At 37.5% G+C, this 273,410-nt stretch overlaps 1 protein-coding gene, 1 long non-coding RNA gene and 1 pseudogene across 3 annotated transcripts; 1 reads left to right on the top strand and 2 right to left on the bottom strand.

Moving 5' to 3' along the window:
* Nucleotides 1-44,411: 44,411 nt before the first annotated feature.
* Nucleotides 44,412-206,484, bottom strand: LOC149162876 (cell number regulator 13 pseudogene; annotated as a pseudogene). Its single transcript, XR_016261463.1, has 3 exons — nucleotides 206,321-206,484; nucleotides 167,815-168,316; nucleotides 44,412-44,834 (listed from the first exon to the last, which is right to left on the bottom strand). The product of XR_016261463.1 is annotated as a cell number regulator 13 pseudogene (transcript).
* LOC149162878 (putative ubiquitin-conjugating enzyme E2 23) lies at nucleotides 88,420-89,877 on the top strand. Its single transcript, XM_089435826.1, has 5 exons — nucleotides 88,420-88,537; nucleotides 88,657-88,726; nucleotides 88,866-89,005; nucleotides 89,118-89,429; nucleotides 89,523-89,877. The coding sequence occupies exons 1-5, from the start codon at nucleotides 88,505-88,507 to the stop codon at nucleotides 89,811-89,813; spliced, it is 846 nt and encodes a 281-aa protein (XP_089291952.1). The 5' UTR covers nucleotides 88,420-88,504; the 3' UTR covers nucleotides 89,814-89,877.
* Nucleotides 90,310-91,009, bottom strand: LOC149162877 (uncharacterized). The gene is made up of 2 exons (XR_016261611.1): nucleotides 90,747-91,009; nucleotides 90,310-90,580 (listed from the first exon to the last, which is right to left on the bottom strand). It is a non-coding gene; the product is annotated as an uncharacterized LOC149162877 (long non-coding RNA).
* Nucleotides 206,485-273,410: the final 66,926 nt, after the last annotated feature.

Genomic DNA, 273,410 nt, shown 5'->3' with positions numbered 1-273,410 from the left:
TTTTTTTTGGTTTCCGGAAAATCTAGAAACCTATTCTAAAGTTATAAAAAAGCAGTTTGTCTCATTCTCTCCATCACACTATTTAGCAAGTCGTTTCTCTGGAGACTGGCAGTTGTTTCAGCTAGGGTGTTTTGAGCAGTGAGCAAAGTAATTTCAGCAGCAGGAGAAAGAGATTTCAGCAGCAAGAGAAAGAGATTTCAGCAGGAGATGTCAGTAGCAGCAGATTTGGCTCAGCTACAGCGATATTTCTCTTCTCTATTCTGGCATTTCGGGTAGTCTCCGCCACAGAAAATTAATTTGGGTAAGCCACATTCATTTTTTTAGTTTTTTCTTACTATTTCTTCAATTTTTCTAGGGTTTAGGCAGCCAAAAATATGAAAAACGTTTTTTATTTATAGATTTGTTTTTTAAATTTATTTTGCAGCGGATTTGGCTCAGCTACAGCCATATTTCTCCTCTTTTCTGGCATTTTAGGGTAGTTTCAGCACAGCCAGAAAATTAATTTGGGTAAGCCACATTCATTTCTTAGTTTTTTCTTACTATTTCTTCAATTTTTCTAGGGTTTATACAGCCAAAAATATGAAAAACGTTTTTAAATTTTATTATTTACAGATTTGTTTTTTTTAATTTATTTTTGCAGCAATGGCTTCCAGCCAAAGTGCAAGCTGCAAGTTCAAGCCCTAGGGCCAACCCAAGGGCTGAATATTATCCTCTTTGGAAGCATGTGACGAAGCTTCAAAGATGTGGAGGTGGTGGCTCATGGGAATGGCGATGCAATCTTTGCAATAATACGTACAAGGGCTCCTACCCAAGAGTGAAGGCGCATCTATTGCATGGAGGAGGACAGGGGATTTCAGTTGCACAAAAACACATCAGATCCTTGGCAAGGAGGGCATATCAAAGAGAGCAAGATGAGGCGATGGTACTAAGAGAAGGCATGATGAGCTTACTCAAGCTCCATCTAACATTGAGCCAAGGATTGTAGCTGAAGCAAGAAAGAGGAGAGCTAGTCACACTCAACAACATGAACAACCAGCACCCAAAAATACCAGAGGCCCAGGGGCATCCCCTTCAGTTCAGGATAGCAGAATTGCTAGATTGCTGAATGTGCAAGCAAGAGAAGAAACTGATTCCAGAGTGGCTAGGTGCATTTATGCATGTGGTATCCCATTCAATGTTGTTCGCTCTCCTTACTGGCAAGATATGATAAGGGCAGTTAACAAAGCTCCTCAAGGGTACAAGGGGTCCAACTATGAGAATGTCAGAACCCAGCATCTCAAAAATGAGAAGGACCTTGTGGAGGACATTTTAGCTCCAATTCGTTCTTCCTGGAGTAGCTCTGGGGTTACCATAGTCTCAGATGGTTGGACAGACATGAGGCGCAGACCATTGATAAATATCATTGCCACTTCCCCCAAAGGAGCAATGTTTATCAAGGCAGAAGACTACTCAGGAGAGGTGAAAGATGCACAATACATTGTTGATGTTATTATAAAAGCTATTGAACAAATAGGACCTAACAAGGTGGTGCAAGTTATCACGGATAATGCACCAGTTTGCAAAGCTGCAGGTTTAATTATTGAGGGGAGGTATGACCACATCTTTTGGACACCATGCATTGTCCATAATCTGAATCTGATCTTAGAGGAGATCGACAACAAAGTTTCCTGGATAAAGGAACTCACAGGGGAAGCAAGGGAGATTATCAAATTCATCACCAACCACCACCAGTCTCAGGCCATATTTCGAGAGTACTCAAATTGGAGTTGTTAAAAGTTGCTGAGACAAGATATGCCTCAAACTTCGTGATGTTGCGCCGCCTTGTTGAGGTTAAGCATGCATTAGTTTCTATGGTGGTGAGTCAACTTTGGATTGAGTGGAGACAAGCAGATTCAGACCGGGATCTATGGTGCGTAGATTGTGCCTTGATGAGGATTGGTGGAGCAAGGTAGATTCTTGCTAAAGTTCACAACCCCTGCATTTGAGCTTCTCCGAGTGCTAACACTGACCAACCTTTCTTGGGAGAGGTATATGATGGCATGGATTTCATGGTTGAGAAAACTATGGAAATCATTTCGCAGGAGTCTCCACAACTTTTGTTTGTTGATGATCATTTTGCTGGTTTGATCAAGAAAATCATTGTTGACAGGTGGAACAATTTCAATACATCATTGCACACTTTAGCACATGCTTTGAACCCCAAATTTTATGATGAGGAGCTTATTGCTAAAAGCAATGGGAAGAGGAAGGCACCCCATAAGAATAGAGAGGTGGCTATTGGGGTGAAAAAAGCACTTATGAGAATGTTTCCTTCTCATCTACATAGGGAGGTAAAGAAGGAATTTGCTAGTTTTGCTGCAGGAATAGATGATTATGCAGATATATCAGCTTTGGAGGAGAGAAGCACCATGAATCCAGTTAGGTGGTGGATTTGTCATGGAGCAAATGGTGTACATTTGCAAAACCTTGCCATTCGTATTCTTTCACAAGTGGCAAGCCTCTTCATCAGCAGAAAGGAATTGGAGCACTTATGGTTTTTATTCATTCTATGAAGCGCAATAGGTTGGGCTCACAGAAAGCAGAGGATCTTGTTTATGTGCACTCCAACCTTCGCCTTGCATCTCGTAGGGGTCCAGAATACAACAGTGGTCCTTCTAAAGAATGGGATGTGGATGCAGAAAATCCTGATTTGGATCTCTCTCTTGCTGCCCTGAATATTGAGGCCGAATCTGGAAGTGGAATTGGTGCATCATCTTCTTCAGCGCCACCATCCACTGTTGGCATTGTGCTGCTTCTATTTTTGATGAGGATTGTTATGATGAGGATTAGTCTTTTGTGACTTGTCTCTATAGTTCTTGCAGCCTTATAGTCTTTATTGTACTCGCAGCCTCATATACTAATATAAATAAAGGCTGATTTTGGATTTTCCTATATTTTTATTTTCATTATGTGATCATTCATGACTCATGAGTAAATGTGATGTAAATTTAATCTTAATGTTTAAATGTAATAAATTATAATCATATAATGTAAATGTATCATTAATGCTTTATGATTGCACATATATAATATATATATATATATTAATAATTTTTAAATATTTTTAATATATATATATATATGCATATTCGCGTTTCCCCGTTTCCAAAATTTGGGGAGGTCGCGTTTCATATCGCTTCTGTTTCGGAAACTCGTTTCCGTTTCCCCGTTTCGTGCAACTTAGCTACGATCTAAACTGCATCTACAAGATAACCGCACGAGAGCAAGAATGGGTAAATCCAACCACTATTTTCAAAATCGGCTGGGTCGAAACTGACCTAGCGGAGTTGGTCCCAGCCAGGCCAAAAAAATTGACTTGGCCTTGGATTCAGTTTGGTCGGCCGGCTCGGCCGAGCCAGCAACTTGGCCGGGTTAGAAAAAGAGGCCCAGGCTATGAATGAATTGCCTAGAATAACTTGAGTATCATCAATCAAAAGATTCAATGTTCTTCCAAAAACTGAATTCACTATGACCTTTTAACATGCAAACGAACTTTCTGATTATTGGCTATTTGAATCACAAATGATAGACTAGGAGCCTACAGAATCGGAAATTGAATCCCATAGAAAACCGAGTTTCACCTTGCAAAATGTATAGTTTCTAAAACACAACTCGAACATCAATACTTGCTGCAGAAGTGTTAGTTGCAATATTTGCTGCAGAAGTGTCAGTTGATTAGCTGCATATAGGATATCACCAAATCCCACTGACCTCACAAAGACCACAACCTTTCACATCTCCTCTTTTGAAAAGTATTGACACAAAGGTGTCAATTTTAAGCCTAAAGGAAATTTAGAGACAAACATAAATACAGTAATAGAAGAATCTCTCCGTTCGATGAAGTACAAATTAATATGATTATAAATCCAATAATTTGTTCATTTTCTCCTTGTCACCACACCTTCTACAATAGTTGTTTTGATCCATGAAATATCATCAGCAATGCCTAAGTTTTATAGAATAATATGGCATCCACTACTTTGATGCATCATGCAATAGGCATAGTTTATGTCCCATGCACATAAATGTTTTTCTCTATGCATCCTCCTTTTCCTCCAAAACAAAATTCAAGGATTAACCGGATATCCAAAATAGAACATGGAGATTAAGGGTAAGTTAACAAAGCCACTTGAAGTGGATCAACAAACTGACACTGCTTAATAATAATAAAAAAGCAATTTCATCCTTACTATGCAAATTTTTGGACTGAATTTTCCATGTTCTAATAATCAAAATATCTTGCATTATTTGTTATGTGTTTTTGTTTTGATCTCGATTCTCTATATCATCATCATGTATGTATTGGACAATGCACTGGCTGTCATTTTGATATAATGGATATATACATGAGCCTGCTTTGATCATATGTTGTCTTCTATCTATATTCTAATGTTGTGTGTTTGGAAACATGAATGAAAATCTTTAAAATTATGATTTTTTATAAAAAAATTAAATATTTAATGTATTTTTTCAACGACCAAGTCATTGAAATCGAGCCAGTCGAGTTGATACCGAGTCGGAGTCGGAGTTGGAGTCGACCCTCGGACTAGTCGGTGTCGGAGTTGGAGTCGACCCTCAGACTAGTCGGTGTCGGAGTCGGAGTTTTAAAACATTGAATCCAACTACAGATAGCCAAATCTCTTGGGAGCGCGAAAGCTCCTACACATCAGATTCTGATGAGGAGATAGAACGATGGCAGAACCGGTTACACGAGGTAACCACGCTCAACTGTAACATAATGACAAGGTCGCTGCGCTACGTAGCAAAAGAGGTAATAGATCTGCTTAAGTATGACGGGTTGGGCGAGGTGGATGATTTCCTGAACACATTTGAATAAGTGCCAGAACAACAACATTTAGGCGCTCTGAAATGGGCATTGTGCACTACGCCCACAAGGTGGTGGGGTACACACCAGGAGAGTTTTGGAGGACTGGCACAACTGTCGAAGGATGATGCGCCTATGATTTGGGAAGCCTCAAAGATGGTTAAAAGACAAGTATGATGGATGAAACGGCCCGCGCGCCCACCTTTCCAGGTGGGTACAAGCGTATGGTACGAAACTTGCAAGAATACACACAATATTCACAGTAGGAGACACGGGCGGTAAGCAGATGCTGGCAAGACAATGGAGTGAACGACCCCTCCGTTTGGGACCATGAAGTATGGTAAGACCAAGTGCGCAGAAACCTATTCAGGTAGAAGCTTTTGACAAAGTACGCGAAGCACTGAACACAGTCCACCATGTGAAGTGGGCTCACTGGGACCTGCGCGTACCTGCAGTGCTATGGGCTTATAGGACAACATGCAAGAAACTGACGAGACAGACACCTTTCCGGTTAGTTTATGGTGTGGAAGCTGTCATGCCAATGGAGTATATTATCCCTAGTCTGCGCATAGCAGAGCTCACAGGTATGACAGACCGCGAAGCCCTGGAAGAAAGACTTGCGCAGCTAGAAGAACTCGAGGAGGAACGGTTCCTGTCTGGCTTTCATCAACAGGTGCAAATGCAGTGTGAGAAGCCCTGGCACGACCGCCATATTAGGTTGCGCACCTTTAAGGTAAATGATTTAGTGCTGCTATATGACAGTAAGTTTGATAAATTCCCAAGAAAGTTCAGAATGCATTGGCTGGGATCATACGTTGTTAAGGAGACAGATGGAGGCGCGGTACAGCGAGTCAAACTAAATGGAGAGCCTTTCCCAGGCAAAGTGAATGGCAGTCGTTTAAAGCCCTACACTATCTGACTAGCCAGCAGAAGCATAGTCTTCGCGCTCCAAAGATCCGAACAAAGGCACGAGACTATAAACAAATGCAGGGGATATCGGCACAGATGCAGAGAAGCAGTTCTGACACAGAGGTCTCAGAACAGCGCATGCAGCAAATCCAGCAAGCAGCAGCTGCGTTGCTGACCTCTGTGCAATTCAAGAACAATTGGAGGGACTCCGCGAAAAGATAGTCGCACCGACAGAGTGACTCGAGGGCAAGTCATGATGTTGTGTTGGGGGCCTATTGGGCATGGAATCCCCCCAAGGCATGTTTTGGGGCTTAAAGCCCAAGTTTTGACCGAATCTAGTTGTAAAGCTCCGCGAATTGCGAGCGCGGGGTGCGAAAGTATGTTAGAGTCACAAGGCTGTCCGCCCTAGTTTTGTAATATAATGTCGGCTAGATAGACCTACCCATGGTCCACAGACCATAGGATTGTATAAATAAAGCAAAGCTCTAAGTGTAAAAGAGGAAGTAGCTAATAATGAAGGAATAGAGGAGCATAAGAAGTCTAAGTGGTGGAGTCAAAGTGTAGAGTGTGTCTATGGGTTGTAGAGTAGGAGAAGGCTCTGCAACTGTGTGCGTAGAGGCCTAGTAGACCGCAGTTGAGTGTGCGGGCCCCTGCAGCTAAGTAAATAGAGCAGGTCGAGTCTGTAACCGTGGAAAGAATCAATAAAGAGAAGTTTTGTTATAATTTGTGTATCTGTTCTTGGGTTAATGCATGATTGATATAATTTGCAAATATAATGTTTATTTACTGCGCGCAACACTGTATGAAGGTTCTATGTTGTTAAGTATAACTTAAAGCACTCAAGTAGGCAAAGATAATTAACTAATATTAGAATATAAGCAAGATCTTGGGTAATAACGCAGAGCGTGGCGCATAGCCCTTGGGTAGGGTTGCGCGGAGGCCGTAAGGAACGAGAAAGTGCGTGAAGCAACCTGCGCACAAGGACAAACCGCAGACCAGGCGAACTCATCAGACATCTCCAGGGTGCGGAAACCTGATTCTAGCACCCTCCCATACTATTTAGGGTGAGACCTCAGTCCGCGCTCCGCAAACTGTTGCCGAAAGAGCTAGTAGTACCGGGATTTGTTTGGCTAATTAACTTCGAACCTGGGTCAGGCCCCGACAAACCAACACCAATATTTTATGAAGAATTTGGATAAGAAGTTCAATGAAGTTGCAAGCAAGACCATCATCAGTTAATAGTGCTCATCATGTCGATTCCAACAGTAGGTGGCATGCCTCATAGCTCCTCACAGTTTATGAGGTATGCCTTATCAAAGGTGGTGCTCCTATGGTGTGGTCAAGGAGCCCAAATTGAATGGTAAAAGGAAGCTTGTTGATTAGTTAAATATTAGCTTTTCATTGAAGACAATTTAATTAAATTATGTGGGTCTTATCATCCCTCCAGTTGAGGAATTACCTTGCGCAAATTGGCTGGCTAAGGAGGATTTTTTAATGAGGAAACATTTTAGTTCAAGTTGGCTCCACAATCTATGCATTTAAAACTTCAAATTTAACTTTTCTATAAGGTCGACTCATGCTTTTAATGGGCTAGTCAACCATCCCCTTGACCCTGTTTTTCATCTAATTGGAGCTCGGTTTCCTCCATTTGGATCATTCTTTCACGCCTATCATTAGCACACCTTCTTTGAAATTCAGAGGCCTGTGTAGTCATGAATATCTGAGGTTGTAGGCCAAGTCTTTTGAGTATCTTTGGGTTAAAATGATCATCTTTTAGACTAGTTTTGCGCTTGTTTTCAAGGTTGATCTTGAACTAATCTAAATCTTATTCGGATTGTTTCTGAGGTTGATCTTGCACTAATCTAAAGCTTATTCGGACTATTTTTTAGGCGGATTTAAAAGGGAAATTTCAGATCTATTAAGAGTATATCCTAAGGTAGGATATAGGCCCTTTCGACCTTCTTGAGGCCTTATTTAGGCCCTAAGGCAATAGTTCATTTGCACTTGCAAAGGTCATATTTTTCAGTGGTCTGTCTCTTACTTTCTAAATTCTAAGCATCTTTCTGTGGAGGACATTTATTGGATCAGAGATCGTTTTAAGGCTGATTTTGAAGTTGATCTAAGACTAATTAAAGACATTGATCCAGGGTACTTCAGGATCAACCCAGCGTAGATTCTGAGGCCCATCTGTGACACTGTCAAGGGATCGGTTTGATGTTTAATCTCGACCTTCCTCAAGCCTTGTCCAAGGTGACTATCATACTAATTCGAAGCATTCTGTGGATCCATTTCCCAACCATTTAAGCTCACTTTGTGACAAACTTGGCATCCAATTCTATGGCATTTCAACAATTATTTTGAAGCATTCTAAAGGCCCTCTTAGAGCTTGCATTGAGACCCACTTGTGGCAGGGCTATTTTTGGATTGTTGGTCTTGTGTGGACAAACCTTGAGTTGTTGTAGGATTGTTGGAAGGCATAAAATATGTGATGAGAATGATTTTAGGACCGATCCAAGCTAGACTTGAGATCAAGGAACCGTGACAGCAAAAGGGTTTATAAGGGGCATCTCCAAGGGAAAGAAACTTGACAAAAGTCTTCAACAATCAATGGCAGAAATGACACACTTTATTGAGGTATGAGACAAATTGTTCAATTTTGTGTTGAGTTGAATGTTTAGGCGAGATATTCACTATTTGCAAAGCCTAATCAAAGGTTCCATAAGGGATACATTGACATTGTCTTCCTAAAACCATCCAAGTTGTTTGAGGTTGTTTTTGAAGTCTTTTCATGAGCATACATGTGGCACATCTTTGGTTATGTGGGAAGTTGTTAACGGTCATTTTTAGGGCTAAAGTTTGAAGTGGTTTTAAGCAATGTTGCACGACTCGTACTTGTATAAGACTCGTCGCGACATTGACTAGTCGACTACTATAAGACTCGGGAATGACCCTTATAAGACTCGTCAAAATACAAAAAAACTTAAAATATGGTAAATTTTAAGCACAAAGAAAAAACTAATGACAATTCCAATCCATACAAGTTATAAAAACCATAATATATTCAATAATTCATAACATCATCTCATATCTATAAAAGTACAACATAACATATTCGATTTTTGTAAGCAAAACATTTAGATACTGAATAAGAAAAGGACTCATGATTCCATAATTAAAATAAAAAAAATGTCAGCAAGTTCAAAATTCAAATACATGTCATAAATGATAAATGATTGTCTCGTAACAATCTTGAGTCTCATCATTCATGGACAACCATGCCTAAAATAAGCCCCCGTGGAGCTAGTGGTAACATCGGAAGGCTGAAGCAACTATGAGGCAAGTGTATTTGGAGTCTCCATTTGAGATGGCAAACTAGAGAGATCCTCGGTCTCTTCATCAAGCCAACTCAAATCAGGGGCCTCCTCCTCCACAACCCAATCAGACTCTAAATCAATAGTATCCAATAAAATTGGATCTGTATCCTTTGGTTGCATTTGTTATGTGAGTATTCAAAGGTTGTAGTAGATGAAGACCAACTTCTCCAACCTCTCATGCTCCAACTTGTTTCACTTTTTGTTGTGGATGTGCTCAAACACTGACTAATTGCGCTTACAAGAAGAAGCACAGCAGAGTTGACTCAGAACTCTGATAGCGAATTCTTGTAATTATGGTGCCTCAGTGCCACAATCTATCCACCAATGAGCTGTAAAAAATAACAACAAAGGTTATCAGTTTGCAATGCCAAACATATAAAAGAGAACTAGAAAAATTACAATCTAAGTTCTAACAATTTTCACTTACAAGGCATTTTCTTGTCCTTGAGACGTTGGCTTGCGCTGAATCCAAACATGTCAGATCTTCCTTGTACATACCTCGTTGTATGTTGATTTTGTCCTGAATATCTTGATTCGGGAACATCTTCTCAATGCATATCATGACACCTTTAATCACCTCAAGATCTCTTTGAATATGTTAGACCCCTCATTATAGAATAAGCTCGGACTGAGATATGCTCCTGCTGCATGCAATGGTGAATGTAGTTGCATGTCCCACTTGGAAAGAATAATTTGCCATATAGGGAGATATTTAGATTCATTTCCCTTATAGAAAGTCTTGATGGCCTCTTTGGCCCTGTTCATGCCCTCATAAATATATCCCATTGCAGGTTTCTCTCCATCCATCAATCTCAAGACTTTCATAAGGGGCTTAGTGAAGCTGACAATCTTAGTGACTTTGTCCCAAAACTATCAGCAAAGACAGATGTTTTCACAGACAGTGCTTCTGGTTTTGTGCTATCTTTCCAAAATACCCATTGCTGGCTACAAAACATTCTTCTCAAAGCTTGGTACTCATACAAAATCTTTGGAGGGAAAGAAAGTTTGTAGCAAACCGTGTGACAGTTGGGCGACTAAGCTCAACCTTTGTGAATTCCCTCATAAGGTTCAAACCCAAGCATGATTATAAATATACTTGGTAATATGCTTTCATTCGTGCACAACATCGTGCACCCACTCCAACTTCCCAATGTCCTCTAGCATCAAGTCTATGCGATGGGCAGCGCATGGAGTCCAAAAAATGGTGGGACATTTGGCACAAAGCAACCTTCCAGCTGCCACATAATTTGTTGCACTGTCTGTGATTACTTGGACAACATTTGCAACCCCAACTTCATCCACCACATCAGCCAACAATGAAAAAATCAAACGTGCATCTTTTACATTTGCAGATGCATCAATGGATTTAAGGAACACAGTTCCTTTAGGCCAAGCTACAACAAAATTTATTATTGTTCTACCCCTATGATCTGTCCACCCATCGGACATAATTGTACAACTTGTAAACTTCCATGAGCTTTTAATGCTCTCTAATTGTTCCTTGACACACTCAAGCTCCTCATCTAGCTCTTTGCCCCTAAGTGCATTATAAGATGGGGCTCTGTATCCAGGGCCAACACATGCAATGGCATCCACCATGGGCTGAAAAAAATAAGACTTTGCATAGTTGAATGAAAGATTGTTATGGTACCAAAGCCTCCTCACTGCCATATCTGCCTCCTTCCTCTTCTTTTCATTGAAACTGTCCAAGGTTGGTTGAGATCTTGGAGTTGTACAAGGACTGAAGAAAGAAGATGTTATACTCTTGTTTGCCATAGCACTTGAAGAGGGATTACTAATACGTGGACTTTGAAACTGTGTTTCACCCCGAGATGAAGATCTACCTATCCCAACAATCTCATCCTTCCTTCTTGCCCTCTTAGAACTTGCTTCTTTAAGGGATTCCAAAGCAGCTAACATTTAAGTAGTGACTTCATCAGGGCAACTTGGACAATATCCCACACCATTCCCAAGAATTCTGGCTAGGTGGTATTTCAGCCTGTTTATCCATGCATGCATTGTGGCATTGTAATAATTGCATTTGATATTGTGGTCATTACCGACAATGATTCGTTGACCATGTGCCCATGCCGGATCACGATACTATCTGAAACCCTTTGGTGGCATGGTGACAAAATCTGGAAGAAAAATAAATAAATTTACAGAAAAAAATGGTCTTTAATCTTTTTTTTTAATTTGCAATTTATTTTGGCTGTAGCTAAGAAACTCAGCCACACAGCGGCCCTATGTGGCTGAGTTTCTTAACCACACATCGGCCCTGTGTGGCTGAGTTTCTTAGCCACACAATGGCCCGTGTGGCTGAGAAACTCAGCCACAGGCAGCCCCAAACATAATAAAAAGAAAATTGCAAGCATGTAAAAAATTAAAAACAAAAATGAACACATGGAAAATATTCTAACTAGGTTCATGAAGCCTACCTGAAGCTTAGTCTAATCAGATGAAGCCTCCTTTAGCCTCCTCCTACAGCTCCTTCAAGCTCCTTTAGCTTCACTCTCAACACACACAAATTAGCCAAACACTCAAACGACAAGTGAATGAGAAATGGAAGGGAGAGAGGTGCTTATAAAGCATTTTTTCCCTCCAATTTCCCTTTTCCTCCACCTCATTTCCAAAAAAGAAAAAAATAAATAAAATAAAAAATCGAAAATTTGGACAGTTTGTGGGTTTTCATGCCCGACTGGTCCTATACGGGTCCAATAGGGGTCTAATGGGCTACCCGCGGGTTTGATGCGAGTAGTCGAGTCTTATGGAAAACCCGTCGGGTCCAAGTCTAGACCGCGGGTTCTATGCGGGTGACCTGGCCCAGCCATAGACCTACCCTTACCCGCAGGTTTAAAACGGGTGGTGCTTCACTGGTTTTAAGGCCTTTTTCCAACCCTACCTGAGGTTGAACCCTAATTCATGATATTGGACTCTTTCTTGTGGACTAAATCAAGATTTGTTCATGGTTTGAGACATATTCCTCTGCAATTTAAGGGCAACACAATAAGTCTGATCTTCACAATATATTAAATTGAGTTGTTTGGTTGAGCATGGCATGCAATGACCATCAAGTGCTAAAATAATATATCTAAATTTGATGATCTAATTGTTGGTCATAACTAATAGGTACTTAATATCTATAGATGTTGGTGATTGCTAGTAGTTTTGTTATTAAGGAAGTGAAGTTGGTCCTTTGACCTAGTTTTATGATCTTCAGATTGTTGTCATTAAAGATTGATAAACAGATTTGTTAGGGTTTGGACAAAGGTTGTTCTATAGGTGGAATTCAAGGTTGAAGCTACTAAGTTTGTTTTGGCAGCCAAATTATCATCCTTAGAAGATGTTATCTCGAAAACTTGTTGAGTGGAGCAACAAATCTATATCAAATTAGTCATTGATCATTGACCTATGCTAATAGGGTTTACACATTGAGCAAAAGTGGAACAGAGTTGCTAGAGTTTTATACCTTGAGCATGAACTGTTGAAGTTGGGAATTGCATTGCAAAAAGTTATTTGGCTTGGTGTCTATGATTGTGTGTCTCCTAACACAAAAGTCGAAACAACTTAAGGCTAGGCACAGGACAGATTTGTGGCACATCGGATAGTGCATGTGGACAAGACCAATAATGACCTGATTTCATGGTATTGACAGCAGAGACAGTAGTGGCATGGCCAACAGTATTATAACGATGTTATGACAATATAGTTATCAAACAAACGTAATGATAGCAGTAGTAATTATAGCAGTATTCTGTAAATAATATGAGAAGAGCAAAGGCAGTACAACAGTGGTATTGATAGCAGTGGTTGAGCAACGTATTCAGAGTAATCTATCTTATTCTTTTATCTTCTATCTTAAGGGTGGCAGAGGGGTGCAAGGTGGAAATTAAAGTCTCCTTAAAGTTGGAGCCTAAGAACACTTCAAGTTGGTAGGGTGGTGTTGGGGCAAGTTGGATCTTGTAGGGTGTCAGAGCATCCTTTCAATGGGAGCTAATAAAACCAAGGGGTTGGAGCCTTCTTCTAGTCGGACGTGGTAAACCAAGGTGTTGGCGCATCCTTTCAGTTGGAGCTGATAAAACCAGGGTGTTGGAGCATCCTTAGGTTTGGGCCTCAATCTAGTTGTTGTTAAAGAATTTCGGAAGCCGAAGCTTCCTGTTGATGTAATCTTTAAAAGCCTATATTAAAAGTGTTCAGTGGTTTTTCTCTCAGAAGGGTTCCCACCTAAAAAATCTCGTGTATTGTCTTTGATGTTGTGCATTGTTGAATGGTGTTGTGGATTTATGTTTCGAATTGACACTAATGTTATTTAATGCACTGAAGATTAAAAAACTAACTAATTGAAGTGAAATAAATACTAATTCACCCCCCTTCTTAGTATTTCCAACAAAAGGCACTTGATCGATTTGGTGGGAAATTGCTAGGCCGAAATTCTCAAAGCCAATTTCCTTCATAAGTTCATAGGTCAATTTCTAGGAGGCCAAATTCATCTAGTGGAGGCGACGAGTTACAAGTTCCAGTAAATCTATTTTTCCTTATAATTCTTTGAGGGTCGAAAACCCAGATTTTTCGGATTAAAGAATACAAAGAATTGTTGTGGGTATTTATATGTTGCAATGTGCGATAAATCTCTCCTAACTTTTATTTTCTGTTGCATGTAGTTCTAGGGGTTAAAATACTAGTGGTTCTATTTTTCGATAATTCAAAATTCATTTGGTTAATTAAATAAATTGTTGGGAATAATTGATTTCTGTGAGAATATAAATCTGGGCTAGTATTAGGAGATTTAACATGGCACACACCAAAGTTGAGATCTGTTGTAGAAGATTTCCTTGATGACAAGGACTAAGCATCTCTAGTCTTAATAACAAAAGAAAGTAGAGAGGAATCCCCCTGAGTATCTATAAAAGCAATGATAGCATCTTCTTATCTCATAACACAGACGGCACCAAAAAATAAGGTGTGTTTATGTCTCCAGCTCCTAAAGATGGCACACTTGGCACCTCTTATCAAATCAATGTATATGCTAATTTGTCTTTATCTAAAGTCAATAAGAGTCGACGCAAAGTTGTCCCAAAGGGACCCTGAGCAAGTGCATACAATGTTTGTGCATATAATGGGGGCAAACGATGGTGCCATCCTGTAGCTCCAAAAATTGCTCTAGGTTGAAGGACATCTTTGAGCCAAGCTTCTCAAAGGCGAGATTCAAGTGACCCAAGTGTACAATTTGTAGATGTCCTCTCTAATGGCCTAGTTAAGTATTTGTCTATTTGACAAGATATGGCTAGGCACATCAAGGGAGAATTTGAGAATTTGAACAAGGCTAAGCACTTTGGGGAGAGAGTAAATGAATAAAGAAGCTCTAAGGAGAGTAATTGATTGGAGAAGCTTTGGGGAGAGAGTAATTAACTAGAGAAACTCTAGGGAGAGAGTAATCAACTGGAGAAGATTTGAGAAGAGAGTAACCGACTAGAGATAGATTTCTTACTCCATTGATAGGTGCTTTCTAATTCAAGGTATGAGGGAGATTTGTAATTCCTTCAATGCTTAATATGAGGGGAATGTGCATTTAAAAATATACTAATACCCAAAAAAACATTTTAAAGTGAACAATGTGGATCATAAATAAAATCTTTCAATGGTCATGTTGAGTAAAATATTTTAATGTCATGAGCTTAATGGTTTTGGTTGAGTGCACTAGGTCATACCAACATTCTTGGAATGAAGATGGTATATTCAGTGTATTTTCACTTCATTTGGATAGAGTGCTCCACCTTTGCATCATTTTCTATGATGATTCGGCCCTCTTACTGTTTATACCAAAGCAACATATGATGAGATGTGGCTCTTGTGGAGGACTAACCTAACATTTGTGGGCTTGGTTTGCATTGGTACAACATGGCATCATTGAAATGTGATTCTAGGAGAGCATTGCTCCTTTGCACTCTTTTCTAGGTTGATTTAGGGCTCTCAAAAAATGTTTTAAACTCCGACTCCAACACCGACTCGGCCGAGGGTCGACTCCGACTCCGGCTCGGTATCAACTCAACCGGCTCGATTTCAATGACTCAGTGATTGTAAAAAATACATTAAATATTTAATTTTTTATAAAAAAACATAATTTTAAAGATTTTCATTCATGTTTCCAAACACACAGCATTAGAATATAGATAGAAGCCAACATATGATGAACGCAGGCTCATGTATATATCCATTATATCAAAATGGCACCTAGTGCACTGTCCAATAGAGAATCGAGATCAAAACAAAAACACATAATAAATGACGCAAGATATTCTGATTATTAGAACATGGAAAATTCAATCCAAAAATTTGCATAGTAAGGATGAAATTGCTTTTTTTATTAAGCAGTGTCAGTCTATTCATCCACTTCAAGTGGCTTTATTAACTTACCCTTAATCTCCATGTTCTATTTTGGATGTCCGGTTAATCCTTGAATTCTGTTTTGGAGGAAAAGGAGGATGCATAGAGAAAAACATTTATGTGCATGGGACATAAACTATGCCTATTGCATGATGCATCAAAGGAGTGGATACCACATTATTCTATAAAACTTAGGCATTGGTGATGATATTTCATGGATCAGAACAACTATTGTAGAAGGTGTGGTGACAAGAAGGAGAAAATGAACAAATTATTGGATTTATAATTATATTAATTTGTACTTCATCGAACGGAGAGATTCTTTTATTACTATAATTATGTTTGTCTCTAAATTTCCTTTAGGCTTAAAATTGACACCTTTGTGTCAATACTTTTCAAAAGAGGAGATGTGAAAGGTCGTGGTCTTTGTGAGGTCAATGGGATTTGGTGATGTGCTATATGCAGCTAGTCAACTGACACTTCTGCAGCAAATATTGCAACTAACACTTCTGCAGCAAATATTGCAACTAACACTTCTGCAGCAAATATTGATGTCCGAGTTGTGTTTTAGAAACTATACATTTTGCAAGGTGAAACTCAGTTTTCTATGGGATTCAATTTCCGATTCTGTAGGCTCCTAGTCTATCATTTGTGATTCAAATAGCCAATAATCAGAAAGTTCTTTTGCATGTTAAAATGTCACAATGAATTCAGTTTTTGAAAGAAAATATTTTGATTGATTATACTTAAGTTATTCCAGGCAATTCACCCGTAGCTTGGGCCTCTTTTTCTAACCTGACCGGGTTAATGCTGGCTCGGCCGAGTCGGTTCCGAGCCGGCCGGTTTTGAAAACAGTGCTCTCAACAGCTAATGTGGACGATTTAACTTGATTAGAGCCTTGTCACTAGGACGTTCTTGTTTATTTGGATGTTTATGGCACATGGATCAAGTTGTGATGAGTTGGACTACGTTTTCTAGTGGAACACTCCATTGATTCTCCCTTATTGGACATATGTTGAGGTATGATCACATGCTATTACTTATTTGGTGGGGCAATCCACTTACTTCATGATTCTAGTGGACTATATCAATGACTTTGCGCATGGATTGATGCTAGCACATAATGGATTGACTCCTTATTTCATGGGTCTAGTCATTGGTATTTGATAGGGCATCTTTAGTATCTTGGAGACTATTGCCGCAAAATCTAGCAGAACAAGTGCAAAGCCTCACTAAAGGGATTTAGAGCTTAGGGCAACAAGAGATCAGCTGCCATTGTCACCTCAGCACCCTTTCTCCAACTATTTAGTGATGACTGCACCACAAGGAATGTTGGAAATACTACAAAATCTAGCAGAACAAGTGCAAAGCCTCACTAAACGGATTTAGAGCTTAGGGCAACAAAAGATCAGCTACCACTGTCACCTCAGCACCCTTTCTCCAACTATTTAGTGATGATTGCACCACAAGGAATGTTGGAAATACTGAGAGGGGGGTGAATAAGTATTTCTTACTTCAATTACTATTTTTAACGTTTCATAGCATTAAACATTATTAGCGTTAGTTAAACATAAATAATCATTAATGCCATTCAATAATGCATAGAATCAAGACAATAGGCACTAGAGATTTTTTAGGTGGCAACCTAAAAGGGGAAAAGCCACTTAACACTTCTTAATATTTGCCTTCAATAAGTACATCAATAGGAGGATCCAACTTCCAACATTTTCAACTACAAGGGGAGCCTCTAACCATATGGTTTATAGGCTACAACCTGACGGATACTCCAACACCCTATTTACTAGCTGCTACTAGAAAGATGCTCCAATGCTCAGGTTTACAGGCTCCACCCTGAAGGATGCTCCAACACCGTGTTTACCAGTTGCTCTTGGATGGACACTTCAACGCCCTACACAGGCCCCAACCTAACCTAACACCAACCTACCACCCTGAACTGTTCTCAAGCTTCGACTTGAAGGAGACTCCACTCTCCTGCCTCGCACCACCATGCAACCCTGAAGTGTTCTTAGGCTTCGACCTGAAGGAGGCTCCACTCTCCTGCCTCGCACCACCCTGCCACCCTGAAGTGTTCTTAGGCTTCGACCTGAAGGAGGCTCCCTTCTCCTACCTCGCACCACCCTACCACTTGCCTTGAAGGCTCTAACCTTCATCTCACCACAACGAACCATGTTTCATATATTTTCAAACTAAATCTTCCTACACTCAATATAACCAGCCTAGATCCATCTTAACTCTGGATCTACCAAGTGCCGAGAGGGATCAAATCTCATTTCACTCTAAAAGATATTCGCATCTCAAGAGATTTGATTCCTCTCGACCCTTGGTAGATCCAGAGTTAAGATGGATCTAGGCTAGTTTTATTATTAATTATAATTATTTATTTTGTTTTAGTTTTAGTTTTAGTTTTACGTAATTTGAACAAGTCAAAATGTTTTATTGATAATTATCATTATGAATTTATTTTATTTTAGTTTGACCTAGTCAAAATGTTCACATGACATTACAACATCTCTACATACTGGGTTGGAGAGCGCATCTCTGGGCAATTACTTTTAACCTTTTATTATTTTTTAATTGAGCCTACATGTACAAGTTTACAAACATTTACACCACTACAACATCTTCCCCATAGTTTTTTGCATTTAGATTTAATTTTAAAAATGTTATAAAATAAAATAAAAATAAAATATTTTGATTTTGAAATGAGTTATGGTTTTTGGGAAAGCGATATTGATAAGCAATGGTATTGGCCCATAGTATTGTAACAAAGACTATTTACAAGTTAATAATACCCTTGGTAAAATGGGGGTGAAACTATTTAGAAGTTAATAATATCTATAGTAAAATGGGGTGAATACTCATGGTTAAGAATTTGTTATATTGTGAATATTATTTTTTATGTGCTTATTAATTAACTTTAAATGTGGTTAAGGAATCATTATTTAACTTTATATGTTAAAATGGATGTTAATTTATAACTACTATTTATATGTTATACATTTTAATATGATTTTTTTTATTTAAAAAATTGTTTGTAATTTTATTAATAAAAAAATTACAATATAAAAAAATTGAATTTATTTTTTTTTACATCCAACATCTAACAACTACACATCTACCCTATATTGGGTCGTAGAGCACCTCTCGGCATAAGCATAGGAATAACAATTTTCTAATTCTATCAATTTTCCCTGCATGAATAATTTTGCGAAAAGCCATGTCTCAATAGCTTTGCACAAGATGTATGTACCTTTCTACTCACAATCCTTTGTTGACTCAATATACTCAGTTGTACATCAAACCACTCCAACATCAAACTATCAGCCATATGACCTTCTACCAAACCCTAGCATCAAACTAACAACTTTAGTAGTGTAGAAAATCCACGAAATTTTGCAACTGCTAATATGAACAATCTAAAACTAATTTCCTTTCATATAGACACAAAATTTCTCTACTTATTTTGCAGCGGAATAGGAACAGAAATAAATACACAATCACATAATTCAACAACACCATTTTTCTAGGGAACCCAACTAGGAAAACCCTCTACTTACTTGAGAATCTTATTGAAGAAGAATGAGAAATAGATCTCTTACAATACGATATAGGTTCAATAGAAATCAACCTAGATTCCTTCTCTTGTACTAAGTTGAAACACCTGCAAGACCTTGATCTCCTTTGCCTTCTTGCCTTGCCTTGATGGGCTCATCAATCATTGCGCAAATCCTAGGAGATAAGACCCTATTTCCTAGAGCATTCCTAAGGAAACTCTTTCTACTTCAAAATCTCGCACAGAACCTCCTTCTTGTTCTTGTCATTCTTACAAGCTCAAACACAATACTTGTGCTCAAGAAGGATACAATTCTGCCTTTTGTTCCTCCTTATAAGCAATTTGAATGGCTAAATCTGGAAAATTATATTTTAGGAATTGGATTGTGATTGATGAGTTCACTAAGTTGAACTAACTCATGCAACTCGTCATCTCAATTCTAGAACTTTAGATTCAGTCACTTGCCCTTTTCCCAAATTAACTCACACTAGATGACAACAAACTCGGCCTTCCACTTTGCACATGAGTTAATTGCTTCATATCTCGTCCTAACTTTTAGGAACAAATCCTAAATTTTAGGAATTCATCCTAACTTATAGGGAACTCGAGAAAACTAAGGAGAAATTCGTTGTGGTTCATTTGATTAAGGCACAAATCAAGGAACCTTTCTTGCTACTATTTTCAACACTCCCTCTTAGCCAGGAAGGTGTTTCTGGAAGAACCAAGTCCACTTGGATCTATCTCTGACACTACCACATTCTCCATTGTTGCAACTACTCCCTCTGAACTAGAAGACTTCCCTGCTTTCTTCTGTGGAACCTGACCTAAAGACATGTTCTTTCCCACCATGTTCTGCGAGTCCATCACAGGTGTCATGTACCTTGTGTACCTTTGTGGCTACTTCCTCTTGCTAAAGGTGATACTGGAAGATCCAACTCTCTCCCAATCTCCCTTAAACAAATCCTCTGCCCACTTGGCTCAAACTCTCCCTATACCGAGAGTCACTAACTAAGTGGTAGCCTTTTACCCCCCCTAGGCTATGCTCCTCATCATCCTGCTAGTTAGCCCAACTACCAACTATCTTAGACTCAAACTGAGTTACTAGCCGAGGCTCTATCCTGCTCTTGCTCAACCACCACTTCTCTACACTAAGCTCTTCGTGCCTTGTTGCTCAAGGCTTCACCTACGTCTACTTGCAACTTGTAGAGATTCTTCACTGTCACACCTATCTGCTTCTTATATCCAGAAACTAAGTGTTGGAAGTACGCCTTACCTATGTGAAAGATGATATCATATCTCCCAATCTCCCTTAAACAAATCCTCTGCCCACTTGGCTCAAACTCTCCCTATAGCAAGAGTCACTAACTAAGTGGTAGCCTTTTACCCCCCCTAGGCTATGCTCCTCATCATCCTGCTAGTTAGCCCAACTACCAACTATCTTAGACTCAAACTGAGTTACTAGCCGAGGCTCTATCTTGCTCTTGCTCAACCACCACTTCTCTACACTAAGCTCTTTGTGCCTTGTTGCTCAAGGCTTCACCTACGTCTACTTGCAACTTGTAGAGATTCTTCACTGTCACACCTATTTGCTTCTTATATCCAGAAACTAAGTGTTGGAGGTACGCCTTACCTATGTGAAAGATGATATCATATCATATCCCTTGTCCTCAAGGATAGCTATCGAAACAAGATTCTGCCTCAATCCTGAAACATAGAGAACATCTCTAAGAAGAAGAAGATTACCTAACTCCCTCTGAAAACTGACAGTACCAACTCCTCTAAATGCATATTGACCATCATCTCCTAGCTCAATTTAAAATTGCATGCCATTCTCCTTCAAGTGGTTGAAACTCTTCTTGTTCCCAGTCATGTGCAAGGATGCTCCTTGAACACAACTAGCAGGTCCTTTGCCTCCTCTTCTACTGATCACTACAACTTCTGCTACTTTAGAATGCTTGCATCTCCAACCGTCGAATTTGCCACTATCAATCTCTCTTGGCTGCTCCAAGAACACTGAATATAGACTACTCAAACTACCCACTAGCTACTCTCTTGCTCCTTCAAAATCATTGACTCTTAGGGACTTCCAAGTTGCCCACTAACAATGTCCAATGTTGCTCCAAAGGATCACATTCTTAGGTTTTTTTTGTCAAAATACCCTCTTATTAGTGAGATGCCTCCCTACATTCACTGAACTAGGGCTTCATAAAATTGCCTCCTAACAGCCCATTAGCTTCTCAATGAATGTTGTACATAAGGTCTTCTTTTACTGCCCACTTACAACCACTTTGTTGCCTTAAAGATGACTTCCATAGAGCTCCATAGTCAACCCTCTTAACTGTCACAAATCTGCTCTTTGTTGACAATACTTAGGGCATCCACCCAACCCTCTCTCAGTCTCCAATTCTAACTGATCTAGGACTTTCTAGGCAACCCACTTGACTTTGATTTGTCACGTCAAGTATTGTACTCAAGGCACACATAAGACAACCTAATCAACAATACTTTAACACATCAAATCACAATCATTAGGGTTTATATCAACAACCCACTGACTGTCCTTTTGCCACTTCAAATTGACAGTCCTTAGGGCACATTTACATGTTGTCCACAACCCTATTGGACAGACTTCACACTTCATTAACTTCCAACGCTCTCTTCCACGTGGCAACCCTCCACTTGTCCTCTTGTTCTAACGTTCCTCTGCCCTGTTGACCACTGGAGTGGCACCTAATGATTATATGAAGACTCCATGCCCAAGGATGATCCAGAAGACACTTGTACCATCGGATATCATCAATCAACAGAGTTTTTTAACTCTACTTCTATCTTCTCATCATCTTTCTTGTACCCAGATTCCACACCCTGCGAGGAATTGTAATAAGTGATACTTGTAATGATGAGTTTTTGAGTCTATAACAGGCCTAGGATGTTGGGACTTGATCAACGAACGAGTACACATTGGAGTGTTTTTTATTCGAATAATTATCTATTCTTTATCAGTGGCGGACAATTTTCTGGGTTTTTTCACTCATTTTTTACTGCAAAGCCGAGGTGACGATTTGAAGGTTGAGCCCCTAACACATCTTAGTGTCTAGAGTCGATGTATATTACCATACTAGATCACACAAAAAAATCATGGAATTTAGCTAGGTCTAAGTAGGATTTTTTAATAATTAAAAATTTCCCGCAAAATGGGTTTTTTTAATTATTTTCTATGTAATTATGTAAATAAGTGGCCTTAGGAAATGTCTGGGGCATGTGACTACTTGAAATTCATCCTTAGAGACCCAGCATTATCCTATGACCCATTTTGAGGGTCAAAAAATTACTTATAGTCCCTCAAAAGCTGATTTTCCTAGTGACAGTGGCCAAAAATGAGAAAATATACAAAAAAAAAATCAATAATTGGAAAAAATTCTAGATTTTTCCAAAGTCAAAGAAAGTCAACCAAGTGATATGGCAATTCCAAATGAAATTCAAAGATGATGTGGCAATTATGTGGGGCCCACCACATGAAACCCAACTCAAGTCAAAGTTCCAAGTGGCAAGTCAAAAGGTTCCACTTTGAGTTAAAAAGGTAAAGTTGAAGTGTTACGTATGGCCAAAATTCAAGTTAGAATTAATTCAAATGTGAATAGAATAATTATATAAGGTTGAATAAAGTGGGTTGGGAGTAGACCCCACCTCACTCCCATGGTCTACGTATATCCAAGTCTGAGGAATTATGCACATGTTAAATTAAAGACCATGCATCACCTACAGCTCCACGCACATACTAGATTGGAATATCCACGCAGATTTGTGAAGCAGATTGGAAGGTTTAGTGAACGCATAAGTTAAGGAGTGTGTCTCCACTATTCTACACCCATCCATCCACGTGTATAAAGCTAGCTACTTCAGCCCCTACGCAGATTAGACTTGGTAGCCACATGTAGTTTACACAGTAGTCTACGAACAACAGTTTAGAGGCAGCCAAACGCACAACACCTACAACAAGTACACAGAGCTAGTTTGATTAGATTTGAGGTGGCAGATTAGATGGGATTGCACAGCAGATTTAGTGGAGCTTTGCCTCCTCACCTTTCCACTCTAATTACATGTGGCAGCAGTGAGACACACACACAGGTTACCAATGGATGAATGTTGATTCTCAAGGGAGATATACACAACCAGTTAGGGAGCAGTTTACAACAGTGATCTCCAGCACTTGGACAGTTCTTGCAACCACTTGCAAATTCGTTTTTGCTTTGGGATCTTCACCCTTCCACTTGTCACTTGCACTCACATTGGGATTGGCTCCCATTTGCCTATTTAAATGAGCTTTGGCTCTCATCTTTGTATCTTTAGAACGAGTTGTTGGGCTTGCGGAGACTCTATTGGATTTTGTATTCATCTTTCATATAATAAAAGAGACTTTGGGGTACTATTGTGTTGGTGTTCTCTTTCCATTTCTTGAGGTGATGTTATTTCAATTTTTGTGCTTTACATTCTACATGTATGTTGGATTATGCTAGTTATCATTTTGCCACTTGTTTGGATTAACATATGCAAGCTATCTTGTATGGTTTTTGGGTTAGAGAAATACTCTAGGAAGAGGAGCACTAGAAGATTTTTGGTGAAATATCTAGCCTTATCCTCCATTGTATAATCTAAATCCCTTGTGATTGCTGACATCTTTTTCCAAGTGTGTAGAGATCTTTAGATTTGGTTGAAGGATTTACTGGGGCGTGGTGTAGCTCTTCAATAGACAAACTAACTCCCAAGATCATGAATAGAAGGACCCAATCGGTTTTCCTCAAGGATCTCATCAAACAATTTTGAAAGAGGGAGTTTCTTTTCCTCTAGCTTATTAAGATCACATAAATTTAAATTAATATTTTTCTTGATCAATATCTTGTGCTTTCAAGGATTTTATTTGGTACCTAGAGCATTGTTTTAACTAGACAAGTATGGAGTTCTACTTGCATGCCTTGATCTAGTTCTTGTACACTAATTGTAGATTATCATTTTGACTATTTCATGTCATCTTTGTCTCCATTTCAAGATTGCTTTGCTTTCAATTTTTGAAGCATTCTACTTTTGTTTTAAGCAAAATACAATTTCATTTCTTAAAGAGCAAATACTTGGAAGATACTAGTTGTTTATGTATTTCATGCTTATCTTATGATGGTTATTGCTCATATTAGTTTTTTCTTATAAATATTAAAGAAATAATCTATTTAACTCTAACAATTCTCCTAGAAACTCATATCTCTTTTTAACTTAACTTTTCATTAGGGACCACCCCCCTTAGGTAACCTATGAGATAGCTTACACGGAGAGAGAAGGGATTCAATGTGACAACCTCTTCTCTGAGTTACCTGCCATCAACCACACCTTGTGGGGTTGAAGCCTTTTCTCACTGACTTGTAGGTAGGTGTAGGCGGCAAGGTCAACATGCCCAATCACTTCACTCTTCTAGTCAACTTCCCAAGGCTAGATCTATTGTCATAATTAAGTCTACATATTCCAAAATTCGATCTAAAGGTCTACTCCTTGACTACGCTGCAACTTGAGGTAACTCTAGCCTCTAATCAGCAATCACGGAGACTTCTTATCAACATAAAAGAGCCACAGTCTTCCCCCCACAACAACAGAATCTTTGCCCTTTAGATAGGCAACATACCAAGGTCGCTATCCTTTCCTCAACACACAAGAACCCTAGCGAATTTATTACAGACTTTGGGACAAAACACTGGGGCTACGCATAACTAAACAAGGCCCTAACTAGGGCATGTAAGATCATTATCCATGAGCTCCTTGACCTATTTCAGTGTTCCTTCAAGGATGAAACCAGCAAAGATATTTGCACCTTCGACCTGACTAAACTCGGCCTTCTCACAGACTTGAGAAGGCCCCCAAATGCTCCACAATTTTCCTTCTCGATGATTGTGGTTGCCTAAGATATCACACTCTTAAGAGAGAAGCTTCTGTTGGAAATACTAAGAGGGGAGTGAATCAATATTTCTTAGCAATTAGCACTTTATTAATATTTTCAGAGCATTAATTAATCTTCAATGATTATTATTATTGTTCAGTAAGAGCAGTAAACAACAATGCAAAAATAGAGACAGTATGCACAAGATTTTTAGGTGGAAAACCCCGGTGAGTCAAAAACCACCGAACGCTTTTCTAATAAGTTCTTTAATCTTCAACCCCAACTGAAAAGAAAGCTACGACTTCCTAGAACTCTAGAAAAGCATTCTTCTCTAGCTCCCACTGGGAGGATGCTCCAACGCCCTGGTTTTATCAGCAGTCACTTGAAATGATGCCCCAACACCAAAGTGAGCCACAACTCACCCTAGCACCACCCTACCACCCTAAAGTGTCTACAAGCCCCAACCTGAAGGTGACTTCATTCACCAACCTAGCACCACCCTACCACCCTATAAAGAAAAAAATAGAATAAAAGATGTGGACTCCCGTACCAGGGACAATGATCCACGTTACAATGATTTACAATAAATGATAGACAATACTAGGACCTACCCTTATCCTGACAAACTTGACAATACAATAGACTCTCCCCAATAATGCCTTTACAACTCTAGGCAATTTGACTCTTTTACAATTCTAGACAATTTTGACTCTTTTACAAGATGGGCTCTCGTACTTAGTTACAATGATTTGACTTTTAACATTGACAATGCTTCACAATATATGGACAGCAGTTGATGATGGTTGTTATGTCTTCAAAGGATGTCCCATTGCAATGCTTCCTTTAAGAGATATTGATTTGACACTTCAGACTCTTGAATGCTTGCTTGGTGTTGTCCTTGAATCTTCTTCTACCTGCATGCAAATTGCCCAAACGAAACCCAATCCCAAAGCAAAACAAAGTACCCTTCACTTACCTTTTGCCTACAAAACAAGTGTGATTATAAAATAATGAATGTACAAATTGAATGATTCAAAACGTACCTAAATTGTGCTTAAGTTTGAGTTGATTAGTTTGGTGATTTGTAGCAGTTGTCACAATTAAATAAAACAACCTAGACCTAGACCCTAACTAGATATAGACAAGTTCAATGCTATACCAACAAAACTATACATTGTTACACACAATTATACAAGTTTAACTATACACTAGACTAATATACTGTTATAACAAACCTAGAATGGTATTCAATCGTTGTGCTTGATTAGGCCTTGAGCCGAACCTCCATCCAGAACTAGTCTCAACGCTTGACAGAAACTTAGACTCAACGTTGGCCCTAACTAGACACAAAACTACGTAGAGCTAGACTTAACTAGACAATGCTTGACACAAACATAGACAAACTTAGACAGTTCAAGCTCTAAACAGACTTAAGTAGACTAAACACTAGACTTGACGTAGGCTCTAATACAGTCCTAACTAGACACTGTTCTCGACCCAAGGACAACCACAAAGGACTTAGATGTATAGCCCTGAATGAAACAGATCTCAAGACAAATGTAACTACAACATTACCTAGATTTTTAATGTCATTGTTGTAGGTTAAAACTTGTAAATGTTGTCAAGGTGAAGTTGCATAAAAGACTGTAATAGATGTCAAATTCTTCTGTTGCTTGAATTTCCTTCATTAGCTGGGGTATCTTGCTCAAATTATAGTCCTGTATTGACCAACGAATCACCCAAGGCAGACCACAACCTTCACAAATTCTGCGTTGACTTGGCTGGAGTAATTTCGCTCAAATTACAGACCTGCATATTAAAAGACCGAACCCTAACCACTAGAATCCTGTGTTAACAAATCATAAGGGTGGCCGAAAAAAAAATTAGAGCAATTTCCTAATAATCTTTCATTAGGAGCACACACATTGAGGGGATAATGGGTCTCCTTTTATAGAGCGAGGAGGGGCTTCATAGTATGAACGTTAGAGAACTTTATGAGGTAGACATTAGGGAGGCATGTTAGGAATTTAAAAAATAAAAAATAAAATAAAATATTTTAAATGTGCCATGCAATCCAAAGGTCTCATACTTTAATAACTTAGTGATTATTAATAAATACTAAGTACGTTAATAATAATAATAATAAAATGATTAGTACTTAGTACTTTAATAATAATATATCCCTAATTTCATTAATTACTACCTCTTATTAATATTTTTCTAGAAAAAATTTTGATTCCACTAAAATTTTGAAATCAATGATTGGCTTATTAGTGCATATGGTCCCACCTAGATTGTGAAGTCAATGATTGATTTACTACCTTTGGATCTTGAATTTATTCAACTTATACATGGTGAGATTATGGTGAGAATCCCTGTCATATATTGACAACCATTGGCGAATAAGGTGTCATGTCTCTACCCCCTGGGGTTTTAGCCCACAAAATTGGGTCTTCAACTTCAACCTCAATTTTCTCTCAAACCAAGAGGAACCACGAGGCATACCATATATCAACAAAAATATGTCGTCGAGGACAATCTATCTAAAAGGATCTTTACACAAGATTCCATGAATTGCCATGTCGAATTTTCCATGGAAGATCGGGGTAGCTCCTGGTGCTGCTTGAGTTGACATCAATGACAACCACCTATCAACAACTTCTTTATTAGCTGGTCAATTTGGTGCTGGTCTTTCCTCTATTCACAACTCTGATACCGTGTAGAAAATCCACAAAATTTGTAACTACTAATATGAACAATCTGAAACTAATTTCCTTTCATATAGACACAGAATTTCTCTACTTATTTTGCAGCAAAATAGGAACAGAAATGAATACACAATCACATAATTCAACAACACTTTTTCTAGGGAACCCAACAAGGAAAACCCTCTACTTGCTTGAGAATCTTAATGAAGAAGAATGAGCAATAGATCTCTTACAATACAATATAGTTTCAGTAGAAATCGATCTGATTTCCTCTGTTTGAACCAAGTTGAAACCCCTACAAAGACCCTAATCTCCTTTGCCTTCTTGCCTTGTTTGGATGAGCTCCTCAATCCTTGCGCAAATCCTAGGAAATAAGCCCCTATTTCCTAGCACATTCCCAAGGCAATTCTTTCTTCTTCAAAATCTTGCACACAAGCACCTTCTTGTTCTTGCCACTCTTACAAGCTCACGCACAATACTTCTGCTCAAGAAGAATACAATTGTGCCTTCGTTCCTCCTTATAAGCAATTTGAATGGCTAAACCTAACAAATTATATTTTAGGAATTGATTTTGTGTATGATGAGTTAATTGAGTTGAACTAACTCATGCAACTCATCTCATCTCAATTCTAGAACTTGAGATTCAATCAGTTGTCCTTTTTCCAAATTAACTCGCACTAGAAGACAATAAACTCGGCCTTCCACTTTTGTACATTAGTTAACTGTTTCATAACTCATCCTAACTTTTAGGAATGAAACCTAAATTTTAGGAATTCGTCCCAACTTATGGAGAACTCGAGCATGATAAGGAGAAACTTCTTGTTATCCCTTTGATTAAGGCACAAATCAAGGAACCTTTCTCACTACTATTTTCAACAACTAGCACATTAAACACTGGTACTCAGCATACAACTTCCACTGTCACAATACTGCCCCAAGCCAAACCCTACTTCTGCCCTATTTCAATAGCTTTGCTTCAAGTTGCAAGTTCCTATCATCAAATATTTTGCCATGTAACCAGTTTTCACATCTTCTGCATTAACGAGTACATACATCATTTTTGTCCATAACATAAATACTGCCAAACCTTAGCAGTGAACCTTACTTTGACCAGTAGCACTCACGTCAACATTGTCAAACTTTCAAGTTGACCCTGGCAGCAAATCTCAGTGTCACTCTTGATCGGAAACACATCAAGATTTTTAATATTATGACCTTTGTTCCATATTTTGCCCATACCTTGTTGGCATGACTTCTTAACACTGCCTCTGAAGCAATATCGCATCACTGCGAGCAATACTTTATGTTATGTGTTGTCCCATCAATATTAAACCCTCAAGAAATTAGGTTTCATGCATAACTAGTTGGTGAAAGTGCTCAACAAGTGATCATTAGCTGGTGGATATTCAATGTTGTTACACCTCAAACAGAAAACTCGATCATGTTCTTTAATAAGGTTGTGCATCGAATAATACAAGCAGAGATATTCTTAACACTACTCTCAAAACTTCAAAAGTTTTCTTGACTTTCTATGGAACAGAAGAACCTTGAATTTCCTTGGCATTATATAGAACATGAGGAGCAAGAAATTTTTCAAAATTGTTTTACTGATATACAACAGGTTGTCGGTCAATGTACCTTCAGAACTACCAGAGCCAACTTGTACTCATTTCTTTTTACACAAAAAATTCAAGTTTGCTATCAGTAAGGCACCCAAGTTCCAATTTCTTGTATTCATCAATTCCATGCAAGACTCAATGATTTATTCCCTCCTGAATGATCAGATATGTCATCCAAAGAGCTCGTATGATAGAGTTTGCAGAGCTCGATAAATTGAAAAGCTTATATATATATATATATATTCAAGGAGTCTAATACTCAAGCCACGGAGATTGTTTGAGGTCTCTTAGAATCACCCCACACCAGGTTTAATAAAAGGTTACCACAGGTTCAAAGAAAAGTCACGCACCGCAGGGACCAATGAACAAATTACCCGCAAAAAAAAACGTCAGAAATATGATGAGATATCACTCCAATCTAGCGATCAAACCGAAATGATGTGCTTCATCCAAAATGATCACAACAGAAAAATGACGTTGCGCATCAACCAAACTCAACATCATATATAATCATATCCAGTGTGCACGTGATTGTATATATTTTTGTTGCTAGCCTTACAATGTCGTATAAGGATTCTTGTTAAACTTAGATTTCAACCTAGACACACCTTTGTAAAAATGTCGGACATCACCAGATTAGCCTTACCTCCACCATTGCTACTATGACCGGTATAATACCCAAAGCAATGAAACCATGAAGAGATTAGTTGACTTTTGCCCTAATTGATTCACCAGATCACCGAATCTATGCCCAATGGATCATAGAATCGCCATATGCACTTGCTTCACATATGCGCTGGACCAGAACAAGGGAAAGACTTTGACCTTGCGCACCACCACTCGTGTGATCATATCTTTGTGAACAGTCAAACCAAATCAAAATGTCTGTCAATCTAAACATGTTGAGGCTGAATCTAAGCAAATCATGGATCCGTTCACATCAATGTGTAAGTACACGCAAACTCTAGAACATATTGATCAGAGCATCACATCAAAATTATGTACGTCAAGGAAGTGGTGCAAAACTACGAATTGCAAAAACACCATATTATGTGCATTGAGTCGCGATGCTTGCAATTGGCTCCACAACATACATATGCAATAACAAAAGAGACTCGAACCAGATCATCGACCAAAGTACAAATCATCGCAAATTAACATCAAGAACACACTGATATGCCACAAAAAAAACCTTTTGTTGCCTCACGCATCCTTCATACGTACATAGAAACTAGTATCTTGAGTAGAGACAAGCTCCTATACTTGTATCATTCAAGCGGTCCATAATACGTCCTTGTAAGCCTAGTGTGCTGCACATTATGACCGACATGGATCGCGCCCTTTAAAAGAGTTTTATTATTAATTTTTGGTTTTTTCAATACAGCTAACCCAGCCTGTATTGAAATTAGAACCACCATTTCCATATTTAAAATTCATATATGAATCCATGTGATGGTGCTTTAGGGCCCAACAACCATGCACAACCTTTAATAGGATTATGGCTCATAATCTAATGATAAATATTGACCTTGTGTTGAAATTTGGTACCGGAGAACAGGTGGTTCCCTAAGGCTTTGAACTTTGGCCTAGGGAAAAGTGTCCAAAAAAATTTAATTTTTCTCCTAAAGTGACTTTATAATTTTTATAAAGTCAAATCTAATTTAAAAGTGACTTTAAGTGATAAAGTTACTGAAGTCTAATTTTAAAGTGACTTTTATAAAGTCAATGAAAAATTAGAAAGGAAAAGTGACTTTGGAAATAAATGACTAAGTGGGTCTTTATTAAAGTGGGGTGAATTAAAAAAATAGAAAGTGAAATTTAAATGAGCATTTAATCTCAGCCCTAGATCTCAATCTATTTCAACCATTGGATTTAGGGATCACCCAAAAGTCACTTAAGGTTGGATTAAGGGAGGAAAAGGAGAAAAAGATCATTCATTCTTTCATGAGCAGATTGAGAGAGAGAGAGCAAGAGAGCAAAGGAGATTTCTGGACAAGGAGGAGAAAGAGGCAGCAGCTTGGCACACATACCAAAGCAGCATGTAAGCAAATCCTTACAGCGGAATGAGCAAGCAGTTAAAGGCAGATTTTTGCTGAGCAAACAGTAAAAGGCAGATTTGTTTTTGCATAGAAATCGAGGCAGTTGATTTTCTGCACAAAAATTGAGGTCCGTACAATCTGTTCGTACCGTCCGTACAGCCTCTCTGTACAGTCCGTACCATCCATACAGTAGCCATACAGCATTGTGTTGCTGTTTGGAAATTTCCAGTGTGCTGTGAGGCTCAGAAATCGAGATAAGTTGTAAATTTGCTTGCTGATTTTTGCTGAAAATTTCTCACTGTAAAAAAGGCATTTTCAGAAATAAAGAAGAGCTCTCGAACTAGTTTTCCCCAAGAGTTGTAAGGGATTTTTCCAGGGTCACATTGACCAAAAATCACTGTGTCTAAATGTTTTAAATGGTTGTTTGTACCTGCTGATTTTTATTTCTGCATTTTCCAGCATTCTGTAAAATTTCCAGAACTTGTGTTTTCAGCAAAAAAAAATTAATTTTTCAGTTGTTGAATGTATGGTTATGGGAAAGGGCATTTAACTACATAGGAGAAATAAAGTGAAACTGAAAACCGAGGTGGGAAAACAGAAATTTTTACAGCTTGTTGAAACCATGTGACCCGGCAATTAATAATTGAGCCAAGGTCCATATAAGCGCCCTTAGGGCTAACCTTATATATCTCAACACACCAATTTCATAAAGAGGAAAATCCTGTTTTGAAGGATGACTAGGTCAAATACTTATTGCCCATATTATTACCAACAACATGAATTTTTCATGCCAAACTTGAACCCATCAGAGAGCTTCCTTTTGGGGTTCCTGGACCAACAAATGGGGGTTTTGACCTTCCAAAAGACATATCTTGCAAACCGTGAGGAGCCACGAGGCTTACCATATATTGTTGGAATCGGCATGACAAGGAGCACCCAAATGGTGATCTTAGAAGCAAACCCACTGATCTTCAACTTCAAAGTCATCAACAAGTGCGAGGCTTCTAGGGATTTTCAGGGCTTCTTGACCATTGGAGCTTCAATTAATGCAAACTAGACAAATATTAAGAGCATTCAAGAACTGACGTTAGCATCAATATCAACACCATTCAACAAAGAAGGCTTCCCTAAAAGGCTCACCTAAAGGATAAATAATAAGAATGGCTCAAGGTGACGAATGAAATATAATGATGGGATAAGGGTACCAATAAAACTTTGATGTGGCTAGGATAATCTTTACCAAACCACAAACACTTTGTCTTGAGACCACTAGAGTGAATTACAGGGTTGTTATAAGTTGAGGTTTTGCAGATTTTGAATGATAGGGCATGTGATGTCATATAACAGCCAAAGGAAAAAGTTAAATGATGACGTTAGTCCTAGAAATAGGGTTTAACATGCAATAAATGCTAGATTTTACTTTTGGATAATTATTTAATGCAATTCCTATTTAAAGAGTCATAGCACATCAAAGAAGATCATTTTTTCCGATGTTTCATATAAACCCTGACTCTAAATATCTAGGATTAAAAAGAGAAAAGGGAAACTTTATTAGACAATAGTTTGATCAACACCACCTAGACTAGTGCCTTGTTCCAAATGAGGTAAATGGAGTCTTCTAGGGAAAATGCAATCAAAATGGCTTTGTTGAAGTGGGTGGGATCACTAGGGCATCCACTTATAAACCTTGGCTGCTTCCCTGTGAGGGGAGATTTTAAATTTAAGAGATACACAGTCGTAGTTCTCTTAAAGGTCTCAAGGAAATCAACTTTAAATATCATAAAAGAGCAATATTTCTAGATAAATTTAGCAGTTTCAACCATGACGCATGTAGAAACCATACATGACAAATATAACATGTAAAATATAACAAATATGCAATAAACTTGCAAAATTCTCACAAGAACCACTCCAATCAATCCTAGGAAACCATCTTCAAGCAAAATTCCATCTCTAAGAGCAACTCGCACCACAAAGGTCACATTTTGGCTAAGTAGAATAGACAAGAACTAATGTGCACGCCCAAAGAGAGACGCGTGTGATGAGTGAATAATGATGATAAAATGAAATAAGGCCTTCTGTAATATATGAGGTCTAACATTCCTTATTTCCATAATTTTAAAAGCAAAGCCCTAAAACAAGTTTGCTTACGTATTCAACAAGTCTAATGTCACAAGCCAGCCTTGGGATAACTCAAAAACATAACATACATGCCAAAAAAATATGTGGGAAATAAGGATCTCCGCCATGACATCATCCTCCATAAATGCTCAAGGTGCATCAACCAAGTGACAAAATGGATCACGAGTGCTCCTCACTCCAATAAATGCTCAAAGTGCATGGGTAAATCCCCATCTAGTGCCTCCTCAACCATGACATCATCCAAAATGTGCCTTACGTCACCTTTCTAGGTTTATAAGGAGTGATGAGGCATCATAATAAGCACTCGGGTCTAAGGGTGATATGCAAGCCCTCCCAGTCATCTTAATGATAACTAACGATTATCTGGGTTTTGAAAAAAGCAACATCCATTAAACAATGTCAAGGCTCGCCTAGGGGCATCCTAGGTCCATCTGGGCACATCATCGAGTAATCAAACACCCAAGATCATTGGCTCACTGTTTCGACATCTGAAGGTACATATGTGGGTCAAGTATCATGTGGAATTAATGCTTGTCTCTAGAGGGGTTACATTGCATCATGAAGGTCAAAACAACGTTCAAAATGGGGTACAATGAACTTTTACGTGGTGTTGAAGAGGGTTTAGCCCATCCCTAAAAGAATCTCAGTTGTTGTAACTTGTAACAATACCACGTGACATAAAACTCTTAAGATCAAGTGAGATCAACAATCATTAGGGGAAAAAATCATTGAAGCATCATATTGGGCCATATTTATTGCTAAGGGTATGACAATACCTCACACAAAACTCACCTTCAAATGTCTAACTAAATGATGACCTATAAACAAGCTACCTCACTTATGTTAAGGATGATTAGATCAACAATCCTATTAGGTGTTTCTAAGCCACAAGGGGAGTGACATGTCCCAGGTCAACCCATGAATCGATAGGGATGTGTGTGTGATAATGGTGATAACGGAGTGTGAAAGACTTCAAGGCAGGAGCCATAACCACAAGACGAAATAATGGGGATCCAACATCCTGAGTGTATAGATTGAAAGAGGGAGAAATCGTGGAGGCATGAGTTACCCCTTTCCTTAGCCTGATTTTTCCACCCCTCTGGTGGGCCTTTTACTTAAAGATTTATCTTTATTTGGGTGCATAACTAAGGAGCCCAAGCTTGCTTTTATATCTTTCCAATAAGCCCTTAAGATGATGCAGTTTCTAACTCATGGGGGTAGGGATTTTCAATAGTTCATTTCTTTAGGTGAAGCATTAAATGTTTGATGAACTGGGCGATGGCTAATGTGGGGGGTAGAGCTCATGTTAAGCTTTTTCCCACACGCTAAATATAGTCCCAGGCATATGTTGCATTTTTCATTTTCTTTCATTGTGGCCTTGTATGCTTTTCTCTTTCTTTTAGTTACATCAACCTCTAGAAACAAGTTTTTGAGCCCTAACTCAAAGATGTGGACAAAGGGTGTCAATCACAATTACCCATGACTACCAACCGGGCGATGGATAACAAGAAGAGATGGAAAGATGTATGGATTACCTTGAACATACTATATCAATTAATGCTTCCCCAATAGTGCCCTTCCTAGAACCTAAGGCCTCATAGGAAGTCCCACTAGACTACGGTCAAAGACTAACCTCCCAAGTGAAATGTGGAGAAAAAGAACACAATCAAGATCAGTCAATCATCTAGTTTGCCTCGTGATCCATATCAATTTGCCCATAATATTAAATGAAAGCACATGATTACAAGAATGGTTGAAGTACATGTCGATAGATGGCCCACCTTCCTTCAAGAAGAAATGTCGAATGGGAGCAAGATCTAACCAAAGCAATAGGCAAAGGACTTTGACCTAGTGTTATGTGCTAATCATCATAAGGCTACTATCTGTTTGGTTGTCCAAAGAAGCGAAAAAAATTACCCATTTTTTGGTGGGTAACAAAGGTCAAATTGAAGAGTTGTTTGAGGAGACCCCTTCACTAGAAATACTATTTATGAAATCTGAGCACCATTTATGAGGATCCATTTCACATTCTAGGGGGTTGATCCATGGATTGAGGTCTTGTTGTACACCTTTTGCAAGCTCTCTAGCGGATCAATCTTCTTGAAGAGACCACATATGCCAATTGGGTTTGACTCAATCCATACCCTAGTTGATGGAGACATCTGCCTTTGAGGATGATGACATGTCATATAGCCACCACCTATTGCATGTTATTTTATGCACTATTTGACTTGTTGTTTGAGTTAGCTAGGGCGCATTAAGTTTTCATGATATCCTAGGAGAGATTTTGGATCTACAATTGGGATTTTATTATTTTATGTTGGAAGATTTTGAGCCTCATCTCTATATAAGAGAGTCTCCCTCCCATTTTTTTGGTTGTTAAAGTGAGGTAAACTTTGAGAGCTATTTGTTGAAACTTTGTTGAAGGCTATTGGAAAGTTTAAGAATTCATTATTGTTGATATAAGGGATATCCTTTGGAATTTTTCCTGGCTGGATATTGATGATGAAATCTACTTGCAAATAAATTGTTTCAAGGGCCATTTATGAAGGGTTACTCTACTCCAATGTTGCACAAAGTGGGGATGTTTTTTGGAAGCGAATACGTGTAAGCATCATTTCCCAAAAATGTAGGAAGCAAAGCATCTCGGAAGCGTCTACTATATATATATATATATATTTGCATTTATATTAAAAAAAATCCAAAATACCAAATTAGTTGTAAAAGATATGAAAACATGCATATTTGTACATAAATCAAGATAGATATGGCATCCATTATACATCAATGATTAATTATTCAAGCATCAACCATGTAGAATCTAGATTCTTATCCTCTTGTCTCGCCTTTGCCTCTACCTCGATTGTCTAGGAATATTAGTCAACATTCCCAATTTTGATGAAACTACCTAATCGAAGCCTTAAAATATGGCGAAAAAATCTTAACATGCTTATTAATGATTTTGACTTGATTGAAAGGTAATTTTTTGCTAAGGCCATGACAAAGGAGTTCCACAATTAACACCACCAACACTAGCATACATGAGCACATATAGGGCTTGGTGCTCTTGATTAAATGCCAATCACATGTTGAGAAATCTAGGGCAGCTAGATTAGGGTGATTTCCCTTGTCTTTGATAATTGCTAGTGATGTTCTTTTACTTAACTTAATGTACTTGTTATTAGCTTCTTCTTCACTTGATTATTATGTTTTTATCATCAAACAACTACCAAACTATGAAGATTAATGAGACAAGAGGACACAAAATATAGGCTACTACCCAGGGCCAAAACCTCTCATTTGAGAGGAAAACCCACAAGAACCCTTATCTTCTTATAGAATCTTAAAATGACGAATTCCAAGACCTAAGACCCAAGACAAAGACCCCTCCAAGACCAAGTCAACTTCTTCTTTAGATGCACTTCTTCACAAAGTCAACCCAAGTCAAACTACTCCAATTCTTCATATTTCGGCCTCTTACTTCATATTTTTGCTCATTGCTTCCGGTCTATAATTTTCAGCTTCTACTGCAAAAACCCCAACTCACACGTGTGGGAAAAGATGGTGAAATTTTTCTTCTCTCCTTCACTAGGATTTCTTCTTCCTTCTTGTTAATTCACACATTTGATCTTTATGACACCAAAATTCGACTTCTTTAGAGGTCTAAAATTCCGGATTTGTGGCTGCAATATATGCCCTAAGATCTTTGCAAGTGTGGAATTATGTAACCCAAAACAAGCTTCAAAAGCTTCGACTTTTCTCTTCCTTGTATTCTCTTCTTCTTCGCTCCTTCTAGGTCTCCCTTTTGTCCTTGATTGAACTTCTTGATGATCTCTTCAAATGAGGCCGAACTCCTATATATATAGGCTTCTTGTGAGGTCAAGTTGCCCTTCATGAGGTCGACTTGTCTCCTGTAGGTCGACTTGGTCTTGGAGGGAGACTTTTGACTCTTTGACTTACGATAAATTCTTTTTACATGATACAAAACTCCCAATAGGGTCTTTTACATATGACAATGACTCTTTGACTTCATGAAAAAGCCCTGAGAGCACACAATGGGTGCTTGACCTATAAATAAAATGACCTTGAGCATGGAACCCATACTAAAAATAATAATAATAATTTTCCTTTTTCTCTTTACATCAAATACATAAAATCATGATTACATAAGACATTATGAAGACCAAACCTAGTTACATTTTCCAACACTCCCTCTTAACTAAGGAGGTATTCATAATACATATGAGGTACATGGACATTCTCATAAGATGAGTTGGATTGGTAAACCATCTCCTAAGCTATCTTCTCAGCTTATATCAGTGCATCTCATCATATCAACTAGCATTGTCATATAGCAAGGCCTTGACTAACAACTCTATCTATCCACTAGATTAGAGCACAATATTGGGGAGACAATGATTTATAGACACCCTTGTTATTGTCTATCAAGGCACATACCCCATCTGGATGTTCAAGGTATATCTTTTTAGGACCATTCCCATCTTGGATTTATACATCCTCGTGTAATCTCCTCTTCGACTACTCTTGCCTATTAGATGCCCTACCTCATCCTCAAAGAGTATCAGTATCAATCTCAGATGCTTACCCAATCCTCCATTCTTTCTTCATAATGTGAAGACAAGAATGATGTGTCTATCTCCCCCTCTTACGTAGGGAGGATCTATTCATTCCTATAACAGAATATACCCAAGCTCCCTCTTAACTAGAGACTTGTTTCCCAATAGCAGGCTATCTACTCTTCGATGGAGATCATGGTAAAATCCGTTGCTTGTAGGGCTCCTCCTTTCTGCATCATCATGTCATGGATGAACTTCAACTTCTTCATCATGAAGCCATCTTCTTTATAACTTTTTCGTAGGGCTTCAACCATCTTCCACATCAGTTCCTTTCAACAAAACATAGTGTTGAACCAATAGTCATGTCATCATTCTCTTCATCGAGAAGTGACATTCTTCGTCATCATCTGGCTATCCTTCATACTGCTACCTCTTCCAAGTCATGTTCCTTTCAGAATAATCCATCCAATCTTATGTGTACAAGTTGTAGGTGAATTTCTACAACCTTCTGGTGGTAGCCTTGTTTCAATTCAACCAGATGTTTGCTTTCAAAAATCAAAAAATGAACATCAAATCGAAGTTACCTCTTTATGATGGATTTTCCTTATAATATCATCTTTTGTAGCATCAACATACTTCATACTATTCAAACACATCTCCAAGACATTTACTATCAAGGTTCTCCTTCTTTATCATACTTATCAAGCTCTTCATACCTTCTCCATGGAGATGTCATAGCTAAGCCTTCTTAATTGTCATCAGATGTTGATTACTCATCTCAAGTGGCTACATCTTTACGAACTCTTCTTCCAGCTTCTTCATATTTTGCTTCCTTGGGATCTCAATACATCATTCCTTCATCATAGGGACAATGGTTTCCAACCACCTCATATTCTCCATGAGGTCATGTAATGTTGATTTGATCTTGTCATCATGTAGGAGAGTTCAAGGCATATTGTGTTTATGCCTTTATGTATCACTCATAAGGAAGAGTCCCTTCTTCTTCAATAATGGTCATGAGATAGAGCATTCTAATCATTATATCTGCAACCAAGTGATGACATTTTATCCAACTATCAAAGTTAACAAATATTTACATACCTCTTCCTTTAGGTGGTCATCAAGGCTTTCTTCGGCACCTACCCTTCCTTTCTTGAATATGAAAAATGCTTCAACTATCTTGTCATGCTGCACTTCTCAGTCACCATATCTTCATCCTTCTAAACTGTGGATTCCACACTAGGTGGAATGTAGACTATCTGTGTGACACTTGCTTCTTCTAAGTAGAGGTGAATCTTCTAACAAAGATTCCAATGGAGGATCTTGATGATCCTTACTGTGCAAATGCTTCTTCCTAGTGATGATGAAGTAGGATGATCTACCTTGATAAATGACTTGCTTCATACAAATTGCTACTTCAGCTATCCTTTCATGATGTCATTTCAATATTGCTATAATGCATCTTATCATGACTGTAATGCATCCTACCATGACATGCTAACTTCTATGAATTGAAAAATAAACTAAATGTGTGAGAGACGCTTAATAATAGAGGTCTTTTACTTCTTCCTTCTTTGATTTCTTCTCTTTTGGTTCTTCTACTTCATCGGTCACACGGGCTTCATTTCTTTCCTTTCTTTTCTTGTTGCCCCTTTTGAGTTTAGGATAATTCGAAGTGCCCATATTCATTACATTCATAGCACTAAATTTTAGACATGTCAATTTTCTTTTGAAATTTCTTTCAAGGCTCAAACTTTCCAAACTTCCCTTTCCTCGTTGTCATAGCTGCATATGCTTGTGTTTGTTCATTTGATCCAACATCACTCTTTGCCATCAATCTGGTCTCTTCAGTCTTACATAATAACCACAGATCACTGAATGGAGTTGTTTCCTTCTTTCCATAGATGCTTGATACAAAGTTGCTCCATTCATCTAGTAATGCATTGAATACAAGAGTGGTCATTTTTGGATCTAACATTGTTTCTCCAAGTTCTTGAGTTGATCTCTTATTTGAGATACCTTCATGAGATATGAAGCTACCCCTTCTTCCCCTAATACCTTCATCTTGTATAGTTCGGTTCTTAATGATATGATTTCTCCTGCAATACTTATAGAAAACAACTCCACCAACTTGTCATAGATTTCTTTCGATGTCTTTAACTTTGCTACACAAGGGATGAGAGTATCCTTGATCAATTCAATGAGGATTCTTTGAGCCCTCATTTCTCCTTTCATATACTTTGATAGAGCTTCAAATTGTTCTTGTGGTGGTTTGGTGATTGAGCCCTTGAAATATTCGATAACTTCATTTTCCATGAGAATTAAATCTATTCTCTTGTTCCATGCAAGGTAGTTCAATGTTCCAACAAGTTTATTATTGTTCTTGCAGAAAGAAGTCAATTGGTTTGTAGATTGAGACATAAAATAAAGTACTTACTTGTCAAATGAAGATACCTCCTTGATGGTGTCTTCCATTAGATGCTTCAAGTCTTCCTCCTTTAAGAATGAAGATGCTTCTTCTTCAATATAAGGAGAGATGATCCTCTTCCTTCAAAGATGTTTGAGATGTGATCATTTCTTCAATGAGAGGGAGATCACTTGTTTTTTGATGATGAAGTGCTCGTCTTGCTTCCTTTGGTTGATGATTGTAAAACGTTGAGGCTTCCAAGAGTTCTTCAAGTGTGTAGGGTCCTCCTTTCATTGAGTGGAGATAGGATCTTTGAGGTCTTCTTCTTTTCCCAAGAGTTGTGATGATATAATCCTTGTGATGTGATGAATAGTCCTCCTTGATGCTCTTTGTTTTCCTTAAGGATTTGATTTCCTTGATGTTCTTCTTATGCTCAACCATTATGTATCCTTCTTCAATTGGATGATCTTCAAGCAACCTCTTCTTGTTGCCACCTTAGTTAAGATACCATGTTGAGAAATCTAGGGCAGGTAGATTAGGGTGCTTTTTCTCATCTTTGATAACTTCTTGTGATGTTCTTTTACTTAAGTTGATGTACTTGTTATTAGCTTCTTCTTCACTTGATTATTATTGTGTTTTTATCGTCAAACAACTACCAAACTATGAAGATCAATGAGACAAGAGGACATAAAATATAGGTTGCTAGCCAGGGCCAAAACCTCTCCTTTGAGAGGAAAACCCACAAGAGTTCTTCTCTTCTTATAGAATCTTCAAATGACGAATTCCAATACCTAAGAGCCAAGACAAAGACCCCTCCAAGACTCTACTTCTTTAGATGAACTTCTTCTTCACAAAGTCAACCCAAGTCAGACTGCTCCAATTCTTCATATTTTGGGCTCTTACTTCAGATTTTCACTCAATGCTTCAAGTCTGTAATTTTCAGCTTCTGCTGCAGAAACCCTAACTTGCACATGTGGGAAAAGATGGTGAAATTTTTCTTCCCTCTCCTTCGCTAGGATTGCTTCTTCCTTCTTGGCAATTCGACTTGCACATTTGATCTTTATGACATCAAAATTCAGCTTCTTTAGAGGTCTGAAATTTCAGATTTGTGGCTACAATATGTGCCCTAAGATATTCACACGTGTGGAATTATGTAACCCAAAACAAGCTTCAAAAACTTTGACTTTTCTCTTCCTTGTATTCTCTTCTTCTTCACTCCTTCTAGGTCTCCCTTTTGTCCTTGATTGAACTTCTTGATGATCTCTTCAAATGAGGTAGAGCTCCTATATATATAGGCTTCTTGTGAGGTCGAGTTTCCCTTTATGAGGCCAACTTGTCTTTTGTAGGCCCACTTCTCTTCTTGTTGGCCAACTAGGCCTTGGAGGGAAATTTTTGACTCAAACTTCAATAAATTCTTTTTACATGATACAAAATGCCCAATAGGGTCTTTTACATATAGCAATGACTCTTTGATTTTATGACAAAGCCCTAGGAACACACAATGGGTGCTTGAACTATAAATAAAATGACCTTGAGCATGAAACCCATGCTAAAAATAATAATAATAATTTTCCTTTTTCTCTTTACATCAAATACATAAAATCATGATTACATAAGACATTATGAAGACCAAACCTAGTTACATTTTCCAACATCACGTACCCTCATACATGATATAATCTAATGAAATGCCATAATCTCATTGATCCTGAATTCTTGAAAACTGTTAAGCTTGCTGAATTTTGAATAGGATATGAAATTCTATTTTCTCCATATGAAGTCTAATGAGGCTAGACCCACTCTCAAACATCCTGAGTCATTTCATAGTACTATTAAAAATTTAAGTAAAAGGAAAAATGTCACTTTTAAGAATTTAACATTACCATGAGGGAGCATCTAGGGAGCAACTTGGGAGTGTCCAGGAAGCCCCAACCCAACTTAAGTCAAAGAAAAAAAAAAAAAAAAAAAAAAATTAGAACCCCGCGGAACCACCCATCTCCCTGTGGATCTGCTAACGATCTGCGCGGAATTGTACCCGAACCTCCACAGATACGCGACAGATCCTTTTCTAGATCGGTGGATTTGGAATCCAAAACCGTGGATCAAGCTCACGCAGTTCCAGATTTCCAGGAATTGCCTCAAAATGGCAGAACCGCAGATCTGATTTTCAGATCCGTGGTTCCACGAGAGGATCGCCCAAGGATCCGTACGGGACGTAGTTCTAGCCTTGGATCCTTGGGGGTGGGGGAGGATCGTGCAACATTGCTCTACTCCAATAGAAGAACTTAGGTGTGATCATTCCTCTCCACTTCCTTTGATGTTTTAAATGTGGATGCGTCTTAACTTTTCTTGCATCTAGAGTTGTTACTGAATTATACTTCATAGTGGAACACACCCTAATAAACAAGCCTAAAGGCACATCTTTCAGAGGGCTCTCTCTAGGAAATTTATGCAATTATTAACAGCAATATTAGGCTGACTGTAGTTTTGCAGCTCTGTTTGCCCTAATCACATAATAAAAACAGCCCTCTATTTTTGTCCTCTTACCAACTATACCCAATTTGGATATCAGCACTTGTCTTCACTTTCAACTACCCTTTAAAAATACAAAATCATCATTTATTGAAATCTGAAATTTACTGCTGAAAATCTCATAAACCAGATTGCCCAAGTCTACTAACCCTTTCCAAGTCATTATCATATTCTAGACTTAGTTGCCTTTAGGGATTCCCCCCTTGTGCTGGAGGAGCGACAGCCTAAAGAGAATAAAAGAGCTGCTGAGGTGACAGTGAGTATCATTTCTATTATTAACCGAGGGTCTCACCTGTGGCTAGGGCTTTGCCACCTATGGTGAGGATTTGGGAGGTAACAGCTCCCACAGGAATCAGGAGATTTTACAAGGAAATTACTTTCTAGTATTTTCCAGCTCTAGTGCCCACTGTTTCTGATATAGCACATGTACAGGGATAATATTATTTGGTGTGGCGAGAAGGACTGTTTTGTATCTTAAAATAAAAGACAAACAGTGTTTTTGTAACAGGAAAGCTGTCATTGCAAACAACTAACTTGTCAGTATGTTTATATGGTCTCTCAGTCCAGCAATTTCTCAGGTTTTTCTCTTAATATTTATTACTCATAAATGATTAGAAGATATAATGTACATTGTATATAGTATATACCTTTCTGTTTTTTCCATTTGCTTCTAGCTGCTGCTGCAAATATTTTTCTGTATATATAAGAAGTATCTTTTGCAAACAAAAAAAATTGCAGAAACTTGTTAATTGAACTTGTGAACAGCCGTTGGAGACCTGAAAAATCTCTAGAAATAATGCAGACTTCCATTGGGAGCAAATCACTTCAATTAGGTCTATCTACTTGCCATACTGGACAGTTGTCAGTCAATTATTTAATTCTTAATAATCATATGGCATCAAATAATTCCTTGTGTTTTCCCAACACATATAGCTTACAAATGGGAATATGTATGTCTCACAAGCAGCACCAGGAACATGAATCCTATGGACTACAATGGGGCAACAAATCAGAACTTAGAAATTGGTTTCATAAGCATTCTCCTTTTTCAGCCTAATTAATTTAACCTGTTAGAATCCTTTTACTCAAATCTTACAGAATACAGAAGCTGAAGCTTGGCTTCCAAGATGCAATTATGACTAAACATTTTAAGGGTTATATATGTGCAACAATAAGGTTGTGGCTAGCATAAAGCATATAGTGGCAATCAACACCAAAATAGACTACAGTGAAATCTAATATGATCTCTAACAGTATTCTTTAAGTACCTCACAGGTAGCTCCTTTAATCATCAATACTTATATTACACCTTATCAACAAAAATCCAAACTAGATAGGCACAAATTATAGACCTCTCGAGGACTATTGACAGGAAGCATACCTTCCATCTTGGTGCCGAAGATAACTCCCATCCATTGGAGATGGCTGTTCTTCACAACAGTCCGCACATGGGTGATTTTCTTCACAATTTGAATGTTGGAAATGCTTCCTTTCTGGAGGAACACTTGCAACATTTTCTGTAACCTCAATAAGATGTTGAATCACATCACACTGATCAACATCCATATTAGCTCGCGACCTATGCAATTCAACCTGCAGTTTCTCATTCTCTTTTTGAAGAGCCTCCTCAAATCCCAAGTATGGATACCTACGGGAAAGGGACTTCCGCAACATTGAAGAGTTCAATACTGAAGATTCTGGATGTAAGATTGCATCATGAACTTTCTCCTCTTCTTCATCAAGAGTGTATTCTCGCTGATCCCTCTCAATGGCCTGGAGTCGGTCCTGCTGACACACAATTTCATGGACAACACAAAAATACTTCAATAATACTCTGTAGAACACAGGTTCAATTTGTCACCTTTTCAAGGACGTTGCAAGTACATTGTAAACGGTATGTTTATTTTACTTATTTTGATATGTCCATTTTTGAAAGAAAAATAATGCAATGTAATGAGATCAAACTAAAATTCACACATGTTTAGCTGTATGGATCTAAAAATGAAAATAAATCAGAAAGAAGAATCCAAAACAGATAAAATATTGGAATGTTTCAAATTGAAATTGTCATCAATTACAAGCCCAAGTAACAGGATATATCCCTGAGGGGTCTTCCGTCCATAACTCCATATCCTGCCGTTGACCATGTCATATGCTAGGACACGTGTCCAGCTTGTGTTTGGCATGTAACCTAAAATAGGACACATGCCAAACAGATCATGAACACATGCCCTAGACATGTCACTATTTAACTTATGTTTCTTGTATAACAGGGTCAACTACAGAAAAAGTTTGCTCTCGAATATAAAGGTAAACAAACCATTGAAATAACAGCTGTGAATGAGTTGAAATTCTTGTATGCATGTGCTTAGACACAACGTAACCATCCACATGCTTGATTGATTGCAAAAACTGCATCTCCCCACTAACATGGCAGCTGAAACTGTCCTAATTCAAGTGGATATGGGTTACTGATATCCTATTAGAAATACTCATGTCATAACGTATCATATGAGACCTCGGGTTGAGAATACAATTTCCAAACACATTACCTGGTGCTCATATATTCATCAGTTCACTCTTGGTTGCAGTGTATGTGAAATCATGAGCAATAAGTTAGGAAAGGTCTAGTTTTTCAAATTTATAGTGATAAGTTCAGGTTTCTAAAGAATCACACATTCTCCACAAACTGCAGGCTGGAGCTGCTTTGTTAAATTTCTTCTTTTTTTGTAAACATATGACTGATAGTTCTAAATATAGTATTTTCAGTATTCACACATTAGTTATTGCTCTCTCTTCGTTTTTCTGCATCAAACCAAGGAAGTGATATTACTCCCCCTCTGGTGCACTCCTCCCCTCAATTATTTATCCCCCGCAATTGATTTCACACTACTTCCTTTAGAGGTTTATTGAACCCTTTTTTACTTCATGATCACTGATGGGCCATTATTTACTGTTCTGTTCACTTTTATTCATCTAGTTCTTTTATGTTCTGTTCCCACTGGCATTCCCACCTATAGCACCAGCAACTCGGTATTTATGGAATACAGTTTGATTTTGATGACATCAAATGACATAATGAGAAAACTGCATTTTACAGTTCTAACATTTAAACTTCTATTCTATGACATGTAATGAATATTCTAATTTCTTGCATATTTGATCATCATTGATGTAGTAGCTAGTTTCTAATTTCTAAAAAAGTTGTAATATATATATATATATAGAGAGAGAGAGGATGTGTCCCATGTATCCTGTTTTTGTGGCTGATATGTCCTGTGTCAAATACTCATATCCACATGTCCTCCATGTCCCATGTCCCCGTGTTATGTGACTTGGTTACAAACTTTTTTTTATAATATTGCTTTGTCAAACATCAAATCTTTGCAACCAGAAGGGAAAACACATTGACTGTCCACTTATTGATTCTCATACGACATTAGAATATCTATTTAATTTTATTACAAGATAACTTGCATAGGAATCATAAACGATTCCATGTCAACAAAAATAAGTTCCAAAAAAAGTGTTGATGATTATCTTTTAATAAAACAGAAGGAAGGGGTGAATACCTTGCGATAGCAATAGTGTATTAAAACAATAAAAGTAGAGATATCTCAGAAGGGACAGCAGCATAAAAGGAAGTATTGCTATCACCAATGTTGCGAAAATCGCAATTGGGATAAAATCGGCAAGGTTCCAAAAAAGAAAAAAATCGTAAAAAACGGTAAAACATTGGTAAAAATCGGCAAAACATCGGCAACATTAAAAAATACAGAAAATTCGTTTTTTTTCAATTTCTTTTAATACCTAAAGCATCCATGATTTTTTGGCGATTTTTACGATTTAATCGCAATTTTCGCAATACTGGCTATCACTATGATGTCTATCTCTTTATAAAGTTGACCTTGTTTTACGACTGCTACTACATGTGCCAATACGAGCATGGTCAAGACTTGGGAGCATTCCAAACAATATTGGACAAGTTACTTGAGAAATATAAGCTTCAGTGTTGAGGACTTATTTATCTCGAGCAAAAACACTACATTTTAAATTGGTCAAAGCTTCAGTTTACAATTCCTATAGAATAAACCAATATAAACTAGTAAGGAATGGGTACCTTGGAAAAACAATAGTGTGTTAAAACAATAATACTAGGGTGTAACAAACTTTTAGCTAATATTTAGAGAATTGAATTTCTCAATCATTAAAAACTCCCATAACCAATGTACCCAAACACTTGACCCAAAGAAAATCAATTTCATTGTTGAAGAGAGTTCCATCCATAACTTGGGCGTATTACAAATTAATGAAGAGCAGTTATAGATATAAGCAGCCTCTGACTAATTCAACTAATCAACTGAACAGAATATTGATTGGGCCGTTTTTACCACAGGTGATGCAGGGGGGGCGATCCTTCTACTGTTGCGTTGCTGCCCATGAAATTAAATCAATCGATCACCTCTTTAAAGGGTGTGCCACACAGTCGTTCAGATCTTCGCTCTCCAGCATGTGTAATGGAACACGCTCTTTCCCTGAAGCACATACTTGACACCCTGTGAACTCCTTCAGCTTGGCTCCAATGTTCGGTGATGGTTCCAGCAGGTTACAGAACCCATGTTCTCCAGCTGCAGACTCCAAAGGAGCCCCACGTTCTTCAGCTGTGGACAGAGGCAGCTCCTCTCCCTTCGTGTTGTAATGAGTCTGTCTCCCTTTCTGTGCCACACGAACTGCTGAGGCAGTCTTACTGGCTGTGGAGACTGTGTAAGGGCGGATTAAATGATCAGAATGTTGATTTGCTCTCCCTTCCGATGTCTGGCATCTCACAACTGGATCTACCTGTTGGTGTGCTTCCCATGGATCATAGATAATCCTGCAGAGGCAATTCAGGTGTATGCTCGTGATCCAGCAGACAGATGATACACAAAAACTCTCTTTAAATTAAAATAAGAGAAAATAGAAAATTCGTCAAACCAGCTAGGGTCATCGGAGAGACCACCGAAGATGGGTTGCCCCCTAGGGTGAGAGATCGAATCCCACCGAAGAGAGGCTGAGGATCTCACCTGAAAATCCTCACTTGAAAACTTGCCTGAGCTCTCAAAATATCAGTGTAGAAAAGACCAAATTCCATGCCTTGCTCTCAATCCTCCTCCTCATTTTATAGTTGGGATGTTTAGAAGACATTGTGGGCAAATACCTGGGCCAAAACAAAAACCATGGGCAATTGCCGCTTATTTATTTATGTATTACTACTATTATTATTAATATTATTTGGGTCCAACCAGTGAATCGGTTGTGGATATTACAGTCCCTCCCACTACAAGTTGCTTGCCCCCAAGCACTTTCAACGCTAGATGTTGCAATATGTTCTCTCCCTCCGAGGTGGCATCTTCGACAGGCAAATCTTTCTATCATATTAGATATTCACGGACAGTCCTGCTTCGAAGCTTCTTCTCTCGAACCTCCAACACCTCTTCTGGAACTAGTTGAAGATGTCCCTCCTCATCTAATGGGGGTAAATCAGGTGATAATTTGACATTTTCTCCAATTGCCTTCTTCAAGCAAGAAACATGAAATATGTTATGAATTCTGCTTTCTGTTGCAGGTTCTAGTTCATAAGCCACTTCTCCTATCTTGTGGGTAACTCAATAGGGCCCGTAGAATCGTGGTTTAACTTTTCTACTCCTCCCTGCTTTAAGGTAGACTGTTGTACAGTTGTATCCGGAGGTAGACTGCATCTCCTACTTCAAAACTCCTTTCTATTCTTTGTCGATCTGCATATAACTTTTGTCGATTCTGAACTGTTTCTAGGTTATCCTCGAGTGATCAGAGAATATCTTGACATCCCTGGATCCAATCCTTCGCTAATGGTGCCCTGCTATCTCCAAATGTTGTGTCTGCAAAGATAATGCCTCATATCCATATAAGGCTTGGAAGGGTGACATTCCTATGGACATGTGATAAGTAGTGTTATAGCAATATTCCCCTAAATACAACAACTTGGTCCATGCTCTTTGTTGACCTGTGACATAATTTCGTAAATAACCTTCCACCCATTTATTCATTGCTTATGTTTGTCCATCTGTCTGTGGGTGGTAACTTGTACTGGGAGTGAGCTTTGTTCCTGCCAACCTGAATAACTCCTGCCAGAATGCTCCCATGAACCTACTGTCACAATCATTGACAATGGTTTTGGGCATCCCTTGTAGACGGAATACTCTCTGGAAAAATATCTCTGCTATCTGAGATGCAGAACTTCTGGAGGAAACCGCAAAGAAATTGGCATATTTGATCAAATGATCTACTACCACAAAGATATAATCTCTATTTTGGGATGAGGGTAGCCCTGTGATGAAGTCCATGGAGACACTTTTCCATTTTTGTTCCGGAATGGGTAGTTGTTGTAACAGACCCACGGGGTGGGTATGTTCCACTTTATTGCTCTTACAGGTCTCGCATTCCTTGATATATTTGATAATGTCCTTCTTGATGTTGGACACAGATTGTCATTGATGTCAATATGGCAATATTCGAGGAACAAAAGGAACCAAGAGGAGCAGAACAAAGGATGCAAACAGCCATCGCAGCAACAGAGGAACAAGCAGAGCTATAAGGAAGCAGACAGAGCCATCAGAGGAGCAATGGGTGCATTTATATTATCGGGAGCTATCGGGCCACAAAAGAATTATATGCATGAAGATACAGGCAGAGGAGCATATATCATACATGTGTTTTTACACTATCGGAGGCACAGAACCTTATATATATATATATATATACTATCGGGTCGTAAAACCCATGTATGCATGCTTTAACACTATCGGCGGACAGAAAGCCCATATACATAGGCTTAACACTATCGGAGGCGGAAGACTTGGCTCTAGGGCAAATACACTATTGGAGGCAGATTGCGGACTTGAAACTCTATACATCAGAGTGTTGAGTTGTATCGGTTCCGGCACATTGCATTGCTATGAGGGGTCTACATTAACATCGAGCCCTGACCCTGTGCGACTTTCGATCGCCGATAGCTATATATATATATATATACACTATCGGGCCGTAAAACCCATGTATGCATGCTTTAACACTATCGGCGGACAGAAAGCCCATATACATAGGCTTAACACTATCGGAGGCGGAAGACTTGGCTCTAGGGCAAATACACTATTGGAGGCAGATTGCGGACTTGAAACTCTATACATCGGAGTGTTGAGTTGTATCGGTACCGGCACATCGCATTGCTATGAGGGGTCTACATTAACATCGAGCCCTGACCCTGTGCGACTTTCGATCGCCGATAGCGAGTATCACATCGGCACTTTGGAAGTGGGAGCTACAATATGTCAAGCAGTCCATTGCGATCGCTGATAGCGATATCGCATCAGACCTCCGCCAGGGGCAACTCCCGACTACGATGCATATCCACGCAGACCTGCTGCACATTACAAATATGACTTAATCTATGATCGCATATCGCAATTCGTAAAGACTTGCCACATTGGAAGCACTGACTACGATAGGCTGTGGACCCGACGGGCATATTAACTATGGTTTAATACCATATCGCATCCAGTGCATCAGAGCAGTGGAGGATTGACCGTCGGCCATCGGCGGAGTCATGGGTTCGATATATAAAGGACCCCCGAGAGTCACGAATCGTCGATTGCGATTAAAGTGCGGACCTGATATAGGAATAGGTGCGATTGTAATATTCCCTGAAGTCCCTCTTTTAGTCTGTTTGACTGTTTTTTCTCATATTCTATGTGTAATGGAATGTCTGGCTTGCGCGGGGTGTTTTAAGCCGAAAGGCTTACGATGGTTGTTCCAACGGTTCAGAAGGCTAAATGTCAGTGAAAAGGGGTGAATCATGGCAATTATGATTGCGATCGGGACAAAACATCTCCGTTTAATTGAAAGAACTCTGTGTATGCCGCAATCATTGCCAAAAGGAGCTCTGTTACGATAAACCGGGAGGATGTGTTCTCTGTGGACCATTTGGACCAGTCTAATGAATCTACGTATCCCCATAAAGTCAATGAACTTGCACAGCACAAAGGAAACCGCAGCGACCGGGGAGGAAGCCTAAGAGGTGATGTAAGCGGAAACGAATGGATAGAGGCATGGGAATGTATAAAACAGTAAAAACAGAGAATTGTTCGTGCTGTTGTTATGGTGAAGAACCAGAGTGTGAGGTAGCAGAAGCAGAAGAGGCAGCAGAAGCAGCGGAGGCTGCAGAGGCAGCAGAAGCAGCAAAGGCAAGAGAGTAGGAGTGAGAGAACCTCAGCTGAATAGAGTGTAGCAGCATACCAGTTTATACCAAGGTTGGGTTGGAGCCCAAGAGGTTGGAGCCTCAGAACTGAACAGGACTGAAGTCATTGGGGGTAGGTGCTCCTAAGTGCAAAACCACTGCAAAACAGAGTTGGTGCTCTGGAGGTTAGAGCCTCATTAAAGTCCAAGTTGGAGCTTGGCAACTATTCACAATCAGATATAAACTTATATTGTATTCATTTCATTGCACTCTCTTGAGTTTTAATAAAAGCATTGCATTGTCTTGAGTTTTAATAAAAGCATCAATTCCAACTGTTGATTTCTATGTTTTGTGTATACATATACATATCTATATATGCTTTTGGCAATCACTAGAACAATTAAAAAAAATAAGAAATACTAATTCACCCCCCCAGTATTTCCAACAATTGGTATCAGAGTCGGCCTCTTCATACTAGCCTAACAGCTTGAAGAAGGATCCGCAGCCATGATGAGAAATCATGAAGCATCAAGAAGACCTCCTTTGTTCGATGGCACTAACTTTGGTTTCTAGAAGAAAAGAATGACCTACTACTTAATGTCCCTTGGACCTGAAGTTTGGCATTTTGTTCAAAATGAATACTAAACGACTTCCACTCTTCCAAAAGACCCAAACGAGAGGAAAGCCTACATCGCAAATGCAAAGGCCTTGAACTCCATCACTAGTGGAATCATTGATTCCGAGTTTACAAAAGTCATGCACTGTACCTCTGCCAAAGAAATGTGGGAGAAGCTAGTTGGCTTGTACGATGGAGACTCAAAAGTCAAAAAGGCAAAGCTTCAAACTCACAGAAGACAATTTGAAAGTTTGAGGATGGAAGATGAAGAAGATATTGTAGCATACCTCCTCCGAGTAGCTAAAGTGGTAAATTCCCTGAAAGGATTGGACGAAAAAATTGAAGAAAGTACCATTATTCAAAAGGTATTAAGGTCTCTTCCAGACAGATTTGACTCCAAAATAAGTGCTATAGAAGAAGCAAAGGATCTAGATACCCTCAAAATGGATGAACTCCATGGAATTCTCACTGCCTATGAAATGAGGAAAGGTGGCCCAACCTCCAAAGATGCAACATTCAAGGCCTCAAAGTCAAAGAAGGGGAAAGAAAGGAATGACTGTAGTGATGAGTCAGATGTGGAATCCGAATTGGCTCAATTTGTACGAAAGCTGAAGAGAGGATCTAAGCTTAAAGGCAAGTATCCTCTTATCTATTTTAAATGTGGTAAAATAGGTCATTATGCAACAAGATGTCTTCATAAACATGACAGTGATGATGAAGGAAATTCTAAAAGAATGGCACACAATAAGAAAGGGTTCAATAAGAAAAACTTCTTCTCCAAGCAAGATGAGTCTGATGAGGATGAGTTTATGGTCATCAAAAAGAAATTAGATGAGTAAAGTGATCATGATGAAAGCCAAGAAACATTATTCATGGCACTTGCAAATGATGATGACTCAAGGCTGGAAGGAAATGTAGATGAACTGTTAATAAGCGCCACTGAAGAAAAAGAGAAACTACGGAACAAAATCATTTCTCTCAAAGTGGAAAACGAGGAAATAAGAAGGAGCGAAGATCTCTTGGAAGCAAAGCTAAAAGAAAAAGAAGAGACTTGTGAAGAAAGTGAGGCCGAAATAGTGTCTCTGAGAAAGGAGTTGGAGCAAATTAAAAAGGGTTGTAAAAGCTCTCAAATACTTGAGACTATTCTGAAAAATCAAAAACCTCAACATGACAAGTCTGGAATAGGTTTCAAAGGAGAATCCTCAAGCACTAAGAATAGTGCGAAAAGCTATGTCGATGCACTTTCCTACAATCCAAAGATGAAAAAATATGTTATCAAAAGTGCATCCCAGATCCCAACAATGAAGAGAGAATTACTCCAAAGAAGAATGTGGAGTCGAATCATAGACACTACAACAAATACAAACCTGTACTCCACCAAGGGCCCATCGCAAATCCAAAGAACGAGGGAGGAGTAATTCCTAAGAAGGAAATCGACTCAAACCGTGGTTGCTTCAACAAGTACAAAACCATCTTTCTTGGACACTGCTTTCATTGTTAAAACTTCGTTCATCAAGCCAGACATTGTATGGCTCGTAGAAGTGAAAAGACAAAGCTAAAGGACCGAATAATCAACTCATATGCCCCCAAAAGGCAAGGACAAATCAAAACCTTCAATTCATTTGATCCCTTGACCAAATTTGATCTGATTTGCTCTTTCTGCTACAATAATGGACACTATGAACAAGACTGCCCACTCAAAGGAAGAAAGACAAGTAGCAAGAACTCCAGCATGGATAAATGCGGCCTGGCTCTATATGCTCAAAATAATGGAAACCATTGGTTTGTGGATAGTGGGTGCTCCAGACACATGACAGGATACAGAAGGAAGTTTGTCTCACTAAGCAAAAAGGAAGGGAATGTGTCCTTTGGAAGCGGATCTGGCAAAATTGCAAGGAAAGAAACAATTACTCTGATCAATGGAAAAGGAAAAGCTCAAGATGCTCTGCTAGTTGACGGACTCAAACACAACCTCCTGAGTGTCATCCAAATCTGTGATCAAGGACATAAGGTTGTTTTCAGCACCAAAGACTGTGAAATAAGGAACTCTGCCTTAGGGGAACTTGTGGCAAAAGGGGTGAGAACATCAGACAATATTTACATTCTGAACAAGATTCAAGAAAATAAATGCTACTTGAGTCAGACAGATGAGAGTTCGTTGTGGCACAAGTAACTTGGACATACAAGCTTCGAAAATCTGATCAATATCAGCAAGATCAAAGCCATACGAGACATCCCAAGGTTGTTCAAACCAAATCAAGGAGTATGTGGTCCATGTCAACATGGAAAGCAGACCAGAACCAGCCACAAGACAAAGGAGCTCTCTACATCGAAGCCCTTGGAGATCATCCATGCTGATGTGTGTGGGCCAACTAGAAATCAAGGACTCCAAGGAGAAAGGTATTTTGTGTTATTTGTTGATGATTATACTAGAATGATGTGGATATATTTTATAAAGTTTAAATCTGACACTTTTGAGTGTTTTAAGAATCTAAAAGCCCTAGTAGAAAATGAAAAAGATTCAAAAATTAAGTGCCTCAGAACAGACCGAGGGGGAGAATTCACATCAAACGAATTTAGTGAGTTCTATAATTTTCATGGAATTAAAAGGGAATTCTCTGCTGCCAGAACACCTCAGCAAAATGGGGTAGTTGAAAGAAGAAATTGAATAGTCCAAGAAATGGCAAGAACAATGCTATTAGCAACAGACTTACAGCCTAGATTCTGGAGAGAAGCAGTAGGGACAGTTGTCTATACATTGAATCGAACTCAATTAAGACCAAATTGTGAAAAAACTCCTTATGAGCTATGGAAAGGAAGACCTACTTCAGTGAAGTACTTCAAGATCTTTGGAAGCAAGTGCTTCATAAAAATAAATGACGGCTCACCCGGAAAGTTTGATTCTCATGTTGATGAAGGGATATTTCTTGGATACTCTACACGGAGCAAGGCTTACAAGTGCTACAATTATCGATTGAAGAAAATGGTGGAAAGCATTGATGTAAAGGTTGATGAAGATCTTCCAGAAAAGGAAATTGAAGAACATGAAGCTGACTTTCTCATTGAAGAAGAAGAACCACAAGAAGGAAAAATAGATGATGGAGAAGAAGAAGAAGAAGAGGAAAGAGAACCACCTAATACCCCTTCAAAGATGAAGTATGTCCAAAGACATCATCTAGAAGAGCAGATCATTGGCGATAGAGATGAAGGTGTGCAGACCCGAAGAAGGATAACAATCACACCCAAGAGAAAAGTCATTGCCCTCTTATCTATGATAGAACCAGAAATATTTGCAGAAGCAACTAAGGATCCTCATTGGGTAAAAGCCATGGAAGAAGAAATGTCCCAAATTGAGAAGAACAAGACATGGGAGCTGGTACCTCGTCCAAAGGACAAAAACATAATAGGAACCAAATGGGTGTTCAAAAATAAAATGAATGAGGAAGGACAGGTTATCAGAAACAAGGCAAGACTTGTCTGCAAAGGCTATTCACAAATTGAAGGAATTGACTTTGAAGAGACATTTGCACCAGTGGCCCGTATGGAAGCTATCAGGATGTTCTTGGCATTTGCTTGCTCAAAAGGATTCAAAATCTATCAAATGGACGTGAAATCAGCATTTCTAAATGGGGAACTCAAGGAGGAAGTCTACATGGAGCAGCCAGAAGGTTTTGATCTAACAGCAGGAAAGGACTTAGTCTATAAGTTGAAAAAGGCTTTTATGGGTTGAAACAAGCTCTTAGAGCCTGGTATGCAAGATTGGATCACTACCTACAACAACAAGGCTTCAAAAAGGGAGTGGCTAGAAGTAATCTATACATAAAGATAGATGAAGGTAAGTTACTAGTTGCTCTTGTTTATGTCGATGATCTGATTTTTGCTAGTAATAATGATGAAATGAGCCATGAATTTTCTCAAAGCATGTCAAAAGAGTTTGAGATGTCAATGATAGGAGAGTTGTCCCACTTCCTTGGACTTCAAGTATCTCAAACCAGAGCAGGATTGTGTATATCTCAAACCAAATATCTAAAAGACATGCTCAAAAAATATGGAATGGAGGACTGTGCACCCATGAGCACACCTATGACCACAAACTGCAAACTGAGCAAAGATGATGACTCCCCTCTAGTAGATGCAACTCATTACAGGTCAATGATTGGAGCCCTTCTATACTTAACAGCTACAAGACCAGACATAATGCAGGCAGTAGGAATGGTGGGAAGATTTCAATCTGCTCCCAAACAATCCCACTTATTAGCTGTAAAAAGAATTCTCAGATACCTGAAAGGAACTTCTAATTTCGGTCTTTGGTACCCAAAGAGCTCAACACTGACTGTCATTGCATACATCGATGCTGATTGGGTTGGAAGTATAGATGATCGAAAAATTACTAGTGGAAATGCGTTCTTCCTAGGAGACTGTTTAGTATCCTGGCTTAGCAAAAAACAATCATCCATATCATTATCCACAGTTGAAGCCGAGTATATTGCTGCAGCAAACTGTTGTACTCAAATACTATGGATGAAGGAAGCTCTAAAAGATGTCGACATATGTACAGATCAACCGATTACCGTCTATTGTGACAACACAAGTGCTATCAGTCTCAGCAAAAATCCAATGATGCACTCAAGAACCAAACACATACCAATCAAGTATCATTTCCTCTGTGAGCAAGTAGCTGAACAAAACATCATCCTGGAATATATCAGTACTAAGGAGCAAATAGTTGATATTTTCACAAAGCCTCTTCCTCGAGAAGCATTCGAACATCTGCGTCAAAAGATGGGGGTTATTTCTTTATCATCACTCAAGTTCATTCATAAAGATGTAGCAAGACAGGGGGAGCAGTTTGACAGGGGGAGTCCATATGCATTCCTTTGCCATTGATGTCAAAGGGGGAGAGCAAAAGAATATTGCCATCAATAACAAAGGGGGAGATTGATGGACACAGATTGTCATTGATGTCAATATGGCAATATTCGAGGAGCAAAAGGAGCCAAGAGGTGCTGGACAGAGGATGCAGACAGCCATCACAACAACAGAGGAACAAGCAGAGCTATAAGGAAGCAGACAGAGCCATCAGAGAAGCAATGGGTGCATTTATATTATCGGGAGCTATTGGGCCACAAAAGAATTATATGCATGAAGATAAATGCGGAGGAGCATATATCATACATATGTGTTTTTACACTATCGGAGGCACAGAACCTTATATATATATATATATACTATCGGGCCATTAAACCCATGTATGCATGCTTTAACACTATCAGCAGACAGAAAGCCCATATACATAGGCTTAACACTATCGGAGGCGGAAGACTTGGCTCTAGGGCAAATACACTATCGGAGGAGGATTGCGGACTTGAAACTCTATACATGGGAGTGTTGAGTTGTATCAGGTCCGACACATTGCATCGCTATGAGGGGTCTACGTTAACGTCGAGCCCTGACCCTGTGCGACTTTCTATCGCGGATAGCGAGTATCGCATCTGCACTTCAGAAGTGGGAGCTACAATATGTCAAGTGGTCCATTGTGATCGCCGATAGCGACATCGCATCGGACCTCCGCCAGGGGCAACTCTCGACTGCGATGCATATGCACACGGACCCGCCGCACATTACAAATATGACTTAATCTATGATCGCATCCATTGCATATCGCAAGCCATAAATCCTTGCCACATTGGAAGCACCGACTACGATAGGTTGTGGACCCGACGGGCATATTAACTATGGTAAAATACCATATCGCATCCAGTCCATCAAAGCAATGGAGGATCGGCCGTCAACCATCGACGGAGTCATGGGTCCGATATATAAAGGACCCCCGGGAGTCACAAATCGCCGATTGCGATTTAAGCGTGGACCCGATACAGGAATAGGTGCAATTGTAATATTTCTTGAAGTCCGCCTTTTAGTCTATTTGACTGTTTTTTCTCATATTCTCTATGTAATGGAATGTCTGGCTTGCACGGGGTGTTTTAAGCCGAAAGGCTTACGATGGCTGTTCCACCTGCGTCTCCCCAATACTCCCCAAAAGGGGTGCGTGGGGAAACGCACCCCCAGACGTCCCCCCATCCTGGATGCGTGGGGTGCAAGGGGTGCATGCACCCAACCCTAGGGGACACGTCCCCGTCGAACATTGCTATTTTGGCATGATTTGTTATAGTTTGATCTATTATGAGGTTGGCTTGTAACCTCACCCTTTTTGAACACTTAAATAAACTTGTATTAGGGCTTTCACTTGTAAATTTGTGGAAATAAGGGTTGTTAAGCCTCATATAGATAGAGGCTCCCCTTATTCCACTTTCATCACCACACACTTTTTTTTTATTCTTCCCTACGAAAAAGTGCAAAATAGCTCTTTTCGCTAATTGGGCACATTATTCTATGGTGCAAATTTCTTGTGGGGATGGTATTTTGCATGGAGATTTTTTCCTGAGGTTGAAAGAAGTGCTTCTTTGGAGAATTTTGTAAGTTTCATGCTTTATCTTCTATATTTTGCATATTGTATGTGTGAAGTAGGGTTTCTATTTATACCATGACTAAATGTTAAATCTATGTTGAAATCTTGCTCCATTATTGCATGCAAAATTGTTCTTTTAATCGTATAAGGAAACTTTGGTTATGCATTCCTTATATTTAATTTCTCCCCTCACAAGGAAAATAGTTAGAGTTTTAAAAGTGGATGCCCTAGTCATCCCCCCTTACTCCATCAAATCCTTTTCATGGAATTTTAGCCATAGAAACTCCATCAATCCTATTTATGATAAGGCACTAATCATTGTTGTGATCATCCACATCATGTTTAAGAAATTCATATCATCGTCAAGGAGTCCACGTCATCATTATGAAGTCCAAATTCATATTAAGGAGTTCATATTATTATCAAAAAGTTGACCTTGTCCACATTATTTATCAAGGGGTCTACTTCATCAACAAGTCGACATCATCGTTATCAACGTCACCAACAAGTCCACATCATCATTATCAACATCATCAACGAGACTACGTGTCCACATCATCAATGAGTCCACATCATTATCAACATCATTAGCAAATTAGGGTTTCTTTTCTTAAACGAACATAATCAATTCTAGGATTTGGTCCATTTTCTCCAAGCCCTACCTAGGATTTACAAACCATAACCAATCAAAGGGGATGCCCTCGTCATCCCCCCTTACTCCATCAAAACCTTTTCATGGAATTTTAGTTGTAGAAGACTCCATTAAGCCTGCTTAGGATAAGGCACTAATCATTATTGTGATCATCCACATCATTTTTAAGAAATTCATATCATCATCAAGGAGTCCACGTCATCATTACGAAGTCCACATTCACATTAAGGAGTTCATATTATTATCAAAAAGTTGACCTTGTCCACATTATTTATCAAGGCGTCTACTTCATCAACAAATCTACATCATCATTATCAACGTCATCAACAAGTCCACATCTTCATTATCAACGTCATCAATGAGTCCACATCTTCATTATCAACGTCATCAACGAGACTTCATCATCATTATTAACAAGTCTACATCATCATCAAGTCCACATCATCATTATCAACATTATAAATGAGTCCACACCATTATCAACATCATCCATGAGACTACATCATCATTATCAACATCATTAATGAGTTAGGGTTTCTTTTCATAAATGAACATAATCAATTGTACGATTTGGTCAATTTCATCTCCAAGCCCGGCTAGGATTGACAAACCATAAACAATCAAAGTTAGTAATGATTAAAACAATGAAAGAAATATAAGATACTTATCTTTTGAGCTATGACATTTCTCTCTTGATCTTCAGTCTTCTTGAATCCAACCTGTTAATCAACCTTAACAAGATGTCAAAACTTCTAGGAGGGAGGGGTCCTTCTTAAGAGGAAGCAATTAATGATAGATTTGTTTTCTCAACTCTGATCAGTTGATAGGGTTAACAATAAATCAACTAGGGTTTTTTACTTCAATCCTAATTTCCCAGTTTCAATATTCTTGTGGTCAGACCTAAGGTTTGGACCCTAGTCAAATCAGTGTCAAAAATCATGACACTTATCCTTGCAATCTTCAACGATTTCATTTTTCATCAACGGCAATCCTAGGTTATTACAACCCTTAGGGTTTCTCTTATTCAAACCCTTTCAAGGAGTTCCTAAAATGTTCCAAACTTTTAAACCCTAGATATAGTAGATTCATCAAGTCTCAATATATTTTGCAACAAGAGATAACAAAAACAACATTGCCTTTAATTCATGTCAGCATTTATTGGACTTGAAGAGAGACGAGAAGCATTTTGGCAGACTTTTTGAAATCTCATAGAAGAGATCCAATATTCCTCAAACTTGTCAAAAAGCACATGACAATGTCTTTCACAACATATCTCAATTTTAAATCTTCAGAATTGTATTTGATCACGTCAAATCTTTTGAAGTGAAAAACGACCTTCTTTTATATATATATAGATGGATGAAGACCTCAAAAATGACAGTTATAAACTCACAAAAGCTTGGTCCTTAAGCTTGACATTGATCCACGATTTATTTTGACTTCTTCTCGGACTATTCCTTAATAACCATGCTATCACAAAACTCATACAAGGATATCAACCTCAGTAAATCAATTTATATCTTTGATAATAATGTTGTAGCTCAAAGCAAATACCTTCAATGTCAACTTTCTAGCAGGGCTTGACACTTTCCTTTCACTATTTACTATTTATGTCAACCATCTTCAACACCATGATTGCCTACTTAAAATACTTCAAGAAGTCACCACTGCAACATATATAAATGAGACTCTGATCCACGGATTATGCCATTACAATGTTGCACGAAGCAGGGACGAAGCAGGGACAATGGATGCCATAAGTAATCATTCATGTACAATGGATGCCATTACAAATATGCTTGTTTGTACATAAATCAAGATAGATATGGCATCCATTGTACATGAATGATTACTTATTCGAGCATCAACCATCTAGAATCTAGATTCTTCTCCTCTTGTCTCACCTTTGCCTCTACCTTGATTGTCTAGGGATATTAGTCAACATTGCCCAAATTTGATCAAACTTCCTAATCGAAGCCCTAAAATATGGCAGAGAAATCTTAACATGCTTGTTCAATGATTTTGACTTGATTGAAAAGTAATTTTTTACTAAGGCCATAAGAAAGGAGTTCAACAATTAACACCACCAACACTAGGGTACATGAGCACATAGAGGGCTTGGTGCTCTTGATTAAATGCCAATCACATACCCTTGTACATGATATAATCTAATGAAATGCCACAATCTCATTGATCCTGAATTCCTGAAAATTGTTGAGTTGAATTTTGAATAGGATATGAAATTATATTTTCTCCATATGAAGTCCGATGAGGCTGGAACCACTCTCAAACTTCCTGAGTCATTTCATGGTAATGTTAAATATTTAAGTAAAAGGATGAAAATGAAAGATAAAGGAGAATGTCACTTTTACTTAAACATTACCATGAGGGAGCACCTTGGGAGTGTCCGAGAATCCCCAACTCAAGTCGTAGATAAAAATTAAAAAAAAAAATAGAACCCTGCAAAACCACCCATATCCTTCTAGATCCGCTGGCGATCCACGTGTATCCGTGCCCAAACCTCCACAGATCCGTGGATCATCTCCCTCTGGATCCGTTGGCAATCCACGTGTATCCGTGCCCAAACCTTCACAAATCCGCGGATAATGCTCGCACGGTTCCGAATTTCCAGGAATCGCCTCAAAACGGCGAAACCGCGGATCGAATTTTCGAATCCGCAGTTATGCCGAAGGATCGCCCAAGGATCCATACGAGACGCAGTTCCGACCTTGGATCCTTGGGGGGATCATGTAACATTGGTCCGAGAAGCCCCAACACAACTTAAGTCAAAGAAAAAAATAAAAATAAAAATTATAACCCCGCGAAACCGCCCATCTCCCTCTAGATCCACTAGCGATCTACGTGGATCCATGCCTGAACCTCCACAAATCCACAGTAGATCCTTTTTCGGATCCGGGGATCAAGAATCCAAAGCTGCAGATTGGGCTAACGCTGTTCCGAATTTCCAAGAATCACCTCAAAAAGGCGAAACCGTGGATCCGATTTTCGGATCCGTCGGAGGATCGCCCAAAGATCCGTACGAGATGCGGTTCGGACCTTGTGTAAAGACCTAACCAGAATTAATTCCCTAAATCCTGCCAAAATTCAACAGTTGCAATTTAAAAAAGAATTTATCAATTTAATTCACTCATGCATGCTTGGTTTCCGTGTTTGAAGTCGATCCTCAGCTGTTGTAGCTCCAAATTTGCTCCCATTACCAAAATGACCAAAACCTCCTTGCCAAACTGGGCACAACCTCAGTACCCAGCTCCAGAATACTTCAGAATTTTAGTACTCTAGCCCCCGTGCCCAAAAGCATCAAGAACAATCAAGGCTCAGTGATCCTCACTCTGTCTGTAACTCTCTGTTGGAAAAATTCCTCTTTCCTGCACTTCCCTTCAAAGGCCAAAAGATTTTTCCCTCAGTAGCATCCCCTTCTCCTTATATTTCTTTGAACCAATGCCTTCCTCCCATCTTTGTGTCTCAAATCTTATTTGATTTTCATAGATTTTATTGAGTAGGTTCACCTTTTTCAAAAAGGTATGCAACATAAGATTTGGTTTAATTAAGGTTTATATTATTTTAATAAAGCAAATTTTTAATTAATTTTATTTATTTTATTTATAATTTTAATTAAATTATATTATTATTTTATTTATTTTAATTAACTATAATTTGTAAATTAAAATTAAAATTTTCTTTTAATCCAGGATTAACATATATATGTATATAAGGGTGGTATACATATCAAATACCTAACTTGATATACTTATTATATTCCAATGAGATAGGAGTTTATTTTGATAATCAATCCATTACTCTAATTTAGACATTTTCCAGTGTTAGCCAGTATGTATATTAGTGCAATACATGTGGGCCCATGAATATGTAGCTATCAAATGGATGCCTCGTATGTATGTTAATATTCATATATTGATGTAATTGTAGGTGGGCAATTACACCTTAGATCCTTGGGGGGGAGGGGGGGCAGGATTGTGCAACATTGTTCTGGACACTCTTCCCTCCCACTCTTTTTAACGCAATTCAGCCTTCAACCCATCACATTCAACCGTTTTCTCTTCTAAGGCATTCTATAGAGTTGCTATGGTAACTTCTTGATGTTTCGGCTGAAACTTAAGGTTTCTATTTCTGCCTTAGATTGGGCTACCTCTTCTTCCAGCATTAGTGAGATGTATGCTTGTTGACTTCTTGATTCTTTAGCTAAACCTTACGGTTTCTATCTCTGCCTTAGATTTGGCTACCTCATCTTAAGCCCTTCAAAGTTGAAACTCCTCGTGTATTTTATCCGAATTGGATCCATGAAGATTATTAAAGAGCCATGGTTGTATCAAAACAGGACAGACTTCAAATTATGAGCACAAAGCGATCAGGGAGACCTCTGGACAATGGCAGTTTGCAGCCAATGAGGAACGACGAGGACCTCGGTCAAAGCGCACTAACCGAGACCCATGGAGACCGCACAGGAGGCAAAACTAGCACTTGGGAAGCTCGGATCAGGAAACAGAGGGCAATTCTAATGCGCGATTAGCGCTAAGCGAGAATTCACGCTTAGTGTTAATTGCGCATCACTGGGCAAAACCCCTCGAAAAGGAAAGGCCCCGAGCGCTCGGTTGCATGGGAAACCGAGAAACCCTGGGGAAAGCACTAAGGGAAAGGCGGGACCCGCGCTCCAAAACCGGCGGTATATATCAGAGGCATCCTTGGGCGATAAGCGGATCTGGAGAAAAACGAGCGATTCCATTCAGCACCCGACGCGTGTCCGGCGGATGAGAGAGAAAACCGCCGCTCATCGCGCGCTAACAGTCGAGCAAGTCAACCGTGCGAAATGAGCGAATGTCGTAGGATCTGGAGGCCCCAGATCTGATGGTGGAGATTGCGCCCAATGGAGAAACCGGATTTGATAGGGAAATTAAGTTGTGGCATAGAGAAGTTTGGCGTCCGATTTGACCGCTGAGTTGGCGGATGACTCATTCCACAGTGTAACCGAAAAACCGAACCGTTGAGGAAGAGCTGGCGCAGTTCGTGAGAGGACAAGTGGCCACTCCCTGTGAGACGTTCGCGAAGACACAGGGGCAAGGAACTCCAACCAAACAGCAACAAGCGAACCGAAGGGGCAGAAGAGGAAGCGAGCAGTCATGAGACAGATAGGCTTTACGCCAGGAATAGACAGAGAACAGAACACGGGGGAAAAGAGAACGAAGACAAAGAAAGCAAGAAGCAGAAAGACAGAGAACCGAGCTAACCTGCAGCATAAGGCAGCATCGAGCAGACAAAAAGCTTGAGAGGTTCAAGCGATCCCTAAGAGGACCTGTTGGGAATTGAGCACCACATTGGGCTCCTTCCATTAAAGACCAGAGAAGTCAAGATTTGGTAAGGACAGAGTCTGTGCACTCTAGTGGCTTGGGGAACCCAAGAACCACCCTACCAAACATTATTCTGTTTCAGGAGACTCAAATTGAGTTCTTCATTGTAAACCTTTGCTTTAAAGACATAATAAGAGAAGGCCACCACTGAAAGTTGGACCGGAGACGTAGCCCTGGAGGACAAGGTGAACTCCTTATTAATTGTTGTGTTCTTGCATTTGCTTACTGTATTTCTCTTACTGTTTTCCATTTTCCAGTGTCTATGTATTTTACAATTTGATCGATCCGTTGCCTAAAATAACATAGACACTCACCAGCACATGAGTCTGTAATACCTTCATTCAATAAATATTTAACTGAGGTCACACACGAGTGATTTCAGATCAATATTTGTATGTTCTTGAGTGAAAAAACCATTTTTATTCTTCATGATGTCTGACTAGTCTTTCAAGAGGGTTGAGTTCCTTTTCTGATAGTTCCTCGTCTTCCGTAGATTATTTTTCCTCTATCTTCGGAAAACAACCTAAGGTATCTTGCACATCCTTCGTTTCCCTATATATATATATATTGGAAACCTCGATATTTATGACTTGCAGCAATGTTATATAGAAATGCAATTTCCACTTTCGCTCGATATATCTTTATTAGAAAAATGTAATTCCAATATACATTTAGGTTTTCATATCTGCCTATAGTATATACCATTAATGTTGAACAAACTGGATGTATCTGCCATCCAACTACGTAATAGTCCAAAAGAAATTCACTGCCTTTGAAAAGATTGAGACAATCTTTTAAATTGGGGATGCCAGTTTATGCATGTATGCAACTTCCTTTGATTCAACAATCTCCTCCTTGGCCGGTACTAGCTCCGATAATTGCACTGCCCAGATGTATTTAAACCTCGAGGCACACAATACCTCATTTCTCCGAAAAATAATGAACCAGGATGGGGTTGCACCTCCAGGAGATAAATATCTCTCCGTGTTACACCAATCGGGAATTATGGTGGTCAGATAATAGATTAGCAAGAGACAATGACCCAAAAGATGTCCACATATGCCGAAGAGTAGAGCAGTCAGTAATTTATTGCATTTCTCACTGAGAAATATATCTGTTGACCAATTTCCAAGCCATTTATATCAAAATTCAACTTCGCAAGAGTCTCGAAGCAATGTTCCATGAAAAGCTTGAACAACTCAAAACTGCTACTAATGGTGACCAAGTGATCACTACAAAGAAAATATGTTCTTTCAACATTGTCTGCATATGGGCGATTGATCTGGTGACTCATATCATATTGGGGAATACCAAATGAAGTTCCAAAACCAACATGGAATGTAACATTTCTGGAGGGTAACAGAACAAAATGAATTCAGTAACAGAAAACAGCTATGTGACTTTCTGTCAGCTGTCCAAGTCTTCATGCAAAATGGGATCAATGGCTCATGTATCAAGGTATTTTAAAAAAATACCTAAGAAAGAGCATCATTAAAATTGCTACCTATTAGAAGTATAGATCGCAGCATAAGAATAACTGCATCTTCGTCGGTTACTGTGACATACAGAAAGAGTGTCAAATAATTTCACAGCTTCTAGATATACGTCATCCGTGTGGCAGGATCTAGTTACATAGTTCTTGATTACAAGAAAATCCAAATTCTCTTCGAGAAGACTATCTCTGTTCTAAAAGGCGTTAACATCGGCCAAAGCCCACAAAAAGCTTTGAGCGAGTTTGAAGAGCATATGCAAGTCCGACTACCTGACATAAACGGGTTTCAATTCCGAATTATTTAAAATTGTTCAGTGTGGGTATCGATCCAGGAACATCGTTAACAATTTTATTCAACATGCTACTATGCCATAGCCGCACATGACTGGATCTTCGCTGAGCTACGTTTTTCGGAAAGGGCTACTCTATAAAATGAAAGGCCAAGCAATTTTTAGGGTACGCCCAGGCATGCAATTCACATCCCAGATAAACAGAATCTCGTAATATGGAATGGTTGGTCGGCACCCTGATTTTTTCAGAGAGCCCACTCGATAAGGATAGTGGTGAATATAAACAACTAAAAGATTGTTCGCCATTCGCCATCCAAGGCTCACCAACCACTGGTCAAGCCTAGTCGCCTTTAAAGCTAGCCCAAAAAGAGGTATGGACGCATACCAGGGTAAACGGTCTCCGCAAATAGATTTGACGGCAAAAGTCCCCGTCAAAAAGTTTCGACGTCTTAAAAGGTCAGATCATTGTTAAATTGTAGTCCTTTGTGAAAAAGGGTCGCGAATTTGATCGCACCATGACGTTACACCCCAAGCACCCAGCACCGTTAAAGGTGAACCACCACAAGGTTAATCAGGGACCGGCGGGCCGACAAGAAGTGACAATGGACACAGTAGAAAAGCGGGGGCCCCAACTGCAGCCTTTCACTGTATAAAATTACGTTAAGAACGGACCCCAACCGCAACGTTTCATTGTATAACATTACGTTAAGATCGGACCGTAAAAGACTTCCACCGACATTGTGTAATCATCATAATGTGGAAAGAGGGTCATCAAATTACGTTAAGATCGGGCCCCAACCGCAACCTTTCACTGTGTAACATTACGTCAAGATCGGGCCACAAAAGGCTTCCACCGACATTATGTAGTCATCATAATGTGGAAGAAGGGCCACAAATAGCATTTTAGAGTGGAATACGATGAAATGATTAAGACCGATGCATAGGATATCACAGATTGCTCCGTTCTTGTCACAAGGGGCCGGTGGGTGCCCACCATCGTCAGAGTACTCAGATATTTTTAGTCTTCATTTCTAACATCTGTTTAAATGCTCAAACATTAAACCAGGAAAGTTTCATCGATTTACTTATAGGTTGAACCTCCCATAATCGGTACAGTTTTATTTAATAAAGTGGAGGGTTTAACTAAATTATAGTTTAGACCACTGCAGTTGGTGCATATGATCTAACACTATTACAACGGGTTTCACTGACACTTTCGGAATGGCACATTCAACAGTAAACAAAAAAATCCAACAGGTAAACATGTGCCCTGTTTTTCTTCCTACGAGAAAGATCGGGAACGCATTTTCATAGTTATATGTAATAGTGTGGAAACATTTTCCTTTGACATTGTTCCCAGTATTTGAGGGGTAAACCAACCCTACATAACCAATTTTCTTTCCAATCACCGAGCCTGGCCGTAAAAATACGTTAAACCCATGTTTAGGGAATCATGCAATTACGATGAAAACGCATCAAAATTATGGCGAGATAAATGACAATGCCTGGACTGAGAATTATTGCAATATATCTGTCTATTCGCATATTTAGCTTCTTGTAGATTAAAATGTCTGAGATCCAGCATTATCTTTTGTTCGTTTTTAATGACACCCTTGAAATCTTTGGGCCTTATGGTGGGTTAAAGGTCGACATTACTCTTTCTTCCGTATCTCTGATCCGTATCCGGAAATTTCTCTAAAACATTAAGATGAATTAGGAACATGATTCATGACCTCTGCTTTTCCCAGAAAAACACGATATTGTATAGCAATTTTCTAACTTATAATCATGTTTAGCAGGGTGGAGCGAACAAAACGTAAGCTCACATATTAGATAATTTATTTTAAATAAATAGAGAATCCCCATTCTTAACTAAACGAGGGTAATTCCGTTTATTTGAAAAAGAAGAAATCAAATTAGTACAACGACAGAAAAAAGTAAACCATGAAATAGGGCCTGAGAACATAACCTTAACTCTGTGGTTGTCCAGGAGGTTGATGAGAGGGATAATCTTCAGATATCTATCAATTTCAGCGTGCGCTTGCCTGAACTGGTTTACAATAGTCCATCCCATGGCAAGCAAATACAGATAGCTTCTGTTCTGGCAACTGTCGACAAGATTATATGACCGTCTCAGCGCATCTTCCAGCTGTTCCAGAGGCTCTCTGGTTTCAGGATATTTCTTCAGCTCCGTAATCTTAAGTTGTTCCAGCAAGTTCCCTATGAGCTTTAGGTGCCGTGCAAATTGACGACAGTTCCTCTTATGCATCCGCGCATTACTGGCCGCTTTGACGATCAGAGCTATCAGGCTCACGGCATTCAGTCCCGTCAGCTGCGTGGCGTTTGCTAGATCCCCCACATTCTCCCAATGCAGTGCCATTCTCATGATGATGAGACCCTTTCAGGCTTCAGTTTCTTTCTACTTATCGTCTCTTGGATCTTAACCGAGCGTCAAGCGCCAAAAATCCTGCCTAATCCGACCTTTCCGTCAAATCTGGTCAAATTCTTCCAATGTCCCTCAAAACCCCAGTAACCAACGCTCCCGACTCCCGACTCCCGAGCATTTTCATATAGAAAGCGCAGCGTTAGAGTTTTGATCCAGTTCATCAAATGCAGCAAGTACCCAAAAATTTCAGTGGAGTCAAGTACTTCGAAGTAAAGAGGGTCATTTCGGTGTAGTCACAAGTACTTCAAAGTAAAGAGGGTTTATCGGAAGGTTCTTGTGGGGTGAAAGAAAATGAGCATATGACTCTCCGCTGAGTGTGACCTCCCACAAGCGTATGAGTGTGTTTCGGTAATCAAGACATTAGCTCGCTTCCACCAAACATGTTTTTCTCTAACTCTTATCTAACTGTGCACTCCCACTCAAGTGTACGACAGTGTTTCCGGTAGGCAAAACATTGGCTGGCTTCCAACGTCTTGTTACTACTTGATATAAACTGATATAATTCGTATACCACTTGTTACCTCGAATCATATTGAATATTACCCACTTTGTGCAAACTATATTCGAAGTTTGGGAAACATTTAATACATGAATATTTAAAGGTCTTTTATATGAGGTCAACATTATTGATTCATTCTAGTTGTGTGGAGCATTATTATTCATTTTTAGTATTATTGATTCATTCTTTCTCTTTAGTGTTATTTTTGTGATTTTTTTGGAAGCTTTTTGATGGATTTTTCTAGGTTAATTTCTCTAAAAATTGAAATCACAAGCTTGATGGGTAACATCTCCACAATAGAAATACCCTAAAGATTAGGATAAGTAACCTCTACACAATAGAAAGGTAGAAGTACCCTACAATAGAAAGGTAGAAATATCCTAGAAGTTTTTCAGGGTGCTGAATCCATATATACAATGAATCCATATATACAATCAAAAAATTAGATTAAATAACACAGATCAACATTTCACTTCAATTTTTTCCACACACAAAACTCAAAAAAAAAAATCGCGCCCCTCATTGATTTAGAGAAAGACAACTCCTAAATGACTTAGAGACAATCGGATGAAGCTTTAATGCTTCAAAGTCATTCACGAGGGACCCTCCATTAGCATTTACTTCGTGCAAACCAATGACTCTATGCTTCATTTACTCCGTGCGAAACAAATTACCTATTGCGTCAGGTGATTGACAGTTCGATTATCTCAATTCTCCCCTCATGAATTTAGAAGGGTTTTTTTCATATAGTTTTTTTTTTGTTATAAAATTACCATGATATAGAAAGGCAAATAAAATTATATACTAAAATATCATCATATAGAAAAATTTATAGGGTTATTTTTTTTGTTATAAAATTAGCATGATATAGAAAGGCAAATAAATCATATAACAAACTATCATGATATAATCATGGATACATAATACTTCAGTCTAGAATACATGTGGAAAGATATAATATATAAATTACATTGACTTTTGTTACTCTATTCAGATAAAAATATAAATTGTACTGTCTGTGTAAGTGACGCGTTATAGGCGTTTCCCACCCACCCAAGCTTCTAATAAGTCAAATGAAAAAGATGCGTTGAATGTGTCGGGCTGGATTATTCTAATTTCTCATAATTCTTAATTTGTGTGAGTGATACATTATAGTCTTTTACCACCTGCCTAAGGTCCTCCTAAGTCAAATGAAAAGGATGAAAAGGATACCCTAATAATGTTGAAAGGGATTATTTCAATTTCTCATAATTCCTAATGATTCTGTACAATCGCAATAAAAACTTATGAAAATTTTATTTTAATGTTAATTTTCTATAATATTAATGTTTTAAAAGAAAATGTAAAAGTAGATTATCCTAATCTCAATCTTCTATTTTTTTAATAATTTTTTTAAATATTATTGATTTTAAAAAGTGCAAAAGTACCCACCTAAGAAGCAAAACTAAAACAACTAAGCTTTTTTGTTCATGTAAAAAGAAAGTGAACATTTTTTTATTAAGTATATGATTCATCTACAAATAAGATATCATGAGAATGTTAATTTTTTATAAAAAAAGTTAATATTAATGGTTTTAAAAGAAAATGTAAAAGTAGATTATCCTAATCTCAATCTGTTATTTTTTCAATAATTTTTTTAAATATTATTGATTTTTAAAATGCAAAAGTACCGAGCTTAGAAACAAAATTAAAACAACTAAGCATTTTTTTTATGTAAAAAGAAAGTGAACATTTTTTTGTTGAAGTATATGATTCATCTACAAATAAGATATCATGAGCATCTCAATATAGTGGAACCATCCCCGGATGCGGGTGTTCAGTGGTGATAATAAGGTGGCAGCGGAACGGAATGACATGTGGCTAACCCACATGGCCCTCCATAAACTGGCACACTGGTCTAAACTTGACATTAATCACAGCCATAAATGGAAATTAAGGGGACGCCATCCCCAACATGACTGCAACCACCACCCTTGGCTCCGCGCGAAAATGAATACAGGCGAAGCTCTTACCACTACACCTGTTCATCATCCTCTGCCACTGCAATGCCTCTGCCCTCAAGCTGCTGCTGCTCCCAGCCATCGCACTTCCACCGGGAGGCGCTGCCATCTCCTCTGCTGTATTGAATTCGGCCCAGGAATTCACTTCTCCCAGAGCCTGGCCTGCCATTTCATTTTACACTCTGCCTCTGCAGCTGGTCCATCCTTAGAGCTGCTCGTTAATCTCACTGAGCCTCAGCATTACCCCAAGCCCAATTCCGGAAGAAATTCACAGATTACAGGAGCTAACATGACGAGAACGCGTCATCGAATGCGCAGTCATCGGGGCGGAAGCAGAGGTAGCCTGGCTCATCCCCCACCTTCCCCGGTCTCTGAATCCACCTCCTCTCTGGCCCATCAATTTACAGGGGGCTACCCAAACACCCGCAGTGGTAGAGGCAGAGGCCGCTCTCAACCTCAAAGCCACCATTCGACGCCCCATGCCTCGCCTCTCAGTGGAAGTCCTGCCAATCCTGCTTCGCCCCCCAGGGCTACTCCCTCAAATCCTCAAACGCATCTCCAGACTACCCAATTCACCTTCTGTTCTTCCATGAACATGCCCCTCATTATTGCCACAATCTCCATCAGCTTTCATGAGACGGAACAATTCGCAACTGAGGGCCAGACAGTCGCAGGTGGTGGCCAAACCAATACAATTCAGGAGCCGGCCACCATTGGCAGTGGTCACAACCAAGAAGCTCTGGACATGGCTCAGACGAGCACCCACGGAGTTAGGATGCGGCAAATTGAGAAGGGCAAGGGACAACTAGGGAAGGAGGCGGACAAGGACCAGCAGGCAGAAGGAGAGGCAGATCCTTACAGATGTTTCATTGAGGAAGAACAATCGGCGCAGCAACCCGACGACACGGAGGCTTTCCACCAGGGAGATGTCGACATGGAGGAGTACAGGTGCTTCATTGTGGAGGAACACCCGTCGCCTCCACCTCGCTCCTAGTCAGCCATTCTGCATGCCGCGTGATCGCCACATGGTCCGCCACCTGCTTGCCACATGTCTTCTCAAGTTTTTTTACTGGAATTATGCTTTCTAGCTTTGATTAATGGGGATTAGGAAAATCTGATAGTTTCAGATTCCCGAAATGGTTTTTTGTTTAACTTCGAAAAACTTCTAAAACAATTATGCGCAATTGTTGGTTTCCCTTGCGTGGGTAGCAAGTTAACTATGCATTAGGTTTTTGATTTGGACTGGTTTCCCTTTTTGGGCAGTCTGGACTCTTTTTCTGCTGTTTTTTGACAACTCTCAGGCATGGCTATGCAAAGGCTACGGCCTCAGTGTACAATATTTTTTTCCGAAATAGAATTAGCCTAACTTAGAAAATAAAATAAAAAATGGTGGAACCATTTTAAAAATATATATCATTCACTAAATGTAATAAAGGTTGGGGAAGTCTTTCATCGTCCACTAAATTGTTGTATAAACTTATTGTCTATGATTTATTCTAGCAAAGTTTTATAGTTGAATAAAGTGTTTGTTTTGGTGCATAAGCACCTAAATATAGTGGACGCATTAAAAAAGGATATTAGTTAAATGAAATGTTTGCTTTGATGCTTAAGCATTTAAATATAGTGGAACCATTTAAAAAAAGAAACTATTCACTAAATGGGTTGAAGGCTAAATTGTTGTACAAACTTCTTTATAATTTATACTACATTTTTTTTTAACCAAAGAAACCGTCCATGGAGCATGGAGCAAGCTCTCATAGATACATAGTACATGGAGCAAGCTCTTAGACACATAGTACATAGTCCGACCTGGGATTGGACCACGAGACCTATTCAGTCTTCTAGAGTCTCTCTTTGCTCTGTTTGCAGGTTATCTCGCTCTATGGCTTCTCGGCAAAGACTTCCTAGTTGTAGGGGTGGCACACCGAGGTCATCCTCTACGCAACGTTGGCATCTGTTTAGATGGGAATTTGTGGCAATTTTTTTCGATGCAACTCCCCTAGAGGTCCAAAAGGAAATTCTTCAATTGGAGGCCATGGAAATTGGTGGTCTTGTTTACTTTTCCAAATCGGAAAATGGAGGCAGTGACCTCAAGTGGGTTCCAGATCTGGGGAAATTTCATAAGAGAAGGCTCCACTTCATTCTATTAGCTCACATCGACAACTGGAAACATTATTAAGCATGGTAATACGAGATAAGCAAGTAGACAACTATAAGTTGTTTGCAAGTCAGGAGGAAATCAAGAGCATATTGAGGGACATCGGGTATAATTTGGATGATATTGTAGTCAAATTGACTCAAGTAGAGCATTATGTGGTCTTTGATTCATACGCTGAATCAAATGAACAACAAGAGGTGTTTGCAATCATCAACGCTCCAGCTCAGAACTCTCTTCACGCTAACTCATCTTCCATTTTGCTAGTTATCATTCTTGACTAATAAATCCACAATGCACTATGTTTTAACGTCTATTGTGGGTTACCAAAGCCCTTGAGAAACTGGGGGATTGAAATTGTTGTTCTTATAGTTTCTAGTTCTAGAGTATTATAGTCAATTTTATTTATTGTTGTCAAGTTGTGTCTAGGGTTATCCCCGTTGGTGGACATGATCTCCCAAGACACTCTTTTGGATGTATGTTGAACAGATTTCATTGTAAAATATTAAAATATCAAAGAAATTTACTATATATATATATATATATATATCGCTATTGTTTGCTTTGGTTTACAAGTTGGTACAACATAGTGAAACCATTTAAAAAATATGTAATTCACTAAATGTGTTGAAGGCTGAGGAAGTCTTTAATTGTCTATACTTTAGACTACATTACCCCATCAAAGTAATATAATTAAATGAAGTGTCTGCTTTGCTTTACAAGTTGGTCCAATATATATTGTTAAAATTGTATTAAAATTTTGAAAGAACACATATTACTAATATCTTATTAAAATAAATATATTAATGATTAATCAATTTGAAATAACATTCTATGGAATAATTAGAAGAAAAAAAAAAACAATTTGATATAACATAACAAACTTTCCAAGCATAAAAAAAAAAAAAATATATATATATATATATATATATATATAACACAACAAACTTTCCAAGCATAAAAAAAAAAAAAAAATATATATATATATATATATATATATATACAAATACATTAAAATTCATCATTAATCTATTTTATATTATTAAATGATAAATAAAGTACACACGTCCCTAATTAATATTTTATATTAGTAAACGCTATATAAAGTATAGCCCTAATGGGTATCCTAGTTGGTTGACACCCCCTACCATGTTTATTGGCCCTCTTTCATGAAGAGCAGGTTCAATTCTTGTTAGGTCCATCAGGGTCAGACCCCCAACACTTAGGTCGACTAAGCATGAGGCCCCGCCCAAGTGGGCTCCCCCGCCATGTTTATTGGCCCTCTTTCATGAAGAGCAGGTTCAATTCTTGTTAGGTCCATCAGGGTCAGACCCCCAACACTTAGGTCAACTAAGCATGAGGCCCCGCCCAAGTGGGCTCATGTAGAGGGGAAAAAAATGCTACATAAAATTTTTCATCATAACAATGATGAAAAGATATAATGAGAAAGTCTTAGTTCAACTTATCCACAAATACGTTTATTTTAAATTCTTAAATGACAAAATCTTAACACTATACAACATTATATTACTAGAGCATATCTTAAAAAGAAACCATGAAACTTAAAAGCTATTACCAGCACTATCTTAATAACAAAATCTTCAAGTATACAAGATTATATTAAGAAACCATGTAAATTAAAAACAGTTACCAGCATTATTCTATCTTCATGACAAAAGTTTAACACTATACAACACTGTATTAAGAAACCATACAAATTAAAATCAACTATCAACACTATCCACATTACAAATTCTTAACACTATACAATATTATATACTAGATCACATCTTAAAAGGAAATCATGCAAATTAAGTGCATCTCCCAACACTATCTTAAGACAAAATCTTAACATTATACAACATTGTAATAACAAAATCTTAACAATATACAACATTGTATTTTAACTAGAGCTACCAACATTACCCTAATGACAAAATCTTAATACTATACAACATTATATTCCTTGAATATATCTTAAAAGAAATTATGCAAATTAAAAGCAACTACAAACAATATCCTAAGCAAAGGCTTTCCACATAAAAAGAGGAGTATGTTAAATTTCAATGTAAAATTTTAAAAGATATGTGTGTGTAAATACAAATACAAAATATATAGGTTTCGTTAATTGGGTTTATTTTAAACACTATCCTGAGCAAAGGCTTTCCGAATAAAAAGAGGAGTATGTTAAATTTCAATGTAAAATTTTAAAAGATATGTGTATGTGTAAATACAAATACAAAATATATAGGTTTTGTTAATTGGGTTTATTTTCAGTGGTTGGAAAGTTTTGTTAATTGGGTTTATTTTCAGTGGTTGGAAAGTTTTTGCTTTCTAACCCATTAAAGTTATAACTATGAGTTACACATAAAAAGAGTATGATAAATTTCAATGTAAAATTTTAAAAGATATGTGTATGTGTAAATACAAATATAAAATATATAGGTTTCGTTAATTGGGTTTATTAAACTTATAACTATGAGTTACAAATAAAAAGAGTATGATAAATTTCAATGTAAAATTTTAAGAGATATGTATATGTGTAAATACAAATACAAAATATATAGGTTTCGTTATTTGGGTTTATTTTCAATTGTTGGAAAGTTTTTGCTTTCTAACCTATAAAATTTATAACTATAAATTATAAGTTTTGTTGTTGTATGATCTTGAGTTGAGTTTTATGAAATATCCTGTATAAATTATAAGTTTTGTTGTTGTATGATCTTGAGTTTTATGAAATATCTTGCTCTTACCTACAAATTAGGAACAACTACTTAAATTTTTATTTAAAAAATTATATCAAACTTTAAAATAACCCATAAAAATGGAATTCATAAGCAAAATTTTCCAACTAAGGAATGTGCTACATAGAAATTGAAGGGGAAAAAATTACTACTATTAGGGAATGTAACACAGTTTTATTTGATGTATGAAGGGGGGAAAATTTGGAAATGTAACACAATTTTATTTAATGTGGGAGGGGGAAAAAATTACTGCGATTAAGGAATGTAACACAAAGTAAAATTGTCGAACTATTTCAATTTAATGTAGGAAGGGGGAAAAATTACTGCTTTTAAGAAATGTAACACAAAGTAAAATTGTTGAACTATTTCAATTAGGGAATGTGGGAATGCGCTGCTACCTACAAACTGTAAGGAATTTGCCACAAAATGAAATGTATAAAAATTCCAACTACTTCAGTTAGCAAATTGCAAACTTAAGGTACAAAGAGGAAAAAATCACTACTTCGATACGTGGGCATCTCTGGATCGAGTGGTTCATGAAGCGAAAGTCGATGATTTATTTTTTCCTGTTGGGCTCTAGATCTAACCTTCTGCGGCTAGATCTAGACCTAGATCTAATCTTCTTTGTGGCTAGGTTCTAGATCTAATCTTCTGCGACTAGATCTAGATCTAATATTCTGCCTTGTTTCTCTACTGTTGGGTCTCGGCTTTCTACGGGCAAATATGGCTGCCAGCGTTGCGAAAATAGTTGCTGGCTCAATTCCATCCGCTTCTGGAGGGCAAGCTCCTGCCCATATCGTCAGTGAAGCCCCAGCTCCCACTGTCTAGGTGGTCCAGGCCTCACTCGATGAGGCTTTGAAGTTTTTTGAAAGTGCCCTAATCTGTTGGTTCAATGGTTTTTGGCCGTGGTTGACAGTTGTCCACAATTGGATCTCGGAGGTATGGAACACTGTCATTTCTGATGAAATTAATATCTACCCTTGTGCTAGGGGTTTATTTATAGTAGATTTTGAAAATCCTGAAAGCAGACAATGTATTCTAGATTCCGGCCCTTGGTTTTGGGAAAACTCAGACCTATTCATGAAGCCATGGAACTCATCATTCAATCCCTCAACAGCAGTCATAACCTCAACACCAGTTTGGGTGAGATTGCTAAGCTTACCCTTGCATCTCTGGAATCTCTCCTCGCTAAAAGCCATTGGAAATGCAATTGGGAAATTTTACTGCAGGTGCCCAGAAACAGAGGAATATGCCAGAACCACCTATGCACGCGTCTGTGTGAAAATGGACTCCGGCGCTGGATTCCCAGCTGAAATAAACCTAACAAATAAAGACTATGTGTGGAACCAAAAACTTGATTATGAAAGTGTCCTCTTCAAATGTCGATATTGCTTTGAGACGGGCCATCTAGCCAAAAATTGCCCAAAAGCCTCCCAAAAAAATTCTATTAGAAAAAACCACCAAAGATCTACATGGTGGGAAGGAGCACAAAAAAAACACTACACTATCATCAAAGAAGAACACTCTAGAGAAAACTTTGAATCACAAGAAAGAAACAACTCTCAAGACAAGCAGGGAGAAAGCCCCGCCCACCAACAAAAAAGTGAACTCGACAACCCCTCAAGCATCAACAGATATGAGGATTCAGATACCGCACAAAATAAATCTTCATTTAACAACAAAGCAGATCTACTAAACCAAACTTCTTCTCCGTCTATCTTCAAGAGGACGAACACAGTAGATCGCGAAGCTAAGACACCAATGTCCCAAGAACCAGAAGAGATGAAGGAGATGCAAGATACATGAAGTTGGAAGACCGTAGAGAAAAAAAAGAAAGCTACAACGTCAATCTCACCAAGAAAGACGAGGAGCCAGACAATTAAAAACTAAGAAAATTATAGGTCCAATAGACCAATTTGGTCTCAGTGGACTTTAACCACTATCATCATCATCACAAATTCAAATTGCACAAATTGCAAACTTATTGTAATAAGAAAAAAAAAAAACATACGGCTAAGAAGACCAGTAAACGAAAAATGTTGAAGAGAGAACGCGAGGAAAGGTCAGCAACCAAAAGGGTAGTGGATAAGCCACATTATCCAACTAATTTGGTCAGGGCAGAATCGACACTTCTACACTGTTGAACCAAACAGGTAAACGAAACGTGTTTAAGAGATAACATGGTTCAACAGGTAAGCGAAACATGTTTAAGAAATAACGTTAAGAAGGTCAGCAACCAAATAGGCGGTGTAGAAGCGGCTTTGTCCAACTAATTTGGTTAGGGAGAATGTGCACCACTTAGAGTACAATGTTGAACCAAACAGGTTTATGAAATATGTTTAAGGGATAACGCTATGAAGGTCACAACCAAATAGGTTGTCCAACTAGTTTGATTAAGGGGAGAATATACGACTCTGAGGGGTACACTGTTGAACCAAACAGATAGCGCATGAGCAGCACGGTAGGACTAATTTGATGAGGGGAAGATGTGCAACTCTTGCAGTAGAAGAAAAATGCAGTCTTAGATGATAAATAAGCAATAAACAAGACCATGATACCATGAAAGTGGAATACATAACAAATTTCATTATCACAACTCAAAACAGCCTACATGCGAGACCAGTCACGAGGTTGAAAGGGTAATGTTACTCATTTCGTTATAAGCCCTCGCAGTAGACTGTATATGAATTTTGCACGATGAAAGGGAAATATATATACTCATTTCATTATCAGAACTGACTCCTACAACTCATACTCTGAGACTCTGAAAGTACTGTCTAATTCTTCAGCGGGACTGACTCACTTTATCCAAATGGATTGTTTAGGTTTCTAATGGATGGATTAACTTCAAGAAAAACGGAAGGAAAATAAAACCCTTCACCTGGTCATTAGGATATATCTGTTTATTCGCATCTTTGACTTTTGGGCAGTAAAATCTTTGGGATCCAGCATCAAATGAAGCCGGACAATATGTTTTGTTCGTTTTTATTACCCCTTCACACCATTGGAACCTTTGGTTTTTCCTCCCTTTTTGTCACATAAGGGCATGGCCTCTACTACCCAACATAAAAACAAAAATTGAAAACACAGAATTTTCCTTAATCCTAATCTGTTTTTCGCACAATAAAAACAAATTGGATCGGAAATAAGATGATTTATATAAATAAATAGATGGATTCCCATTCTTAAATAAGAGGCGGTAATGCCGCTGATATGAAAAAGAAATAAATCATCAAATTAGTACTATGACAGAACAGAAAAGCAAACCACGAAACAGGGCCTGAGAATATAACCTTAACTCTGTGGTTGTCGACAAGGCTAATGAGAGGGATGATCTTCAGATATCTGTCAATTTCTGCTTGAGCCTGCTTAAACTGGGTTACGATAGTCCATCCCATCGCAAGCAAATACAGATAGCTTCTATTTTGGCAACTGTCGACAAGAACATATGACCTTCTCAGCGCATCTTCCAACTGCTCCAGAGGCTCTCTGGTTTCGGGATATTTCTTCAATTCCGTAATCTTAAGTTGTTCCAGCAGGTTCCCTATGAGTTTCAGGTGCTGTGCAAAGTGACGGCAGTTCTTTTTATGCATCCGCGCACTGCTGGCAGCTTTGACGATCAGAGCGATCAGCCTCACGGCGTCAAGTCCCGTCAGCTGGGCGACATTCGCTAGATCGCCCAGATTCTCCCAATGCAGTGCCGTCCTCATGATGATGAGATCCTTTCAAAAACTTTCAATTTCTTAGTTAGCCACTCTTATCCGATCGTGAAAGGCCAAAAAATTATGCATAAGCCTGCATTTCATCAAATCTCATCAAATTATTCGACTTTCCGTCAAATAGTCGCACAGTAACCCACGGTCCTGCGCATTTTCACAGAATACAGTGGACCTTGACAATTGTGGCAAAATTCTGTAATTGCAGCCAAATATCTTAAAATTTCAATGTACTTGGATGTGCATCAAAAAACATACAGCCACAATGACCTTGAACCGCTTCCTTTTACCTTCATCTAAACACTTCACGGCTTTTACGCTCGCGTTATAACTACAAAACAGCATCACTCATCCATCCTGTACCATTATAAGCTAAAGTGCTTCTGAAATCCAAGGCTCGGGGCACCGAAAGCATAATCTTAAAATCTTTAGCCTAAGCCGTCTCTCACATTCAATATACATTCTTCATTTCCAAGGCACGCATTATTATTTATATATATACTCTAAGCTTCTGATCCTCAGCATCTAAAATAAAAATTCACTATTCAGAGCCACAACTGGCAAATTTTCACTTATCGTAGCTGGCATTTACAGTGCCGACACAAAACTCACAAAATAAAGTAACAGTGCCCCAAATTGATTTCCCGGAGCGGTTATATTCACCTGTTATGCAGCGTTTTAAGCTCTGTTTCTGAAAACCTTGCATTTAGCGCTCTAAACTCCCTCGGATTCAAGATTCCGGCGCAAATTTAACAGGGTTCGAAGCCGAGGCTTACCTTTCAAAAACAGTCCCTTCCGTTCCAGCCGCATTTCGCCGCCTCCTTCGCCATAATGCACTCAAATTTTCGTGCTTTAAAACCTTCGCTCCTTCGAAATGCGTTTCTCTTTCTGCTCTCTCACAGCATAATAATCGAGTACACTGTTTCGCCCCTGCCGGACGTCAATCGGTATTAAATGGGCCCTAGCCAGTGCTTTGCCGGGAAATCCACCTGTTAACTCCGGTATCCACAGAAGAGGAAGGACTTTCTGGATGGAGGATTATTTACTCTGAGCTGTAAACGCTAGCGGGGCTCCTGACATGTTTTGCCGGGACGTGCGGCCATGTGATTGGCCTCAAGAAAAACTAGGGATTGACTGTTGTGTCTCGTTTCTTTATCTCTGTTCTCGCTTACTTTATTCCTCGACTTTCAATAGCTTATATTTTAAGCTTACCACGTCCAATTGGAGGTCCGCTAAACCGAGATGCCTCATTACGGGATCTTTCGCGAGCGGAAATATAATACATTTTAAAAAATCCACTATGTGGTACGGCTAACGCTTTGTAAAAATTTATATATACAATTATGAAGATAAATTAATTAAAATGAGAAATGAATGAGTCCAGATTCAATTGTATAGCTTACAAAATAAATTGAGAGGGAAATTAATGATTGGAATTTAATTTTAGCAAATATTAATATAATATTTTTATATTAATTAATATAATATTTTTATATTAATTAGAGATAAAAGGTTTAAATCTTATAATATTTTAATATTAATTAGAGATAAAAGGTTTAAGATTTATTTTTAAAGTAGTTATTTTTTTTATTTGATTAAAATATATATTATAAAATTAAATTAAAATTACATATATAAAAAAGTGTAATTTAATTTATAGACGGAAAAAAAAAAAATTGGAGCATTTAAATCTGTTGAAACAGTTTAAATTTAAGTTTTTTTTAAAAATTATCGGATTTCAATTAAAATTAACTAGAAAAAATTTTGTGAAAAAAGTCATTTCGTATGATGATGATGATGGTTAACATCCCCTGAGACCAAACATTGGTTTATTGGACCTCAAGAAACAAATTATTTATTTTGATTTAAGATTTTATTCCTATTGGTTTATGGGACCTAAAGAAACAAATTATTTATTTTGATTTAAGATTTTATTCCTATGCTCAAAAAGCTTGGAGAGAAGCCTCCTGAGCTCACTATAATTTTGACATTGTAAAAGGCTAGGAAGGTCAGTATTGTAACAAAGATTGTGAAACTGAGATCTAATGTGGTTGTACCCAGGGCACTCTAAGAGGAAGTAGATCTAATGTGGTTGTACCCAGGGCACTCTAAGAGGAAGTGGTTTTCATCCTCCATGTTCCTATTCTCACATAGATGGTAGATCCTTTCCATCCATGGTGTTTTAGGAACTGCCCAACGACCTGTTTCGCTATGGAGCTCATGAGAATTCGTTCTAATCTTTGCTATATTAATTTTCTTCTTTGAGCTAGTTAAAATAGAGAGATACTTTTGATCTTCTAGGGTGAGGTTGATGACCTTCTTATAATAACTTAAAATGATTTAGGGTGGGGTTGATGACCATTTTATATATATACTATAAAATGATTTAGGGTTTTTTGGGCATATGGTATTGATAATCCATGGTATTGTAACCAAAATTATTTACATATTAAGAATCTCCAAAACAAAATTGGGGTGAATCTCTATGATTAAGAATTTTGTTCCATAAATTTATATATATTTAACTCATATATTAATTATTTTTATAATTAATAATAATAATAATAATAATAATTTAAAATTAAGTTGTAATTTAGTTTTTTTTATGTTTTTTTAATCTTGATAATGTGAAATGTATCATGAGATAAGTTTGTTGATGTCGATGAACATTTATCAACTATTTAATTTATATGGTTGTACTCGTTTACTTGTAAAAATATCAAGATTTAAAAACAAAAAAATTATTAAGCCAAAAAAGCATCAAAATCTATAATAAAAAAATATTTAAAAATATCAAAATAAGTGGTCAATGTTTAACAATAGTCACACTCTGTAAACTTTTAAAGGAGTTTAAGAGGATTTAAGAGGCTCCACACACTCGTAGTGTAACACAGTCATACCCAGAAGTCTAGATATTGTTAGAGATGCTCCATCTCCGTTACTAATTTCATATATGTTTCATGATCTACACAAACACAGTAAGAAAAGTTGATGGGTTGTCTTCCTATGAAAAGCTTCTTGATGGTATTGTTTAATTAACACAACATCATTACACTTCTTTGAAATAAGTGAAAAACTTCAATTTTTGCTTGTGTCTAAGCATAATGAAAATCCAAAGCCGAATGCATCATATCACCTAACAAGGCAATGCTCCAAGATATAGATGTAGGGAGGTATTATTAGCACAAAGACTTGACCTAGGCTCCACATAAACTTGGTTAAGGAACAAAGTTAAAACAAGAGCTTCAACATCTCCACTTACCTACACTATCAATAATGTAGATTTGCACACTCTCCACTTGCCCAAACTATTGATAATGTAGATTGTAGATTTGCACACTCAAGGAAGACAAAAGAGAGCTTTTAGATGTTCTAAACTTACTTTCCACATGCTATAATGTTAAAATAACCATGTTTGGATTTCAAGGACCATAATCCATTAAATCTATGTTTTAAACAAATTTCAATTACTACATTGTTAAAACAAAAAACAAAAACCTGACCATAAAAACTAATATCTTAACACGCATAAAACATATATTTGTTGTATTGAAAAACACGAGACCCATGGCACCACAGAAAGTGACAGTGCTCCCCAAGACCGAGGGAACCTAAGAGCGTCCCACATCTCTATCTACCTTTACCTTAACACATGGGAAAGTAAATGTTTTATAAATAAATTATCATTTAATGTTATCTATGATGTCTGTTATATTTGTGGGACCCGCAATGAACTTTAGGTAAGCATTAAAAAAGAATTAATATTGCCCAAGCTTCGAGACCTTATCTCATTCACTTGGCGTGGGGGCGTCTAGTCTAGTCTAGTCAACGTGGTGTTGGAAGTTACGCAAAATGATCCATCGCTTTGGATTGAAAGCTACGCAACATTGCTATGGAAACCATCCACCACACATTTAATGACGGCGGAACTATAGAGATGAAGAGACTAGCCTTTACGAAAGATCTAGCGAGAGTGGGGATATGTATATATATGTGGTGACATATACACATGTATATATATATGGTTGGTGCTTTTCCAAGTAGTTGGGGTGTAGTGTAGTTTAGTGGATTCGGGTATCTGGCCTATTTTGACGTCAGTTAAGTGGTCACGCATCACATTTACTTCACAATTCTCTTAATTTATAGAGACTCTACTACGACAAAGATATATATTATTATTTTATTTATATATATCTTATATTATGATGTAATGATAAAGTTCTTTGCGACAAAGACACACATATATTTATGATTATTTTGTATGATGTAAAACGACAATTATTTTCATTATGAGTATATAATACTTTGAGCTAAATGTAGTGGAGGTTATGACAACACAGTGGGCACATAATACCTTGACTTAAATATAGTATAGTGGAGGTTATGACAAATCTTGTACACATTGGGCACATAATACCTTGACTTAAATATAGTAAATAGAGTATAGGAGAGGTTTTATAAGCAGTTGTCTATAACGTGATTTTTTGAAAGTTTTTTTGGCGTGTTTTTCCGGTCGAAATCCGGCAGGAATTTATTGGAATCGCAAGTTTGATAGCTAGTTTCTGCACAATGAAAGTGCCCCAGGGGTTTTTCAGGGTGTTGAATCCAAATATGAAACAAATCAAGATTTAATCTCAATTTCTTCCGCCGGATTCCGTCACCGGAATCTCCAAAAAATCACATTATAGACAACTCCGTTTTATAATAAAAAAGGAGTGGATAAATAAAATGGAAAAGATGTAAAGAGTGTTGGCATGAATTATTCTAATGTCTCATGATTCTTCACTGATTCTATGTTACTTTTAGGAAAATAAAGCGTAAAGAAAACATTAGAACAACCGACATTATCACTGCTTTGCTAAATGTGTGGTATGTTTATTTTTTTAATGATAAATTATGCCTTTCAAATGTTTTGTTAACTCATTTGTGGATAATGTATAGAAACACGAATAAGGTAACTCTTATTATTATATGAGATATTAGGAGCATCTTATTAAAGTTAAATTCTCTAAAAAAGAGAAAGTAATAGAAAAGGTGTTAAGGTTTGAGTTTATAATTACCAAAGAGATTATCAGTTTAGATTTTATTCTTTTCCCATCGCTGAATTAAAGAGTATTTATAGAGTAATGTAGTCAAATAATGTCATATAAAAGCTTGTTTGGTAGGCTGCACAGAGAAGATATATAGATTCTTAAGGAATTAAAGAGTATTTATAGAGTAATGTAGTCCAATAATGTCATATAAAAGCTTGTTTGGTTGGCTGCACAAAGAAGATTCTTAAGGGATATGTTTAAATAATAGAATATAGATATATAGATTTTTAAGGGATATGTTTAGATAATAGAATATAGGTTAATCAATGTAAATTGTATTAACATATAAAATATATTATATTATTGGAATTTATAAAATATTTATCAAAATTGTAATGTTGTTTTTGTGTAAATAGATTTTACGTTATTAAATATTTTTATTATAATTAGAATGTGTAATATTAACTAGTAAGTCTATTAGTTCACAAATATCAATTTTAAGCAAAGTCTTTTGGTAGAAATCATATAAGAGAAACTTTTGGAAAATATCAGTTTTCTTTTTCATTATTTTAAATTATCGAAAATGGAAAAATTTGTAAAACATTTAGATTATTACAATAAAATATAAGAGACTTAATTTTAAGCAAAAACTTTTGGTAGAAATCACATAAGAAATTTTTTTGGAAAATATCAGTTTCTTTTTCTTTATTTTAAATTATCGAAAATGGATAAATTTGTAAAACATTTAGATTATTACAATAAAATATAAAAGACTAGACCATCTTACATCCATGTTAAATATTTATCTACCAAGCACCAAGAGGGATCAAGTTTCTCAAGCCTTAAATAGGCTTCATCGTAACAAATATCATGGACAATTGCCATGGGAAAAACCATGAGTTTTCAAAATATGGAGCCCAAAAACTGCCAATAATAAATTATTAATTTATTTTATTTTATTGGGGTTCAAACGATGGATTTCAAGGTGGTCTTCACGTAAGACAAAGAAGCCAAAAAAATGGTTGCAAGAGCTATAAGGCATAGATCTAGGAAGATGATGAACAATTAGTGGACTCGAGAAAAGTCATGCAAATGTCTGAGGCATTTCCCTCTTTGAAATCTTGAATCCTCAAGGAGTTTTCTATGTTGTTATGATTAGTGTAGTCTTTTTTTGAATGCATGGTATTGGTATGCAACATGTTAGTCTCAAGTATTTCCTGCATTTTAGTCTTATTTCGGAAATTCAAGCTATATGTAAATTTTATAATTAATGAAAGGATCTATTCACCCCACACCAAAAAAAATGAACCCAACCAAATTAGCAGTAACCAACATTGTCATAAGTAAAGGCTCAACCACTTGGATCAACTTAAAAGAAAACCTATTTAAATTTTGTTTTATAATTAGGATGCATATTTAGTCAATGTAGCTTACATCTAAAATATCTAACTAGATGAAGAATAATTTTCTTAGTCAAGGATGCAGTTGGCCTAACCAATAACAAAACCTTGAACTTTGCAAACTATATGGATTACCCTCCAACTACTTGAGTTTAACATTGAGAACTCTGAAACTACTCAAATTAGAGTGGATAAAAAATGCTCAACACTTTATGAAATATCAAAATCTTTGAAGGGGGAAACAGAATACCATGATCCCTTTATGAACCCTTTATTAAAGGACCAACTTGTATTCACTTTTTGAGGCACAACCTTCAAATGAACTAAGCTCCAATACATGATTCATAAAGAACACCATGTCCTTGTTTATAACTAGTTAGCAAACTCTAATAATAACCAAATCTTAGCTTTCTTAGTACACTTTCTTTAATGGGTCACATTACATTTATTCAGTGTCCACTTGTTTATAACTAGTTAGCAAACTCTAATAATAACCAAATCTTAGCTTTCTTAGTACACTTTCTTTAATGGGTCACATTACATTTATTCAGTGTCCACTATGTAATGAACCTTATTTAATAATAACGAGGATTGTGAACCTAGTCCACATTATATTAAATGGCCACCATATTTATCTTATTATTAAATTTAAAGAATCCATAAACTTTTATTACACCATGTTGAAGGATCCCACTGAAATTGAAATATAAACGATCAATAAATACACAAATAATATTACAAATTTTGATTACCTAATTAAAGGGAACTATATATACTCATCTCACTTTCAAAATATATAAGATATTTATAAATTATAATTTTCTCAATACTCTTCTTGAGTTTTATGGTTATCTCTAACAACTTATGAAGTTTTAAACTATTATCTAATTTTTTTGACAAGATTGATTGACATAATCTAAATAATCATTATCATTTTTAAAGAAATTCTTCAAATAAATCACATTCCAATTCTTCAAGTGAACACTTTTCGAACCACTTAATGTGGTTCATCATCAAGACTTAAAATCCTCTAAAAACATTATAAATCACATATACTTGCACTTTGAAATCACTATCCTATTTACTAGCAATTGCCCTAAAAAGTGCAAAAAGAGGCCGATAGATTTTTTAAATTAGAAAAATAGTATGGAAATTGGAAAAATGATAAAAAAATGCATTTATAGATATGTATTCAGCTCATAAAAATGAAGGACCCCCATAACAAAAATGAAGGCCAGGATAAGTTTGGCTAGTAATTGAAGGGTGAAATAATCACAAATATTCAAACTAAGAATATTAAATAATCACAAATTAACATAATAATATTGAAACATCATCAACATTGCTCAACATTACAATCATGGCTTATATTATGTTGCTTTGAAAAACATTTACAAACAATCATGCACTCTCCCTAAAATTCAGGTATTTATTGTCAATGGCATGTATGTCAGTGTCCAACATTCTTCAGTTTCTTGCAGACCCATCCTTCAAAGTATTAATCTGTTTCAGAATTAACCTGAATAATAGCACAAAACCACACTAGACAAATCTTGTTCCACCAAGAGTTCCACCACACCACTCAGTCGTGTGATGTGAGTCTCTCCCAATTTACATTTGAATAGATCCCAGAACTATAAAAGGTGAATGAATACTGAATATAAGCCATTTTTAGACTTAAGATTTAGCCGACCATTGATTCATCAGATCAACTTTGAACCAATTTAACATGCTTCATAGGGCTTCTAAATAACATCATATGCTTCCAGAAAATGAAGAAAATGGGAATGAAAACACACTACTGTTCAAATAAGTGCACAGACCCTTAGTATTGCAGCCTTTCATGGATATATCGAAGCTCTAAATTTAATTGCTTTTAATTCAATTTCTCATTAAAAAAATTGCATTTAGATCTTAAAAATACTGGAAATTAAGACAACATTACCTAAGACAAATCAGAGCACTGACAAGAAGCAGCCTTCAAACAGCTGATGGCCAGTGTTCATCTGTCCTTAAATTAAAAAACGGCATCTGACGTGTTCTTCAAATCAGAGCAACTTAAAACCAGACAACATGACCATTTGAAATCAAAAGAAAACCCAAACTGACTAAAAATATCTCCTTATATTACACAAAAAACTTACTTTAACAGCCGCATTCAAAAACTGGAGGGCATATGGAACAGAAAAGAGAGGAAGATACAGTGCACATAGAACAGAAAGGGGAGGAAAATACAGTGCATAGTTTGCCCAGTAGCAGTTGTCATGACCTAGGTCACTTCAAACAGTTTGATAGTGTAAAGGACCCTATGGATCACTTCTACCACCAAGAAACAAACCAGGTATACATTTATTAAAGGGCATGCTCTTCTCATCCCTTTTTGTGATTTTTGTTGCCAAAAGCAATGTTCTTTTCCATGGTGATGGTGTATGATTGAAGTTTTTAAACTTTTTTTCACAGCATATTAATAAGCGGAATTGGATGAAGAAAGTTCAGCAGGAATGGAACATTCTCCAAGAAAATTTACCAGGTTTTTTAGATGGAAATCATGATGTTTACATAGATTGTTAGGGAATAGATTATAGGAATCGCTTTCTTATCCTCATTCTGTATGCAAACTATTTATTCCTGTCCCATCCTAATACAAAAATTTTGCATTGATTGGACAGATACAATATTTGTGAGAATCTATGAGGATAGGATGGATTTGCTCAGGGCTGTGATTGTTGGAGCAGCTGGGACTCCATATCAGGATGGGCTTTTCTTCTCTGATATTCATTTCCCATCCCAATATCCTGACGTACCACCTGTAAGTACTTAATTAGAACTGTTTGATTTTAAAGTGAATTTTAGATCAAGTTTTGTATTTAACTTCAATATGGAGGTCTCATTTCACTTTATGTTGGTTTTTAATTTTGTAGTTAGTACACTACCATTCTGGTGGCTTATCCTTGAATCCGAATCTGTATGATACTGGGAAAGTGTGTCTGAGCCTTTTAAACACATGGACAGGCAGGGGAAATGAAGTGTGGAATCCGTCATTATCAAACGTTCTACAAGTCCTTGTTTCCATTCAAGGACTGGTACTAAATGTTAATCCTTACTTTAATGAACCTGAATATGACAAACAGTTTGGTTCAGCTAAAGGGGAGAAAGACTCTCTAGCCTACAAAGAAAACTCCTTCCTCCTATCATGCAAGTCAATGTTGTACATACTACGCAGCCCCCCAAAGGTAGAATCTCAGAAGATTTTCAGTTCTAATTATTTTCTTGTTTAACCCTTCTCTTCTGAATCATTTTAAATCGAGTTACTGTCGTTTGTGAAGCATTTTGAAATGTTTGTTAAAGAGCATTTTCAAAAACGCGGTCATTGGATTCTTCGTGCATGTGATGCGTATGTGAAAGGGGCTCAAGTTGGATTACTTTCAGAAGACTGTAGGTTGCCATCAAATGTTGAAGCAGAGTGTGACAATAAGAGTACTACTTCTGCTGGCTTCAAGCTTATGTTGCTTAAAATTGTTCCTAAACTTATTTCAGCCTTCAGCGAAATTGGAGTAGATTGCCAAGCATTTCAGGAGTCAATAGCCAAAGAATCCAAGGGACTAGGTGGACTGTGAGGGCATGTATTAATGATGAACAAATTCCATTAAAAATCTGATGCTCTGGATTATTTCAAAGGCATTCTGTGGTTTTCTAAAACTCTCAATTGCTTAGAAATTTGCAGATATGGACATAAATCCAATTCCAATATCAATTTACCATGTCCAATAATCTCAAGAATACAAATGATAAGAAACCATCATTACAGCCACCATAATAAAGAAATAAACTACACCTTGAGTCACAGGAAACAATATTTTTCAAAGAGAATAACATAAAAATGCGCCCTGAATAATTATTCAGAAAACTGAGGAACTGTAAGTAACTGTAATTCTTATCCTTAAACTTTCATCTTTTTCTGTTATAAATGTGATGGTGGTTAAATGAATGTATAAGATTTTTAAAATTTAGCCGCACTTCCGAAAAATCCACAATTGTTCGCACACAGAAGAGGCCCTTCGGGAGGCTGGCAGCCAGTCTCATCGTGATCTCTTTTCTTGCTTTCTTGAGCCATTATCTCTAAATAATTTAATGAAAACTGAGAATAGGAAGATGTATTTGTTAAAAAAATAATCCAATTACTGGATCTGTAGCGATCGCATTCAAGCGTTAAAACTTCAATTCCACGGTGTTAATCCGCCTCGGCATTTAAAGACTCAGGGAAACACAACAGGGTTCTGAAATAGAACTTATCAGAGATGCCTTTAAGAGATGGCAGTTTCGTCTGTTAATTCTGCCTTTCTTCAGTTTAGCACCTTAATTCCACCTGCTGTTTAGACCTGACCTGATTTTGACATAAAAAAGTTGGAAAAGAAATTTTAAAGCAGTGAAAACTGAACAAAAAAAAATTAAATTAACGCACTATGGATCACAGAATACATGCGCATCCTCAGTATGGCAACAATTCCAGATTTTCGTTCCCTTTTTGCAAGTAAACGAAACTGCAACACCTTCAATAGGATCCGGATTCCCTTGAACTAAGCCTCAAAATCTCCTGTTCCGCAACGGTTCTACAGGTTGCTGGCGTGTTCTGATCCGATTCAGCTGTTTTATGCCTAAAAACTACTAAAGACGGCTGTTCCGCTCCAAACTTGGTACAGTCGGAAGGATATTAGAAAAGCTGCCAGGTCCATCCTAGACGCATCCACGCCGAATGAATAAAATCTCCTCCTTTCAGAAAACCCTCACGGATCTAAACAAATCCAGCCGTATATGCAGGGAACGAGGTGTCGTAAAAACCGGCTAAGGGCTAAGTCGTTTCCTGAACAAACATGGGAAAAAATGCCCACTCCGCCAGCTGAACAAACACGGGAAAAAATGCCCACTCCGCCAGCTGTCACATGAGAATGAAGGCTGAACAAACACGAAGCTAATTGTGAGGTCGCCAGGTGTCAGCGCGAGAATGAAAAGGACGACGAAAGGTCCCTTTCAAAGGAAGGCCTATCGGCCTAAAAATATTACAAAATATTTTTTTTAAATAATATCAAATATTCATAATTTATTAAAAGATAAAATATTATATTGCATTAACTCACTCAAGCAATTCTATTAGAAATAATTGTGTTATAAAATGTAAATAATAAAATTTAAAATTCAAATCCCATCACTCAAAACAATATATATATATATAAAATTTGAAATCAAGTTTAATGAAATTTAATTTATATATATATATATATATATATAATTAATTAATATTAAGATTTAAAATATATATATATATATATATATATATATATATAATAAAATATATTAAAGAAAATTTGAAAATTTGAAAAAACACATCAATAATTCATCTTAATCAATTAATCAATCTCCTCAACCCATCTTAATCAATTAATCAACCTCCTCATAATATCTTAACCCGTCTTAATCAATTAATCAACCTCCTCGATCCATCTTAATCAATTAATCAACCTCCTCATCATGTCTTTGTAAGACTCTTCAACGACCTTGTCCATTCTTTCTGTAATTTTCATACCAAAACTCTCTTCTACAACCTCCCATCTTTCTTTAGCGCGCTTTATCTTAGAGTATTTAACACTTAAATATTATATAAGAGTCCAAAAATTTCTTAAAATCAATTTATGTAAAGTTGTCATAGGTAAAATAATAATAATGTGTTATTAATATTGAAAACTAGTTAGGTTAAAGACAACTCCGTTAAGAAAATAATAATATTAGGGAATCTCATGTATTGTCTGCAATGACTATTGATATTAAAGTCACCTATTCTACATCTGAGACCTTTAATATTAAAGTCATCTATTCTACATCTGCCAGACCTTTAATGTTTTTTTTTTTTTTTAATCAAAAAATTTGTAATGTTGTGTTATATATTTTCTAACAAAGTATTTTAGCCTATATTCAATTATCCTCTCTTCCACGGGTGTTTCCAGATAAAATTAACCAATGGAAGAAAAATGTTAGATTATTGAAAAAAAATGGGAAAATGCTGTGAAAACCAACTAGAAAGTTATGCCACCTATAATAAGAAGACAAACTCACCTCGAAGGAAAAAATGACAATGGTGAATTTCAAAAAATTGAAAATGCCTTATAGTGTTAAGAGTAAAAGGATATAAACAACTCTTGCTTGGTAAGATTTGATGAGAAGCCAGTGAATGTTTGAAAAACCTTTTGATTTTATTAATTTCGTAAGAGTAGGTAGTATTCTTGGATTGTGATCAACATGATAGTAGCATAAGAATTCTTCTTATCATCACATATTTTTATCGTTATATATGTCTTGGATGTTGTTCTTTCCTGGATTTTCAGTTTCCATTTTAACTTTTTGTTGTTTCACTCATTTTTTTTTAAGATAATCTTGCAAAAATGTCTAAAATGGTTTTTTTTCAAAGTAGGATGTTTAATTTTACAATTAATCTTTTGTTTAAGAATTTTTTTTCAAAGTAAGATGTTTTAGTTGTAAATGAATTTTAATTAGAAGCATGATTGCATATTGTGAAGTTTAAGTTGTGATTATTTTATCTATTTATATAGGTATGTTTTTACATAAAGTTTAAGGAGGAATTTAGTATGTTAGTATAATTAATTTAATTTTGGCTTATTATTTTAATGATTATAATTTACAATGATAATTATTACAGTTGATTTATGGTTTATTTTCTAAAATATCTTTCTCTCATTTCCAAAACGTTTGCCACACTTCCAATATTCTTGACTTGTTAAGTCAATCTAACTATAAGGATCTTGGAACGCTTCTTTTTCATCATCATCTTCATCGGTATCAACATCGTCGTCGTCGTCGTCGTTGTCATCGTCGTCATCATCATCATCATCATCATCATACTATAATGTCCCCTTCCTAACTAGTGGAGTTGGTGGACCTCTAGCTTATTTGTTGATTCTCGTAGGCTATTTGGTTAGGGTTGGAGAACCTTAGAGGCAATTAATGGCAATGTTTGATCGTCAGTTTAGATCTCATCGAGATTATGAGTAAGATGTATTTTTTTGGGATGATTTTGGGATTTTTTTTTAATATTCATTATTTTTAGTAAGCCAATTTCGAGCATCGACTGGGTCGGCTAGTAGGGTTAACTTTTTTTAGTATTATCTGTAGGTTAATTTTTTATGACATCTAATCATTTTATATAGTTCGATGGTTTTAAAGATAATAATGATTATTTATTAATTAATAAAGTTAAATAAAAAAAGTTAACTTTATCATTATTTTAATGTTTTTAATCAAGGGATGATAAGTGTCAATTATAAAGTGAAAATTATTTTATTTAAAAAGAAAATAATAATAATGAGGCCTTGAATTAAGAGACCAAAAGTGATTTTACTTAGTCCCACATGGCTTGATGAAGAGGGTTGAACTTCTTGGGAGAGTTATAAAAGCAAAAACGTGGAGTTCATTTCATAGGTTGGTTTTGATATTTGGTATTGTCATTTTCTAGAAGAGATTACTTCTCCTTGGTTTGTGAGGACAAAACCCCTTGGAGACGACATTCTCCACATTATTGACAAATATAATTTGGAGAATATCTTGGTGGCTTCATAGTTGGTATAAAATATATAGTCTACGACATTCTCCACATTATTGACAAATATAATATGGAGAATATCTTGGTGGCTTCATAGTTGGTATAAAATATATAGTCTACAACAGATTTAAGGATATTTGTGGCAACAAAAAAGATTTAACTCTAAATATAAATATGTTTTCTTGAATATTGTTATTTTATGAGTTATTTCATTGTTGCAAGTAGTATCATTTTCAAACAAATCTTATGCTCTCTTCTATAAACACATTCAAACAAGGAAACAAACAAAAAAAAACAAGGGTGTATGTTACATGAATTTAATTGAAATTGAAAATGATGAATTGAGCTTTTTGTTCATAGTGGCTTTTTTTCCCGAAAGGTTTTCTACTATAATTTAATTATTCATGTTCTTATGATGATGTATGTACTCGTCTATCTTTATTTATGATGTAATATTGATTATTAATTCCTATATTTTTTCCTGGGAAAAAAATCGTAATTTCATTGTTGGGAATAAAATTACATTTTGCAGATGCTATAAGCATTCAAGTATGGGCAGTTTCTCAGCTTAGTAGCAAAAATATAAATAAAAAATAAAAATTACAAAGAAGAAGTTAAGTGTTATAGAAATCACTTACCTTCTCTTTCTTTCCCTTCTTTCTCTGGACCTTCTACCATCCCCCTAAAGGAGGGTCAATAGGTACCATTTCGAGATCATTCATCATCGCTATAGGAGTTGGTTCTTTGTATGAATCTGAACTTTTTGATACATATATTCTCTTTGTGACCACCATCCCATCCTCTTTGTATGCCACAACTCCAAATTGTTCTGAGTTATGGATCGGATCTAGATCTATACCATTCGACACACGGGGAGCAGGTCCATCACAAACCTAAGTACTCACATCATCTTGTTTTATGGGGTCCTCTATGAGTTCCCCTTCTTCTTCTTCTAGTGTAATGGAGTCAAAAGGTTGTCAATCCTTTGTTTTACGAGTTGACCCTTGTTTCTTTTTGGGAATCTTTCTTGCCTATGGGCATGTGTCCTGTAGATGTCTTATTTGGAAACATGTGTGGCACCTAAATGTTGTATTTTCATAGTCTAAGTTTTGAACCCAATGGAAATATTTATGTTTCAACAATATATGATCTGCTAACCCTTTGCTTAGGTCTATTTGCACACAAATTTGGGCAAATATAAATAATCCTTTCTCCATTCATTCAACATCCATATTTTGGAATGACCCCAAAGTATTCCCAATGTCCTCGAGTACCTTGTGATGCTAGAAAGGAAGGGGGAGATTTGGCAGTCTCCTGCATATTGACATCTTTGACACCACCATAGTTGTAGCATCAAATTCTAGGAACCACGTGGTGAGGAAGAGTCTGACTCTTCCCCGGAACCAGAGCTCTTCCCGTAACACTTTCTTTGGATCTTCCTGAGTATCAAACTGAACCATTAAAAAACCCTTTAAACACAAATATATGTCATAGTTGTTAGTCCAAGTTGAGAAAACCCACTAATTCAACTCTTCAAATCTTGGCCAAAAATTGTTAAATATGTATATCATGACCCTAGATTATAATGCAGAAAAAAGGTGATTTACCTCTTTTAAGCTTACCTCCAGATAAGAGCATTTGTTCCACTTGATCTACAATATATGGTCTTGGGTTGTATTGTGATTGTTTCATTGATGTAGGACCCTTCCCCCGCGTAGCATCTTTATAAGATGTTGATCCTTCTCGGTTTTTGGATCCTAAGGCACCTCCATGCAATCTCAATAGAAATACGATGATGGAGTTTCTTACGATGGCATAGTCCTACAATTGAGAAAGCTCCTACAAGTGCTTCCATTTGTATATGAGATGTTGCACATCTACTGGAACTCCTATACGATTTTCTATTCTCTACTTCAATCTCCCTACATATTCAGATCTAGAAACCCAGAAAGGGATTGAGCTACTGCTGAGTTTCTTTATAAATATATAAAACCCCTCGATCTAAATTGAGAACATCCAATTCGATCGAAGGGAAACGAAGATTTAAGACTGATAGATCTAAACATGTATGCATTAACAACTATCGAAGAGGTAGTGAGGCTTACATGCAACCATCCAAACATTAGGTTGGTCTTGAAATCCTAGGGAATCTCCCTCACTAGATGCTAGAGGGGGAGCTTCCTTATGAACAACTCGATGCTCTTATGGTACTTTTAGATCTCATGAAATGCAACAGTGTCAGCCATGAAGCGACTTCTTCACTCCTCTTATTACTGGGGCAGACTTCTAAGTAGTCTTTGTTGCTAGCTGCTTCTGTAGGACCTTCTCATTGGTCAACTTTCGACCTATCAAGAAATTCTCAAAATCCCAACCTTGTCAAGACTCAACTAAATATTCTTATTAATTCCTATATTAATGAGAAATCCAATCCAATACCATATTTTCTAATATGATATTAGAAAATGTTCCATAATGTGAGAAATGAGAATAAGAAATAGTAATAATTAAGATAAACATTATTATTTTTAAACAATTATATTCTTGTTAAAAGATTATCCGAATAAAACTCCAAAAAGATATATATATATATAAAATAAAACTCAAAAAAAATATATATATATATATATATATATATATATAAATTAAATGATGCACCTGTGAGGGTGATATGATCATATAAGTGGAAATAGGTAATTTCTTTTTTTCAAAATGGAGAATATCACTATGTAATGGACCAACAACATAAATCTTAAGATTTTAGAAAAAAAAAAATGAATAATTGAAAATAAAATATGAATTTCAAATATTCCCTTTATGATTGTTTTTATTAAATTTGGGATATTTTATGTAATGAGAAGTAAATATTCAATTTTTTTTTTTTTTTTGGTGGGTTGGAGTATTCAAAACTCCAATATTAAAATCCAACGAATAATATAAGGTTTTATTAAATTTGGGATATTTTATGTAATGTGAAATAAATATTCAAAAATATATATATATATATATATATATATATATATATATATTTTGGGTTGGAATATTCAAAACTCCAATATTAAAATCCAACGAATAATATAAAATTTTATTAAATTTAGGATATTTTATGTAATGTAAAGTAAATATATATATATTTTTTTGTGTTGGTGGGTTAGAGTATTCAAAACTCCAATATTAAAATCCAACGAATAATAAACTACCTTATATTAAGGCAATGAAATTTTATTAATATGGAGTGTTGCACAACTATCTAATAAAAGACATCTAAACTAATCTCCCTAATTGTATCTCATCAAAACCATATATAAAAATTATAAATAACTACTTATGTAATCATTTTTTAACACTTTTGTTATAATGTGCACCTTTTGTTGCATTCCTTCTTATGTCAACTTCTATGCTTTCCTTTGTCTATGGTGCAATTTCTATCTCTATGCTTACATTGCAATCAAAATTTTATAATGTCCAAATTCTATTACACACTTTTCTTCTTATTTTTTTATCTCCTACGTTTTCATGTTGCATTCTTAAGCTTCAAATTTCTAATGATGTTTTTAGAATAACTTCCACTTGCAAATATAATAACAACCAATCCAATTTAATGTCCAAATTCTATTACACACTTTTCTTCTTATTTTTTTATCTCCTACGTTTTCATGTTGCATTCTTAAGCTTCAAATTTCTAATGATGTTTTTAGAATAACTTCCACTTGCAAATATAATAACAACCAATCCAATTTAGGATTACATAATAATGTGGGATTGATTAAATTGTGAAAAGTAGAAGAATGAATAAATTGAAGTAAAACACAAAGAAAATCAAACAAACAATATTTGTATCACTACGTAAAATATATATCTATATCTCTGAGCAAGAGCGTGAAAAGGGAAGAAAACTACGTTATCTTTGTTTCAGTGATACATTCTATGCACAAAATTACATATTAGCTATAGAATTGACATTCAAATTCTAAAGAAATTTGGTTATATAACCTTTGATCATTGTTTTCTCCCCCATGTGTTATGTGGAATTATTAACATGGAGTTGTAACGATTTTAAAGACTCTTTTTCAGTGGCGAGGTAAAAAAATATCAAATATAAGTGTAAACATTTGATTACCAATAATAATAATAAAAACAAAAAGTTAAAATTAACAAATAAAAGGTTAGAAGTAATATGTAAATATTTAAAAGAAAGAATTAAAATAATAATAAAAATTGTTATATTTTGATTTAGTTATTGATTTGTAAATAGGCTTTGTACAATACTATGGGTCAATACGATGGCTTGTCAATACCACATGTCCAAAAACCATAACTTATTTGACGATCAAAATATTTTATAACAATATGATAAAATTCTTAACTATGGATATTCACCCTACTTTACCATGGATATTATTAACTTGTAAATAGGCTTTGTTACAATACCATGGCTTATCAATACCACATGCCCAAAAACCATAACTTATTTCAAAATCAAAATATTTTAATTTAATTTTATAATGTTTTTTAATTAAATATGAACAGAAAAATGTAATAATTACTTTTGAGATATATCTAAACCATCCTCGGGACTACTAAAAATATTCCCATAGAAATTAAATCAAAGTTTTAATAAAATTAAAAATGAAAATACTTTTATATAAAAAAGATGTAAAATTTACATAATATAAATAATGTTATTAATATCCAACATAGATCCATATCAACAAAGAATCCAAGTGATGAGAGCAAGCAAAGTGACTAACAATAATCGAGGAAAGATAGTGCATAATTCAAAGATACTACATGATTCTTTTAAGTTTTTCATTATTGCATTTTCTTTGACATGATTGATCCAAAATATAAGTTTATATTTTACAACCAATTGAATTTTTTTAATTTAGATACTTTCTTAAACACAATACAATGGAATCAAATTTAAGAGAGAAAGGGAGGGAGGTGGGCGGGCGGCGGGGGGAGGAAAGAACAAACATATAAAGAGATATAGGTGGAGAGAGAGAGAGGGAGTGACAAGGGAGAGATGAAGAGAGAGTGAGGGGGAGAGGAGAGGAGGGAGGAGAGAGATAGGGAGAGAAAGGGAAGAGAGAGACAGGGAGACAGAGAAGGAGAGAGGGAGGGAGATAGTGACAAAGTTGGAGGGAAGAAAGAGAGAGAGTATGATGGGGGGAGAGATAGAGAGAGGTGGAGAGGAAGGGGGGGGAGGAGTAAGGAAGAGAGAGAGGACTCAAGAGAGATAAGGAGAGGGAGAGGGATGGATTTGGAGGGGGAGAGAGAGGGAAGGAAGAAGAAAGACATAGAGGGAGATAGGTGGAGAGAGAGAGAGAGGGAGAGGAAGAGGGAGGGATATATATATATATATATGGAGAGAGAGTGTGTATGTTTGGGGGTGAGATAGAGAGAAGGAATAAGAAAGAGACACATATACACAAATATAGATATTATATAATCATCCTAGATCCATCTTAAACCCAAATCTATCAAGCATTGAGCGGAATCAAATATTTATAGGTGCAAACCTTTCCTCAAGTTTTGCACTCAACAAAGAGGTTTGCACCTCGAGAGATTTGATTCTCTCAGCGCTTGATAGATCCGGGGTTAAGATGGATCTAGGCTGGTATGTAGATGAAGCTAAATGGTGGGACACAAGACATTTAGGTTTACATGGATAGGATGTCAAGGTTAGTTCACATAGTCTATATATTGGGGCACATAATGGAAAATTTATGGAATGTTGTAAAGGCTCTAGAGGCACCAAGGGCACTTCCCTTATACCCAATCCATCAATGATGATGAGAGCCTACTAGGGATGTTACCCTTTTGACCTTCAGGAAAAGGGGAGGTGGAATGTTGTGTGACTAAGCCTTGTGCTAGTACTTAATACTTATATATATAGGGTGTTGAAGTTCCCTATATGAAGGATGATAGTGAGAAAATAATTCCTTCTTGCTATGCATAGGGATATGAAGAAAAAACTCATGGTAACAATTAGATCAATGTGCATCCTTGCTCTAATATAATATCCTTTACTTAAATAGCATTCTCCCCTTTATGAAATTCTTTATGGTCCTTCTTAGAAATCCAAGTACTATCTATATTTGTTATATTCGTCCACTTAACCAAATATTATTTGCATTATATTCTCTATGTTTTGGTCACATTGTTAACCACCAACTTATTAATTTCATCTAGCTTTTACATGTGCTAATTAACCTTCATTGTTTCTCTTAATATAACTTTATCTTCATCTTCTTTGCTTGCTATGAGATCACCTTCCTTGTACTCATATGATCAATAATGTTGAAAATGGGCAAGTTTTCAAACTCCTTTGGCAACTCTACTTTATATGCATCTTTGTAAAATGTTCTTCTAATTATAGCAAGTTTTATCCAGTTTGCATTCAATTTGTTATACATGACTCATAGATACCTCTCCTTCTTGAGATTTCCCATTACCAAATCACCAATTTCAAATGACTCATATCTTATTTATACATTGATGCACTCCTTATACTTTTTGTACTATGTAATTTCCTCCTTTAGTACACCCTAAACTTGTGCATATACCTCCTACATATGCTTTGCAAATGCCTTCAAAACATTAGTCATTCTCATGTAGATAAAAAAAAACCTATCAAATATAGAATTCCACTCACATTTGTTTGGACATACACTTGAAAGGTAAAATTATTGTTGGCATATTCATAGCATTGTTATAAGCAACGTCACCATGGGCTAAACCTATTGCCATGATTTTTTCTTATCTTCATCTAAGTTCTTTAGAATATTTCCAAGGTTTTGTTTTGTAGCTATATATGTCATTCCATTTGTTTCGAGGTCATGCATTATACAGTTTTACATATTTGTCCCCATCATCTTAGTTATTTATTTAAAAAAAAATGACTAAGAAACCTAGTATATATGACTTAACATCTTCAGTAATTCATGACATCACACCCCCTCTGTGAAGGAAATATTTGAGTCATGGGAAATATAACTAGTCTCCATAACATGCATGAAGTGGAGGATACTTGCAAACTTATCAACAACACTACATCAGTTTCATGTTCTATGTTTAGCAATGCAAGAATAAAATCCACAAATATGTTATGCCAACACAACTTCAATATCAACACCTGTGTTTACAATCTTATGTTATGGCTCACTCCCTTATCCATCCTAAATATTGTACATCACATAAAAATTTGGTTGACCTTATCCTTCATCCTCAACCACTAATATCTTTCCTTTGACAAACTATGTTTTATTGCATTCAAAGTGACCTCGTACTCTACCATTACACAACTCTCTAATGAAATTACTTTACAATGAACCTTTGGGAATACATAAATACATCTCTTCGAATTGATATACATCATTGAGATAGAATTATGTTCTAATCCCATCCTATTTTCTCAAGCTCTTACACATCATTGTGACTTGGTCAAAATCTTTGTCATACTTATATTGTTAAATATCCTAATGCAAACCCAAATTTATTTTCTCATAGCAATTATTTATTCCCAACAATTTATTCAATTAACAAAATAAATCCTAAATTGTCGAAAAATAAAATCATTGGTATTTTAACATCTAGAAATATATGTAGTGGAAATACTCAAAGAGATCAATCGCACATTACAATAGAAATAATTCACCCACAACAATTCTCCATAATTTATTAATATGGAAAATTGGGGTTTCAGCCCATAGAGAATTTACAAAGAAAAATGCAGTGATTGAAACTTGTAACTCGACCCCATTGGAATAACTAGGCCCAAGGAAAATTGATCAACTGGAAATCGGTCTATGAAGAAATTCAGCTTGAAAAATTGATCCACCTCTCACCAGAAAATTGGCCTCTACACCTGGCTCTCACTTGGCTTCTGCGTAGTAACAACTCAACCCTAGAAAATTGGCCTCCCTAGCAATCACGCCTCCTTCTCACTTCAACAATTAAGCCTCTCCAATTCCCAACAAATTAGTCTCCTAGAAACTATCCCTCTATTCTTCTTCCTTCTCCTTAGTCGAACAAAGCCTCATGCTCCAAAGAATTCACTCTTCTTCTCGAGAAAATCACTTTCCTAAAACTGTTGTAGTTGCCTCTCTCTCTTATGTTCTATGTCTTCACCTCTTCACTAGGATTCTTTTATAATCTTCATTAAGCTCAAATCCATAACCCTAATCTCCTTTCTAGAAGAACTTGGAGATCAATGGTTGAAATTATTTCTAAGTCACCTAAATAATTCAATTATTTATCCTTAGAAAATGAATTAATAGTAAAAAATAATTAATTAAATTTAATTATTGTACTTTTCCTTCGTTAGACTTAGGAAAGAAGACATAAATCACTTACTCCACCAATCAAGCACCTAAAGAGGCAATAAAAGCTACCACAAGCTTCAACACTCCCTCTTAAAAATGAAGGAATTCTCCATCACCCCCAACTTATCTCAGCACTTCATAAAATTTCCTTTCACTAGAGGCTTAGTGAGAATATATGTCACTTGTGCCTATGTGCAAATCTATTGTAATATCCCAACACCTTTCCGAACACTATCTTTGATGAAGTGATATATGATCTTGATGTGCTTGGACCGATCATGAAACAAGATATTATAAGAGAGCTCAATGCAACTATGATTATCATAACGAATCATTGTTGGCCCATCTCCAAATCTAATATTCATGCAAGCATCTTGTGAATCCACATTGCCTCAAAGCTCGCCATACTCACTGCCTTGTGCTCTTCCCTAACTGAGTTAAGTGCCACTAGTTTCTTCTTCCTGTTGTACCATGAGATCATGGTTGAACCCAAGCCGAAGCAACATCCAGACATAGTTTTTTTGTCCACAAAACTCCCTACCCAATCAAAACATGTGTACCCTTGCAACTCCACTCCTCCAACTTTGACATATCTTACTCCAAAGTCTATTGTACCTCATAGTTACCTGAGCACATGCTTCGATGCCACCCAATGAACCTGTCATGGCTCCACCATGAACCGGATGAGTGTATTCACAACAAAACATATATCTGACCTAATGTTGACCAGATACATCAAGGAAACTATCAACTACTTGTACAGTGTGAGATCCACCAACTCACCTTCAGAAGCACTTAGCCTCTTCAAGTTAGTGATCATCATTGTAGACATAGGCTTGCAATCCTCCAAATTGAATCTCCTCAAGGTATCGATTACATACTTTCCCTAACCAAGGAAAATCTCTCCTAGTTGTTGCCACACATCCAATCCCAAAAGGTAATGCATCAAATCAATGTCCTTCATCTTGAACTCTGAAGCAAGATCCTCCTTGCAAATCCCTATGAGATTTTTTGATCCTGTCAAGAAGAGATTGTCCACATAAAGTACCAAGATGAGTCGCTCATCGTCAATAATCACATTATGCAATTTGGAGTCCATGTCACTCTTGGTGAAGCCCAAACCAAGAAGATATCCATCGATCCTGGTGTACCATATGCGTGGATCTTGCTTCAGCCCAAAAAGAGCCTTTTTCAACCTACATACATGAGAGTGTCTCCCATGCACCTCAAAGCCCTGAGGTTGCCCAATATACACGTCTTCCTCAATCACCCCATTGACGAAAATAATATCCTCGTAATCCAATCTCTCCTGCTAGGAGAACCCTCTCGCCATGAACCTCGCTTTATATTTCTTGACACTGCCATCAGTTGCATGTTTTATCTTATAGATCCATCGAGAATTAACCTATACTTTCCCTCCGGTCTCGACACTATGTCTCATACATCATTCCTCATGATGGAGCTATACTCCTCCACCATGGCATCGATCCAAACCTACTCATCTACATCCCCCTCAAAAGTGGAAGGCTTGGACTTGCTGACACTGCTCGATAATGCAAAATATTTGAAAAATCTTGTCGGTGGTATGCTTTGCATGAAGGTGCTGCTAGGAGCATCCACATGCTCCTTAACATCCCTCAAGGTTTGTTCAGCCCATCTTGGGCTTCTCTTAGTAGAGCTCGAAGTAATATCTAGCTCATCCTCCAGATCTACGGACTATGTCCCTACTGTTGGTACTACGGGTGCCTGTTCAGGCTTAGGAGCTTCTCACTTCTGATCCTCTACCTTTGCTAGTTCTTTCTCATCAGACCTCCTAAGGGTCATGTCTTCATCAAATATGACATCCCGACATAAAATAACTTTCCTATATCCTTGAATGTAGACTTGGTAGGCATTTGAGAACTCATTATAGCCCACAAATATGCCCCTTTTTAATAAGGGCTCCAAATTAGTCATCTTTTTTGTGTTAACATGGACATCGAGTGGACTACCAAAGATGCACAAATTGATCACATCTGGTTTCATTCCTATAAACATCTCCTGAAGAATCACATCCTATAATATCCTATGAGGACTCATGTTCTGCACATATATAATTTTGTTGCATGCCTTTACCCAAAAAACATAGGAAATCCTTGATCATAGATCATTTCCCTAATTTCCTCCATTATGATTTTGTTCTTCCTCCTGACAACCCCATTCTACTGAGGGTTGTAATGTATCATGAGATCCTTCTTAATCCCTACATCGATACAAAAATCTCAGAATTCTTTGGAGGTATACTCACCCCATTATCTGATATCAACATCTTAATATTATTCCTGGACTGGTTCTCCACAAGAGCTTTGAACTCCTGAAACTGATCGAAGACTTCATCCTTGGCCTTCAGGAAGTAGATCCAAGTTTTTTTGGAAGAGTCATCTATGAATGTTGTAAAGTAGAAAGACACTATGATTGACGTCACAGACAAAGGACCACAAATGTATTAGTGCACTAATTCTAGCACTCCCTTAGACCTATTGTCGTTGTGAGGATACATGGCCTTGGTCCGCTTGCCAAGCGCACAACCTTCACACACTCCATTATGCTCCACCATGATCTCTAGATAACCTATAACAATTCTCTACAACATATGGGAGAGCTATGTAGTGTAGATGTCCTATCCTCCTATGCCATATCTCACTCTAGATATCACTCTCGTGTATGAGAGCCTTCACCAGTTGTCCTCTCAATAGATAGAGATCCTTCTCCCTTCTCCCAATTAATCGCTTCTCGTTGGTATCAATTGCTTTCTGCCCAATAGTTGCTTACCCTACAGTAAAGTTGAATTATAGTCCTTCATCTTCTACAACCAAAATTGAAAGGAGATTCTTCTATGGAATCGATACTTACAATATTCCCGTCATGTGATGAGATGTTCCTCTATCCACAAAATAGGCACCTCTCGTTACAGTTACAGAAAGGCATGGCACCAAGATAATTTTTATTCGAACTTTTCAACCATGTTATCCATTTGTGCAGTGGCTCCCGTCGCTATCTTTCCCTTACCCTTCTTCTTGTCTGGAAACTGATTGGAAAAATGCCTAAACTTGTGGCATTTAAATCACTTGACTTTTCTCATGTCCTTATCCTTTTTATTATGTGAAGGTCCTCCGCCAATCTAGTTTATTTTGCCTTCCCTTTGCTCTTTTTCGTTTATATAGCAAGAGTAAGCTCATCTTTCTCCTCAGTACCCTTTCTCTGTCCTCCGATCAATGAGTTATCCTATATCTCCTTTTGGATGAAGTCATCTTATAACCAACTCCAATCAAGAAGTTGTTGCATAGCAAGGATCCCATCTACAAATGTAGTCCAATGCTTAACGCAACCCTTAAAATCAAATTACACCAGCTCTGAATCAATCATAGTTTCCCCAATAGCTGCAATCTCATCATGAGCATGTTGGATCCTCGTGAGGTAAGATGTTACAGTCTTAGACCTGTTCATCCTGATGTTGTTTAATTTCTCCCGCAACACCATTGTCTTGTTTTCATTTATGTTGTGATAAAGATCGGTCAAATCTACCCATATATCATGTCTGGTGTCCTTCCATGATATGTGAGGAATTATGTGATCCCTCATACCATCCAAAATTATAAACCTTACTTTCATATCTTTGATATTATGCTTCGCTTCAAGGCTTGGATCTGAAGGAACTTAAATGTTTATGTTCACGAGATCCCACAAACTATTTATTTTCGAAATCATGGTAATTCACTCTTTCTAGGGAATGAAATTAGCAACCCCATCTAACCTGTCTTCATATCTCAAACTACTCAACTATGCCATCTTCATAAATCGACAATGGTCACAAAACCCACAGGGGCTTCACTAGGGAAGCAATACCATACCACGTGCATTCATATTGGGGGATTTATATTGTAGAAAAAATGACATAATATATTGGGGGATATATACGGGATAAAGGGTTTTTATATTGGCAAGTAAAAAAAATGGAGCTCAAAGTTAATGAAAAAATATAAAGGGGTATAAAAAATGTTAATGAAAAAAATGGATACCTACAATATCTAGTGAATGTAAGGGTTTTTAAAATTCGGATGGTGTATTGGGTTTGTATTGGTAGGGGGTTAAATAATATGAGTTTAATATATATTTACCAATACATAGTCAAATTAAGGGTATTGTTTAATATGCCACCAACGCACGTGATATGAAGAGGTTCATTAAGTGAAGTCCTCGTGACAAAACCCAACTACAAAATTTTAATTTTTTTAGCTACAGTAAAAAAGAGAAACTCATTACTACAAACCCTAGTGATTTCAGATCTCTCTCACAAAGTTATCTAGAAAGTTATGATACTATTTTAAATCTCCTAATACCATCCCATATTTATTTTCTCATGACAATTATTTATTCCTAACCATTTATTTAATTAAAAAAATATATTATGAATTACTAAAAAAATTAAATCATTGATATTTTAACATCTAGAAATATATGCAACAAAAATAAATCAGAGAGATCAAGCTCACATTGAAATAAAAATAACTCACCCACGACAATTCTTTGTCATTTATTAATATGGAAAATTAGGGTTTTAACCCGTAGGGAATTTACAAATAAAAATACAGTGACTGGAACCTACAACTCAACCCCACTAGACTAATTCGGCCCATGGAAAATTGGCCAACTGGAAATCGACCTCTAAAGAAATTCAGCATGAAGAAAATTGACCCACCTCTCACCAAAAAATCGACCTCCCCAACAATTGCGCCTCATTTTCACTTCAACAATTTGGCCTCTCTAATTCCCAGCAAATAAGCCTCCTAGAAACTCCCCAAAATTATACTTGTATTCTTCTTCCTCCTCCTCAGTTGAACTAAGCCTCACGCTCTAGAGAATTCACTCTCTCCTTATTAAGAAACTCACTTTCCCAAAAATGTTGTAGCTGCCTCTTTCTCTTATGTTCTATTTCTTCACCTCTTCACTAGGCTTCTTTTATTGTCTTCACTAAGCCCAAATCTGTAACCCTGATCTCCCTTCTAAAATATCTTGGAGATCAATGGTTGAGATTATTTATAAGTCACTTAAATAATTAAATTATTTATCCTTAGAACATGACTTAATAATCCACAATAAGTAATTTACTTTAATTATTGTACTATTCCTAAGTTAGACTTAGGAATGAAGACACAAATCACTTACTCCACTAAGTAAGCACCTAAAGAGGTAATAAATCATATTCCACATGCTAAGACACTAAGCCTATGCAAAAGACATTTGGAAGCTACCACAAGCTTCAACATATATAAGTCATTAATTTGCTCAATACCGTTTTTTTTTCAAATTTATTAACATTAGCAGTGTCTTACTTAATGCATTGTCAACCTTATTCTCCTTCTCACACTTATGTGTAAACATGAATGGGACACTTTTCATAAACTTGACCCATCTCAAATGCCTTTGATCTAGCTTCATCTAGTTGTTAATAAACTTAAATGCTTGACACCTGCATAATAGAATTAAACACAAAATCATAAGTATAATACTTACATTGTAATTTATTCAACTTCTCTTTCAAGAATTCTATCAATTGCCCTTCCTAGGTCAACATTGCACCAATAACAACAACACCTACATCTTAATCTTCCTACAAAACCTTACTAAAAGTAAATATCCCCAACACATGTCTCTATAATGTTTTGCTTTAACATGTCAAAAGTTCATTATGTCTACACACTCCACTAGAACCCCTCCACTTTCATATACTTATTCATCAAGGCACATATCTCACTATGTCATCTTATGATTTCCTATAAAAATTTGCATTGCCATGAAATCTCATTACCTCAACGACATTGCAAAGTATGAGAAAATCTAAAGTCACCTTCACCTTTTCTAAATCCACACCTAATATGTCTTTGGAAAATCATGAGCCTAAGGTGCACCAACTCTCCCTTAAAGAATTCACCTAGATATTCAAGTTACCACGTCATTGGTCCTTCCTTGGTGCTTCAAACATTATCCTCAATTATTACATATGTTTTTTTATGACCTTATTGAAAATTAGAATCTCGTCCAAATAAACTAGCACAAACTTTCCAATATATAATTATAATACCTTTGTTTTTTATCCAGGTGGATATTGGTGGCCACCCGCCTATTTCACTTGAACCCCCATCGTTGTTTCTTTTTCAGTTTCCTTGATTGTAACACAACTCACTATTTTTGGTAGTTTTTCGGGTCCTAAACTTCCAGAGCCATTTTGAGGGACTAAAATGCGATTTTAGGGAAAATAGAGAGACCAAAAAAGTCCCAAATGAGTTCAACAAATTTCTTTTAGCCAACTCTTCGAGATCTTCAAAATGAGGTACTATGATAGCCAAACGGAGATCGTATGCCAAAGATACGACCCCAGGAAGTTGATGTACCAATTAACCCAAACGGGGCCCACAATTTTGGTGCTTCATCTCATAGGGTTAGGTTTTTGGATGTTTAGGGTTTTCCATTGTTTCTTAATAATAAATAGGCCTTTGAGCCTCATTGTAATACAATTCAAAGCCATGTAGCTGCCACATCTCTTCTCAAAGATAAGCTACCATCGCCCGAGCTAGTTTATTTTTATTTTTGTATGTAAGCATATTTCAATTCTTTGATATTAATTAAATGAAGTTTTATTTCTGTTGCATCTTTGTGTATATGGGTATTTCTATATTTTGTTGCATTCCTGCATAAGTCCAGATCATTGGTATCAAAGCGGTCTTCTCTTTCTTTGTTTTTCTTTGCATGTCCCCAACGAGGTCAGGGTATAAAGAGTTAGGGCTCGATTTGGTTGAACCTTTGCAAGACCGGCCTCGCAAAACCCAACGACCTCCCATGGCGGAAGAAAAGAAAGACGAGGGGGTAGGAGATCCTTTCAAAAAACTGCTCGAGGAAGCTCTCGAACAACAGAGGAACGTGATGATGGATAACTTTGCCCAGATCCTTCGATGACTACCCACATGCGACGCATCTTCATCCAACAACAACTCTAGAGGCGCCACTCCTTTTAAGGTACACGTTAACTTTGATATTCCCATATTTGAGGGCTAGATAGATGCAAACATCGTAGATAAATGGTTAAATCTATTGGAAGGATATTTTTCAGTTCATGACTTTTCCAATTGGGAAAAGATTACTTTTGAACTTCTCAAAGCCGCCCCACACGTCAAGCACTGGTGGGAAACCTATAGTGAAAAAAAGGACAAGAGGGAATCCTCACTGTTTTTAGCTACACCCACTTGGAATTCTTTCTAATACGCCATCAAGGAACAATATTACGCTGTCAGGAGCTATGAAGATAAATAGATAAAGTGGACCACGCTACAACAACGAAGGTACCAAGATGTGCCGAAGTTTACAATTTTTTTGCATACCCTTCGCACGAAGTTGGGTATCAAGGATTTTGAGCGGAATTTGGTACTCAAGTACCACAACTGTCTACACAAGTACATCCAAGATGAGATGGAGTTCTTGGACATCTCCTCGCTTGACACGATGTATTGATGCACTATCAAGATTGAGCAGAAGTGCAAACAGAATAAGAAAGACTTTCGATCTACGAATCTGAAACAAGGAAAAGATGCCCCCATACCATAGAGAAAAGGATAAAGCCAAGGCAGGGCAACTTAGGACAATCCGCCAAAGCCACAAGCAAAGAACAACACCATGAAGACAAAGAAGGACACAAGAAAATGGTGTGAGTTCCATAAGATCTCCACTCACAACAAAAGTTAGTGTCGGGCCAAGCAGTCACTGGTGGTCGAGCCGAAGGCTTCCGAATAAGACGCATGTTCTTACTCTGAGTTAGAACCTGACAAGGGGAATGAAAAAGGGAAGCAAATCATTGACATGGAGCCCAGTGCCACCGTGGCCACCACTAAGATCCAGAAGAATGATCCTGAAGATTCATAGGAGGGGGAATGCCTCTTCCACTCACAAATGTGGGTGAAGAGTTCTCCGCTGCAGTTCATTATCGACAACGGGAGTCAAAAGAACCTCATTTCAGCAGAGATCGTGAAGTGGTTCGGCCTACCGACTACAACACATCCGTAGTCGTACACCATCGAATGACTTCACCAAGGACGAGATCTTCGCGTCAACCAACAGTGCCACCTTCCCTACAACATCAAGCCCTTCACATATGAGGTAGCGTGTGATGTTTATCCTCTTGAAGTTTGTGATGTATTATTAGGACAACCATACTTTTGGAAGCGACATGTTGTATATGAGTCTAGACCTCGCTATGTGATTATTACTTTGGGCGATAAGTTGTACAGGATACGAGAGGTAGCCTCACCTACTGCCATCTCTTTGATTAATGTAAAGCAATGCAGTAAGATCATTTCCCAGACTAGGAAATTTTTTTTCCTTGTGATTTTCCCTCAGGGCAAGAAGAAGGTTGTGGCCACGACTTCTAGACAGAGCTTCTTTGCAAACAACAGCAGATGGACAAGGTCGTGGAGGAGTATAGGGACATTTTCGCCTCACCTAGAGGGTACCTTGCACTGTCAGGTCAAGCACTCCATCGATCTGACCTTGGGTGCGCCACTACCCAATGGACCGATCTATCGACGCTCTATTATGGAGAAAGATGAGATCAAGAGGTAGATTCAGGAGTTTTTGCAGAAAGGGCACATCAGGCCAAGCTCGTCACCCTGTGGGAGCCTGATTGTATTAGTACAAAAGAACGAGGGACCTGGAGACTCTTTATTGACTATCGGGCGCTAAACAAGATCATTGTCCGGAATAGTTACCCAATCCCACAGATTGATGACCTTTTGGACTAGCTCAAGGGGCCAAATATTTCAGCAATATTGATTTGAAGTTTGGTTATCACCAGGTGCCTATCGAACCCTCCGATGTGTGGAAGATTGCCTTCAAATCCAAGGAGGGCCTTTTCGAATGGTTGGTCATTCCTTTCGGGTTGACGAATGCCCCCACAACCTTCATGAGATTGACAGACAACATCTTGCGACCCTTCACCAATGCATTCATGGTGGTGTATTTATATGACATCTTGATCTTCGGCTAGAGTTGGGAAGAGCACCTCCACCATATTCGACAGGTCCTTCAAACTCTGTGATAACACAAGTTGTGTGTCAATTTCGAGAAATGCACTTTTGGCATGACCCAGGTTCAATATCTGGGGTACATCATTGATGGGAAAAGTGTGCATGTGGACCCAACAAGATTATAAGTCATTCGGGATTGGTTAGTCCCAACCACTCTAACAGAGCTCTGCAACTTTCTGGGTCTTGCCAATTTCTATCGCAGGTTCATGTTGGGGTTCTCTCATATCACTTGGCCTTTAAGTCAAGTCACTAAGGGAGGAGCAAAAGAAAAGTTCTTTTGGTTTGAATCCCAATAGAAGGCATTTTCCTAGTTGAAGCATCATGTCTTCTTTGCACCAGTGTTCACATTACCAGACCCGCAACAACCATTTGAGATCGAGATAGATGCCTCCGACTATGCTATTGGTTCAGTTCTTACTCAACAGGGGCATCCAATGGTATATCACAATGAGGCACTTTCAGACACGGTCCGGAAGTATCCCATCTATGAAAAAGAGATTTATTCGGCGTTGGGTGCCACACAAGTTCTAGGTGGGCGACAAAGTTTGGTTACATTTGTAGAAGGGGTGCCTCTAGGCCCCACCGCAAGCTTCGGCTGCTCCGATATGATCCTTACACCATCACTAAGGCTGCAGGGGAAAATGATTTCAAGATCAACATTCCACCATTCCTTGGCATGCACCCAGTGTTCAATGTGGGCCGCCTTCGACCATACTTTCCACCATTACTAGACACATCAAGCGTTGCAGAACAACTCACACCAACAGAGTTAAACCCAGACTACATGGAACAAGCCACAACTGATCGGATCATGGACACGCAGATCAAGAACACTCTCTAGCAGAAGATCCAACTGTATTGGGTTGTCAAAGCTGGCCAACTCACACACTAAGGCAAGTGGCTCACTAGGGACCAAGTTCAGCAGAAGGTTCCCCATCTCATGTAGGCACTCAATGCAATGGGGACCATTGCTTCCTAAGGGGGGAGGACTGGTCCAGGTGGATATTGGTGGCCACCTTCCTATTCTAGTTGAACCCCCACTGTTGTTTCTTTTTCAGTTTCCTTAATTGTAGCACTTCCTATTTTTGGTAGTTTTTTGGGTCCTAAACTTCCGAAGTTGTTTTGAGGGAGTAAGAGACGTTTTTAGGGAAAATAGAGAGATTAAAAATCCCCAATTTAGTTTCCAACTTTGTTTTCGACCTCCTCTTTGAGATCTTCGAAACAAGGTATTATGAAAGCCAAACGGAGATCGCATGCCAAAGTTACGACCCCGGGAAGTTAATGTACCAATTTACCCAAACGGGGCCAACAATTTTGGCGCTTCATCTCCTAGGGTTAGGATTTTGGATGTTTAGGGTTTTCCATTGTTTCTCAATAATAAATAGGCCTTTGAGCCTCATTGTAACACAGTTTAGAGGCATGTAGCCGCCACATATCTTCTCAGAGATAAGCCACCATCGCTTGAGCTAGTTTATTTTTATTTCTGTATGTAAGCATATTTCTGTTCTTTGATATTAATGAAATGAAGTTTTATTTATGTTGCATCTTTGTGTATATGTGTATTTTTGTAATTTGTTGTGTTCTTGCATAAGTCCGGATTTGTCTTCAATCTAATGAAAGTACTTGATGCAATGGTCAACCCAAATGCCATAACCAACCACTTGTATAGAATGTATTTGGTATTGAATGTAGTTTCGTAATTATTTTTCCGCTCTAATCCCAACACAGTGATACTCACTCTTTAAATTGATCTTAATAAAGTATTTTGGGCACTCAATAGTCCATTAAATCATCTATCCTCAATAATGAAAACATGTATCTAATCGTGATCTTATTCACCACTCCAGAGTTTGTACATATCCTCCACTATCCATCTTCCCTTATCATTATCAAAGATGGAACCACACACAAGCTCGTGATTTCCCTGAGTAAGTCCTTCAACAACAACTCACTTATTCGGTGATTTAGTGCTATGTTTTTTAACAAAATCATCCTATGCACTACTCCATTCAATAATGCCATGCTTGGGATTAAACATATCACATGTGCAATGTTCTCTTTTGGTGGCATCAGATATAACAATTTATCACATGATATGTTGTTGTATGCATCGAATAATTGATTAACTTCTTTCATAATATCCTTCTTGCACTTCTTTATCTCATTGTGTTCTACTAGTTTCCATGGAAATATAACATTGCATAATTCTTTTGTCTCTTTAACCATTCTTCTAACTTTTTTGTTAACAATAATAACATGGCACCTGGTTCCTCATCCTTTATTAGCAATGACTAGAATCTCCTCCCATCATTTGTAATGTTGTAGGTATTCTTCTTCCCATCAAGTGTTATGCATGTAGCTACCATATTATCATGGTATTCTCCACACCAAGTGAGAAGCATCTATGGGAATGATCTAGCTTAGAACCTCACCTTTGTACTCTCTTATATTTGATGTAGCTATCATATTATCATGGTATTCTCCAAACCAAGTGAGAAGCATCTATGGGAATGATCTAGCATAGAACCTCATCTTTGTACTCTCTTATATTTGATGGCACCTTGCTTGTCACCAATACCTTGTTTATGCATTAAAAATATGATAACTTATATAATTGTGTTGTGCTAAATTTAATTTCTCCACCATTTCTACTATACCAATATATTTTATGCTACTAGAAAGAAAAATAACCTTGTTACATTAATCTATAGACTTGCATTATGTACTCCTAAAGATGTTAGTTTTTAGCTTGTCTATTTTCATTTGAAACTTCTTGTTGTTTCTCTAGTATGACCATTCCTCAACACATTATTAGATGTTATCCCTGCTTTGTTGTTGTAATAGTTTTTTGAAAATTGTTTAATGCCTCTCCCAATCATGTTTAAATTCACTTATGCAATAGTGATAACTAATAACTTGAGATGGAGAACGAAAATTTTGGATGAGGATTTTAATGAGTTATCTATCTTAGTTATTTTCTAAGTTAGTCCACACCCAATTGAAAACATAGTTTCTAACTTTCTATATTCAAGCAAAGTGATCTTCAATTGGATAAAGGACCCAATCACATCCATTATTATTTATGCTTAAACTTAGCGAGTTTGTAAAATAACTTTTGAAATTGTTCCATGCATTTGTAAGACATTTATGACCCTAAATATGAAAACGTAAGAATGGTGAAACATACATATTTATGAATTCTTAAAATTGGTCTCTTATAATCTTACACATGCCAAGATTATATAAAATATAATAGTAGTTTCTAAGTGTGTCTTTTTGAAGTTTCTGATAGATTTCTAGCTTTAATTCTGCGAAAAAAATTGTGGTCAAATCTTTGTTTGTGTTGTTTAAACTAGTTTTTTGACTACATATAAGGATTCAACACCCTCAAAAACTCTTAAGGCATTTAGATCGTAAAAAGATCATGTGTCAAACTTGTGATTTCAATGTATCCCTATCAGATAAATTAGATCGGAAAATAAACTAGAATTTTTTCCAAAAAATCACACTTAATAATTACTCATAAAATATATATTACACTTACATGTTATAGTTAGACCCATAGACATAAAAACTAGAAACAAAATTTTTTATTTTTGAAAAATAAAATGCCCAACCAAGCACACGCATTGTAAGGATCCCATAATTTAGATTAGAAAATAAACTAGATTTTTTTCCAAAAAATCACACTTAATAATTACTCATAAAATATATATTACACTCACCTATTATAGTTAGACCCATAGACTTAAAAACTAGAAACAAAAAATTTTATTTTTGAAATATAAAATGCCCAACCAAGCACACGCATGGTAAGGATCCCGCAAGATAAAAGATCTTCAAATGTCCTGACGGAAAATGTAATATCCTCCTTTCAAAAGAAATGAATAAAATAAAATTATAAAAAAGTTTATTAAGTTACAAAATATCATATAATTTTCACTATCTCCTTTTGATGGTCTCCTTTTCTGTTTTTCCTCCCGTATAGTTTTTTTTTATAAGAAACACTTGATATTTTCACTAACCCATTTGATGGTCTCTTTTTCAATTTTTTTTTCTCATATAGTTTTTTTTTCTTTGTCATTTTTAGTGTGATTTTTTGGAAGTATTTTTGGTGGATTTTTTCGATGTAAATTCTCTAAAATCTGGCAAGAATTTATTGAAATCACAAGCTTGATGGGTAACCCTGCACAATAGAAGTGTCTTGGGGTGTTTTAGGGTGCTGAATCTATATATACAATAAAAAAATAGTTTTATGGTGTAAATTCTCTAAAATCTAACAAGAATTTATTGAAATCACAAACTTGATGGGTAACCCTGCACAATAGAAGTGTCTTGGGGTTTTTTAGGGTGCTAAATCCATATATACAATAAAAAAAACTAGTTTAAATAACACAAATCAAGATTTAACTTCAAATTTTTGCGCCAAATTCTAATACTAGAAACTCCAAAAAATCATACTAAATACTGTTGAAGATAATGGAGAATATCCTAGAATAGTGTGAGTTGGTTCATGTGACCTCAAGGTAGGAATTAGTTTCTATTTCTTAGGTTATTGTTCTAACTTCCCTAAAAACCGTGATTACTATATAATGTGTGATGTACATGAACAATGTAGAGCATTCTGCAGAGCCAGACTCTCCTGGTTCAGACTCTCTTTCGTAGAGCTGACCAGTGGGTTTTATTTCTTTTAATACAACATTGCCATTTTTATCATGGTATCAGAGCGTCAGGGTTGAGGTACCTGTACGCTGAGAGGAGGGTGCGACTAAACCAAAATCGTAGCAGGTTTCAGGAGAATAAATGCGACGATTACTCAAACACACTTAACATCATTGTCTCTGATATTAGGCATATAGTTGCGACGACGTCGCAGATAAGTGGTGTACATCTGCGACGATGTCTCAAATAAGTGGTGTATATCTGCGACGATTGTGTAAACAACAAAAAGGCTCCGTGGAGGCCAAGAGAAGGCTGCATCTTGGAGAAGGCTGCAGAGGTTGACAACAGAAGGTTATCTGGAGGCTGTGAAGGAAGCCACGATGATCTATGGGTGTGCTGTGAGATCAAACAACATTGAAGATCAATTATTGTCTTTGTCACAGATCTGGGGTAAATCTAACATCTTCTTTTACCTGTCGAATTTTTTTTGTGCAAATCGCCAAGATGAATAATAATATGTTTGAAGCATGCTTGAATGAGCATAACAAGCTCGATGGTTCCAATTATGCAAGATGCAGACTCTGTTAGAGTGCTTGGATGATTGTAAATGGGGATGAGCCGAAGCCAGCGGCTAGATCAACATCGATCCCAGATTGGGAGAAGCAAGAAGGTAGAGCAAAGATGTTGTTGAAGATGTCAGTGAAAGACTGCATCATACCACACATCAAAGAGTGTAAGACAGCTAACGAGATCTGGGGAATTCTGAAGGATCTGTATGAGATCAGGAATACAAATCATCTTCTGTTTCTGAAGAGCAAGATCTTATCCCTGAAGATGGAGGAGAATGAAACAGTTGCTGCCTTCATAGCAAGGATCAAAGATCTAAAGAAAAAATTGGCAGACATTGGTCATACAGTTGATGATACAGATCTTGTAACAATTACCATGAATGGTGTGACTGATGACTACCAAATGTTCATCATTGGGATAAATGCGAGAGAGAAGATCCCGAAGTTTGAAGAGCTGACAGGAATATTGATGCAAGAAGAAGAAAGAAGATCGACTCTGAAGCCCCAGAGTGCCGATCTTGCATTGATGGCGAAGAAGAACTTCTTCAAAGGGAAAGGAAATCCGCAACAGCAAAACGGAGGACATTCACAGAAAAGACCGAATCAGACCCAAGGTATGCATCCGAATAGAAACAACTCTGAAATTAAATGTTTTTATTGTGGAAAACTTGGTCATATTGCTAGGGAGTGCAAGAAGAAGAAATATCATGAAGAACAGCAGAAGCAGAAACGACATGCAGGTCATCTCGCAAATGAAAATCATGTGCATAATTTCAGATTGTTTATGGAAGATTTTGATGAGAATGTTGATGCAGACATCTGGTATGTAGATTCGGGAGCATCAACACATATGACAGGGAACAAGCATTGGTTCGAAGATTTTAAAGAAATCAATGAAGGAGCACAGATTTACCTAGGTGATGATAGAAGTCATCAGATCAAAGGGTGTGGGAAAATTTCTGTCATTCTACCTAATGGTAATGTAAAACAAATTCATAATGTCATGTATGTGCCCGGTGTAACAAAGAACTTGATTTCTGTATCCATGATCACAGATCAAGATCTTAAAGTTGAATTTTTTAAATCTAACTGTTATATTAAAGATCTGCTAGATGGCATGAAGACAATTGCTACAGGAATCTGAACAGGAGGTCTGTACAAGTTGGATGTAAGACCTACACCAGTTCAAGCCTTGACAGCTACGAGTTTGACTACAAAAGAGCTATGGCATCAGAGATTTGGTCATATCAATTACAATGATTTTCTTTTACTACAGAAGAAGGAAATGGTAAGAGATCTTCGTATGCTAAAGCAAGTACATAATGAATGTGATGCGTGTACATTAGGAAAAATGCACAGAGAATAATTCCCTGTTCGAGTAGAAAAAAAACAGAGGGATATACTTGAATTAGTGCATACAGACCTGTGTGGACCCATGCAAACAAAATCATTAGGAGGTGCACTATATTTTTTACTGTTTATTGATGACTGCACAAAGTTTTGTTGGGTATATTTCTTGAGTAAGAAGAGTCACACATTTGAATACTTTAAGCAATTCAAAAACATGATTGAAAGGCAAACAGGGAAACAGATAAAAATTCTTCGGTTCGATCAAGGGGGAGAATACAGAAAATATGAGCTTATCAGGTAGTGTAAAGACCATGGAATATTGCAGCAGTTCACAGTACCCCATACTCCACAGCAAAATGGAGTAACTAAAAGAAAGAACAGAACACTGGTGGAATGTGCTAGGAGCATGTTGAAAGGTAAGCATCTTTTGAATGGTTTTTGGGTTGAAGCATTGAATACTGCAATTTATTTGAAAAATAGGAGTCCTACAAAAAGTCTTGAGTTTAAACCTCCTTATGAAGCATTATATGGATTTAAGCCTGCAGTAAAACACTTAAGAGTATTTGGATCTAAATCATTTGCCCATATTCCAAAGGAAGATAGAAGAAAACTAGATTCGAAAGCCATTAGATGTACTCTTATAGGGTATTGTTCACAACATAAAGGTTACATATTATTTAATCCCTCTACTCACAAGATTTTTGTTAGTAAAGATGTCATATTCCATGAGCAGGATCATGAAGAATCTGATAAGCACGGTGAGGAATGGGATATTCCGTACTTGGTGGAAGAAGAAGCAGAAAACAATCAGGATCAACAACAGACAAAGGCAAAAGATGAACAACAGTAGCAATAACAGTGGTTACAATAGATATAGCAGCAGTAGCAGCAGCAGATACAATAGCAACAGCGGCAGCGGGAAGAAAAAGAGAATGATGATCAGACAAGGTTTGAGGCTGCCCCACCTCTCAGGAGATCAGGTAGGAAAGCTCAATTGCCTACAAGATATAGGGAAAATGCTTTTATAACTAGTATGATGAATGTGGTTGAAACTTCTAGTTATAAAGAAGAAAATGAATGTAGAGAATGGAAAACAGCCATGGAACATGAATATGAATCAATAATTAGGAACAACACTTGGGAACTAGTTGAGCTTCCTAAAGGAAAACAAACCATAGGTTTTAAATGGTTATACAAACCGAAGATTAATGTAGATGGAACCATAGAAAAATTAAAAGCTATATTGGTAGCAAAGGGGTATTCACAAAAAGAAGGTATAGACTATGAAGAAACCTTCGCCCCTGTAGTTAAACTAAACACTATCAGAATGTTAATTGCTTTAGCTACTAAGAAAAATTGGATGATACACCAACTAGATGTAAAGTCTACATTTTTAAATGGAGAACTAAAAGAGGAGGTTTTTTAAGAGCAACCTGAAGGGTTTGTCCAGAAAGGGAAAGAACATTTAGTCTGTAGATTGAAGAAAGCACTTTATGGACTAAAGCAAGCACCCAGGTCTTGGTATGAAAAGATTGACTCATTTTTTCTGCAAGCTGGCTACAACAGAAGCAAAAATGAACCTAATCTTTACACCATGCAAGATGAACAAGGGCGCATAGTGATGATTTCTCTATATGTAGACGATTTGATCATTACAAGTGATGCTACATATCTGATTAAAGAAATCAAGCAACAGATGTCACAGGCATTTGAAATGAAACACCTTGGAGAATTAAGATACTATTTGGGTCTTGAGATCTGGAGAGATTCAGGACAAACAATTATGTCCCAAGGAAATTATGTCAAAGGCCTGTTAGAGAGATTTAGAATGGATCAGTGTAAGCCTGTAGCAGTACCATTACAACATAACATCAAACTGCAGAGTGAAGATGGCTCAAAGGAGGTAGATGTGACACTTTACAGACAACTGGTTGGGAGTCTCATCTACCTAACCACCATTAGACCAGATTTGGCTTATGCAATCAGTGTGCTAAGCCAATATATGTCCAAGCCACTTGAAAGCCATTGGAATGCAGCAAAAAGTGTTTTGAGGTATCTACAAGGTACTGTAGATTACAGTATTATTTACACTGACTCTTCTGATGTTAGATTGACAGGATTTGCAGATTTAGATTGGGTTGGAAATGTAGATGATCGCAGATCCATAACAAGTTATGCATTCAACATTGGATTCGGGGTGATCACATGGAGTAGCAAGAAGCAGAACACAGTCTCCTTGTCCTCAGCGGAAGCAGAGTATCAAGCCATGTGTGCAGCAACGTGTGAGGCAGTTTGGTTGCGGAGACTTCTCCAGGATGTCGGGGAAGAACAGATAGACGCAACAACAATCAGATGTGACAATCAGAGTTCAATCAAACTTGCTAATAATCCGGTGTTCCACAAAAACACTAAACATATTGATACACAATTCCACTTCGTCAGGGAGAAAGTGCAATCCAAAGAAATCCATTTGGTATATTGTAATACATGTGATAATGTTGCAGACATTTTCACTAAGCCTCTTGGCAGGATTAAGTTTGAAATGTTTAGGGAGATGTTAGGCATATTTGTGAACCCCTTCTCCATTAAGGGGGAGTGTTGAAGATAATGGAGAATATCCTAGAATAGTGTGAGTTGGTTCACGTGACCTCAAGATAGGAATTAGTTTCTATTTCTTAGGTTATTGTTCTAACTTCCCTAAAAACCATGATTACTATATAATGTGTGATGTACATGAACAATGTAGAGCGTTCTGCAGAGCCAGACTCTCCTGGTTCAGACTCTCTTTCGTAGAGCTGACCAGTGGGTTTTATTTCTTTTAATACAACATTGCCATTTTTATCAAATACAACTCCATTTCAAAATCTTTTTATATTTGTAAGTCAACTACTGTATCATGCTATTAAAATACGTAATCGTTCTTTTGTCAGAAAGTTGTCTTTGCACCAAGTCAACATGGTTTTTAAATAACATCAAATGTAATACTACTCTATTTTAACTATAATAAAAATAAAGATACAAATATTACACCCAAAAAAGAAAAGATGATTGACATATTAAAATGTAATATCCTCCTATCAATTCTAACTTCTATAAGAAAAAGAATCTAGATAAAAATAGTCCTTACAATGGTTTAGAGAATGATATTTATAGCCTAAGGGATGAAGGTAATATCCTTTTAATGGGTGACTTTAATGCTCATACTTCAAGCAACCAAGCTATTCTTCTAAGCAATCATTCCAATCCTAATCCTCTTTGGTTAGACGAAGACCTTACTCTGGCTAGCCAATACAAAAGGAGCTTTGAAGACCTCGGGGAGAATTTGTTTGGGTTGGAGCTAGTCAAGCTCTGTAGTGCTCAGGATCTCATAATTTGCAACGGTCTAAAGAAGTGGCCCAATTCTAGCCAGATGACCTGCATCCATGGGCTTGGTAGTAGCGTGGTAGACTATGTTATTTCCGATCTCCCTTTATACAACGAAATAATAAATTTTGACATCTTAAACAACCACGAGCCTAACTCTGATCATAGGTCTTTACTTATAACTCTCAATTTTGTCATGCATAGAGATCCCACAAAAGATAATCCTTATAGCCAAAAGAACTTAATCTTTGATAGAAATAAAAACGATCTCTTTCTAAATGAATTAAAAACTAATTTGCTTCCTTTATCTAATATAGACAACATAAAAGACCTCTGTCATAATTTTACTACAACCCTCTCATATTCTATTAACAAGCTCTCAATTGAAGTTTCAAGTAATAAAAGAAATAGAAAAACCAACCCATGGTATGACAAAGATTGTAAAAGTGCGAGGAGAGCAATTAAGGAAGCGGTTGATGAATCTCTTAAAATTGGAAAGATAAAAATATACAAAGCCCTAACTAAAAAGAAAAAAAGGCAGTATATTCGTAAAAAACAAGAGAATCTCTTACACCTCTCTAAGGTAGCTCCTAAGAAATTCCAGAGGCAGACTCTAACTAGGAAACTAAAGATAATAATAAAATTGCTTTACACGACTGGAATTCCTATCTTAAAAAGCTTTATGAATCTCCAAATGTCATGGATAACTTTGAAACCCTGCTCACAACGAAAGAAGTTTTCTCATTAGAAGACATTGATTTTGGCGTTAAATTCCTAGCAAATGGGAAAGCTACGGATATTGAAGGTTACCAGGCGTAAATCTTAAAAATTGGAGGTAGTGTCCTCATCCCCACATCCACAAACTTTTCAATCAAGCGGTCAAGCAAGGGTTCCCTAAACCATGGACTCAAAGCATCATTATCCCTATTTTTAAAAGTGGGGATATAAATAACCCCTCTAATTATCGGGAAATCATGATTAGCCCTCTCTTAGCCAAGTTATATGGTATTGTTTTGGAAAAGAAGTTGAGCATATGGCTTGAAAGTGAAGGTAAGCGGGCTAAAGGCCAAGCGGGTTTTAGAAGGCAGCACTCAACAATGGACCACCTCGTTACGCTTAGGATCATTGTGGAGGAATGCTGCAATGATAAATCCAATCTCTTTTGTTGCTTTGTGGATTTTATAAAGGCTTTCGATACGGTTCCTAGAAACAACCTATGGAATAGATTAGAAGAGCTAAAGGTTCCTTTCGAGTTGAGAGTTGCCGCTATAAGGTTATACAAGAATGCAATTGCCAAGTTAAAGAGAAATGAGGGGTGGTCGGAAGATATTAAGTGTAATATCAGAGTTAAACAAGGTTGCCCCCTCTCCCCTACCCTATTTGGCATTTACATCAACAAGCTAGAAGGTTGTTTAGAGGAAGCAGGCTATGTTGGCATGATCTTAGCTGGGATAGTCATCATCCTTCTTCTTTATGCTGACGATATTGTTCCTCGCAAGGTGCCCATTTGATTTTGATAAGCAACTTAGACTCCTTAAGGATTTTTGCTCTACCATGGGTATGCCTGTTAACACTGACAAAACAAAAGTTATGATTATCAAATCCAAGAAGGACACTTACGCTAATTTTATGTATGACAATGGTAACTTGGAGGAAGTGTCTTCTTACAAGTACCTAGGAATTGATATTCATCACAAGCTCAACTGGAACTATAGCATTGAGAAAAGGATTAATGGTGGGTGGAAAACTTATTTTGGTCTTGAAAATAATTGTAAAACGACAAACCTCATCATGTGGGATAGAAAGAAGTTCCTCTTTGAAACTTTAGTCACCCCTGTTATCTTATATGGAAGTGAGGTTTGGGGTTGCAGCATCTCTAGAGAATCCTGGAGAAAGATTGAGCAAATCCAGAAGCGTTTTATAACGTATAATCTCAAAATTAAAAGCAATACACCCCATCCTATTCTCCTTATAGAAGTGGGTCTTTTCCCTATCGAGAGTCTAGCTATGACTAGGCTTCTGTTGTACAAGCACAAGCTCAATAACATAGGAGACCATAGACTTTCTAAGCTAGCTTTAAATTCCAGCCAAAACCACCTAAGGCTCAAACAGGGTTGGTATAAAGACACCAGGGCCTGGTTAAACCATTGGGAGATCGACAAGAATGTTGCATTGCAAAACATTAATAACATTAAAAATATTGTTACTTCTAAGTTTAAAGAAAAAATGTGGTGTGAGAAAGATTTAGCAGCTAAAAGAAAATTAAGATATTATAAGGAGGTCATCAACCCCACCCTAGAAGATCAAAAGTATCTCTCTATTTTAACTAGCTCAAAGAAGAAAATTAATATAGCCAAGATTAGAACGAACTCTCATGAGCTCCATAGTGAAACAGGTCATTGGGTAGTTCCTAAAACACCATGGATGGAAAGGATCTTCCATCTCTGTGAGAATATGAACATCGAGGATGAAAATCACTTCCTCTTAGAATGCCTCGCGTACAACCACATTAGATCTTAGTTTCATAATCTTTGTTGCAATACTAACCTTCCTAGTCTTTTACGTTGTCAAAATTATATTGAGCTCGGGAGGCTTCTCTCTAAGCTTTTTGAGCATAAGAATAAAATCTTAAATCAAACTAAATAATTCGTTTCTTTAAGTCCGATAGACCAAAGTTCGGTCTCAGTGGACGTTAACCATCATCATCATCATCATCATCAAAATAAAATTATTACATTATAAAATATCATTTAATTTTCGCTAACCCGTTTTGATGGTCTCTTTTTCCATTTTTCCTCCCCATTAGGTTTTTTCTTTGTAAGAGACGACTGATACCCCTTTACCTTTTGACACCTAATCTTCCCCTTGCCAGGTTTAATGAATTTCCAAGTTTTTCGAGAAAAAAAGCAATTTGGATTGGGATTTTTATATAATATAACATATTTAATTTGTATCACATGTAATACTTTAGGTATGTTGATATTTTCGAAATAAGTTGTTAAATTTTAAATTTATTTATGAGTAAGTAAAAGTTAGATTTAATTTTTATGTCATATTTATGAACTATTTTATTAGTAGTTGAGATGGTTAGTTGAGATTTATTTTAAAAGTAATTTTGTTATGTTAAAAAAATATTATATAAAAAAATTAAATTAAATTAAAATATATAAATTAATTGTACTGTTAAATGAGTTATGGTGTTTTGGATATGTGGTACTGATAAACTAAGATATTGGTCCATGATATTGTATCAAATTCTATTTACAAGTAAAGAATCTTTATAGAAAAGGGTGAATTTCCATAGTAAAGTGGGGATGTATCATGATGTAAGTGTTTTGATGTCTACCGTTCACTAGCCATTTAATCTATATGGCTTTGCTAGTATATGCTAATATTATAATCGTGACATGATGTTTCCCATGGGATTGTCACAAAAAGGATTTATACTAGTCCTTTGGAGATTGATATTGATATGCACATTATGAATGCTTGATCCCAAATCCTATTTATAAGTAAAGAATCTTTATAGGAAAGTGGGGGTGAATCTCCATGGCAAAATGAGGATGTATCATGATGTAAGTGTTTTGATGCCTATCTACATTCATTAGCCATTTAATTTATATGACTCTCCTAGTATATGCTAATATTATAATTGTGACATGATGTTTCCCACATTTTCACAAAAAAGATGTATACTACTCGTGTTTGGAGATTGATATTGATATTGATATGCGCGTTATGAATGCTTGATTATAATATAAAGGGTCAAAAAATCATAGGAATTAACTTTCTTTGGAAACTTTGCTTGGACCTTTGAAGTATTAAGAGTTTTTAAATCAAAATTTCAATATTTTGCATAGAGGCTCTATTGAAATTTTGAGTAGTGTTTTTGTCACTTCAATGTTTTATATAATGAATTTTTCTTTCTTTTTTTAAACATGGTGAATCAATAACTCACGGATTACTCCGGGCAAGGCCCATGACCAAACTCACTGGTTTCCATTTGCTCTAAACTTTGAAGTTTTAAGTAGGAAATTTGTCACTTCAATGTTTAATGTAATATTTTGCAATGATTAAAGTATATGTTAAGATATGCACGGTTTAGATGGTGGTATATATATATATATATATATCATGATGGTACATATTTGAATGAATGTTTTAGTTAATGAAAGATATAAGTTAGTAATAAACAATAACATTTAAACACTTAGAATATAGATTAAACACATCATTAAAGTGTAGCACCAAACTATGAATAAGAAAAGTGAGAAGACATTTATCTTTATAAATGTTTTACATAACTTGCTATAGACATTGGACAATCCACCAACCGTAGGCATTATTGCACTAATTCTATCTACATTAGACCACCATTGGACTAGAGCTATGAGTCCACAATGAAAAACAAGCTCCTATGAGTGTCTATAGTCCACTCACATTGTCCAATACCTAGTAAATCCACAATGCTATGGCTCCTATAACAATTCCAACTGCTCAACTCTATCCCCCATTAGTTTTCACAACCCAAGGGATGGGATTTCCTTCTTTTCATCACAAACCCTCATATAATATCCATCCCCTCTAACATATATCGGCTAGGCATCTCTCAACGGGGGGCTCCAAGAATCTAGCTGTAATTGGAGTGTCGGCATAATCTTTATATAGGTGCTTGCATGATTTCTCAAAAAGAGCTCCTCACAAGCATGCCAACCTAGTTCTCAACGTGGATCCTAGCTCTAGAAACTTGGTTTCAACACATAGTATGGTCACGTCCCTTTCTTAGCATAAAACTCTAGTTTTTCCTCAGTTCTTATTGTTCAAAAAAATTCACCTCTGTTTCTATTCGAATTCGCTTTTTCTCCCATGCAAGTTTGACTCTCATAAATCCTCAAGTTGATTGTACCCATCCCATGTTATCATAACTAGGTGAGTTAACTCTCTAACCCATTTCTTGCATTTAATGACCATCATGAGTGTTCTCAGCCCATGCTTCAATAACTATGTGAGATTACTTTTACCTCACAGATGCATTTAAAGATTGGTTTCTAATAAGTCAAACGGGGATTATATGGTAATGAGAATTACTTTAGGAAAATGACATAGGATTTTATGCATGCGGGATTTCCCCTTTAGCCTCCTCTTGTTCGGAATCATAGCCACCCACCCCTTGGCTCCATCCTTATCTATTGCATAACCAATGATGCATTTTATTTTATTATTTTCAATGTCAATGTTTACATATTATATCATTTAGCCCTCAACCATTCATCAAATTTACAATTATATAGTGCTAATCTAGGGATCAAAACTAAGGTATTACATTGTGAGCACTAAAGTTCAATATGAGGAACTATACAACTACTTGAATTATAGTGGATAAGAAATGCTCAAATTATGCTTTATCATAAAATGATCCTTTTATAGAAGGATTAATTTCTATTCATTACCTTTAACCTCTTATTAACCAAGCCCCAATACACGGTTAATGAGGATTCATCCTTATTTATAACTAGTTAACGAACTCTAAACATAATCAAATCCTTATTAACTAATCAACCTTATTTAATGAAATCATATTACATTTATTAAGTACTCAATATAATAAACTTTATTAATAATAATTAACATTACAAACCTAGTCCACATTACATTAATTAATCACCATATTTATCTTATTATTAATTCTAAAATACCTATAAATATACAACTAATATAAAAAAAACCAAATTACATAATTAAGAAGAAATATCTACACTTATCTCATTATAAAAATATAAAATATATTTACAAATCACATAACATAAATATCTCAATCCTCTTCCTAAAATCTATAACCAATTTCTAAAGAAAAATATGTACACTCATCTTATTATATAAAATATATTTACAAATCACATAGCATATATAAAATATATTTACAAATCACATAGCATATTTGCTCTTTTGAAGTCTATAACTAGCTCCTAAAACTTATAAAGTTTTAAATTATTATCTAATTCTTTAACTAATTTAATTAACATAATCTAAATAATCAACATCATATTTAAAATTATCAAAACATATTTTCCCGAAATAGTATGAAGTACGCAACACCCTTAAAAGATGAGAGATTTTATTACATTATATTACTAATCACCATCATAACAATTATTTTTATAAAATAAAATATATTACATTTTAAAAAACTCTAAAATACATATATTAACATCTCTTAAATAATTAATCAATTTTCAAAGATATATGTAGGGACCCATCTCAACCAACTAATAACTTCTCATAATCTCTCAACTACTTTGTTCGTTGTGTAATTTTCATACCTAATCTCTTAATTTTCATACCTAATCTCTGTAATTAAATGGACAGCTATCTAATCAATTTCTTCTGCAACCTTCCACCTTTCCTTGGCGCGCTCTTTGTTGCAGTATTTAACACTTTAATATTACAGAAGAGTCCAAAAATGTAATAAAATAATTTCATGTTAAGTTACGTAATTAAAGGTCACGGTTAAAATAATAATAATAATATGTGATTATTACTGAAAGCTAGTTAGGCCAAATTAATTGCACAACTTTTCATGAAAAAATTTGGGGATTTTTGGTATATTAAAATTATATATTTTAAGTTAAGTTTTATTAGTACAATCAATTGAGGATGACTTTTTTAGTAAAGTGATTTACAATCAAATTTCACGGTGTTGCATGTGTATTAGGGAAGAGATATGCTAAAAATCTACTCAGCGTAAGGGCGTAAGGCCTGTGTGACCTAGGCCCGGTGATTTTGACAAATTAAATACCCCTGAATTGTGATTTTTCCAACCATATATCAAACCTAAAAAATCAAAAAAACTTAACAAACAAATTCTTTTTATATAATCTACATCTCCCACAAACAACTTCACACCCAAATTATTTTTATATATTCCACATCTCACAAACATCTAATCTCTTCTTTTTCAATATGATACGGTCAAGATGCCACTAAAAGATCTGTCTTGCTATGCTATATATTTTCAAACAAAGTAAAAGTATTTACTTTTGTTCGATTATATGTCCTTAGATTTGTCTTGTTAGGTTATATATTTTCAAACAAGGTAAAAGTATTTTAACTTTTGTTCATTTATATGTCCTTTGTTGGGTGTCTAGATGAAATTAACTTATAATGATGTTTGTAGATAAAACTAACCCAGGGAAAAAAAATGTAATATTAATGAGAAAAAAGGGAGTTGTCAGGCATTAAAAACATTGTTACAGCACTAAGAAACCATTTACTCCACCCCTCAAAATACCACCCATAACAAGACAAACATAGCACACATGAAAATATGACAAGGGTGAATTAGACATACAATAATCAGATTATAAAAAAAAAAGGTAAATCCATTGCGATGTTAAATGAGATGGCATAAAATGTGAGGGCATAAACAACTTTTGATGGGGTAACTTTTGTTGTTTTCTCTTTTTAAAGGGTATATGTTATGGAAAGAATATTAAAGTTGGAGTGAGAGTATGGTAGTATTTTTGGATTGTGATATGGTCATAATCCTCTTTTTACCATCATTTGAGTTTTGGATGTTGTTATCCGACAACATTATTGCATTTCAACTTTCCACTTTAATTTATTGCTACTTTAATTCCTAGTTGCTTTATTTTATGAGGAGGATTATGTGAAGAAGTTTGACTTATTTATTAAGAGGATATCACGTAAATAATAACAAATTTTAATCTTAAGATTCAGAAAAATGAATAGTTTCTATGTTCTGCTAGGATGTGGATTTGACCAATAGTGCTATCCTTGTTGCTATCTCCCTATTGCTTACTTGCGGTCCCTTATTTGACCTAGGCTTTCTTAACGATGTTTTTTTAGTTGTCTTGTCATTGGATATGCTTAGCGGTGGTTGTATTGCCCTTATGAAATTGTAATCCCCCTCCTCAGGATAAAAAGTAATCCCCTCCTCGTGATAAAGTAGGTCTTAAATTTAATAAGTTTTGTATTAAAAGAAAGGTTGAGGAGCTTAGTTTGGTGTTTGGAATAGACATCAAGTTGCAAGATATCTCCAAGATGGAAAAGTTGTTTTGGTTAGCTATTTCATGAGAAAGCGAATGTTGGTAGCTGCTATCAAGGTTTGGACCGAAGAAAAGTCTTCCCTTTCTTGGTTACCACTCCAAGTGCATGCTTCTGGTTAAGAGGAAGCTTGGCTGGATAATCCATTCTTAGGAGGACATAATCAAAATTCTTTCTAATAGGTGGTCATGGGAAGCCCAAGCCCTGTTTTTGAGGAAAATATGACTACGACCGATGTGCTTGAGACTGATCCACAACCACATTTTCTTCCAATTTAATTGAGATATATGCCCCTTCCAAATATTTATCAGAGCTTGGAACAAGAGCAATGAGTCTTGAAGGTTTCTTAACCCATCATTTTTTTTTATTTCACTAGAGGGCAACCATTTCCCAGATGTTCATAGGCATGCCATCTGCCACATTTGAAGGGGATACCTTCATATTCCAAGACTTGCTGATGAGATACATCCCCTTATTTATTTGTGATGGCATCTGGAAGGCCCCTAACACAATTTAACCTAACGAGAATTCTTTCCATACTCATATAGCCGATTTGCATAAATGACATATCAATGTCATAAAAAGACCCTAAAATGTTTCCAATTTCCTTAAAGACTTCCTCAACCTTTCTTTTAATACCATGCTTATTAAATTTCTTCAAAAACAAGGCTTGGACTCCCCATGACCACCTATTAGAAAGAGTTTTGATTGTGTCCTCCTAGTATTAAAAGACTTACTTAAATTTAATTCCAATTTTTGTTGTTTTATTTAAAATTTTAAAAAGGCTATGTTATATAATTTTTTTTAAATGATTTTTTAAAAATAATTTTCGAGTGACACAATTTTTCAATTTAAGAGTTAGTTTTATGTTTTCTATTTGCAATGGTATCCGTAATGAATGCTACACGTTTAATTAATTGGTAATTTACTAAAAATAAAAAGTATTGCTATTAGTATCGCCATTTTTTTATTTGAGGGTCAATTTTGGTCAAATTTCTATAACAATATTGGCTTTGAAGGCTGCGATTTTGACACTTTGTGATTCAGGGGTTAATTTTAGTTAATTTTCCACAATAGTATTGGTTTTCAAGGTTGCAATTTCAAATAAGTCGTGATTTTATTCACCTCCAAAAAAGGTGCTATAGGTAGCACCGCCTTTTGAAATGGGGGTTGATTTTGGTGTTTTTGACTAAAAAAATTGGCTTTTTGTGCCAGAGGTCTCGTTTTAAGGTCACAATTCTCATTAAGTCGGTAACTATATTTTTCTTATTATTATTTTATATGTAGATGATCTATGTTATTATTCGGTAACAACAAGGATGTGATTTGTGATTTGAAGTCTCAATTTTCAATGCAGATTGATATGAAGGACTTGGGAGCTGCAAAATATATCTTAGGAAAAGAGATCAAAATAGATAGAGCAATCAAAATCTTTGGTTAAGCCAAAGTAAGCATGTAAACTCTATGCTATAATGCTTTTGCATGGAAAATTGAAAACCATTGAGTGTTGTGATTTCTTTAGGAACTAAGATTTCAAATCAACAGTGTCCTACAACACCCATAATGATGGAGGATATGACTTATGTTCCTTATGCTAGTGTAGATGATACTTTGATATATTCAATGGTTTGTACTAGACCATACCTTGCCCAAATAGAAGGAGTCTTGAGTCTATTCATGTCTAATTTTGGATATGAACATTGGGTTGCAATGGAGAGGGTCTTCAAGTATTTGTTCAAATATTCTAAATATTCCATCTACTATTATAGTGATGTTTTAAGGGACCCACACTCAATGGAGATACAAGGCTATGTGGATCCTGATTGGACAAGGGATGAGAGAGAAGGAGATTTATGAGTGGATACACGTTTCAATTAGTGGAGCAATAAGTTGTATGAGCGAGTGACAAGTTATCATTGTTTTGTCCATTGTAGAGGCAAAGTATTTGGAAGATAGTAATGGCTACAAGGAGTCCATTTGGCTTATGAAACTACGTTCATAAGTAGATCTAAGTTAGAGAGATATTATAGTTCAATGTAATAATAACAATTCCATTTGTCTAGTTAAGAATCCAACATTTCATGTGAAGGCAAAGCATATATAGAGCCAATATCATTTTGTTAAGGACATGGTAGAGGATGGAAAAGTGATACTAGAAAAAATTGACAATTTGCAAAATGATGTAGATGCATTGAAAAAACTAATGAGCATAAGTTATTTTATATGGCGTTATAAGTCTTTGGGCCTTATGGCCCCTATCTATTGACTCTAGTTTGATACAATCTTCCTAATCCTCTTGTAAGGTATACGATAAGTGCGAGAGTGTTGGGACATGTATGTCATACACCTTGTAGTGTTGTAGTGGAGAAATGAATAAATGTAAAGTAGCGATAGGGATTCATTGTTTGAATAGTGGCAAGGAATACCTATAGATCACTAGCAGTCAATTTACGCTAAACAATAATAGTTGGCCTATTATTTGTTGGTGGTTTCTAGCACATAGAATAAAAAAACATAAATGGTTTATAATATTGATATGGCTATTTACTTAGTGCTAGGGTTGGAGTAAAACAAAGTGTAAGTTTGAATGTACTATTATGCTATTGAAATTTCTCTAGAGTTCTGTTATGTTACTATTGAACACTTTTGTTGAAAGTACATATACTTTGTATTGTAACCATTTAGTGTTTTGGTAATACATTAAGTGTTTACAGTTTTGGTTTTTTTCTCCCTGAATGGTTTTCCTCAAGAAACTGTGTTGTCAATGGTTTTCTCTTTACTTCATTTTTTTGCAATTGTTTTGTTCTAGGTTTTTGCTCATTCTTCTCTCATGGATTAGTGTTGGAAGCATATTTTCCATCTTCGCTTTCTTTGAAAGAGAATTAAATTTATACATGTAATTTTATGTAATTCTTGATTCTTATCCATAAATCCAACACGTATTCTATGGAAGTAAATACAAATGTTCTATCATATTATATTTCTCCCTTTGATTTGGTTGTGTTATCTTCCGATGTTAATGAAATGTTTAATATTGGTTTGAGTTCTTCAAACACTTTTTAAATTTCTCGTTGTCCTTGGTGAAAATCTCTTCATTTTCATCCTTCCTTCACCATGTTCCAATGTTTATCAAAAGGGACAAGTTATTTCATTGATTTCTTCTTCTTGGAAGAGGGCTCAATTCTTTCTCTAAATTTCCCTATGGATTCTTCTTCCTTTTTCTTCTTTGAAGAGTGAGTCGCTTGAGATTTCATACACACATCCTTTCATTTTATTGATTCATCCACCTCATGGTCAACGTAAATTATATTATTGAGACAAATTCTATGCATGAACACATTTACCTTTTAATTCAAGTTAAGTTCTCATCAACTCACATTGAAAAAGGGGAGATAGAAAAAACATAAATAGAGAAAAAAAAATTATGCTTATAGTGCAAATAATGAGATTGAGGACCCCATACATGTTATGATACATTGTCTTATGTACTAGCATAAATCCATGTTAACTCTAGACCTATAACTCATTGAAAGGGATTGAATCTCTTAAGGTGAAATTTTTTCCTCAAGTTTTCTCAATCTAAAAATAGATCCATGTTGTTAGGAAAAATACTGTGGGGGGGGGTGGGGGGGGGGGGGGTGAATGAATAATTTAAAACATACTTCAAATTTACTTTTCTTCTTCCAATTTCTATACACGACCGTTATTCAGTGAACCCACCTACATACACGACTATGATAAAAACAAACTACATATATCTAGTCAGCTAGCTTTACGTATAATTCATCATTTGTTAATCTTTAACGAGTGCATCATTACATCATTAAAATGTGTATTAAGCAGAAACTGTGAGCAGTAGAGAGAAGACAGATCATCAACACATAATAAACACATCAACACACATGAACACCAAGATTTTAGGTGGAAACCCAATATGGGAAAAAACCACCGTTTTTGTCGTCTTTGTCCTCTTTTAAAAATAAAATAATCTTCTTACAATCTTGTATTGGTGCAAACTTTAACTAGTACACAAAATACCACCTGCAGAAAGCTACAACCTTCTCTTGTTTTCTAGCTCCTATTGGAAGGGGCCTACAACCCCCTTTCCGAAGACTGTTATCCTCAACTCTTTATGGATCAATTTTTAGAATGTTTCAAACTAGATCCACTTTCAACTATTCTGAAATCAATTACTCAAATACTAAACCAGTTGAATCATCAAATCAATTGTTGTAACTAGATCAAGCTAGAACAGATCATGCCAATGCATAGCCACTCATCAATATACTAAACCAAACATTGTTACCCCTCACATAAACCAATTGTTGTACAAACCCTGATCAATCATACATTAGATTGTATACGCTACTATTCTTAATCATATATGTGTATGTACACGCTTCTACAGAAGAATACTTGCATATAGATCCAGAAAATACTGACACCTGAATCAAAATCACTAACACACTTAAACAATCACTATACCACATACTAAACCCATCACAAATCATATAACCAAATACATATCATTATATAGTAGCATCACCACTTAGTTAATAATTAGTTCAACCCAACAAGTACTGTCAAACACAGATCATTATGAGAGAGACATCATTGACAAAGAAAAACAAACATATATGAACTGATCAACCATCATTAATAGTTCATGCTTCAAAACCCTAGCAGTTGTACGCGACTTTTATAAAGAACACCCGCGTATGTATGCGCTTTTAATATTTCACACCTACGTACAAATTCTAAAATTTTGTAGAATATATACGCGACCCCCTTGAAGTAGATCTGTGTATGTATGTGACCTTTTTGAAGAAAACCTGCATATAAATATGCAATTACTGAATCATTCCTTCGCTGCAACCACAAAACATATTTTGCAACCCTTACTGTCACATGTTCATGTCAGAATATCATTACCATCACATATTTATCATTGTTAGTCATAATCATAAAGGATCAAGCAAGCATGTTTATTAGTCACTATAATGCTTTCATATCTATCAAATTTGAACCTCCTTCATGCTCCTTGGTGCACACTTGTTTCAGATCAAACCATTCATTAATAACCCATAACTTGCACACTTAGCACTTTGATCTCCATCTCCTTATATAGCTTAGGCCTTAGCCAATACCTTAGGCCAATCCCATAGTTATGCCGATGGTATTCTTTGACAGGATCAAATATCTGTTGTCACACTCATTATTATGGGCCAATACCATGGTAAAGACCCCTGGTATTGAGAATACTATGGTGTAGAAATTGTATGTGACTTTGCTTCACCATACCTGCGTATGTACGCGGTCTTTGTTCATAGGACCAACATATATTTTATACACTTTACCTTTATCATTCCTTTGTCTAATATCTTTGTCACATTTGTACTAGCCTGTATACTCATCTTGCTACCATCATGTTGACATTTTTATCAAGTAGGTTTCCATCAAGGACAACACATTAGTCATAATGCCAACAATCTCCCCCTTTGGACTTGATGGCAACCACTTTGGTGTTTGGTTACCACCACTTGTAAATACATGTAAACACATCTGTAGACATGCCAAGCTTCTTTCCCAAGTCACCAAGCATTCTCCAAACACCAAGCTTCTCTCCCCCTTTGACATCAAGGGCAAAGGGCTTGCCAATGTTGAATGAATACTTCATTCTCCTTTTGGAGAGATGAGTATTGTAGATCTGATGCTGTTGAATATGAGCATTGACCATGCTCCCCCTAAGCATATGTTAAAACTTCTAGAAGATATACAAAGAAGTACATGATGCTATGAATGAGCCATATATGGTTTTTCCTATCATCAAAGGCTCATGCTGACATCAATCACCCAACATAGTGGGATTACATCAAGCGCCCGAAATAAAGGGATTACATACATAATTGACTTGACTGAATATTACAATTTTACATCATGGGTCTTTATATGACCTTTACATCAAGAGACAAATATGACATTTAAAACCAAAACCAAAGACCTCAATAGAGAGGTAGGAAGACCATGATAGTCATCATCAACCATCATTCACCATATAATAATTTGTACTATGATCATATGATAACAATAATATGATCATCCTTATGCAATAAGGAATGCTCAAGGAGTCATAATGCCAATGATGCACTATTAGAAATATAGAAAATTCTGCCCCTGAACCTGTGCCATCTGTTCAATGTTAGGATTGATCATGTTCACAGTGTTGATTTGGGGTAGCATCGGATGTGCTCTAGCCACGAAAATTGGTGGAGAGGCTAAGTCGCATGAGATCTCCAATACCCAGAAAGGGTTTGGGAAGATTCTAAACAGTTTGGGAGATATTAAAATAATTAATATTTTTAATGGAGTCTCTAAGTCTAAACTTAGGGAAATTAAAGTATTAATGTGAATTAATATAAAACTGTGTTAGAATGGTCCAAACGTCATGGATCAAGCCATATCTAATCTTAGCCGTTGATTATGGACTTAATCTCGGCTGTTGATTTGTCAACGAGAAAATTATAAGAGGAGGCTTGAGGGTCACTTGGAGAACACACCAAGAGATCAAGATTTCGACTTTCTAGGGTTGGGTTTGCTGAGAAAGTTGAGAGAGTGATTAGAGTTGTAGCTGAGGGGTAGTGAATACAGAAGCAGAGATAGCACCTGGAGGATCCTCACAGTAGCCAGAGAGAGGGACGTAGAAGTAGCCAAGGGTTCATGCAGAGCCAGCCAGGAGCTGCACAGTGCCTTAGAGGGCCAACGTGGGTGACGCAGAGGGCTAGACGACTGACACAGCGCCTCCGGAGGCTGACACATGCCAAGCCAGAGTGATGTTGGGCTAACGCTGGGCCAGAGAGAGGCTGACGTTGGGGTTTCGAGGGGGAAATTGGAGCTGTGGAGTTGCCGGAGTGTTTATTTGGGGTTTCAGTCAGAATATTTGCTTTCGAGTAGACAGGTACTATGACCGATATTTTTCTCTGTTGGGTGAGCTGGATTTGGCACCCAGATTGTATTCTGAAACTGCTTAATAAATCAAACCCCCAGATAGCTGCACCGGTTTTCCTGCATTGGGTTTTTTTGGGGACATTAGTCCAAAAACAACGGTGTCACTCGTGTGCTTGTTTGTGTTTCCTTCAGTTGATGATCTGTAATGTGTTGAGCATGCACTTGTATTTATTTCTAGTATTTACATGGTAAATAACTTGTTAATTAACAGAACAAGTAGGTAGGAATAAATTAGAAAGTACATGAAGGGTTTCTAACTAGTTACACTTAGAAATTCCAACATGGTATCAGAGCATGGTTGCAGATCACAGAAGAACTAAGGAAATCATCCAAGTAGAGTAGCAGCAACAAAAAACAGCTGTCCCGAGTGACAAAAGTTGTTCCTAGCAGAGTAGCCGCAAGGAAGGGGTGACGCAGTGCCTGCGTCATCAAGATTGAGCCCGGAAGAGGCAACGCACTGAGGGAGGAAAAGGTAGGCTCACGCAGAGGCTAGGAGAGCTGACGCAGTTGGCTGAGGAGGCTGATTTGCCGGTACCGGGATTGCGTAGAGCCTAGGAGCTCTAACCTTCAGTTTTCTGGGGTTTAGGAGGCTGTGGGTAAGTTGCAGAGTGGAGCTGGTGGGGTACTGTAGTCAGAACAATACCTAACAGGGCAAGACCAAGGAGGAGGGAATTGCTACCGAAGGTTTTTAGCCAAGAAATCCGGATCAGTGGTGCAAGGGCACTAAGGATCGGAGTGGGGGCATCTTGACATTGGCAGAAGGGTTTCCAGGAGGGAAACCAAGGCTCATAGGGAGTCATACCGAGAACTTCCAGGAGGGAAGTAGAGGAGCAACGAGTTGGCAGTGAATGGGGTAAGAGACCAGGACAGACTGGACAGAGCCTCAAACTTCGTAGTCTGGAAGGCCAACATCCTATTTGTTATAGACATGAATCGTGTCAAGTACTTCACCTTGAGGACGATAGATATCGCAGTTGACCTAGTTGATAACGACAAGTATGAGGAGGCAATGGCGAGGCCCAAGAGCATCATCCTTGATGGGGTCAAGGACCATGTAATACCACATATTTCCGAAAAGGAAATGATAAATGACATGTGGGAGGCCCTAAAGAAATTGTACCAACATTGTTCTATGTAGAGAAGGATGTTGCTAGAAAATTAGTTGCAATCATACCAGACATAGAAGGGAGAACAGATCGACCCCTTTCTTGGTCGATTGAAGGAGATCCGGGATCAACTGGCTTCCATAGGGGCCACGCTGAATCAAGAATTGATGGTGAGAAAAACCCTAAACACAGTCTCAGAAGACTGGGAGGTGTTTGTCTAGAGCATACTAGGCAGGGCGACCCTTCTAGATTGGGAGGAAATGTGGGCTGCTCTTCGCCAAGAAGAGATCAGAAGGCTGAGCAAGGCGGGAAGCAACGACAAGGGGATTAGAATCAAGAAGGAGGAGGAGGTGGATGTTGCCCTAGCATTTGAGGGAAAGCAAGAAAAACGAAAGAAGAAGGACCTCTCCAAGGTCAAATGCTTCCACTGTGGGGAGCTGGGTCATTATGCGACCCAGTGTCTAAGGAAGAAGAGCAAGGGAGTGGCCTCCGAGACCAAGGCTGCGCCAACAAGGGCAGAGAAGGAAGTGGAGACAGACGATGACTGTGCCATGAGTTCACACACGCAACTTGAGTGGAAGTGGGGAGACATCGAGCTATAGTCAGATGAACTATAGGCGATAAGGGGCAGGATCCTTGAGTTACCCAACCTCTTAGATTATACCTGGCTACAGGAGCCTCGAAGAGGAGTAGTAGTGTTGGCGGATGTCAGTAGAGACGGATGTGGATGGAGCGAGAGAGGGAGCTATAGTGCAAGATTCCCAAGACAATGTGAGGCAACAGTGCGAGAAGAACAGGAGTGTTGCACCAGTGTAGGATTCCCAAGACAATGTGAGGCAACAGTGCGAGAAGCACGGGAGTGTTGCACTAGTGCAGGATGGAACAGAGAGGTATGCAACAGTGCGAGATGCACAGAGTTGTTGTGGCAGCACAGAGGTCAGAGAGGGAGCACTTGTAAATGACAGAGGGAGCTTCAACATCATGACTGTTTATAGCCTAACGGAGATGTCAGAGTTGGGAGATCAATTAATTACTTCTCAGTAACTGGGTTGCAATCTAGTGGTTAGCAGTGGTAGTGTTATGGGCAGCACAATGTAGCGTGATGAGAGAGGTTGTAATGCAGATGCAACAGTGGCAGTGGCAGGGCCATGGGCAGCAGCACGGATGCAGAGGGAGTTGCAGTACAAATGCGATAGTGGCAATGGCAGGGCCATGGGTAGTAGTACATGATGCAACAATGCAGAGGATGTTGGGCAACAGGCCTAGCATCAGCACAGAGACCAATGTCGAATGATCAGAGTGATGCTGAGTGAGGAGTATTACTAGAGCATAGTCCTTGCTAAGAGGGAGTGTTGATTTGGGGTAGCATCGGATGTGCTCTAGCCATGAAAATTGGCGGAGAGGCTAAGGCATGTGAGATATCCAATAACCAGAAAGGGTTTGGGAAGATTCTTAACAGTTTAAGAGATATTAAAATAATTAATATTTTTAATGGAGTCCCTAAGTCTAAACTTAGGGAAATTGAAATATTAATGTGAATTAATATAAAACTGTGTTAGAATGGTCCAAAAGTCATGGATCAAGCCAGATCTAATTTTAGTCATTGATTAGAGACTTAATCTCGACCGTTGATTTGTCAATGAGAAAAGTATAAGAGGAGGCTTGAGGGTCACTTGGAGAAAACACCAAGAGATCAAGATTTCGACTTTCTAGGGCTAGGTTTGCTGAGAAAGTTGAGAGAGTGATCAGAGTTGCAACTGAGGGGCAATGAATACAAAAGTAGAGAGGCATAGATAGAACCAAGAGGATCAACACAGTAGTCAGAGAGAGGGAGGCAGAAGCAGCCAAGGGTTCATGCAAAGCCAACCAGGTCTCTCGCAGAGGCAGCCAGGAACTACGCAGTGCCTCAGAGGGCTAGCGTGGGTGACCCAGAGGGCCAGAGGACTGACGCAGTGCCTCCAGAGGCTGACGAAGGCCAAGCCAGAGTGACGATGGGCTAACGTTGGGCCAGAGAGAGGCTGACATCGGGGTTTTGAGGGGCAGATTGGAGTTGTGGAGCTGCCGAAGTGTTTATCTGGGGTTTTAGCCAAAATATCTGCTTCCGAGTAGAGAGGTAGTACTGCCGAGATTTTTCTTTGTTGGATGAGCCGAATTTGGCACCCAGATTGTATTCTGAAACAGCTTAATAAATCAACCCTCATATAGTTGCATCGGTTTTCCCGCATTGGGTTTTTCCAGGGACATTAGTCCAAAAACAATGGTGTCACTTGTGTGCTTGTTTGTGTTTCCTTCAGTTGATGATATGTAATGTGTTGAGCATGCACTTGTATTTATTTCCAGTATTTACATGGTAAATAACTTGTTAATTAACAGAACAAGTAGGTAGGAATAAATCAGAAAGTACATGAAGGGTTTCTAACGGGTTAGACTTATCAATTCCAACACATAGTAAAGTCATCAAAGAAACTTCATCAATGAGTAAGATCATCAAAGAAGCAATGTCATATAGCGACCATCATGAGCCAATATTACTTCTAACTTTCGTTTGAGCAATAATAGACTGTAACCAATCAACATCAGAAGCAGAGGGCCACAAAACCACTGACTGAAATACACTATAACCTCTCCTTGAGTTTGTCCCACTTCATAGAGAAACATACACTACTATCTAGAACCAAACTCACGTATATAGGCGATTGTCCCTCATGTGATCCGCGTACATAAAGTAAACTATAGTAATTTCAGTGTCATCTCCCCTTGAACATGAAAGATTTGTTAGAATAATTAACAAAGTGATGTGGCATAGATCACTCCTAGTTTATGTCTGAGATATTCAAAGGAATCACGTGTAGGTGGCTTTGTAAATATATATGCAACTTGTTCCTTTGAGGGAGCATATTCCATATTGACCTTTTGTTCAAGCACTTGTTCTCTCAGAAAGTGATATCTGATTAGAATACGTTTGGTTTTTGACTACATGAGAGTATTTTTAGAAATATTTATGGCACTAGTATTATCACATAGACTAGGTATAGGTTGAGGACAAGTGATTTGAATGTCTTGCAATGTTTGCATCATCCATAGAAGTTGAGTGCAACAAGATGCATCAACAACATATTCTACCTTAGCAATAGATAAAGTAATGGAGCTTTGTTTTTTGCTGAACCATGATACCAAGCGAGGTCCCAAATAAAATGCTCCTCCACTAGTACTCTTTCGATCATCAATATTACCTGCCCAATCTGCATCTGTGTAAGCATGAAGTGCAAAATCTGCATCTTTGGGATACCATAGACCAAAATCTTGAGTTCCTTGTAAATACTTGAATATTCTCTTGACTGCATGGAGATGAGTTTCTTTAGGATTTTCTTGAAATCATCCAACAATCCCAACTGCATGCATAATATCTGGTCTTGTGCCTGTAAGGTAGAGTAAGCTCCCGATCATAGATCTGTATTTTGGTTGGTTTACTGAAGGAGAATCATCATGTGAACTAAGATTACATCCTGTTACCATAGGTGTGCATACATGCTTGCAATCTTCCATTCCATATTTCTTCAAAATATGCTTGAGGTACTTGGTTTGTGAGAGAAAGATACCATTCTTTGCTTGCTGAACTTGAAGACCAAGAAAGTATGTTAGTTCACCAAGTAAGGACATTTCAAATTCTTGTTGCATAACTGAAGCAAATCCTTGACTCATAGATTCTTCATTGCTTCCAAATATGATGTCATCAACATAAACAACAACTATCAAAAGTTTATCTTTATCCATCTTTATATATAGATTGTTATCTGCAGACCCCTTAGTGAAGCCTTGTTGTTGAAGATACCTGTCAAGACGATAATACCATGCACATGGGGCTTGTTTTAGCCCATATAGAGCCTTCTTAAGTTTGCAGACAAGATTTTTATCATTTCCTAGAATGAACCCTTCAGGTTGTTCAATATAAACTTCTTCTTCTAGATCTCCATTTAGAAATGCAGATTTAACATCCATTTGATATACTTTAAAGTTATGAAAGCTTGAAAATGCAAGGAACATTCTTATGGCTTCAAGTTTGGCTATGGGTGCAAATGTTTCTTCAAAGTCTATTCCTTCTTGTTGAGCATAGCCTTTTCATACGAGTCTTGATTTGTTTCTAATTACTTATTCATTTTCATTTAGTTTGTTTTGAAAACCCATTTTGTCCCAATAACATTTTTATCACGAGTTCTTGGTGCTAGTTCCCCTGTATGGTTCTTTTCTATTTGATCAAGTTCTTCATTCATTTCCTTAACCCAACATTCATCTTTGTTTGCTTGATTTACATTTTGAGGTTCAATAGTGGATAATAAGGCTAGATAACTAGAAATCCCAACAAGAGTTCTTCTAGTTTGTACTCCAGCTTCCTTTTCACCTAGAATTTGAGATTTTGGATGATTTTTCTGAACATACCTTGAAGGAGTCTTTTTTGATTATTCTGTGCTTTCAATTCCTTCTTCTGGTTCTTCATTAATTCCTTCTCCTACATCCTTTTGGCTTGTTGTAGGAACAAGTTTGTCATCTGTTGGTGCTTCCATTTGGGTACTCGTGGATGCTTCATCAATTACAACATCAATGCATTCAACAACCTTTTGAAGCCTTTTATTATAACATTAATATCCTTTGCTTCTAGAGGAGTATCGAAGGAGAATTACTTCATCACCTCTAGATTCAAACTTTCCAAGTTTCTCATCATCATTCTTTATGTAACATTTGCTTCCAAAAACTCGAAAATGTTTGACAGATAGAGGCTTACCAAACTATAGTTCATAAGGATTTCTGTCATTGTTTACCCGAATATGAGATTTGTTGAGGATATTTACGGCTATATGCGCTGCTTCTCCCTAGAAGGTATGAGATGTTCCAAAATCGTCAAGCATGGCACGTGTCATTTGTTGGATTGTTCTGTTCATTCTTTTTGCCACTCTATTTTGTTGAGGAGTTTTAGCTATAGAAAATTGCCTCTTGATACCATGTTGTTCACAAAAGTTGAAAAACTCATCTAATATAAACTCTCCTCCTCTATCAGATCTAAGACATTTGATTTTTAAGTCTAACTCATTTTGTACTAGAGCTTTGAAGACCTTAAATTTATCAAATGCTTCATCTTTATGTTTCAATAAGCCAATCCAACACATTCTAGTAAAATCATTAACGAATAATATGAAGTATTGTTCACCTCGAGGAGATTTCTTTCTCATAGGACCACACAAATCAATATGAATAAGTTCAAGTGGCTTACTTGAAGTACCTTCTTTAGCATTAAACTGAACTATGGTTTTCTTACTGAATTGACATGATTTACATATGTTGTTTTCGGGTGGAGAGATATTAGGCAAGCCACATACTACTCCAATTCTGTTTGTCTTATGTAATTGAGTGAAGCTTAAATGTCCCAATCTTTTGTTCTGAAGCCAACATTCTTCTGATTTGCTCAAGTAAAAATGCTCTTGTCAGCCTTCCAAGACATATACATTACCTGGAGTTCTTGTTCCTTTTATTATGATCTCACCTATATCTATATTTCGTACCACACAATTCTTTGATATGAAAACAACCTCATGTCCTTGGTCACACATTTGACTAACACTTAACAAGTTATGTCTTAATCCATCAACAAACAAGACATTTCCAACTTTAACCTTATCCTTTAGCGAAACAATTCCTTTTAGAAGCAGGTGAGTTATTTCCAAAGGTTACATTCTTTTCTTTCTTTATTTCATTAAAGGGCATAGGCTTATCTTTATCACTTGTCATATGCTTTGAGCATCCACTATCAATGTACCAAAATTTTTATTGATCTCATGCATACAAAGCTAAACCACAATTTTCATATTCTATGGTTTTATTTTTCCATACCTTGGATGTTGTTGCCTTTTTTTCATTCTAAAGAGTTGGTCTCAATTTACTTCTGCATTCAGTACCTCTATTCCCAAAGTTATTGCAGACAAAACATTTTGTTACATCTTGGAGAGGTGAGAAAGTATTGTAAGAGTATTTATTTAATCCAATCTCATTCTTTTGTTTTCTTGCTTCTCTAGTCATGATAGTTTTATAAGCAACACATTGAGCAGCCTTATGACCAAAATTATGACAAGTGAAGCATTGACCATTGAAGTAGAAGTTCCTGTGAGTATAATACCTTTTTGTGTAATTTCCCTTTTGATTGTGGTAAGGGTGATTTACCTGAGAGACATTTGATCCTTCATTCCTTTCCTGAGAGCTGGAATTTTGTTGACTACCTCCCTTTACTGCATTGAGATAGTTTCCTGTACTTGTTTCAAAAGATTTTACAGTCTTTGATGATTCTCCATTGTATCCAAGACTTGTTTTTATTAGAGGAGAGCATTGTACTTTGATGATTTCTTCTAGGGTCTTAGATCCTTTAGCAAATCTAAGGTTTAGACCTTTTTTTTTCTCAAGTTCCTTTCTTAGACTTACTATTTCTAGTTCTAACTTTTCATTATGCCTCTCCTTTTCTAGAATTTGTTTCTTCAGTGCTTCTTCTGCTAATTTAGCTTCTTCTAGACGAATTTTAAGCTAAGTTATTTCTTCAATGAGATTATCTTTTTCTTCTAGAGAATCCATAAAAACATCATCAAACTCATCAATACATTTATCTTCAAATTCCATAAGTAATTTATATTCTTGATAATAATCACCGTCTTCACCATTTGAAAGGCCATCACTATCTTCGCGTGTGTAGAAACTTTTCTTGTTTTCAAACGTCCCTCTAAAATTTACTTTTGTAGAATTTTCCCCTTTCTCATGGTTTTCTTTATAAGGCCATTTAACAACATAATGACCAACTCTTCCACAAGAAACTTTTTTAAAAGGAACCTTACCTCTAAATTTGCCAGTTCCTACATGGAGTTTCTTTACAAAGTTCATGTCTTCTTCATCTAATACATAACTTGATTCCTTAAGCTCCTCTTTTTCTTTTCATCTAGAAGTAGCTTTGAATGTTGCTTCTCTGATATCCGAAGGACACTTTTTCTCATTTCTTAAGCTGTTAAGATCCCATGAAGCTGGTCAACAATAAGGTTCTCCAATTTATGCATTTCTTCAATGGCAGAGACTTTCGAATCGAATTTTGGGGTTAGATATTTTAGGATTTTCCCAACGTGCATTGATTATTTTACTTCATCACCAAGATTTCTCATTGAATTAACTATATCATCTACCCTAAGAAAGAAACTTGCAATACTTTCATCACTATGCATTATGAGGGTTTCATATTGAATTCGAAAGGTTTGAAGTTTGACACTCTTTACCTTAGTTTCACCTTCATAACTCTGGATGATCTTGTCCCATATAGCCTTTGCAGTATTCAACTGCATGACCTTTACAAATTCTGATTCTGCCAAGCTTCCCAATAGAGCGTTGACAACCTTTGCATTGGTCTCATATTTTTCTTTTCTGCTTCATCTGTGGGAATGGAGGATGGATACTGATAGCCTCCTTCAATTATTACCCAAACACAAGCATCAAGTAACTGCAGATAAGCTCTTGTTCTGACTTTCCAGAAAACCAAGTTGGATCCATTAAACAATGGTGGCCTGATAGATGCTACTCCCTCTTGATTGCTCATCTTGATGAATCTTCCTTCAAGTGATCAAGCTTCTTCTGAAGGACCTGCTCTGATTCTATTGTTAGGAAAAATACTAAGGGGGGTGGGGGGGGGGGGGTGAATCAGTATTTTAAAACTTACTTCAACTTTACTTTTCTTATTCAAATTTCTATACGCGACTGTTATTCAGTGAACCCGCGTACATACACAACTATGATGAAAGAAAATTGCATATATCCAATCAACTAGATTTACATATAATTCATCATTTGTTAATCTTTAACCAGTGCATCATTACTTCATTTAAACATGTATTAAGCAGAAACTATGAGCAGTAGAGAGAAGATAGATCATCAACACATAAGAAACACATCAACACACATGAACACCAAGATTTTAGGTGGAAACCCAATGTGGGAGAAAACCATCGTTGTTGTCGTCTCTATCTTCTTTTAAAAATAAAATAATCTTCTTACAATCTTGTACTAGTGCAGACTTTAACTAGTATGTAGAATCCTACCTGCAAAAGGTTACACAATTCTCTCATTTTCTAGCTCCTACTGGAAGGGAGCTACAACCCCCTTCTAAAGACTGTTATCCTCAACTCTTTATGGATCACTTTTTAGAATGTTTCAAACTAGATCCACTTTCAACTATTCTGAAATCAATTACTCAAATACTGAACCAACTGAATCATCAAATCAACTGTTGTAACTAGATCAAGCTATAACAAATCATGCCAATGCATAACCACTCATCAATATACCAAACCAAACATTGTTACCCATCACAGAAACCAACTGCTGTCACTGCAAACCCTGATCAAGCATACATTAGATTGTATACACTATTGTTCTTAATCATAACTGTGTATGTACGCGATTCTCTTGAAGAATACCCGTGTATAGATCTCAAAAATATTGATACGTGAATCAGAATCACTGGCACTCTAAAACAATCAATGCACCACATACTAAACCCATCAATAATCACATAACCAAATACATATCATTATACAATAGCATCACAACTTATTTACTATTATAATAAGTTCAACCCAACTAGTACTTTCAAACACAGATCATTACGAGAGCGATATCATTGACAGACAACAACAAACATATATGAACTGATCAACCATCATTAACAGTTCATGCTTCAAAACCCTAGCAATTGTTCACGACTTTTGTAAAAGAACACCTTCGATGTTGGAATATGTAATTCCTACTTTTCTTAGTTGTGATTATTTCTATCTGGAGGAGTTTGTTCCTAACTATGTTCCTATATTTGTGTGTGGTTGAGATATTCTCTCAACCAACAGATTGTGTATGGTTGAGATATTATCTCAACCAACAGATTGTGTGTCCAATATAGTTTTCCTATCTTGAGACAATACTCATGTATATATGTAATATTATATTTGATTAATGAATGTAAGATATGGTGTGCACTATCAAAATTTAAGTTGGTATCAAAACCTATGAGGGCCTGGGCCTTGGCCCCTCATGGGCTGGGGAAATAATAGAGTATATATATGTTGTTTTTAATTTTTGTTTGTCCATCTATATATGCACGCTGAGAGTTGTGACGGTGGTTTGGCTACTAGGATCTAAAATCAAGTCAAGGTTGCTTGTAATTTGTGGGCATCCAACTTGGAAATTCAGTGGCTTGGTGTTGAGCAGGGGCATCAGTTGCTGAGGAAAGAAGGCAACAAATGTGTTCTTCATTCAAGGAGGGGAGTAACTATGTGTCCGATTTGAAGGAATCAGAGAAAAAATGTTATGTATGAGTTGAGGGTTCAAGTCGAGAAAGATCTCAAAAAATAATGAATCCGTTGAACCTCCTCCTGCTTAGCCTAAGTCCGAAGAGCGTCGCAAGTGTTAGTGTCAGTATTTGCAGCCTTCCTCCAGTGATCAAACATGCTATTACACAAGTGATTTTAAGGTGTCAAGGTCAAATTTTATCATTTCAGTGAGTCTTCAAGTAAAATTTGGTCACTAGGCATTAGGTCTAGGGTGTGATTTTACCCTTGTCAAAATTGTCCAAATGATGTTCCATGTCACCATTCAGCTGAGTCTACCATCATTCAGAGGGTTTTCATCATCATGTCAAGTTCCATTGGGTCATTTCACACCTTGTTCGTGCTTCAGTTGCGCCTAGGCAAGGTTCATTTCCCTCTCCTAGGGTTTTGAAGCTAATTTCTCTTGGATGGTCAAATCATCGGAAAAGCTTGTATCCTGATGTTCATACACCTTCCCCTATCCTTAAAATACCTTATCAAACACTTCCCATCACTGAGATCCCCCAAATTCCTCATTTTCGCACAAACCCTAGTTTCTTGCTACAACCTGGCAATTTTCTATGGTTGGGCTTGTGTTTTGCCTTTTTGGACCCCTTCCCCTCACTCAATTTCTGAGATTCCACTTTCCTCTACTTCATAACATCCCTCCATACTTTCCAAAATTTCCTCAAGGATTTAGAAGCTCCCTATCCCCTTCATTTCGCTTCATTTCTGCAAATCCCTTGTCCCACACATCGAGATATGTTTCACTCAAATGATGTTTCTAAGAAATAAAAGATGAATTTGGGAAAACTAAGAGAGGGTTTTGTCCATAACAGACCAAGGAAGAAAAACCTCCTTCACTTTTTACACAGGTGTTATGGTTTTGAGGAAATGTCAAAAATACAGTTGCCTTGGGAGAATTGATGCACCTCTGGAGCGACCTTAGGAAAATCAAGTTTTCTCCTAGCTCGGTTGGCCAAATGACTTGCTTGATGATCCAAATGATAACTAGAGACACGTAGCTTTCCAATGAGCTATCATGAGCTCAATTTGGACTTGAGGAAGGCATTCAAAAGTTGACTGTAGCAGCACTTTGCCTTTAGGCAGCCTCATTTGGCACAGTTCGACTAGTCTTGGGAGATTTGATTTTTGACAAGGCAAATGAACTCCAAATTGCAATATTCTAGTTGGGATGGAAAATATACAGGACAAGATTTCCAATGAGCTATCCCAAGCTTAATTTGAGATTGATGAAGGCATTCAAAAGTTGACCGCAACAACACTCTGCCTTGAGGCAGCCTCATTTGGCACAATTCGACCAGTCTTGAGAGATTTGATTTTTTATAGAGAAAATGAACTCCAAATCGAAAAATTACGGTTGGGTTGGAAAGTAGACTCAAATACCTTTCCAAAAAGCTATCCTACGCTCAATTTGGACATCGGGAAGGCCTCCAAAAGTCACCTGGAAAAAAGCGCGACGCACAGGAGGAGGAGCGCGGCGGTTTTATAAATATTTTCACTCCATATGGTCAATTATACAAGTGGCAAAGGAAGGCAAAGGGTCACCCAAGCCATGTGTCATGTTTTTGGTGCTGCACCTGTAGCTGATGCTTGGATCTCCACCTTCATTTTGTGACCCTTGGGTGTTCTATCTCTTCATGGCACATTCTATATATTGTATGCAAACCATTTGCAAAGCAATTTTTTTGGTTGGTTGGCTTGTAACTTCTGGGAGACTGTGGGAAAGAAACTTTGTTTCTGCATTGTATATTTTTACAGAGAATTAATGAAAGGCAGTGGCTCTGTTTCATGAGATTCCTGTGGTTGTGAGTGTAGCAAGTGTGTCTCTTATGTTTCATATGTATCTTGTTATGTTCCATATTTCATTTCATATTCATTTCTGGTGAAATTTTTCGAATGAGATTAGGTAGAATTCAATTTTATTGCTCTACCTGTGGGAAAATTTCATGTACAGTGTTCATTCTTCTGTTGAAAAGGATTCATGTTGTCCATGCCCTTTTCACCTTCTTAATCAATCTCTCCATTCCGCCATATCTTAAAACTAAAATTGCTATGCTTTCTGCCTACCTTGCCTCACGAAATAATTTGTGCCTTTATGTTAAGTTCTTTGTTCATTGAGGTCCAGTGGTCCCATAACATCCCAGAAACACAGACATTCATAAAAATCCCTCCTTATGTTCATTTTCACTTACTAGCCTAAGATAAATTGTTCGTTGGAAATTCATCTCAGTCCTTTTCGTTCATCTATTCACTGAGTGTGACTCAGAGAGAGCCCTCTCCTGTTCTGGTAGGGCTAGCTACCAGACTGAGCGTGGTTTGTGGTTACCCTGAATTTTGCCTTCTTTCAGCCTGAGGCGGATTTAGGTGCTAACATAGTGGCGACCATACTGGGGACTTGATTACAAAATTGTTTGCTTGTAGATTGTCTTGTCCCAGGACATATCTCAAGTTCAGATCTGATGTTGATGGTGAACAATGATCAGACATAAGAAGATGGCTGAAATCATTCACCTGGTGACTCCATTCGTGATGGATCGGATTGCAAGAAGATACGCTCCCATGAGCCGAGATCACATCCCAGGCTTCCCAAATAAAATTCCGAAGGTAGATTGGTCAAAGAATCTGCCTACGTTTAAAGATGATGGTAAGAAGGATGCTGCTTTACACCTAGTTCGATTTCACATGCATATTCGCAAGTTGAAGGTTGATTTTCCTGAAGATTGCTTAATGAAGATATTCATGGCCACTCTGGAAGACGAAGCCCGATCTTGGTATGAAAGTTTGCCACCTGCTTCCATTTATTGTCTAAAGGATTTCCATTCAGTATTCTTTGAGAAGTATAAAGAATCTTATCCATCATTAAATTTAGTTCAAGATTGTTGCAAGCATGCTCATGGTTTTATTGAGAGCCTTGAAAAATACTATGGGGATGATAATTTTATGGATGATGATATCATGGAAGCCTTGTATGAGAATCCATTTCAGCAACATGAAGAGAAACTAGAGGAGTCCCATCAAGATGCTCAGGAAACTTTGCAGCAAAATCAAGATCTTTGTACGGTGGAAAATGAAGGAATTTTGCATCTTGACAGTCAGCATGAATTACATGAAATAGATCAGCAGGTTGGAGAGTTCCATATGGCTGAAAGTGATGAAAGAAAAAGTGTCGTTTCAGATTGGTCCATAAAAGAAGACAAAGTTTTGGGTCCAAATGTTCTCATGTCATCAGAACAAAGCCTTCATGAAGAGGTAATCCAGTCAGTTCATAAACAACAAGATGAGATCTGCAGTCAAGTAAGTGAAAAGCTTTCTCTGGATGAATTTATGGTAGATGATAAAAATGTTAATGTTGGGTTTCAAGAATCATCCGAAGTTGCTTTTCTCATGATTGATGAATGTGATGAATGTAATGAGAATCTGGCTGTCATATCATGTCAAGATGATCAGAAATGTATTCAGACTATAGCCGACCAGACCATTATGGATTCCATTTCAGATTCTTCCTCATATGTTTCATGTTTTGAAGTGTTCTTTGAAGGGGAAATCCACTCATCTGCTTGTTCAGAAATTTTTGAGGACCAGGAACATACTTTTTCTGAAGTACATTATGAAGGAAGATCAGAATCAAAAGAAAAAGACATCTTGTTTCTTCAGCAGGAGGTAAATCTTCATGTTTTTCATGATCCAATGGCAAATTTGTTGCGGACAGCAGTGAAGGTGATTATTGCAGTATTCAGTGATGAAGGAGATCATGGCCAATTATGTTTTTGGATGCCCAGTTACCAATATCAATTGTTGACCAGAAGATCTGATCGGAAGAATCAGTCAAGAAGCCATCTTCTTGATTGGTTACATTGGCAGTTTGATATAGTTTGATGATATATAGTCTTGTAAGAAATAAAGGTGGTCATGCTCTACCACCAAGCTTTAAGTTTTAAGTTCAGAGTCAAGTTTTTTTTAGTCATGTCAGTTTGCATTGAGTCAGTTTGAGTCAAGTTTCAGTCAATAAATTGAGTCATGTTGGTTTGTCGGAATAATGGACTCCATAGCCCAATGGACAAAAGGCACTGTCTAGCTCTTCCAGAGATCTGTTGTTCTTGGCACCTCCAAGGAGCTACCATCCCCCATTGGAGCCAATGTTAGTGTCAGTATTTGCAGCCTTCCTCCAGTGATCAAACATGCTCTTACACAAGTGATTTTAAGGTGTCAAGGTCAAATTTTATCATTTCAGTGAGTCTTCAAGTAAAATTTGGTCACTAGGCATTAGGTCTAGGGTGTGATTTTACCCTTGTCAAAGTTGTCCAAATGATGTTCCATGTCACCATTCAGCTGAGTCTACCATCATTCAGAAGGTTGTCATCATCATTTCAAGTTCCATTGGGTCATTTCACACCTTGTTCGTGCTTCAGTTGCGCCTAGGCAAGGTTCATTTCCCTCTCCTAGGGTTTTAAAGCTAATTTCTCTTGGATGGTCAAATCATCGAAAAAGCTTGTATCCTGATGTTCATATACCTTCCCCTATCCTTAAAATACCTTATCAAACACTTCCCATCACTGAGATCCCCCAAATTCCTCATTTTCGCACAAACCCTAGTTTCTTGCTACAACTTGGCAATTTTCTATGGTTGGGCCTGTGTTTTGCCTTTTTGGACCCCTTCCCCTCACTCAATTTCTGAGGTGTAAACAATTTTAAGTATGTAAACAATTTTAAATGTAGGCTTAATTATTTCATAACCAAAATATTTTATAACAATATGAAAATATTCTTAACAATGGATATTCAGCCCCATTTTAGGGTGGCTATTATTAACTTGTAAAAAATAAGATTTGTTACAATACAATAGGATAATACCATGACTTATCAATACCACATGCCCAAAAAACATAACTTATTTCACAACCAAAATATTTTATAACAATATGAAAATATTCTTAAGGATGGATATTCACCCTCAGTTTACCATAGACATTATTAACTCATAAATAGGCTTTGTTACAATACCGTGGGCCAATACCATGGCTTATCAATACCACATGCCAAAAAATCATAACTTATTTCACAATCGAAATATTTTATAAAAACATGACAAGATTATTAACCATGGATATTAAGTAGTGCTTTACCATGGATATTATTAACTTGTAAATAGGCTTCATTACAATACCATGGATCAACACCATGGCTTATCAATACCACATACCAAAAAACATTAACTTATTTCACAATAAAAATATTTTATTTTATTTTATTTTTATAACATTTTTTTGAATAGAAGAAGGAAAAATGTTATAATTATTTTTGAGATATATCTAAACCCTCTAAGAACTCCTAAAAATATTCTCATAGATATCAAATTAAGGTTTTAATAAAACTAGCCTAGATCCATTTTAACCCAAGATCTATGAAGCATCAAGAGAAATCCAATCTCTCAAGGTGCAAACCTCTTTTTTTAGTACAAAACTTGAGGAAAGGTTTGCAACTCAAATATTTGATCCCACTCGGAGCTTGATAGATCCCCGGTTAAGATGGATCTACGCTGGTCCTTATGATCTCACAAAAGCAAGAAGTAATTACAAGTCTTACCTTGTTTCAAGGATGTTCCATAAATCAATGTTGGATCAAGGCAAGCATTGACACTTCAGTGCCCAACTTAATATTATCCAAGCTGAATTTGCCCACGGGGCTTTGGATTGATGGTTAATGGGTGCGTTGTTAAGGCACTCCTTGCGATAGGTCACCGGTTCAAATCCCCCGTGGGTACTTAGGTTAGTCTTAACTTGAAAAAAAAAAATATTATCCAAGCTGCTTTGTATACTTTGAACCAGCATGTATCTAACTCCTCCAATCTAGAGAAGACATCTCCGATTTTCAAAAACTTCAAATTTGAACCAAGTGCAAAGAGAAAAGTTCCCACATCTGGTTCTTTTCACAAATCCCTTGGCTTATTTTGTTGAAGAGTAATATAAACTCTTTTGAAAAGTAAAAGGTTCGTTGATTTGTCTTCTTTGCTCCATATTACATATATATATATATATATATAAAGTTATTTATGGCATTTATAAGGCCTTCTATGGGAAACACCATCATCGTGGGAGTGTTCTAACTCATGTAAGATCCTGGGGTATTTTACGATTAAATATCAGAAAAATTATTATTCCAAGACACCCAAACTGCACATTTCAACCATTTAAATCAGATTTGTGATATAAACCTATAAAGAAATGTTACAATTTTGGAAATAATTTTTTTAAGATAACACCTGACAATGTGTTTAAGAAAGATTGTTTGCCATAATGTTTTTTTTTTTCAGAAAGAAAAGCTTTATATTATATTGAGGCAATATATACAAAATAGTTATGATGGATCTGTTAAAAGATCAATGAAGGATCGTCTGAGAGAGAGACATACAGAATAGTTCTGATGGATTGGTTGCAAAGATCGCCTGAGAGAAAGACTGATGGTCAAAAACATAAGCATCAAAGGATGAGCAAAAAAAAACCAAAAGGAGGTTGCCTACAGAGACAGCCATGATTATAGAGACAAAAATAAAACCACAGAGGGTCTGCTTCAGCGATTTGGAGAATAGAGAGCAGAGAAAAGAGATAGAACATATATGGAGGAGAGGTTTGAGTCGTCAAATTTTTTTTTGTTCCTCCATTTCCAGAGGCTCCATATAGCGATGGGAAGGATTGGACGAAGGGAAGCATCCTGTCTTCCCCACCATGCAAAAGCTGCATCAACAGAAATGAAGCAAAGGTGCGGAAAGGAGAAGAGCAGTGCTAGTTCGAACCAGATTTGTTGGGAGACTGTACATTTGAAAAACAGGTGAAAATTGGTTTCCTCCTCCAGCTTGCAGAGGGCGCATCTACTGGGCCCATGCCAAGAGCGCTTCCTTAAGGACTCCCATGTCAGATTTTTGTTGAAGAACACCAGCCAAGAGAATAAAGTCACTTTGAGGGGGCAGCCTAGATTCCACCAGAGTGCAGGAAAACGCTGGCAATTCAGTCTATTTGAGAATGATATAAGGTCCAGATAAATGTCCTTGACAATTGCTTGAGTGGAGGAGAGAGATAAGGACCAAACCAAATGGTCATCATCAGCGGGTCCACTTAACGGAAAACAGGCTAGCAATGCAGCCCAAAAAATTGTCTTATTGTAATGCTAGAGAGTCACTCGCCCGCTGATTTAGTCAACAAATTCGTCCACTTACTAGCTCATAAGTTAACCTCCATTTCTTTTTGGCAATGTACTTGGTTGAAAAGAATAATTTATGCCCTTGATAGATTGATGAACTCGTCCCCATGAACAAAGAACAATTTTGGTCCAACAATTTATGAATTTAGTTGTAGTTGTTTTGCCTTTAGAATTGGTCAATTTAGGTTTAAAATACAGGTGAGACTATTTATAAACAAGTTTTTATTGATTTTTAATAGATTTTTCTAATGTAATTTTTCTAAAATTTGACATGAATTTATTGAAATCACATGTTTGATGGGCAACCCTTGCACAATCGAAGTGCTCTAGAAATTTTTTAGGATACTGAATCTATATATAAAATCAAAAAACCAATTTAAATAATATAAATTAAAATTTCACTCAGAGGCCCTCATAAAACAATAATTCTGACCCACAGGAAATTCAATTCGGCCTCCGTCAGACAATGGACGCGACTCTCAACAATTTTGGCGTATGCTAAATTCAGTGTCGACCCCTTATTAATTCGGCTCATGGGTTAAATAAATGGCAGAATGTAGCCTCCTTCACTTAAAAATTCAACCCCATTTTCTTGATCGATATGCTACGACAATTGGACTCGGCCCCAACAAATTCACTGACTCAACCCAACAAAATCAAAGGCCCGGCCCCCACAACCGTAATAAATTTGCACCTTATTTTTTAATTAGGACTACTCCATTTCCCTACAAATATCTCAAATGGTGACTAGAGATTCTCGCCTCTGAAATTATGTTAAACTTTTATTTCCAATAGAATTGGAATAAACCTGCTAGGCGGACCGGAAAACCGGCTCGGATGCTATTGTAATATTCCTAAAAATAATTCGACAATTCTTTTTAGAATTTTACTTAAAAAATTACACCATAAATTCTTTTTTTTTTAAACCCAATCAAATTACACAATTTGCACCATGAATTTATCAGCAGGATAAATAAATTTTGCATCATGAAAACCTTGAAATGTTGCGACTTAAAACTAATACAAGAAATAGTAGCAAACTCAATAAAATTAAATTTTATTATATTAAATAGCGTTTTAAGAACTTGTTACAAATACCAACATATATCTGAATGGTTGATAATAGTTCTTAAGAAATAGTAGCAAACTCAATAAAATTAAAATTTATTATATTAAATAGCGTTTTAAGAACTTGTTACAAATACCAACATATATCTGAATGGTTGATAATAGTTCTTTTAATGTTTAGGAAAATTTTAGGAGTGGAAACTTGCAAATGAGTTATTTTTTGGATATTTTTTGAAGAAAAAAAATTGCTATTTTTTAAATATGTATGATTAAATGTTTAAAAATTACCAATTTTAATAGTAAATTGCATGTTTTTTATTGAATATTCACCTACGTTCTATACTTATGATTTTTTAAAGCAGAATATTCCCCTACAATACTATATATATGAAAAATAGTAAATCCTTAAAATATATCATGCCAACATTATGTCTTGAGAAAGATTTGATTGACCTCTCCTGGCAATCTACCCTTTAAGCCCATTGAAAGGATCTGATTTGATCCCTCATCTTTGAGTGAATAGGGTAAATCTCTCAATACCGAAACCCTCATCACTAAATCATATAGGGTGAACTATTGAACACCAAAACTAACCTTCTACATAATGTCACTAAATCATATAAGGTGAACTACTGAACACCAAAACTAACCCTCTACATAATGTGGACAAGAAAAACTCCAAGAGCTCAACTCAATAAAAACAAAACAATAATTCCCAAATGCATGCCTAAAGAGCAATCTCTCTCATTTCCTTTAATAATCATGGACTGTCAAAATACCATGGGTAAATGCCATGAGTCATCTGAATACCATGAGTATTTTTCTTCTTTTATTAAAGTGATTTATGATATTTCTTTTTTCTTCAGTCACTTTTAATTAATTAATTCTCTCCTAGTCCCCAATTAATTTTAATTTGTAAGTGAGGTTGATGAGATACTTTCTTGGTATATTTGGCTTACAGGCTATTACATATACTCTTGGTTTACACTGGCATACTTTCATATTTGGCTTACGGGCTATTGCATATACTCTTGGTTTATAGTGGCCGATGCTACTCCAACAAGTTATCAATTCACCATGGTAATATATATATGAGATTTTAAAATGAATCTATGCTAGTTAGGTTTTACAACTCAATGTAAAAGATATGTGCAAATATATGATGTGTCAATTGCATATTGAAAATTGTAAAATATAACTAGTATAGATTCATTTTAAAATGTCATATATATATATCTATATATATATATATGACATTTTAAAATGAATCTATACTAGTTATATTTTAAAATAAATAGAAAATAAAATAGAACCATTGGAGAATAAAATGGAGGCAATGGAGACTAGGTTGCAGGTTAGAGAAAAACAAAACCAAGATACGAATCAAACATCCCAGCAAAGAGAGGTTGATACTTTAGAGAGCCTTAAAATGAAAGACACGATTAAAGAACTAGAAGAAAAAGTTAATGGCTGCCTCACCCTAAATAGTGTGGCATGTAAATTGGATATCAAACCAATTAAAGATGAAATGAAAAAATCGATAGAATTAGACCATGAGCGTAACAAAAGGGCCTTGAACCTTATAATCTTCGGTTTGAAAGAGGAGGTAGATGAGGCTACTTTAGCCATAGCCCAGACATAATTACATAATAGATTACAAATTGAAACAACATATCTCACAGAAGAAACAAGGTTGGGGAAATTAACTGAGAATAAAGGAAGGCTGATTCGAATAAAGGTGAGCTCTACTGACCATAAGTATGACATACTTAGTAAAAGCTCAAGTCTAAAAGGAACGAGAATATTTATAAATGAAGATCTCATTCCAGAAGAACAACCAGAATTAAGAAAGGAGATTGAAAAGGTAAAAGAAGCTAGGAAGGAAGAAAAATGGGTAATAATCAGAAATAGAAAAGCCGTTATTCGAGATAGACACCAAAAAGATAGTAATAAATAGCAATTCAACATGCTCTGGATTTTTTCTTGGAACTGGCGAGGCTTTCCATAGAAGAAAGGCCCCAAGCTAAGTTGGATCTTGAATGATGTTGATATTATATTGCTTGTTGAAACTTGGGAGCACAAAGAATCTAAGGTCCCTAACATAGATGGCTTTGCACTATGGTCTACCTGGAACAAGCAATCCTCCCATAGAGGCATTGGGGGTATAGCTTGTTACATTAAGAAGAACATATACCCCCATGCTAGGATTTATAAAAACGACCCTTACAACCAATATAGTTGGATAGAGATTACCGAAATTAATGATAAAAAGACCTACATAGCAATCTGTTATTTCCCCCCCATCAATTCTAACTTCTATAAGAAAAATAATCTAGATAAAAATAGTCATTACAATAGTTTAGAAAATGATATTTCTAGCCTAAGGAATGGAGGTAATATCCTTTTAATGGGTGACTTTAATGCTCGAACTTCAAGCAACCAAGCTATTCTTCTAAGAAATCATTCCAACCCTAATCCTGTTTGGTTAGACGAAGAACTTACTCTGGCTAGCCGGTACAAAAGGAGCTCTGAAGACCTCGGGGAGAGTTTGTTTGGGTCGGAGCTAGTCAAGCTCTGTAGTGCTTAGGATCTCATAATTTGCAACAGTCTAAAGAAGTGGCCCAATTCTAGCTAGATGACCTGCATCCATGAGCTTGGTAGCAACGTGGTAGATTATGTTATTTCCGATCTCCCTTTATACAACGAAATAATAAATTTTGACATCTTAAACGATCACAAGCCTGACTCTGATCATAGTTTTTTACTTATAACTCTCAATTTTTTCATGCATAGAGATCCCATAGAAGATAATCCTTATAGCCATAAGAACTTAATCTTTGATATAAATAAAAATGATCTCTTTCTAAATGAATTAAAAACTAATTTTCTTCCTTTATCTAGTATAGACAACATAGAAGACCTCTATCATAATTTTACTACAACTCTCTCATATTCTATTAACAAGTTCTCAATTGAAGTTGCAAGTAATAAATGAAATATCAAAATCAACCCATGGTATGACAAAGATTGTAAAAATGCGAGGAGAGCAATTAAGGAAGCTGTTGATGAATCTCTTAAAATTGGCAAGATAAAAATATACAAAGCCCTAACTAAAAGGAAAAAAAAGGTAGTATATTCGTAAAAGACCTCTATCATAATTTTACTACAACTCTCTCATATTCTATTAACAAGTTCTCAATTGAAGTTGCAAGTAATAAATGAAATATCAAAATCAACCCATGGTATGAAAAAGATTGTAAAAATGCGAGGAGAGCAATTAAGGAAGCTGTTGATGAATCTCTTAAAATTGGCAAGATAAAAATATACAAAGCCCTAACTAAAAGGAAAAAAAAGGTAGTATATTCGTAAAAGACAAGAGAATCTCTTACACCTCTCTAAGGTAGCTTTTGAAAAATTCTGGAGGCAGATTCTAACTAGGAATACTAAAGATAATAATAAAATTGCTTTACATGACTGGAATTCCTATCTTAAAAAGCTTTATGAATCTCCAAATTTCATGGATAACTTTGAAACCCTGCTCACAACAAAAGAAGTTTTCTCATTAGAAGACATTGATTTTGGGGTTAGCCTGACAAATGGGAAAGCTAAGGACATTGAAGGTTACCAGGAGGAAATCTTAAAAATTGGAGGTCATGTCCTCATCCCCCACATCCACAAGCTTTTCAATCAAGTGGTCAAGCAAGGGTTCCCTAAACCATGGACTCAGAGCTTCTTTATCCCTATTTTTAAAAGTGGGGATACAAATAACCCCTCTAATTATCAGACAATTATGATCAACCCTCTCTTAGCCAAGTTATATGTTATTATTTTGGAAAAGAAGTTGAGCATATGGATTGAAAGTGAAGGTAAGCGGGCTAAAGGCCAAGTAAGTTTTAGAAGGTGACACTCAACAACGGACCACCTCGTTACACTTAGGATCATTGTGGAGGAATTCCGCAATGATAAATCCAATCTCTTTTGTTGCTTTGTGGACTTTAGAAAGGCTTTCAATACGATTCCTAGAAACAACCTATGGAATAGATAAGAAGAGCTAAAGGTTCCTTTCGAGTTGAGAGCTATCGCTATAAGGCTATACGAGAATGTAATTGCCAAGTTAAAGAGCGACGAGGGGTGGTAGAAAGACATTAAGTGTAATATCGGAGTTAAACAAGGTTGCCCCCTCTCCCCTACCCTATTTGGAATTTACATCGACAAGCTAGAAGGTTGTTTAGAGGAAGCACGTTGTGCTGGCATGATCTTAGCTGGGATAGTCATCATCTTTCTTCTCTATGCTGATGATATTTTTCTTTTGGCAAGGTGCCCATTGGATCTTGATAAGCAACTTAGACTTCTTAAGGATTTCTGCTCTACCATGGGTATGATTGTTAACACTGACAAAACAAAGTTATGATTATCAAATCCAAGAAGGACACTTACGCTAATTTTATGTATGACACTAGTAACTTGGAGGAAATTGCTTCTTACAAGTACCTAGGAATTGATATTCATCACGAGCTCAACTGGAACTATATCATTGAGAAAATGATTAATGGGGGGTGGAAAGATTATTTTGGTCTTGAAAATAATTGTAAAACGACAAACCTCATAATGTGGGATAGGAAAAAGTTCCTCTTTGAAACTTTAGTCACTCCTATTATATTATATGGATGTGAGGTTTGGGGTTGCAACATCTCTAGAGAATCCTGGAGAAATATTGAGCAAATCCAGAAGCGTTTTATAACGTATAACCTCAAAATTAAAAGCAAAACACCCTATCCTATTCTCCTTATGGAAGTGGGTCTTTCCCCTATTGAGAGCCTAGCTATGACTAGGCTTCTATTGTACAAGCACAAACTCAATAACATAGGGGACCATAGACTTCCTAAGCTAGCTTTAAATTCCATCCAAAACCACCTAACGCTGAAACGAGGTTGGTATAAAGACACTAGGGCTTGGTTAAACCATTAGGAGATCGACGAGAATGTTGCATTTCAAAACATTAATAACATTAAAAATATTGTTACTTCTAAGTTCAAAGAAAAAATGTGGTGTGAGAAAGATTTAGCAGCTAAAAGAAAATTAAGATATTATAAGGAGATCATCAACCCCACCCTAGAAGATCAAAAATATCTCTCTGTTTTAACTAGCTCAAAGAAGAAAATTAATCTAGCCAGGATTAGAACGAAATCTCATGAGCTCCATAGTGAAACGGGTTGTTGGGCAGCTCCTAAAACACCATGGATGGAAAGGATCTGCCATCTCTGTGAGAATATGAACATCGAGGATGAAGATCACTTCCTCTTAGAGTGCCCCGTGTACAACCACATTAGATTTCAATTTCATAATCTTTGTTGCAATACCGACCTTGCTAACTTTTGATGATGTCAAAATTATAGTGAGCTCGAGAAGCTTTCTCCAAGCTTTTTGAGCATAGAAATAAAATCTTAAATCAAACTAAATAATTAGTTTTTTAGGTTCGATAGACCAAAGTTTGGTCTCAGTTAACCATCATCATCATCATCATTACATATACCATGTTAAATACAAAAATAATTATTCATCGCTCTTACATTAAGAAGCACAACATTACATGTTTTAACACACATATAAATGATATTAAAATATTTTACTTAAAATAAACATTTTAAAATACAATTTAAATAGAATCAATTATTAAAAACATATGTTTCTTTTCAAAAACATTTTTTTTTAAATAAAAACATTATATTGCACTACTTAAAACAACATGTAAAGAAGATAGGCCAAAAATGACCATAAAACATAACATAATTTAAATTAAAAATAAAAATAAAAATAAATTATATATATATATATATAGAGTAAGTATGTCTATTAATGAATAAATAGCAAGGATGTATTAGAGTTTAGAATTAGCCAACCATAAAACATAACATAGTTTAAAATAAAAATAAATAAATAAATAAATAAATAAATAAATATATATATATATATATATATTAATGAATAAATAGCAAGGATGCGTTAAAGTTTAGAATTAGCCATTAAAAACTAGCCGTTAGCAAATTAGTTATTTAATTAATAAATTTATATATATATATATATATATATATATATATATATATATATTTAAATTCTAATAAAAGTTTAGAATTAGCCATTAAAAACTAGCCGTTAGCAAATTAGTTATTTAATTAATAAATATATATATATATATATATATATATATATATATATATATTCTAATAAAAAGACTAACTGTAATAAAATTAGCACTGAGTTATAAATATCTAATTAATTATTAATTATAGAGTTCAGGCTTCTGTGATCCATATCAAGTTTGTGAGAGATTTTTCGCGGAAATCACATGGAATACCATTTGTCGACGCGTTTTCGAACCAACTAGTGTGGTTCATCGTCAAGACAAGTTGAAGAACCAGATCAAGCTTAACAAGTTAAATAGTCTATAATAAAAATAATAAGGAGCAGAGCCTCCAACAGCTAACTTGACCAACGGCTAGTTTGACGACCAACGGCTAGTTTGACTCTAGGACCAGGGTCAAAGTTATTTTATTAATATTTAGGACCAATCCCTTAAAATATATATAAAAAATATTTTTAAAAGGTATTTAGTTAAAACATATTATTAAAAATTAAAAATTAAATATTATTTAAAAAAATTTTAATTAAATAAAAATTATAATATATATTATAAATTATTTATTAGTAATATTAAAATAAAACTTTTATCTGAAAAATAAACCACCACATTTATTGGTTCTAAAAATCAACTAAATAATACTGATGTGATTAATAAAAAATATACTTGCTATATTATGAATTGCAAAATCATAAAATCTAACTGTACATATAAAAACCTTGCTAGTTTGTTTCTCAGCGTGTATGGACATGACAAATCGGGAGACTCAGATGATATTAGGGAATATCAATTGATTATCAGCGCATGGGCAGGACGAAGGCGATTCCTATTTCCGCCACAGTTTTTTAATTAATGCCCCCTGACATGCGGGGGCATTAGGGAAATATAACGCGAGAATGTTTTTTTTTCTCCTCCAGTTTTTTTCCTCGCGTTATATTTCTCTAATGCCCCCACATGTCAGGGGGCATTAATTAAAAAACTGTGGCGGAAATAGGAATCGCCCAGGACGAATCAAGTAACTAGGATTAAATTAGGGAAGATCAATTGAAACGTGGTCTTTGGCATTTCAAGAAGGTGTCAAAGAAAATAAATTCAGTGACTTTAAACCACCGTTGAATCAAGTGACTAGGATAAAATTAGAAAAGATCAATTGAAACATGGTGTCTGGCATGTGTCAGAAGAAATAAATTCAGTAACATTAAATAGCATTAATTGTCTGCCCACTGACCAAATAAAAAGGGTTGATGTTTCATGTTTATCAGAGCTAATAATTTATTTTAATAAATAAAATATAAAATTTTGATTCCGAGGTGTGAGGTGTAATAATTATAAGCTTGTGAAATTTGGTTGAAATTAGGTAAAATAAAGGGGCAATAATTTTTTACCCTTCCAACTATTTGTTTTTGGTTGTTTAAAATTAGTTGTTTAATCATTTTTTAAATGTATTAATAGATTTAGTAAGGTAAAAATTCGTTGAAGCACACTATTGTGGAGAGTTCACACTAAAGCACTCGTTTCATGAACAAAATTCCACCCTAAAATATATCAAAAAAAAATCCAAAACATTAAAAAGGTATATTACCACACATAAAAAGCCATCAAATTATAATTATGACGGGCATATTGTAAATTCATGGTGGAATTTGACTGTCAGAAAAAGAGTCATACTATGACCATTAGTTTCTGAGATATTTTAAAAATTTGTAAACACAGAAAAGAAAGAAAGTGAAAAATTATTTTAACATACACAAGGTTAAAGATAATTTATAGGACAGAAAAAAATAAATAAAGCACGAAAGAGGGTGTGAGAAAATGACCTTAACTCTATTGTTATCCACGAGGGTGATGAGAGGAATAATCTTGAGATATCTGTCAATTTGTGCCTGAGCTTCCGTGAATTGGTTCACTATACTCCATCCCACAGCAAGTAAATACAGATAGCTCCTATTCTGGCAACTCTCCACAAGAACGTATGACCTTCTCAGCGTATTTTCCAGCTGCTCCAGAGGTTCTCTGATTTCGGGATACTTTTTCAGCTCCGTTATCTTCAGTTGGTCCAGCAAGTTCCCGATCAGCTTCAGGTGCTGTGCAAACTGACGGCAGTTCTTTTTATGCTTCCGCGCAGTGCTGGCCGCTTTGACGATCAGAGCGATCAGTCTCACGGCGTCAAGTCCCGTCAGCTGCGCGACGTTCGCGAGCTGCCCCACATTCTGCGATTGCAGTAACGCCCTCATGATGGCGACGAAGAAATCCTTCCAAGAAGATATACACAGTAGGTATATATAACTTTCATAAAAGAGATATACACAGTAGGTATATATAACTTTCACAAAAGAGATATACACAGTAGAGGTACATTGCACTTTGAGCGATGGTCCAGCTTATATATATATTTTAAATATTGGTATAGATACTGTGATTCCCAGAACAAAATGTACTCTGTGTCTCCATTATGCTCCACCACTTGTGAAAAAACAAACGAAAGAAGAGTTTGTCACTCCTCATGTTACCAGAGTAATCTATTCTATAATCCTTGAGTGGTTCTATACATTAACAATGGTTTTGCTGATAAATTATACAATTTTAAATGTTTCGTTATGATGAGTCTGAGCAGAAACCAGACATGTCTCGTGATATGCGAATGAAAAATATGAGAGGCGACAATAACATAAGAGCTGGTGAAGGTTGGAAGTTAGTGCTGATCCAATAAAGTATTGTATATAGTTTAGAGTAGAGTACACAAACTCTTTCTCGTGATCTCTCGCTAATGACTTGAGGGACCATTTCCAGACTAACATTGTTTAAATAAGTTCACATAAATCTCTACATTGGGTTTACAACGCATACACAACTAAAATACAGTAAGTAAATTAATAATGCTCATTCAGCGTACAATAATACATACTTGCCTCAACAATGATGCGTAAAGATGTTTACAAATGTCCACTCACCATTATCAGGCGAAACCTATTTATAACACAGTTCAACGATTCTTAACATCGTGTTCGCTCCCCCCCTCCCAAAAAAAATTAAGAAATAAAATAAAATAGTAGAGTTGAGGTTTCTGCGATTTATATCAAGTTTACAAAAGATTTTTCGGCGAAGATCACATGAAATACCATTTGTTAATGCGTTTCAAACCAACAAGTGTGGTTCATCATTAGGACAAGTTGAAGAAACAGATCCAGCTTAGCAAGTTAAATACACTGAGCAGAGCCTCCAACGGCTAACAAGACCAACAACTACTTTTGACTGATCAGCGGTACAATAGTCAAAAGTAGCTGTTGGTCTTGTTAGCCGTTGGAGGTCTTGTTAGAGGTTGGAGGCTCTGCTCAGTCTATTTAACTTGCTAAGCTGGATCTGTTTCTTCAAATTGTCCTGACGATGAACCACACTACATCGACAAAAGATGTTTCATGTGATCTTCGCCCAAAAATCTTTTGTAAAAAATTATTAAAATAACCACACTAATTGATTCGAAACTCATCGACAAAAGATGTTTCATGTGATCTTCGCCCAAAAATCTTTTGTAAAAAATCATTAAAATATTTATAATAAAAGATTTTATCTAGAAATAAAATTGCATATTACTTAGTAGGTTACATCTTATTTAATAGCCTATGACTTCACTATATTGTAGCGTCATGACGATATTACTGGATTTAGTTAGTTTGTTTTTTTTTGTGGTTTGGATTTATGAGAAGATAAGGGCAATGTTATTAGTGGAGAAGGTCTTGTATTGACTTGCAAAAGCCTATCTGTAATATTGAGAGGTGTTTTTGATGGGTTTTCGAGTGGCAATATGATAACCAATGAACACTTGCCCTTGCCAAGCATCTTTGAGTTGATTATCATTTTCACTAAATTCTAATGGTTAAAATTCAGTTGACTTTATTATTATATTGCCCATCAATATTATACTTTGGTAGTACAGAGAAACAATTTTTATTTTTAAGAGAATTGTATAATAATTAAATGAATTCATATTTAATTTTATAATTATGATTTATTTTATATAATATTAATTTTAGCTCAATTATTAATGGTTTATAAGTTTATAGTTTTAGGTAATCGATAATATGATATTAATTTTAGTTTTTAATGGTTTATAGATCTATATTGGGTAGGTAATCAATAATAATTATATATGTGTTTATTTTATATGATATTAATATTAATTTTTAATGGTTTATAGATATGTATTAGGTAATTTAGGATATTTGTTTATTATTTTAGCATCCAAAGAAATTTATTTAATATGGTAAGTAGATTTCAAATTTTCTAATCAATAATAATAATTATTATAAAAGTAATTTAAATATTAAACAAAATAGTTATTTTGTTTATCTTATGTACAATATTTAAAGTCAATAAAGTGTCATGTCCTAGATTGTCACAATACGTTATGTCTATTATGTTAAAGCTCCGCAATAATATTCCAAACTTTAGTCATAATTTTTGTTATAAAAGTAACTTAAATATTATAAAAAATAACTATTTTGTTTATCATATATACACCATTGGATAACTATTTTGCCAACACTGACTATACAATTCCCACTTTTTGTGTTCTAGATCTTAACACAACAATCATCCTGAAACCAATAGTCCATGGCTTCTACTTCTTCCCCGTCTATGAACTCATAATGACTCATTGCCCCCATTGGAAGAGATAGGGCTTCCTTAGATAGCTCATTGTCTTTTCCATTATATTCCTAGAGAATATGGTAGACAGAGACATTTGTAGGATTAAAAATCATATTTAAGATCTCGGAGTAAGGGGTTTAACCTCACATATGACATTGAGGCCTTTTACTTCACCCAATCAATTACCATCTTTGAATATCTCATAACCTGAATTTTCTTCACATCTTTTTTGATTGCTAGTTACACTATTATAAAATGGATCAGTTAGCTAGTAGAGCATTCAACCTTTAATAGTGATTCAAAAGAAGCTACATATAATTTGTAGGTTTGCAACCATTAGCTTTTAACTCGATGATCTGCTTTAGTAAAAAATGTTCTATGGATTGGGATAGAGCTTAGAGAGCTTCCTATTTACAATGACATTGGTCCCAGTGATGACTTTATGATGCACGGAACACAAAATTGTAAATGAGTAGAGGCTACAAACATTGGATGTTACGTTAAGGGCTACCCATACCCTTTGATGAGCCACACATAAAGATAATCATCCACATGGTATCCACTTAATCAACCCATGTGAGAACACCTAAAATCATGGGATATCAAAGAATACGTCTAATTTCACTAAATATGATAGAAACCTCCCAATACATATTTCTAATAAAATATCCCCATAGATATCCTCTAGTTTTACCAAATATCCCATTTTACACTTCACACTACCATAACCATTTTACACTTCACAATACCTATAAACCCCCCTACCCCACCTCATGACCCTGCTCCCCATCTCACCCCAACTAATACCTCAAATATGTTGACTCTATTTTTCACAATTTGAAAATCTCTTTTATGAAAGAATGTGGTAGGATATTGGTTAACAAGGTGAAGACCCTATGAGATCACCCCCTCCTACCCCCCACTAATATTTTTCTTTGGCTAATGGGGAGATAATGGAATTTCTAAAACAATATCAAGGAAAGACAAACACTGTTATTCACATAAAAAATTGTATACGTAAATGGGGTTGGAAAGGTCTTCAACATTATTATTGGAAATAAGTACTTGTAGCACATGGAGCTTATGGTTTAGGAGAAAATTGTGTTTCTGTTTTCTAAACAAGTAAGACTCTTGACTTTATAGGTTTTGCAATGGTTATCAAATAGCTTTTGTTCATGGATGAGTTGTAGAATGGACTTCAACACTCAGAATTTTCATCAACATTACAAGTTTAGGAATTAATGGATTTGGAAAGGAAATTTTGTGAACCACTATGTTGTAGAAAGGTGGGATAGGGTGAAGGAAGTAAGAGAGTAAGAGAAGTTGTGACATCTCTCGTTTTAGGAGTCTAAAGGTTTTAAATAGAGAGACAAAGGTGAAGGCACATTTGTCAAGCTTCAAGACTTTGGGTGCTTAGGGGTTTTTGATGGTGTTGAATCCATTCCCGCCATAAAAAAAAAATGATTCAAACACTCCCACAATCAGATTTTTTGAAAAAAAAAGCCAAATTCTAACGAGAAATAATCATCTAAGCGAAATTGTCACCTCAATAAACAATTGCTTTTAGTGACATTTGCATAATAGAAACAACATACATGCAAAAGAGAGAGTTCAAATGCAGAGAATTCAAATGTAAAGCAATCTAGGAGATGGTTTTGAGTGAATTTTGATATCAACAAATAACCATGGGAGTTGTACGTAGTGCAAGAAGGTAAGCCAATTGCATTCCTGAATGAAAATGAAAATTTAAATCATATAAAGAGGAAATAAATCAACTTAGGGTTAGGAGTTTTATGCTATTATTAAGGGGCTGAGGAGGTGGAGGCACCACTCAGTGCACAAACAGAACAAACAACTAAACAAAATTGAACCCAAATTAAACAGCACATGAAATGGGTCCAATTCTTGTAAAACTGAAAGGTGAAATAGAGCTGACGTGGAAATGAAGTAATCCAATTAGTAACTATGACACAAAATAAAGCAAGAATTGGGGACTCGAAAAATTACCTTGCCTCTGTTTTTGTCCACGAGGTGGATGAGGGGTATAATCTTCAGATATTTGTCGATTTCTGCTTGAGCTTCCGTGAATTGGTTTACAATAGTCCATCCCATGGCAAGCAAATACATATAGCTTCTATTCTGGCAGCTCTCCACAAGAATATATGACTTTCTCAGCGTATCTTCCAGCTGCTCCAGAGGTTCCCTGGTTTCAGGGTATTTCTTCAACTCCGTTATCTTCAGTTGTTCCAGCAAGTTCCCTATCAGCTTCAGGTGCTGTGCAAACTGGCGGCAGTTCTTTTTATGCATCCGTGCATTGCTGGCTGCTTTGACGATCAGAGCGATCAGGCCCACGGCACTCAGTCCCGTCAGCTGCGCGGCATTCGCTAGATCGCCCACATTCTGCGATTGCAGCAACGAACTCATGATGGCGATGGCGATGGCGATCGCGATGAAGAAATCCTTACAAAAACTTTCAACTTTTTTCCTATTTATTGTCTCATACCCAATTCTGCAACTCCAAACAATTGTACCAAAATAAATGATGGTGCATCACACTACTCCAATTCAGCTCAGGTCAACCTGCCCCAATTATACCAGTATGCTCTGACATTTTTTAATTATATGTGAAGTTCCATGTGAGAAAGTTATATATAGTTAGTACATGGGACTTTGAAGTAAATTCAGTCCAGGTAATGTGTTTGACAGTACAATAAAAAAATGATATTTTTTCACATATGGGTGTTTATAAAATATGGGACCCAAAACAAATGTTGTCTCTATCCATTATGCTTCAACTACTTGCAGAGCTACAGGTAAAAAGAAAACAATGTAGCAGGCATGGATTATTCTATTCTGGTGGAGATCTTTGCTATTCTATATATTTACTCTGACAAAAGAAAGTGTGAGATGCCTTACTGCTACTTTCTTGGTAATGAGATGCCTTACTTCCATTTTCTTTGTAAAATAGGGTATGTGATTTCCATGATAAAGAGCGCTTTTAAATATTTAATTAATCTCCTATTTAGGTTGTCTCTGGACAAGGTATCTCTTTATTACTTGAAAATAAGATACCAAAGGACAGGCTGGTTTACATGACAGTGAAACCAGGGAGAGATGGTGAAGGTTGGAAGTATGTAATTATAATTTAGAACAATGCACTATATGAATGGAAGATATTGGTTTGTTTGTTTTTTTTTTTAATTATAATTTTAATTCATATCTAATTTTGAATGAAATTAAGACAAAAAAAAATTAAATAATAAAATCTTGAAAAGTTAAATTAAGACTTAAAATAATACATTTTAATGACCATTGTTTTATTTATATTTATATTTTTAATAATAATTGAAGAGAAAAATTATATGGACATAAATTTTATATTTATTTTTAAATATATAAATAATAATATTGTAAAATAATCTTTACAAGAATAATAATAAATTATTATTATTATTATTTTTTAAATTGTGATGAGAATATTGTATTAAATCAAAATTTGTGTTTGGATTAAGACTTGTATAACAGGGGAATGCAATGAAATTTTTTTGAGGCCAAATATACTTGTAACCTCATGGTGGTCTTTATTCTTAGTATCTATTAGCAGTTTTACTATCCTAAATGACATAGGTCCTTTGGAGGTGTAGATTCAATGACATAGGGCCTTTGGAGGTGTAGATTTTCCAAAAAAAACCCGTAGATACAAACAAAATTTACATTACATATCAGAATCAATGTTAAGGAATAGTTGTGAGGGAAGGATACCATTACTCATTAGGTCTTTTGCATCAAAGTTTATTGGAGAGATCATCTGCAGTAGAATTGTTCATTCTCAACACATGAAAGAAGTTAATAGTAGAATAGGTCCTTTGGAGGTGTAGATTCAATGACACAGGGCCTTTGGAGGTGTAGATTTTCCAAAAAAACCTGGACAAGGTATCTCTTTATTACTTGAAAATAAGATACCAAAGGACAGGCTGGTTTACATGACCCTGAAACCAGGGAGAGATGGTGAAGGTTGGAAGTATGTAATTATAATTTAGAACAATGCACTATATGAATGGACGATAATGTTTTTTTTCTTTTTTTTTTCCCTAATTATAATTTTAATTAATATCCAATTTTTGAATGAAATTAATACCAAAAAAATTAAATAATAAAATCCAGAAAAGTTAAATTAAGACTTAAAATAATACATTTTAATAACCATTGTTTTATTTATATTTCTATTTTTAATAATAATTGAAGAGTACAATTATATGGACATAAATTTTATATTTATTTTTAAATATATAAATAATAATATTGTAAAATAATCTTTACAAGAATAATAATAAATTATTATTATTATTATTTTTTAAATTGTGATGATAATATTGTATTAAATCAAAATTTGTGTTTGGATTAAGACTTGTATAACAGGTGAATGCAATGAAATTTTTTTGAGGCCAAATATACTTGTAACCTCATGGTGGTCTTTATTCTTAGTATCTATTAGCAGTTTTACTATCCTAAATGACATAGGTCCTTTGGAGGTGTAGATTCAATGACATAGGGCCTTTGGAGGTGTAGATTTTCCAAAAAAACCTGTAGATACAAACAAAATTTACGCTACATATCAGAATCACTATTAAGGAATAGTTGTGAGGGAAGGATACCATTACTCATTAGGTCTTTTGCGTCAAAGTTTATTGGAGAGATCATCTGCAGTAGAATTGTTCATTCTCAACATATGAAAGAAGTTAATAGTAGAATAGGTCCTTTGGAGGTGTAGATTCAATGACACAGGGCCTTTGGAGGTGTAGATTTTCCAAAAAAACCTGTAGATACAAACAAAATTTACATTACATATCAGAATCATTGTTAAGGAATAATTATGAGGGAAGGATACCATTACTAATTAGGTCTTTTGCGTCAAACTTTATTGGAGAGATCATCTGCAGTAGAATTGTTCATTCTCAACACATGAAAGAAGTTAATAGTAGAGAAGGCTAGTTTCACATTTCTGATTCGATCAATAATGCTTTGCAACTTGCAATCCTTAGGCAAAAATCTATGAACAAGGTGATGGATAACCAATTGTGAATCTCTCAACACCACCAAATCTTCCATGTTTGCTTCATTGGCCAGAAAGAGCTCTTGCAGTAATCCATATGTATTTGCCACTTTATTTGCTCAATTATCTAATCCCCAACTCTTACAGTAATCCATATGCATTTTCCACTTTATTTGCTCAATTATCTAACCCCCAACTGTACTTAATTTCAATTTCAATTTTTCCATAAGAGTTAAGAATAACCCTTCCCACTCTTGCCACCCTAGATTAATTTTTTATATTTAAAAAAAAAATATAAAATATGATTTTATTATAAACTATTTTTTTAATTGTTAATTTTTATGATAATTTTTTTATTATTCAAAGAAATGTCATTTTTAAATGTTTATAATATAATATTTTTTAATAAACTAGACTAGATCTATTTTAACTCTTGATCTATAAAGCGCTGAGAGCGATCAAATGCGCTCATAGGGATTCAGTAAAACCATGGGTTGTAAAAAATCTGAAGTCTAAAAACCATGCAATTTTTTCATTTTATATTATTTTAACAATTAATAATTTTATTTTTATGTAGTTTAACTGAGTCAATATGTTTACATAAGACATTACAACATCTCTTCCATAGTGGGCTAGAGAGGGGTGCAATTATTTTATCTTATGGTAACTATAATAATTTAATAAAAATGTTGAAAATTAAAATAATGTAAGTGTCCAATATTTTTTTTAATATATATATATATATATATATATATATATATATATATAAGTCAATAGTGTATTTCCTCAAAAAAGCATGCAAATCAGTTACATCAGTCAATTAACCAACTTAACTAGGTCACTGAGTAGGTGGTCTCAATCTACTCAATGGGAGACCATAAATTTCTGACCACCTAGCAATTGAGTAATTTGTCCAAAATTCTAACAATTTTAACAATTCTGACATAATAAAAGCATCAATTATAGTACTCTGAAACAAAAAGTTGCAATTGGCATGTTGAAAATCAAGATTCAGAGGTGTTGATCGGTACGAGGTCTTTAGCACTGAATCATAGAGGAGCTAGAGGAGCAAGATCACATTGGAGGTGGAACTTGATATGGGCTAATCGTGCATCCATTCTTTCTAGACAAACCCTTTGGTTTCTCTAAAATCATTTGACATCTTCTAGACTAGAAATTTTTTTACATCTTTCTTCTTGTTTGTCCTTTAAATACCTTGCCCAACAGGGTCTTCCCCTGCCAATACAATGATAAGGCATGAAAGTATTGTTTCCTTCTTCCCCTAGTGTGTCTAGTGTCGAGAATCTAGGTGGAAACATCTTCTACGATTTTAGAGTTTGAGAAAGCTTGTCTTTCTCTAGTTGCTATGGATTCCAATTGGCGAATCTCATTTTGAGTTTCATGGGGTAGGACCGAGTAGTAGTTTTTAGTAGTATCTTGGGTCTACTATTGGGTTCAGGTTATATCCACGGGGGCCATGACCACTCCTTGCACGTCTAATTTGCATTCTTTGGCATTGCATATCTAACCAAGAAAGATTGGACCCACGGTTTATATAATGATCTTTCACGACATATACCTAAAATTAATTGTGTTGCAAAGTCCTAGCCAAATATAGGTCAAGGATCTGGGAAGACAAGAGGGTCAGAGTTAGCCACACAGATAGGAGGAACAATCCACATGCAGACGGGTGACATCGAATGGAGCGAATTTATGGCTTTAGAGAAATAGGTTTGTTGCGGCAGAGAGATTCCAAACCACATGTACAATTGAGAGAATAGTAATACAACCCAAATCAAATATAAACCCATCTAAGCCTGCACAAAAATTTAGAAAAAAATGAAGATAAAAATTGACAAAGATTTGTATAAAATAAAGAGTTACTGAGAAGAACACGATGAATGCCGAACGCAAGGATTGGAGGAAGGTTGTAGAATTAGGAGTGTTGAAGGAATGATGGATGCATGAGGAGCTTAAACTATGACTGTGAAAATACCTCCTCTCTCTGCCACTGTCTCGTATCTAGGATCTCTCCTCCCCAACACAATGCATACCCCCAACAAATGAAATACAAAGCCAGGATGATAAATTTTCCTTTTAAATTCACTCCATTAAACATGAGAAGGATATCAGAATTAGCCGTAAAAGGAAATTGACATTCCTCCCAACAGTCCAAGTTTCCCCAAGCCAATCCTCCTGCAGCGTAGGACTTGGCTTATTCATTTCTCCCCGACATGGCATAGAAACGAACTAGCTTGAAGTCACCTTCTCGCAGTAACCCATATATCATGTCTTCATTACTAATCGCATGTTCGTGCATGTATGGGGACAACCATGCCACCCTCACTTTGTGATGTGATTTGTATATACTAAAATATTTGAAGTATAATTTACATTTTTAATAATTAGTTAATACAATTAAATGACTTGTAAACATGATAGGCCTAAATTCGCGAATGCAATTTGTGTTGAATATTTTTGTTGCAGTGAATTAGGTTCTAGGGTTCAAAATATCCAATATTCAATACACGACTTAAATGAAATTCATCCACTTTTTAAATCACTCGATGAGAAATAATAGATATTTACTTAAATTTATAAAAAAATAAAATAAAACACGTACATAATTAAGCTTTAATAAAATAAAACATTTATTTATATAAAATGTTTATTTAAATTTTCAAAATAGTCAATAAAAATCATACATAAGTAGAAGATTCAACAAACTAATAACATGGCATAAAATTTAGCATGGGTTCCAAACATGATGTACAATACTCCCTTTACAATGATATATGAAGGGGTTTCCACCAAAAATCATATATAAGCAAATGTTGATTCAAAAAATCATATATAAGCAAATGTTGATTCAATAAAATCTAATCAAAGTTTACTTGCATGAAAAGAAATACGAAGGGGTTTCCACCAAAAATCATATATTCACAAATGTTGATTCAATAAAATCTAATCGAAGTTTATTTTCACTTCAATATAAAAAGGAAATGTTCTATTTTTGTTAAAAAATGAAATAAACATAAAAAATATATGACATTGAATAAGTATATACATAATTGGCCCGTGGAAAAAACCCTAATTTGGTAGATCTAAAATTAATGGAAGTTAAAAGGGTAAATTAATTGAAAACTCAAAGAAAAAGGATTTTTAACTATCTTCTATGCCAATTTGTAGGACAAAACCAGGATATTTCAAAATGGGCCTTACCTTTTCAACTTGATAGGCCTCTATCTCCACTTCTAAACATAAATATTTATTCTAAAAAACAAGACATTTTGGCTTCCCTGGTCTGGATCTGTTTCTTTTCCCTCCCTAAGGAATTCTGGAGGAAGAAACACTAGAAGGGATAACAAATTCCCTAAGAGACTTTTTCAAAGTCCTAAAAGCTACAAAACAGGGTACAAATACTTCCTTTACCCAAATCTGTGTGTACATGAACATCTCTAAACCCTTGTTAGCCTCCATAGACATTTCCTACCATGATATAGTTTGGAAGTAATACATGAATTATGAGCATATCCACTTTAGGTGTAAGAGATGCCATGATTATGGACACTTGTACAAATATTACCCTTCATTGTAGCATCCACCCCTACTGGTCCTCTTCTAATTAAAGACCTAAATGGTTTAAAAAAAACCCACTCATAGTGATATCAAATGGACCCAACCTCCCCATTGTCCAACAAGGCTCCCAAAACCTACAACAACTTCGACTCTTTGGGGGGTTTAGAAGATCCATCTAATTCTTAATGGTCAACCCAAGCTACTTGAGAATCCAAACAAATGTTCAATGCAGAATGAGGCATGGCCTAACTCAGGGTCCAATATTGAATCAATGGTAGATCAAAACCAAATGTAAAATTTTATGGAGCTAATCATCATAGAGATCATCGCGACAAACCCAACAACATATCAGGAACCGAAAGTGGTTGAAGACATGGGACTAGGTGTGCTAGATCTTCCAAGAATAGTGACAACTTGGAAGGGAAATGATCTATACTCAATTCCAAAACATAAAGTGGAAATACTAAAAATCACTCTCCTCAAGTCCAAAACCCAGGTGTAAGAAAAATGATTAGGTATAAACATTATTAACCTTTTCCTAGGTGTGCATACCAATTCCTTTAAGGAGGCTACAACTTTTTCTAAAGAGTACAAAAAAAGGTGTAGAATAAGTAATAAGCAAACCCTTTAAGAACTAGTGGAAATCCTAGTTAATTCAGGGCATATGATGTTAGTGTTGGATGCATTCTCCTCTCGACCATCCAACCATCAACAAAGATTCTATCATGGAATATGAGGGGAGTCAACCATAAAGAATAGTAGAGGATCCTTATAATAGATGCAACAAAGAAAAACCCACAATCATGATGATTCAATAAACTAAATTATCTAATGAAAAGAGTATCATTGATAGTTGGGATGATTGTCAATCAATAGCGACATATGTTCAAGGGAGGGTAGGAGGTTTGGAAATACTCTATAACCCTAAAGAGGTTCAAGTTATGGACATGTTTAGTTCTCCCAAAATTCTAATAGTAAAATTTCATTCAATAGAATCAATTGGAATATTTTTCTTATCCAATGAATACAGTCCCTCTGCTTCAAGAGACAGATTGGAGTTCCTCTAATCCATCTGCAATCTCAAACCATTCATTAATGACATCCCCTAGACCATTGTGGGGATTTAAACATCATTAAATCCTTTGAAAAGAAAAAATGGGATATTATGCATCTATAAATGAAATTGGAACGTTTTGCGAAGATGATGCGATAATTAAAACTCTTGAACCCGAGACCATTAATGGGATCCACACCTTGAACAACAGGAGAGGAGGAACTCAAAAAATAACATCTCATCTGGATTCCTTTCTAATTATGGAGTTTATGATGGAAAGTTTATATTCATGGAGGCTTCCATTCTGCCCTATAGAGGTTTAAACCATTGGCATATTAGTTTGCATCTAAACTTCAAAGACAACCCCAAGAAAAAAACTTTATGCTTTGAAAGATTTTGGGTCTCCTGCCCAACATTCATGAATAACATCAAAGCATGGTGAAAAGGGGAAAAAACGTGGAAGGATACATAATGCATTGTTTGCTACAGGAATTGAAATTTGTCAAAGCAAATTTGAAAATTTTGAATAGGGAGGAATTCAACAACATCTTCCAAGCCTAAAAAGATATGGGAAATTTAAAGGAGAAAAAGAAAAAAAACCATAATTAGAGAGGGAATACTAGAGAAATTAGAAACGAGGAAGCCTACATTTTAAATCAATTGGGGGAAGGAAGGAACCAAGAGGAAATCCTTTGGAAGAAAAATTCACAGTTTCATTGGTTGAGGGAAGGAGAAAAGAACAAATCTTTCTTTCATAAAACTATTCTCCAACACAAAGACCATAACCACATTTCCTCTCTCAACACTTCAAATGGATGTACTATTTTAGATCATAAATATATTGAATAAGAGATAATTTGTTGCTACAACAACCTGATCTCAGATCCTAGGCCAATCATAGTAGTAGCTATAAGAATAATAAAAATACATATCCCCTCTCTAATTTATTAGGAGAAAAATTAGGTGCAAACGTGTGCCATCACCTTAGTATAGGTTGAGCTAGTTGTTATGGAAATTCCCAAAAATAAGGAACCTAGGGCTTATGTATTTATAATTGAATTTTTGCAATCCCACTAGATGATAATTATTGAAGAAATTTTGGAAGCAATAGAGGAAGCATAGAGGACAACCTTAGTCCTCCAACCATTTAGTGCTACCTTCCTTAAAATTTCACCCAAGAAAGAAAGAGCAGATGATCCAAGCTTCTTTAGGCTTATTACACCATGTATTGTGATTTAAAAAATAATGACAAAGGGCATAGCCAACCACCTCAATCCTATTCTCCCCCACCCAATTTTACCTGAGCAAACAAGTTATGTGAAGGGGAGAAAAATATTAGATGGCATCGGAGTGGCTCATGAGGTCATCCACCTGCTTAAGAGATCTAGAAATGCAATTATGCTAATAAATCTTGACCTCTCAAAAAAATTTGATATGATCATTTGGTCCTACATGCTTCAGATTCTGACAACCTTTGTCTTTGCATGAATCATGTATTAATTGGATCAAAGCGTTGATAGCCATATCTTTCATCTCTATTCTCCTCAATGGCTCTCCCACAAACACCTTTACTCCTTAAGGAGGAATTTGACAAAGGGATCCACTTTCCTCATTCCTATTCATTTTTAGGTGTATATATTGAAATGTCCCACATTCCCTTATAAGGAAACAAATTTGAAACATTAAAAATAGGAGAGATTCCAATTTTTCATGGAAGCTCTATTTCATAGGTGTTGGAACTTCTTTTTCTCAACACCTTGCATGGTCCAATCTTCTAAAGTTTCAATTTATTGCATTCCCTCTTGGGAAATATTTCTTTTCTTAGGTGTTTCAATACCGAATATCCCACTTTAAAATTTAACTCTCTCTTCTTCAAATTTTCCCTTTGTTTGTGCTTGATGCTACTTTCCTGAAGTTACTGCTTGACCTATTCATGCAATTCCTACACGGCTATTGCAAAATCCCCAACATTCTCACTTCTCATTTCCTACTTTCCTAAATTCCTCTAATCATACACCCCTCTTGGATGCATTCCATACATCATACAAAATGGGATATGTTCGAAGGTAATTCAATATGCTAACAAGATAAGGTTTGTGCCTCTATTAGGAGAATTGTTATATGCAAATTCAACTTGCGCAAGTACTTGATCCCACTGCTTGGGATGTTCACTTACTAAAATTTTAAAGATGTTTTCTAAAATTTTGTTTACCACCTATGTTTGTCTACTAGTTTACGGGTAGTATGCTAAATTGAAAATGAGATTGGTTCCCAACTTTTCCCATAAAGCTCTCCATAAATGACCCACAAATTTAGTACCTTTATAAAAAATAATGTTTTTAGGAAATCCATGTAATTTGACCACTTTTTTGAAATACAAATTTGCAATATTGGTTGTATCACTTATCTTAGTACAAGGTATAAAATGTGTCATTTTAAAGAATCTATCAATTAAATCATTTCCTTTATAAGTTTCAGGTTCCTAAAACAAAATCCATAATCATTGAATCCCATGGCTTCTTCCTTTTACTTGCTGACATATCATTTTTCTTCAACTAATATTTTTACATTAGCTTGCATACTTTGCCAAAAATAATATTCATTCAATTGAGTGAACATTTTGTCCTATCCAAAATGTCCTACTAAGCCACCATTGTGCTTCTCCTTCAACAAATATTCTCCCAACAAACATCTCAGAATGCATAATTGCTTGCCTTTGAACAATAATCCTCCTTGCATCGTATAAACTATCCATGGAATTTTATCTCAGCTCACTCGGTTCTAATAGGTTGCATAAGCTTCTTTTAAATTTACATCTTCATTATACAGTTCCTTCAATGCATCAAATCCATTAACTTGAAACTCATCTAAAATCAGATTTCATCTACTTAATGCATCTAGAATTTTACTAGAATTCCCACTTATATTCTTGATAATGAAAGTAAAATTGTACAAAAGCTCAATCCACTTCACATGCCTTAATTTTGTTTGGTTTTTAATAAACTACAAAGCATGGTTGTTATTATATAAGACAAACTCTTTAGGCATTAAATAGTGTCTCCATTTATCCAATGCTTGAATAATGACATAAAATTACTTGTCACATCAAGAATATTTTTGTTTAGCATCATCTAGTTTTTCACTAAAATAACCAATTGGTTTCCCTTATTGAATTAAAACAACTCCTCTAAGATTCCTTTTAGCATCACACTCAATTTGAACTAGCTTATTAAAATATGGTACTGCTAAGACAACTTGTTATGTATTTTTGTGTTTCAACAGTTTAAAATTTTTAATAGATGCTTTTGTCCAATGGAAGGATTGTTTGTTCCCTTTTATCATTTCTATAGCAGGAGCACATATTCCACTAAAATTTATGATAAGGTTCTTTTAAAGACTAGATAATCCATGGAAACTCTTGACCTCATATCCACTTTAGGAATAGGCCATTCTATTATTGCTTTGATCTTCTCCTTATCCATTTTCAAACCCTCTCATGATATCACAAAACCCAAACAAATTGATTATGACTTAAAAAATTTACATTTCATTAGATTGATTAAGAGTTTCTCCTTTTGAAATTTATCCAATACCAATCCAAGGTGTCTAAGATGTATTCCTTTGACTAACTACAAACTACATAAATATAAAAAATAACGAACTTTCGTGTAAAATCTTTCTCTTCTTTCACTAACCTCATAAAAGTTCTTGGGGCATTTCTTAACCCAATTGGAATTACTATCCATTCATAAAGTCCATTGTTTTTTTTGAATGTATTTTTACATTCATCTCCTTTTCTCATCCTTATTTGATGGTGCCCACTCTTCAAATCTATTTTGGAAAACAACTTAGCACCACTCAAGCAATCCATAAATCACCTATGCAAGGCAATGGAAATCTGTAATCAATTGTAATTTTATTTATGGCCCTAGAGTCCATAGACATTCTCCATCCTCCATCTTTCTTTGGACTTAGCACTATAGGAAAAACACATGGGCTTAGACTTTGTATGATCAACCACGCATCCAACAAATGATGCACTTGATTCTTGATTTCCTCATTCTCTATTGGAGTCATTCTATATGTTGCTTTATTTGGTAAATTAGTCCCTAGAATCAGATCAAGTATTGCTCTTGTAGGAAAATCTTAGAAATCATGCAACATTTTAGACTCTTTCTACTCACATCAAATATCACCAAAGGGAAGTATATCACTGATGAATTATTGAACAAGAAAAAGGAAGATTTTCCTTGTGTTGATCAATGTTGTGGAAGAGAGTGCCATGGTTGTTTTATGGTTACCCAAGATGATTGTAATTCTTTGTAATGAATAGATGGGATGAAAATGAGAATAGATTAGTGCGGTTGAGAAACAAATAAGCCTATGGATTGGTTCCATCACCCCAATGGCTTTATACAACAACTTTGGGTGGTATTTCCACTAGATACCTGCAATTGGATGAAAATACTCTTACACACTAGTTCCACGTGCCTTCCTTCGCTAAAAGACATGTATTTTATTGTTTTTCATTGATATGTGAAATCATTATTATTTATATTTTGGAAATATATGTATATTGCAAGATGTGTAATTATGCTTGATTTTGGTCATGCATTTTCTCTAGTTTTGGTCCTTTCTTGGAGGTTTACTCCAGTGTATATTGTGGGGATATTGCTTGTAAGGGTTTACAAATTTATAAAGTGAGTTTATCCCACATTCATCATAGAATATGATCTCCTATACCTCTAACCTATATAACAGAGGTAAAGGAGACTCAATTGTAATGTGCTTTTGATATGTTTGAGAGTTGTATGGATCCCATACGAACTGCATACTTAAGTGTACTCTAGCAACTACCCTTTTTAATTGTATTTTAAACTTATCTCTTTGTATGTTTACTCAAATTCTCTGTATATTCTTAATAAACCAGAAATACATGAAAAAGGTAGTTTTCTTCCTTTCCTCCAAAATTAATTACCCTTAAAGTTGTCATTATCATATTGAATCCTATGATTTCTTTTAAACTTAATTTTGATAGTACATTTTTTAGGCCCATTTTTCACTTCAATTTTTTTTCAAGCTTTGAAGAAGTTCTTGTTTCCATGAACATTTCTCCATCCTGGGACCACATAAGTTTTATGTCTCCTTTCTCTTATTTATTAGATCTACTTTATTGGTTTAATGCTTTCTATAAAATTTTATATAGGGGTTATATTAATTGTACATTTCTACATATTTTCCCTAATCTTTCATGGTATGAAAGCAAGTTGCCGATTTTCAGGGGGAGGGATGGTAAATGGTTTTGGAGAGGGGGGGTCCGAAGTGAACGAGAGGAGAACACGTTGGCGGTGACGATTTTAATGGATCATCTTTTTGGACCCCCCCCAGTTAAATGTCAGAGGAATAGGGGGGGTCTGAAGTGTTCCCCAAGCCGTTGATATGGGCGGGGAACATCCCGGTGATCGAAAGTAACCCGATATTTACAAATAAACGACAAAGTGTCAAATCGAGCTTTATAAACATTTTAATTAGTTTTTAATTGATGTTTTGACTAATCAAAAATTAATTAATCATATTTATGGCATCATTTAGATTAGACTGCCTTCTTCACGAGATTTATTCCTTTTTTTCTCTTTTTTCTCTTTTTTGTTATTTTTGTATATATATATATTTTATCCCTTTTATTTTTTCTGTGGGATGTAGAGAACATGCAAATCCATGTGCCTTCTCCTCAGGCTATGTAGTATTTGTTGTGAAAATCACACTTGATAGCAACATGTAAATAAAAATTGGTAATATACAATGGACTATGACTATATGTAACTTCAATATTGAATATAGTTTAAGATATTGTCCAATGATAGGCAATGGAGAATATCTTCCTTCTAGATTTTGTATTATAAAAGTGTTATTTCCTTTGACTTATACAATTTTGAATGAGCCTAACCAAACATTGTCAAATTTACCATGCTTTCCTTTCCTCTCTTCGGGCATCCCATCTTAAGACTAAATCTCTTTGCCTGAAGTCTCTTTCTCTAGCCTTTCTGTCAAATAAACTCTTCATCTTGTTCTGATATTGATGAAGCTTGTAATGAACTTCATCTCTATCTTGATTTAATTCAATGATCTGATTGATTCTTCTTGAAAAATCATCAGGTTCTTCATATAGTTCTTGTAAAAATTTCATAACAGGAAAAGCTATTTGTGTAGGAAAAATGGCCTCAGTTCCATAGACAAGGTGAAAAGGGGATTTACCAGTAGATCTCTTAGGTGATACTCTGTTAGCCCATACTGCATATTTGAGGTGACTATCCCATTTCCTTTTATGATCTGATAGTACCTTCTTGATAACTTTGACTAAACTCTTATTTAATGATTCTGCCAATCCATTTCCGTGAGGGTAATATGGGGTAGAATGATGCTCTAACATTTGATACTTTTGGAAAAAATCAATCATTTTAACACTAATGAATGCTTGTGCATGATTAGTGGCTATCTGTTGTGGACAACAAAAGCTAAATAATATGTTTTCTTCAATGAATTTGATGATGACAGTGTTTGTTGCATTCTTGACATGGATAAATTCTACCCATTTTGTGAAGTAGTCTATGGCAGTTAGGATCCATCTGTGTTGATTACTGGATTCTATAATTATTTATCCTATGCAATCTAGTCCTCACTAGTAAAATGGGTGCTTCAATCAATACTGGAACAAGTGGAAATGTTTCTAACCTTTGCTTCTTGGCAACAATCTGACAGGGAATACAACTTCTAACCTTTGCTCCAACTTGTGAAAACAATTTCAGCCAATAAAATCCTGCTCTCAAATTTCTATATGTTGTTGCTCTCCAATCATAATGTCCTCCACATATACCTTAATGAAATTTTTCTATAACACCTTCTGTTTCATTTTCCGTTAGACATAAAAGAATGATGTTCAATGGATCTTTCCAATATAGATTAGCATTGATGATACAATATTTCATGGCCTTTAGTCTGATAGTTTGTTGATGCCCCAAAAATCATTGTATCAACATTGGGGGATAACCACCCGGTCCGGACCTTAGTACAACTCCTTTTCCGTTTGGAATGGTGGCTCCGACTGGGGATAGTGGGACCAGTTTCCCAAAAATGGATAAACAGAACGAATGAATGATTGGTTGACTAATCTAATGATAGGCGAATAACTTGATCTATTGGCGAAATAAAAGAATTACTACTAATCCTGGGAACTATTGTACTTTTAAAGTGTAGCGCTTGATGATCTATATTTATAAACATGCATGTAGATGACTCTATTCAATAAACATGGACTTTTAATCATTCAAGAATTACTTTCCTTAAATCGTTAAACAAAGGGATCAGCGCAATATTGCTACACTTTATATATCATCGATACATATATGATCAAAGGAAGGCATCCCATAAACATCCAATAGTGGAAAGAATAAAGAAATGTTGTTAAAACACATACATATATGCGATAATAGCAAAGGTAATCAAATAACAATTTATATGAAAAGAATGAATTCAGACATAGATAATAGTACCATATGAGCTGCTAGACACTCCCAATATCAATCGCTATCTGAGATTCTTCCTTCAACGCAGAAATACTTTCACACAAAGACAGTAGTGTACATTTGCATAAAAGCTTCCTTGTCAAAATTAGAATAACTGGTCCAGTTTCATAAAAGAATATGGCTGAAGCACAATAGTGCAACTTCAGTCTTTAAGTCAAGTACAAAACTTTACGACCCTTTCCAAAACAATGAAAGGGTCTATAAATACTTAATTAATATAACTATCTACGAAACTGAAATCCTACTTAATTGGTATCAATTGATTTTGATAATATTTTTCTCAGCAATCTGGCAGTCGGCGACATGAATCATCAAGTAGGCTGTTTGCCTTTAAATCTGAGTTGACTTATCGCAAGCATCGGCTCCACTTCGGGTGGTCTGTTGAGGCGAGAGCCGAGCTGGGCGGCATAGGTGGCATCCTGAATATCGGGGATAATATACCCGATTGCATCTGTAAGGCACTTGAGAGCGGCTCTCTGAGTGTGTGGTTTTACCAAGAAGAACCAATAGGTGTCCCACGTTAAACTGTTAATTCCAGCAATTAATCTTCCCTTTTCCTCTAGATCTGGATAACATGACTGCTCCAATGTTTTCATCGCTGTCAATTTTCCTGGTGTGCATTGGGAAATCATGTTTGACAAGTAGAGAGTGTTATTAACTAATTCAACCAAATTGCTTGAAGTTGATTTGCATCTTGAAACTGCCCTCTCTGCTTTCATTAACTGGGACTGCCTTTCTGTAAAGAGTATATCTTTATGTGACTCTAAAATTCTTGGTAAATTGGCCGCTTGTCCTTGATCAGTATCTTGCCAGTCAAGAAATGCAGCTATCATTTCTTCAGCTTGATCCAATTCCATCCTAGCCTTTTCTACTTTATCACTGATGGATGCCGTTAATTCACATAGTGGCTCTGCCTGGGCGATTTGTTGACATAGAAGCTTAATTTGGGCTATCAATGCAGTATTTATCTGTAGTGCTTCTACTCTGAATTCAGTTTCTTGTGGAACGCCCTTTGTCTTCTCCAGCTGTGCTGATAATTGAGCAATTTGCTCATCTTTAGATTTCAGCATTTTCTCATTTGCTGCCTTCAATTGCGCCAAGGCCTCTGATAATTCTTTCTGATTTTGAATTGCAATGTGGTCAATCCTTTGCTTTTCTGCCTGCAATTGTTGAGTTAGTTGATTGTTTAATTGTTGTTGTGTCAACAATTGCTGTTCTGCCTGCTCCGATTTCTGCTTTGCTTCAGTCAGCTGTGCCTGTAATAAGAAAATTTCCTGATCTTTTGTTTTCAGTAAAAGACTCACCTCCGATGCCTTATCTATTGTTGTTGCCGAATAGGCTCCAGCATATTGTGACAGTTTTGTCAGGTCATCAGAGGGGTCAAATTCCTCCTTCCAAACCACATTGCCCGTGACTGTCTGTTCTGGGAAAAGGGAAGGTTGATCAGTCCTTCTTCTTTTCCTCTGTCGTTTTACTACAGCTTTATGCCTTGGTCTGTAGAAGACATCCAAGGGAGGAATCTCTTCTACCTGCAAAATGATTTGATTGGAGGGGTCCTTTGGTATTATTTCTACTTCTTTTGAAATGGGTGGGCCGCTGGTTCCACTTAGAACCTGTTGTGAAGTGGTTTCCTGTGTGTCTGCTGCTTTTGAAGTTTCGGTGTCCTTTGAACATTCCAGACCACTGATAATAGAATCAAATTGCTGCCATTCCTGGAGCAATTTTGGGTCAATATGAGTATCCACATTTACTTCAATGTTGGTCTGTTTATGCTCTTTACTCTGGGTCTCCTCCCGCACTTTCTCCTGCTCTTTAGTCTGAGTTTCCTCCTGTGGCTTTTCTGGTTCTATTGTTGTAACCGGAGGCTCCTTTGACTGTTGCCGTTCAGGCTCGCTTGACGATGTTGTTGGGGTTGTTGCTAATAGATCTAGAGGCAGAGTTTGCAACCTCTGTTCTCTAAGTCTGTTAAATTCAACCAACCCTTCATCTTGATATTTCATTCTGGCAAATGCCTTAACCTGCATTATTGACTCAGCTGAGGAGAACAGGTCATCAAACATATCTTCTTTATGATCAAATTTTGACAATTTGGCCTGTTCGAGTGCATTATAGGCGACTTTGTTGGGATCAAATTGCCTATTAGGGAGAGTTGCTAGAGTTAATGATTTCATCTTTGTAGCTTCTTTCTCTGCATGTTTGAGATCATGCAAGGTATAGACACCGCATCTCAAAGGAAAAGAGGGCCAGCCCTGCTTCTTATTTTTCTTGAGAGTCTGTGTAACACTCTCAGCAATGATCTGGTAAGCTATTTCCCTCGCCAGCAGTTTATCAGGTATGTACAAAGGAAGGACGTGAGGTTCGGCTTGGCTACCGAAAACTCTTATATAAGTGAACTTTTCCTCCCCGAACCATCTTCCTACTGATGTTAAATCAATCCCAGCTTGGTAGGAAATCTTGGGAGCAGGTTTATCAAAAATAGAATAATGAATAGGTAACATAAAGCCATTGCAGACTTGGTATAAATGGTGCTTATAAGAGGATTTCCATAATTTCTGATGGTATATGTGAATAGGCATGGGGTCTTGTGGCGTCCACCTCCAGCCGAGCACAGGAAATTCAGAATTAAAACACAAGGTATCTAAAATATAGGCACTGTAATAGAATGGGGGAATTAGCCTTTCAGTAACGCGGGTCTTATTTCTAAACTCAAGAACAACTGTTGCTAGTTTATCTGAGAGAATAGTGGCCCAATCCATTATTTCACTGTTGCACGCCGCTTCCATCAAGGGAACCATTTCTATAGTGAAATTAGAAGAGTCGTGCAACCCCCACAATCTACACATCATTATTCCAGCATAACAATAAGGAGAACATAGGGAATCAACCGAGTACTTACCAGAAGATTCATGTTTGTGTTTTGCTGGATTTTGTCTCCAATCCCGGATGGGTTTGGATTCCACTTCATTCTCTTTTTGGAATTTCTCCAAAAATGCCTTGTTGTACTTCTTCTCTGGCTCCGGCAAATGATACATTTGCCTTAAGTCATCAACCTTGAATGACCCAAAAATTCTCCCGTCTCTGGTGCAAAAGGTTCTATCCATGATCGGGATTTCCTCAATTGCCCATCGCACTACATCTGTATATGGGAGAATTTGCTCCCGAGCTGCTATCCGATGAAGGAAGGAGTCAACTAGGTCTTTTAAAGTACCATCAGATTTCCAAGTTGAATCTGCAGAAGCTTGTACTGTTGTCACTTTAGGTTCTTCGACTTCAATCAGATTGTAGGTACTTTGCCAAGTAGTTCTGTCGAGACCAGAACATATAGTATCAGATATCAATCCTTTCTTTTTGTTTGTTGGATCAGCGACAGCTTGTCCTGTGGCTGGCGCAACGGAAGCGACTGTGGTTTTCTTAGATTTCTTCCCCATTCTGCTTGAGTTTTCTTCTTTGGATGAATTCTGCACAGAAGTGAAAATGAACGTAACAGAGAGAATTGGGAATGAAAACCCAATGTGAGACAGATAAATTGATCAATGCGTGGTGAGGGATTAGCTTTTAAAATGGCCGCGAATACAATCTATGGGAAGATTTCAGGACTTATTATTACATTAAATGGCCGTTTAAACCTGCCAATCCTTTAAATGCCCATCATATCATTAATCAGCCGAATGATTCGTTTAAGCGTGCCTTGGATGTTTTGGCGGTTGAGCGCAGGTAAATCACTGTTCGACAGATCAAGCTTTTAATATGAATTGATCGTAATATCCCTCTGTCTTAACGGCTTTTTTTGAAATCTGCGCTTTTGGCTTTATCGCAATCGGGCGTCGGGGAAAACTTAACTCCTTATGTTGACACTTTTTGAAATCCCCGATCGCTGATAGCGATATCGCATCGCATCGGGAGTATGGGCGCTCTATGAAAATATGAATAGCATACCGCTGATCGCCGATAGCGATATCGCATCGGCGAAAACCAATGGGCCATTAACTTATGCTCCCTATGTTATTGCGATATGCGATCGCTTTATCGCAATGATAAAAGATTGATTATTTGTATTATTATGATCAAAATGGGTTTATCAAAAAGGTTTTCATAATGTTTTTCATTTTGTTTTCGGACCTTTTTGAACAATACAATATTGATACCAATCAAAACTAAAAGGGACCCATTTCATATGATAGTTTTTCTAAAGAAAAAATGATAAGAAATGGGGGGTTGTTGTAAAGCACAACAATTGGTGATTCACTGGAAGAAACAGTTATCTCTGAAAAGTATGGAAATACTTAAACTTTTTCAAAATAGAGTTCTCATTAAAGGAAAAATTCTAATATAACTAGGTATATTTGCATTCTAAATAAAATAAAACTATCTTTGTTAATTTCCTCTCTTGTTTAAAATTAGATACATTCTAAGTTTTAAATTGGCGTTTATTGGTTTATAATGATAAAACAGAGAACCTTTCCAAATCAGCTTTTAGAATTGACTCCTTTGTCATAGGTAGAGCCTCTGCTGCCAACAAACGTTCATAGTTTCGACAGGGATACCTTTAAACCATATTATTGTCCATGGTCCCATCCACTTAAGAGTGTGATTAACAGAATGAATTCAAAACATGTTTTCATATTTTGTATTTCCTTTTATTTTCTGTTATTGCTAAGATAAAAATCCATTGTCCTGGTTTGGTGGCCAGCTATTGACAATGCCATTCACTGGTAGTAATCTAACCGAGCAAGCTGGCTCGTGATGAGACCCCTTGTCTTATAATTCTAAGCCATTACCCTGTTTTGGTATTCAATATTGGTAATGTCGGTTAAACTATTTCCCTATGAACATGGTAAGCAGGCTTGTAATAAGACCTCTTATCTTTAATATCTGATATTTTAGAATTACACTCTGAGTAACCATAATCTTTGGTGAATGGGATGGACAATTTTCTCCTTAAGAGTAAATGGATGACAAGTTAACAGTTAAAGATGCTGAAGTTGGATTAGTTTCTGTTTTGATATTGATAACCCTTTTGTGGCCAATCTGAAAACATAAAATGATTTACAATAGTTCTAAACTTCGAGAAGGGTTCACAAAAATTGAATTGTGATTTTGGAATGCAACTATACCTAGTTTCCTAGAAATTATCTCTTTTATGTAAGACTTCTATTATTTAAAAGTAAATATCCACACTACCTCTGTTGAGCAACTTTTAAATACAACAAAGGTCAATGGAAGATACCTTACAACTTTATTTTCTAATGGTCCTACAAATTACAAAACTCTATTAAACTAAAAAGGAGAAGGGGTTACCTTCTCAATTAAAGAATTTCTTTAAGATAAGGCCATTAACAGGGAGAGAATCTCTCAAACCTGATAAATCTTGTAATATGAAGGTCGAATGGCCTATCTTCTCACAGATCTGAAATGGCCCAAGCCACATCTTCTGGAACTTGGTGTGTTTTCCCTTGTCCTCATGGGCTTTGTCCCATTTCAGAACTAAATCACTGACTTGAAATTGTTTTGAACCGGATGAGACTGAATCAAAGGATGACTTGATGATTTGCTGATGTTTCGCATGAATAACCTTGGCTTTTTCCCTTTCCTCTTCTAATTTTAGAATTTGGTCATGTCTAAGTTGAATAGAAGAAGAAGGGATTTCCTCAATAAACTGAACTAGGGCTAAGGAAGGAAGGACAAGATTTGTTGGTATCACTGCTTCTTTTCCATACACAAGGTTAAACAGAGAAGATCCTATAGAAGCCTTCTGTGTTATCCTATCAGCCCATAGTGCGAATATTAAGGATTTGTGCCATGTTTTATGGTTCTGCTCGATAGTTCGCTTAATAATTTTAATCAGATTTTTATTTGTAGACTCTGCTAAACCATTACCCTGAGGATAGTAATTAGCAGAATATTTTAGTTTAAATCCTCTTTTAATAGCGAAATCAAACATGGCATTGCCTGAGAAGTAAGATGCGTTATCAAAAACAAGAGCATTTGGGACACCAAACCTGGTAATGATGAATTGATCTATGAATTCAATGATTGCCTCAGAATTTGTTGTCTTCAAAGGAATTGCTTCAACCCACTTAGTAAAATAATCGGTAGCAGTAAGGATATACTTATGCTGTTTGGAAGAATGCGGAGTAATTTCCCCAATGATATCCAATCCCCATTGCTCAAATGGTTGTTCAATGTTGACCGGCTGCAAAGGAAAAGCTGATTTTCTTTGTCTTCCACTAGAAATTTGACAATTTTGGCATTTCCTTACATATTCATGAGCATCTCTAAATAGAGTGGGCCAATAATAGCCAGCATGAATGATCTTATGGGTTGTTGTATCAGCTCCAAAATGTCCTCCTGCTGTTCCATCATGTAATTCCTGAAAAACCTTTTGTGCTTCAGGTTTTTCTAGGCATCTTAATAAGATTGAATCATAATTTTGCCTAAAAAGCACATCATCAATAATTGTAAATTTTTTTGCTTTCAATCTAATGGCCCTTTTGTTTTTGTAAGATAGGTTAGGAGGTGCATATCTGTTTTTCAAATAAAAGATTAAGTCAGCATATTGTGACTCAGAATCAGTAATACTTATCTGGTTAATTTCTTCGGTTTGATCTGTATCACTTGATTCTGGAATGTTGGATGCTCCTGCCAATAACCTGCAAAAACCTTGACCTCTAACAATCTTTGCTGGTTTAATTTCTAAGTCATATTCTTGAAGTGTTGTAACCCAATTTGCCCTTTTTTCACCTAGCTCCTTTTGGATCAATAGTTGCTTTACCACAGGAAAGGGAACTATTACTTTTGTGTGGGTTTTTAAAAGGAAGGGTCTGTAATGTTTGACAGCTTTATATACAACAAAGGCTTGTTTTTCTACTTCAGAGTAATTCAATTCAGCACCCTGAAGATTTGAACTATAGAATGAAATGGGTGCTTCCAAATTGTGATCATTGAGCTGCGTGAGTACTGCTGCATAAGACAAGGTGGATGCGATAGTATACAATGTAAAATGATTAGAAAAATTAGGAGTATTTAAGGCTGGGGCATTGATTATTGATTGCTTGATTAAATCAAACGCTTCCTTTTCTGCTGATCCCCACTTAAAGACTGAATTTTTCTTAATCATAGTTTGAAGTGGCAAAATAATTTGAGAAAAATCTGGAACAAATCTTTTGACAAAATTGATTTGGCCTAAAAATGACTGCATGGATTTTTTATTATGAGGGAAAGGGATTTCAGAGATTTCTTTGATCCGGTCAGGATCAATATAAATGCCATCTTTAGACACAATGAAGCCTAAGAGCTTTCCTTGGTCAAGAGCAAAGAAAGATTTTTTAGGGTTAAGAGAAATACCATATCTTTTGCAGCATTGAAAGATTTGATTTAGATCATGCAAATGATATGACCTCTCTTTGGAAAATACAGTAATATAATCTAGATAGACGACCACTGTTCTATTATTCAACCCTTTAAAAGCTATATCCATCGCTCTTTGGAACGTCTCTCCTGCATTAATAAGTCCGAAAGGCATTTTCTGATACGCATATGTTCCCCATTTTGTTCTGAATGTGGTTTTAAGCTGGTCATCAGGATGGACCAGAACTTGGTTATATCCTGAGAAACCGTCTAGAAAGGACATTAACTCAAAGCCTGCTACTGATTGGAGTATTTGCTCCATGGTAGGTAATGGGAAATTGTCTTTTAAGCTCGCCTTGTTCAAATTTCTGAAATCAATACAAATCCTAATGTCGCCATTTTTCTTTCTGACTGGCACCATATTGGAGACCTAGTTTGAGTGCCGAACGGGAAAAATAATCTTAGCTTTCAAGAGTTTGTTAAGTTCAAATTTTATTTGACTCTCTAAGTTCGGATGTATTTTTCTCAACTTCTTCTGAATTCGTTTCTGATCGGGAAGCATTGGAATGGTATGCTGCATGATGGATGTATCATATGTCTTTAAATCATCATATTTCCAAGCAAAAACCTGTTTATTTTTCCTTAACAGTCTAATGAATGCCTCCTTCTCTTCCAAGGAAAGTCCTAATCCTAAATTAATGTTTTGAGGAGTTTGCTCAGTGCCAAGGTTTATCAACTCAAACCTTAGGGTAGAACTATGGAGCTTTGCATTAGTCACAGGTTTAAACCTGTCTTTAATATCATAAAGATCCTCTAGCTTTACCACAGGCTTAGGGATTGAATTTTCCTCAGTTTTACCTCTCATTTGAAGGTCATGCTCATTTTCCTCGATGATTTGATCATCATAGGACTTTTCGGAAGTTAAGAACTGCAAAATGTCTTCATCATGGTTGAATACTCTCCAATTTGTGACATTGTCAGGAATTGATGGCCTAAAAAGCAATTCTACTGAAAATCTATCTGGGCTGTAGTCTTCGGAAGGTAGGAGCTTGGAGGCAACATTGGCTAGCAAGTCAGCTGCCGAATTTTGAGATCTGGGAATAGGAGAAATATTGAATGCCAAAAAGTGGGAGGTAAGTTCTTGTGTCAGCGATTGATAATGCTTGAGATGGGTGGAAAGACAATGAATTGTATTCCTTACCTGTTTGATAATAATTTCAGAATCTCCGAACACTTTCAAATATTAGACCTTGAGGGTGATGGCTTTATATAGCCCTTGGACTAAGGCTTCATACTCTGCTGTGTTATTTGTGCATTCAAATTCTAACCTACAGGACAACATTGTTTTTTCCCCTTGTGGGCTAATCAAAATACAACCTGCTCTTGAGCCCTCACTAGATTTGGATCCATCGAAATATAACGACCAAAATAAAGAAGTATTAACAATTTTATTTACAGTTTTCTCAGTATCATTGAAACATCTAGACCTATCTATTTGTGAAAAATTCTCAATCTGAGATGCAAAATGGTTTACTGAGAAAGGGGATGGCTGGGCAGCGAAGTTGCCAAAGAATGACTCTGATGAATAATTCCCCAAAATGTTGTTATTAAATGCTATTGGTTGGTTTTCTTGCTCAAACTCAGTAACTGTATGGGTCATATGTTTTTCTCGATCAATCCTTATTTGATTTGGCTTACCCTTATAGGGAAGCCACATATGTGACCAATCAGTAGAAATATACCCATGTAGTTTTTCAGACCAATCCCTGCTCAAGATCAAACCGTAAAATTCAGGTATATCGGCTATTAGGATATCAATCCTTTGTACTATTCTGGGATCAGCAGATAACCTGATAGTTACGGAATTAATCTCTCCCAAAACCTGTACTTTAGTCCTGTCCAACTGTACAATATGAATAGCAGACTTCTGGGGTTCAACGTTCAGTTTGGAACAAACTGAAGCTGGCATTATGTTAGAAGATGCCCTTGAGTCAATCAAACAATTGTGCAAGTTTCTATTGTAGATCTCATAGGTTAGAAGGAAAGGTGGAGTATGAGAGTTTGATCTATCTCCAATTAGGACTGCATCAGTAGCTTCAACCATACCAGAAGGTGGTTGACCTGTATCGTTAGCAGCTTTAGCACTGGGAAGAGGTGAAGTGGGAACAACATTTAATTCTTTGAGGAGCAATTTCTGCTGATGTTTTAATTTGCTAAGTTCAAACATGGTAATGTTTGCCTTAGTTTTCTTCATATCATCAACAATATTGTAATCCATTGAATCAGATACTACCAAAGTTTTAGATGTTGAAGGAGTGTTTGAGGTTGAAGGTTGGTTTTGGGGAACTGCTGCAGGTGGCTTCTTTGTAGATACCTTTTCCTTTGTTGTAGCAGCACCTGCACTCCTTTTCTTTGAAGTTGCCTGAACAGGTTCGGAGGTACTTTTACTCCTAGTAGTGACAGGGAACGCTTCTTCTTCATTATCGGTATCGGAGTTAGGCAGTATGAAATCCCACATTCCGTGACACTCAACAATCTCCTCTTCTTCATCAGTAGGTGTAGCTGTTTCTTCTTCTCCTTCTTCAATGTCTGAATCTGCATTCGATATAACATTTGGTGGTTTTGATTCAGTTTTCTTATAATTTCTAAAGAGTCTTTTGGTTGAGGTTTCGGCTACCTGTTTCTTTATTTCAACCATTTCGTTTGACAAAGTCTTGAGGACCTTTTGCAAACCCTCCATGTCATATGGATCTTTTGGGGTTTTCTTCCTTGAATCATCTTTAAAAGAAACTATTTTGGCTTTTCTGTCTTCCAGAGCAGCTTTCTTTTCTAGAGCATTAATGCGTTTCTCCACAGCAAGTGCTTCTTTCATGTTTTCAGCTAAAGTAGGTTTGCCAACCCTGTCTACAAAAATAGCTATATTGGCAGGTAGGGCGGTTATGTACCATTCGCTTCGGATTTGCTCACTTGGTTTGGAGGCCGTTGGGATTTTATTCAAGAGTTTATTGAATCGGGCATTAAATTCCTTAATTGGTTCCCTATGCTCTATCCTAAGATTGGAGAGATCGTTTATTAGTGTAGCCAAAGACCTATCATCTCCATACTTGGTAAGAAACTGTTCTTGGCAAGTGTTCCAACTGGTAATGGAACCAGAGGGTAAAGAAAAATACCAGGATCCTGCTGATCCTTGCAAAGTATAAGGGAAAAGTCTAACAACAACATCTTGTTCTGTCACTCCTTTCAAGTTGACTGCCAACATGAAGTTATTAATGTGTTCCGCAACCTGGGTCCCATCATCTGGGTTAAACTTGGGTAGCCATTTTTCAGGAGCATCAGGTAATGCATGCAATGGTGCAGGCATGTTGACCGCACCAGGCCTGGTCCATGGATCTGCCATTATAACAGTAGTAGCAGATGATGCTACTGTTGAAATTCCAAATGTCCGGGAAGGAAATAATGTTGCGGAGTGAGCAGACGGGGATGTTAAAGCTCCTAATACCTGATGGACAACAATATGTAAAGGGGGAGTGGATGGTTGACTTCGCACAGGGGAAGGTGAGATGGAGGATGTGGATGAAAGCTCTTCACTGTCAGATCCTTCAGTATATTTCTTCGCCTTTTTCCTTTTGGGTAAAGGGAACTCAGTAGGTTCAATACCGAGCTTTTCGCTCTGAAGTCTGGTGAGAGGATGAGGTAGATTAAACTGCGAAGTCACACTGCTTTGTGATACCTCAGATTTCTGTGGTGAAATCGAGAAGCTCTGAAGTTTGTGGATAAGGGACTGAACTTCAGGGGATTCAAGACTTAATTGTTCTGGAGTATGATGGATTTGAGCAGTGGTAGTTGATTCCTCTTCTTCTTGTTTGGATACTGGAGAACCAGCATGCAATTGGGAAGTACGAGGAGATACGGAGGGAGAATTACTCTTAGAATGGCCTGCAGATTTAGGTTTGCTTGCCATTCACAGTTGAGCCCTCCTTCTAGTGCCAAAAATGTTGATGCCCCGAAAATCGTTGTATCAACATTGGGGGATAACCACCCGGTCCGGACCTTATTACAACTCCTTTTCCGTTTGGAATGGTGGCTCCGACTGGGGATAGTGGGACCAGTTTCCCAGAAATGGATAAACGGAATGAATGAATGATTGGTTGACTAATCTAATGATAGGCGAATAACTTGATCTATTGGCGAAATAAAAGAATTACTACTAATCCCGGGAACTATTGTACTTTTAAAGTGTAGCGCTCGATGATCTATATTTATAAACACGCATGTAGATGACTCTATTCAATAAACATGGACTTTTATTCATTCAAGAATTACTTTCCTTAAATCGTTAAACAAAGGGATCAGCGCAATATTGCTACACTTTATATATCATCGATACATATATGATCAAAGGAAAGGCATCCCATAAACATCCAATAATGGAAAGAATAAAGAAACGCTGTTAAAACACATACATATATGCGATAATAGCAAAGGTAATCAAATAACAATTTATATGAAAAGAATGAATTCAGACATAGATAATAGTACCATATGAGCTGCTAGACACTCCCAATATCAATGGCTATCTGAGATTCTTCCTTCAACGCAAAAATACTTTCACACAAAGACAGTAGTGTACATTTGCATAAAAGCTTCCTTGTCAAAATTAGAATAACTGGTCCAGTTTCATAAAAGAATATGGCTGAAGCACAATAGTGCAACTTCAGTCTTTAAGTCAAGTACAAAACTTTACGACCCTTTCCAAAACAATGAAAGGGTCTATAAATACTTAATTAATCTAACTATCTACGAAACTGAAATCCTACTTAATTGGTATCAATAGATTTTGATAATATTTTTCTCAGCAATCTGGCAGTCGGCGGCATGAATCATCAAGTAGGCTGTTTGCCTTTAAATCTGAGCTGACTTATCGCAAGCATCGGCTCCACTTCGGGTGGTCTGTTGAGGCGAGAGCTGAGCTGGGCGGCATAGGTGGCATCCTAAATATCGGGGATAATATACCCGATTGCATCTGTTAGGCACTTGAGAGCGGCTCTCTGAGTGTGTGGTTTTACCAAGAAGAACCAATAGGTGTCCCACGTTAAACTGTTAATTCCAACAATTAATCTTCCCTTTTCCTCTAGATCTGGATAACATGACTACTCCAATGTTTTCATCGCTGTCAATTTTCCTGGTGTGCATTGGGAAATCATGTTTGACAAGTAGAGAGTGTTATTAACTAATTCAACCAAATTGCTTGAAGTTGATTTGCATCTTGAAACTGCCCTCTCTGCTTTCATTAACTGGGACTGCCATTCTGTAAAGAGTATATCTTTATGTGACTCTAAAATTCTTGGTAAATTCGCTGCTTGTCCTTGATCAGTATCTTGCCAGTCAAGAAATGCAGCTATCATTTCTTCAGCTTGATCCAATTCCGTCCTAGCCTTTTCTACTTTATCACTGATGGATGCCGTTAATTCACATAGTGGCTCTGCCTGGGCGATTTGTTGACATAGAAGCTTAATTTGGGCTATCAATGCAGTATTTATCTGTAGTGCTTATACTATGAATTCAGTTACTTGTGGAATGCCCTTTGTCTTCTCCAGCTGTGCTGATAATTGAGCAATTTGCTCATCTTTAGATTTCAACATTTTCTCATTTGCTGCCTTCAATTGTGCCAAGGCCTCTGACAATTCTTTCTGCTTTTGGATTGCACTGTGGTCAATCCTTTGTTTTTCTGCCTGCAATTGTTGAGTTAGTTGATTGTTTAATTGCTGTTGTGTCAACAATTGCTGTTCTGCCTGCTCCGCTTTCTGCTTTGCTTCAGTCAGCTGTGCCTGTAATAAGAAAATTTCCTGGTCTTTTGTTTTCAGTAAAAGACTCACCTCCGATGCCTTATCTATTGTTGCTGCCGAATAGGCTCCAGCATATTGTGACAGTTTTGTCAGGTCATCAGAGGGGTCAAATTCCTCCTTCCAAACCACATTGCCCGTGACCGTCTGTTCTGGGAAAAGGGAAGGTTGATCAATCCTTCTTCTTTTCCTCTGTTGTTTTACTACAGCTTTATGCCTTGGGCTGTAGAAGACATCCAAAGGAGGAATCTCTTCTACCTGCAAAATGATTTGATCGGAGGGGTCCTTTGGTATTATTTCTACTTCTTTTGAAATGGGTGGGTCGCTGGTTCCACTTAGAAACTGTTGTGAAGTGGTTTCCTGTGTGTCTGCTGCTTTTGAAGTTTCGGTGTCCTTTGAACATTCCAGACCACTGATAATAGAATCAAATTGATGCCATTCCTGGAGCAATTTTGGGTCAATATGAGTATCCACATTTACTTCAATGTTGGTCTGTTTATGCTCTTTACTCTGGGTCTCCTCCCACACTTTCTCCTGCTCTTTAGTCTGAGTTCCCTCCTGTGGCTTTTCTGGTTCTATTATTGTAACCGGAGGCTCCTTTGACTGTTGCCGTTCAGGCTCACTTGACGATGTTGTTGGGGTTGTTGCTAATAGATCTAGAGGCAGAGTTTGCAACCTCTGTTCTCTAAGTCTTTTAAATTCAACCAACCCTTCATCTTGATATTTTATTCTGGAAAATGCCTTAACCTGCATTATTGACTCAGCTGAGGAGAACATGTCATCAAGCATATCTTCTTTATGATCAAATTTTGACAATTTGGCCTGTTCGAGTGCATTATAGGCGACTTTGTTGGGATCAAATTGCCTATTAGGGATAGTTGCTAGAGTTAATGATTTCATCTTTGTAGCTTCTTTCTCTGCATGTTTGAGATCATGCAAGGTATAGACACCGCATCTCAAAGGAAAAGAGGGCCAGCCCTGCTTCTTATTTTTCTTGAGAGTCTGTGTAACACTCTCAACAATGATCTGGTAAGCTATTTCCCTCGCCAGCAGTTTATCAGGTATGTACAAAGGAAGGACGTGAGGTTCGGCTTGGCTACCGAAATCTCTTATATAAGTGAAATTTTCCTCCCCGAACCATCTTCCTACTGATGTTAAATCAATCCCAGTTTGGTAGGAAATCTTGGGAGCAGGTTTATCAAAAATAGAATAATGAATAGGTAACAGAAAGCCATTGCAGACTTGGTATAAATGGTGCTTATAAGAGGATTTCCATAATTTTTGATGGTATATGTGAATAGGCATGGGGTCTTGTGGCATCCACCTCCAGCCGAGCACAGGAAATTCAGAATTAAAACACAAGGTATCTAAAATATAGGCACTGTAATAGAATGGGGGAATTAGCCTTTCAGTAACGCGGGTCTTATTTCTAAACTCAAGAACAGCTGTTGATAGTTTATCTGAGAGAATAGTGGCCCAATCCATTATTTCACTGTTGCACGCCGCTTCCATGAAGGGAACCATTTCTATAGTGAAATTAGAAGAGTCGTGCAACCCCCACAATCTACACATCATTATTCCAGCATAACAATAAGGAGAACATAGGGAATCAACCGAGTACTTACCGTAAGATTCATGTTTGTGTTTTGCTGGATTTTGTCTCCAATCTCGGATGGGTTCGGATTCCACTTCATTCTCTTTTTGGAATTTCTCTAAAAATACCTTGTTGTACTTCTTCTTTGGCTCCGGCAAATGATACATATGCCTCAAATCATCAGCCTTGAATGACCCGAAAATTCTCCCGTCTCTGGTGCAGAAGGTTCTGTCCATGATCGGGATTTCCTCAATTGCCCATCGCACTACATCTGTATATGGGAGAATTTGCTCCCGAGCTGCTATCCGATGAAGGAAGGAGTCAGCCAGGTCTTTTAAAGTACCATCAGATTTCCGAGTTGAATCTGCAGAAGCTTGTACTGTTGTCACTTTAGGTTCTTCGACTTCAATCAGATTGTAGGTACTTTGCCAAGTAGTTCTGCCGAGACCAGAACATGTAGTATCAGATATCAATCCTTTCTTTTTGTTTGTTGGATCAGCGACAGCTTGTCCTGTGGCTGGCGCAACGGAAGTGACTGTGGTTTTCTTAGATTTCTTCCCCATTCTGCTTGAGTTTTCTTCTTTGGATGAATTCTGCATAGAAGTGAAAATGAACATAACACAGAGAATTGGGAATGAAAACCCAATGTGAGACTGATAAATTGATCAATGCGTGGTGGGGGATTAGCTTTTAAAATGGCCGCGAATACAATCTATGGGAAGATTTCAGGACTTATTATTACATTAAATGGCCGTTTAAACCTGCCAATCCTTTAAATGCCCATCATATCATTAATCAGCCGAATGATTCGTTTAAGCGTGCCTTGGATATTTTGGCGGTTGAGCGCAGGTAAATCACTGTTCGACAGATCAAGCTTTTAATATGAATAGATCGTAATATCCCTCTGTCTTAACGGCTTTTTTTGAAATCTGCACTTTTGTCTTTATCGCAATCGGGCGTCGGGGAAAACTTAACTCCTTATGTTGACACTTTTTGAAATCCCCGATCGCCGATAGCGATATCGCATCGCATCGGGAGTATGGGTGCTCTATGAAAATATGAATAGCATATCGCCGATCGCCGATAGCGAAATCGCATCGCATCGGGGTGAATGGCCTGGGGCGCTTTAAGAACATGCATAAAACATCGCCGATAGCCGATAGCGATATCGCATCGGCGAAAACCAATGGGCCATTAACCTATGCTCCCTATGTTATTGCGATATGCGATCGCTTTATCGCAATGATAAAAGATTGATTATTTTTATTATTATGATCAAAATGGGTTTATCAAAAAGGTTTTCATAATGTTTTTTCATTTTGTTTTCGGACCTTTTTGAACAATACAATATTGATACCAATCAAAACTAAAAGGGACCCATTTCATATGATAGTTTTTCTAAAACAATGATAAGAAATGGGGGGTTGTTGTAAAGCACAACATAGTTCTACATTGATTCTTTGTGAATCCAAGAGGGTACTCAAAGTCACGGAGAAAATGTATAATATCAACATATCATTAAGATGATAGGAAATTTTCATCAATATGAAGTCAAAGAGGAATTTAATTTGTAGTAGAATAAGGTTCTCGTGTGTTCTTCTCTCCTGGATTGTGAGAAGGTTCTTGTGTGTTCATCTTTGCTGAACTTTGAGAAGGTTGTTGTGTATTCTTCTCTCCTAATACTTGCATGATAGTGTTGATTCCCAAAACTTTACAATTGATTCAACCAAGAGTTTGGCTAAACCTTGACCTTTTTACCAATTTGATGGATTTGATATCTAAATCAAATTCTAGTATTTTTGCAATCCATATTCTTCTCCTACAATCTATATCAGGTTGTGTTAAAACAATCTTTACAACATTATTTGGGACATAGGCAATAATAGGGGAATGAAGGACATATGAATTCTTTTAAGGCTTGCACAAGAGCATAGGCTTGCTTTTCAATGATATCATATTTTAGCTAAGCATCTCCAATTAATTTGCTGAAAAAGGAAATAGGTTGGTCATATTATTATCATTATTTTGCAATAAGACAACAACGAAGGTAGTATCATAGGCAAAGGAGAAAACGTTAAAGTGATTTGAATAATTAGGATTAGCTAGTACTAGGGCTTCATAAATAACTTCTTTATCTATGTAAAAGCGTACCTTGCCTGCACTGTCCATTTGACTTCATGTTATTTCTTTAGCATATCAATACTATCCTTGACTATCTTAGCATAGTTTGGTATGAATCTTCTAAAAAAAATAATCTTTCCTAGAAAATTTTGTTTCCTTTTTATTTCTAGCTAAGCTAATTACCTCAATGGACGAGACTTTTTTTGGATCAATCACTACTCCTTCCTTTGAAATAATGTGTCCAAGTAGTTTTCCTTCCTTTATAACAAACATAGATTTCTTTGGATTGAGTGAAATTCCATATTTCCTGCATCTATCAAAAACCTTTCTCAAGTGCTTTAAATGTTTCTCATTAGAACTTGAAAATATAGTCAGATCATCCAGATAAATAACAACAAATTTGTTAACCTTACCAACAAATGTTAGGTCCATTTCTCTTTTAAAGGTAGCTCCTGCATTGGTTAAGCCAAAATGAATTCTAACATAGATAAATGTACCCCAAGGAGTTGCAAATGTTGTTTTTTCCCTATCTTCTGGACTTACCACTATTTGATTGTATCCAGAAAAGCCATCCAACATTGAACTTTTGTTGGAGCCTAAAACCTTTTGGAGTAATTGATCATCTTGGGCAATGGATAATTGTCCTTTAAAGATAGTTTGTTTAAGTTTCTAAAGTCTACACACGGTCTTATTTCACCATTTTTCTTCCTAACGAGAACTAGGTTTGCTATCCAATCAAAGTATCTTAGGGGAATAATAATTTTTGCATCCAACAATTTCTTAAGTTCTTTTTCAATAGTTGGAAGCAAAATTGGATTTATTCTTCTCAATTTCTGTTTGAAAGGTTTAGCTTTTGGCTTGAGAGGAATTTTATGTTCAATAAGAGTTGTGTCATAGGTTTTAAGTTCTTCATATGACCAAGAAAAAACATCTTTATAATAGATATCATTTTTGGGATTCAACTGCGTTAAGTAAGTCATTCATGTATGACCATTTCCATGAGAAGTAGTCGTAAGTGACTAATTTCTCATGATTTGAATAGTTCACTTAGCACTCATTGCATCGGGTGATGCTCACAGGGGTGAAGAAGTGGGATTGAAACTGGTGATATAAATCACATAGCGTCAATCATCACTTCCGGGGCTTGCACCCGGTAACCAGGACTTCCCGGGAGGTCACCCATCCCAGATCTCCTCTGGCTCAAGCGCGCTTAACTGTGGAGTTTTCCCCACAATCAAGCCCACTTAGCTTGCTACCCCATTTGCAAAACCTTAGCAAGTATTGTGCCTCATGAACCATTCAAGTAGAGATCCCTTCACTCTTTTTGAATTTAAGTATAGGGGGTTTACGCAGTGCATTATATTAGATATCATTTTTGGGATTCAACTGCGTTAAGTAAGTCATTCATGTATGACCATTTCCATGAGAGGTAGTCGTAAGTGACTAATTTCTCATGATTTGAATAGTTCACTTAGCACTCATTGCATCAGGTGATGCTCACAGGGGTGAAGAAGTGGGATTGAAACTGGTGATATAAATCACATAGCGTCAATCATCACTTCCGGGGCTTGCACCCGGTAACCAGGACTTCCCGGGAGGTCACCCATCCCAGATCTCCTCTGGCTCAAGCGCGCTTAACTGTGGAGTTTTCCCCACAATCAAGCCCACTTAGCTTGCTACCCCATTTGCAAAACCTTAGCAAGTATTGTGCCTCATGAACCATTCAAGTAGAGATCCCTTCACTCTTTTTGAATTTAAGTATAGGGGGTTTACGCAGTGCATTATATTAGATATCATTTTTGGGATTCAACTGCGTTAAGTAAGTCATTCACGTATGACCATTTCCATGAGAAGCAGTCGTAAGTGACTAATTTCTCATGATTTGAATAGTTCACTTAGCACTCATTGCATAGGGTGATGCTCACAGGGGTGAACAAGTGGGATTGAAACTGGTGATATAAATCACATAACGTCAATCATCACTTCCGGGGCTTGCACCCGGTAACCAGGAATTCCCGGGAGGTCACCCATCCCAGATCTCCTCTGGCTCAAGCGCGCTTAACTGTGGAGTTTTCCCCACAATCAAGCCCACTTAGCTTGCTACCCCATTTGCAAAACCTTAGCAAGTATTGTGCCTCATGAACCATTCAAGTAGAGATCCCTTCACTCTTTTTGAATTTAAGTATAGGGGGTTTACGCAGTGCATTATATTAGATATCATTTTTGGGATTCAACTGCGTTAAGTAAGTCATTCACGTATGACCATTTCCATGAGAAGTAGTCGTAAGTGACTACTTTCTCATGATTTGAATAGTTCACTTAGCACTCATTGCATCGGGTGATGCTCACAGGGGTGAAGAAGTGGGATTGAAACTGGTGATATAAATCACATAACGTCAATCATCACTTCCGGGGCTTGCACCCGGTAACCAGGACTTCCCGGGAGGTCACCCATCCTTAGGTAATGATGCTTTCAAAATATTAACATATTTGTCTTTTGTTTCCTTAGGTAATGATGCTGAAATTTTTACATTTATGATTTCTTCATTGGTTCCAATATTACAATCTTCAACATCCTCTTGTTGTGAACTTGATAATGAAGTTTTTGAAACATCATTATTATCAAAATGTTTTTCAAGAGGAATTAATCCTTTTGAAATGTAATTATTAGACAACTGAATGATATTATGATCAGCTATTTTATGATTTAACTGTGAAGTTTCATTTTCATTATTTGACTTATGTTCATTGATTTGTTCTTTTTCAATTTGTAGAGCTAGAAATTCATCAATTGTTTGTAAGAAAATCTTTAATTTCTCATCATCTTCGAAAACTTTCCGGTGTTTAAGATTGTCAGGGATTAAAGGGTTGTACTTTACTTGGATTTGATATTGTAATTGCATAGGATCAAGATTTTTGAAAGGGCTAACAAAGACTGCTAAGAATATGCATAAATATTTTCATCTCTAGGAATTGCTATAATGTTAAAAGTTTGAAAGTAGTTGTCCACAGAATCACATACCTCATTCCGATAAGATCTAAGCTTAGGATGGTTTTCTTGGCATATATTTCTTACTTGTTTTACAATTAATTCTGAGTCACTAAATACACTTAAGTTTTGGACTTTCATACTTTTAGCTAACTCTAGTCCTAAATGTAAGGCTTCATACTCTGCAACATTGTTTGTAACATCAAAGTAAAACTTAAAAGATTGAGTTTATTTCCCTTATTTAGAGAGATAAGTACAATTTCGACTCTAGCTCCATCTTTGGAAAATGCTCCATCAAAGTATAACTTCCAAACACTAGTTTTTATACATCGGGGTTTATTCACAGTCTGTTCAATGCTAAGTTAAAATTTTTGGTGATCATTAATTGTTAAAGTGAAACAACCAAAATCTTGATCAAAAACATAAATAGGATGATTTATTGCTTGATCAACTTTGCAAACAGTATTAATAAATCTCACCTCTCTGTATAATCTAAGATGTTCTCCCCCATAAATAGGAATTGTAGCAAAATACATATCCATTTGCAGACTTCCCCCTAACTTGGCACAACAAGATCTGGATAATAACATCCAAAATTTTGGGGGAATAGTTGTAACAACAATATCTAAAACTACACTCTTAACAAGGATCTGAGCAAGAGTTACAACTAAATCCTTGATTAATCCAAGACAAGGTACCTTCTTTGAATCAAAGGTGTATAAATCATGATAAGCTCTTATGATTTGTAATTGAAGTTGGTCCATAATTAATTTGGGATTTAGATTATGAGAGGCCCTAGAATCTAACATACAATTATATAAGAGAAAATCATGAACCTTCAGAGTAACATAGAAGGGAGGGACATTTTCATCAATCATATACCAAAAACCACTAAAGGTTTTTCATCCTGTAAACTAATCACATCTCCCTCAACATCAACACTTGAAGATTGAATCCATTTTGACATTTGGTTCTTGTAACCTCGGTTTTTATAGAATTGAGGTAATGGAATGGGAACCTTGACTCTCTCTAATTCTTTCTCGACATTGAAAGTTGTTGGAACAATCTTTTCAAAATTATTTTGTTCATTTGGTTGATGTAAAGGTTGAATTACTATTGTTTTTGTTTTAGTTGTTTTGACCAGAGAATCATTAATAGTGACGTTTTTAGTTGGTCTACTAGGTCCTGGTCTTGGTCTCAAATCATATCTTCTGTCTAATTCCGCAATAATAATTTCAAAGAAGGCCTTATATTTAGAAGCTTGGGAAGCCTCTTGACTTTGAACTGAAGGATGATCAAGAGAAATTGGAATTATAGCGATAATCGAAATAATTGATATTGTTTGTAACTATAGGACTAGTTTCTTCAGGTTCTTGATTGTCAATCATTAGTGGGGGTTGAATTTGTTGATTGGTATTAGGTCTTTGCAATATTTGAGGATGAAAAAGTATTTAATACTGAACTTGAGGTCTATATGATGTTGGTTGAACTACTCTAGGTTGTGCTTCAAATTTTGAAATTTTATTTGAAATATTTCTTAGTAGAGAATTAATTTAATCTATTTTATTATCTTCACTCTTATTTTTAGAAGAACAAGTACCTTCTTCCCTACCTTTCTTTTTTCTCTCAGTTTTTTCTGCCTTTGCCTTAAGTTTCACTGATGCTGACCTATTAGCTTCAACTTCAATAGAATTGGTTTGCATGTCTGCTAGGGTGACAGATGTTCTCTCTAGCATAACAAAAAAAATTATCATCAAAACCTTTAAAAAATCTAACTTTAGCTACAGCCACTGGTGGTTTATTGTCTGGTGGCATTTTGTTGTAAATTTTATTAAATCTTTTTATAAAATCTGTTAGATATAGATGGAATGTGGACAACAAAATAAGGTAAAGTGAGAATACATTTACTATTAACAATGATACACATTTATAATACATGGGAGTGACCATTGGATTCCATATTCCAAGGTCTCTTGGACTCCCTTTGACTGTTTATCTTCCACACCATAATCCTTAGAGGATTAGGTGTCCAACATTCCCCCCCTTAATCTGTAGGGGCATGTATGAGTCCAATAATAGAGTTGGAGTACAAAATGTGCAAAATGCATGGCAACAATAGGCCGAATGTGCTCTCTGAAATGTTGGTATAAAGGGGCTGGTTTAAGGATGACCACCAACACTGGAGTGCTTAGTGCAGTTCCCAAAACTCTTCCAAATTTGGCATGAAGCTGAGGTCTTCTGCTAGAGGAACTTCTCCTCATGTTTTGAAGAGGGAAACCTTCAACTTTGAAAGGGAGGTCTCACCCTGCATAAAAGGGAGAACCTCAACCTGAAAAGGGAGGTCTCAACTTTTGATGGTTTAAGGATTACCACCAACTCTGGAATGCTTAATGCAATTCTTGGTGTTGGCTTGATGGGGCCTGACCCAGGTTCAGAAGTGATTTAGCCAAACAAATCCCGAAACTACCGACCCTTTCGGCAATAGTCTGTGGTGCGCGGATTGAGGTTTCACCCGAGGTAGTATGGGAGGGTGTTGGAACCAGGTTTCCGCACCTTAGGGATGTCTTGATATGGTCTGGGAAGTTCGCGAACAAATCCTGTGTGCTTACCCTGCTTCGCGCAGTCGTCTGTCCTTCGCAACTGGTGCGACTGCTCCTTGCAGCTCTATACAGAGCGCGACGAGACGCTATCTAGATCCTTCAACCTTACTGTGTTATTGGTATAGATCTTAACTTAATCATGTGGGCCCAATATTCTCATCAATCATTCAACATTTGTAACAAGTGCGCGCAATCATAAACTATAAAGAGATGCAAAGATATAACAGAAGTATAAACACACAGATCTATGAGCAGACGCACAACATTTTAGAATCAAATTATCTTTTATTAAACCTCTGTTCCAATACAATCACAACTCCGCCCTGCGCACTCAGCTGCAAGGGTCCACGCACACAACTGCAGACTCTACCAGGCCTTTGCGCACACAACTGCAAAGCCTCTTCCTACTACTACAACCCAAGACTCGGACTTACAAACTTAGAGCGAATTCCTTAGCCCAAAACCATATTATGTCTCAAAGCTTCGACTAAAACTGCCTTTACACTTAAAGCCTCACTCTATTTAAACAATCCCATGGTCCGTGGACCATGGGTAGGCCAACATAACATACATTAAATTATATTATTTTAGGTTGGACAACCCTAGACTCTCGCACTCCGTGCCCGCATTTTGTGGGGTCTTTACATTACATTGACCAAAACTCAGGCTACAAGCCCCAAAAACCCACTATTGGGGGATCCGCTGCCCAACAGGCCCCCAACACAATCATCGTGACTCGTCCCGAGTCACTTGGCTGGTGCAGTGATCTTCGCACGGAGTCCATCCAACAACTTTTGTGCTTCACTGACGTCTGCCACACATTCTTCTGCTGTCCGCTGTACCAGTTGTGCACGACTCTCCGATGCATCGTTGTCAGAGGCACCTTCTTCCCTTAGCACATATGTACCCTGCATCTGGGCTAGCTTTCCCTCGATTGTGGCGGTGACCGTGAATGCTTCTTCGAGCCAAGGTTGGATGCATGCTGTAATCACTGCTTCTTTTTGGCGTGCGACGTCCACTTGTTCCTTCAGAGCCTAGGCCTCCCTCATCTTGGCCAATCGCTGAGTAAGGGCGACCGTCTGCACGGTCCCCCAGACATTGGCATAGGCTTGCTGCAACTCCCGCGCGTTTGTCTCTAACTGCTGTAGCGTTGGGTCTTCCTGTAGTGAAGTGAGCATGAAGAGGGACTGATCCAACAATACTGTGCAGTCCTATACAACGTGCTCTATCGTTTCCAACCCCAATGGAATGGCGCGGTGGCGCTGCTCTCTGACTTCCGAGGGTGCAGAGGATTGGGCCTTCAGTTGTAGCTCTGCAATCTGTAGGTTCAGCTCCAACTGAACCTTTGCGGCCTCCTCCTAGGCCTTGCAAACTCCAGCTGCTAGTTGGTGAATCTTTTCCACTGTTGGGAGTGCCGTCGGCATGGCCAACTTCGGTATGCTGCTACAGGCCTCCTCCACGGCCTGTTCCAATCCTTGGGTCTGTGCGACCAGGTTGTCGCGCTGCAGGCTGAGTTGTTCTAAATTTAACTTCTGCTCGCTCAAGACTTGGAGGGCGCAACCCTCCCTGGCACGAAGCTCAGCAGTTACCCCATCCTACAGCTGGTATAGGATTTCCCTGGGGAGGGTGGCCAAGTTCAACCCCCAGCCCCTCATGTCACTCTTGGCTTCTGCTAAGACTGCGCCTTCTGGTAGCACCAAAGTGTTCGTTGTGCGGGTGTGCAACATCTACTCGGCTTCGGATGCACCTTCCACAAGGTGTGGTGTCATCATTCCTGGGGGTCGCACTTGTAATGCCTACAACTGCGCTCTGAGCATCAACAACACAGTTGTCTGCTCCGTCATCAATTCTTCGAAAGCATCCTTGGTGGCATCGTGAACTGGTTCGCCCATGTCAATAAGGTCTCCCTTGGAGGTCTTTGTTGCCTTTGTCTTTTTCCGTGCGGTTGGCTTCTCCTAGATGCGCGACCTCTTGAGTTGGGTCAATTTTGGTGTAGGGTCCGTGCGTTCCTCTGTCTCAGCCTCCCCTTGTATGTCCTACTCCGTGGACATTTCCTGGCCTTCCTCGGTCTCTTCGATGGGCGCGGTTGTGGTTTCTACCGTCTGTGTTGTCGCTACTGCCTCAGCCGCCTTCCGCTGCGTGGCCGCTTCCTGTTCCTGGTGCTTTCTCTCCGCCAACTTCACAATGCACAGCTTGGTTTCCTTCTTCCGCTGCTGTGCTGCGATCTTTTCCAGTTCTGCCAAGTCCAGAGCGCGCCACTCCGAAGACCATGACGCCATCACATCGAAGATTGCATCATCCGTTGCAATGAATGGAAGCTTCACCCACGTTCGGGCTGGATCCTTTCGCGCCCGGATATACAGATTATGCATATCTGCCTTGAACTCTACCGCGCTTTGCAAACTGTTATATACTGTAGGGGACAAGCGCGGCCTGCAGTTGATCCATGTTCAGATGCTCGCCTCCATGAACACCCAGAACACCTTTATCTCGTGAATCCTCGTCGCGTCTTTCATAGCCTAGAGTGAGGTGTACCTCACAGCCTCGGGCAAGTTCCTCTCAATGGTGGGAAACTGGCTATCCTCCGACAGCTCCCTGGAAACCAACAGGATGGATAAGAGCAATCACACATAGTGGAAGGTCTTACCCTGCTCTTGGGCCTCCCTACAATTTTTCAAAAACTCATCGTAGAGAAACTGCGCCCAGTTGAATTGGACCCCCTCTGCGCATTGCTCTACCAATGCAATTACAGACGCTGGCACTTCGTCTGCGCGACATTTCCTCATTAGCTTGCCGGCTAGCAGCTGGGTGGCTACGCACACCCCTTGGTCCTTGATGCTTGCTATTACATACCCTCGCTTCCTCTTCTCCAGCTTATATTTGGCCTTCATAGCTTCTGTGAGGGCCAAGTCGCTGCTCTTTCCTGCTATGGCTGCAGGATTGTTTCCTTTGATGGGTAGTCGAGAAATCCGGTGAATTAAATCAGCCATGATGGGAATCGGCTCCTCTAGCCAGAGATACCCATCATGTACTAGGCACAGTAGCTTCCGGATGACAAAAATTGTGATGGGTGCGCGGTGGTAGTGGGGTATCCACTGCAGATGGAGTAACCCAGCCTTCTCCACACCACGTGACCATTTATGCTGTAGTAATTTCTCCGCGGCCAACTGTGGGAACTTCTCACTATCCACAAGGTCCCAATCTTCGAACTTTATATTAGATACTTGTCCCATCGGTGGACCTTCAAACGTTATTTCATGTGGAAGGAGCGGGGTCTAGAGCACACTCTTCGTGGCCTCCAGGTCCTACGGTATATTGGCTGTCCCCTTCCACGGGGGTATGTAGGGGGGTAAATTTATTGTCGAAGGTACTTGGGAGACATTCTCTGCCTCATCATCCTGTGCTTCAATTTGGGCGATCAAGGCTTGCAAATCTTCCTCCTCCTCCTTTGTTTCAAAGGTGACAGCTTTGCCCTTCTCTGCCATTGACAATTTACTAAATCGTGGGTTTCGTGGTGATACCCGGACTGGCCCCATTGTCTGCTTGTCTTTCTGTGGTCACAGCGTGCGTGGGGACTTTGGAACCTCTGGTGCAGCTGCCGCCTCTCCAGGCTCCTCCTGGATCACACGGGGCTCTAGGGTAACTTCCGCGAATCGCACTCTGGTTCTCGCAGCCGTCATTGTGTCTACACTGGATCTGTTCGGTCGCGTACTCATGGGTGGCAAGGTTTCTTGGTGCTCAATGCTCTGTACTGGCTCAAATATTAAACAACCAAGTGTTGCCTCGAGGCTACCCCAAGGGATTTTATAGTATCGTTTGAATTTGAAGTCGACCATTCCCTCTAATCCAAAAATGGATCTTGGATAAACCTCTAAGTCTAAAAGACTTCATGCAAGAGGTAAAAGGTGCCAAATGGCACAAATCCTTTGTAAATCAGAGGAAAATCAAAATCACAAGCTGCTCTTAGAAATAGTCTCATTGTAGAGATCTCCTCATTCTGAATCCGACGCAATTTGAATGGACCAAAATGGACTCCTGATGAAGGAGTTATTGTAAAATGAAAATTGCCCAATGTCCTTAGAAAAGGAGGCAATTTCATTAAATTTTGAACTATATTGAAAATTTTGATTTTAGTATAGGCTCACGGGCCAATCCATAGCTAACATGTGGCAGGCTGGGATTGGGCCACGTGGCCTTGTTTGATTGGTCAAAGAGGAAATATCGCATCACAATTATTTCAAAGGGAAGGACCTTGGGCCATCAACGATTGCGATAAGCGATTTCCGCTTTATCGCATCGCACAGATCCATGGGAGGACTTAACAAAGGCCGAGGCCAATGCGACATGTGATCATCGATTATTGGCATCGACGGATCAGGCATTGACGATATGTATCGGATCGACGTATGTCATAAGGGAAGACCCCCGGGCCGTAGCACCGTGATATTGCGATATGCGATAATGCGATCGCATCTGGACCATTGGATCGCGAGTCTGATCGGACGGTGGAGATTTAACGAGGAATATCACATCGCTATTTGTGTTAAGACCATGGATAGGGGCTCCTGCCTATTGCGATTGCGATATGCGATCAAAGGCAGACCTGATAAGTTTATAGATGTGATTGTATGTGTTTTGAAGTCCAGAAAGCGCCAATTTCCTTTGTAATTGTGTATTTCATTTATTAAACGAAATACAAAGGGAGTTAAGCCCAATGCGATATTATGGACCCAAAAGGGTTTTGAAATGCCTCTGTATAATGTTTCAAGTCCGGAATTGTGTTTTATGCGGATTTTCCCGTGTTTTCACAACGTTCTCTGTGTAAACATAGAACGATTGTTACTAAGGATTCCAAGCATTGATTTCCCTCACCTGTTGTAGAAACAGGTGGCCACTTCCCCTGAGTGCGTTATGCAATTATTATTGAACACCAAAGAAGGGATTCGAGTAGACTATGGTCAGAAGTTGCAGAGCCCAAAAGGGAAAACCAGCAGGCAATGCAATTTGGCTTTTAAGCCATGAATGCCAAAGCCTATGGGGCTACTAATTTGTTGATGGTGGCCGAGTTGCTGAAGCCGAGCACAAGCGGGCAGTGCTAAGACAGAGCAGAAGCAAAAAGGAAAGGTTGTTGAGTTATTGTGTGGCCGGGTTGCTGAAGCCAAGCACAAGCGGGCAGTGCCGAGATAGCGCAGAAGCAAAAGTGAATGAGTAGAAGCCAAGGCGGCAATGCTGAGACAACGCAGAAGCAAAAGAGCAGCCTACGAGGTCACTTGGAATCCAAGTGAAAAGCCAAGAGGACTGTTTTTCTAATAGAGAGCCAAAGAAGCCAGAGCTGAAGAGCCAAGAGCCAAAGAGTTAGAGCCAAGAGCCAGAACCAAGAGCCAGAGAGCCAAGAGCCAGAGCTTCAAGAGCCGAAGGGATAAAATGGTGTCTGAACCCACTGTTTATGTGTAGAACAACAGGAGTTGAGCCAAAGAGTTTGTAAAAGACTTACACCATAATCCTAGAGAGCCTAGTTGAATTAACTAGAGCTCACGGAGACATATCCCAAGAGTTGTGGGTGAACTCCAAATTAATATTGTTGTTTATGTGTCTGCTTTATTGCTGCATTATCTATGCTGCTTTACTTACAGTTATATGCATTTATATATCAGTTTCAGCACATTAATTTACAACACATAATCAGTTTAAAACAAATACAAGCATACACCCATATTTTCAAGCATTTCTTAATTCCGCATTGGTTAATCAAATAGATTTGGGAATATTCAAGCTTTGGTAGTGGGAGAGGTTCTTGTAAGCTAGACAAGAAGCCTAAGAGAGCCATTTTCAGATTAGGTGGTATTGGAGCTTAACATTGATTAACCACACCTTCAAGGAAGGATTATATCAGAATGCTTGATTGACAAAGCAAAGATTACTTGTCTGAAAGGTGTTTGAACAACAAGAGGCTGATTTTATGCTTGTTTTGCAGACTGACTATTTTTTGAGTTTGTAGAGGTGAAGGGAAAGCTATTGATAGCTCAGTCCAGGAAGGACAAGAAGGAATAAGAGCTGAAGGCATTCTTCTATCCCAAAGGACCTCAAGGCAATCCAAAGCACAAGAGGTTTGTTGCAAGAGGTTGCTTAAATAAGCTATTTATTTATCTGATTGAAGTTTTTTTGTTCATTGGCATAATGACAACTTCTACAAGTGGGTCCTCAAATTCTGCGTTCTTCACAAGATTCCTTGATGAAGACATGGAGCAAGAATTGTCCACCATGATGGATACGGTGAGAGAAATGTATGAGGATGGAAGGAAGAGCAGCATGCTTAGAAAGCAGCTGAATTCCATTAAGGAAGAGAAGCAGTTGCTTGCTGACAATTTGCAGGGAATGGAGAGGCAACTTCATATTGCAAATATGAACATGAAAAGGATGCATGAGTTGGAAACACAACCCTTTGTTTCCCAAGAAGCCTTAGTCAAGTACCAGCTTGAAGAAGAGGTAAGCCATTCCAGTTTGTCTTCAAATTCCTCTGAGAATGCTTATATTGGTTCTTTTGAAAAACATACTAAAGGCATAGGTTCCAAGCTAATGTCCAAGATGGGCTATGAAGGAAAGGGCTTGGGAAAGCATGCACACGGTATTATTGAACTAATAATGGTTGAGTAAAGGCCTAAATATTTGGGTCTTGGCTATGGATAGTCTTATGGAGAGAATTCCAAAGCTGCCATGAAAGCCATTGAAACAGTCCCAAGAAGGAGTTTCATTTCATGTCCTCTACCTCAGAAGTGTGAAGGTTGTATCCAAGAGGAATACAATAGCTTGAAACATCAATTGCAGGATGCAGGTGTTCAGAAGCACACACTTGAACCAAAGAGTTGGGGAGACTCTAACAACCTTGAAGAGTTTGATGGTGTTCCAAAGGGAGCCACTTCTTCATTTGCTTCACCTCCTCATGAAGGCAATAAAGGTGAAAGAGGCAGGTATAAATCTGGTTCTAATTATATTCCTTTTGATTTTGCAAAGCATGATAAATTTCCACATAAGTATGGGGAAAGAGTTGCATGTTCCTTTTGTGGTTTGGATAACCATGATGTTTCTAGATGTTGGAAGAGAATGGCCACATACAGGAAGCAGAACATGGAAAAGAAGCAGGAAACCAAAGGTCCATTGGACAAGGAAAATCATGCTATGAAGAGGATGCACATGCAGTGCACTTACTGCCATAAGCAAGGACATCTTGCTGCAAAGTGTTGGACATTGAATCCAACAATTCTTCTACCAAAGCTGAAGAAAGTGGAAGGAGAAGATGGCAGAAATGGAAGTGAAGATTCCATGAATGATGTGTCTCAAAATGATTCACATGTTGACGCTGATGTGCAGGCAAGGGTAGTACCTTTGAAAGGGATTGGTAAGGAAAAGTTAGAGTTCTTATCCGATTAAGATTGAATGTCTATTGATGCATCTACATTATATTTCATTACAACTTCGAAAGTACAGTGTGCTTAAGTGAAAGTTGAAGGATGAAATGCATGCATGAGCATGAGATGCATGAACACAGGGATGTTGACGATTTCCTTGTTTTTGAACATGTATGTGTAATTAACTTGCAGGGCTGATTGCTTTGTTGTAAACATGCATGTAATGTCGATTTGGGAAAATTTAACTTGGTCTCCAAATGGAGATAACGATGAAAGTTTCATCTTTTGGGAAAAGAGTCCTAATGGTCTTTTTCTACATGCTTGAATTGAAGGGTCATTTGTTTAAAGACATGTTTTGTGGGCTTGTTGTCTATTCCATCATTTGTATGCAGACATAAGACATGGAAGTGTTCACAAGATGTGAAATCTGTTTCTTTTGTTGAAGCAGGAGTTAGTCCATCCAGTTGTTGTCTGTATGCCTGTTGTTGTTAACAATTGTTGTTGGCAGCTTGTCAAACAGGTACAAATAAAAGTTTTGTGGAGCAGATGTACTTCACATTTGTTGAGCCACCTTGGATCAATGATCAAGGCAAAGAAGCTCAAACTACCTTCTATGACCATTTCAGTAGAAGTTCTGCAGAAAGGCAAGGAGGAAGACAATTCTTCTCAAGAAGACCAACCCATCTAAAGAAGGGAAGTGGTCAGAAACTTTGGTTCAGAGGCACTATGCAAAGGCAAGTGTAGGGAGACTAAAAGAAGAGGGTGAGTCACTCTCATTTACTGTTCAGATTAGTATATCAGTCTTTTGGAGACCAAAAGTTCTTTTAGTGGGAAGGCATGATCCAAAAATGGATCCTGGATAAACCTCTAAGTCTAAAAGACTTCATGCAAGAGGTAAAAGGTGCCAAATGGCACAAATCCGTTGTAAATTAGAGGAAAATCAAATTGTAGGCTGCTCTCAGAATTAGTCTCATTGAAGAGATCTACTCATTTTGAATCTGACACAATTTGAACATACCAAAACGGACTCCGGATGAAGGAGTTATTATAAAATGAAAATTGCCCAATGTCCTTAGAAAAGGAGGCAATTTCATTAAATTTTGAACTATATTGAAAATTTTGATTTTAGTATAGGCTCACGGGCCAATCCACAGCTGACACGTGGTAGGTTGGGATTGGGCCACGTGGCCTTGTTTGATTGGTCAAAGAGGAAACAACGCATCACAGTTATTTCAAAGGGAAGGACCTTGGGCCATCAATGATTGTGATAAGCGATTGTCGCTGTATCGCATCGCACAGATCCATGGGAGGACTTAACGAAGGCCAAGGCCAATGCAACATGTGATCGCCGATTATCGGTGTCGGCGGATTAGGCATCGACAATATGTATCGAATTGGCGTATGTCACAAAGGAAGACCCCCTAGTCGTAGCGCCGTGATATTACGATGTGCGATAATGCGATCGCATATGGACCGTTATATCGCGAGTTTGATCGGACGCTGGAGATTTAACGGGGAATATCACATCACTATTTGCGTTAAGACCATGGACGGGGGCTCTTGCCTATTGCGATTGCGATATGCGATCAAAGGTGGACCCGATAAGTTTATAGATGCGATTGTATGTGTTTTGAAGTCCGGAAAGCGCTAATTTCCTTTGTAATTGCGTATTTCGTTTATTAAACGAAATACAAAGGGAGTTAAGCTCGATGTGATATTATGGAACCGAAAGGGTTCCGAAATGCCTCTATATAATGTTTCAAGTTTGGAACTGTGTTTTATGTGGATTTTCTCGTGTTTTCATAGCGTTCTCAATGTAAACATAGAACGACCGTTACTAAGGATTCCAAGCGCTGATTGCCCTCACCAATTGCAGAAACAGTTGGCCGCTTCCCCTGAGTGCGTTATGCAACGATTATTGAACGCCAAAGAAGGGATTCGAGTAGACTGTGGCCGGAAGTTGCAGAGCCTGAAAGGGAAAACCAACAGGCAACGCGATTTGGCTTTTAAGCCATGACTGTCAAAGACTGTGGGGCTACTAATTTGTTGCTGGTGGCCGAGTTGTTGAAGCCGAGCACAAGCGGGTAGCGCTGAGACAGAGCAGAAGCAAAAAGAGAAGGCTGCTGAGTTATTGTGTGGCTGAGTTTCTAAACCCGAGCACAAGCGGACAGCGCCAAGACAACGCAGAAGAAAAAGTGAATGCGTAGAAGCCAAGGAGGTAGCGCTGAGACAACACAGAAGCAAAAGAGCAGCCTACGGGGTCACTTCGAAGCCAAGTGAAAAGCCAAGAGGACTATTTTTATGATAGAGAGCCAAAGAAGCCAGAGCTGAAGAGCCAACAGCCAAAGAGTTAGAGCCAAGAGCCAAAACCAAGAGCTAAAGAGCCAGAGTCAGAGCCAAGAGCCAGAACCAAGAGCAAGAGAGCCAAGAGCAAGAGCTTCAAGAGCCGAAGGGATAAAATGGTGTCTAAACCCACTGTTTATGTGTAGAACAACAAGAGTTGAGCCAAAGATCTTGTAAAAGACTTACACCATAATCGCAGAGAGCCTAGTTGAATTAACTAGAGCTCACGGAGACGTAGCCCAAGAGTTGTGGGTGAAGTCCAAATTAATATTGTTGTTTATGTGTTTGCTTTATTGCTACATTATCTTTGTTTCTTTATTTACTGTTATATGCATTTATATATAAGTTTCAACACATTAATTTACAACACATAATTAGTTTAAAACAAATACAAGCATACACCCATATTTTCAAGCATTTCTCAATTCCGCATTGGTTAATCAAATAGACTTGGGAATATTCAAGCTTTGGAAGTGGGAGAGGTTCTTGTAAGCTAGACAAGAAGCCTAAGATCCCCATTTTCAAATCAACCTCCACTTCTGAGTCATTAATACCTTCTTGGCGGAAGATCGTCCTGAATCTAGCCCTTAATTCCTGTCTTAATGGCTCATTGCCCGCTCCCTTCTGCCTAAAATTGGACCTCTTGTCATGAACAGAGACATCAATGGTCACCTTCCAGCCTACCTGTGCAGTAGCGCAACCCCTTATGCGCGACCGTGACCCCTGTGGCATACTGACCCTGCGCATAACCTCCTTCCCGCGCAGCTCCCCTACAGACTTGTTTATAGTCCCGTGCTCTCTTTTAACTGTCTGGAGCGCTGAGACTGTGCTTCCTACATATAGTCAGGTGGCCGCACCCCCGGTGCTAGGGTTCATTTTTCCTGCTAGCTCGGGCCGCGGGCACCCTTCAACTATCCTTGTGTCAGTTTGTGAGTCATGTTCTTCTTTGTATGGTACGCTCTCCTGTTTAGTAAGGTGTGGTCGCAACCATGGAAGCAGGGTCGCAACTTCTTCTAATGCAGTAGTAGGGGTGTCTAAAATTTGTCCCATCGTGCTTAGTTTCTTGGCGCGGCCTGCTTGTGCGACTTCGGTTTTTAGTTTGCTGATTTCTTTGTCTAATGTCATTCTTTTCTTCCTCAGCCGTGCCCAATCTTCGTCGAGTTTGTGAAGTTTCAAGCTCCCTTGCCGAATGGCTCCCTGTAACTGCCTAATTCCTTTACTCAGGTCCTCACGTCCTATCCCAACTGCGGGAGCTGTGGTCTGGGGATTCTTCTCTGCTCTCCTAGTTTCATCTCTTCTCATCAGTGTTGGGGTCATTTCCGCGCTCCGGTTTTTGCTTATGGCCCTATAGGCCCATCGAATCACTGGTACGCGTAGGTCCTAGTCAGTTCATCTCACCTGGTGAACTCTGTTCATGATTCCACATAGCTTTTTGACTACTCTGTCGTGGAATATTTGTGGTGTGCATTGCCATGTCTGGTTCTGATTTTTTATCCCTAGTCTGGGATGTGTTCGCACAGCGAACATCTACACCCATCGACATAGGTGGGCATGCAAATTGCTTCATCTTGGCTGCCTGACTCTCATTCAACGCTGGAGACTTCCAAACCGCCAGCACATCCGCCTTCAACATTCGTGCCAGTTTCCAATAGTCTTCTGGTGTGTACTCCACCATCGTTCTGGTGTCGTGCACAATGCCCATTCCAGCACACCGTACTTCTGCTGTTTTGGTACTGCACTTTCAAATTTGTATAAGAATTTATCCATCGCTATTACCCCATCATATGTTGGGAGTTCCCTTACTTCTTTCGTCACACACTGCAGTGATCTAATCATCATGTTGCAGTTCAGCGTTGTCACTTCATGCAACCAGTTCTGCCAGTGTTCTATTTCTTCATCTGAATCCAAAGTACAAGAACTGTCGCACTCCCATGAGATTCTCCCATCTGTAGTCATGTTCACCCGGTCTTGGTCTTGAACCGTTATCTGGTAAATGCAATCTAGCTCATCGTCGTTGTCATCATTGCACACAGGTTCAGTGTAGCGCGCTCATTCGGCTGGGTCTAGCGGAACTAATACACGTAGGGATTTTTTTCTCAAATATCATCTTTCGATTCTTCAGGTTGATGACTCCATTCATATCATTGGCCCAGTTTATTCCTAGCAACGCAGAATAAGGATTGTTGTCATCCATGATCTCTATCACTTCAAAGTTCGTCTGCGTGCTCACACCTTCGATATCAACTGTTACCCCTTGCAATCTCCCCATGGGAAAAATCTTCTGCTGGTTTGCCATTCGTAATTGAATAGGGGACCACTGCAACGTGGGCCTGCCCATGCATTCCCATGTCTTCTTTGGTAACACATGAACCAAGGTCTAGGATTACCTGATCGATTTCATACTCGCCAATCTGCGTCGTCAATCTCATTTCCCTTCCGGTGTGCAATGCATGCTTTCCCAGTTTCCTGACGACGCACAGTTCCCCTAATCTTGCACACCTAGTTATAAACTTCTGTAGTCCTTTAACCGCCTTATTGTCATGCAACAACTTCATGCTTGTCTCTAAAAAGGTAGTAATCATAGAAGGATCGATTACTAGCTCTGGCTGATCCTTACTACCTAAAGTAGATGCCTCCGTGAAGCTCTTCTTAGCTTCCATAAACATCTCCTTTGCGTGTTCCAAGTCAACCTCAGGTTCCTTTGTAGGAGCCTTGCGAACCCATGTATCTTCCTTGGGCTTCTTCCCCTTATCTTCCCCTATAGTCGCACCACTTTTGAGCTCCATATTCACATTTGGGTCTTCTTCACATCGATCAAACCTCATCATTTGAATATTCTGCGTCAGAGTAGGCTGAAGTACCCCTTTCTCGCGCATCTGCATGATCAACGTAGGACAATCTACTACTTCATGATCGAATTGAGCACAATATGAACAATATAGTCTCGTCGGGTTGGTACAATGGCGGGCGTAGTGCCTTGATCCTCGGCAATTGTAACAGATTAACTGTCCGCGGCCCCTTCCGGGCCCCATTCCTCCTCGTCCTCGACCTCGCCCTTAAAATCCACCATGCGCCATTCCTATTGCTAGGTCCAGGGCTCACGTTTTTGTCTGCATCCGATAGGCCGAGGTCTCATCCATCATTAACTCGTAGCTCTGGTAAGTACGCTCATTGTGGCCCACTGATCTACAAAAATTACAAAACAGTTGCTGGGGAGTCTGTGTATACTTCTGCAACAAATGACAGTTATCTGTCGTGTGCTTTCCTCCTATCTGATAGATCGCGCACCAGAGCGTGGGTGCCGCACTTGGCCCTACCTGTGCCTCTGGTCTCAACGACATTGGTCCCCTTCCTACCAAGTAGTTTGCGAATACTAGATAGTGATCTTTGTCATGGCGACTTTGGCTGCGGTGCCCTATTTTGCTTCAAACTCTGCATCTCCAAGCATAGAATCTGTATTTGCGTGTGGATTTTTTGAACTCCCAACCCAGGGTTATGTATCGGTGTTTCATGTAGCCTCATTGCCATTTCCAATGCCTCGGCCTGGGTTGAAAGCTTCTGCTGTCTCAACACCGTCCTCAAGTGTGGTGTAAAAGACGCCACAAACCACGCGTGGTGTTGCACATCCATTAGCGTAATGTTAGCCTCGCGGATCGTATTCTTCAGCCACTGATCCAGATCCCATGGGGTCTCGCCTGGAAGCATCGCAATTTTCTTAAATCCGATGATTGACCGCGTCTATGATTTCGGCCGGCTAAATTCTCTGTTTAGCACATTTTGGATCTTCGTTATTCCTGCATTTGGGTGATCATTGGAATGCTTGATATACCATGTCAACGCGCGATCCTGTAGCACGCTCACCAATGTGGCCTTCTTAATGTTTTCATCCATGACTCCTTGTGCTTCCCACACTGCTCTTACCACGAACCAGAATTGATCCGGGTCCTCATTCCCTACTCCTCTGAATACGGGTAGCTTAATCGCGCTCGCCATACTAAACTGCTGGTTTGGTGGAGGTGGTGTGGGCGAAGATGGAGGTGAAGGAGGTGAAGCGAGTGGTGGCATAAGTGGAGATGGTAACTGTGGAATGTGCTGCTTTATAAAACTGACCACACTTCACAGAGAGACCCGAGCGAGCTCTTCCTCACTCTCTCGCGAAGGTGAAATTAAGGGACTGTTTCCTAATTTCCCGCTACCTATGTAGACCTTTCCGCTCCACGTCATTCTAAACATTAATGTATTCGCATCACCTATTTTTGACATAACAACATCTTAATCCAGGTATTCAAAGATTTTATGTACTTGCCTCGCGGTCCCTTGGGAAAACGTCTTTTTTCTTCGCTGTAGCTCACAGTCGTGCCTGTTGCAAATTCAGTGGTAAACCCTCCTATTATCCGGTCGAGCCAATGGTCCCCAACTCGCGGGATCCTATCTTTTGATGTCTTTAGTCTGCGCTCTAATTCTGGAGTCCACACTATTGGTTGATCGAGCCTGTACCTTCCCTGGCTATCAGCTAACCTCGCGATCCACTCGTACATTTCAGAAGGGAAGGATACGAAGAAGATCTCATGGATTTCCGTATATACGTAGCGATCAAACCACCTCTTCTCAGATATCTGCGGAGTTCTGTTTTCTAGTGTCACGAAATCGTGAAGCTTTTGTCCAACCACTCTTCAATTTCTTCCTTCATAGGGTTCCAATGGCATAACATCAGACATCCCTTAGGCAGATCCCGGTCCCTGCAACGAAACCATTTGTTGGCTTGATGGGGCCTGACTCGGCTTCAGAAGTGATTTAGCCAAACAAATCCCGAAACTACCAACACTTTCGGCAACAGTCCGTGGTGCGTGGATTGAGGTCTCTCTCGAGGTAGTATGGGAGGGTGCTGGAACCAGGTTTCTGTACCCTAGGGATGTCTTGATGAGGTCTGGGAAGTTCACGAACCAATCTTGTGAGCTTGCGATGCTTTGCACAGTTGTCTGTCCTTCGCAACTGGTGGAACTGCTCCGCGCAGCTCTATACAGAGCGTGATTAGACGCTATGTAGATCCTTTAGACTTACTGTGTTATTATTATAGATCTTAACTTAATTATGTGGGCCCAATATTCTCATCAATCATTCAACATTTGTAACAAGTGCACGCAATCATAAACATTAAAGAGATGCAAAGATATAACAGAAGTATAAACACATAGATCTACAAGCAAATGCAAAATATTTCATAATCAACTTATCTTTTATTAATCCTCTGTTCCAGTACAATCCCAACTCCGCCCTGCGCATTCAGCTGCAGGGGTCTATGCACACAGCTGCGGACTCTACCAGGCCTTTACGCACACAGCTACAGAGCCTCTTCCTGCTACTACAACCCAAGACTCAGACTTACAGACTTAGAGCGAATTCCTTAGATTTAGAGAGAATTCCTTAGCCCAAAACCATATTACTTCTCAAAGCTTCGACTAAAACTTCCTTTACACTTAGAGCCTCGCTCTATTTATACAAACCCATGGTCCGCGAACCATGGGTAGGCTGACATACCATACATTAAATTATATCATTTTAGGGTAGACAACCCTAGACTCTCGTGCTCCGCACTCGCATTTTGCAGGGTCTTTACATTACATTGACCAAAACGTGGGCTACAATCCCCAAAAACCCGCTATTGGGGGATCCGCTGCCCAAAAAGCCCCTAACACTATCGTGACTCATCCCGAGTCACTCGGCTGGTGCGGTGATCTTCGCGTGGAGTCCATCCAGCAACTTCTACGCTTCGGTGATGTCTTCCACACATTATTTCACTGTCCTCTATACCGGTTGTGCGTGACTCTCGATGCATTGATTTCAGAGGCACCTTCTTGCCTTAGTGCATATGTACCCTACATCTGGGCCAACTTTCCCTCGATCGTGGCGGTGACCGTGAATGCTTTCTTGAGCCAAGGCTGGATGCGTGCTTTAAGCACTGCTTCTTTCTGGCATGCGACGTCCACCTGTTCCTTTAAAGCCTGGGCCTCCCTCATCTTGGCCAATCACTGAGTAAGGGCGATCGTCTGTGCGGTCCCCCAGACATTGGCATAGGTTTGATGCAACTACCGCGCGTCTGTCTCTAACTGCTGTAGTGTTGGTTCTTCCTGTAGTGAAGTGAGCATGAAGAGGGACTGATCCAAAAATCTCGTGTAGTCCTGTACAACACGCTCTATCATTTCCAACCCTGATTAAATGGTGTGGTGGCGCTGCTCTCTGACTTCTGGGGGTGTAGAGGGTTGGGCCTTCATTCGTAGCTCCGCGATCTGCAGGTTCAACTCCAACTGAACCTTTGTGGCCTCCTCTTGAGCCTTGCGGACTCCAGCTGCTAGTTGGTGAATATTTTTTGTTGTTGGGAGTTTCGCCAGCACAACCAACTCCGGTATGCTGCTACAGGCCTCCTCCATGGCCTGTTCCAATCCTTGGGTTTGTGCGACCAGGTTGTCGTCTTGCAGGCTATGCCGTTCTAAATTTAACTTCTACTCGCTCAAGACTTGGAGGGTGCAGCCCTCCCTGGCGCGAAGCTCATCAGTTACCTAATCCTACATCTGGTATAGGATTTCCCTGGGGAGGGCGGCCAAGTTCAACCCCTAGCCCCTCACGTCACCCTCAACTTTTGCTAAGATTGCGCCTTCTGGTAACACCAAAGTGTTTGTTGTGCTGGCGTGCAGCATCTGCTTGGCTTCGGATGCACCTTCTGCAAGGTGTGGTGTCATCATTCCTGGGGGTTGCACCTGTAATGCTTGCAATTGTGCTCTGAGCGCCCCCAACATAGTTGTCTGCTTCATCATCAATTATTTGAAAGCATCCTTGTTGACATCGCGGACCGGTTCACCCATGTCAACAAGGTCTCCCTCGGAGGTCTTTGTTTCCTTTGTCTTTTTCTGTGCGGTTGGCTTCTCCTTGATGCATGACCTCTTGAGTTGGGTCGATTTTGGTGTAGGGTCCGTGCGTTCCTCTGTCTCAGCCTCCCCCTATATGTCCTACTCCGTGGACATTTCCTGGCCTTCCTCGGTCTCTTCGGTGGCCGCGGTTGTGGTTTCTTCCATCTGCGCTATCGCTGTTGCCTCAGCTACCTTTCGTTGCGTGGTTGCTTCCTGTTCCTGGCGCTTTCTCTTCGCCAGCTTCGCGATGCACAACTTGGTTTCCTTCTTCCGCTGCTGTGCTGCGATCTTTTCCAGTTCTGCCATGTTTGGAGTGTGCCACTTTGGAGACCATGACGGCACCACATCGAAGATTGCATCTTCTATTGCAATGAGCGTAAGCTTCACCCACGTTCGGGCTGGATCCTTTATCGCCTGAATATACAGATTATGCATATATGCCTTGAACTCTGCCGCGCTTTGCAAACTGTTATATATTGTAGGGGACAAGCGCGCCCTGCGGTTTATCTTTGTTCGGATGCTCGCCTCCATGAACACCCAGAACACCTTTATCTCGTGAATCCTCGTCGCATCTTTCGTAGCCCATAACAAGGTGTACCTCATGGCCTCAGGCAAGTTCCTCTCAATGGTGGGAAACTGGATGTCGTCTGGCAGCTCCCTGGCAACCAACAGGATGGATAAGAGCAACCACACATAGTGGAAGGTCTTACCCTGCTCTTGGGTCTCCCTACAATTTGTCAAAAACTCATCATAGAGAAACTGCTCCTAGTTGAACTGGACCCCCTCTCCGCATTGCTCTGCCAACGCAATTACAGACGCTGGCACTTCATCTGCACGACATTTCCTCATTAGCTTGCCGACCAGCAGCTGGGTGGCTATGCACACTCCTTGGTCCTTGATGCTTGCTATTACATACCCTCGCTTCGTCTTCTCCAGCTTATATTTTGCCTTGATAGTTTCTGCGAGGGCCAAGTCGCTGCTCTTTCCTGCTATGGCTGCAGGATTGTTTCCTTTGATGGGTAGCCGAGAAATCCAGTGAATTAAATCAGCCGTGATGGGAATCGGCTCCTCCAGCTAGAGATACCCATCATGTACTAGGCACAACAGCTGTCGGATGACAAAAATTGTGATGGGTGCTCAGTGGTAGTGGGGGTATCCATCGCAGATGGAGTAACCCAGCCTTCTCCACACAACGTAACCATTTATGCTACAGTAATTTCTCCACAACCAACTGTGGGAACTTCTCGCTATCCACGAGGTCCTAGTCTTCGAGCTTTATATTAGGTACCTGTCCCATCGGCGGACCTTCAAACCTTATTTCATCCAGAAGGAGCGGGGTTTGGAGCGCACTCTTCGTGGCCTCCAGGTCCTTCAGTATCTTGGTTGTCCCCTTCCACGGGGGGATGTAGGGGGGTAACTTTATCGCCGAAGGTACTTGGGAGACATTCTCTGCCTCGTTGTCCTATGCTTCAATTTGGGTGATCAGGGCTTGCAAATCTTCCTCCTCCTCTGTTTCAAAGGTGACGGCTTTGCCCTTCTCTGCCATTGACAATTTACTAAACCGTGGGTTCCATGGTGATACCTAGACTGGCCCCATTGTCTGGCTATCTTTCTGTGGTCACGACGTGCTTGGGGACTTTGGAACCTCTGGTGCAGCTACCACCTCTCTCGGCTCCTCCTGGATCACATGGGGCTCTTGGGTAACTTTCGCGAATCACACTCTGGTTCTCACAGCCGTCATTGTGTCTACACTGGATCTGTTCGGTTGTGTACTCATGGGTGGTAAGGTTGATTGGTGCTCAATGCTCTGTACTGGCTCAAATCTTAAACAACCAAGTGTTGCCTTGAGGCTACCCCAAGGGATTTTGTAGTATCGTTTGAATTTGAATTCGACCATTCCCTCCACTTCTGAGTCATTAATACCTTCATAGTGGCAGATCATCCCGAATATAGGTCTTAATTCCTGTCTTAATGGCCCACCACCCACTCCCTTCTGCCTTAAATTGGACCTCTTGTCATGAACAATGACATCAATGGTCACCTTCCAGCGTACCCGCGCAGCAGCGCAACCCCTTATACACGACCACGACCCCTGTGGCATACTGACCCTGTGCATAACCTCATTTTTCCTGCTAGCCCGGGCCATGAGCACCCTTCAACTATCCTTGCATCTGTTAGTGCGTTGTGTTCTTCTTTGTATGGTATGCTCCCTTGTTTAGTAAGGTGTCGTCGAAGCCATGGTAGCAGGGTTGCAACTTCTTGTAATGCAATAGTAGGGCTGTCCAGAATTTGTCCCATCGTGCTTAGTTTCTCGGTGCGGCCTGCTTTCCGAGCTTTGGTTTTCAGTTCACTGATTTCTTCGTCTAATGTCATGCTTTTCTTCCTCAGCCGTGCCCAATCTTCGTCAAGTTTGCGAAGTTTCAAGCTCCCTTTCCGAATGGCTCCCTGTAATTGCCTAATTCCTTTACTCGGGTCCTCGCTTCCTGTCCCAACTACGAGAGCTGTGGTCTAGGGATTCTTCTCTGCTTTCCTGGTTTCATCTCTTCTCATCAGTGTTGGGGTCATTTCTGTGCTCTGGTTTTTACTTATGGCCCTATAGGCCCATCGAACCACTGGTACGCACAGGTCCCAGTCACTTTGTCTTGCCCGGTGAACACTGTTCATGATTCCGCATAGCTTTTTGACTACTCCGTCGTGGAATATTTGTGGTGTGCGTTGCCACATCTGGTTCTAATTTTTGATCCTTAGTCTGGGATGTGTTCACACAGCACATGTCTGCACCCATCGACATAGGTGGGTGCGCAAACTGCTTCGTCCTGGCTGCCCGGCTCTTGGTCGACGCTGGAGACTTCCAAACTGCTAGCGCATCAACCTTCGACATTTGCACCAATTTCCAATATTCTTATGATGTGTACTCCACCATCATGTGGGTGTCGTGCGCAACACCCATTTCAGCACACCGTACCTCTGTTGTTCTGGTACTGCACTTTCAAATTTTTCTAAAAATTCATCCACTGCTGTTACCCCATCATATGTTGGGAGTTCCCTTACTTCTGTCGTCACGCACCGCAGTGATCTAATCATCATGTTGCAGTTCAACGTTGTCACTTCGTGCAACCAGTTCTGCAAGCGTTCTATTTCCTCATATGAATCCGAAGTACAGGAATTGTCGCACTCCCATGAGATTCTCCCATCTGCGGTCGGGTTCACCCGATCCCGGTCTTGCACGTTATCTGTTAAATGCAATCTAGGTCATCGTTGTTGTCATCGTCGTGCACAGGTTCAGTGTAGCGCGCTCCTTTGGCTTGGTCTAGCGGAACTATTACACGTAGGGATTTTTTCTCTAATATCATCTTCCGCTTCTTCAGGTTGATGACTTCGTTCATATCAATGGCTCAGTCTATTCCTAGCAACACAGGATAAGGATTGTTGTCATCCACGATCTCTATCACTTCAAAGTCCGTTTGCATCCTCACACCTTTGATATCAACTGTTACCCCTTGCAATCTCCCCATGGGCAAAATCTTCTGCTGGTTCTCCATTCATAATTGAATAGGGGGCCACTGCAACGCGGGTTTGCCCATGCATTCCCATGTCTGCTTTACTAACACATTCACGTCCGAACCGAGGTCTAGGATTACCTGATCCATTTCATATTCGCCAATCTGCGTCGCCAATCTCATTTCCCTTCCAGTGCGCAATGCATGCTGTCCTAGTTTCCGGACTAAGCGTGGTTCCCCTGATCCTGTGCACCTAGTTATATACTCCTGTAGTCCTTTAACCACCTTATTGTCGCACAACAATTTCATGCATGTCTCTAAAAAGGTAGTAAGCATAGAAGGATCCGTTCCTGGCTTTGGTTGATCTTTACTACTTGAAGTAGAGGCCTCTGCGAAGCTCTTCTTAGATCCATAAACGTCTCCTTTGCGTGTTCCAAGTCAAAATCAGGTTCCTTTGTAGGAGCCTTGCAAACCCATGTATCTTCCTTGGGCTACTTCCCCTTATCTTCCCTTGTAGTTGCACCACTTCTGAGCACCATATTCACATTTGGGTATTCTTTGCGCAGTTCATACCTCTTCATTTGAATATTCTGCATCGGAGTAGGCTGAAGTACCCCTTTCTTGCGCACCTGCGTGATCAACAAGGACAATATACTGCTTCATGATCGAATTGAGCACAGTATGAACAATATAGTCTCGTCGGGTTGGTACAATCGTGGGCGTAGTGCATTGGTCCTCCGCAATTGTAACAGATTAACTGTCTGTGGCCCCTTCCTGGCCCTAATCCTCCTCGTCCTTGACCTCACCCTTGAAATCCACCACGCGCTATTCCCGCTGCTGGGTCGAGGGCTCCCGTTTCTGTTTGCATCTGATAGGTTGGGGTCCGATCCATCATTAACTCATAGCTTCAACAAGTACACTCATCGTGGCCCACTGATCTATAAAAATTACAAAACAATTGATGGGGAGTGTGTCTATACTTTTGCAACAAATGCCAGTTATCCGTCGTGTGCTTTCCTCCTATCTGACATATCACGCACTAGAGCGTGGGTGCCGCACTTGGCCCTGCCTATGCCTCTGGTCTCAACGGCATTGGTCCCCCTCCTACCAAGTAGTTCACGAATACTGGACAATAGTCTTTGTCATGGCCTTGGCCTTTGCGTTTTATGCACCACACTTCATTATGCGCCTCTAGTTGTGGTGCCCTATTTTGCTTCAAACTCTACATCTCCAAGCATAGATTTTGTAGTTGCGCGTGGATTTGTTGAACTCCCAACCCAGGGTCCTGTATCCGTGTTTCATGCAACCTCATTGCCATTTCCAACGCCTCGACCTGGGTTGAAAGCTTCTGCTGTGACAGCGCCGTCCTCAGGTGTGGTGTAAAAGATGCCACAAACCACGCGCGGTGCTATGCATCCGTTAGCATCATGTTAGCCTCGCAGATCGTATTCTTTAGTCGCTGATCCAGATCCCATGGGGTCTCTCTTGGAAGCATCACGATTTCCTTAAATCCGATGATTGACTGCGTCTCTGATTTCGGCCGGCTAAATTCTATGTTCAACGCATTCTGGATCTTCGCTATTCCTGCATTTGGGTGATCATTGGAATGCTTGATATACCATGTCAACGTGCGATCCTGTAGCGCGCTCACCAATGTGGCCTTCTTAATGTTGTCATCCATGACTCCTTGTGCTTCCCACACTGCTCTTACCATGAACTAGAACTAATCCAGGTCCTCATTCCCTACTCCTTTGAATATGGGTAGCTTAATCGCACTCGCCATACTAAACTGATGGTTTGGTGGAGGTGGTGTGGGTGAAGATGGAGGTGAAGGAGGTGAAGTGAGTGGTGGCATAAGTGGAGATGGTAATTGCGGAATGTGCTGCTTTATCAAACTGACCACACTTCTCAAAGAGACCCGAGCGAGCTCTTCCTCGCTCTCTCGCGAAGGTGAAATTAAGGGACTGTTTCCTAATTCCCCACTACCTCTATAGACCTTTCCACTCCACATCGTTCCAAACATTAATGTATTCGCATCACCTATTTTTGACATAACAACATCTTAATCCAGGTATTCAAAGATTTGATGTACTTACCTTGCGGTCCCTTGAGAAAACATATTTCTACTTCGCTGTAGCTCACAGTTGTGTCTATCGCAAATTCAGTGATAAACCCTCCTATTATCCGGTCGAGTCAATGGTCCACAGCTCGTGCGATCTTATCTTCTGATGTCTCTAGTCTGCACACTAATTCTGGAGTCCACACTATCGGTTGATCGAGCCTGTACCTTCCCTGGCTGTCAGCTAACCTCGTGATTCACTCATACAGTTCAGAAGGGAAGGACGCAAAGAAGATCTCATGGATTTCAGTATATACGTAGTGATCCAACCACCTATTATCAGATATCTTCATAGTTCTATTTTCCTGTGTCACGAACTCGTGAAGATTTTTGTCCAACCACTCTTCAATTTCTTCCTTCATAGGGTTCCAATGGCATGACATCAGACATCCCTTAGGCAGATCCCGGTCCTAGCAACAGAACCATTTGTTGGCTTGATGGGGCCTGACCCAGGTTTAGAAGTGATTTAGCCAAACAAATCCCGAAACTACCGGCCCTTTTGGCAACAATCCGCGGTGCGTGGACTGAGGTCCCACCCGAGGTAGTATGGGAGGGTGCTGGAACCAGGTTTTCGTACCCTAGGGATGTCTTGATGAGGTCTGGGAAGTTCGTGAAACAATCCTGTGTGCTTGCACTGCTTCACACCGCCGTTTGTCCATCGCAACTGGTGCAACTGCTCCGTGCAGCTCTATACAGAGCACGACGAGATGCTATCTAGATACTTTAGACTTACTCTATTATTATTATAGATCTTAACTTAATTATGTGGGCCCAATGTTATCATCAATCATTCAACATTTGTAACAAGTGTGCACAATCATAAACTGTAAAGAGATGCAAAGATATAACATAAGTATAAACACACAGATCTACAAGCAGATGCACAATATTTCAGAATCAACTTATCTTTTATTAATCCTCTGTTCCAGTACAATCCCAACTCCGCCCTACACACTCAGCTACAAGGGTCCGTGCACACAGATGCGAACTCTACCAGGCCTCTGCGCACACAGCTACAAAGCCTCTTCCTACTACTGCAACCCAAGACTTGGAATTAGAGACTCAAAAATTGAAATCCTTAGCTGAAAACCATATTAATTCTCAAAGCTTCGACTAAAACTACCTTTACACTTAGAGCCTCACTCTATTTATACAATCCCATGGTCCATGGACCATGGGTAGGCCGACATACCATACATTAAATTATATTATTTTAGGGCAGACAACCCTAGACTGTCACGCTCCGCGCCCGCATTTTGCGGGGTCTTTACATTACATTGACCAAAACTCGGGCTACAATCCCCAAAAACCCACTGTTGGGGGATCCGCTACCCAACAGGCCCCTAACACAATCATCGTGACTCGTCCCGAGTCACTTGGCTAGTGTGGTGATCTTTGCGTGGAGTCCATCCAACAACTTCTGCGCTTCACTGACATCTGCCACACAATCCTCCGCTTTCCGCTATACCAGTTGTGCGCGACTCTCCGATGCATCATTGTTAGAGGCACCTTCTTGCCTTAGCGCATATGTACCCTGCATCTAGGCCAGCTTTCCCTCGATCGTGGCGGTGACCGTGAATGCTTCCTCAAGCCAAGGCTGGATGCGTGCTTTAAGCACTGCTTCTTTCTGGAGTGTGGCGTCCACCTGTTCCTTCAGAGCCTAGGCCTCCCTCATCTTGGCCAATCGCTGAGTAAGGGCGACTGTCTGTGCGGTCCCTTAGACATTGGCATAGGCTTGCTGCAACTCTCGTGCGCGAAGTGAGCGTGAAGAAGGACTAATCCAACAATCCCGTGCAGTCTTGTACAACGTGCTCTATCATTTCCAACCTCGATTGAATGGCGTGGTGGTGTTGCTCTCTGACTTCTGGGGGTGTAGAGGGTTGGGCCTTCAATCGCAGCTCTGCGATCTGCAGGTTCATCTCCAACTGAACCTTTGCGGCCTCCTCCTTGGCCTTCTGGACTCCAGCTGCTAGTTGGTGAATCTTTTCCATTGTTGGGAGTGCTGCCAGCACGGCCAACTCCGGTATGCTGCTACAAGCCTCCTCCGGTGTGGTGTCATCATTCCTGGGGGTCGCACTTGTAATGCCTGCAACTGCACTTTGAGCACCCCCAACACAATTGTTTTCTCTGTCATCAATTCTTCGAAAGCATCCTGGGTGGCATTGCGAATTGGTTCGCCCATGTCAACAAGGTCTCCCTCAGAGATCTTTGTTGCCTTTGTCTTTTTCCGTGTGGTTGGCTTCTCCTAGACGTGCGACCTATTGATTTGGGTCGATTTTGGTGTAGGGTCCGTGCGTTCCTCTGTCTCAGCCTCCCCTTGTATGTCTTACTCCGTGGACATTTCCTAGCCTTCCTCGCTCTCTTCGGTGGCCGCAGCTGTGGTTTCTTCCGTCTGCGCTATCGCTGCTGCCTCAGTCGCCTTCTGTTGCGTGGCTGCTTCCTGTTCCTGGTGCTTTCTCTCCGCCAGCTTTGCGATTCGCAGCTTGGTTTCCTTTTTCCACTGCTGTGCTGCGATCTTTTCTAGTTCTGCCAAGTCTGGAGTGTGCCACTCTGGAGACCATGATGCCATCACATCGAAGATTGCATCATTCATTGTAATGAACGGAAGCTTCACCCACGTTCGGGCTGGATCCTTTCACGCCCGGATATACAGATTATGCATATCTGCCTTGAACTCTGCCATGCTTTGCAAACTGTTATATACTGTAGGGGACAAGCGTGGCCTACAGTTGATCCATGTTCGGATGCTTGCCTCCATGAACACCTAGAACACCTTTATCTCGCGAATCCTCGTCGCGTCTTTCGTAGCCCAGAGTGAGGCGTACCTCACGACCTCGGGCAAGTTCCTCTCAATGGTGGGAAACTGGCTGTCCTTTGGCAGCTCCCCGGCAACCAACAAGATGGATAAGAGAAACCACGTGTAGTGGAAGGTCTTACCCTACTCCTGGGCCTCCCTACAATTTTTCAAAAACTCATCGCAGAGAAACTGCGCCCAGTTGAACTGGACCCCCTCTGCGCATTGCTCTGCCAACGCAATTACAGATGCTGGCACTTTGTCTGCACAACATTTCCTTATTATCTTGCTAGCCAGTAGCTGGGTGGCTATGCACACCCCTTGGTCCTTGATGCTCGCTATTACATACCCTCGCTTCCTCTTCTCCAGCTTATATTTGGCCTTCATAGCTTCTGCGAGGGCCAAGTCGTTGCTCTTTCCTGCTATGGCTGCGGGATTGTTTCCTTTGATGGGCAGCCAAGAAATCTGGTGAATTAAATCGGCCGTGATGGGAATTGGCTCCTCCAGCCAGAGATACCCATCATGTACTAGGCACAACAGCTACCGGATGACAAAAATTGTGATGGGCGCGTGGTGGTAGTGGGGTATCCACCGCAGATGGAGTAACCCAGCCTTCTCCACACCACGTAACCATTTTTGCTACAGTAATTTCTCTGCGGCCAACTGTGGGAACTTCTCACTGTCCACGAGGTCCCAGTATTTGAACTTTATATTAGGTACCCGTCCCATCGACGGACCTTCAAACCTTATTTCATCTAGAAGGGGCGGGGTTTGGAGCGCACTCTTCGTGGCCTCCAGGTCCTTTGGTATCTTGGCTGTCCCCTTCAACGGGGGGATGTAGGGGGGTAACTTTATCTCTAAAGGTACTTGGGAGACATTCTCTGCCTCACCGTCCTGTGCTTCAATTTGGGAAATCAGGGCTTGCAAATCTTCCTCCTCCTCCTCTGTTTCAAAGGTGACGACTTTTCCCTTCTCTGCCATTGAAAATTTACTAAATTGTGGGTTCCGTAGTGATACCCGGACTGGCCCCATTGTCTGCTTGTCTTTCTGTGGTCGCGGCATGCGTTTGGACTTTGGAACCTCTGGTGCAGCTACAGCCTCTCCCGGCTCCTCCTGGATAACACGGGACTCTGGGTAACTTACGCGAATCACACTCTGGTTCTCGCAGCTGTCATTGTGTCTACACTGGATCTGTTCGGTCACGTACTTATGGGTGGCAAGGTTTCTTGGTGCTCAATGCTCTGTACTGGCTCAAATATTAAACAACCAAGTGTTGCCTGAAGGCTGCCCCAAGGGATTTTATAGTATCATTTGAATTTGAATTCAACCATTTCTTCCACTTTTGAGTCATTAATACCTTCTTGGCGGCATATTGTCCCGAATCTAGCCCTTAATTCCTATCTTAATGGCCCGCCGCCCGCTCTCTTTTGCCTTAAATTGGACCTCTTTTCATGAACAATGACATCAATGGTGGTCCACGCACAAGGAGATTAGCCAAAAAAATCCCAACAGTCACTTCCTAGTCTACCATATGTCCCTCTTGTTCACTTCCTCATGTTTTGAAGAGGGAAACCTTCAACCTTGAAAGGGAGGTCTCACCCCGCATAAAAGGGAGAACCTCAACCTGAAAAGGGAGGTCTCAACCTGTGATGGTTTAAGGATGACCACCAACTCTAGAATGCTTAATGAAATTCTTGGAACTCTTCCAAAACTAGCAAGAAGCTGAAGTCTTCTGCTAGAGGAAGTGTTCCCAATTCTTTGAAGAGATGTCTCAACCTCACATAGATGGTTTTAGGTTGATCATCAACTGAAGGCATGCTTAGGGGCATCTTTGTCTCTGGCTACAACTCTGAATTTGGTATGGAAGGTTGTGTCTCAAGCTCGCTTGATGTGGCTTTGAAGCTTGTAGATGACCATCACTTCCCCCCTGTCAGATACAAGGTGAGATGATGGGGAAAAATCATCTGCAAGATTATTCAATACTCTAGAACAAGTTCTGACATATGACTGAAATATCTTCTTGGTTGTTGAAGCCCATTGCAAAGAAGTGATCCATCCAAGATGAATCTTTGTTCTTGCAGGAGGCTTGTTTTTGAAGCATCTATGTGAAGAATGAGTGGTTTTATGACAACGCTGTTAGGCGGATAAATTACTCTTGCTGACAAGAGCAATCTTCCTACATCCTAAATGGAAACTAGAAACAAACATACACTCAAGCTAATTCCTTTCTTGAATCTATCTTTCCTTTAATCATAAGATAATAAGGTGAGAAGTTAAAATTCATACCTTATTACAACATGCTTGATGAAGATCCCTCTTTGTGCTTCATTGTAGCTTCTCCATGCTTGAATCTAGACCTGCACACATGGAAACAACAAAGGATCAAAGGCATATGCAGCATAAATGATTCAATAATTCAAACTAGTGATCAAGGAGACTAGTAACAAACATCATTCCAATGGAAAAATATAAATAACATCATTCCAATGGACAAATATTAATAACATAAACCATCCATGGAATTGATCAATTAATCCATTAAACAATGAAGTGAGAAGAAATGCTTGTTTGTATTAATTTCAGAAACATAAAGGAGCTACAAAACCTGTGCCTTGATGTTGTGAAGCTCCTCCCATTGATCTCAATCCTCTCCAAGAATGATAAGCTCTCCAACTTTATTACTCTAGCATAAACTTACTCTCAGCAACCTCCCTCAATTCCCCCACCTATGACTTTATTTATAGACCATAAGGAAGTAGTTTGAGATCTTTAGTCTAAGGATGAGATCCACTAAAAATAGGGATGAGGGCTCCTTGAAGAATGGGAATTAGTTCCATAAAAAATGAGGTTAGGCTCGAATAAAAATGAGTTCGATGCTTTCTATTGGGAATGATTCACCCAACAATGCTTCTAGATCTTACTTTTTATTTTTAATTTTTATTGATTGACATGTGTAAGTTTTGTTTAGAAGCAGAGCGCAGATCTGCACAGTTTTGCAGTGGAAGAAACCGCGCATGTGCAATTTTTCTTCAGCAAAACTGTGCATGTGCAATTTTTCTTCAGCAAAACTGTGCAGATGCTAAAAAGCAAGGATTTGTACCAGGAGATCCAGAATTTCTACTTTATTCAAGGTATATAAGTTGTTGACTTGCAAGGGAGTGCTTCATGACACTTGGGTGGATGGTGAGAGATCCAGTTTTGATGATTATTTGTCATGGTGACAAAATGAAGTGTAACATATTGCCCCCGAAAGTGTGAAGTCAAAAAATTTTGAGGACTAAAGTATCTTATCATATCAAGGATTGGATCAAATATCATGGTTGGAAATTGATCAGGTGCTCAGTATTTAGCTCAAAAATCAAAGTTCTTAGATTGGCTTGAAAGCTGTACGATTGCGTTCGTCTCTTCAAGACGATCGCAATGCAATTTGTTTCACTGAATACATAATCTAGATGAAGGAGAAAAGACCTATTGTTCGTTTTCCTAAATAGCTAAAAAAATTGCAAAATAGGACAGAATGATGACATGGAAGTCTAGTCATAATTCCAGTCAGCAAGGGGAATCTTCTTCAGTTTTCGCCCAATGGGGCTGTGACAAGTGTCACTTCTAGATTCGCCAGTTTGGTTGTGTGAAGGTGAAATTGCCTAATTACCCTAAATTGGAATTTGAATTTATATATATATATATATATATATATATATATATATATATTAAAAAGTTTAAAGGGCGCCAAAACCTTTGTATGGGACAGGTAGAGTCAGCTTTGAACCCGTGACCTCCCCCGCACCATTACCACTGCCCACCGTTGGGCCAAGGCCATGAGACTTGAAATAGATAGTGACAGATTTAAATTTAAACACTTTGATTTTTCCAACGGTGGGGAAGGAGTGAGCCAGCCCTGTGGGCTAGCTTCCTTCCCATGCGACCAAGTGCCGAAACCAAGGGCTAGGGCTAGCACTAAGTGCACCCATAATCACACTTAACGACTAATTAACCCTCTGTTAATGACGAATTAAGTTGGCAGAGATTTTGGAGGAAGTGCCAAGTTCGGCGGAACTGCTAGTTTTGGCGGTGCTAACTAGAGTCTCCTCTAGATTTAGCGGGGTTTCCTAGGGAAAAATTAAATGAAGCATATCTTGCTCAATTTTTGACCAATTTTGGAAAATGAATAGTCAATTTTGGATGATTTCGACCTTTTGAAGACATTGGTATATGTTTCAGAGGCAATAGAAGACTTCTATAGGTGATTTTTCCATAGGGAAGTTCAGGGAAGCCTAGAGCCACCAGGGAAGGGGGTCATACCCAGAGCAACCAAAGTCAGTTTTCAGAGATCCAATAGTCATTTTTGGCTAATTTGGACATTTTGAACACATTGGTGCAGGTATCAAGAGCCATAGATCTTTGTAAACAACATTTTTTCCACATTGAGCTAATACAGAGGCCCAAGCCATGGAAGCTAGACCAAGGAGATGTAGCCCAGGAGGGGTGAACTCCTTCATCAAAACACTATGTTAATGTGTTTCTTTGATGGTTTGCTGCACTGTACATGTTTGTTGTTCAATATTTATTTCTGAAGCTATTTTTCTCATGAATGTCTTTTAAAACTTAAGGAAATTTAACTGATTGTATGCACAAGCAACTAATGAAACCTTATTAGCAAAACAAAACTAATCATACAAAAATAGATCAAGTTGGTATCAGAGCAAGGTTGAATTGCTTGATTGCTTGAGTTTGTGCAATTAGGGTTCTAATGGTTGCAAAATTGTGATGCTTACAAGGTTAAAGTTGCAGAAAGGAGAGGGGAAGATATTAGTTGTAAATCCTGAGGTAATTCCTAGAAGAAGGAGAGCCACAAGGCCACAATCTCCAACACCCAAAGTTCCAATTCCATCTTCACTTGAAACTCCTCAATTTTTGCCTTCAACTGAGATTGAAGAGGTACAATCAATACAAATTTCTGAGCTTGAATCCATAGCCATTATGTTTGGAGAAATAAAGCCTAAAGGTCCCTCTTCAGAAGAGGAAGAATTCAAGAATTATAAGACAGTTTTATCCTTTAGCCTATATGAAAAAATCCATTATGATTTGGTAGAATTTTAGGCAACTTAACGGCCAAATAGTCCAAGATTATAAACGGGAGTTTAGAAAAAGGGCTCTGTTATTAGGAGTGAATTTGAATTCCCAAGATACACAGTTGAAATATATTGGGGGTTTATATTCCTATTTGAAACATACTATCCTTATGTTTAATCAAACAATTTAGATGAGGTATGTGTGCAAGCCACACACCTTGAATCTAGAGGAAAGAATATTCAAGAAGAGGGTAGTAAGAGGAAGCTATTCAAGGGTAAGGAGAAAGGAAAGGGTGGAAAATGGAAGGGAAAGAAGAATTCAAGTGTGAAGAAGGAAGGGTAGAAAATGACATGCAAACATTTTTCCAAGGAGGGGCATGATGAAGCCCACTGCTAGAAATTGCATCCCAAATTAAGGCCTAAGAAACAAAACAATAAGGGAAAACAAAAGACGACCGCTACCACACAACATGACCTTGGTTCAGATTGTGGTGATGAGACCAAGATTTCAGCCATGGTTACAAAAGGAAAAGAAACTGTTGCAAGCACTAGTTCACCACATAGTCAAAAAAACACTCCAAATGAAGATTCAATAATAGAGTTGTTTCATGTTAGAGTGATTTCAAAGCGTACAAAGATTGATGCATTATTTGATAGTGGGTCGCAATCAAACTTGATTTCAGAAGACTTGGTTTAAAAACTAAACCTTGAAACTGTATCTCATCATAACCCATACCCATTGGTTTGGAAAGTAAACAATGCAAACTTACAGGTTACAAGGAAGTGTTTATTCAAGTTCGCCATTATTGAAAAGTTCATTGATGAAATTGAGTTAGATGTAGTTCCGCTTGACATATCAGGAATCATTTTGGGTAGTCCTTATTTGTATGATAGAAAAGAAGTATTTTATCTCCATGACAACAAATACATATTTCTCAAGAATGGGGTGGAGTACATAGTGAGAGCCCATCGCAAAAGGCTAAACATTTCTTTGGTTAATGCAGGGCAGATGAAGAGACTAGTAAATGCAAGTAAAAATTTTGTGCTCCTCATGATCAATAAAAAGAATGATATTGATTATGAATATTTGTAAGGTTGTAATGATAAATTGAAATCTGATTGTTTGATGTGGTAAGCAAGCATGGCGAGATGTTTCAAGAACCAAAGGGGTTACCTCCCAAGAGGGGAATTCAGCATGAGATTCAGTTGCAACAGGATGTTCCACCTCCGAATATTGGCATGTATTGAATTTATATTATGGAGAGTTTGGAAACCAAAAAGAAAATTTAAGAATTGCTGAGCAAAGGTATCATACGCCCATCTACTTCGCCATGTGGTTCGCCCATTGTCTTGGTGCCAAAGAAGGATGGAACATGGCGCATGCGTGTAAATTTCCGTGCACTGAACATGATCAAGGTAAAGAATCGTTAACCACTCCCAAGAATTGATGATTTTCTTGATCAATTGAGGTATGCAAAGTATTTCACTAAGTTAGATTTATGAAGTGGTTATTATCAAGTTAGGATAGTTGAAGAAGACATTTGAAAAACTGCATTTAAAACTAAACAAGGATTGTTTGAGTGGCTTGTTATGCCTTTCGTTCTTACAAATGCTCCAACTACTTTCATGAGAGTAATGAATGATGTATTGAGACAATTTCTAGATAATTTTGTCATTGTCTACTTAGATGATATCCTCATATTCATCAAGTCAAGAGATGAACATGTCATGCATGTAAACAAAGTACTTGATGTCTTGAGAAAAGAAAAATTGTTTTTAAAGATGTTGAAGTGTGTATTTGGTAAGACTTATTTGGTGTATTCGATACATATTGTTGGAGGTGGTGAACTGTTATATACCTAGGGGGGATAATATGGGGTACCAAGGGAGGTACCCAAGGTAATAATGTAATAATGGGATGGGCCATAGTAATAAATAAGGTGGTTAACCCATATCATGTAAGGGACCACAAGTAGTTAATAATAATGTAATGGGCCCATGGTATTAGTTGATGGTATGAGGGAACCATGGTAATGACCCATGGTATTGTATGTATGAGGCCTATATAGAGGCTAGAGACTCCATGTCAAGGAATAGAGTGAAGGATTATTGTATGAACATGCATATGGCTTGTGGAGTGTTCTCCTTCCTTAAGGAGTGAATGTATGGTGTTGCCCTACCTTAAGGGTTTTGATCAATAAAGAAGCATTTCTATCTATTTCTATCTTGTTATTCTTGGGTTATTTCTATTATCATAATATCTTTGGGTTAGATCTATAACAAGTGGTATCAGAGCTACAACAAGTGGTATCAAAGCTATAACAAGTGGTATCAGAGCGCTTTCTTGGGCACAAAAGTGGAGATTTTTTTTTTTATTTTTTCAGGATTTCGGGGGCGGTGAGTTTGCAGATCAGATCTGGTTATTTCTTGGGTTTATCTTCATTGTCTTATAATTTCATATCAGATCTACAACAAGTGGTATCAAAGATATACATTTTGGTGCAAGGTCTGAAAAATCTAATTGTAGATCTAGATTCTATGTGAAAAAATACCCAATTTCAAAAAAAAAATCGGTCGAATCGGAGTCTGGATGAAGGAGATATCACTGATCTAAAAATCAGTGGTGTTGCAGACAATTTTTCAGGGCAACGAATTTGCGGCGCAGATCTAGACCTCCTGGCATAAGATATGCAAAATCTAATTGAAGATCTGGATTTTGTGTGAAAAAATACCGAATTTAAAAAAAAAACAGTCGAATCGGAGTCCGGATGAGGGAGATATTGCTGATTTAAAATCGACTCTTTTTTCAGAAATTTTGGGTGACGGCGGGAAAGTAACAGCGCAGATCTGAAATTCTAGTGTCTGAATCAGGATTTCTCTCACATGGGCAGATGTAGAATGGTTGTTCCATTTCCAAAAACAAGTTATAATAGGGATTCTGAGCAATATTGACTAAATTGTGACAATTTCAAATTTTCGCCAAGTGAGTGAATTTTTTCAGAACCCTCTTCATGGCGGTTCTATGTTTTACATGAAAAGATAATGGTCTTACTATTGAAGAATACATAAAAGCACACAAGTTATTATGGACACATCATTGGAGAACTTTTGTAGTGTTTAATTTTGAAGATGAGGCAGCCACATGGTGGGGATTACTTAACCAAAAGAAGTGTTCCAACCTGCCCGATGAAGAATTTGAAAAATTACTGTTAGACAAATGGTCTCATGCCAGAAAACAAGATAAAGAGAAACATGTGGGGCTATTTCCTACTGGTATATCCTTATTGCAGGTTCATGGATTGATTCAGAAAGAGAAGATCATTGTTTCTATAAATCCTAGTTGCAAGCATAATTTTATCAATGTTAATTTGGTAAAAAAATTGCAAGTTCGAGAAAAACACATTGAAAGCACACAGGTGGATGATGAGGATGTCCTATTGTATAAGGATTTGAAGATTTCTATGGATAAGTATGTGTTGCATGGTAATTTTTATGCTTCAGATATGGATAGCATGGATGTTGTTTTGGGATACCCTTGGATGGAATTAGTGGGTACTATCAATATTAATGTACAGAAGAAATTCCTGAAGCTCTGGTATAAAAAGAAGAAAATTACATTACAAGATATTTCCGTTAATAAACAAGTAGAGTCCAAGGAGACTGAAGCAGAAGATGTTCCAGGGTCTGACATATTAGATGATGAGCAAGTGATGATCGACAATCAAACACAAACAGAGGCTGAAGCAGAAAAGGTTACAGGTACATCAGATGAAAGCTCAGTGGTTGAAGTCATATTGGAAAATAAGACACCACAACAGGAACCACAACAGGGTGAATTAAAGAAAAAGACACCGTGGGTTAAAACTTCAACATATCATCACCCACATCACCCCGCAAGAAAACAACCAACAAGATGGCAACCCATTAGCCACAAGGACAACAACCCCTGTATGACGGATAGCGAGGAGTGAAGTTCCACCTACTACACATCAACACAGAAGAGCTGCCATGGTTAACTTCCATCTCAAGCGAGCGAGGCACCAGTGAGATCGAGGGTTCACCTCTCTCTTGGATGGCTAGATGCATGTGCATGGTACCAGTGGACTACTCTTTTGAGTAGATCTTATTATTTGTGTTCTTCCCATGTTTCGGGGATGAAACATGCTAAGGGGGGTGGAGTGTTATATACCTAAGGGGATAATATGGGGCACCAAGGGAGGTACCCAAGGTAATAATGTAATAATGGGATGGGCCATAGTAATAAATAAGGTGGTTAACCCATATCATGCAAGGGACCACAATTAGTTAATAATAATGTAATGGGCCCATGGTATTAGTTGATGGTATGAGGGAACCATGGTAATGACCCATGGTATTGTATGTATGAGGCCTATATAGAGGCTAGAGACTCCAAGTGAAGATAGTCAAGGATTATTGTATGAACAGGTATATGGCTTGCGGAGTGCTCTCCTTCCTTAAGGAGTGAATGTATGGTGTTACCCTACCTTAAGGGTTTGATCAATAAAGAATCATTTCATATTATTTCTGGGTTTATTTGCATTGTCTTATATTTTCATATCATATCTATAATGTTTCTGGGTTAGATCTACAACAAGTGGTATCAGAGCTACAACAAGTGGTATCAGAGCTACTTGTTATAGATCTGACCCGGAAATATTATAGATCTGATATGAAAATATAAGATAATGCAAATAAACCCAGAAATAATATGAAATGATTCTTTATTGCTCAAACCCTTAAGGTAGGGCAACACCATACATTCACTCCTTAAGGAAGGAGAATACTCCACAAGCCATATGCATGTTCATACAATAATCCTTGATTATATTCTTGACATGGAGTCTCTAGCCTCTATATAGGCCTCATACATACAATACCATGGGTCATTACCATGGTTCCCTCATACCATCAACTAATAACATGGGCCCATTACATTATTATTAACTACTTGTGGTCCCTTATATGATATGGGTTAACCACCTTATTTATTACTATGGCCCATCCCATTATTACATTATTACCTTGGGTACCTCCCTTGGTAGCCCATATTATCCCCCCTAGGTATATAACATGAACTGAAGATAGACCCCTCTAAGGTTGAGGTCATTCTGAATTGGCCCAAGCCCAAGCCCAATATAGTTACAGAGGTAAGAAGCTTTTTAGGGGCAACACAATATTGGAGAAAGTTTAATGCTAATTTTTCTTCCATTACAACTCCATTACATGAATTGAAAAGTGTCAAGAAAGCCTTCCATTGGGGAGATATACAACAGAAAGAATTTGATGCTTTGAAGCAAAATATAAGTTCAACACTGATATTAGCACTTCTGGATCTTAGAAAACCATTTGAGATTCAAACAGATGCAAGTGATTATGCCATGGGAGCAATTCTATTGCAGCATGGTAAGCCCATTTCATTTCATTCTGAAATTTTTAATGGAGCTGTAACTAACTATCCCACATATGATAAAGAGCTTTATGCGTTGGTACAAAGTGTTAAGAAATGGAACCACTATTTGATGGGGAAGGAGACCATCATCCATACCGACCATCAACCATTGTAGTATTTACAGTCACAGTAAAATTTGCAGCGGTCACGACATTTCAGATGGATGTGTTTTCTACAACAATTTCAGTTGGTTATCAGGTATAAAAAGGGAATCTACAATAAGGTAGTTGATATGCTTTCAAGGCCTATTGTAAATTCATCTGTTATACTCAAGAATAATTATGTTTTGCATGAAATTTACATAGAACAATATGAAAATGATAGTGACTTTCAAGAAGTATATGCAAGCTTGAGTCAAGGAAACCAAATAGAGGAGTTGGATTATCATGTACATAACAATTTTTTGTATCACTTGGGCAAGTTGTGTATTCCACAGGGAGAAAGAAACAGTATCATAAGAGAGGCGCACACTTCATTGGTTGTCAGACACTTTCGTGTAGGTAAGACAATAGTGAATCGCTAAAGGTATTATTATTAGCCACGCATGTTGGATAATGTTTCTTGTTTCATAAGAGTATGTTCTTTATGTGCTACAAGTAATCCTAGTAATAGGAAACTTGGTTTATATACTCCACTTCTAGTACCTTCACCTCCATGGGAGAGTATCTCAATGGATTTTGTAGGAGGTCTTCCATTGTAAAGGAAAGGTCATGATTACTTGTATGTAGTTGTAGACAGGTTCAACAAGATGTGCATACTAACACCATGTAAAAAGAAAATTACATTTGAACAAACAACTCATATTTTCTTTCAAAACATTTGGGTTCATTTTGGTCTTCCTACTTCTATTGTAAGTGATTGAGATTCTTGATTTGTTGGGAATTTTTGGTCAAATTTATGGGACATGATGGACACAAAGTTGAATAAGAGTACAACCTTTCATCCACAAATAGATGGAAAAACCGAGGTGGTCAATAGAACAATTATTCATCTTCTTAGAGGATATTGCAGAAAACATCCCAAGTTGCGGATGAACAATTGCATTACATATATCATGCATAGAATAGGGCAAAGAATTCTTCCACAAACACATCGCCATTTGAGGAATGTTAGGGATACTTGACAAGATCTCCATTGGACTTCATCTTTGAGAAAGATGTTGCCATCGAAGGTCACAATGAAATCGATAAGGAAAGGAAGTTCACAGAGAAAATACAGTTGATACATCATACAATGAAAGAACAACTTGAGAAAAGTCAAAGCAACTACAAGGCAAGGCATGAAAAACATTGGATTGATCACAAATTTCAAGTTGGCGACGAAGTTTGGTTATATATTAGCAAAGAGAGACTTCAAGGAGAAGGTAAAAAGCTGAAGCCAATCTGTTATGGTCCTTTTAAAATTCTGGAAAAGATTGGTAATAATTCATTCAAGCTTGATTTTCCTACTTATATGCAAATATACTCTGTTGTTAATGTTGAGAATTTGAGATTGTTTTAGCCTGCTTTGATTGATGATCAAGGAGAGCATGTTCAGTTGCCATCAATAGATTATTTCTTGCCAGAATATCTAGATGAGCTTTAGCAAGATCTAAAACTTGACAAAAGAACCAGAACTTCAAAGAGAGGGGATGTCGAATACCTTAGAGTGGGACTCAAGGCACAAAATCCTTCTCAAGCCAAATGGTTGCAGGCCAAGAAGATGAGGGAGTTGTACCCTCACCTGTTGAACAATTGATAGTATATTTTGGGGTCCAAAAGGCTTCTAGTGGGGAGGAATGATTAGATGCTCAGTGTTTAGCTCAAAAATCAAAGTTATCAAATTTACTTGAAAACTATATGACTGCGTCCGTCTTGTCAAGATGATCGTAACACTATTCATTTCATTGAAAACGAAGTCTAGATGAAGGAGAAAAGGCATGATGTTCGTTTTCGTTAACAACTAAAAAATTGCAGAATAGGACAGAATGATGACATGGCAGTCCAGTCAGCAAGGGGAATATTCTTTAGTTTTCGCCCAATGGGGTTGTGACAAGTGTCACTTCCAGATTCGCTAGTTTGGTTGTGTGAAGGTGAAATTGCATAATTATCCTAAGTTGGAATTTGAATTTGTTTTTATTTAAATATTATTATATATTATATCTAATTATTATTTATATTATTAGTTTTTTTTTAGCTATATGTTATATATAATATATATTAAATATTAACTATTAAATATCAAATTCTCATATGTATCAATCCAAAGTCCACGAACTATATTCAAAGTGGATTTAAATATTACATGGTATAGTTAAAGTTGAACCGACATCAAAATTTGAATGGTGCAAAGTTTAAAGGGTGGAAAAACCTTGGAATTTGAATTTGTTTTTATTTAAATATTATTATATATTATATCTAATTATTATTTATATTATTAGTTTTTTTTAGCTATATATTATATATAACATATATTAAATATTAACTATTAAATATCAAATTCGCATATGTATCAATCCAAAGTCCACGAACTATATTCAAAGTGGATTTAAATATCACATGGTACAGTTAAAGTTGAAGCAGCATCAAAATTTGAATGGTGCAAAGTTTAAAGGGTGGAAAAGCCTTTGTATGGGACGGGCGGAGGCGGGTTTGAACGCGTGACCTCCCCCGCGCCATTACCTCCGCACACCATTGGGCCACGATTGTGAGACTTGAAACGAGTAGTGGCAGATTTATATTTAAACACTACGGTTTTGCCGATGGCGAGGAAGGAGGGAGCTAGCCATTCGGGCCAACCCCCCTTCCCATGCGACCAAGCGTCGAAACCAAGGGCTAAGGCCAGCTCTAAGCACACCCATAATCAAGATTAATGGCTAATTAACCCTCCGTTAATGACAGATTAAGTTGGCAGAGATTTTGGAGGAAGTGGCAAGTTCGGCGGAACTGCCAGTTTTGGCAGTACTAACTAGAGTCTCCTCCTAGTTTAGTGGGGTTTCCTAGGGAAAAATTAAATGAAGAATATCGTGCTCAATTTTCGACCAATTTTGGAAAATGAATAGTCAATTTTGTATGATTTCGAACTTCTAAAGACATTCTAAAGGTGATTTTTCCATAGGGAAGTTCATGGAATCCTAGAGCCACCAGGGAAGGGGATCGTACCCAGAGCAGCCAGAGTCAGTTTTTAGAGATCCAATAGTCATTTTTGGCTAATTTGGACATTTTTAACACATGGTATCAGGAGCCATAGAGATTTGTAAACAACATTTTTTCCACATTGAGCTAATATAGAGGCCCAAGCCATGGAAGCTGGACCAAGGAGATGTAGCCCAGGAGGGGTGAAATCCTTCATCAAAACACTATGTTAATGTGTCTCTTTGATGGTTTACTGCACTGGACATGTTTTTTATTCATTTATTTCTTTGTGAAGCTATTTTTAATATGAATGCCTTTTAAAACTTAAGGAAATTTAACTGATTGTATGCACAAGAAACTAATGAAACCTCAACACAAGGAGTAATAAGGAAGCACATATTTATAAATATGTAATTGTTATTAGCACAACAAAACTAATAATACAAAAACATATTAGAAACCTGCAACAATCAAGGATTACAATGCAATATAATTATCATCATTGAGGTAGGAATTCCCATACTCAGAACATAAAAGTCTTAAAGCATAGTACATAAATACATAATTTCAAAGTAGATATAGGATGGACGCAACCATCAAACATAAAAATTTCTGTATAATCATGAATATAAAACTCCTCGCAACCTGGATGGATGAAACTAGATCCAGGGTCTTGATCTCCATCTATCGATCCATAGTACGAATCTAGCCATGCGAGTAAATGTCTTGAAGTTGAACATGGAAGAAACCACTTGATTACTAGTCAATGATGTGAATTGTTAACAAGTGCGAGAGAAACCACCAATAATGACAATGGCTCTCAAGGTACTGCCAATACAATCTATGAAGTGAAAATATGTGATCTGAAGTCGAACACTCATAGAATCGTTCGATCAAAGGCCAATAATGAGAACCTATTGTTGAAAGCGAGAAATATGTCATTAAGGCATGCAAGCTTCAAGGTACTAAAGGTTTTTAAATCAACTTCCTAGATAATGGGCTGAATTCGATAGGAAGAGACCCGTCGTAGGAAAGCCTACGACATGAAACTCATGCCAAGTTTTGGAAAAACAGTTTGCAAGGACTGAATCAGGAATGGTCGACGTGATTGAAAGCTATAGTTTTCCAGGTAATTTGAATTGAGGTTTGGAACTCTCTTGAACATATTGGCGACACGACAAAATGACTTGGTAGAATTTGACTCAACAATAATACCCAAAACCAACTAAAGATTTTCGATAAGGTTCTATTAACTATGAGACAAATGGATTCCCCAACCCAATTATGTATGTGACAGAGTGTCATGTTCAAGAGAGACATACTACCTGAAATACAAGAAAAAAAATTTTCTTCTCAATTTACCCCCACCATTGCTAGAAAGTACCTCTTTATTTTTTACAAGCTTGAGGAGGATAACATATGCTTGTCCTGTAAGCTCATCCTTCGGATGAGTCCATGTTAGTATTTTTAACGAATCCTAAGAAGGAATGGCTCCGTCTAGTCATGCTTAACGAGTCCTATACTATTTAATTTTTATGAGTCTAGTAAAGGTGTAACTCGATGTCATTTTCTTTTAAGAGTTTGAAAAAGACACAAAAAGAAAACTCATTCGGTTATTTTATCGTAAAATTTTAATGAGCCCAGAGAAAGTAAAGCTCGATGTTTTTCATTTTTAGAGAGTCAAAAGAAAAACATAAGTAGACTCCATCAGGTTCTTTTTCGTTAGTTTAGTCTCTCAGATCCAAAAAAGGATAAAATAATACAAGAGAGAACTCTATTGACCATAATCAGTCAACATATACCTTTTTCGTAAATAGTCCTAGCTCAATCCGTAAAAAGGGTAAACTTATTCTAAGTGGACGGTTGTTAATTTACTTTTATGAGTTCGAACAATCAAGTGCTCGACAATATTTTCATGTTTTAAGAGCCTGAACAGGGCTTTAAAGAGGACTCCATGGTTTCTCTTTTTCGTAGGTTTTAACGAGTTTGAAAAAGTGATAAAAATATACTCATCTTACTGATTTTCAATTTAATTAACGAGTAGGAAAAGATAGAAAGAACTCGACATTTTCATGTACCTTTTATGAGCATGAAAAGATAGCAAAAGGAGCTCGGGATTGTCATGAGTTTAACGTCTTTGAAAATAATAACCGAAATGAACTCTAGATAAGTTTCATTTTTACACAAGCTTGAAATAAAGAAAAATTGTGCTTGAGGGTGGTTTCATTTTGACACAAGCTTGAAACAGAGGAAATTGTGCTTGAGATAAGCTTTCATACCCCCAACATAATGTCTGCAAGGGAACTAGGGAACATGTCCCCCAAACTTCATTTCATTCACCTAAGTAGACTACAAGTTACTAATAGGAGGATGAAATAAAGGCTTGTTTACAAGATCAGAAAGACTCGACTTAACATTTATGAGATCTAGTTAAAGACTAAACGATAATAGGGGAGGATTTGTTTCATTTTTTAACAAGATTGACACAGGAAAAGAACTATGCTCAAAAGGATCTGTTTCATTTTTTAACGAGGTTGACACAGTAAAATAATTATCGTCTTGACACAGTAAAAGAATTATCCTCATAAGATCTATTTCATTTTTTAATGAGGTTGACATAAGAAAATAACTATCCTCATAAAGATTTGTTTCATTTTTTAATAAGGTTGACACAGTAAAAGAACTATCCTCATGGAACCAGTTTCATTTTTTAACGAGGTTGACACAATAAAAGAACTATCCTCAAAAAGATTTGTTTCATTTTTTAACGAGGTTGACACAGTAAAAGAACTATCCTCATGGAACCTGTTTCATTTTTTAACGAGGTTGACACAGTAAAAGAACTATTATCATAAGAGGTTGTTTCATCTTTTAACTAGGTTGAGAGAGTAAAAGAAATATCCTCATAAGACCCTGTTTCATTTTTTAATGAGGTTGACACAGTAAAAGAACTATCTTCAAAAAGAGTTGTTTCATTTTTTAACGAGGTTGACACAGTAAAAGAACCATCCTCATGGGACCTATTTCATTTTTTAACAAGGTTGACATAAGAAAAGAACCATCCTAATAAGACATAATTTCATGTTTTAACGAGGTTGACATAGGAAAAGAACTATCCTCATGGGTACTGTTTCATTTTTTAACGAGGTTGAAATAGTAAAACAACCATCCTCATGGAACTTTATTTCATTTTTTAATGAGCTTGACACAAGAAAAGGAACTATGCTCATGAGAGTTTGTTTCATTTTTTAACAGGGTTGACACAATAAAAGAACTATCCTCAAAGGATTTGTTTCATTTTTTACCGAGGTTGACATAGTAAAAGAACTACCCTCATCAGGATCTGTTTCATTTTTTACCGATGTTGACACAGTAAAAGAGCTATCCTCATAAAGAGTTGTTTCATTTTTTAAGGAGGTTGACACAATAAAAGAACTATCCTCATAAGACCTGTTCATGGCTTCCATATGGAAGAAACACATGACAAGGTACACCCCTTGATCATGGGCTTCCAAAAGGTCTTCATTAGATGGAAGCACAGTCCTCCGGAAGGAACACATGTCAAGGGGATAAATAGGTATAAGAAAATTGTATTCAAATGCCCCCATTGATGTTTTGACCATGTTAGCTATCGGATCTGAGTCAAAATAAGTAGAGAAAACAGTGAGAGGATCGCTTGCATCAGTAATTGAAACCATGGGATAGGTTGCCACATAATTAACCTGTGGCAAGGTAGGTACCACTTCCATATAAGGAACATTCAGGGGTGTTGGATCGCTGGTAGTTGAAGCAAGATCAACGTATGAAAGCTGATCAACTGTCATAATGTTTCCATTGTGAGAGAAGGACATCACGTGAAATAGTGTCGATATGAAAAATTTCATGGCATAGACAGAGTCTTGCCCAAGGAGAATATTGAAACCTAAAGGTCCTTGGACTACCATAAGATCAATACAAACCGTTTTACCTTCCAGAGTAATAGGTAACTTATGAAGGATACCTAAACGTTCACTAACGGTTTTGTTAAAAGTTAACAGATTCTGGGTAATATGCACAAGTTGAGGGGAACCCAAAGCTTGCTAAGCAATCGAGGATAAAATACTGACAAAAGCACCTTCATCTACATTTGTGCATCGCAAATTCTTACCATAAGCCTTCACAATGATTTGGAAAGGGGTGTAATAAGGAAGATGAGGTTCTGTCAGACTACTCCAATCAAAAGAAATATCCTCATTACTTGGATGGGGTTCAAAAGCAACAGATGAAATGCCCCCATGTGTAGAAGAATTTGAAGTAACATGAAGAACATGAGAGATATGAAGTTCACTCTCTAATGGGAGAGCGAGATCGACGAAATATGGAATCGATTCGACCACTTGATCAAAAAATAGTCCATCAACCTGAGTGATACATGTTTCACCCTCCAATGGAAGAGTGGGATTTATTGTACTTGGATTTAGATCAATCACTTCGTCAACTGATGGTAGATGGGGAGAAAGTTTACAGTAATTAGTTGGAAGTTTTTGTTGTGAAACAATAAGTTTTTCCAAAAATTTTGAGGCTTCATCCATGTGAGGGCAAAGGTGACTATGACGAGTCCCTTTACATGACCTACAAGGAAACCTATATTTAAGATTTTTCCCCGGAATCTAGGAATCACGGGTTGATGGATCAATAATAAGTTGATGATAATTATTTGACCATACTTCCAAAACCTTATGAATACCAGGACAATTGATAAGTAAGTGGTCACCCTTACAAAGCTTGCAAGGGTATTTGGGCTTACGATGCATTGTAGAAGTTCCATCAACATTACCTATACTTATGGCCATGGTTGGTTGGTTGACTACTTTCTTAATATCTTGCTTCTTCTTCTTCTTCTCTTTCTTCTTCTTCTTAGTCACCTCGTTAATAGCACCAAGGCATTTACCAGGCGAAGAAGAGTAAACGGAGGAAGACATGCTGGGTGAAGAAGGTGAAGGGTCAACAATAGGTTGCGATGTTGATATGGAGAACTTGGTTGAGGTGAGAAAATTGGTTGAGCTGGTACAATTGGAGTATTTGGAATTAAATAAGTTAAGAATAGCCACATAGGTAAACCTATCATGAATCTCGGAAGTGACGATGTAGCCATATAAGGAGGATTGACATTTCCAAGATTGGGAAAAGGACCAAGATTCTCATTAATGGGGTTTCCTTGGTCAGTAACTTCTATATGGGTAGCCATTAGATTGAATCCAAATAAGTTTTTTATTATTAAAATTAAATAATATTCAAAAACCACACCTAAGGTCTTGTAAAAAGTAAAAACAAACAAAGTAACACACGCTAAAAAATATAGGGATTCAAACCATACAAACTCACCTTCACTGTAGATCAATATTTACTAGTTGTGATGAAATCCAACGTCGCAGAGATCAATGTGATTTTTTTATAGATATGAGTGTTTGGAACAAGTTACCTTGACAACTTGCTTAATGAAACAGTTTGGTACAAGTAACTTTGCTATAAACCATCTCGAGCAAATATTACCCTCCAAAAAGTCCAAGTGAGTCTAGTCAACGTCTGATCCACCTACAACAGGACCTTCCCTTGGTCATCACCTTAGGTAGAGCCCTAGGATTATGGTCACTAAATTTACCAACTACAACAATTTTACCTAAGGGGAAAATCGTAGATTGGATGTACATGCAAGGGCAGAGTAACAAGCTCAATCCCCTTGAAGGCTCTTCCACATGATCAATTGGAGGTTTACTTTCAAGTGACCCCAAGTACCTTCTGGCACCGTCGTAATACATGAAAATCACTCTATCATAGCCAATGAATTGGGTACGACCACTTCACCATATTCGACATGATCTTGTGCTTAACTCATGTATAAGAAGAGCTTCCTAGGGCAAAACATAAATGATTGGATTTTCTCTCCCTAACTCAAGATTCTATGGTTTGTTTGTAGCTTTGGAAAGTTTACATCCTTCCCTATTCCAAATCCCTACAACCTAATCTACTTTAGGTGGAAAGAGCCCTAAAAATAATAAAAATTCTAGATGAATTTTATTAACGCAATGTTATTAAGCTGTTATTTACTCAAAGGGTAAATGGACATGAAACTGATGGTATTATGAATTGACTCAAAACTCTAATGCATCAAATATGAAATTTGTAATCTCTTCATTTCGATTTATTCTAGCTAGAGTAAGCAAATAGGTTGTTGTTTAAAATAATATCTCCAAAAATTGTACCACTTCTAATTTTCCAATACAATTCAAAGCTCTAAGTTGCAAACCACGCAATGTAATTTATGCACAATTGGCCTGAAAACTATGCAAATGTAATCTATGCGCAATTCCCATGAACATTATGCAAATGTAATCTATGCACAATTTTGTTCGTGAAATGAGAATTATAACCATGCAAATGTAATCTATGCAAGAGAATTCTTCAAAACAAACACAAGTTGATTCCAAACAAACACAAGATGATTCCAAAGAACAACAAGACTATTTCCCTTCACTAATACAACTAAAGAACCATTCAAATGTAAATAAAGGAAATTGAGTGAAATTACAAAGATAAAAAAGTAATAAGACTCAAAGGCGATTAACACTTAGACACAATTTTGCAAAAATGAAAGCAAAAACATGCAAAAATCGTTAAGAAACAGAGACAAATATTTGAGAAATGATAAAAGGAAATCAAATTCAAAACACCCAAAGAAATCCTTAAAATGAAAATGCTTGAATGAATGTTATGAAATCAACACTTAAAGTGTAATTTTGATTAAAATTCAGTACTAGAATAAAAGACGACTCATGTTTTCAATGTAGCACAAGAAGCACATCTCATCAAAACACTAACTCTTAAGAAATCCTACCTTTCAATCCTTGAAAACAGAAAAATCTCAAGAAAAAGCCTTCACAACACTCGATCAAACACACGGAGACTGACTAGAGTCATAGACAAATGTAATGAAACCTTGAAAACAAAAAATCCAGACTTTAATGAGAGGAAAGGTTGTTGTGTTTCAAAAATTCTTAGAGTATGCGCAAGTAGACAATATAGTATAGTGCACATGCACACTGTTGCTAAAGGTAATCTATGCATATCTGTGCTCTGTTTCTAAACAGAAACTGCGCAGGTCGAGAAACTTAACGAAAAAATAAAAAAGTATCCAAACAAATCATAAAATCTGAAAAATCATTAACTTGTCAAGACTCAGATAAAGCTATCAAACAGGTTCACGAATAGAAAACAAGGAGATGGAAGAGAACAAGTTGTTCCCCAGTATGGTCGCAATTTGTTAGGCGGATAAATTCTTCTTGCTGACAAGAGAAATCTCCCTAGATCCTAAAATGTGTAGGAATTTACAGGGTAAGTGCCTCAGAAAGAATACCAAAAGGACACCGCTCACAACCAGATCACAGATCAATACACCAGTATTTTTGACGTGGTTAAAACCCTCAAAGAGGGAAACAGTCCACGGCCTGTCCCAACGTGGGTACTACAGGCAATTTATTAATCAAAGAATGAAAATTTACATAAGCTTCTCTCATGCACAGATTACCCGAACAATGACCCTCCATGCGCTTTAAATAGAACTCATGGACCAATCGGGTGTCAAGTCACGGATCAAGTGTCGGTAATACCGAGGAGAGAATGAACCGTCGGATCACTACATATCGTGACCGTCGGATTGTAAGTTACAAAATGTACAACGGTAAAGAAACACACTTTACCTAACTCTATACCTAACTCTACACTAGACCAAGTTGAACTTAACTATATCCTATGTGTCGGAATATCCTAACATCCCCCCTTAAGAACAACTTGGGATAGGATTGAAGGATTTACAAATATGACACAATAGGAGAAGGAAGGAGGCACTAGAGCCTATCCCCCCTTAGTGACAACTTCCTGAACTCCAAGCATATATCGAAGTTTAGTGAACTTCGCTTCTGTGAGAGCCTTTGTGAAGATGTCTGCAACCTGATCATCTGTTGGACAATATTGCACTTCAAGAACATGGTCATGAATGAGCTTTCTGATGAAGTGCATGTGTAGTTCAATGTGTTTGCTGTGCTGATGCTGGACTGGATCTTTGCATAGCTGAATGGCACTTTGATTATCACACCAAAGTGTGGTTGGATGCTGCTGCTCAAAGCCAAACTATGATAGGATCTGACGAAGCCACAAGGCTTCCTTACTAGCTTCCACGGCACCACGATACTCTGCTTCTGCTGACGAAAGAGAAATGGCAGCCTGTTTCTTACAAGCCCATGTAATAGGTCCTGAACCAAGAGTGAAGACATAACTGACAATAGACTTCCGATCATCAGAGTCACCAGCCCAATCAAAATCAGTGAAACCAACTAACAGAGGAGCTGCTTTGGCACTGTAATGAATCCCAAACTGTACTGTACCTCGAACATAACGAAGTATTCTTTTAGCTGCTTTCCAATGACTTTCACGGGGGTTTTGCATAAAACGAGCAACAAGGCCAACAACAAAGGAAAGATCAGGACGAGTATGGGTTAAATACAAGAGTTTTCCTACAAGTTGACGGTATAAGGTAGCATCAACTTCAGGAGAAGTACAAGAGACTGAAAGTTTGACTCCAGACTGAAAGGGAGAAGGGGCTGGCTTACAGTCTTCCATGTGAAAATGACGAAGAATATCACAAGCATACTTGGACACCGCTCTGATACCATGTAGGAATTTACAGGGTAAGTTCCTCAGAAAGAATACCAAAAGGACACCGCTCACAACCAGATCACAGATCAATACACCAGTATTTTTGACGTGGTTAAAACCCTCAAAGAGGGAAACAGTCCACAGCCTGTCCCAACGTGGGTACTACAGGCAATTTATTAATCAAAGAATGAAAATTTACATAAGCTTCTCTCATGCATGGATTACCCGAACAATGACCCTCCATGCGCTTTAAATAGAACTCATGGACCAATCGGGTGTCAAGCCACGGATCAAGTGTCGGTAATACCGAGGAGAGAATGAACCTTTGGATCACTACATATCGTGACCGTCGGATTGTAAGTTGCAAAATGTACAACGGTAAAGAAACACACTTTACCTAACTCTATACGTAACTCTACAGTAGACCAAGTTGAACTTAACTATATCCTATGTGTCGGAATATCCTAACAAAATGAAACTAGAAACAAATAGACAATCAAGCTAATTCCTTCCCTGAATCTATCTTTCTTTGAATCATAAGCTAACAAGGTGAGAATTTAAAATTCATACCTTATTACGACATGCTTGATGAAGATCCCTCTTTGTGCTTCACTGCAGCTTCTCCATGCTTGAATCTAGACCTTCACACATGGAAACAACAAAGGATCAAAGACACATGCAACATAAATGATTCAATAATTCAAACTAGTGATCAAGGAGACTAGTAACAAACATCATTCCAATGGACAAATATTAATAACATAAACCATCCATGGAATTGATCAATTAATCCATTAAACAATTTAGTGATAAGAAATGCTTGTTTGTATTAATTCGAGAAACATAAAGGATATACAAAACCTGTGCCTTGATTTTGTGAAGCTCCTCCCATTCATATCAATCCTTTCCAAGAATGATATGCTCTATAACCTTATTACTCTAGCATAAAATTACTCTCAACAGCCTCCCTTAATTCCCCCACCTATGGCTTGATTTATAGGCTAAAAGGAAGTAGTTTGAGATCTTTAGTCCAAGGATGAGATCCACTAAAAGAGGTATGAGGGCTCCTTGAAGAATGGGAATTAGTTCCATAAAAAATGAGGTTAGCCTCAAATAAACATGAGTTTGAGGCTTTCTGTTGGGAATGATTCGCCCAACAATGCTTCTAGATCTTACTTTTTATTGATTGACCTGTGCAGTTTTTGTTTTGAAACAAAGCGTAGATCTGTTCAGTTTTGCAGTGGAAGAAACTATGCATGTGCATTTTTTCTTCAGCAAAACCGCGCAGATGCTCAAAAGCATGGTTTTGTACTAGGAGATCCAAAATTTCCACTTTATTCAAGGTATATAAGTTGTTGACTTGCAAGGGAGTGCTTCATGACACTTGGATGGATGGTGAGAGATCCAATTTTGATGATTATTTGTCATGGTGACAAAATGAAGTGTAACAAGTGCTTACATGGATGAATATCAAAACAATGATCTTTCATATGGCCAACTCTTTCACAATGTTGGCATTTCACAACTTTTGACGGTGAATGTGGAGGAGCAAAATCTGGAATAGGTGAAGGTGAACCGCCATGAAGAAACCCAGGACTTTGAAATTGAATGGCCTTGGAATAGTCTGGAATATCAAAGGACACCTCCTTATCATATCCAATACCTATTCTGTGCTTGTTGTGGACAAGCTCTTCCCAAGGTCTGATGATTTTCTTGGGAAGTGTAGGTTGAATTTCTGCTTCTGCATGCAATTCTACTGCTTCATTGGGCACTGGATCTGAATCAACTGTAACATTATTGAATTGCTATTTACGGGAGTCTGTTTCAATGTTATGAATAGAAACAGGTTTAGAATGATGATTCAACTGCTGTAATTATTCCTGCTGCAGTTGAGATTCAAGCTGCAAAAAATCAATTTGTTCTTGTGCATATTGTAGACAAGTCTGAATTTCAAAGAGAGAATCCTTGTTGATTTCGACTGTGTTTTTGACACTAGAATGTATTAGTGTATTCAGTGACTCTAATAATCCATAAAGTCTTCCCATTTTCTCAACAACTCAAGTCAGAAAATGATAAAATAATGATAAAAAGATAGACATCAACTTGAGCAAATATCTCTGCAAACTTTGTTTTTGTAATCAAACTAATCCCCAATGGAATGGATTTCATGCATACATGGTGGATATCGCCTATGAAAACAAAAGGAGCTTAAGCATTAAAAATAGTATAATAATAAAGGCTTCTTTATGAGCAAAATCTTCCCACAACAAATATATCTCTTCCACTCTCAACACCCTCCTTTGCTTAATGCCACCATGAAATTGAATACGCAAATGCTATTGCTGCGGGGATGCTAAATAAACATATAAAGGGATCAAGAAGACATCAAAATTGAATCGTCTGGTCCCATTGAGGCGCACCATGAACAAAAGAAGGAGCAAAACCTACGGGACTCCCTTTGTTTATTTTGCTACTTTGAGGAAGCCAATGGGAGCCCTTGGTTATGGTTCCACAACAATAATCTCATGGATCTCTCCTACTGCTACTTCTAATACAATAAAAATAATGAAAGACCTTACAATTTTGAAACAAAGATTATGTCGGGGGCATTACTCGAGGCTTGTGGATCTAGAAGCTATCTTTGCAAGGTTGATATGATAGTGTCTTCCCTCACTCCGGTGTTATGCCCTGTGGCCTGTCCTTAGCTTGTGGTTGTTGCAGTGGCATATCCCTATTTTGGGATTTCCCTCCACATCAATACTCCTTCCTCTGCTTACATATATATCTAATTCCCTGTAAACAAAATCTTTCGTGATACCTGGACCAAAATCAGCAGAGGTTTTGTGATTTTAACATACACCCCAAGTGTCAGACAATCCCAAAACTTGCTATAGACGCCACGCTATGATCTCAGCAGTGAAAATTGCAAGGTTTGTGCAATGTGTGATCAAACAAATGAATATGATTTGTACCACCACTTTACTGCCTGAGTATAAAACGCTATGAGTGAGCATTCAATCGCCATCATCATCACCATAAAAATAAAGTTCATAAACTGTGTGTTTTTAGATTTCAGACCAGTAAACAAGACAGGACAACACACACAAACCGACAAGAAGGACAGGGACAACGCCTAACAACAACATCAATAACTAATAGTGGAAGTAGCCCAAATTATATCGATAGTCCAAAATGCATCTCTGAAAGAGTAGTAAGATAAAAAACTACTCATGCTATTTATGTGGCCAATTCTTCATCTGAAGTTATTCAAGAGTCTTTGCAAAGTTCAACAAATAGTGCAGGGATGGAGAGAGCAGGTAGGCATGGATTTCAAAGATGGTGTTGCGTTGACAGACAGTAAGGTAGGTGCATACTCACCATCAACGTATCAATAGAACCTCCACTTTTCAACAGATCATATGACAAACCTTGGTAATGCAGTCTGACAAAAAACGTTTGGATTTGCAGACCTAAAATGCCATTTCTTTCTATTTCGGGATTATGGGAAGAGGATGCTATTTGTTTTTGTTATTTCCTCCACAGGTTGAGGAGGATATATTATTTGTTACATATCAGGAAAACACGACACTTGCCAATGAAATAATGGCATTGTTGATACTAATTTCAATAAGCAACATCTAGAGATAATGATGATTATGAGTGATTATAACAACACCTTAACCATACACTGACTGTTGGGCCTTAGTTTTGGTCTTATTTTTGCTCAAAGAAACTTACTTATCCATCTATTTTCCATCCATTTTCCCTTCATTTATCCAATTTTGATGTATATTTGATATCCATTCAGGTATTTAATTTTAATTTTTCAATTTCTAAAGTTTTTATGAAAATTTGTTTTTTTAGTGCAAAATTGGCAGATTCAGAAATTCCCGTAATAACTCTATGGTTGATATGGTTGCAGGATACTTGGGCACGAATGGAATGCATGGATGAACAGCTTGGGAACTAGGACTAAGCCACCAATGCTTAGTTCGAACAGAACAAGCTTTATTAGGCCCATTTGGTGCTAGTCAATCATGACTAGTCATTCAGAAATCCCATAGAAATAGGGCAGTTTTGAGATTCTATAGGATTGGTCATCTTTCTTGGGATGAGAGTAATGAATTCGACTTAGATAGATGGATGAGAGTAGATGGGTTTTTTTGAGTGAATATAGATCAGTTTGTTTCATGAGACTTCTTATTTAAAGCCAAAACTTTGATGGCTTATGTATTGACTTATTACATACTTTTATGCTGTGACATCTTTGGATTGAGGAGTTAATTTGAAGACTTGTGTTATTATTTTGCTGTTCAATGCTATGGATGTGTGACTGAATTTAAGCTTCTGATATCACCTCTCAAGTGTGCAAGGCAAGGGTGGAGGGCCCCCATTCCAAGCTAAGTACACTTCCTTGTTAACTAGTTTTATTTTCTTGTAATTTGGTTATTGTAGAACTGGTTTTTCAAAGCTTTATTTCAGATTGCTTTATGGTTCATGCATAGTGATTGATTTCATTAGTTAATAGCTTATTCATCACTTTATTGAGTTGGAAAAACAGGTGTTCAAGTTGAGCATCCCTTCTACTAAAATGATGAATTAAAACTAGTTTCCTTTGTTTGCATGCAAGTAGTTTCTTATTGAGATTTTGATATTGAGATGAATGAATTATGATGGAATACCTTATGTGTCTCTTAAGTTAAGAGCTTCTTTCATTAATAATTTATCCATCTTAAGTTCTTGGTTTTAATCTCTGATTCATTAAGTGGTAATTGAGGTGAAAGTGGACTTCTTGAGTCAAGAACCATTTCAATGTTTTTCCTCTGTTTAAACTGATTGAATTAGAGTTATAGAATGTATTACTTTTAGCTTTTGAATAACTTATCTTTCAAGGTTTGATTACATCTGATCTTCACATATAGTGAACTTGCCTCAAAGCATAAACAACCCGGATTGATAAGAAATAATTGTGTTAATTTAGGTACACAAATTAGCTCAACATTTTGGCGCCGTTGCCGGGGAGGCAAATATTGGCATAGTCAATAGAAAGATAAATTTCAAAACAACAAAAATATTAGTTACATTCCTATTTATTTATGTTTCTTTATGCCTAGATATAGAGATCCTCAAGGTAGATTTATAAAAAACCCCCCACAAATAGAGATAGGATCATCAAACACCCCAGTTATTGGTAATCCAATAATTGAGGAATTGGCAAAAAAACAAAGAACTGGACAAAGATTAACTTTGATTGAGAGGAAAACTTTGTTAGCTTGGGAAGCAAAGCAAAAACAATCTTCAACTTCCGGAAAACAAAAAGAAATTATCAAAGGAAAACAACCTGTATTTCCATCCATAAATCCTCCTATCTTCCAACAACCTGAAACTCCACTCAAAATTTAAACAAATCAACCAATGGCAGAAGAGGGACATGGATCTGTTATTTTCACTCCTGAACAAAGAGCTGAATATGAAAGACAACAAAGAGAATGGAGAAGAAAGAGAGAGGAGGAGGAAAAACAAGAAAATGATAGAAAGATAGAAAACGATCAGAAAAGACAAGAAGATGGCAATGATCAAGAGACTACCTTTGGATTTCCAATAGTAGACACAAGTGCAATATTAGGAGAAGAAGTGAAAATGAAAAATATTCCACCTTCTGTATTTCCAAACTTTTATGGAATGTCCACAGAAGATCCTGATGCATTTATGTTTGAATTTGATATTCTATGTAGAACATATGGATATACTGATGACATTCATAAACTTCGTCTTTTCCCTGCAACATTAAAAGCAACAGCTTTGAAATGGTTTATGGGTTTAGGAGAACAAACAATAACTTCTTGGGATGATATGAGATCCGTCTTCCTTAAGAAATATCAAGATTATTGTAGATCTAGAAATTCAAAGGAAGATGTTTTCAGAATGACACAACAAGAAGATGAAAGTTTAGAAGAATATTTGGAAAGATTTGCATATAATCTACAGAAATATAAACAACACTCTCTAAATCAAGAAACCGTTCGAACAATCTTTCTCAAGGGTGTAAGGGATGAATACCTTGACATCTTGAATGTGATGGGTAAAGGAGACATTTCAAACCTACCATTCGATGAAATTGTTGAGTTATGTCAAAAATATTCTAGAGGAAGATCAAAAACAGGAAGAAGAGAAGCAAGTTCAAAAGCAGCAAAGTCAGCTACAGGAGGGATAACAAGAGCTGAAATAGGAAGTTTATTGGAAAACTTCAAAATAGATCTCTTTAGTAAATTAGGGACACAAGTAGATGTGCTAAAGGCAAACAAGAAGAAAGAAGAGCAAGAACAAGCTCTAGCAATCTTTTGTTCCAAATGTAGAAAGAAAAATCCATTGAGAGAATGTCCTTTGGATAGTGTTCAGGTTTGTGGTCTTTGTACAGAAAATCATTCCACAGAAAGTTGTCTAAGATTGAAAGAATTACAAATGAACTCAATGGAAGAAGTGTCAGGAATATAAGGTTTCTATTATGTAGCACCACGAAGACCATGGCAACCTAGGATTCCTCAACAAAATCAGCAACAATTCCCTCAACAAAATTATCCCTATCCACCTCAAAATCCTTGGACCCCTCCAATGCCATGGCAAGCTTGGCCTCCACAACAATATTCACAACAACCTGTACAAGGTTAGAGAGGATATGGTTATGGAAACCAGCCACCTCAACAGTATCAACAACAATACCAGCAACAATACCAAAAACCATTTGCATATCCACAATCCATACCATTTCAACAACAACATTCTGCATATCCACAATCCATCCCATTTCCATAGCAGAATCCACCACCATTGTTGACCCAACCACAACAGTTACAGCTACCCACAAATCAACCTAGACCAACTCAATTACCAGCCCAACCAATGGCAAATCCAAATAATAAGGTGGACAAATCTGCATACATTGTAGAGGAAGCAACATGTTTTCCCACATATTCGATTCTTCCTCTTAATGATGTCCATCTAAGGTCTGGAAAAGTGCTTAAAAAGGATTCTCCTCCAATCATAGAAGAACCAACTGAACAAGGAGAATCACCTGAAACATTACAAACTGAGATACAAATTCAGAAAGGAACAAACATTACAACACAAATACCACCTTATCCTAAAAGGTTAGTGGAACAACAAAACAAAATAACCCTTCCTGAATTTGATATTTTAGATGAGTTAAAAAATGCTTATGTAAAAATTCCTTTGTTAAAGGAAATTAAAGAAATACCAATATATGCTAAAACAATAAAGGAATTGTGCATTAGGAAATCAGAGAAAAAGAAGAAGGATCCTACTACAATCCAAGTCATTGGTAAACTAGCAAGCCTCATGTCTACACAAACCATAGTAGAGAAATATATTGATCCTGGTATCCCTATGGTTACTATATCAATAAATAATTTCTCAGTACCAAACACATTAATAGACTTGGGAGCAACTATAAATGTAATGACAATGGAGACAATGAAAACTTTGCATTTAAACAACATTAGATCAACTTCTACATTCTTAGAACTAGCAGATAGATCTAAAGTTGTTACTGAAGGAATATTAGAAGATATCATAGTCTCTTTGGATTCATGGGAGTATCCTGTTGACTTCCTTATCTTGCAACCAAAAACAAATTTGGGAGAACATCCTCTAATCTTAGGCAGACCATGGTTAGCTACCGTTGATGCCTTCATAGGATGCAGATCAGGAAGCATGATTATTTCACATGGAGATGAAAGGAAACACATTGCTCTTTATTCACCTCCACAATCAACTTCTTTAGAATCAGTACTTGAAACTCAAGAAAAACAACAAACTAAATCAGTTTTAAGTATAAATCAATTTTGATTTTAGAGAAGAAGAAGAGAATGAAGACTTAATGGATCTTTTCATTTCAGAACCAAGTATTTCAGAGCAGCTTAGAGAAGTTCAATATGAAGCTGCAAGTAACCTTTTGAATCAATGCTTTCAGGAAACTTGTACTATTCAAACTCTGTGGAAATCTTTTATAGACATCTTTCCTGTAAACACAATCTCCAATCCAACAATAAAAACAATTGAGGTATATCCTGGAAAAGATCTAAACATTGGAAACGAATTGCAATTAGCACAAGAGCAAGAGGTAATTGCATTATTACAGAAATATTCAAAAGCTTTTGCCTGGGATTATACTGACATGCAAGGAATCCATCCTAGCACATGTATCCACCACATCTATACAGATGATCAACTTAAACCTGTAAGACAACCTTAAAGACGAATGAATCCCATGATGAAAGAAATAGTGAAAGAGGAACTGCAAAAATTGTTAAATGTTGGATTCATCTATCCTATTTCAGATAATCAATGGGTTTCTCCACTGGTTATTGTACCAAAGAAAAATGGAAAGTGGAGGGTATGTGTGGACTATCGGGAACTAAACAAGGCTACACTAAAAGATCATTTTCCTCTACCATTCATTGATCAAGTGTTAGACTCATTAGCTGGAAAGAAATGTTTCTCCTTCTTGGATGGGTTTAGCGGATACAACCAGATAAGAATAGCAACAGAAGACCAAGACAAGACAACATTCACTTGCCCATGGGGAACTTATGCATATAATGTTTTGCCATTTGGTTTATGCAATGCACCTGCAACTTTCCAACGAGCAGTGCTTGCAATATTTGTTGATCTAATTCATGAATGTGTAGAGGTTTATATGGATGACTTCACAGTTTATGGAAACACATATAATGATTGCCTAAACAACCTTGAGAAAGTTTTGAAACGATGCATTGAAACAAATCTGTCATTAAGCAATGAGAAATGCTATATGATGTTGACAGAAGGAATAGTTCTGGGGCACCATATTTCTGCTTCAGGAATTAAGGTGGATCCAGCAAAAATCCATGTCCTAGTAAACTTAATGCCTCCTACAACACAGAAAGAGGTAAGAAGCTTCTTAGGCTATGCAGGCTATTATAGACGATTCATTGAAAACTTGAGTAAAATAGCCCAACCTTTGTTCAAACTATTAGCAAAAGATATTGAATTTCACTGGACAAATGATTGTCAAAATGCATTTCAAATTCTGAAAGAGAAATTATCAGTTGCACCCATTCTTCGTGGGCCAAACTGGTCTTTGCCATTTCATATATCAACTGATGCTTCTGATACCGCGATAGGTGCCTCTCTTGGACAGAAAGAGAACTTGTTCACTTATGCAATATACTTTATAAGCAAGAATCTAACACCTGCAGAATTGAACTACACAGTCACAGAGAAAGAGATGTTAGTCGTTATACATGCAGTAAAAAAATTCAGGCATTATATAACAGGATATCAAGTTTTCATTCATACAGATCATTCAGCAATCAAATACTTGATGAATAAACCCATCACCAATGGAAGAATAACAAGATGGTTACTGTTATTGCAAGAATTTAATATCACAATACAAGACCGGCCAGGCAAGGAAAATCAAGTGGCTGACTTTCTGTCCCGCATACATTCACCCAACAATCCAAATCTGGTTGCAGATAACTTTCCAGATGAACACCTGTTTTCCATCACAGTAAAAACACCATGGTTTGCAGACATTGAAAATTATTTATCTTCTGGAAAGTTTCCAACTCAATTCACTAAAAAGAAAAAACATAAAATTGTTAGAGAAAGCTCTAGGTATAGTTGGGTAAATGGTGATTTATTTTATACTGGTTCAGACTTGATAATTAGAAAATGTGTGCGAGAAGATGAAATATTAGACATTCTAAGAGCATGTCGTGATGAACCATGTGGTGGCCATTTTGCAGATAAACGAACAGCATATAAGGTGCTGCGACTGGGCTATTACTGGCCATCCATCTTCAGAGACTCTAAGAAATATGTCAAGCAATGTGACAGCTGCTAGAGAACAGGGAGACCAATCACAATAGATGAGATGCTGTTGAAGCCACAGGTCCTCATAGAACCATTTGAGCAATGGGCACTTGACTTTGTTGGACCTATCAATCCACCATCAAATGGAAAGAGGTACATCTTGGTATGTACAGATTATGTAACCAAATGGGCAGAGGCTAAAGCAGTCAACAGAGCAACAAAAGATACAGTGGTCACCTTTCTTTTTGAAGAAATCTTTGTCAGATATGGAGTACCTAGACAAATTGTAACAGATCAAGGAACACAGTTTACATCAAAGCTGGTACGAGATCTAACGAAGAAATACAAGATCAAACACAGGAAATCTACACCATATCATCCTCAAGCAAATGGGCAGGTTGAATCAACAAATAAAGTCCTAAAGCATATCATGACAAAAACAGTACAGATGAACAGAAAAGATTGGTAAAAGATGCACTATGGGCCTACAAAATCACATGGAAAACTACAACTGGTTTTAGTCCATACCAGTTAGTATATGGGAAAGAGGCCTTATTGCCTATAGAGTTTCAGATACATACATACAGACTAGCAGCTGAACTAGGACTAGACTTGACAGAAGCACAACAGCAGCGGATCATGGAACTGAATCAGTTGGATGAGCATCGTCAACAAGCCATGGAACATACTACACTGGTGCAACAACAAAGAATGAAGTGGCACGACAGATATATCAAAACAAAGACATTTCGCAAGGGAGACTGGGCATTGCTTTTTGACTCCAAATTCAAAGACTTCAAAGCAAAGTTCACAACACACTGGCTAGGCCCATATGAAATTGACGAAATCTTTGACAATGGAGCAGTCAAGATCAGGACAATCGACCAGGACTCCACCTCATTTATAGTGAATGGACATAGGCTCAAAGTTTACAATAGGCCTATCAGTAAAGAAGCATTTATGAAACAACTGATCGAAGATACAGAACTGGAACTCATGGCACACCAGGATCAGCCATCTTCCAGTCTTGTAGTTGAATAAATAAAAAAAAAAACATAATAAAAAAAAAACATAAAAAAAAACATATAAAAAAAAAACAAATAATTTGTTTGCAAGTGAAAACCAGGCAACTGGCACTTAGCAAACACGAATTCATAGGGGAAAACCAGGGCAACTTGGACTCTATGAATTCCTTATTCTTGTTCTATTGTTCTCAAATCATTTCAATGCAGGCACTCTCAACCAACAACTGACTTGAGGACAAGTCACATCTTCAACAAGGGGGAGACTTGCATCAGATCTTTAGCTGGAAAGCTGAAGTATAGAAGGAACTTGTATTGTCAACAGAGGGACCTGAAATAAGGAATCATTGCCGAGGGACTTTAAAGACCTACCAATGTCAAAACAACATGTGCATATTTTGTAAGCAGTGCAGAGGGACCTGAAACAAAGAATCATTACAGAGGGACCTGACTAACAATTCAAGAACCAGAGCATGAAGAACAAGGAGCAGCAATAAAGTTTACTTTTTGATCCATCTACAACATCTGATCAATTGATTTCATCCCACTTGTACAACCATCATCCAGGGGAGTATATGTATAGTCATTTTGTGCTTGAAAATTCAAATTTTTCTTAGAAATTTTTAGTTTTTGTTAAGTTGAAATTAGTACCTGAGGATATTCATTATCATTCATATCCTATATTCCCTATACATATCCTATAACCCTTATACATCATAACCCTATTCCCTTTCATTTCCATACATATTCCCTATTTTCATTAACCCTATTACCCCTAAGTATTTTTCTTTAAGAGCTTAGAAAGACCAAACTGGGACAACTTTCAACCTGCACATACAACTCAAGCATTAGTGATGGTGATAATTTTAAATATGACCCAAGATGGTCATTTTAAAATTATAAAGATATGCTATACAATTCAAACAAAACTCATGCGCTATATGGAAATCAAAGTTATTATATATTATATCAAACTATATACCATAGTTCAAATAATGTGAATGCGCTATAGTCATATATATAACCCAAAGCGCATATGATATAAGGTTAATACATATGGTATATGAAACAATGGTGCATAACATATGGTATATAATATAAGTTATAAGTGAAGGCATATAAAAAAGCGCATATGATATGATATATGGTGGACGGCCGCGCGCAAACCATATGGCACGACTGTGCATATAAACATTGCGACAGGGTGTTGAAATGTAATTGCATACATATCATTGCAATACAAGCAATGCTTGAATATCATTGCAAGCACACGAAGATGACAATAATGGTAAACACAACAGCAATGAATAAAACGTTATACCCAAAACGACAAACGGCCAGCACACAGGTACAAGCTCAACACGGTGGCATGGGAACCGGTTGTCATTGGGCAATACACTGTGCAAGGGTTATGCGCATGCCATTCAAATGAAACGATGATTTGGCCATCCTCATGACACAGTCGGGCGACTGGTCAAACAGGACGGCCATACCAACCACGCATTGTAAACACCAATGAATAAGAAGCGCAGTACACCCATGAAACGGTCATGAACCGACTGAGCTCTTGCGCTGTTTAAACCATATTCCTCATTGCCGAATAGCTCAGAGAGATGGTGTTTGGAGCTGCAGACTAGTGAAAAGGAGGGTGAAGTGAGTTTAGGCGAATTTAAAGAAGGAAATCATCTCGGTTCTAACGTTCAGAGATCACCGATTTTCGGGATTCAATCAGGTAATGGAATAGTTGTTTAAGCTCGGCACACAGTGGAGTAGAAATTATGAATTATCTGTTATTAATGGTTACGTTACTCTGCCCTTGCCACCAGTCAATTGAACGGTTGAACAGGGATTTGGAGCGCCGGATATTCCTCAAGCGCTCATTGATAACAGGTAACGCCGAAACCACAACATCAAATCAGTTGATTCACTGCGTAAATCTTGGCATAAACTACTAGTGAATCGCGCTGCACTTAAATGAGAATGCATTGCATGGTTAACACGTTAGGGTTTGGCATTTTATTTGGAGTTTTAACGGCGTGCCGTGTTCACAACAAAATATATGAACAGAGGAGGCACAAAATTTGACTGTTATGGCATGTTTATGTTGCATGGCGGTGATTGCTGATTGAATTGTGCGCGCTGTTGAATGCGCACTGTGCCTTGTTTTGCTTCCACACCTTGTTTTGTTGCGCGTCGTTCCATTAAACCTCAAACAACAGTCAATCCAATATATCATATGCATGAAACGATATGAGTTTTTGTTATGAACCCTTGCTGTTTGCGCGTTGTTGTTTTCGTTTGAACCGAAACAGGGGATTGAAATGTCTAAGGACTGAACGAACCATGCCATGTGAAATTTTTGGTTGCCAAAGGGAGTTTGATTGCCGAGCCATTTAGAACTAAATGCACTGTGTTTTTGTTTTATCATCTGTGTTTTGAGGCCGAGAGTATGTGTATAATCCTCAACCTTTCATGCTGAGGCCGAGAGCCTTTTTGCAAATTTTTATGATATAGCCAAGCGCATTTTTGTAATTTTTTATGATGAGGCCGCAAGCATGTTTACAATTTCCAAAATTTTGTGATACAGTCGAGAGAATTTTTGCAAATGTTTTTGATTAGGCCGAGAGCATTTTGGAAATTTTAAAAACTTTGATGATGAGGCCGAGAGCCATATGCATGCGAAACACTCCTTAGTTTTCTTGGTTGTACATACACAGTAAAACGATGGTTTGATTTTGGCAACAATATAAGGCGATGAGCATACATGGACATTGTTTGCATATGTATTTTGTTTTCAAGAACAGAGATTAGCATATTGACAGGGGTATACAGGTGTTTGCTTGCATTGAACAGGGAACTAAAACAGTGTTGTTGCAGAGAGAAGAGTAAACAGAGGTTAAGGAAATCAGAATTAAGTTGATTGAGAGGAGGAAGGTAAGCTTCTTTGCTTTCAAAATTTCATTTTGAAAACAAACAATAGTTATATTTTTATTGTCAAGATGAAATTAGTAACAACAGAGGAATTCATTCACTGGTTTTCAGAAACAATGTCAGTCAGAGTAGAGCCAAAATTTCAGATAGAGAGCTAGGGGAAGGAAACTATAGAAAAACTTTATCAAGCGGGGATGATAAGCTTTTTACAAAAATTTGATGGCCACTCTGAACAGATAACCAGGGACTTTATAAATAACTTCAGTCAAGACCAGACATGGGTAGGAGATGTCATTATTCCTGTAACCCAGGAATATCTTTCCCAAGCTTTAGATCTACCCATGATAGGTGAGAAGTATTACAAAGGCCTGCACTTCAAGGAGAAAGCTTGGACTTTCTTTCTTGAGAAGAACCGGAAAGGGACATTTGGTATAACAAAAGGGATACACAGGGAATGGTTCAATGAACCATGGGGTGAGTTGGTTTTGGTCATCCAGAAGTTTTTGACTTGTGATAGAGGATATAGCGTTGCCCACTTGTATCATGTCAGACTTTTGCAGCATATTAAGGGAGAGGATAGGATTAACTTGCCTTATTTTCTATATAGGAGCCGCTTGAGAATGATTGAAACAGTAAAACATGAACACAGGCCTAAAGCGGGACAGATCTACCACCAAGGATTGATCAAAATCCTAGTTGAGTATCAGGTGAGGTCACAGGGCATAGTGTGGAGAGAGTTCATGTCTAAAAATCAATTCATTGAACAGGTTAATGAAGTACAGGATAAAACAGAGCAGGAAAACAGAGGATTGATGAACTCACCCTTGTATCCCAGAACAAGAGCTAAACAACAGAATAACATGGCCATGCAGGAAAATGAAACATCTGTTATGTCTATTTCTAGAAGATTTAGGAATAAAAGTCGCATTGATTTAGACAAGGAAGTAGAAACATATTCCCCAAGACAACAAGAAGAAAATGATATTGCACAAGAAGTATTTGAGAAGGATTCTTCATATGATGATGCAGCAGCAGCATCACTAATGAAAACAACACAAGATTTTGAGAGAGAAATCAATTTGGGAAGAATAAGGGACTTAACTGACCAATTGGAAATTAGCAAAATCTTGGAGAAACAATTAAAAGAGGAAAACAAGGCCAATAAGAAAGATAATGCTAAATTGATTAAGGCAAATGAAAAATTAAATGAAGAATTGAGGAGACTGAAAAGGAAAAATGATCTACTTTCTAAGCAAGCATTTAAATGGCTAAAGGAAAAGAACATGTGGCAGGCAAAGTATGAAAAACAGAAGGTCAAAGCAGCTTTGTTCAGGGAGAGACATGACACAGGTTTGGATTGTTTGGTCAGGGCAGCACAACAGGAAGTATCTATAGGTACAACATCTACTACAAAGAGAAGAAGGTCAAAGAGGAATAAGCAAGCATGGGGACATGCTTGATGATAAGCAAGGGAGAGATGTTGGGCCTTAGTTTTGGTCTTATTTTTGCTCAAAGAAACTTACTTATCCATCTATTTTCCATCCATTTTCCCTTAATTTATCCCATTTTGATGTATATTTGATATCCATTCAGGTATTTAATTTTAATTTTTCAATTTCTAAAGTTTTTATGAAAATTTGTTTTTTTAGTGCAAAATTGGCAGATTCAGAAATTCCCGTAATAGCTCTATGGTTGATATGGTTTCAGGACACTTGGGAACGAATGGAATGCATGGATGAACAGCTTGGGAACTAGGACTAAGCCAGCAATGCTTAGTTCGAACAGAACAAGCTTTATTAGGCCCATTTGGTGCTAGTCAATCATGATTAGTCATTCAGAAATCCCATAGAAATAGGGTAGTTTTGAGATTCTATAGGATTGGTCATCTTTCTTGGGATGAGAGTAATGAATTCGACTTAGATAGATGGATGAGAGTAGATGGGTTTGTTTGAGTGAATATAGATTAGTTTGTTTCATGAGACTTCTTATTTAAAGCCAAAACTTTGATGGCTTATGTATTGACTTATTACATACTTTTATGCTGTGACATCTTTGGATTGAGGAGTTAATTTGAAGACTTGTGTTATTATTTTGCAGTTCAATACTATGGATGTGTGATTGAATTTAAGCTTCTGATATCACCTCTCAAGTGTGCAAGGCAAGGGTGGAGGGCCCCCATTCCAAGCTAAGTACACTTCCTTGTTAACTAGTTTTATTTTCTTGTAATTTGGTTATTGTAGAACTGGTTTTTCAAAGCTTTATTTCAGATTGCTTTATGGTTCATGCATAGTGATTGATTTCATTAGTTAATAGCTTATTCATCACTTTATTGAGTTGGAAAAACAAGTGTTCAAGTTGAGCATCCCTTCTACTAAAATGATGAATTAAAACTAGTTTCCTTTGTTTGCATGCAAGTAGTTTCTTATTGAGATTTTAATATTGAGATGAATGAATTATGATGGAATGCCTTATGTGTCTCTTAAGTTAAGAGCTTCTTTCATTAATAATTTATCCATCTTAAGTTCTTGGTTTTAATCTTTGATTCATTAGGTGGTAATTGAGGTGAAAGTGGACTTCTTGAGTCAAGAACCATTTCAATGTTTTTCCTCTGTTTAAACTGATTGAATTAGAGTTATAGAATGTATTACTTTTAGCTTTTGAATAACTTATCTTTCAAGGTTTGATTACATCTGATCTTCACATATAGTGAACTTGCCTCAAAGCATAAACAACCCGAATTGATAAGAAATAATTGTGTTAATTTAGGTACACAAATTAGCTCAACACTGACCATATCGGAGGCACACTAAATAGAATGAGACTGACTTGTCAAGCCGCGAGTGAAAGGCCAATCCAATCAACGATAAAATGTAGATATAAGTTTCAATAGCTACAACAATGCTAAGGAGATTCCAGGCCTAGAAAAGTCAGATAAATAACAATGGGCACATAAAAATAGAAATAGCTCATAACATTTTGAGAGCAACGATCAGATGGATAGAAATGCAGATCTGACTGGCATATGAGGCCACCAAACTAGTGGCTCAAATTTGAGGAGAGAAAGAATACACATGCAACTCTGATACCATGTTAGATATACATGGAATGTGGACAACCAAATAGGTAAAGCATGAATGAATTTACTATTAACAATGATACACATTTATAATACATGGGAGTGACCATTGGATTCGATATTCCAAGGTCTCTTAAACTCCCTTTGACTGTTTATCTTCCACACCAAAATCCGTAGAGGATTAGGTGTCCAACAAAATAAGCGACAGGTTCACCAGGATTTCTTTTTAGATTATCAAATTTTGTAAGATAGTAAACATGATCCTTTTTAACACCCCATTGGTTTTTAAAGATAGATATCATTTCATTCCATTTAGGGATAGAACTAGCTCACAATTGCCTAAACCAAATCCTAACATTTCCCTCAAGATATTGAACAAATAGCCTCGTGTACACATCTTCATGCTCTATGTTCATATTATCAACAAAATCCAAAAGGCTGCTAAATGATCCTAGACAGACAAGCCAATTTCCCCATTCAACCTAGATAAGTGCTATAGATTTCCATCTGGAAAATTATTAAGCTGGCCAGGAAGGACTAAGGCTGCATAACAAGCCTGAATGATAGGTTGAAAACCAACCATTTGATTAGGTGAGGATAGTGAGGATGAAGATGAACTTTGAGGAGATGGGGAAGGTGAGGATGAAGATGAACATATGGGAGATGAAGGAGGCGAAGATGATTGAGTAGAATTTCTGTAAATGTTTATTAGTGGTGATTGTATAACTAACTTATGTATTTTTGGACCAAATTTTCATTCACTTTCAAATAAAGGAGTAGTATAAACAGAGAAGCTATCTTCAGTTTTAGCATAAGTAGATGGATATGTATGAGTGATAGAAGAAATAAAATCACTAGGTTTTAATTTAGGTAATTCTAAACCTAATTGTGCGTCTTATTTGGGAGATTTTGAAATAGGTTCAGGGATTTGGTAAGATTCTAACTAATAAACAAGAAGAGTTGGCTGCCAATCAACCCCTTTGGATAAAATTTTTAACACTTTTGGTGGCAGATCTGATAGTTTAGGAGGAATTGGGACAGGTTTAAAAGGATCATTTTCTGAAACAATTTCAGGTGGAAGTGATACAGGAGCAGAGGTAGAGGCTTCTAATCTTCATCTTAAAGAGGCAACTCTCACCAACCTCTCTGGATCTGATAATGGAGAATAAAGATGAGGATCTGAGAGAGGTTGTGTGAAGCCAATTTTGTTTTGTGGAATCGCCAAGTGAAATATTTTAACCTACTAACCTTTTATTCACCATTAAAAGGAAAGCCTAATCGTTGTCCCAGGGAAAGATAATTCAAAAAAAATTGTTCCCCGACAACGACACCAGTTTGATGTTGTACCTCCATAGACAATTCTAGGTTAAGGAGTTATGCCATAGCATCTAAAATGTTTTGTTTTAATTTTGGCTTTTGGATGACCAATGCTTTAAACTGTTAAATAGGTGCAAAATCTTAAATATTTATGATATATCAAAAGGCCTTACTTTTCACCTTTAACATAATTTAGCTATGAAAAGATGTGTAAGGTTGAACTTAAGAAAATGTATGATTCATTAAATCTTCAAACAAAGTATTTAACTAGTCATATACAAATGATGCGTGTAAAATTCTTTTATAGGCAAACAAATATATTTAAAGCTTAAAGGGAAGTGACAATTAAAAGATGTAGAGGAATTAATTAAAACAAAAATATCCAATTAACTAATCTTTGTAATTGATTATAGCTTTGTGGGGGCTTTCAGATGGATTAAGATTCAATATAATCTTACCCATAATTCCCATTAATTTCAAACATATGTAGATTTAAACAAAATAAAAATATAATTAACATAGAAGCACTCACAAAAACACAAGTTGTTTCAAAATGAATCCATAATCCTTCTATTAATCTTAGAAAATGACTTCAGAGGATTACAAATCTGCTTATGAGTTTATCACAAGGGTTCAACCCTTTATACTTTGATCTACAAAGTATTTATACAACTTTCTTGAAAATATCTTGATTTAAAGATCAAGATTTATTTACAAATATCTTAAAACTGATTTACAAAAATAGAACTACAAAATAGGAAATATTAAACTACTTGGACATATTTGCACAAAATTCAAGGCTTCTAGTGATGATTGAGTTGAAAAAGTTGTTGTTTTGTTTCCTTTCATAATAATCTGTCCTTGTGCTCCTAAAAACCTGCATCTTGTTGTTGAAAACCTGTTGTTTATTGTTGAAAACCCGTTGTCTTTTCAGTCAATGAGCTGGCATATCTTTTCCCATCTTTCTTCATCAGGAATGGAATATTTTACTAATTTTCTGTAGGTTTCATCGACTTCAATGTATTTCTAAAAGGTAGGTTTGACAATGAACAGATTTTTGATTTCATGTTGAATTAATAAATCAAAGCTCAAACCTTCAGTAAAAGCCTTCCCTGTAATGGTTCCCTTGATTTTAACAAATTTTGATTTAACCACAGCTATAGAATGTAGTCTACGCTGGTATTCTTCAAGGGGAACCAGATTGTCTCCGATTCCGCTTAAACCTGGAAGTCCTTTTTGATGAAGCACATTAAACTTTTTATGGAACTTTTGAATGCTAGCTTATAGATTATGGAATTTATTTTCTAAAAGCAACATTAAATTCCTTTTAGTGAGTGTCCTTCTTACTTCCAAAATGGTTTTAGTTTTGTCCTCAATCTCATATTCTTCCATTTCTTCTCTTGTCTTTGAATTCAAAATCTCAATCAATGATGTTGCATGTCTTGATTTATGACCCAGGTCTTTCTTTACTTCTACAATTACCTCCTTTGACCTTTTAAATATTTCTTCTTGCTCAAAAATAATTTCAATGGAAGGTCATAAATTAGTCATAGAATCATTGATATCCAGCCAAATATTCTCTTTGGCTTCTGTAATGGTTTGAGCAACCGCAGTCTCATTTTCAAGGGTCTCCATTCTCTGAGTTAGCCTATAGCTTTTATGAAGCTATGCCAAGTAAGCATTATCAATTTTTAGCTTCTGCTCCTGGAGATTGTTGAGTTGAGCCTTTAGTTTTTCAATTTCTTGATCCTTTGAGGATAAGTCTCCCATAACTTTAGCTAGATCAATTGTTGAATCCGTGGATTGTGTTTCCACTGTTATGGTTGTTGTAATGGAAGTCCCTGTTGTTGAAGTACCTGGAGGAAGCTCACATCCATATACTCTAATCTTTGTGTTGTTTTGATACAAGTACCAATCTCCAGTTTTTGCTTGTTTACTGAGGTGGAGAATTCTCTTGATTTTAGGATAAATCCTAGGAACAACATCACTATTGAGCAAGCATGAAACCATACATAGGAACTGATTGGAGTAATCATTGAAGGAAAATTCATTGGTGTTCTTCCTTACCAAGGAAGTCCAATGAATTATAGATTGAGGATTACCATGTTCATCTAAATTGGAATTGAAACTTATCTTCTTGATGAAATAAGAACAAGTATACAAGTACTGACTGATACTTAAAATATCCTTCTGTAGAAAATTTTA

The sequence above is a fragment of the Pinus tabuliformis genome, chromosome 5_2 (genome assembly GCF_031772625.1).
Source record: "Pinus tabuliformis cultivar Carrire ecotype Pingquan chromosome 5_2, CPIR1, whole genome shotgun sequence".
NCBI classification, from domain to species: domain Eukaryota; kingdom Viridiplantae; phylum Streptophyta; class Pinopsida; order Pinales; family Pinaceae; genus Pinus; species Pinus tabuliformis.
The sequence above is the reverse complement of the archived record's forward strand: the minus strand, read 5'-3'. Positions and strand labels throughout refer to the sequence as shown.

Bases quoted from the DNA above. Each gene is read 5' to 3' on its own strand.
- LOC149162878 (XM_089435826.1), top strand. From the start codon at position 88,505: ATGGATCACTTCTACCACCAAGAAACAAACCAG. The intron at 89,006-89,117 runs GTAAGTACTTAA...TTAATTTTGTAG, and splicing joins AATATCCTGACGTACCACCT to TTAGTACACTACCATTCTGG. The intron at 89,430-89,522 runs GTAGAATCTCAG...TCGTTTGTGAAG, and splicing joins TACTACGCAGCCCCCCAAAG to CATTTTGAAATGTTTGTTAA.